The sequence below is a fragment of the Lygodium microphyllum genome, chromosome 7, assembly GCF_053477565.2.
Source record: "Lygodium microphyllum isolate KBCC chromosome 7, Lygodium_microphyllum_v1.1.10, whole genome shotgun sequence".
Classification (NCBI taxonomy): Eukaryota; Viridiplantae; Streptophyta; class Polypodiopsida; order Schizaeales; family Lygodiaceae; genus Lygodium; species Lygodium microphyllum.
The window spans coordinates 143,031,558-143,319,915 of record NC_141141.1 but is presented as its reverse complement, the minus strand read 5'-3'; the positions used below and the strand labels follow the sequence as shown (position 1 = coordinate 143,319,915).

Here is a 288,358-nt window from a genome sequence, read left to right as displayed (position 1 = left end):
TTTCCACCTTCCTAATTATCCATCGGAAATCCTCTCCATACTACCCTCAAGAAAACAGCCAGGTAGAATCCACAAATAAGATTCTTGTCAACGTCCTAACCAAGGTAGTCTCGGTCTCACGCAGCGAGACTGGGATAACAAGCTGATGGCAGCCTTGTGGGCTTACCGCACAGCTTACAAAATGGCCGTCGGACATACCCCCTTTAGGTTAACCTACGGAACCGAAGCAATTCTCCCCGTAGAATTCTTCGTGCCTAGCCTACGAATTGCACTTCAGGAGCAATGGGAAGGAAAGGAGGCATGGATGCAATGCCTAGTAGAGCTCGAATGCCTCTCGGAGACTCGTCTTCTAGCCACTCATGCACTCATATGTGAGAAGGTACGACGCAAGAGCTGGTTTGACAAGCATGTCAAGCAACGCGGCTTCGAACAAGGTGACCTAGTGCTCCTATACTCAGTTAAGGGGCACAAGAAAAAAATGAAGTTTCGGGATCTTGGACCTTTCAGACTCTGTGCGATCAGCCAAACGAGCAATGTCGAGCTCGAGAATCTAGCCAGTGAGGGAATAGGCTTCTTCAATGGCAGTCGTGTCAAGAAATACTATCCCCCCACACATCCTTTACGTGAACCACCAATGTTGGAACCACCTGTCAAGGTCTGAGTAGCCACCATCACCAAAATCGATGACGAGGATGAGGAAGTCGTGGAGCCTACATATCTGCACATCATGGTCACTACCAAGCGAACATACGTCTTCAATGCCTTAATTGACGAGGGAGCGGAATTCAATGTCTTGACTTACGATCATTGGACTCAACTTGGCAAACCACCATTACAACCCACTAATGCCAAATTAAACCCATATGGGGGCCGCTCCTATGCACTTCTCGGCAAGTGCAGGGCCGTCGTTTCTATCGAGTCTGAAACTATACCAATGACCTTCTACATGCTGCCAAACACCAAGGACGCAGACACGGAGATGCTGCTAGGTCAAACCTTCAAGAAGCAAACTCGTTGCAACGTTGATTATGAGTTGCAGCGCATTCACCTCGCCATAGGCAACATCCGCATTGATACACCTTTCAGCAATGGTTGCGCGATGGAACAGTCCACACGACCACCGATAGAACTATTAGTAGCCAAATCTAAGGAGAAGGGTAGTGCTCAGCCCCACCACCCACCACCTCTCAAGAACCATTGCTCGTGGTAGCAAAAGCTAAGGCTCAACAGCCTAGTTTCCAATGGAGGCCTAAACAGCCGCAACTGCTGTCTAGGAGTCATCACACACAACCGCATAAGACCCAAAGCTCTAAACCTAGGACACCAAGGCGCAGTTACAGAAATCGGCGCATGATCAGGCGAAGGTGGGTCCCTAAAGCCCTCTTGCACACGCAAGGCCACTATAAGGGGAATTCTTGGTTATGGATCCCTAAAGCCCACACGGCCAAGAACACCACTCGTACGCTATCCCCAAGCCTGATCACCCCCAGCCCCACCTCAAAACCATAAACAGCAATGCTCCCCAGCCCCACATCCATCAAGCTCATCCACACATATGCTCGAGAGATTCGAACAAGCCTACCGGCCCAAATGACAAACATCGTCACATGACCCATCACCCACTAGAGCCCATCCGACTACAATGATCCACTCTGAAGGCAGCTGTCCATCAGAAGTAGCTGTTGCTTCCCCAGCCCTAAGCCAGGAAGCCCAACTGCAACCTAAGGCACACCCGCAACCACAACTATCCATTGTCAAAGGCTCTAGTGCTATCAAACCCCAACCACCTGCTAGCACATCTTAAACCCTCCTACGAGCGGAAATCATTTTTGACACTGGTCTCATATCTAGCTGAAGATACAGGGGATGAGGTGGTTGGTTGCATTAGATGGCTTGATGCCACCTTCAGAGAGCTAGCTCTGACCTATGGCCACTTGGACTTAGGCTTGTTGGCCGAGCCTTTTGCAACCAAAGTTCGTACGATGCCTTGTTCTTGGGAGACGTTTGAACTTGCCTTCGCAAAGGCAGCAAACTCCGCTGCTGTATTGCTCAACAGCGAGGTCTCTAAAGAGCAAGCCCTCAAACAGCACCTCATCATGTCATACGATTAGCGAACCACTTCTGCCATCACCGATCAAGAAATTGCAGAATTATCCAAACTTGCTCTAATTGAATCCCCATTCTTACGGCACTGGTACACTCTTAGGTTGCAATAGGAAGTAGAGGAATGTCGAGTCATGACCAACGTTGAGTAGCGCCGTGCAACCAAAACAATGGAGTACGACCCCACTTATATCACACCAACCTCGTATAGAGTGTTAACCACTCTTCGCGACTGCCCTCTGGAAGAGCACATCAAGGGACAACCTTACCTTGATCGCCTATTGACTGAGAAGGAGCTACATATTGCTAGTCGCAGTGCCTCTGGTGACTTCCTAACAGATGTTCTCACTTACATTACACACGCTGGCACTCGCCCTTTTGATCTCGATCACGTAGCTTAGTTAGAGTACAACCCCGATTTCTACACTTGGTTCCTACGCCGATAACTCCTAAAACCTATTGCAGAATGTCCTCAACCTCCAAAACCTTCAATCCTAGGAAGGATTCTTCTCAAGTTGGGAAGGGAAGGGGAGAGTGAGGTGAATCAAGAGAGGTGAATCAATTAAAACCAATGAAAATCAAGAAAAATGCATAAGCACGCAAACAACGAGCGAGGTAGGAAAATGTCAAGAGAACTTTGAAATAAAGGGCAAAAAGTTAAAGCTGAAAGAGAAGACTTCACATTGGATAGGATTTTAATGCTTTCATTCAATAAACATATAGAGTCTTTCTTTTTAGACTATGACTTTTCTTGCAAATTGTTAATGTAAAAGCACTAATGGAAACTTGGGATTATGACAGGGACAAAAGATGTCATAGCAGGACCGTGCCCATCGACTTCCGTTCACGGAAGATGAAAGAGCGCAGTACAGCATCACTCTTGAAAGCCACATCTACAACCAGCTAAAGTTCTGAACCATTCACAACGTAGAGGGTTTGGTGGCCAAGGAGGAAGCGGCCAGGAGAGTCATTGAAAAATGCAACTTCACCAAGTGCCTTGAAAATTTTGTGCAAGAACCTAACCACACAAAGTGTGTGGAGTTTCTCAGGTCTTACGACCCCGACAATGAGTATGGCACCGTCACAATAGGAAGGGGAAAAAATGCCAAATAGGTGCAGGTTCGCTTAACCCCTGCCTTGGTCGAGAAGGCGTTGGGACTGGAGCCAAAGATAGAGAAGAAGCAGAAGAGAGATGTGTACGCCATGCTAAAAATGAGAAAGGAGGACATGTTAACAAACGACGGCATCAGCATCCAGGACATTCCTGATGCAGAAATTAGATTACAAACAAAACTAGTACATGTGCTCTTCTCCAGCCAGCGCTACAATGCCTTAATGCACCAAATCAGCGTGCATGTGCTAGAGAATATAACGGCTCACACCCTACATGAAGTCAACTGGAACGGTTATGTGCACAAAACTATCAAGTAGGCGGCTAAAGCACTAGGAAGCACACCTACGGGAGGAGAGTCCCCAGCTTCCAAGGCTACAGAAAGAAATAAGGCCTCGTCCAAGGCCTCGTTCATTGCCTATGGAAGCATTTTGATTATGCTCATCTAGGAGGCAATGAAAGAGATGCAGGATGTAGAAGAAGGGGAAGGAGAAACACCCGACACGTCACCCCCCCACCAGAACCAAGAGAGGTCCAACAACAGGATCGAGACTGATAAGGAAGGGCAGGGGCAAGAAGAACAATCAAGCAAAGAGCAGACCAAGGAACCCAAGAAGAAGACAGCGCAGAAGAAAAAGAAGCCAGATGAAGGCCACATGAAGGAGAAAGAGGATTTGGAAAAGGCAAAAAGACAATCCCTCAAGGAGGCCAAGGAGAGGGAGAAGAAGAAGAAACAGGAAGAAGAAAAAACAAAAGAAGAAGTCAAGAGGGCTAAAAAGGTGTCAAAACAGGAGGCTGAGAAGAGAAAAAGAGAAGAGCAAGAAGAAAAGGAGAAATTGGAGGAAGAGTACAAGAAAGCTGAAAAAGAAAGGCAAAGAAGAGCTGCAGAGGAAGAAGAGGAACTAAGAAGGAAGGAGGAGGAGGACTTGGTCGAAGCCACACGACGATCCATTGAGCACCAGTGCATGGCTGATGATCCAGGAGCCTGGAGCCGGTTGAGGGAAGAAGGGCCTAGCTCTAGCACGCAGGTACCAGAAGTCGCGATGCCCACTGTCCTTGAAGGCAAAGGCAAGGCCCTCCTCCATCCTATCCCCACCCTCATGGTACCCTCCACCAAACCAATCCCCCTCACCCCTAGCATCCCCACCAGCATGGAGGTTTCCAACTTTGTGGCCTGGATGTAATATTTTATCAATAAAGAAATGGCACAGGGAAAGAGCACAGAAACCACGGCCACGGGGCAAAAGAGACCAGTCGCAAATGCTACGTCGAGACAGGACCAGAAGCGTCCGAGAGTGGAAGCCTCGCCCACCCCAACCCACGCAACAATGATGCCACCAGTCAGTTACGACGAGTACATTGCCGAGTTGCTCTCCCAATTGGAGAGGGCGAAGGAGGAAAAGAGGATGGTTGTGGCTGAGTTGGTGGCGGAAAAGGAGTCAGTGACCGCCCAGCTTGAGAAAACCCGCACAATAGCCATGCAACAATGACAAATCTTTGATCTCAAGCAGGAATTAAAGGCCAAGGAATACATGGAAGAAAGCTACAAACAGTGGCTCGGGGATGAGAATCAAGAACTGGTGCAAATGTAGCGGGAATACAAGCTCCTCCTAATGCAACATGGGGAATTAGAGGCAAAAACCGCCAACATCGAGCAAATGATGGAGGAATTAAATGCCAAAGAGGAGGAGAGAAAGCAAGAGAGGGAGCAACAGCAAAAGAAGATCGAGTCTATGACCGATCAACTACACTTGGGAAGAAAAGAGCACGAGAATATGAGCAGAGAACTCAAAGCCCAGGAGCAGAAGCTCGTAACCCTGGCACAAAAGCAAGGGGAGAGAATGGAAGGAATGAACAAAAGAGCGGAGGAATGGGCCACGCAAAACGAGAAATGGGTGAAGACACTGGGATGGCGCCTCGCTTTGGTGGAGAAAGAAAAAATCCTTGCAGGAAGTAAAGCAGATGCCGCCCAGATAGCCTTCAGTGCCCAGCAACAGGCCTTCCTCAACACATTACTAGACACGACCCAGCCAGAGGGAAAGGAGTCGTTGGAGGTGGTGCAGAAAAAACTGAGCATCACACGCAGAGCCCTGCATGCGGGGCTACAGATGCCACCCCAACTTGCGGAGGTTAGGCTGAGCTTAGAAGAGTAACGAAAGTACCTACTATTGGCTGGCCTAACCCCCCAAGAATTGGATGCACTGGCTTTGAGGAAGGAGCGCAACTAAAAGACCAGCAGGGGGAGGAGGCTAACCTTGAATTTGTTATGGGGAGAACCAGAGAAGAGATAATCCCACAACCCCCCTCACCACATGTTCAAGAACATCAATAGATTTATCCACCCATGGAAAGACAAGCCGTACTAAGGGAGAGATAGAGAAAATTAGTTGAAGAAACAAGGAAGCAGTTAAGAGCCAAACCAGTCGTGTAGCCGTCCGCACCCCTCCCACCATGCCCCGATGACCTCCCTGCTGGGTTCCACGTGAAACTGGTGATTTGGGAAAGGCAAGAAAAAGAAAAAGACCCTTTCACCTTCAGCTTCTACATGCCTAACAGCTTGCGGAGGGTCCTACCAATCAAGGTGATGGAGGAGGTGATCGCGACTGGCATTCAACTGGGACAAAAATGGCTAGAAGAAAGGGAAAGGACCCCCACTCTGTGGGGAAGAGAAGAAGTAGAGTTTTGGCAAGAGAAGGTGTTCAAAATATTACATACTATACAGGGCTACAACTGCCAACCCCTATGGAGGAGGGGAGTGTGCGATATTAGCATGCTCGCCTGGATGGCTTTTTGTAACACCCTACCCTATGAGAGGAACGACCCCACATTCATGGTGTATCCTCGTAAGATAGGTGTGGATTTTGTTGCCACCCTCCATGGGCGTCATGATTTCCCCATCATCTACAACTCCAATGCCGCCTCCTTCGAGCATGCCCTCCTTTTTGACTCAGGAAGCCTAAATGATTCCATGACACGTTTTCTCGCGGACTTCTCTTCATGCCCCAATCCAGCCTTTATAACTACTTGTAATTATCTTAGGCTACTTAAGCTACTACTCAAGCAGGAACCAACCCCACAAGAGTGTGGCTTGCCTCCCCTCTTTTTTGACCCTAATGCCATTGACAACTGTGCCATGGTGCGTTTAATGATGAGAGCTAGAATTCTCCCCTCCTTTTGCCTAGCTCTCCTAGAGGATATGAATGACAGCCAGTTCACTAGGTGCAACCATCCCTTCCTCTCCACCACGTCCCTCCACATCCGCATGAACCTCAAAGGGTACATGCAAAACCATCAATTTTTAAGCAAATCCATCCGACCCCCTTCTCCGCCTAAATCAGACAAGGAAGATTAGGTACAGACTGTCATTCTACTAGTGTAATACTACTCATTTAAAAAAAATTTTAAAAAGGCATCCAAGGAAGAGCAAGCAGAACGTTACACAAGGAATAACCAAAACGACTCACTTACATAAGCACTTAGGACCACATGAAGCACGATCACTGCACATAGGGGTCCTCAAGTTAGGCATGTCCGGTGGCTTTGGTCGGCCGGCTCCACCCCTAATCCCCTAGCCTTAGGGCCCATCAAGGGAAGGACACACCTAGGGAGGTCCACTCGTCTATGGTTAGACCTGTCACCCTAAGCTACTCGCACTGCACCTCTTGCACGAATGGGGCCCCCAAGCATGGAATATCACCCAGGCTACCCTGTGGTTAGACCCAACTCCCCATTCCTCCAACCCGGGCACAATGCACTAAACAATAAGATAGCCACCCCCCCTTAGGTAGCACACCGCACCCTTTCCTTTCAAGCATCACAAAGGCAACTAACCACCGACTTCGGAGGCCCCCGTCAACCACTTGCTATCCGTTTGACTTCTCCAACAAACCTTATAACCACGCTTCCACGAGCACCCAAGTTTACATGTCACCCTGCTCTTACACGACTGCTTCTCTAACTGCCTCTTAAACACCAACAATCGACAAGAGTGCCATGGGACTAGCACCCGTCTCGGAGGGGGGTAATGTTAACCCCAAGCCAAGAAGACGGAAGAATGAATGAAAAAGCGGAAAGAAGATGGAAAAGGAGCAAAGATACGCAAGCGGCCTCTAGAGCTAAGCTGGGGCCAAAAGCACAGTTTTAAATAAAAGGCGCCTCAAAAACTCCAAAAACTCTTGTAAAAGAGCGCCAAGCTCCCTCTTGTACCACTTGTAAAAGAATAGTTGGGTATAGGCTTAAGGCATGAAGCAAAAAGAGGGAATTAGAAAAAGGGACCTTGCCATAATGGCCGGTCATGTAAAAAGGGATGGGCACCCATGGGGTTTTAGGATTTGTATATATAAAGTTCAAAAAGTGAATGGAAGCTTGTTCCTTGGTGTGTGGCTAACAAGAGCTCTTCTCTTCTTCTCCTCTACTTGCTTGTGTGTGCTCTTGAGAGAGGGAGTGTAAGAGTGTGAGGAAGTGAGTGAGTGGGAGTGAGGGATCAAGAGGGTGAAACTCTTCACCATCTCCTCTTCTCTTCTTCTCTTGTCTTCTCTTGCGTGTGCGGCTATGGTGAATGGAGCTTGGAGATGGAGGAGGCTTGAGGATGCTTGATCTAGCATCTAGGATCGTGGAGCTACCGGTGTGTGCGAGAGAGAAGGCAACTCATATCGACATCAAGGTAAGCTCACTACACTCGTAGGATCGATGGCGCATCGGCTATGTGAGAGATAGCCATTAGAGCTCACTTGGAATGCTTGAAGCAATAAGCGGTCCGTGGGTCTTGGCCGTTGAGCGAAAGCTCCCACAACTTAGCTCTGGCTCCTTTTCTTTACTTGAATAAACTCATAAAGGCCTTTTCCAATAATGAAGTTTGTCACACGGAACTTCCATGATGGGTAGTTGTTCTTGTCCAGCTTCTCAATTATGGGGTTTCCATTGTTCTCTACCATTATCACAAAAACGATACAAAAAAACAAACAAGTGTTCTGTAGCCTTTCACAACAAGTACACAGCAATACACCAAGCAGTCTTTTTCACTGACTACTCAACAATACAAGTAATTTGCAACCTACAATAAAACTTGTGTTTACTTCCTAACAAACACCTCAAAACTTATATATTTGAAATATGTAACCTGTTTACCCACTTTTGGTCAACATAGCCAAAATTGAAATATTTCCACCACTCTAAACCACTACCCTAAACTATCTACTTATTATAAGTCTTTATAAAGGCATCCCATCTTCATGAATAAACAAACCTTTGTTTTGTACTTTCATTCTAGTTCAATTGTACTTAAGTAATATTCTCTCCCTCTCGTTCTCTTTCAAATATTTCAACATAGTATCTTAAAGCAATGATGGTATTGATCCTTGTGCTCCTACTACCTATCTCTTCAATCTCACTACCATTGGAGCTAAAGAAATAGATGCTTCAAGGCTTTCTCTATCAAAGTTATGATTGGCCTTCATCTCCAATGAATTGATAATGGTCAAATCTATTGCACATTGATCACCCATGATGTATCCATGTGAGCTATCTAAAATTATGCCATCATTTACCACTACTATTACTGGATATTGTGGTCATATGACAAGAATGAGCTCATTGTTTTATGTTTCTCCCATTGGATAGATCTACACTATTGCTATTTTTCTTACTAACAAATCTACTTCAAGATAAAGCGGGGTACTCTAATGGTGTCATTTTCCTATTCCTCTCCCTTCCTAGTTTAGCACAATTCTAATGCTAAAAATCACTTGTTCTAATATGGTACCACATTTATTCTGGTCACATCAAGGGAGTTTTGAGGTCTTGAAAATGCATTTTAGGAGATAGAGAGAGAGTTCTCTAAAGCAATGAGAGCAAAGCCTCCATTAACATACGTTCTATTTTGAAAAAGTAAAAAATCATTTTATAAATAGACATGGATATAATATTGCTACAAATTTTTATTATAGATATATTTTTATCATCTTGTAATTGTGATTAGGATATCCTTCACATTAATGACATAGGGTCTCAGCCACTTTGCATTAATGACATAGCTGGGATTGTATGATAATAACAATTGCAACTAAATTCAAATTACCAAAAAGCTTAGTGCTCATCTTTTTTTCCTTCTTTATTTTAATGTTCTCGTCTCTTTTATTCCTTTATGGTTGCTTAATTCTATCTCTCCCCCCTCTCTTTGCCATCGATATAGAAATTCAACATTCAACAAGGTATCCAAGCGCTGTAATCGCATCCATATCTATGTTTAATTTATTCCACATAGATAGAAGATGGATTCCTACCATTATTAGCAAAGGTAGTTAGATTACCATACAACAAGCAAAATGAAGGAAAAGGCAGAGATGTGAGAGCTCCTTCATCTCCACATGGAAGGGTAGGGTCAAAGATTTCAGAGTTGGAGCAAACAAGAAAAGCATAAAAGAGGCTTTAGTATAACATGTATTTATACATAGAGAGTTGTATTTGTAACCTGGAGCTTCAAGTCTTCCATTGCATAGACCTAATTATAAGTATTTTATTCCCAATTATTTTCTTTTATTAAAATTGGTATTAGTTTTTATCTTTATAAATTTTGTTTTTATTTATGGATGTCTATCCTTCTAATCTTAAGGAATGGCAACCCGTCAAGTCTATTATTGATGTTCTTGATGCTATGCATGGTTTGATTGGAGAAAAAATGTACAAAGGCAAGTGAAAAACACAGCTCATAAAGAATAGAATATTTTTTAATGGCCATTCTTATATTATCCCTATACATAATGGCCAATAGGGAGCAATATCCCTACTTCCTTTGAGTGATTTTACAAGCCTTGAGTGCTCTTTAACTAAGTCTAGCCACTAACAAGAGCTATAGATGTAAAATCTTTTCTGAGATACAAAAAAGATTAAAATCTAATATCTCAAGTAGGCTAAGAAAGATTAATTTGTTTAGACCTATTAATGTATTTATTAATTTATTTTCCAATGTTGAGTTACAAAGATCAAAGGTCGTGCTCTCATTCAAGACACTGGCATATGATCATGTCTAACAATTTTTTGGTGAGGGGGTGGGATACAAGGATAGAAGGCAAGATAACTTGTAAGATAGATCAATACTCTGTTGCTTGCAAATACATGCTTGCTACTCAAAATTTCATCATTTGTAGTAGATAATATTATGTTGGTAGTAGTCTAGTTGATTTGAATCAACATCTTGATAATTTTAGCAAAGATCCTATAGTGGATCTTGACATTTGGCTCAATGAGGATATTATTACAATACTAAATGATAGATCATTGTATACACTATATCAAGTGAGGTTGGATTTACAAAATGAATATATCCAATTTCCATGTTCATTTGCATTTTAACTTAAAACAAACAAGTAAATTTATACATCATCATTGTGTGCGTGTGTGTGTGTGTGTGTGTGATCTCCCATTTCTTGAATGGTAAACATCTATGCTAATTTTTTTGTATATATCAAAGAGAAAAGAGAGAATGATATAGTGCAAGGACATTGAAGAAAATATCTCTTTACTTTCAATATATATATATATATATATATATATATATATATATATAGTAGAAAATTTATATTTTCTTTTTTCATGATCTATACACATGAGATTATATAAGACAATATACAAAGGCTATTTGTTTTTGTAAGGAACATCCTTTTTAGGAGTTCATTTGCCCTTCTTTGGATGCTTTGGTTGCCTTAGGTGTTCAAAGGGTGTTGAGAGCCCTTCGTTCTCTACTTCCACAGTCTCTACCCCCTCCTTATCTATGGCCTTCTTGTCTCCTTATTCTTATTATATGCAATTGGTAAATATATAATTGAAAATGTTTGCTCATATATATCAAAAATGCTCATTGTTGTAATAATCTTTGAAAAATTGTCACATATTTGAAAGAAATGAATTTTAGTTTAGTGCTATTTTATAATGCACTCACTTTTAATAGAAACAATATCTTCTATGTTACCTTGATAAATTTGTCATCATTAAGATAAATAAACTTCACCAATATTTTGACATTTACAATTACCCTTCAACCACAAGAGTGACTATCATCTTGATGAGGGCTCTAGAAATAACAACACAAAGTAAAATTATACAACTTATTTGTGGTAGTTTATGGAATCAAGTATCTTGATGTATTTGATAAAGGATGAAGTCATTTACTTCTCCCCTCTTATCCTTAAGGATCTGCACACATTTTGAATCCCAAAATAATATCATTTCTCTTGCCTATGTCACCCCATGGAAAAAGCAATATATACTAAAACCTACTAGGTTGACCCTCTCAACAAGTATGTCAAAAAGCTCATCCTATAGAGGTCCTAGTTGCTCTAGTTATTTTTCTTTTGCTTTCTTCCTCTTATACTCCTTTCATTTCTTTGCTTATTCCTTTGTAGTCTTTTTCTCTTTGTCATGTCATCTTGTGTCTCTCTCATGTGTGACGTCTTCCACTTTAGGACCTATGTCCTCCTTCTTCTTGTATGATGGCACATTAAGAATATTATGTCTTCTCATTTGTATAAAAAAAAAAACTAGCTCCAAAACCTTGGAGAATCTATATCTCAATCTTCGTATAATAATCATATCCTTATCCATAAGCGTCGCTCTATATACATGGATAGCATAAATATATACATCTTGGAAAAATTCACAATCAAGAAGTCTTATGTCGCCTCCTTAATGCAAATAAGGACACTTCTTGTCTATCTAAAACTATTGAGACTATGTTTGTCACATATCTCCTTGACCAATCTTTGGAATAACAACTTTGAAGCTGCATTATCAAGAGTTGTCATTGCCTTCCCGATTTCCCTAAGATATCTTACACCTTCTAAAATTATCATTTTATGCTTCTTTGGTGGCTTGGATGGCTTAGAGGGTTGATGGATCTTCTTAGCTATGTTCCTAGAATCAACCTTCTACTTTCTTGCAATAACCTTGGTTCTAGCCATAGCTCAACAAAACCAACTGCAACAACATGATAAGAAAACTAGTTATCAACCAAAAATTGAATAACAATGTAACATGAAAATCAATGAATCCAACAACATGAAATCATATACATCGTATTTCCATCGACACAAATAACAGAAACTAAACACAAAACGTATGAAACGTGAAAATAGACAAGTGAAATAATAAACCCCACGAATAAATTTGTATTTCACATGGTGAAGCTTCAAAGTATGCACCAATGACTTCAATTGCAATTTTTTTTCCATCAAAGACAATGACCCAAGAGAAAACGTATGAAATGTGAGTTTGTTATAGTGGAATTAGAAAGCAAGCAACAACTTTTGCATTTCATACACTATTGGAATATGAAGCAACCAGTGATAGAAAACATGATAATAAACGTATAAAATACGATTTTAGGTTAATGAAATGAGAAGAAAGATAATTGATTCGGCATTCCATATGATGTTAGAATGTCAAGCAACCAACTATAGGGACCAAGAAGAAAACTAATGGAACATGAATTTAGGTCAATTGAATCAGAAGAAGGGCAACTTTTTTTGGCATTTTATACAACATTAAATATCACATTTCAACATTACAATGAAGGTAGGTAGTCAAGAAGCATTTAATCCGATAGTTTCTTAGAAAAGAGTCCAAAAATATAGATTTATGTATGTAAATCTACCTCATTGCCAAGGGTTTTGCTTTGGAGTATGAATTCCTTCTAATAGAGGTAGTTGATCTTGCTAGAATGCTCTTACTATATTTCAATAGTGTGCCATATTCCAAATGAGGTTGTCTTGCAATGGGAAGATGAAAATGGTTCTTTACTAGAGAGTCTTTTCAATCTTGAGTTAGCATTTTAATTATTAATTAATGTGGTACTTAATAGAATGTGAACTCATTAATCACTTTTTCTAGGTCTAATAAGAGTTCTCACGTGCTAAGAGTAGCTTTAAAAATAGCTAAAAATTAAGCATCCCCTTTTTGGGTGAAAATGTCATTTTCAACACAAATTTTGAGAAAAGTGAATTTATTATTAAACATCTTTTTGGGAGTCTTTTAAAAGCGGCATCTTGCAATCATCAATCATTTTCACCCATAGGTGAAGCTAGGCTCTGCTCTATCCAAGGCAAAGGCAACCATTTACAACCAAATCTATAAGTGGATAAAACAACTCATTTTTACTCTCATAACAAATAGAATACAAATTTTTTTACCTCTGCCTACCATTTCATCAATCATTATTGTGTTTTATCCCATCTATCAAAGGGCTTGTGAAGATCATGTTTCATATGTCAGACTTCTGGATCCTAATAAAAAGTTTGATTTTATTCTATGTGATTACGTAACATCAAAATTTTCATTTGCCAATCTATTATCATATGAAACGCAAATCCAGTTGTATTACTGTCTAGTGCTTGCTACTTAACTTACATTTCATATGTCATGGATTAGGTTTTGGCATATAATTTAGTTATTCAATTTTATTTTGCTAGTTAGGGATATGCTTTTATATTTTGTATTTTTGTAGGATTTAGGGATGTCAAAAATAAATATTTCCCTTGATGGAATGGAGCAAGAGGAGCTTGAGGATAATTGTAAGTACATGCTTTTTTATTTCTTCTAGAAGATAGAGAACTCATCCAAATTTATGAACGTTAGGGAGATGCTCAATGTCTCTTTTGATTTGCAAGAGCTACTAAGAGATCTTGATGAGAAGCTTAGGGAGTACAAAGAGTTCTATTCTAAATATGTAGAGTCTCTCTCAATTGATAATTATGAATATTTTAATTATGTGATCCAAGCAACCAATGCTCCTAGGACAACTTTCATTACTAAGTATTATATTATTGACAAAGAGTTTACAAGACATGAAACAAATTTCCTTTTTCATAGGGATTAGCAACAATGTCTTTTGATTCACAAACATAGATTTTCTTATTTTTCTCCAATGTATGGAGGATTCTTCTTTAGAGAAAGAGAAAGAGAGCAAGGGAAAAGATGTTGCATACATGGATAAGTGGGTTGAAGAGAAGACAAATATGTTTCAAGAGGATGTTAAGAACCAGCCATCGCAAGGTTTTGATACTCTTATGTTCAAGAGTCAAAACTTTAGAAAGAAGAAGAGGAGTTGGAATTGAGCATAGAGATTGAAGAAGGCTCCTTGGATTGTATCTCTACATTTCCTACCTACCTTATTAACAAAAAATTATATGTATTTCTCAATGACATTCAACATCTTTTTTACCTCAAAGAAGATTATTGCTTAGCTATTCTAGTAGCATAGACCCAAATTGATAAGGATTTCGTAAGTTATGAATGATGCCCACTAGCACTTATGGATATTAAGGGAGAAAATTTTCAAGATAGCTCCATGGCCTTACACACATGAATGAATGAGATTGTGGAATATGAGAAGAAGAGACTACCCACACAGAAGAAGAGTTCTTAGAGGTGCAAAAGAGGCTTGGCATTGAGGGCATAGAGTATGAGCATACACTAAACCAGCATCAGAGGAGAAGCCAAATTCTTAAAGATGATGAAAATCCAAAGGTATTAAAGATATTTTTAAGATCTTTCTAGGCTTAATAATAGGTATTAAAGATAATTGACTTTAATATTTTCATCAATTAACAAGGAAAACTTTTTTGTTTCTTCTAAAAATTGAAATTGAAGATCTTGATAACTTTCTCGAAAGAGCCAAGGGCTCTTGGCCACTAAAGCTTGAAAAAAGTCAAGAACTTGATCACTATATTGGAAGCTTAAATAATCAAACTCTTGTAATTTATCATAATAGATTCTGAGATCCTAAAGAATCAAGGGTTTCTTTAAACCCATGTTTTACCTTCTATTTGTTTAGTTTGTAACCATTTTAAAAACCTCTTGTTTTTTATATAACTATTTGTATGGTTTTTGCCAAAGATGATGTATTACATAATGTGGTTGTATCTTTATATTTAAATTTATACCAACTTTGTCTGTAAAAACATTGAAAGACCTCTAATAAATTGTTTTCTTTGACTCTTCCTCCTCCATGTCTTGTGTGCCTAAAGTATTTTGTTCTTGCTGATAATGTGATTTTTCATACCTTGGGTTGACTAGATAGATAGACTTCCATACTATTTGATAAAATATAGAGCATAGATTTATAAAATTATAATGCACAATTAAGGACAAAGAGAGTTAGTTAAAAATCTTATATGAGTTAGATAACGAAGAAAGATATCTTCTTACCATACAAACATAAGAACTTATTATCATATGGTGAGTGAAGTGTTGATTATCCCAAGCTTCTATCATTGCCTTTTTGAAAAGGTTTAATTGGTCCTTGAAGACTTGAGATCATTATCTTTCCAATCAATTTTATCATAACAAAAGAATAGTTTATCTAGTGTTTCCTTAACTTTGGCTTTTCTATTCTAAGCTTGCCCATTATCAGCATGATCCTTAACTATATTATGTAGAGATTTCCATTGATTATTTAATTATTGAACTCTCATTTCTAGAGTTAATCTTGTCAAGCTTTCCATGAAAGCTTAGGAACCTTCTAGCCTTCACTCCACCAATAGATGGCCTTTTGGGAATACAATTTCCATCCTTGAACTTTTGAATATCTAGTTCAATATAATATTACCTCCATGCAAATCAATTGTAAATAAAACTTGCTTGATCTTTGTTATAGCATCTTGTCTAGTTGTTGACAAGGGTTTTAGCTTCCAAGCAAACCCTATGTAAAGATGATTGCACTTTTCAATTACTTTGCAAAGTGCATTAAGCATACATATATGACTATTAGCCAAATAAATTTCTAAAATTGGCTTGAATTGTGGGTCTTTGATATACCTAAAGGGGGCTTTATTTCAGTTGCTTGAGCTTAGCCGCTGTGTGCAGCGCTAGGGACACTTAGATTTTTATCATTTAGGCACATTATACATGCATTTGAGTATCTTTAAGTAACCAGCTATATATCATTCGACCTTGTAGTTCCCAAATCCCTCAACAAATAGCTCTTCTCCTACTTGTTGCCTCTTAATCACATCAGGTTTTGAAGTTTGATAGAAAACCCAATACCATATATCAAAATCCTCTATGTCTACTTCAAAAGCTCCTAGCCACTAGATATTGTATTCAGACTGAATACTAAATGGCATTGAAACATTGCAATGACTTGATGAAAGTACCCTATTCATCAAAGTAATAGAGACCCTTTCTAATTTTGTACACTTTAAAATCTCAATTTCATCAAGTTTAATGGCACAAATCTGACTACTCCTTGTGCCTCTTCTAAAGACAAATCATAGGATCTAATCATCTAACATTGTAGGGTAGATAAATGAAGAAAAATATTGTTAAATTCATTGTAAACAATCTCTTTCTTCTTACTCTTGAAGTTGTCCTTGATATAGAAAGGCTCACCTAAAACTTCCATCGCCTTGCCATTGACTCTTTGTCTAATAGTCTTCACCACAAATGGCCTTGGAAGTAAACAATTTTGTATCTAATATTGTTTCATATTTGATTACATTAGCTAAAAATTTTATGTGTATGCATCCCGACCAATACCAATACTATCTAAAGTCTTCTGCTTTAGCTCAAAATCCAAATGATGATGCCTAATAAAAGAATCCAAGCACTATCTCTTTACTTTTTTGAACTTCTTCTTCTCAAGAATATCCTTTGGTATTTCCAAGAGGCAAAAGATGATAATAAAATTGATATGCCTTTAAATCATCTCTCTTAGTTATATTTGGTTGAAGCGGAGACCTAACAAGATCAACATCATAACTCAAATACTATTAGAAGCAAGTTATATTCAACATTTCTTAAGTAAAAAAATATACATTGATGCTTGGATTCTTTTACTATAACTAGCTCCTCCCCTCATTTGAGATACTTAATATTCTTGAGAGATCTTTGTTGATTTCGAAGGCCTAAACTAGTTTATTTTCTTTGGTATACTTTGATGCATTTTTCTAATGAATGATTCTTCTATTAACAATCATCTAGTTTTTGCAACAACTCATCTCTATGTTTTTTAATAAGTGATTCTCCAATTTAAGAACATCCTTCTCTACAATAAGATTAAATGTATAGCCCAAAAATCTATTATAACCATCACCAATAAACTGCATTAGTAAAGACCCATTATAAAAAGGAGGTGTATTATTTTTTATAAGATCTTTGGAGTATAACTCTTGCATATCTTCTCATAGTGTGCTCATACCTCTGCTCAGCTTGAATAATAATGGCTTTTTGTCCTTCCTCTTCCAGCACATCAGGGCTATCCATACCCTTCGAATCCTTACACTACTAATTTTCAAGTTTTTCTTTCAATTTATTTTCAGGATGACTAGTTCTGAAGTCGTGATTTAATTTATACTTCTCATTTCTTGGGTTCTCTTGAAATTCTGGCTACTTCTCACCTTCAAGAAGTCCATCTAAATACCAACTTGACTGGTTTTGACTTGTAATTTGAATATTTTACTGTTCTAGGACAGCATTTTCTCCACTTATGGAGGAATCCTAATACTCATGAATGATTCCATCAACATATATCTCAAACACTAGAACCACAAAATGATTTGCTTGCAAGAACAATTCTTCCTCGTCATCTTTCACTTCCTCTACAATATTAATAGTCTAAGCTACCATAGGTCTGGTATAACTCTTCAAGATTACTTTATTAACTGTGGATAATCTAATCTCCTTGAGTCCCCTAAGGCTACATACATAATCATTCTCCCAGTCATGCTTCAACTTGGCTAATTTGAACCACGGTCTACCCAAAAGCATTTAATAAGGATCCCCAATTTCTGACATCCTTAGAACAACAAAAATTACCTTGAACTTCAAGCCATCCACTTTGATTAGTTGATTCTTAAGAATACTTGATGGATATAACCTCCTTTGGTCTACCATCCTAACCTCAAATGCGGCTGGTAGATAGCAATTCCTCCTACTTGGTTGCCAAATATGTATGTTCAAGAAGTATATTGACTCATGCTCTCCCATTCAACAAGATATCATCATACTTCTTTCCTAGAATGGTGGGCACATGATATTCTACAACTCCTTGTTAGATTGGTATGATTGCTTGACACTCAAAAACTACATGATCCTGAAGTGACTTATCTTCAAGAACTTCCTCTTGCTTTTACTTGATCTTCAAGAGAAACTTTTTGTTGAACCCTAGTATTAAATCCAAAATCTCCTCCAAGGTTAACTACAACAATGAGCACTTTTCTAGAGCCTGAGATAGCTCTTTTAAACCTCCTTTCCAAAAAATTCTTGATGCCTTATCTTCAAGATACTGACCCTGTTGATCAAGATTCAAGGTATCTTTACCCTCTTGATTATCAAACTCCTCAACTATTGGTGTCCTAGCCACTTTTTTGCAACTTTCTAACTTGTTTTGTTGCCTTTTTCCTAGATTTCTCTTGTTCTTCCCAATCAAGCTTCAAGCCTACTTGGCTTCTAGTGATAGCTAATACCATAGCTTCATCATGACAATCCTCTACTTTAATGCAATTAGAACAATCAAATTCAACATGCATACTTGCAGCATTCAAGTTATGTGACATTTTCTCTCCCCTTTCTTGAAATTTCTCTTTATGAATCTTTCCATAACATGCCGCACATGTACCTTCAGGAAGTTTCCTTTGCTCATCATGATCAAAAAGCTCTATGAGGAATACTGCAATTGGAGCAATTGGATGATGTGGATGAGATGGTCCTAACTTGCTATTGGCATACCTCTCGGTCCTATGCCTTTCCCAAAGTTCACAGTTTGGTCCAGCAAAATGTTCGTGACCTCCACAATAGTGGCATACTCCCATTTAAGTAATTTGTTGCTATGCCTAAAAATTTTCCCAAGGTTGTCTTGCCTACATTCTTCTAGGTTCCTTGAGGAACCTCGAAGATATTGTGTCAATAATAACCTGATTTACTATAGATGGCTTCATAGGTCTTGGCCTAGGCCGCATCACTTGCATTTATTGTGTCATCCTAACATTAGGATTGTGCCAACAATTATTGGTTTCATTGCCATTCATTTAGCATATCTCACAATATTTTTTCTTCCACTTGGTATCAAAAAGACCTAAATCCTTCAACTTTTTTTTAATCTCTTTATCCGATTTACTCTCCTCTGCCTTTTTCTTGGTTTCATTCTTTGATGACTTCTTCTTAGCGGAACCTGGTTTCTTCTTTTTCTTCCTATGTTTCTTCCTACTTGACTCTTCATCGTTAGAGTCACTCAAGTCATCCTTTGATTTTGAACTAAACTTACTATCCTTATCCTCACTATTAGTTTTTTATCTTGAATCTAAATCTGTGTCTGAATTTGAATCTGAAAAATCATCATCCTTACGGGTCTTTGATTGGGAGGTACCAAGCCTCCTCTCCACCCTCATAGCATCTGTTATCATGGTATCTAGTGTGTCATTCTGACCAAGCTCCACATTAGCAATGGAATTCCTAATTTGACCTGACACCCTTAATGAAATAAGTAATTTGTATCTCTACTGATGGTGTATCTCCAACATCCAGCCTATTAAGAAAATTGTTAAACTTATGAGCACAATCTTCAACGAGCATACTCTTCTACTTATCTTTATTAAGATGTCTCCTAGAGTTTTATCCTTCCAAAACTTGCCTAAAAATGTGGTCCTTAATACATCATATGTATTAAATGTTGCCATACTGTAACTGGCAAACCAGTCCATGGCTTTTCCATGTAAGGTCATTGCAAACCACTAAACACCATATTGGAGAATATGGGAATTTTCTATAAGTTTGGGACACGTGGTCAAATCTTTGGATTTGTCATAACTTGAACACTATAACTCCAAATCGAGTGCTCTATAGCTCAATATATTCCATTTTTCAAGCGCTTTTCCAATGATAGGTCATGTCATATGGTTTTGAGAAACTTATGGGCATGTTATCCGGGTGCCACCTTTTTAGTATTAAAAAAATGGGAATTGGGAGATTCCCAAACTCACTAATATTGTGTTACTGCTTCTTAACTTGATCTCTGTACATCTAGTTGAATCCACCTACTATCCATCTTATCTCAAATTGAGCCGCATGGCAGTCATGGTCTTTCTTCTTTTTTCTTGAAATTTTAGATGCTCTCACCTTCAAGTCACCAAGTTGATTTGGATTCATTGTTCTTTGCTTTTGAGACTTCCTCTCAATAGTGGTAATGTAAACAACGCTATCCTCCCAAGCACTATGTGTTGCAATCTCTCCAATGCTTATTTAGAAGGAGTATCTTGATATTTAGGTAACAATATTGTATCATCATCATCTAAAACACTTGGTGGGCCTGAAGGAATTGGAGGGGTCGGAGAAGACTTTGTAGATGTAGTAGGGGAATGGTATACTGTTGCGGTATGTGCAGAGGTACTTACATCGTAATAGTCATGTCTATCATTTGTAGATTGTTCGTCATCCAGCTTGCCATATCCTCCTACTTCTCCTCTATTATTCAGCAATGCCTCCTACTTCTATTGCCTTGCCAAGGCTTTCCTTAATTCTCAGGATGTGCTCCTTATTAAAATGGATTTTGATATATATGGATAATTGTCTGACATATATGCTACCCATGAAAGGCACCCTATACATCTTCAATGCCATTAGCATCTTGCACTTCTATAGTCTAATCTTGTGGAAATTGGTTATAGGCCTAATGCCTAAATCATGAGAATTTCGCCCATGAAACTTGCAAGATCGCCAAAGTGTTATGGCACCTCAAGACCACAACAAAAATATAGAACACATCAATTTGCCTAAAAATAGTCCTATTGTTGTAAATAATTTCTTGAATCTATTTATAGCCATATTAAGTTGTTAATATTCATAAACAATATGTAGACATGAAATACATATTATAATCATCCAATTGACAACACTCTCCTAAAAATTATCAAACAATTTGTTGTTATCATGACCATTCCTAATTGAATAACCTGAAGTACACATCATTAATATTCAAGCAACCAGCACAAATAGGTAGAATCAAACATCAACGACCATACTCTAGCATTGTCCTGAAAGATTTCTCATTCTTGATCATGTAGAATTTGAAAAGATACAACTTCCTGATTTTTAGGACATGTGGCTGAACTTCAGGTGAACATCATATAAAATATAAAGTTGATTTACACATGTTGATCCTAAAAGCCTATAACATGCATATAAGTACTAAGTTATAAAAGTACTAAATAGACAATGAATTTCAAGTCCGAATATACATTACATGTATTTGTGCATTGCACAATAATCACACTACCTAGGTTAATCGGTTTATCCTATGGCTATATCTATTAATAAAGGGAGTCTTCCTACACTCGCTATTATAAAGAAGTGAACCAGGAGAGAGAGAAAAAAGAGAGAGATATCTATAGAAGAGAGAGAAAAAGAGTGCAAGGAGAGAGAAATACTCAAAGTAGAGAGAGAAAGATAGGAAGTGACAGATGGAAGCCGTAGAAGCTGAGGAAAGCTTGAAAATGAAAGAGAATTTGTATTAATTGTGAATAGTGAAAAATAAAGTCTCTTACACCTGATATACCAGTCATCTAGTGTAGCTAGTATCTCCCCACATTATTAATCCTAGTTTCTTACATTCTATCCCTGCCCAAACGTTTTTGTCTCCAAAAACAAAATTGGAACTTATTATAGAGTATGGGATAGAGCAAAACAGAGTACTACTTTGTTTTAGCCATTACAAGGACTGAATCAATGAATATTCTAAGAATATAAAAATAATAAAGGAGGTATAATCAAGTATATTAAATGTACATCAATGGAGAAAGATAAAATCCATCACTTAATCATAAATTTGTGACCAAATGAAATCTGCAAACATGGAATAGCATGTTGTCTAGTAGTATCTTGCTATAGTAAGGACTAGGAATGTGTAATGTCAAGGATTAGGCTCTATAAATCCCATCTCTAATAGCTCTTTAATCTGCTTGGCCACTTCTTTCGATTTACACTTGAAAAGTCCATATTGTAGTTTGTTAATTGGCTTTGAATGAGACTCTAAATTAATTGGATGATCAACCTTTGTTAATTGGCTTTGAATGAGACTCTAAATTAATTGGATGATCAACCTATCTTTTAGAGAGTAATGATGTAGATTTCTAGAATAGATATGGATGATCAACCTATCTTTTAGAGAGAAATGATGTAGATTTCTAGAATAGAGCTTCATGCTATTCCAAAAGAGCTATTATGGATGAATTCTTGGCTGATACTTTGGGTTGAACCGGTACTTCTTTGTTGAGATGCAAGACAAAGATTTGGAATCTTTTCTTGAACTCCTTTTTGGCCTATTTTGCTATAATAATCTGAAAATCGATTTTGTTATGGATTCCATCCAAGTGTATAAGATGTGCATCACTAACAAACTCAAGGTATAGCTTAGAAAATTCCATAATAATTTTTCCTAATTGCATTAGCCGAATGTCAATAGGGTCCATATCCAAAGCAATTAAGTCCATTTTTTTCCCATAATTTTCAATCAACTAAATAAACACCTTAGAACACATTTGGTTGCTGATTTTTTCATCTCCATTTGCCACTTGGACTTTGATAGGCTATTGTAAATTGGTATAGAAACACCTCAATTAATCTATGGCTATTTTATTAATGAAGCTATGGGTACTACCACTGTCAACCAAAGTGAACACATTTTTTCCATTAATTCTCCCTTCTTGGATACAAAGTGTGCTTGGGCTTCTTGATCTTGTCCATGCATCCATTGAAATGGAACAAACAGTGGTAGCACATGTTGCATCATCAATATCTCTTGGATCAAAAGGAATACTTTCACTATGGCCGAATGAAAAAGTGTCAACAGGATCATAGAACTATTCTTGCCTAACGTCCTTATCAATATCCTCATTCTCAGTGGTAGCCATAAGTACATTTGCATCATCAATGTCCTCCTTTGAATTTTTAAGAACAAGCATACTATGAAATTTGGCTTTTACATTGTTGTAAGCACACTTTGTGGCATGGTTAGCTTTATACTTCTCACTAGATTTAAAATGCAGTCCCTTCCTTTTCTTTCATGATAGAGGTCCATAGGACTAGACTGTGGATTACCATTGACTAAAGTATTTCTAGGGTTGCTATTCCCTTATTTATGATCCATTCTTTGATTGTTTTTTGGCCTAAAAGGACCATGCTATCTTGAAGCATTGAAAGCTAGATAAGTAGGTACTTTAGGGATGCTAAATGGCACATTACTTCCTCTATAACCTATCTCTAGCTAACCTTATCTCAAGGTGTTTATTTGCTACCCAAAAGATGACTACAATAGAGCCTCTTCTATACTTCCTAGAATATCTCTTAGCCAACTAAATAGCCTTTTAAAAACTCATAGGAAATTGTGCCATTACATCAACTAAAAGACTGGGCTCTAAACCATACATATATTTGTGAAGCTTAGCATCATCATTGACAGACTCCACATACATAGTAAGCTTCAGAAACTAGTTAGTATATTCTCTCACAGTAACACCCCTTTGCTCTAAACCATACCAACATCTAGTAAGCCTCTCTTTTTCCACTAGGGAAACAAATACCTACACCATAGGAGCTTTAAAACCTTCCCAAGTGTCCACTTGATCGATTCCTCTCTGCATATATAGCCACCAAGTATAGGCAAAACCCTTTAGGTGTATAGTAGCAAGGTGGATCTTTTGGTCATTATTTCTAGGGAATGTATCAAAATAATCCTCCAATTTAGAAAGCCACTCCTCATGGTCTAATGAGGAAGAAGATTGACCATTATACTTAAAATAATATTATCTCTTAATTCTCACTCACCATGATTTGTCTATCCACCACCATGAGGCTGATCATTATTGGTACCACCATAACTATCATTGTTAGAGTAGTTTCTAGCAAAGGAGGGTTAAGGCCTCTAACATGTGGTATATGTACTTTTGTGGCAAAGAAGCTACCACCACTTGCATAACCACCCCCACTTGCATTACCCAAATGATCATTGCCTTTATATGAAGCCTCACCAATCTCAAAGGTAAAATAGGGAATCTTCCCTAGAATGCCCAAAGGATTAGGATTTGCATTGGTTCATGACCCTGGCACTTTATCAAAAATCATTTGTGGCTCCTTTTCCTTTCCTTATCCTTCATTTGTGATTCCATTCACTTCGTAATTTGGGTTGTAAGTTTGTCAATAGAGGACTGGTGTTGCTCTTTCTCTTTTTTCTTCTCTAACATTTGTAATTCCATCCATTTTGAGATTTGATCAGCAAGCTTATCAACAAATGACTAAGTTTGATTACAATACTTGTTCATGGCATCCAATAACCCACGATGTTTATCTAAATGTCTGGTTTCATGTTGACATAAGGTATTACTCAATATTCTATAAGCACCCATATCATAAGAATCCTCTTCACAATCATGCCCACCGATGTCTCCAACTCTAAGGTCCCTAGAGTCTTTAATTTGTTGTTGCAAATCCTCATTATCCTTGTTTTTACCCTTGTTTCTTGCCATCTCAGAGTGCAATCCTCCAGTACATACAATCACTAAATCTGCTATAACTTTTGCTAGAGAGCTCTAATTGACAACCTTTTTATTTGAATCAAAGCTTACTTTTCCCTTTTTGAAGAAAGCACTTAACAATAATGTTTTTATCAAAACAAAAAAAGTATAGTAGCTCAAAGATGATTTCTCTAAAACTGTCCAAAACCTATCCTTGTCTGAGTGATCCTATGGGAGATCTGTAGGTCCAAATTTAGCCTTGTTTAAACCTACAAGTTTACTGTATGGATTGAATTGACCTTGTAGGAAACTAAGGTACCTATGTATAACATGTGGAAAGCAATAAATGCCCTATGGCACCTATACTTCATCCTGAAAGTACTCTAAAATGACCCCTGATGCACTATTTGATTGAAGCAACATGTAATAAACTTGTATGAATCTTGGAGCAACCTATAGCACTTGTAAATTATTGAAATTTTATCCCAATAAATGCTTAAGTACCAATAACCTAGAAGCTCTGTAAACTGATCAAGAAATGCCCTATTTTATTGCCTTTGAGCTTAGATCTTCAAATCTTTACTAGTTTCACTTGCGGTACCTATGTGAGGGATAAAACAACATAACAAGCTCCCTACTACCAAGAGGTGGCAAAGTTTCCCCCGGGTCGATTGGTTGCACCCCTTCAAGATCTTTAATAGCAGGGGAGGGTCACCTCTCTACTATCCCACTATCTCCCCCAGCATCCATCTTTTTCCTCAATGGAAATCTCAACATGACAGAGGCATGCTATTCTAATCAATCAACGTTATGTGCATTTCTTGAAAGAATCATTCGCCTCATTCCATATAATGCAATTGAACAAAATTGAAATCCACAAAATGAATAGGGAAAGGGTCTTACCATGTAGTGACTCATTGGTTAACTTACCCTTTACAATGGATTTTATTTATTTTGTCATAAACAATAACATTGGCAAGGTATATGATTACAATAAGGAATCCAATTGATCAATTGACTCTCAAGAAAAATTGGGTTGAATGCAATGTTAGAAGATCGAGCAAAAGCTTCTAATTCATTGTTTGAATCAAGAGACCAATACAATCCATGACTAGGTCAATTTAACCAGCAAAGAGCTAAAATTTGATGGAAATTTTTTAATTCTTTAGTCTCTCAATCAAGTGGATGAAGCTCAATAGCCTCTCTCTCTCTCTCTCTCTCTCTCTCTCTCTCTCTCTCTCTCTCTCTCTCTCTCTCTCTCTCTCTCTCTCTCTCTCTCTCTCTCTCTCTCTCTCTCTCTCTCTCTCTCTCTCTCTCTCTCTCTCTCTCTCTCTCTCTCTCTCTCTCTCTCTCTCTCTCTCTCTCTCTCTCTCTCTCTCTCTCTCTCTCTCTCTCTCTCTCTCTCTTTCATTTTGGAAAAAAATCTTTGAAAATATTCACAATATCAACAAGTTTTTGTGTGTGTTTGTGTCTCTCTGTCTCTCTCTCATTTTGGAAAACGTTCTTTGAAAATATTCACATTATCAACAAGTTGTTGTGTTTGAGTATTACCTTCACTTAAGCAACTTTGCAAGGTCAAGTTGTATCTTTATTTACACCTTCACCTATCTTATCTCTTGTCCACTTGTATTTGGAGCCGCCTTTCTTTATGTGCATGCGACGCTGCTCCTCCACTTCTCTCTCACAAGTCACCACGGTCTCATTTATGCTTCTCATAGTCGTGCACATTTGTTCCATTCCTTCCCCCAAGTCCTTTGATATCGAGTCCAAGGCGCCTTTCTTATTCTCTTTCACCTTTTATCCCTTGATGCCCTCAGTCGATCGAAATGTGTTCTCTTTCTTAGCAGCTTCCTTTACTTTTTCTTTCTTTTTTTTAAATGTCAAACAATCATTTGTAGACTCCAATGGCTCAATGAGAACACTATTAGCATGGTCAAGGATTTTGACATAGTGAGGGAGGCGTGACCATAAATTGTCCAATAGTGAGGCACCGTCCACATCTAACTACTCAAATCCGAGTCTCCACTCCGATTTATCCACCAAAATCGGACCATCCTACTCTCATAATTGACTCGAACCCACCACCCACTACACAAGACCATTAGCTACTACCATGCCACCATGCTCCCACATGGAGAATAGTCACAAATGCCAAAGTGGGAACCTCAGCTCCCAAGACCAAAAATAAAGGAAGTGCTAAAATCAAAGAGTATCCTAACCCAAACAAATGGATGCAAATCATTAAAAATGTTAGAGGCTGGATAGACGAGGCCCAAGTGTACCTTAAAGAATCAAATTTGTTATTGGACCATAATACTTGGGAGCTCTCTATACTTGGGTGGGTCTCTAGTAGAGAGCCACCATCATCACCATAGCTCTTTGAAAAGCAAGTTTTCCACCCAACTGCCCAAGGGTAGTAGGACAAAACCCAACCATGTCTTACCAGGGACTAGGTCCTAGAGCCAAAGTTCGAAGAAGCATGAGTACAATGAAGTAGATACAAGTTTGTTGGCTGCCCTAGCATCAACTCAAGTGTTGTTGCACTTACATTTGTTGATGAAGTGAAATCCTAAGATGTGGCACACATTTATAATATGGATAGATGGACCTACACAACCAACTCTACTAATGCAAATGCACATGGACTTAACCCTAAGATGCACATACCAAGCCTAATAATTAGTTATCTATAGTGGTTTCTTCAATAGTGGCACTTGACAACTTGCGACGATGAGATCCTTAAATTCAATGACCTGTTTGGCCATGCATTCACTTGGTGAAAACATGAGAGTACATGCAGTTAATGTGCAATCAAACAAAATAGCAGTTATTTGAATTTAGTTGAGTTTATTTTGATCCTTGTTATCTTTGCTTAACAATCATTGCTTGGAGTACAATATCTAGTTAGGCAAACCATGGATACAATGTGCTCGAGCAATTGTGGACTCTAGTAACATACTGATGTTTTTTTAAAATTGACATGAGGCACTCCACATAGAGACAAAAACATGGACAAATTTGCTGGTTGACCTAAATGCTATCTCAACAATGCTCATGGGAGATTCACACAACAAATCCAATTACGGACCTATCACTAAGTGCATTCATTGCCTAAAAGACAAGTGTGATCGGATGTATATTCTTGCAACCATCAACTTGCCCTTTTCAAATGACGAAAATGACCATAAATGAGCACTTGAGAGAGTAATCACTCAACAAGAGGTTTTGATTGTGAATGATGCCACAAAACAAACCCTACTCTTAGTTTCAATTTGTATGATGGTAGGAAGTATAAATGAGAAAAACTCCTCATGTGACCTATCACATGCCCATGAATAGGCCGAAGTTAATCAGAGCCCTCCAATTCCTAAAGGGATAGTTGAACAACAATACTACTACAAACATCAAGCCTTGTGGAGAACTCAAAAAAATGGAAGTGACCAAGGTGCATGACCTAAACCTCATGTATAATTGGGCTCTCTTAGAAAAATATGGAGTCTTCAACTCTGAATCCAAGGTTAATTCAAAAAGTTTCCCAAAGATCCCTTGACTTTCTAAAACTTGACGTACCAAAGGGGACCTTCTCATCCACTTGAGCAGAAAGGTAGAGAAGAGAAAGAGAAAAAACAAAGATTTGAAAGTTAAGCGACAGAGGAAATGTCAAGATCTTCCCAAGATTTTTACGAAGTCTAACCAAGGAGATCATATAGCAATATTGATGCACGCTAAAGAAGGATAGGCCAACAAACCAATCAAAGGACCCACCAACATTAAGGAAGTCGACTTGGCTGAAGAAGGTCAAAATCCTCAACCCATGTTTAAAGCCGATGACTTGATTGAGGACAAAGAGACAAACCTTGTGAGTCACTTGAGAGATCTATCTAATGTGTTTGCATGGCTGATAAAGGAACTCAAAGAAATAGGCCTAGCATTGTCACCCATAACACCCCATTGGTCTGTAAGACTACACAGGTAAGGTAGAGAACATATGTAACAAATCCCTTAAATTAAAGAGGAGATCGACAACTCTTGAATACCGAATTCATCTATGAAATTGAATACGTAGAGGTACCAATCGTCATTCTCAAAAAGAATGGTAAATTCTATGTATCAATTACAAGAAAGTTAACAGCATGACTAAGACAAATAACTACCCTTTGTGTACAATGAGCATATGCTAAAAAGAGTGGTAAGCAAGGAGACATATAACTTCTTAGATGGTTTCTTTGGATACAATCAAATGCAAGTTCACTTGAGCGATAGGCAAAAAACTACATTGAATGGGGAGTGTTTGCTTATGTAGCTATACTTTTTAATGTGACTAATAACCTTGCCACCTATTAGTAACTCATGTTTGCAACCTTCGAGGATATAACGTGGAATTGATTGAAAGTGCTCATAGATGATCTTTGCAACCACACCAATTGGGCTAAATACTTCGGGAAACGCTAGCTAGTCTTTAAACAATGCCACTAATATACTCTCTTTTTGAACTCCTTGAAGTGTGAAAACTAGGGTAAACATGGCTACATTCTAGAGCACATTGTATCAAAAAATAGAATTCCACAAACTTCTCAAAAGTTAAGCTGATAGGTGAACTTGCATTGACAACCAACTACAGGGTTATTCAATGCTTTCTTGGCCATACCACGTACTACATGTAATTTGTGTTGAACCATGCATTGATTGTTAGACCCCTATACAAATTTCTCATCGTCTTTGAGTGGACGGAGTGATTTCATTGCACACACAAGACTTTGAAAGACACTCTCACCACGACACTGATCTTACAAGCCCCAAATTGATCAATATCCTTCCATGTGCATATCAATGCTTTAAATTTTGTCATTGAAGCAGTATTTTGCCAACCAAGGGAGTAGCACATGAACTTTTTCGTGAGCTTTGTAAGTAGACAACTCATTGACATGGAAATGAGCTACTCACTGACTAAGAGAAAAGGTCTAGAAATGGTGTTTGCCATTAAAAGAAATTTTTTCATTATATTTTTGCGACACCGTTCACCTTTTTGGTTAATGATCAAGCATTGTTATAAAGCAAGCGCAACTCACATATTTTCAGATGGTTATTTCTTCTTTTAGAATTTGATTTTTCTATTGTTGTCCGAAAGGTTAAACAATACTACATGGCAGACCACATGGCAAGGATAACAAACGATAGACCACATGTCAAGGGTAACAAATGGGGGGCCTGCAACAAAAGGAATCATAATCATTCAAACACTCATCTATTTCAAATCTCTAAAGAAAAAAGTTGTATAAAGCAAACCTTACTCCATATCCAACCAATGATATTGTTGAAAGTATTGAGAAATAAATCCTTGATCAATTGATCAAGAAGGCAAGGTTTTGGCATTTTCGCATTAAGATTCAACCCTATCAACTAATCACAAGCCAATAATATCAATCACGGTAGGATGGTCTCATAAGAAGATGTGTCTACAAACATGAGTTACACAGTGTGCACACTAAAGTGCACGAGGAAATAATTAGTGGGCATTTCAATTGCAACACTAGTGCAAGAAAAGTTCTTCAATATTACTTGTGGTGACCCACCCTATTACAAGATATTGCTATGCACGAACCAATATCTTAAATTGGTAGTGAGCTATGGTAGAGAGGCTACATAGCCTAGTTGTGACTACTCATGTACTTGTCATTAGCAAGATAGTTTCATTCATGGCAATAAAATTGTAATTGTAGTAGCATTGAGGAAGCTTTTTCCACTGCATGGCTTTTTCCACTGCATGGTGTGCCGTTAACAATGTGTAGGCCAGACGTTGCATTCATCAGTTGGTTATAAAATGTTTGCTTTTTTGTTGTTAAAGTACTACTTGGTATTGTTCTAAACTCTTTTGTCAACGACAACACCTCCACCTATTATCCAACTAGGCATTATATGCAATGGTGTATCCATACTTTGCCCATTTTTCACACACACCATATAACTCAACACACCTAACTTCATCCAAGAATTCCTTACCCCTCAATTGATTTTATGTGGATGGTTTATAACTAGGCCCCACTTCTTCAAATGCCTTCAACATGTCCACACAAAAAAAAAAAGTGATTTCACATTAACATACAAGATACCTTCGAGATAGATGAACCTACACACGGCCATAGTTGCACTTCCTTCTTGCATGATGATTATGCGCATGTTTTGGGCTTCCTTGGGTGCTAGACATAGAAACCTCCTATTTCTTTGATGATGAAATATGCGTACTCATTGAACATGACTAACCACCTATGACATCACCAATAGAAGCTTATTGTACCTCACCCAAATCAACCACCTCTCCTATACACAATGAACCATTGCCCCATGTATGCATATAATACTTGCATTTGATTGTGCACATGCCTTTCGAAAGCTTTTAGAGAATGGTGACAATTTTCCATTCTTAGCTCCTTTTTTTGCTTCCCATCTCCACAACCTATTATAGGGGAAAACAAGCAACATCTTCAAAATCCACATTTAAGGGCTAAGAGAAGAAAAAAGTTGTGTGTGAATCATGGATCAACAAAGCACACAAGTGAAATCAATCTTTCGCAACAAAAGAGAGCATATTTGCGTACATTATTGGCAAACATTGAATATACGAGAAAAAACGGGCTAAAGTATAACCATACACTTAGTTGCAACCACATAGATGAGATGAGAGTGGTTGTGTAAGCTTCGAGGCTACTAGCAAGACAGAGTATGTTATTTTTCTCCACACCGAACACCCGCAATGAACAACTAGGTTGACATCATTTTCATTTCACTACTATTTAACTATTAACTAACATAAGTCTATCTACTAATACTGCAACTATTAATTACATACTAACAATTACAAATACTATTGATATTACAAAAGTGTATCTAATTTACTAATTACACTAGAACTATTAAAATTACTAACAAAAACTAAATAAATAATCATATCAACTAATTATAATAAGCTAATCATGTTAACTAATTATAGTAAACTAATGTTGATAAAACTAACTATTCTAAGAATGGCAAACGAAAACTAACTATTGATGTTGACTAGTCATAATAAACTAAAAAGATAAATTTGACACAATTGTTTAAACTAATCCTAAAAAGAACGAATGATGAAGATTTGAATCTAACCTTAATCAATTAAAAAGACGAATGACAAAATTGTTTAAATCCACCCTAAAAAGAACGAATGACAAAGATTTGAATCTAACCTTTTGTCTTGCAAACGTGATGACCAAGGAACTAACATACACACCTTCACACACTTGTGTATGAACTTCCTCTCTTTTTAAATAAGAGACGAATTTCATAATGAAGAAAATGGCTCATACTACTTAACTCTCCCCCCTTTATATAGGCTTAAGGCTTTCCAACATTCAAAGCTTTCCTTGAAGCAGTTCAAAGCTTTTGTAGTTTACAAACTTGAAAAGCCTAAAAGCTTTTTAATATTCCCTTCCACCTAGCCCTTCACCACCCTACCACACACCTCCTCACCATTCTACCAACTTTCCCGTGGCTCATGCCGCCCATGCTCCATCCCTGCACGCCTGCCATGACCTCCATCTGTGGCTCCTCGTCAGCCACATCGCTGCAACCCCGCTGGTGAACACAACATAGCACTACGCTTGTTGCACTCATCCATAAACTCCGAAGTCTTCTTTTGCACTCCATCCCTGCACTATCTTGTAGGTGACCATAGGTCATTCGATGCCCGCCTAAGGCCACCATGCCCCTTCCCCTCTGGTGACTACCCCTTTGATTGTCTGACACAACCTAGCAGCTACCATGTTCCCACTTGCCTACCTTTGTCCGCCACATCATCTACACTTCCCCTCGACATCCCGTCACCATTGAGCCCACCATGTGCCTCGCCTCTCCCTCTCTCACTGTCTCTGGCCACCAATGAGCTCCTACCAACCCGCACCTCTTCACAAACTGGCCCGCCTTGACCTCCAGCCACCCAATCCGCTGCCCACCGATACACACTGGTTGCTACTTTGCAACTGCCATTCCCATCGGCTAGCCCTTTCACACCCTCCCTCAGGCCACCACCGTCACTCATGCCACCACTATCCCCCAACGCCTCCACTAATGCCATTTCCACCACCTTGCACACAAGATTTATGCCTCCACCACTGCCTAGTCTGCCACCGTCATAACTAAACCACCACCGTTGCACACGGTTTCCACCAATGCCACCACATTCCTATGCTACCACAATCGCTATCGCCGCCCACAACAACAACAACAAAATCCTACCCACAAACATCTTTAACTAAAAACTTAAGCCTAAAAGCTTTCAAACATTTAAGCTTTTCTTAAAAAGCTTTTCTTCAATTTTGGGTGTATGCTTATTTTTTAACCCAAAAAAATAACAAAAAAGATAATTACAAAACGTCACATAGTTGCACCTGTAAAAACTATGGGACATCACCCAAAGGTCGACCATATATGCATTAATGCGCCTTCCGAACACCCACTTCTCCTTTATCATACTCACCTAACTAGTTCATCAGCTTATATGATTTCAAATGTTCAACAAGCATTGTGAATGTCTCCTCTCATAGTTAAGGGAAGTACATCCACTTCCCATTTCATCAATGTGCCTTTTCCAAGCAAATAACTCGCGAGGAAATTATGATTTAGAACTGCTCAGCTGAGGCTGAAAGATTATCGTGAATAAACTGTGTAGTTATTCTGCAAGCCAATGACCTGACATGCGTAAGTCTTTCCCTTTTTTTCAGTCTTATTGCTCAAAAGGCAGTATTTTGGATTGTTTAACTTCACATACAACCCTGCAGCATCCTCAATAAAAAGTTAAAATATTCCTTTGCAGTCAGATCTCTAGGGGTGTTTGCATAGAAGAACAGTCACCCGCATAAGCTTTGCAGCCAATTGTGTGAGGCAGAAACACCAAGCAAGCATAAAATTCATGAAAGCTCAGCATTCAGGTAAGAACAAATGGTACATGTCTTTCAATGCAACCTTACAACATGTGACAGCAGCATTTCGCATATTGTGAAATCTTTTGTAATATTTATTCATATCAGGCATTGCAACTGTTCCAAAACATGCCGATAAATATTTTTAAACCTCAATGAACCGGCTAAATTCCTGTATTTCATGGCCGGAAATAAAGTTTGCACCTCTCAACAAAGAGCCTGTCTGTGTGGAATCCTCCAAGAAACATTCTAAGTTCTGATAAATCTACTTTAACACATCAGAACATGCCACCAAATTGTATGATAAATCGTACTGGACCGGCTCGGAATGAGGACTTTGCCCTTAGTGACAGGGCTATCTTGTTTCATGGCAAAAATATTTGTTTCTAGAAAGAAAGCAACAGCTTTTAGAATCTCAGTCCTAGGAGAACATAGAAATACTTGTGGCAAATCTCACTCTAGTTCTTCAAATGTAAAACTTCCACACAGCTGTTACAGAGACATGAGTAAGCTACTATAATTTGACATTTGAATTTCTTTGAACAAAACTTGCTGCCAATTTGGGCTGATAGTTGTCGAATGTATGAGGTTCCTGTTTGCGTTGATGGGAGAATAAACAATGTTTATGAACTAATTACAGCAGCCACCCTTTTTGTCATCTGTCTGTACATCACCAACTGTAATTGGTTTACCCTCCTTTAATCCCACTGAAATTGAATCTTCCTCCAAAGAGAGAGCCTTTTTACTTATTATATGGTATATCTCAGTTAGTGTTGTTTGAAAAGCTGTTTCCACATTTGAAGCATTTAAAGCTGACGTTTCAACAAAGGAAAGCCCCTCTTTTTCTGCAAAAGCTTGTGCCTCCTCTGTTGATACACATCTCAAATGAGCCAAGTCAGATTTGTTTCCAACCAGCATTATCACAATGTTTGAATCCGCATGGTCTCTGAGCTCCTTTAACCATTTACTGACATGTTCATAACTAGCCTGCTTTGTGATGTCATATATTAAAAGAGCACCAACTGCTCCTCTGTAGTATGCACTGGTGATGGCTCTATACCTCTCTTGGCCTGCTGTGTCCCAGATTTGAGCTTTTATGGTCTTTCCATCGACCTAGAAGTAATTAGAAACAGGTCAGAAGGATACTTCTGTAAAGTATAGAATAGTCAACAGTGAGTTCAAAGGAGAACCTATAACAGCCCAGTTCTGGCCAAGATCCATTCACCGTACTTCTTATTCATCCTTTGGAAAATAATATAGCAAAAATGGGTTAACTCGTAAATTCTGCTCAATTACAAAATCGAAAGGACAAAGGCTACACTCAACCAAAAACAGCTAAACTATTCCGACTGACAGCTCAGAAAGAAGGCTTAAAATGAGAAAGAAGGTTTACCAACACAAACTAGGGCATCGTGGATATGAGTACGGAAAGGAAAAATCTGCCAGAAAACATTATGCAAGAAGCACCTGCACAGCCCTAAGAGGCCTTGTCTCCATGTGATCTAGCTACTTTTTGCTCCAGCCATGCTCCATGTTATAACCCAAGTAATGTAATCAGACACTCCCATTTTTTCAAGAAATGCAACAAATGTCAACACAGTCAATGAACATATTGCACAACATGCTTCCCATGTATATATGAAGTCTCTAAAAAGAGATTATATGTGTACCTCGAGAAGATATTGGGCAACAAATCAATCTTCCTGAACAAGAAAGTAGAAAAAAAATTATAATTGGTGCTTTCTCTAAAGACATTGAATGTACCAAACATTGATGGACTGGTTGTGATGAATATGTTTAAAGAGCATTGCTTGACTAAGTTGATATGCATAATGCATCATGCATATAAGAACCAAGATGGTTTACAGTTAGTCCACATGATGTAGCTAGACTGCTTTAATGTGTCTTAGGTCAGTTCATAATAGTTTTGTTGCGCTCAGTTTAGATTTTGACTTTGACACCATCCATAACTTGGAGCAGGAATTAGTCCTAGGATACAGAATTTTCAGCATTGAGGATTTAGTACTTCACATCTTGGAGACACATTGATGAGTCCCTAGCTTGCCACATGATGTCCTGTCGTTTATTTAAAAGGCATAACGGGCACGATACCTTACAGCCGCTCATTCATTGCTTTTTCTTCAGTGAACTTTCTATATGAGATCTTCTATCTAGTTCAGGCACGCTAGTTTTGTTTTACTAATAATGCTTTGCACTGTCCTCCAAAGGCAAACTTAAAAAAGACTCTTAGGAGTCAGATTTTGTGTGCAACTTAACTATTCCTAAAACAAAAGGCGAACATGTACCACCAATGATTTCGTCTCCATTGGCTACCTAACCCTACTGCAAAATCTAAAGGCCAACATGGACCACAGATGTGTTTTTCTTCATTGAATATATGACCGGGTGACCCTAACAAAGCCTTTGCATGTCTCTTATGTAGTCATGAACAAGCTACCACCTACATATTTCAATTTTATGCAGCAAATTATCTTACAGCCCCAATTACCCACCTATGAATTTGATGATTTGATGTCAACTTTTGCAGTTCACAAGATTGTTCGATTGCATTCACAAGACATCCCATCTGCCATATGCAGAGGGGGCCTCGATTTCCACCACACAAAAGGGAAAGCAAGGGGGTGGAAAGAACACCAAGAACCAATTGTGTAGTGAGGAGCTAAGTATCTCTCACCCAAAATTGAAACTGGGTTGGCAAAATGTCCCCTAAGAAAAATAGATATTGTCGGTACTATCAAAAGCCTGGTCATTTTGATGATGAGTGTTGCTCAAAAGGCCAAGGGTAGTCTACCCAAGACTCGGCCCTCTTTCCCACCAAGGAAATCAAGCTTATCAAAAGAGGACACTTCTGCCCCTCCACAACTGAGAGAGGGTCACCCTCCTTTTCATATGCCTTATCCCCATCAACAAGGTGACCAAACTGATCAATACACACATGCTGGTCACGTGGCTTCAAGACTACCTACTCAGCCCCATAGTTGCCAAGGGTTTCGGAAACGAAGGTATGAAACGGGTTCCCAAAGTGTCATATGAGTTTCCTAAAATGTAAGAAATGGGTTTCTTTTGAGATGAAATTTGTTCAAATTTTATTTACATATAAATGTACACAATAAAACAAATATTGAACATAATTCAACATCATATACAAAATCTAAGTGAACAATAACAAACCAACAATTTACATAATACATACACAATACACTGTATGCCACACTTCATTATCACAAGCCTTCAAACAGGCAACAGTAGCAGCCACAAATCACAAGCTGAAAGAGTTTGGCCTAGTCAACAGATAGGAGTCGAGACCAAATGCAAATGCAGCTGCACATTCTTGCACCAATTGTGGATGTCATGACCAAAAAGCATCAAAGGGTAAGGTGTCTGCTTAAAATAGACCATAATGAACGATTAGAAAAGGCATTAATGGATCTGACTAAAAAACAGGCCAACTAAAAATGCTTGGGCATGAGATCAATTTGATTTCCTACATTTCTGAAAGACCTGCCTATTTCCTACATTTCCTATGCATAGGAAACACATTTATTGGCAACTATGCTCAGCCCACCCCCATCACACTCAAGGAAATATCTGATTGGTCCATCAACCCTACAATGCACTTCAGCCCTTGGGCGCTTCTCATCTCCCTTGAGAATTGACTAGATGTGACCTTCACTTCTCTTTCTAAGTTGCCATCTGCATCTAGTGCACAACCAGATATGATTGAACCCACTTTTCCAAGCCACACTCAAGTCCCTACTAATCATGGATCCTGAAAACAACCTTCCTTCTTGCAAAGGGTCATAGATAACCTGATTAAGCACTAATTACAGCAAGCATAAAATTTACATAAACTGAAATACAAATGTTACCAATCAATCTTGGATAACGGACACCCAATTGGCCCAGCAAACTGGCACTGCTTGCAGTATTCCTTTAACTTATATTGCAATTAAATGAAATACACTGAGATTGCTCCAATCTCCTTCATTTTCCAATGCTTCTTGCTACTATATATGACTAGCAAGCCTTCTTATCAACTTGCCCCTTGATTCACCCAAGGAGTGGTCTTCAATCGACTCTTGGCTGGTCAAATCTAATCCCAAATCCAACTCAAATGGCTGGCTTCTTGAAATCTCTGGCGATTCCTTGAATTCCAGCTGTTGATTTCAAGTATTAAGCCTTCAATTTTCTGGCACAAGACTCCAGATGGCTGGTAAACCCTAATTTCTAGTATAAATTAGGGTTTACAATAGCAAACACATAGCTGCTCTTCACCAAACCCTGGAAATGGCCAAGAACTGCTGAGGGATTTCTTGTAGAGGAGAGAAAGTTGAGGGGATAGAAAATTCCGATTTTTGTCGCAAGAAAGCGCTAGAATCAGCTGTACCCTGATTTTTAACAGCTAAAGTGTTCTCACTAGCTGCTCCACACCTCCAGGAACCTCCAATAACCCCAAATGCTGGAACAACAATCACTTGCAACCTGATGGCCTTCTAATCCAGTCACCAATTGCTAATGAACCTCCTTGTGACTAGAAAATGGTTCCTCTCAACTGGTGGCTGTTGTCTATTGATTTCAAGTATTAAGCCTTCAATTTTTTGGCACGAGACACGAGATGGCTGGTAAACCCTAATTTCTGCTGTGAATTAAGGTTTACAATAGCAAACACACAGCTGCTCTTCACCAACGCCTAGAAATGGCCAAGAAATGCTGAGGGATTTCTTGTAGAGGAGAGAAAGTTGAGGGGATAGAAATTTCTGATTTTTGTCACAAGAAAGTGCTAGAATCAGCTATAGCCTGATTGTTAACAGCTAAAGTGTTCTCACCAGCTGCTCCACACATCTAGGAACCTCCAATAGCCCCAAAGGATAGAACAATAGTTGCCTGCAACCTGATGACCAACTAATCCAGTCAGCAATTGCTGATGGACCTCCTTGTGGCTAGAAAATGGCTCCTCTCAACCGGTGGCCGCTGTCTATAGCCTCTATCCAATCCCTCTCAGCCTTCACAATGCTCAAAATGACTGGAATGACCCTCAGCCAGGCCCCAACAGCCTTTTCCCCAGCTTGCGTGGGAGAGTTTGCACTTGGCAACCTGTTTTACAACTTGTCCTCTAAAACAATACATTTGCATGGCATATATGGGATACATGGAATGGACATTTGCAAAACATGAACGACATTTGCAGGTGATGAAAGAGATACATTTGTATGAGTTGCATGCGATGTGTAGATGATGTACATTGACGTGGATTACTCCAGATATATATGATGCATGTGATACATCTTTGCTATGAGGCATTGTTTATGCCTAGTTTATGCATTACTTTGCTTGGGTTTGAACAATGTTGGTTCTTGAAAACTGGATACATTCCTTATGGTTCTAAAGGTGATAATGATTTATGTGGGTGAATTATAACTTGATTTTGCTGGCTGGAAATTTCAGCATGCTAAAAGCATCATTTGGGTAAGAAGTAGGTGCACATGTTTGTTTATGATGTTGCATGCTTTGCCACCATTGGTAACACATGCTTCTGAAAAATTGCGGTACAAACAAGGACGATTGCAAGGATTTAAGGAGGAAGTTTGTCAAGTGGACAAGAATTAATGCTCTTTGTACACTTAAGTTGTGCATATCTGTGGATTGCATGGGACATTAAGTTGAATGTGTGTCACAATCACAAATAATCATGGCTTGGGTGACTTGTTTCAAAGCTGATCGGCTGCTTTCTTCACCACATTTATCTGTGCTGGAGGTCATCCATCGAATGAGACAATTACATATTACTACCAAACAAGCCAACTCATTCACCAATCTATTGCCATCATCCCCGAAAATTGACATCGTCATCAGATCAGCAACATCTAGTTTTGTTGCTCCTAGACTACATACACTATTGTTGACATCTTCATCATCATTGACACTGTTGTTGCTATGTTTTCCGAATCCGTTAAAAGCACTTGGACTCCCACTCCTTCAACCACCTCTACTTTATCCTAGAGACACAAAGGTTCAAGGCCCATTGATTGTATCTTCATACCTAGTATTCATTCATTATCATATCCATTATTCATTCATTAGCATTTAACATTCTACAAATTATGTTCTCCATATTGTCGTACACTTTAGCATTTATGTGTTTGCCATACCATTTTCTTTACACTCAAAGCCACCACAACAAGCTATGAAGACTTCCCGCCCGCGTACTATCACATCCATTGGCTCCCAAGACCCAATCCACTCCACTGAGAGCCTAGTTGTCCACATTTGATAGATAGATTGACTAGCCCGATCCGTCGTGTCGAATACAACATGCCCAATCACATGTAATCCAAACTATCTGACTATTTTAAAGTCCTTATTTGTGACCATTTGGGGTTACTTTTGGGATAGTTGTAGGTGTTGTTTAGGCTTCCTCTCCCACAACACACGTGCACACACCCAATCTCTCTCTCTCTCTCTCTCTCTCTCTCTCTCTCTCTCTCTCTCTCTCCCAAGTTCTAGCAATATATTCTCCCCGTCCATTTCACCCACTAGTTTTTGCAGAAATTACACGGCATAGCGAACAAAATCTAAGCAAGGAGTAGAAAACACACAACAAAAAAGGGAAGAACAGAGACTGCTATAATTTCAAAACGAACTAATACAAAGATGGCTCTGTCCACCCATGCGCTTCCACTATAAAGCTTAGATAGTGATCCAAACAGATGATAGGCGAAGAGCTCAAGGATAGCTGGAAGAACTCTAGCTGGATAAAGGATAGATTAACGATAGCTTTAAAGGGATCTTTCTTTTATAGCCCGAGAAGGTAGTTTAGTCAGCATGTCCGACCATATTACAAAACTTCCCTAGTTGGCTAGGGAATATTCCCTTTACCATCAAGCCTCAAGTTGCTAGCAACATAACTACTTTATCTAACCCAAAGGCTAGATCCACAAAGGTCACCTTTTTGCCATCTGGTCACATAGACCTCATCTCACATACAGGTCAGAATCCACCCAACGTCCATGCTCACACATGGCTTCTCCTCATAATGGGGACCTTACAACTCAGAGCACCATGGGTCATTGGTGGCACCTTACGAGGGTGGGGCATTGAGCATATCTAACACCCCCCCTCAATGTCCACCCGCAAGTAAACTACATTCTCGGCCCAATGTCGAGACTCTGAAGATGAATTTGACGAAGATCCTTCGTAAGAGCTTTAGTAAAGATGTCTACTTCATTCTCCTCTATTGAACAATATACCAACTCTACGCACATAGTGATACTAGATCTCAATGTGTTTGGTACATGCATAAAAGATTGGATTTTTGGTAATAGCAATGCAACTTTGATTGTCATATCTTATCACTGTTGGATCTTCATCCTGTACTCCCATATGCCATAGAATCCTCCTTAACCATATTGCTTCACATGCAGCAAAGAAAGTTGCCTTGTACTCTGCTTTGGTAGAAAGCAATGCCACAGTTGGTTGCTTTTTACTGATCCAAGAGAAGATTCCTAAACCTGAAGAAAAACAATATCTAGAAACTGATTTCTTCGAATCACATTAACCTGCCCAATCTAAATCACAGTTCCCATAAGAGCACTTCCAAAACTATATGTGATACCATTGTCATGAGTTCCCTTGAAGTATCGAAGCATTCATATCCTAGCTTTCCAATGAATTTCTCGAGGTTTGTTTGAGAACCTACTCAAAACCCCAACAACAAAACTAATATCCGGCTTGGTGTTACACAAGTAGATGAGGCTACCAACCAAACTCCTGCACCTCCCAATGTTTGGTAGTACTAAAGTATCTTCAATGGATAACTTCACATTGACCTCCATGGGTGTAGCTATCTCCTTACACTCAATCATACCAAATGCTTATAAGATCTCGCATGCATACTTTTTTTGAGAGATGAAGATTTTGCCAAGTTCCTGCCAGATTTCAATCCCCAAACAATAGTGCAACAAGCCCAAGTCTGTCATTTTCAAGCTCAGAGCTCAAAGCCCGTCGAGCCTAATGGATCATATCTTCATAATCACCTGTAATAAGAAGATCATCCACATATAGGACAATCATTACAAACTTTTCACCATTCCTGTAAACATACAAGTTAGCATCTGAGGCACATCTATTGAAATTCAAGCTTAAAAAGAATTTATCTATTCGCTGGTACCATGCTCTAGGGGCTTGTATCCGCCAATACAATGCCTTCTTCAGCTTACAAACATTGTTCTCTGAATAGGGGACCTCAAATCCCGGTGGTTGAGCCACATGCACCTCCTCCTTGAGGTCACCATTCAAAAAAATTGATTTGACATCCATTTGGTAAACTGGCCACTTCTTATGAGCGGCCACTGCAAATATTATGCAAATAGTGATCATTCTAGCAGTTGGAGCAAACGATTCTTGAAAACCACATCCTTCAACCTATGAAAATCCCTGTGCAACTAATCTGGCTTTGTGCTTTTCTAAGTTGCCATCAACTTTGTTTTTTACTTTCTAGATCCACTTGATGCCAATAATCTTCCTCTTTTTTATCTCCCAAGTGTCATTCTTCATTATGTTGTCATACTCAGCTTGCATAGCTGCTCTCCATGCCGGATCGGCAAGTGTTTCTTCCAAGTCTGCAGGCTTTTTTACTTCTCTCATAATCTCAATCATCAAGGCCATATTGAGTATGTGAGCAGAAGCCTTTCTTTGCTCCTCTATTCTCAGTGATCTCCTTGGTCCATCTATCTTTTCCTCAGTTGTGGGAGGCATAGGATTACTGCAATCATAGAGTTGATTCACCCATCGCGGCAATGGCATGATTGCAAGTTGATGACCTTTTTTCTCATCATCCGAAGATGATCTAAGAAGATATATTTTGTGCTTTTGGGATTTAACTTATTTCTCTTACCCTTTGAAACATGTACATAACATTCACATCCAAAAGTTCCAAAATATGAAACAAATGGTTTCTTACCAAAATAGGTCTCATGACCCTTTGTGTAACTCCGATTAAGAATGTGGATTGCAATATTGATAGCTTCTGCCCAAAACCAATTAAGCAACCCCTTGCCCTAAAGCATGCACCTTGCCATTTCCACAATGGTGCGATTTTGGCGTTCAACAATGCCATTCTACTGAGGTATATGAGACGTCATCCATTGACGCTTAATCCCTTTGCTCTTGCAAAAGTCTTCAAACTCCTTTGAGTTGAACTTACCACCACTATTTGTTTTGAACTTCTTCACACTTTACCTTAATTCATTCTCAACAAGTTTTAGCCATTCTTTAAACTTACAAAAAGCTTAAGCCTTATCACGAAGAAAGTACACCCGCATCTTTCTATTGTACTCGTCGCGATAATCAGCATAAAGTAAGAAGATCCTCCCAAGGCTTTTATAAGTATTTTACCACACAAGTCAACATGCACCAACTCTAAAGGAGCCTTCACTCTGTTCTTGCTTTCTTGTGGAAATGCCTTCCTCTATCAGTTGCCCATCATACAAGCTTCACATGGTTCCTTCATTTCAGTTACTGCCGGTAAGTGAGCAACCATACCTTGCTTATGCGTCTTCTTTAACACTGCAAAACCAATGTAACCAAATCTTTTATACCAAAGTTTACTTGTGTCCACACCAGCGGTGGTTGTAAGAGCACTTAGCTCATACAGGTCGTTCCTTCTTTCTCCTTTGCCAATAACTTTGCTAGCATTGTCGATAATTTCTACACCTGTCTTAGTAAACCTCACCTCATGGCCAAGATCGGTTATAGAAGCAATTGATGGCAGATTTCTCTTAATCTCTAAAACATACAACACATTTGAAAGATTCTTAAGTTCACCATTTGTAGTAACAAAGGAAATAGTACTTATGCCCTCAGTAAGACATTTTGCGTCATTCCTAACCGACACAATGATGGATTCTTGCAAAGACTTCATAGAACTATATAGATCTTTCTAGTTGGTCATGTAGCACAAGGCACCACTATCCATTACCTATGAGTTAGTGTTAGACATTTCTTATGCCGAGAAACACACTTCCTCAATGGTCGCCATAAATAACTTCAACTCTGCTTCAGCCGTATTTGCCACCTTCTTCCCTTTAGTCTCCACGGTGCCATTCTTTTCATCAATCTTCTTGACGTGACAATTTGCAATTGCATGTCCTTTCTTCTTGTAGTAGAAGCACTCTCCTTGAAAGTTTTTCTTACCACCCTTCTTCTTTTTGTCACCGTTGATAGAGGAACCACCTTTGCCTTTCACATTGGCAGAGAATGCAGCATCTCCACTGTTACTACATTCTCGGGCTTTAAGCCTCAACTCCTCCATTAATAGTGCACAAATTTCCTTAAACGTCAAAGCTTGGAGTCTCACCTCAATGTTTAGGGCAATTACCAACCCATCAAACTTTCGTGAACAAATCCAAAGACGTCTTCGAGCTAGCTCCCCACTAGACTTTTGTAACCAAGCGCCAGCCATCTAATCGCGTTGATTCTTGATTCAACTAATGAATAATTCAATTGTCTCTCCTCCAGCAAACTTCTCTGTTACTAGTTGACTCTCTAGATTCTGAATCCTTGTTTGATTTTGTGTTTTGTACTAACTCCTCAATACATTCCAAGCCTATGATGCCTTGGTTATATGCTAAATTAAGGTCAAAACACTATCAAAATAACGTGTAACTAAGGCACACAATGCATGTGCGTTTCTTCATTTCCAAGCTTGTAGAAAATCTGCTTTTGGAGAAACAGATCAAAGGTGGATTGTAGTTCTGGATCAATCGTTGTTGGGTTTTCACTCACGCACGTCTACGCTCACATGGGAGTGTCGATAATCAGTAGGACACTAGGGCACTTTTTACTCTCCATATGAGAGGTTTTTCCCCCCATACTTATTGTCTTCTTTCGTATTGCTTATGTCACACACTTACGAGCACTTATCATGTTCACATATGAACACCCTCTACAACCCTAAGGTTTAAGGGTTGTACTTTGTACTTTCAAATTATACTCTTTCAGTCTATTGCATTGGGTGTCGTGCTTCACTCTGCACTCTGTCTACTGTACTCTGAGCTGAGCTTCGATCCTCTCTCCATCTCACATTTGGTATCAAAGCTGAGGCTCTATTCAGCTTTGCTCAACCTCCAGGAGTCCCGGTTCAATACAAATCTGCCGCCTATCCACTATCAACTCTAGAGCTGCTTTCCTTCCGCTCAGTTAGCCTAAGCCCGTCAAAAGCAGACGTCCTGCCCCAACCAGCGACCTGGGCTACGCCACCTGTCCGCCTTGCGCCCTCCCACTAAGGTTCTGACGCCCGCCAACAGCGCCGCTTGCGCCTACTGAGCATCACATGTCCACCTTGCGCCCTTCCACCAGGGTTTTGATGTCTGCCAACAGCACCGCCTGCTCCCACTTGCTATGCCCGCCAGCCATAGTGACAGGAAACGGCCGGAACGGCCCCCTGGCACGTGGAATCGCCGTCCCCGGCACGTATCCATCATGGACCGCGTTTTCAATTGATGAAACGTTCCCTATCCCGTTTTAGACAGGGAACGCGTTCCTTGCTGCGTTCCCTGTCTAAAACGGGACAGGGAACGCCACATGGCACCACTTACCTGCAGCCAGCTACCCATTGATCCCGCCTGGACGATCTGCAACCGCGTCCTGCTCCCACTCCAGATCGCCTACGCCCAATGCCGCTGCTCCGGCATGCGCCTTGTTCGCCTGCGTCCTACTCCTAACCGCCTTCTTTCTCTTCCTTCTTCTTCTTTCTTCTCTTCCTTCTTCTTCTTTCTCCTTCCACCTCCAATCTCTTCCTTCTTCTTCTTTCTCTTCTTTCTCTTCTTTCTCTTCCTTCTCTTCTTCCTTCTACCTTCTCTTCACTTCTCCCTTCTCTTCTTCCTTGAACCTTCTCCCTTCTCTTCCTTCTTCTCCTCTTCTCTTGAGTCTTCCTTCTAAGTTCTTCTCTAAGTTCCAAGTTCTCCTCTTTTCTTCTTTTTCTCCCTTCTCTCCTTTTCCCTTCTCTCTCGACTCTTGAGTGAGTCTTGACTCTTGAGCCTTCTCCCTTCTCTCGAGCCGTCAATTTTCAGCTTTCAATTTTTCCTTCTCTCGACTCTTGAGCCTATTTTCAGCCTGAAATCATAAATGGCTTCATCTTCCCGCCCCACTCGACGGGTTGGTGGTCGAGAAAGAAGGTCTAATGATTGGTCATGGTGGGAAGGAAGTAAATGCTGACCGCCCTTTGAGTGGTGGAGGATCTTGACCATGGACTTGCAAGCTTTGCCCATACAAGTGAACTAGTGGAGCAAACAAGGTAATCCATTGAGCCGAGCATTTGTATTTCAAATTTTTATTGATTTTAATTTTTCAAAGTTACTTAAATATTAGAATATGGAATACCAATTGCCACTTGTTCCATTTTAATATTTATGCATAATCAGGTCCGAGCTCATCTCCTACATAAGCCAAATTCAGAGGTACAGTTTTGTCCGAATGTGACCTTGGAGAAGCAAAGGGAGCTTCGTGACCGTGTAGCAGGTCAACAAGCTTATCTTGCATCTAGACCACGACGTGTTGCAGTTGACCTTGCAACTTTTGTGACACCATTCCCATCAGATGTATCTAGAGCAAGGTGTCAGTATCAAGAAGTGCTACCTCCACACCTACTGCAGACATTGCATCGGCCATGGCATCAACAGTGCCACATGTTGCACGTAGACAAAGCACACTTGATGCTAGTTGGGATCCCAAGAAGAAGAAAGAGGTGGATACATCAGTGGCACGCTTTTTTTATCATGACCACATTCAATTTCATGCAACCAAGTCAGAGTATTTTAAATTGATGTGCAAGAAGATTGGTGAGTATGGCCCTTCATATGTACCTCCATCATCAAAGACCTTACGCACCACTTTGCTCGACAAGGAAAAGCGCCTTGTTGAGCAAATAGCAGTGACTAGAAAGAGCATGTGGGCTAAAAATAGAGTTTCCTTGATTGCTGATGGTTGGAGTGATACACGCAAGCGATCCATTCATGGTATGGTTGCTTATTCTCGTGGGAAAATGTATTTCATATCTTCACATGATGCATCGGGGACACGAAAGTCAGCAGATGTACTTGCAACAGAGTGGATTACGGGTGTTAAGCTTATTAGCCCAGAGCATGTTGTGGGATTTGTTGCAGATGGAGAGCCCGCAAATAGGGTAGCAGGTGCTATTATTCAAGGATATTATCCACATATCACAATTTCATATTGTATAGCTCATTGCTTGAACAACCTACTAAAGGATATTGGTAACCTCTCATGGATTGCACCTGTCATAGAGCAAGGAGCTCAAATGGTTAGCTTTGTTTTGAATCACCAGTTTCTTCGCCATCACTTCTCTTTGCCGTCGAAGAAGACACTTTTAAAATACTCTGATACCAGATTTGCCTTGAACATCTTGATGCTAGGCAAGTTAAGAGAATGCAGTGGTGCCTTGAGGCAGTTATTTCTTAGTGATGAGTTTACCTCATCAACATTGGCAGATACTCCTACAGGTATCTTATGCTTGGAGAAAGCAAATAACTCCATTTTTTGAGATGATGTGAAGCGGATAGATGCTATGGTATCACCTATTGTATATATATTGAGGGTTATGGATGCTATGCAACCTTGCATTTGCAAGGTATATGAGGCTATGGATAGGCTGAATGAAAAGTTGCAAGAGTTGGCACCAAAAGATGAGGCGTATGAGGAGATACACCATTTAGTTGTGACGAGGTGAAACTCCTATAGCTCACCCATGCATGCAGCTACATTTGTTGTGGATCCTGAGTTCCAAGGCAAGGGTCAGGAGAATGACACTGAGGTTATGGATGCATAGAGACTTATATTGTCTCATCTAGTGCTTAATCATGGCACTAGACGAAATTAGCTTTCATGTTATAGGACCTTTCGGGGTTCTTTTGATTGTGGGGACACACTGGAGGATCGCCGTAAGATTGGGACACCTTTGTGGTGGGAGGACTATGGTTCGGATGGTCCTGAGTTGCAGCAACTAGACATCCATATTTTGAGTCAGTCAGTTAGCTCCTCTTGTTTGGAGCAATTGTGGAGTACATATGCTCACATTGCTTCAAAGAAAAAAAACCGTCTTGGTGTGGAGAGGGCAAACGATCTAGTATTCGTTAGTGCTAATTTGAGGATGTTATGTAACAGTATGACTAACAAAGCCCGATCCATTCACAGAGTGGGAGATGCAACAAGAAGAGGAGACACATGCTGATGTTGAGGGAGATGCAACAATTCATGGTACACATGATGATGAGGCTGGCACTTCAGGAGTGGCTAGAGTAGCCTCAGATCATGATCATGATCTTTGATTTAGTTTACTTATCATGACTCTCATGATACATGACACATTTACATTATATATGATATTATGATCATTGATGACAGTATGATACTTGGGCTGTTGACAGTTGTACCATGCCGATATTATATTTGTACTTGAGTCTTGCAATCTTGCAATTGCCCTTTGGGCTATTTTAGCATGCCACATTTTGCTTCAGTCTAGAGAATAGACTTTATATTTGTAGTCTTTTTTGGGGCAATGAGCATGTTCTTTCAAAGATTAGACTTCAATTTCATATTTGTAATCTTTTAAGTTTTTTTGCAATGGTACCATAGGCATGTTCTTTTAGCTTAGACTTTAAAGTTTAGTTCATTGTTCATTGTTTTATCATTTTTGGCATATGTATTATGGATTTTATTATTTATAATTGAATAGCTTACCTCTTGAGCCTTGTAAGTTGCAATTCAATTTCTAAAGAGTAGTTTTAGAATAATGCATGATATCTTAAAGTTAAAACTTAGAATGATTTGTCCTTGTGGATTATATACCTTGGTTTTAAGTTTTAACACTCTAGAGTCCACATGGATTATGAGTGAAATATTAATTTTTTTCATGAATTTTAATTTTTTAAATGCCGTTCCCATTCCCACGTCCCCATTCCCTAGGTTTGGAGTTCCCATCCCCATCCCCGTCCCCGTTCCCCGTTCCCCGTTCCCGTTCCCCGTTTCATGTTTCTATGCCGCCAGCTCTCCTGGAAGCGTTGCTTGCACCTGTACCTATACTTGTGGCCATCAACTTGACTAGTTGACTGATTTCTAAGCTAATTTTTTCTTAAAATTTTACCTTTTTATTATGGATTCATTTCTAGAAACAAGGCTTCTGCCCAAGCAAGCATAGAACTCTCAATACGTGTCTAGGACACGGTCCATGCAAATTTCTTGGCAAATTTATCAAAAATTTTGGAGCTTTTGAGTTTTTTGAAGGCATTGGCACATGTACTACAGTCTCAGTCAGAGATAGACTGTTTTGGACAATTTTGAGGCAAGAAATTTTGGGGTTTTTACTCATACAGTGTTACTGAACATTAAATGCACCTTGGACAACGTGTATTACAGACAGTTTTGACAAAGTGTACCTTAGTGTGCTAATTGCAACAAGCTATTTACTGTAATTTTTGAAAATTTTTAAGATTTCCAGGTTATTCCAGTTTGGACATTGCTCTTTTGCCTTATTTTGGTATTGATTTCCATGGCAAATCAAGGAGGAGATGTATTTACCTATGTATCCAAAGAGGACAGATTGGACGGTAACAATTACTCACTTTTGGTGCTTCATGATGAAGAAAGTGCTTGTTGCAAAAAATCTTTGGGATTATGTCAGTGGAGAAAAAGTTAGGCCTGGAGTTGTGGCTCCTCCTACTCCTCCTCCAGGAGGACATGGACAACGGGCACCTCAACCTATTCAACCTACTCCACTTCAGCCACTTCCCCAAAGATCAGCAACTCAAAAAACATGGGATACACGGGATGCACGGGCTTTGTCGTTGATTGCATTGGCAATTCAACGGTCCATCATCCTTCACATTCGTTCTACAGCTTCTTTACAAGAAGCTTGGCTCACTTTGGAGCAAATGTTTGCTAGTAAGAATGAGACTCGCATCTCTTTCTTAAAGAAAGAGCTAGAGACATTGAAGATGGACGAGGTTGATTCTATGCAGGATCACTTGAATAAAATTCAAGACTTGCGTGAGCAACTTATGAATGTCGATGAGTACTATTCAAATGCACAGCTGATATCTACTACATTGAACTCATTACCTCCTTCATACTTGGCTTTTCATACGACCTTAAGCCTCACCATGAGGATTGTTGCACAGCCGATTACTTTTCTTCAGTTAGTCAGTTTGCTTCTAGAAGAGGAGCAAACAAGAAGAAATAGTGGTGTGGATGTCATAGCCTCTGAGCAAGCTTTTATGGCTAGACAAAAGGGCAAATGCAGCCAAGTAAAGAATGCTCTACAGAGCTCTGGGACTTCAAGCACCTCAGAAGGGGTAAAAAACAAGGAGGCACGCAAGCCAAAAAGGGTAAATGCCATGACTACAAGAAGCCAAGCCACTATATCACTAAGTGTAGAAAGCGCATTGCCAAGGAGAAAAAGGAGTCAAGAATGTCTGTTTCTGATGCTCCTTCTACTGCTACTGAGTCAGTGCCCTTTGTTGCAAACACGGACTATTGCTTTTACACATGCAGTTATTACACTTCTTGGGCTGATCAAGCATTTAGCTCTACTAAGGATGCAGGCAATTGGTTTTTTGATAGTGGTGCTTCTAGGCACATCATACCTCGTAGAGATTTATTTGCTTCTGTAGGTGCAGCTCCAGTTGGCAAGTCTGTACAGTGTGCCAACAATGCATCATACCCTGTTAGAGATATTGGGGAGATTGTGCTCATTGATGGCTCTATTCTCCACCTTAAAGGGCTCTTGCCCATTACATTTGGCGATTCAGCTAGAGTTTCAGCAAGTGAACTCAATGTTCAGCCAGTTGCTCCATTGGAAAATGCAAAAAATCAGCCATTGGCTGATCTGAATATTTAACAAAGTACTGAAACTAAAATTCGGTAAGAGCTTATGCACACTTAGGAGACAAGACAAATGCCTAGATGGTATTTACAGACTATGAAAGATAGTCATCTGGATGCACCCATGGCTGGTCGTACTAGAAAGCAAGCTTGTATGCATGATACTGCACATACCATGGAGTTTGTTATGGCACAAGCACAATTGATGATGAGGAGTCTGAATGTTTTAAGGATGCACAACAAAGTGTGCATTGGATGGTAGCAATGAAAGCTGAATTGAATTCTATCACTAAGAATCAAACATGGGATTTAGTGTCTTTGCCCTTTGAAAAGAAAGCCATTGGAACAAAATGGATCTACAAGCTGAAACAGAATGCAAATGGATCCATTGACAAATATAAGGCAAGACTTGTAGCTAAAGGCTATGCACAGAAGAAAGGTATTGACTATGAGGAGACATTTGCTCCTACCTCCCAAATGACAACCATCAAGTTTATGGTTGCTTTGGCTGCCCATTATGGATGGACTGTGCATCGATTAGATATTAAAACTGCATTTTTACATGGGAAACTTCATGAGGAAGTATATGTACAGCAACCCATTGGTTTTGCAGTTGAGGGATCCGAACACTTAATTTGCAAGCTGAAAAAGGCTTTATATGGTTTGAAACAAGCTCCTAGAGCTTGGTATGCCAAGATAGATGCCTTTTTGCTAAGCCAAGGGTTTATAAATAGCTCATCTGAGTCTACCCTTTACGTATGTAAAGAGAGGGGAACCATGCTGATCATTTGTTTATATGTTGATGATCTTTTGCTTGCAGGAACACATGCTAATCAGATTTTAGCATTCAAACAAAATTTACAACAAACTTTTGAAATGTCAGACTTGGGGTCTTTGCATTATTACTTGGGCATTCAGTTCATACATGATACTAGAGGTATTGGTTTATCACAGTCACGATACATTGGTAAACTTCTTGAGAAGTTTGGCTTACAAGATTGCAAGCCAGTCTATACACCAATCGAACCTGGACTAAAGCTCTCATTGCATGATAACACTAATTTGTTTGATATACACACATATGCTCCAATAGTTGGATGTCTTATTTACCTATGCAACACTAGGCCGAACACACAATTTGCAATTTCAGTCCTGAGCAGATATATGCATCAGCCACGCATGTCACATTGGCAAGCTATTAAGCGTGTCTTTCGTTACTTACAAGGTACTAGATCTCTTGGATTGCTTTATGCCAAAGGGGGACCACTACAGTTGCATGCTTACAGTGATTCTGATTGGACTAGTAATTATGATTCACATCACTCCACTAGTGGCAACTGTTTCTTTCTTGGCTCATCTTGCATATCTTGGCTTAGCAAGAAACAATCCACTGTTGCCACATCCTCATGTGAAGCTGAATACAAGGCAGCTTTCACTACCACAGTTGAATGCATATGGATTAGACACTTGCTAGCTGATCTGGATGTATCTATTACGGAGCCTACTCCTTTGTTCACTGACAGTCAGAGTGCCATTGCAGTGGCACAGAACCCAGTGTTTCATGCACGCACGAAACACATTGAGACACATTATCACTTTGTTAAGAGAGAGGCTACATGCAAGTGATATCAGCCTTGTCTATCGTCCTACAACCAGTAATGTAGCAAACATCTTCACCAAAGCTCTTCCTCGTGACAAATTTGAAGCATTTCGCAATGCTTTAAATTTGATCTCCTTCGGTGGCGGATGATCCTTGTACTTTTGATCACTCTTTACTCCAGGGGGTTTGTTGGGTTCTCACTCACGCACGCCAACGCTCACAGAGGAGTGTCGATGATCATAGGACATTGGGGTACTTTTTACTCTTGATACGAGAGGTTTTTTCCCCCAGACTTTGTCTTCTTTCGTATGTGCTTATGTCACACACTTATGGGCACTTACTGTATTCGCGTGTGAATATCCTCTATAACCCTAAGGTTTAAGGGTTGTACTTTGTACTTTCAGATTACACTCTTTCAATCTATTGCATTGGGTCGTGCTTCACTCTCCACACTGTCTATTGCACTCTGAGCTAAGCTTCGATCCTCTCTCCATCTCACAATCCCCACCACCGTCTTTAGAAGCTCATAAGAATCAAGGATAGTTATGAGTTTAAACTTCCACAAAGTATAGTTTGTACCATCTAACTTGCCTTCACTAAAGGTTGGTGGATGAATCCTCAGTGTTTGAATTGCCGATACAACAATGCCACCACCTGATGCACCAGCACCACTACTTGATACAACAGAAAACATTTCTCCTCTTCGCTGTTGAAGCCCTACTTCTAGAGTACTCTTCACTCCTCAAAGCCCCTTGGGCTCTAATACCATGTAGAAATTACATGGCACAAAGGACAGAATCTGAGCAAGAAATAGAAGCACACAACAAATATGAGAAGGACAAAGATTGCTCTAATTTCAAACGAACTAATACGGCAATGGCTCTATCCACCCGTCCGCTTCCACTGTGAAGCTTAGAGGGTGATCCAGACAGATGATAGGCGAAGAGCTTAAGGGTATCTAGAAGAACTCTAACTGGGTAAAAGATAGATTAACGATGGCTTTAGAGGGATCTTCCTTTTATAGCCCAGGAAGATAGACTAGTCAACATGTTCAACCATATTATGAATCTTTCCTAGTCGGCTAGAAAACATTCCCTATATCATCGGGCCACGGGCACTGTCCCCAAACCACCCATCCGATCACATAGACATCATCTGACATACAAGTCAAGACCCACCCAATGTCCATATTCACATGGAAACTCCTCATAATGCGGGCCTTACAATCACCATGGGTCATTGGTGGCACCTTACAAGGGTGAGGCATTGAGCATATCTATCAGTTTCAAATACAAATTTCAAGGTCAACTTTCAAGCTCTCTACTCTCAAACTCAGCTGTCAAATAACCATAATTTCCACAATCAGCTCTTGAAAGGCAAAAAAGGTTGGGCTTCTTCAACTTTGTAGCTTGCTCCAGTAAAAGAAAATAGTTGTTTGCCACCATCTTCACCTCTACAACCCCACTCTATGGAAAAAACAAAGGTTGTTGGCCCCCCCTCTCCCTAGTAGTCTCACAAGAGTCACACATTCCCATTCCCTTGCATGACTCCGCAGACACTAACTCCAATGAGGGCATCAAGGGAATCATTTGTGATTACCCTCCTCTTACTAAGCGGATCTACTTGGTTCCAAGAGGACACTTCTACGAATTGTCAAGCCTTTATTCCACTACAACCTTAATTACCTTCTTCGGCACTACTAGTGCTCGATTCTCCATTCAACACACCAAAGGGCATGATTTATGAGTTTTTGGATTTCCCGTCTCCTCTAGATAAGGATTCAATGGAGGGCTTCAAAGGAGGATCTTCTTCCTCCAGTTTCGAAGGGGGTCACTGTCTATTCTCGTCATTCATTAGAGGACTATGGTGTGCTCCCTCCAAACTGTGGCCATCCGCACACCTTGGCCAAGGTCATGGGCTTTGTCCTTCTCTTGTGGCATCGACACCTAGGATCTATAAGATTCTACCTAGGCCAACGCCTTGGTCTTCAAACCATGAGTTGGTGATTGCACCTTTGTTTCTTGCCCAACATGGAGATGGGGATAGTGTCCTCTCGAGGCCCAAGATCAAGCATGCTTTTTCATTCTCACTAGCACGAACATGGAAGTAGTGGCTTCTCTCAAGGCCTAGTTTTGGGCACCCCAAGCGATCACCTTGTCTATTGTTCTTCCTCACAATTTTCCTCGTAGGTGGGGTTCTTGGATTACAAGTGCTTCTATTCAATCTTTTACAACTAGGGTGAACTATGTTTTACTCCCATCTAAGTTGTTGATTTATCTCACCATTGACTAACTTGCCACATCACTCCCTTATTCAAGATCCCATTATGTGTTATTTGTTGTACATTAAATTGGTCTTAACAGCCCCAAAAAGACCTTATTTGTATTATTGGCATCTATTCCACATGGTAGGACAAATGCTCCAAAATCCCCTAAAAATAGGGCATGTTTGGGCATTCTTACATCCACCCCATTCATTCTTCATTAGATCAATTCACTTATTCCTCTTCCTCAACTACTGCTGCCCTTTCCTTCATTGGTCAGGTTGTCTCTCAGCCTTGATCTAGCTGCCCTGTTGTTCCAATCATCAAGCCATCCAAGCAACCTATTCAAGGCACTCCACCTACTGAATTTTAGTACTGAACAGGCCACCCAACATCCAAAGATCATCCTCTAAGAGTCGAGTCAACTCCAGCTGCTGTGTTTGTTGTTAGGTCTGCACCGACCTCAACATCATCACCTACTACTATATTTTGACTGCTATACACATTCCAGCCAGTCACCCAACTTTTGGCAGTTGCATACAGCCTATCTACATCTGTTGCATCCTAGAAACTTCTGGACAGCTGGCGACATCATTCTCAGCATGCTCAACCAGTTTGCAGCCCTCCTACTACTACATTTGGTGGATAGTCAATCTTCAGTTTTAGACAAGTTTGTCCTTCCTCATACTGCATTTGGTGGATAGCTAATCTTCGGTTTTAGATACATGTGCTTTTCCTCCTCCAATTGGCTGCCCAGCAATCACCTTGATAGCAGCCATCATTACAAAGAGAGTTCAGAATCTTCATCATCACTAACAGCTCCAGAGGATTGTGTTCCACTTCCTCTACTTCTGTCCATCATCATCCAATTTCTCCTCCAACACCTCCTTGGACAAAGGATTGTGTTTCACTATCTCCATAGAGCATCATCATCCACAAGTGTTAGAGTGCGCCCTAAGTGTACCAGGGTTGTCTTTGTACGCAATACAGTACGATCTGTATAGTATGGTATGGTACATACTAGTATGATTTCGTACAAGAAATAGGGTATCACAATGTCTACACATAGAGTCAAGCTCAAATATCCCTTATCCTACTTTTTTTATATAACAATAGCATGTCAAGTGAAAGACACAATAGACCAATCATAAATAAATAAGTGGCTTTGTATGGCCCTCCTTACAAGTGCTTCACAGCCAGCTTGATTTTTTCCATTCAAGCAACACTTTGGCATCCAATACGTGAATCATTTATGGACAAGTCTTTTGACATTGCCTAAACTTTTAGTGTTAGCTCTCAATGCTCATCTTCTTCTTTCTTCCTCTCTTGCATCTGCTTCCTCCATACATGTATGCAAACATATATCATCATCATCATAACACTAGTAGCATCTCAAGCAATACATGTGACAATTTGACAATGTGTTTGCTCTTATCTCACTTTAGTAGGAGTCAAGCCTCTTAATTTGGCTCTTTTAGCTCTTTCAAAGTAATAATTTGTTGCTCATTTATGCCACAGACCTATTGACCTTGGATGACATGTTTTTCAATATACAATGGCAGGAAACCAAGATCATCACATGAGATTGTGTACAATACATAACAAAATAGCCATTGGGTAAGGATGTCACATTTTATGACAACCCTCCACAAATGATAATCCAATTTTGCCATACAAACTGTGCAATGGGCTGCTACATATGAAGACTGGCCACAGAACATGACTATGTTTCAAAATCTACTCACATAAATACCAATATGATTGAGAGTTGCCATGAACATGCCAATATAAAGCCATTGTGAATATGCAAGCTACATCATCATACTTGCCTGAGTAGCCTTTTCCACTATGAAGAAAGCATAATCAAATGTCAAGGTGGTTACCATTTGGCATTACCTTATAAATTATCTCCTCACCTACCTACACAATCCACCATCATCTATATCTAACATCAAATATGTCCGCACAAAAAAGCCACATGAACCCCGATAGCCGGAGTGGCACAGCAAAATGCAGTGCATTGATGAACAAACTTCTGTAGTATGATTCCACAAATCCTATCGCTTTCAAAATAATCAAAAACAATGTCGGTGAATACTGTTATCAGTTTGACCACCACCGAAACAGTTCCATACATAGTAGATCAGAGATCTTTACTGCTGTAACTTAAAATAAAAGCTCTAAAAGCTAATTCACGAGCTTCTTATTGCAGCAATTATCGTCCGATTGATTAAACCATTATAAACGTCAAAAAATGCAAATCATCTAAACCGTTATCACTGTAACAACCCCCTAGAAAATGAGAAACACAGCAGATCTAACAAAGATGTGCGAGGAACGTAGACTCAAGGCGTGAGCCAAAGAGAAGGAAACCCTACCTGGATAGTCCGAGTTGCGAACTCCACGCCAATGGTGGACTTGGACTCTAGATGAAACTCATTGCGGGTGAACCTGTACAGCAGGTTGGACTTGCCGACGCCAGAATCCCCGATCAGCACCACCTTGAATAGATAATCATACTCCTCGTCAGATCTGCGCGGCATATTCTCTTGTCCGAGAGAGAGAGAGGCCAACCACTGGCCTACTTCCTCCTCTCTCCCGCTCTCCCTTCTTCTTCTCCTCCTGCTTCTTCTTCCTTGCCTCTCTCTCTGTCTGTCTCTCTCTCTCTGTCTGTGGAATACGAGGTCAAGCCTTCGTGCAGACACAGCTGTGAGAGAGAGAGGGATATGATGGCCACTGGCCGTAGAAGAGAGAGAGCCGTCTTGGCAAAGCACTCACTCCTATCATTTCATTATTCGTGCACTTTTTGCTTTTCTTATTTAAGGAAACGATGCAAAGGTCTGTAAGATTCATTTAGAATGGGGACCTTTCGCTAATCGGGCCCACAACATCGTAGGTTAAGCAAACCCGAGGCGAATAATTTCACACCGAAGGTCACGAGTGCTAATTCTCGATAACTTCACAAAAGGGAGGGGAAAGACATGGTAAGGGGATATCTTTGGCATTGCAGAGAAGCTCGGAGACGTTGGCAAGGATCAAAGAATGGATCTCCCAAGCAAGCTTTAACATAACTTCCAACATGCGTATGGTCTTGCTTTGGAATATAAGGATGTCCTAGATGAAGAGACCGTGAAATTGTGGAACGTAAAAAGGGCGGTTGTACTTAAGAGTCCAAGTCTAATAAAAACAAGGTTTTGATTAGAAAGGACATAGAACTATCTTAAATGTTGTAGTCCAACAATGCAAAGCAAATGTTATAGCTATTCTCAAGATCCTTGAGAAGAGAGAGTGAGTACTTAGAGTTGTCTTCAAACACTTAGCTAAGTGTTGATAGTGAAAGTTGAACAATCCCATCGGTTTATATAGAAATATATTAGATATTATAAAGGGGAATTTGGGTCTCTTTTCTTTATTAGCATTGCCCTTTAGGGCATATGCTATTACAATTTATAGTGACAAGGTGGTTCCTCTCCCAATTTGAAAAAATAATAAAATCGTACATGCTTTTCTAAGTCCACCTTTGCATTAAAGCGCCACCTCTAAGTGAATTGCTTGTGTCTCCCTCTCAGACTCTCTCTCCTTCGAATGCCTTCACATTTGGCATCCATTTCATTGATTCTTCCCTCTTTATATATGCATGAAATGCTTTTTCTTATTCTGTATGAAATTTACCTGTGCGCACACACCTCATGCTTTTTCTTCTTCTACATGAATTTACTTGCTCATGCATAGCTCTTTCGTTCTCACATGTTGCCTCTCTCTCTCTCTCTCTCTCTCTCTCTCTCTCTCTCTCTCTCTCTCTCTCTCTCTCTCTCTCTCTCTCTCTCTCTCTCTCTCTCTCTCTCTCTCTCTCTCTACACAATAGGCTAGGATTTTTGGTATAACAAATACAATCATGAGAGAAATAGGTATTGGATTGCAAAGTGGACAATAGGGTGGGTACATAGGCAACCACAAGAGCCTTGCCCAAGCAACTTGCATGTCTGTAATTTGCAAAATCATTCTCTCTCGTGATCCTCTACTTGCAAGTTTGGCTCCATGTCTCCCTCAAAATCACTCCCTTTCCATGTCTCCCCTAAATCACTCCCTTCCTTGTGGGCCCCTTCAAAACATGTGTGGCATGGTGCTTGGCACATGTACGATGAGCATTACCATAGCAACCCAAAATCTTTGGTCTTCTTTCCCTCAAGATGGTTACCCCTCTCATCACTAAATTTGCTCAAACGCCTTGGAGACATATTCGCCCTCATTGTCAAATCATAGGCATTTTAGCCTATGCCTTCTCAACCATAGAAAGGAAGTGTTGAAAAGTAGCTAATACCTTTGACTTCTCCTTAGTAGGATAGGCCCAAACTTTATGTGAGCAATCGTCAATAAATATAAGAGTCCTAATTGGTTTGTGCATAAATTCTACTAGGATGCATTAGTTGCACTTTTGTAGACAATGGGGTACTTGTATCTTTGTGAATTTTTTGGATAGGTTTCCTTTGTGTTTTAACTTATCCCATTTAAGTCACGATGTCTTCAATGGTTATGTGATAAAATTACTAGATTGGTTTTCTCGTGAGTTTCCATGTCAAAGAATAAAATCCTTTGATGGGTTGGTTGGCAATGTGCAAAGGGTTGCTAGGTGATATGGAATTCATTATTTCTCCCTTTATTATTATAAACAAGATTTTTGTGCTACAAAGTAAATGTTGGCATCGGTTCAATATCTTCTAATAGATCTTGAGATTATGCTTTGTTGGTGTTGTTATCTTTGCATTTGGCTGATCTCGCCAAATACTTTCAATTGCACTCTTATCAATAGGCCAAACTTGTGCCTTTGATGGAGGGATTGCAAGATAACTCTTGTTTGTTGCACAAATCCTTTTGGTGATTGCATGTCATCTTCGCAAAGAATGTTGTGTGTCTATTGAAGCTGATAGTTAGATGATTATGGCTCAAAATATTGTATATATATGTGTTGGCAAAAATTTTGTGTATCTTCTTGGCTCACAATAGCCACATTCAAATCATATTACTCATGATCATTCTATGTTTCATGAGCTGATTTGAGATCAACTTTCTCCTAATATAACAATTGCCTTGGAGATTGAGAATCTCAAGAATGAGGTGATCGATGTTATGTTGCATTTACCAAAGGATAAATGTCTTGGATAGGATGGTCTCATGAATGTGTTCTTTGAGACTTGTGCTAGTCTCTTGGAAGCACCTTTGATAGCTATTTATCAAGAGGTTTGGGTATCTAGAATTATTTCTATTTCATGGAAAGATGGTATTATTAAGATGATCCCAAAGGTTTCCTTACCCTCAATGCTCACACATTGGTGGAGACTAGATAGTGCATTGTGCCTATGTGGCTTCCATGCATTGTAAGGCCATCCTTTGAATCTAGTCCTATCATTCCCAATGCAATAGATAGCATTGTAGGGACTCGTCATCTCCTAGCTGCTCTATGATGGCCCCTCATAAAGAGGGCAATTCCAACTCAATAAGAAAAATAGCTTGTGTGTTGTATACCAATTGAAAGGGTGTCAAGTTATGTACACCTAGAGGGCCTTTGTAAGTCGATCATCCTAATCATGGTGAGATGAGCAACAATTGTCCTTGTCAAGATCGAACAAAGGATACGATTGGTGACTTCGACTTGGCCATTGGCTTTGGGATAGTAAGATGTTGACTTGCAATGGTGGATCTTGTAGATCTTTGTCAACTCTTCTATGATCTTATTCGGAAAGTGAGTGCCTCTATCACTTACCAACTCCAGGGGACATCCAAAGTGAGTGATAATGTTCTTGTACATGAATAGAGCCATGTTGTTGCTATTATCTTGATTGAGAGCTTTGGCTTCATACCACTTCGTCACATAATCACTATAGACCAAAATGTCTTTGTTCTGCTTTCTTTTGGTTGGAGGATCGATTGGTCCCATGAAGTTGATGCCCCATTTCTCAAATGGATTTAGGGGAAGGATAGGTTGTAGCAGTATGACACTGGTTTTGGTAGGTTTTCCCATTCATTGAAAGGCATCACAACACTTGCAGTAATCATAGGTATCTAGGATCCCATAAGTAGAGATTTCCTTGCTATTGCTTCTCTTGCAAAATGTCCCATGGCTTGTCATGGTATGCCTTTAGGATAATTACAATCTCATCTCCTACTACACATCTTTGTAGCGCTTCATATTTTCCTTTCTTGTATAGTGCATTGCCTAGCAAGGTGTAGGGGCCTGAGTCCAACAAAAGCTTTTTCTTCCCTCTGCTAGAGATGCCACAAGGGCATTGTTGTGTCGCCAAAAGATTGGCAATGCTTTCATACCATGGGGTTATAGTTTCCACTAGAAACAGGGCAACATCAAGAAGATCAAGATCAACTTGATCTTCTTCACTTTGAGCGATTTGCAATAGATGATCAACTAGGACATGGAAGCAATCAAGCTTTGTCACCACTTCAAAATCAAACTCCTAAAACAAGAGTAGCCATCTCATCAAAATCAATTAGGCTTTGTTACCACTTCAAAATCAAACTCCTACAACAAGAGTAGCCATCTCATCATTTTGCCTTTCACATCTACCTTATTCATTAAGGAGGACAAGAACTATACCTAGCCCTTCAACAGACACATCAATGTGCACATGAAACTCCTTCGTCTAGTTAGGAGGTTGTCGAATGGGCACTTTGATCAGGACATGCTTTAGGATGTTGAAAACTTCTTCACAATTAGCTGTCCAAATGAACTTTATATCTCTCATGAGAGAAGCTTGTGAATGGGGGCATCCTTTGTTGCAAAATGCTCAATGAACCTCCTGTAGTAGCTTGCATGGCCAAGGAAACATCTTAATTGTCTAAGATTAATTAATGTAATCAAGGCAACAATCTTCTCAATCTTCACTAGATCTATTGCTATCCCCTATTCCAAAACGATGTGGCCAAATAGAACACTTGAAGACACCCCAAAGATGCATTTATTAGGGTTGAGGGAGATTCCATTCTCATGACAGTGATCAAAGCTCTGTCACAAGAATCTCCAATGCTTGCAAAATAGGCTAAAGACACAAAAGTCATCTAGATAGACCTCAATAAGATCATGCAGATGATTGTGGAAAGCAGCCATCATCACTCATTGGAAGGTGGTTGGGCATTGCAAAGCCCAAACAACATTACTATGTAGGCATAGGTGCCCCATTTGATTGTGAAGATTGTCTTTGACTAGTCTTCTTTTGCAATCTCAACTTAATTTTGTTCACTAAGTCCATCCAGAAGAGAATAGAGCTCATTTCCTACCATTGTACCCAACAACTGATTTGTAAAGGGAATACGGAAATGACCTTTCTTTGTTTTGAAATTCACCTTACATAAATCCACACATGTTCATAGCTTTCTATTCTTCTTTGGTACAACCACAATGGCTAAAACTCATTCATTATTGACCATTGGGTAGATAAACTCAACTTCTAAGCGCTTCAACAACTCTGTCTTCACTAAGGTTGAGTAATTCTGACTCATTCTACATTGGCATTGCCTTACTAACTTGGCACCTGGCTTTAGATCAATGTGGTGTTGATAGATAATGGGATCAATCCCCTTCAAATCTTTATAAGACCATGCAAACACATCCAAGTTTTCCTTCAATAGATCACAAAGGATTGATAGCTCCTCATTAGGCAAACAAAAACCCACCTTTAAATGATGTTTAGTTCCTTCAATATCAGTTAAAGACAATTGCTTCTCACCTTCTACTTCTCTAGTAAAGGTCCCACAAATAGCTTCTAGGTATAGGTTAGACTCCTTCAAGGGAATAGCATCCTCTTTTGATGATCAACTAGAACCATCTGCTTCTTTCTTTGGCTACAACTCTTTAGATCCTTGTGGATGCTAGAATGGTATGAGGGCTATCTCTGATTTGTTTTGTAGAATAATCACTTCTTGACCTTAGGACTTATCTTCTAAGGATGCATATAAGAAGGTCACATAACAAGGACTCATCTGGTTATTCTTCTATTACAACATTGGCACTTGTTGGCAAGGTGCATCATCATCATCTTTTCATGGAAAGGGTGGATTAGGGCAACAATAGCCACTAGTAAAGAAAATCTTCTATTGCGTGATCCCTTTTTTATACATCTTCTATATACGATGGGATTCATTGATTAGTCTGAAGGGTAGTTGTCATTCCATCCAATAGTATAGGGTCTTTAGCTTTTGAGGCATCTAGAACTTCATCTTCATTTGCATTGTCTTTTTATTAGACATGTTCCTCCTCTTCACTATCAGAATCTTGATCTTCTCTTTCATCATCTTCCTCTTTAAGATATGTTTCAACTTCTGGAGGGACTCTATAAGTGAAGAATATGCTCTCTATTACATCTACTTCTGTCTCAAGATCTATTGTGGCTATATAATAGGGAAAGAAATACTTCAATGCCTCAACCTCATTGTTGGAATTGATTTTAGAAGTCATTCCTAGTTTAGGCAATAGATATTTATCCATTGATAGCGACTTTGCTTCTTTTGGAAGATGGCTTGCAATGCCCACTATTAGGGACTTTGTCTCAAGTTTCTTTGGGAAGATTTGCTTGACGGGGTCTTCTTCTATTAGTATGCCATCTGCAGCTTCGTTGTTGGAAGAGTTAGATGAGACTTCTAAGGAGGTGGATCCATGTCCCTTCTATGAACCATAGAGCTTTAGCACCACTTTATTAGGTTTGCTGACTAGGGCTAGGGCTCCTTTGATCCAATCCTCCTTGCTCATGCTTCAAATAGCCATGGTCTTCCCAACAAGAGGGGGTAAGAGGCACCATAAGAGTTTGGCTTCACCACTTAGTACATTAGCCAGTAATCTCATCCTACAAATGTGGTCCTGACATTTGAGAGGATGCCCAAGGGCTTGATTCTACTCTAATTTGCTAGTTTGATAAGCCACTGAGTTGGCTACATGCCTTGCAAGCCAAATTATTTCATCATTACATCATTCATTATATTCATTGAAGAGCCTTTGTCTATCAATGCACTTTCAATGAAGCAACCTACTATCTAGATGCTAGTGTTTAGAGTGCCATGATGGAAGAAGGCATTGGAAAGATCCACTTCTTTCACAAGCTTTAAGGCTTTCTTGGTCTCAGTAGTAGTAGTAGTTGTAGGGTTGGCAATCCTTAGGCCACATCTTCACGTGAGAATACTTTTGAGCCTCTTTCTACAACTAGGAGATAGCATCAATAGTTATCAAAATGCCAAATTATGATGAAAGGTATACAGGTCTTTCACCAAATCCTACTCTCTTGCGGGATCCACTGGCTTCTCCAATGTACTAGTAAAGGGGGAAATACCCACTTTGATTTTTTCTCTTTCTTTAGTCAATGGCTACATCACCATGTTTTCTATTACTAGATGTACATCGACCTCCTCCATCTCTTGGACATTTGGTCCTATGTCTTGAATAGTCTCTGTATTCTTCTGTGGCATTGGAGTTCTTTGCATTGTATTATCCTATACCGTACTGCTTTGTGCCTCTATGTGAAGCTTAAACTTTACAACTTTTGTAGATGGAATGTTTTCTTTGGGGATGGTTGGTTCTCTTTTCTTGGCATGGATAATTGTAGCTACTTCCAATCCTAGAAGGGATCTTAAGCCTTCTACTGGTTATTAGTGGCATTAGCCTTCATAGGGGCTAGACTGGGATAGTCTAGCCCCTAGTAATGTGGCCTTCTCCTTTACATTGATTGCTGATGGACTTGTAATCCATGGATCTTCTAGGGTTTGGATAGTTTGGGGAGATATGACCCTTCTCTCCATATTAGTAGCATTTCACTTCTAATCTCTGTCCACCACTTGAATATTTTCCTCTATAACTTTAGGTCGGGAACCTCTTTGGATTGAAATTAAGACCAAACTCTCTAGGCTTTAGACCAATAACTTGGGTTGTTATCTTAGATTTCACATAGGTTGAACATTGCTTCCTGATCTTTCTTTCTTCTATAATGCCTCTCCTTTAGAGAGAAAATGTCCTTTGCATGGTTCTTTCTCAAGCAATATGAACAAAAGGCTCTAGGGATGGTTGGCTTTTGGGTATATTTAGCAATTAAATGTGCTGCTTGATGGTACTTTTCACACACCAAGTGTTTGATTGCATGACATCTCTTCTTGCTCCTGCAGTGTTGTTTGATAGGTTGCAAGTATTCACTTTTAGTGTTTGCAACTGTTTTGTGATCACATGCATAAGCTCTTTCTTGATGTTTGCAATTGAATTGGACATGTAGTCCTTCAAAATTTCTCCTCCTGGAGCACTTGTAGTGGGATTTTGGGGGGGTCTCTGTAATCATTACATGGATTGGTTGGATCGATATAGAGGCTTCTATCTTGATTTTGACTCAAAGCTCTTGTTTAGACTATTGGCTATTGATTCCAATTGATAGGGTTCCACTATTGTTGCTGATAGTTTGAGGCCACTGTTGTGGTCAAACTATCATTGGAGGCACTGTTTCTGGCTACTGTGCAGTTTTGATACACTGTATTGAGGCACTCTAGGCATCTAAGAATAGGGGTAAGGGACAATCCCTAGGACTGCATTACATGGATATGCCATTCCAGGCATTAAGGGAGGTAGGACTCCTCTACCTGAGGTCATGGACAATCTAGCTTCAACTTCATCATACAGCATTGCACCTTCCACTGCAGCTTGCAGATTAGCTAGTATTCTCAATTCCATGAACTTGCAAACATCTAGTTGTGGGTCTCTAAGGAAGACTCCCTTTCGGATAACTTCATCCAAGTTATGGTTGGTGGTCCATCTCTTCAATATGGATTCCATTCTAGAGATATATGCTTTCACTCGTTCTCTAGAGGACTAGCTCAAATTCATGAACTCCTTTTTTGCATTTGCTATTTGAAACCTTTATGCTTGAATTTGGTGAGAAAGGCCACTATCCCATGTGCCAAACATTCTTGCTGCTTGTCTCTCATACCATTGAAATACCATACCTTTGAATGTGGTTGTGAATATCACCAATCAATGCTCTGGGGTCCTAGCATTGTTGGCCACACAAGCTACCATGAACTCAACTACATAAAGATCAAGGTCTTCATTGCATTCTCCCTTGAAAATTGATAATGGAACTACATTCATTGGCTTGTCATCAACATTTTCAGGATGGATATGGCTAGGAAGGGGACCTTGATTTGCCATTGGGACTTGTTCCGGAATCCCAATGGCACGCACATCTCGATTCATTTACTTGTTCTTAGCTTTGACTTTTTCTTTTTTTCTTTTTATATACATCTAGATTCATTCTAATGCTTGCCTCTCAGGGAGTTGGCTCCACCCAGTTTCTTGGTGCTCCATAGTCTCTGTAAGACTCTCTTGCTAACATTTCTTCCAATTCTTTCTTTTCATAATATCTGAATTCTGCTTTCATGCCATTGAAGAGGGGAAGGTATTCTATTCTAAAGGTGCCATAATGCCATTATTTTGATAGTATCAACTTATGAGGGTTTCAATGGTATAGGTTGTGAAGACACTCTATCTATTAGCTTCTAGTGGGTTGCCAAATTGATGAAGAGAATGTTGTTAGTGCACTAGGTGTCCCATGTGTCCTACTATTGTGCATCTGCAAATAGGTTCCATCTCCTTTTCTCCTTATTCTTGTGAACCTCCACCAACCACGACTCCTCCAACTTCTTCACGATCTCTCACTTCATAATGTTTGGAAACTCTTTAATGAAAGCCAATTCTTCCATTGATGATCGTTACCTCTGTTTTTTCTTTGCTCTTTATTTTTCTCCCAAATAAGTTGACACCAAAATGCAAGTCTCCATTGCTTCTATAGATAGGGGAAACAGTCACATCATACAAGGTCTGTGCTTCAAGATAACATTGTGCTTCCACCATTGGGGAATGAATCTCTTGAAGAAAGTGGCTTTGCATATGAATTATTTCAATTCTTTTGTAGTGCTTGGAATTTTACAATCTTCCTTGCTTCTCTTTCTCTTTAACAATGCAATTTCTTTCATTTTCAGCCTCTATTGGATGCTTGTTGATGGTAGTTTCCTAAGCTACACAGAAAACATGGAGCTAATTGAAGAACAACAAGGAAACATGGCAAATACTGAAAGAAAGTCTATCATGTAGCATCAACAAGTAACTTTTTCATGAACAACTCTATTTAGCATCATAAAACAACATACGCAATCACTAGACATATCTCTTCCAAATAACAAATAACAAAAACAACATGAACAACTCTATTTAGCATCATAAACATTTTCTCCCACCGATTTATCTTTATCAACCTTCAGCATGTCTTCATTAGTATATATCAATCACAAATAGAACACAATGAAATTCTCAATCTTTAATGGAATTGATCACATAGATCTCATTAATCATGATTCATTGTCTTTCATTTCTCAATCTCATACAAAATACATAGTTTCATCCTCTGAAATGGCTATCTTTCCCTGTCAATAAGTCATGCATTGGAGCCACTTGCAATAACATAGAATGAATCACTAAACTTCTCTCTTGGTTCATGGAGTTTCCCTCCAAAAGGCATGTCGGATCCAAAGAAGCATCGTAGCCACTACAATGACTCTTGAGAGCTCAACACTCTCAATCACTAAACTCCTCTCTTGGTCATGGAGTTTCCCTCCAAAAGGCATGTCTGATCCAAATAAGTACCATAGCCACTATTGTGACTCTTGAGAGCTCAACACTGTCACTGTCACTTCAGTCTTCACTCTCCAATCTTCAGTTGCTACTCCTTTCACTTCAACCAAGTTGTTTTGAGCTTACATTCTTCATTTCCAAAGAAATAAAAACATCCCCAATTCAAAACACATCCAATAGGTCACATATAGGAACATATAGAGGCTTATAGAGACATACAGAAGCTAATAGGACATACTACAAAAGGTTAACATAATACACTAAAACCATTCAACTTCAACCATAATCATTCCCACTCATCCAAAACCTTTCAACACACCTTCAATCATACTCAAACCTAATCGTTCACATATTCAATCATTCAACAAGACCGAAAATAGAACCAAGCAGACACAATACAAATACAACAAAATCAATCAAAACACTAATACATAATCTCAACTCATCAAAAACCAAACAAATCCATCATCCACCAACTAAAATCATTCAACCAATATCCAAACTCTTCAAAACTCATCCAAACTTATCAAAAACCAATCAATCATGCATCTAAACAACCAAAAACCACCCAAAATCCAATGAAAAATAACTAAATACATAACCTCTTTCACTCTCAACACTAGCACTTATGTTTACCATATAAAAATAACTTCCTTTTTAATTCTCCCGTAACACATGTTCCTTCTCACAAAAAATCCTTAAGAAATGATATATGAGACATAATTATCAATCAAAATTCTATTTACATTGTTTCAAACTTGGAACTAGATCATTACATCTTATTCATTGCTCCTTATTCCTCTGTGACCTAGGATTGGGCTTCCAATCATGTAGCCTAATTAAGATATGCATGATACTCACTATCCTAGAACTTAGAAGGGATTCCTAGCTCAAAACCCCTTTTAAGCCCTTTCTAGCCTCCAACAAATATTCTTTCTTAAATGTGGGGCTTATTTTTTCCATGTGACTCTCACTCAAGATATTAAGTAGCTTTATCCACTATCAATAATCTACATATCTTTTTTGAGACATCAACACTCCTTCACCAAGTTCCTTCTTAGTCACACTAGCGTGGGGGTTGCTAATGGCCAATTCTCTAGGCATACTACTCTTAACTAGTTGAACATGGGGGGAGCAAGGCTATGCATTGAATAAATTCCAATTGATAATAATCATTTAAGAGTCACAAGCATAACCACAAATCATCAAACCGTACTACAACAACCTAATGTTTTCAAATGAAAGAATCCTTTCCTTTTCATTATCTTAATTTTGCAAAATAACTTTTACTCACAGTAATATGTGTAGAAAGTAACTCAACATAACTAATTTGCTAACTAGAATAATGATTAGACCAATTGGTTGGATTTGGGGAGGTCAACAATTGCATCGTTTTAGATTTAGTGTTTGGCTACTTGATAGGCTTATCAACCATCTCCTTGAATTCCATAGGTGCCTTACCTAGTTCACAACATCTTCGATGCCATAGTAATTATGGAAAGACAGACAATCCATTCTATTGTCAAAAAGCAAGTAGCTCCTTTGAAACACCATTTATAGATCAAGTTGACCTTAGTAGGTAATATGGATAAGTTGTGGACTAAATATGGTGGTTAGAATGATTGGATAGAGTTGAGATATATATGTTGAAAGATAAGGTACAAAGAAAACACTACTCTAAAAGAAGAGAAGAGGAGATGGGATTGGAGATTATGACAAGATGATGACTAAATAAAGATGGAAATTTTGAGTAAATTTTTAGAGGAGGTAATGATGATAATGCTAAATTTGTTAAGAGTATATGTGGGTTACAAAGTAGGCCACTTGGAAGCTATCAAGTTCATGGAAAACATCCAAAATGTTGATTAAATAAGCAAACATTATGTTTGATTTAAAGCTGTGAACTCTACACAAAAAGAGGGGGCCCACATGTGAATACCCATTAAAGCTTGAAGAAATGACTAATGATTAAGTTTTAGTTTATAACATTTAAAATCTTAAGTTCTTAATGGCTAAGAATCAATTATGTTGGCGATGAGGTGAAGATGGGGATGATCAAGATGAGCACGATGAAAAATTCTCTCTCTCTCTCCAAAATGGGTAATTGTACTAATTACCAAAACATAATCTTAAAAGTATAGCATGAATAAGAACACAAAGATATAGATGGCCAAAAGTACAAAAAGGAACTAGGCTTGTTGGGGAACCAAAGAAACTATAGTGTACCAAGAAAGCAAATCGTGTCGAGGGTGAATATCCACCAACTCAATCATGTCAAGGAAGAATATATGCCAACTCAATCTTATCAAGGGAGACTAACCACCAACCCTATCATATCAACCCGTTAATGAAGAAGGCCTCTCACGTGGACTATATAGATCTACACTCTTGAAGAAGAATGAAAACTAAAGAATTCCTCATAGTCCATATGTACCAACAACCCCAAGCTTCATCAAGCATAAAAAATTTAAGGAAGGTGACCTAGTCCTTGCATATGATTTGCCCTTTGGAAAGTTTTTAGGAAATCTCTAACAACACTAGATGGGCCACTATAAGGTACTTGCAATCAACCCTAATGGCTCTATTCAAGTGCAAGCCATGGACGCATTTGATGATTCCTTTCTGATTGATGGCTATCGCCTAAAGAAGTACTTCTCTCTCTAGGGATCTTGACAACCACAGCCGATAGTCCCCCTCTCTTAGGATGTCACTCATTGTTGCTTCTCATGATGCTATTGATAGCTATCATTCTCATTTTGATGAGGGGGTATTATTCTTTTGCCCTCATGTCCTTAGCTTCCACCCTAGTTCTGTTACCTTCCCTTTTAATCCAGTAAAGGTGTTGTGGATGGTCCTAATAAATGGTGTTCTTGCCAATCCCAAAAAAAAGTTTTAAAAAAGAAAAAATATGTTATGGGGGAAAAAGAATTTGGTCCCTACCATGCCCTACTCTTCGAGAAAAGATGGAATTACCCTCGAGAGTAAGGAGGAAAAAAAGAGAAAAAAATAAAGAAAAAATGAAAAAAACAAAACAAAAGTAAGAAATTCCCTATCATGACAGGCCATTGGGATAAAAAAAAGAGTGATGGGAGGTGATGTTCTTTTGGTGTCAAATCCTGCATTAGTAGTACCCTAAGCAATCTAAGGCAGTTACACATTGTGATGAAAGTGGGATCGGGGCAAGAAGAGAATTCATCAATGAAGCAGACTATTGAGTCGTATAGGTCCTCTGACGTGAAGACTAGGGCTTCTTCGGGTTTAGTAGCATTCACATTATAGATCCATGGAAAGTCATATCTGTCGTGGATGCTTGGATTAAAATCCACTCCTACCCTTCTTGGATATGGCATGAAAGTTGGGTTATTCCTTTCGAAGGGTAGGGTGTTACAAAATGCTATCCAGGCATCCATGTTGACATAAAAAATGTGCATTCTCCATGTTGGTTGGCATTCATAGCCCTTCACTCCTCTAGGTATTTCAAAAAATTTGTTTTGCAAAAAATCTGTATCCTCTGTCCCCCATAAGATAAGGTTCTATGCCCTCTCTGATATCCATTTGTCTCCCAACATGCTTTCGACATTAATTACCTCTTTCACCACCTTGACTGGTAGTACTCTGCACAAGTTGGTGGGAAATTAAAGTCAAAGGGCTTAGGAGCAGTCTCTTGTTACTCCCAGATCATGAGTTCAACATTAAAGCTTGCTGGGAAGTCATCTTGGCTTGGTGAGATAGGTGTTGTTGGCACTACTATTGGTTGGGCATTGAGTCTTCTACGTGCTTTGCTCTACCAGTTGTTGTCTCTTCTTCTTATTAAGCTCCACTTTTCTTTCCAAAAAGGTGTCCACCTTTTGTTGTACTTCAGGTTGAGGGGACGGGGGTTGCGGGATGAGTTCTTCCTCTCAAGATCCCAGCTCAAAACTTGTTCATGCCTCTTCCTTTGTCTATCCTCCTATTGTGCCCCCCCTTAACGAACCCTAGGGCATCCACTTCTTGTGGGGTCAAGCCTGCCCTTAGTAGATAACTCCTCTATTCTTCGAGGCTAAGGATGACACCCATTGGTTGCGTTGGCATATGCAATCTTGCTCTTAGGGCCTTGCAAGCAATCCCTAGCTTTCTCTTCACAATGGTTCAACGGCCTCCCCTTCTTCTGTTTGAGTGATGTCCAAGATTGTGTTAAGGAAGGCACGTTGTTGGGTCTCTAGGCTCACTTGAGCGGCCTCTGCCTTGCTCTATGCCATGGGGGATTCATTAGTATTAATAAGGAGACGTCACCTACGTGCAAGAAATATATGAAAATACCCCTTATCTACCCTCCCTATTTATGGGACCTTACCTTATAAAATGTACCTTCCTTCCCTTAAATAACCCCCCTCCCTTATACTCACGTGGTACGATACGGTAAACCCTAGTGAACCCCCCGGGCTCTATGCTAACACTTTATCTCCTTCCACACGGGCCAAACAGCATGCCAAGTCCTTGACTCTTCTTTCATTATGATTAGCTCAATCTTCTGCTCTCTTTTTCATTTCTTCAAGGCTCTCCCCTTGCCTTTGAGCCAGGATCATCAGTCTTTGCTCTTGATCTTCAATCTCTCTCTCCAACCTCTTTTGCTCCTCCTACCCTAAGGTTGCCTCCTTTTTCAAGTTTTCTATCTCCTCTTGATACCTGCGTGCCCTTTCCTCTCTTGCTACTTCTAGCATTTATGTGGCTTCTTAGACATTCTTCATTTCTTCTTGCAACTCTTCATACAACTTTGCTAGCTCATTGGCACGTTGTTGCATCCTCACTAGGTTCTGTTTCTCCTTAGCCAGCCTTGATTCCCACTTTCCTTCTTCTCCTTCCTTGGCTTCGAGCTTTACCTTCAGCTCATGCATTTCTTTCTGGAACATAGCTACTTAGTGGGTCTTCTCTAATTGGAACATAGCCATGGACTCCTTTTTGTCTTCTAACTTAGCCACACTGCTACCTTCTTATCCTCCTTTGCTTTCTCTAACTGCGAGAGAAGCTCCTGGATGTACTCATCATAGTTTGCAAATGGCGTCATCATTGTGGGAATGGAGGTTGTGGAGGTTTCCACCCTCTGCCTCTTAGGGTCTTGTCTTGACTCAGCATATGCTTTGCTGCAGGTCTCTTAGTTCCTACCTTGGGAGTTCCTTTACCTGCCCCTTGGGCCATTTTCTTATTCACCAAGAATTGCACCCAAGCCAAGATGTTTCTGGCATCGACTTTAGGCGTGGAGCCTTGGGTGGTTGTGATTGTAGGGGTGGTGGTGAGCACTAGGGGAGTAGGGATGGGATCAATTAGGCCCTTGCCCTTGCCTTCTTTCATTGGAGGCGGTGTGATCTTTGGAACTTGGGCACTTGAGCTTGACCCTTCCTCTCATGGTGGGCTCATAGCACCTAGCTTGTCCTGTTTGCACTGCTGTTCTATTGACATGCGCATTGCTAGTGCGATGTCCTCTTCTTCCTTCCTCTTTTTTAGTTGCTTTCCTCCCTCTTTCTTCTTCGGCTCTTCTTGACTCTTCTTTCAATTTGTCAGACTCTTCTTTTTCTTTTTTCTTTCTTTCTTCCTCATCTTTCTTAGACTCTTTTCGAGCCTTTTGTAGATCTACTTTCTCCTTTATTCTCCTTTCTTCTTCTTGCTTCTCCTGTGTGGTCTTCTTCTTTGCTTTCTCAACCTCTTCACAACTAGATTGGGTTTCTTGTTCCTCCTCTTTGTCACTTACAATTATTTCACTGGATTGCTCCCATTCATGGTGGGGAGGCGACATGTACGGCTCCTTCTCCTTCTTCATTATGTGCCTCTTTCACTACCTCTTGGATATAAGAGCAATCAACACACCACCATGTCCAATGAACGAGGCTTTTGATGATGGTTTCTTTCTTTGAGCTCTTGCCATTGATGCTCGAGATTCCCCGCCAATCAGTTTGCTCCCTAGGGCTAGTGCCTTGGTGGTTGGTCGATCATCTTTCTCACATACCCATTCCAATCAACCTCATCCAATGAAAGGGGTGCTAGGCTCTCCAGCATAGGCTCGTTGATTTTGTGCATAAGAGAATTATACCTTTGGCTAGAGAACAAGGAGTGGATGACTTTTTCCTGAAGCCTGCCTGAAGCCTTACTTTTGGATTCGGGATGTCTTGGATGTTGATGCCATCATTGGTCAAAACCTGGTCCTTCTTCATGTTCAACATGGCATAGATATCCCTTTTGGGCCTCCTTTCCACTTTGTGCTCTAGCCCTAGTGCCTTCTCCACCAATGATTTACTCAACTAGACCTACACCTACTTGGCTCCTTCTCCTCTTCCGACTCTCATAGTGCCACATCCTCTATTGGGATTGTAGGTTCTCAAGAACTCTACGCACTTAGTGTGGTCGAATCTTACTGCAAGTGCAAGGTTATTATGTGGGTAATGCCTAGATATGGGTACTTAAGCCAAGATGGCCAAGGGCACTACTCAAATGCTCCCCGCAACCTTGACCACACCAAGCCACGTGAGAGAAAACACCTCAATGCTAGTGTCCCTAAAGCCTCACCAACATCTAGTAGTGCGACATCCGCATCAAAGCCAAGCCGCATGCACTAATGACTCAACCGCGCCATCAAGAACAACCAAAGCCACAACCATCAGCCTGTTGAATTATCTAGTTATGTTAAACCCCAACCACTTGAAGGCCTTAGACCTTCTTATACAAGTGGAGATCAATTCTAACCTTAGCTGTGAACTTCACTGAAAATATGGGGGATGACTTGGTTTATTGCCTAAGATGCTTAGATGCCACCTTTATAACACTTGCTAAAAGCTACGATGGGCTAGACTTGGGTCTTTTGGATGAGCCTTTAGCAACAGAGGTATGTATGGCGCCTTACTCATGGGAGGAATCTGAATTCTTATTTGTTATGGCTCCCCAAACATCCAAGGAATTAATTTCCATCGAGATATCCCAAGAACACGCACAAAACAATGCCTCATTACATCTTATGACAAGAGCATAGTCCTTGCTACCGACCAAGAAATGGAGTTGAAATAGCTTGATTACAATGACTCCTCTTTCTTGAGTAAATGGTATGCTCTTGAACTTTAATGGGACCTAGAGGGCTACCAAATCATGACTAACGTTGAGTAACACCTTGCCATCAAAACCTTGGAGTATGATCCCACTTGGGGACCCATCACTGCTGGACCGTTCGTCGATGCCTATAGTTTCTTCTCTGTCTCCTAGGTTTCGAATATGATCTTCTAGCCTTGCAAGGTCGTGATTGTGTGCTTTTAGGTGGTGGCCCTTGATGTTTAGGCATCCATTTGAATTGTGGTGCATGGGCCTTAGCTTTGATTTCAGCGGTTTACTGGCTTTGAGGTTTGGCGGGTTGTGACGAGTTACAACCCCCCTCCTTAGGCTTGGTGGTAGGTTGCTCTACCAATGGCTTTGCAGGCTTTGATGGAGCCGCGCTGCCCTTGTTGAAAGCCGTGACTATACGTACGTTGCTGATGGCTAGGTGAATGCGCTGTGAGTGGTAGTCGACATCACAAAGTGTCTGCTTTTTAAATGTACATCCTAATAGTGATTCTGTACCTGCATCCTTCGCATTTGGTAACACATAAAAGATCATTGGTATGCTTTTAGAATTGATAGAGACTTCAACCTTGCACTTTCCCAGAAGTGCATATGATTGACCTTCAAATGGGTTGAGTTTGGCATTAGTGGGCTACAATTGTGGTTTGCCAATTTGAATCCAATGATTGTGAGTTAGGATATTAAAGTTAGCTCCCTCATCGATCAATGCATCAAATGTATGTGTTTGCTGGGCATTGATAGTCATGCACAGGTAAGTTGGAGCTATGGCTTCCTCATCTTCATCTTCAATTTCAGTGATAGTGGCCACTCGTACATTGACAGGGGACTCTAGCATTGGAGGCTCATGTAGTGGGTACGTGGGCGGATAGTACTTCTTTATGCAACTGCCATTGAAAAAGCCTATGCCCTCACCCTCTAGGGTTTCGAGTTCTACATTACCGGCTCGGATTGATAGTGCAAACTCTAAAAGGTCCTAGCCGTCTAAACTTTATCTTCTATTTATGACATTTGAATGAGTACAACAATACTAAGTCTCCTTGTTCGAAATCTCGCTGCTTGACATGCTTGTCAAACCAGCTCTTTGGTCGTGCCTTTTCGTAAATTAGTATATGGGTGGCTAGAAGTTGAGTCTTCAATAAGCGTTCTAGCTTGATTAGGTGTTCTGTCCATGCCTCCCTTCCGTTCCATCTCTCTTGAAGAGCTATTCTCAAGCTTGGAACAAGGAATTCTATAGGTAGAATTGCTCAGTTTCGTAGGTCAACCTAAAGGGAGTCCATCCTACAACTGTTTTATAGGCTGTTTGATAGGCCCATAAGGTTACCATTAGTTTGTTATCCTAGTCATTCTCACTGCGTGAGGTAGAGACTACTTTGGTCAAGACATTCACTAAGATTTTATTAGTAGACTTAGCCTAGCCATTCACCTGAGGGTAGTAAGGTGAGGATTTTTGATGGATGATCAGGAAGGTGGATAATGGGTGGGCAATCACTTCATTGATGAAGTGCATGCCTTGATCACTAACCAGTTCAATGGGGCAGCCAAATCATGAGATCACTTTCTCCCATAGGAACTTAGTTATTGCCCTAGTATGGTTTTTTCTTGTGGCTCATGCTTCCGCTCATTTCATGAGATAATTGGTGGCAACAATGATGTATTTGGCCTATGGGTACTGTGCTGTGGGACTAATCAGCTCAATGAAGTCAATCCTCCACTTCTCGAATGGTTATCTTGCAATGATTGGACTTAAATCCATTTTGTCCTTGCAAATAGGTACCTTGGTCCGTTGGCACTCGCCACAGTGCTTGATAAATCATGTTGCGTCTCGAAAAAGAGTAGGCCACCATATTTGAGACTGTAGCACGTTGCAGGCTGTCGTGTCTTTGCTAAAATGTCCTCTTGCAATCCTGTTGTGTGCCTTTGCAAGTATATTATGCATTTCATACTCACACACACATCTTTGTAGCAACTCGTCTTGCCCTAGTCTATAGAATTGGCTTGCTATCAGGTGATAGGGTTGTATTTTAAGGATGAGCCGCCTAAGTTGGGCTTTTTCAATGAGTCTTTTAGGCAATTTGTGCTAAAGCACTTGGACTATATTGTCTACCCAGCATGGCATCAAGTCAGCTCTAAACAGATCTCTCTCACTAGACAAGTTAAACATATCTACATCTGGTAATTCGTCTATGACGCCCTATCCAGCGGCTTCTCCAATGGGTATGCAAGACATATGATTAGCCATGTAATATTGCTTTCCTTTTCGTATAGCCATAAAGAAGTCGAATTCTAAAAGCAGAAGTAGCCATTGAGCAATGCGTTCTGTAGCTCAAGGTTTATTAACGAGATAAAGCAAGGCTTAACGGTCAACAAATAATGTAAATGGCGTAGCCAAAAGATAATGCTGAAATTTCTTTATAATAAACACCATGGCTAAACCCTCTTTCTCTGTCGTTGAGTAGTTCATTTCTGTATTTGCGAGTTGTCTGCTAGCAAAGCTCACTTGATAGTTTAGATTGTGTTCACCAGACTGGCACAACATAGCTCCCACAGAAACTTTGAAGCCTCAATGTGAACGTGAAACTTATGGTCCAGTTAGGGCCTTGTAGGATTGGTGCTATGGTTAGAGCCTTCTTCAATTCCTTGTATGCATGCTGTCATTCCTCGGTCCATTCGAATATTATCAGCAACTTGTATAGAGGTCTAGCAATCAATGCATAGTTCAATATAAATCTCTGATAATACCTCGTATGGCCTAGAAAGCACTAAACTCCCTTGTAATCAGATGGTGGCGGTAGATAAAAATTAACCTTGAGTTTCGAAAAGTCTGTGGCAATGCTGTTCTTTGACACCACGTGCCCTAGGATGCATCCATGTTTTACCCAGAATTGGCACTTCAAGGGGTTCAACAAGAGATGATACAATCAACATCGTTCAAAGACCGCTCGGAGTTTGTTTAGGTGTTCCTTCCAATTAGAGTGAACACAAATATCATCAATGAATACTTCTAACTCTTTCCTAAGAATATATTTGAATATGGAACACATAAGCCTTTGGAATGTGGCTGGCATGTTTGTTAACCCGAAGGGCATGACTATGTAGGCAAAGACCCCCCACTCAGTGGTGAATGTAGTCTTGTGCTTATCGTCAGGATACACTTGCATTTGATTGTACCCTGAGAAGCCATCCAAAAAACTATAGGCCTCTTTACTAGCTACTCTCAGTGTACGACAATGGGTAATTGTCTCTCTTGGTAGTAGTGTTGACTTTCTTGTAGTTGATGCACACTCTGATCTTTCTATTTTTCTTCAGTATGACCACTATGGGTGAGACCCAGTCTGTGTGCTCAATCTCGTAAATGAACCCTTCCCTCAACAATTTATCAATTTCTTCTTTGACAATGTGAGTGTGCTTGGGATTCATAGGATATGGTCGTCGCTTGACTGGTGTTGCATTGGGCGTCATGGATATATTGTGAGTCACTACACTTGGATCTACCCCTTTTAGCTCATAGAGGGACCAAGCAAAGACATCTATATACTCCCGTAAGAGAGAATGAAACTGAATTTCTCCTCCTCAATCAAGCCATCGACTATAAAGATAGGTCGAGGTGTCTCTCCTTCCTTAGCTAGATTAACCTCCTTAACTTTGGCTAGACCTTCTATTGGTTCACTCACTTGTCCTTGTCATTTGGCTCCTAGCAAGATCACTACCCTATAGCCTTTCTTAATCTTCGTAAATCGTTTTGGCAAGTCATGTGGCTTTCTTTGCTCCTCAGCTTTTGCAGTTCCTTAGGCTATTTCTTTCATTCTTCCTTCAACCTTTGGTGCCTAGGTGGATTGGTAAGTCTCCTTTGGTGTGTCTGGTCTTAGCCAGTTGAGGTATTTAAAGGATCACTGTCTGAGCTTACATCCAGACTCAAAATCAAGCTCTCCACCTTCGCTAGAAGAGGGGGTCTCTCCTGGCAATCGTAGCTTAGAGGGTGAATATGTCTTGAATAATGGTGCGGCACTAGGTGGACCAAGCCTGTTTGCTCATAGTCAATTGCTCCTATATGCTCCAACTATGTGCAATTGCAATCCATGCGCATGACTCCTCTCTTGATTCTAAAAGTGTTCTTCTTTTGAGGTTTGGAGTCTGCCCATATTTGCTCAATTACATGTCCCTCATTGTCGTATTCTATCATATCGATCTCTCCTTTGGCTCTTGTCATCACTGAAGGAGTAGTAGCCCTCGTATTCATCGTTAGAACTATCCTCATCTGACTACTCGTCATCTTCTAAGTCTTGATACTACATTTCCTTTTCATTGGTGACTAAGGCCCAATTGTACATTAAGTTCAGGTTGTGTATCTTAGTCCACTGCCACTTGGGTTTATCCAAGAGATCCTTGAGTGGCTTGAGATTGGCTGTTGGGTTGCCAGCTAGCTTGTTCGTCAGATGCTCTAAGATCTCAAGGAGTTCTTGCTTGTTGTTTGGTATGTGGAATATGACAGGGTTGGGTTGTTTATGCGAGCTCCTAGCCGTCATGTAGACTGGTACTGAGGGCATGTCACTAGGCTTACTAATTGCCTTAGCGGCTTGCTCGTACTCATTATTCGAGAATGGCAGATCAATCGTGGCTAGACACGCATCCAATCTTGCTCATCCTCAGGACAAGAGATATACTTGGTGATGAGCAGCCCGTACGATTTTCTAACTTGTGCATCACCATTTAGCATGGCTAAGATGGCATCTAAGTCGACTGGCATAGTCTTCCAAGTATCCATCTCTACCCATACCATTTATGTTTGATTGCCTAGGAAGATTAGACCGTTGCCCTAGTCTTCTATGACTCGTGCATTGTGCATCCAGGATCCACCTAACAGGATGTTGTAGACCACTCCTTTCATGGCTATGAAGTCTACGGAGAATCAGACTCCCACAATCTTCAATGGCCAATTCTTTAGTACTCTGAATGGCTTTACTTTCATTCGGTTAGCTAGTGTGACATTAAATCTAGGATTCTCGACAAGCGAGTTACCCCAAGCCTGGAGCACTACATGGCAAAGCACATTGACTCCTGCCCCCATGTCTACGATTCCCTTTCTCATGGTATCACCTAGAGCTAGGATTGGTAAAACTGCATGCATTTTAGTGCCTTTCCAGAAAGCATTAAGGTGCAAGGACTTGGGCACTGAGTGCAATGTCAAAATCGGTATTTGTGTCACAGCATCATGCTCATGCAAGTCAATAATAAGCAGCTTGCTCTATCGATCCTTCCACCCACTACTTCACTTCTTGCCATAGCATCGATGCTACCTAAGCAAGTCTCATAAGTTTAGAGTCATTGGAGTGGTTACTAGCATTGTGAGGAGATTGTTAACTACTTTCTTCTCTCCTGATTCTATGTTTCTTGGCCAATGGCCTTGGCTGATTTGCTGGCCCATAGCATTTAAACTTCGTCTAAGTGGCATTGGTCTGCTTGTGGTGCAGTTGCATCTCTCAATTTTGGTTGTGGAGGCAAAAGTGGTGTGCTTATGCTTGGCAGATCATCAATCTCGTCCTCTAAGATAGGCTTAGCATCCTTTAGGTGTTCTTGGGCTTCTTTCACCCACTCGTTTACTTTTTCTATGGCTTCTAGTTGGTGCTTTGGGTTGGGGTACTCCCCTATCTTAGCACTTCCCTTCTCAACATTCTTTGGAGCAGATATCTCTACCTCTGCATATGTGACCTTCTTTCCAATAGGCAATGTTGTGGCACTCTCAGTTTTAAGTGTGACCTTTGCATTGGTTTTCTTTTTTCTTTGCATACGGCTCTTCTTTTCGATTGAGACTGCATCTAAGTTGCTAGGCCCTGGCAGTGATATGTTGGGCTGCTTTGCTTGCGCTCAGGTCATGACATGCAACAGGATGGGTGTGGCCTCACTGACGAGTGTTTTGACACTGAACAATCCCAATGGGACTAATGGCACAATTGCCGAGCTAGTGGATGGCTTCCGTCTAGGGCAATTGGCAAAGATATGTGTGATTACACACTTAGTGCATCTAAGATCAGTTTTGTCTCGATTGGCTTGTTCCCTTTCAGGGTAGCATGAGGAGATGTGTCCTGGGTGATTGCAAGTGCAACATGAGATCGGCTCTTGGGTCTACCCTCCTAAGCCTCTGCCTCTACCTCTACCTAGTTCCATCACCGGTACTGGTTGATAATCCATGAGGATTGGATTGCCCTCTTCGTCATACGAGACATAAGGGTTCATATAGGGCTTGTCATCATTCGGCTCCTCCACATAGTGGATTGGAGTGTCACCCGGTGGATGGGTTATGAAAGGTCCAAGTGGTTGGGGTATGCCTATGGGATTTATCTCCATCCTAGGAATGGTTGGTTTAGCATCATTAGGTGCCAAGAGAGCTAATGGGGCTCCTCTCATGAAGAAATTTGGCGGCCTACCCCCTAGATAAGGCTGGTTGGAAGGTTGTGAGTATGGGAGTCTCCTCTCTCGGCAGTTTGCAATGCATGGCATCGTGACCAAACCTATCACAATTGGTGCATGGTCGGGATCTAGGGTCTTGACACTCAACTGGCAAGTGGTTTCTGCCACAATACACTCATTGGACGTGTGGATGCATAGGTCTCCTCATCATCACTTGTAGTCTTGCTAGCTCCATCTTCATTTCTACTAGCTCTTGGCTTTGGTTAGCACTCTTTCTCTTATCTTGGCTACTTGTTGGGATTGATCATTCACTAGATGTGGTTGCCCTTTCTGAGGTTCTAGAGATAGCCTCATCTCGGTTTGAGCTCCTGGAGCTCCTCTCCTCAAGTTGGTCATCCACTCGAATGGCCTCTTCAAAGACCTTAGTTAGTGCATCTAACTGCAAGCTTGAGTTGCCTACCAAGGCCTTGTAGATCTCTTCATTGCATATTCCATTGATAAAGGCAGTGGACACCGCTCTCTTAGTCGTTGTCAGGATTCTCTTAAAGAGACTTTGCATGCGGGTAACGTAGTCCCATATGTCCCCCTTGTCTTTCCGCTTTACATTCATTAGCTACACTATTAGATTGTTCGAGTACCTAGCCTCTGAGAATCTCTTAACAAAGAGATTCTTAAGGATATTGAAATTATTATGCTCTGTAGCATCTAAGCTTGTGTACTAGGTCCTACCCTTATCGCCTAGGCACAGACCAAAAGCTTGTGAGCACTGAGTGAGATCAGTGAGGCTGTTGGCCTTGCAGACCTGCTTGAATTGCTCCATGAAACTATACAGGTCGTTGTTTGGTTGGTACTTATCTAGATGTTTAGCAATAATAGGGATTTTCAATTGGCTCTTAGAGCCTTGGGTGACTCCTAATCTTGTGAGCAATGAAGTTGCTAGTGCTGCTATATTTTGCTTTGCCGACGTGTTATCCAATAGTTGCTTCATGAGAAGCTCGCTCAGCGTAAGGTCCCCCTCTAGCGCTCTCTCTTTCTTTGTGTTAGGTCTTGCTCGATTTTTGTTTGCTAAGGCTAACACTCGCTAGATCTCTCGCATTTCTACATTCTATTGTAAGTTACTAGCTTGCTATTCCCGATTGTATGCCACTATGCCTTGCAAAGCTTTCTACACTAGTTTCCTCTCCTCTTCAAGGTTTGCTAAGATCCTTGGATGGCCTACCATGGTGGTCCATTCGGGTTTGTAAATCGTACTTGGTTACCATTTGTTGGATTTTATCCAAGAAATCCCCTAAATCGAGCTCTTCGTTGTGTCTGCGGTTCGACTTGGTCTCTGCCATGTTTGCGATCTCTTGTTCCACAAGGTTGTCGATGAAGTCGATCAAGTTGCGTAGATTCACTTCCCCAATGATGCCAGTCCTTGATTGATGAGTCTGACTCTTGTGTCGTGTCTTCCTCTTAGTCCTACAACTTGGGGTTCTTGATTACCCTTCTAAGTCTTAGGGTCTTCTCCTACTAGTAGGTTCCTTCAGTTTCTTAAGTATGAGTGAGTTCCTTGTTATTTATAGACAATCCTCGATTTACCGTCACTCAATGTGTGTATGTGCACTCTTTTTCGTGCACTGTGCAAAATCAGGCTTTTAGCTTTTCTTCAGGTGCACTTCAAGTGTCAAAAAACAATGTGGGTTACAATGCAAAATGGTAAATGTAGCTTCAACACTCCCGTCTACGTTCTCGGCCTAATAGGGCTTTAAATTGGCCACTCTCACTGGTCTCTAGGGTCTGTGTTGTGTCCTTCCTCTTACAAGGTCTAATTGAGGGTTTACAGGTTAGTTTGGCGCTCTTAGCAGGGTGGACAGCTAGCATGTTGGCTACCATCATTGCTGGATTTGCAATTCATTGGTTCTCTTATTTCTTGTGCTAGAAAGGTGTTATGTTCATCTCAATATCACTCTTGGGGGCTCATCCGGCTATAGTTTAGGTTAGTCAAGGTCAGAAAGTGTCAATTTAGGCAAAATCTAAATTCAGCTAGGTTGGTTCGAATTGCAGGGCATCTGAATTGTAGGCTCCGAGTGTCAGATTCGCAGCCCATTCGAGGCCGAGTGGACCGAGTGACAAGTGGGCCGAATGGCCGAATGATGTGTTCGAATGCTTGGACCAAATATGGTGGTCGAACGTCCAATTTGGACGGGCCAAATATGGTGGTCCAAGTGGGTTGAGGGCCAAGTGTTTGAACGTTCGATTTGGACGGGCCAAATATGGTGGTCCAAGTGGGCTGAGGGCCGATTCTGGGGTTTGGCTTGAAGTGGCCATTTGAGTTTGTGATGTGGACATGCCGAGTGTGATGGTGCATGACAACATTGAAGACAATTTTTGATTCGTTCGCATGATCTATAGCATACTAGGTGGCAAGCACTTCCAGAATAGATCAATGGACAAAGGTTAAGGTATGTATATACCTGGACGTGCTCGAAAAACACTCGTAGAGGCCGATCGATTGATCACAAGAAATGGGTCTCTCCAAGCTCTCTCTCTCTCTCTCTCTCTCTCTCCCTCTCAATGCTACTGTTGCAAATGAGCTTCTCCCTTGATCTCTTAGGTTTTAAACCCTTGCATTGACCTCTCCAATCACTCCCCTTGCGACATTAACATGCCTTGACCTCTCCAATCACTCCCCTTGCAACATTAACACATCTAAGTGCTCTTTTTTCCCATTTTTCTTCGTTTTGTGCCATGTTTGGGTATGTTTTACATCAACAACCCTAAAGCTTTTCGTTTTGATTTCTCAATCCTATCTTACTCCAAATGCAACAAAAATCAAAACCCAAATATTGGAATGATTCCTCCTACTTGCCTAATCATCAAAAAATCGAAATACTTGTTGTGAAGATTAAAACCCCAGAATCTCCTACCTATCTCAAGCTCCAGTTCGGGGATGAAACCCTTACTTTGTTGCTCCATTTGAGGTATGTAAGTGCTCAAGCTTGAATTCATTGGTCCCAGCAACATAACCTAAATGTAGAGGGAGCTCATGCTCAATTGCCAAGACCTATTGAGTGCTTATTGCTTCAAGTATTTTAAGCAAGCACAAATGGCTATCTCTCACCTAGTCGACGTGCCTTTGATCCTACAGGGGTGTAGTCAGCTTACCTTGATGCCCAAATGAATAGCCTTCTCCTTCAAGTAAGCTAGTAGCTCCACGATTCATGGTGTGAGCTCAATCATCCTTAAGCCTCGACCTCCAAGCTCCATCCTCCATAGACGCACGTGAGACAAGAGAAGAGAAGAAGAAGAGAGGAGATAATGGAAAGCTTCTTCTCCAAGATCCCTCACTCCCTCACACTCTCACACTCCCTCTCTCAAGCACACACAAGCAAGCAAGAAGGAGAGAAGAAGGGAAGAAGAAGAGTCCACTTTAGCCACACACCAAAGAATAAGCTTTTCATTCAATTTTGAGTTTATATACAAAGCTCTTATCCCTTTGGGCACCCATCCCTTTTACATGACCAGCCATTGTGGCAAGGTCCCCTTTTTCCCATTTCCTTCTAGCTGCCCTTGCTCTTTACCTATGCCCCTCTACCCTTTACAATTTGCACAGGAGGGAGCTTGGCACTCTTTTGAAAAAGTTTTAGGGGCGCCTTGCATTTAAAAATGTACTTTTGCCTTTCACTTAGCTTTGGAGGCTGCCCTTGCGCTTTTGGCCATTTGCCTTCCTGCTTCTTCCTTTGTGTCTGCATTTGGAGTTTTCTTGGACTTCTTTGGATTTTTTTTTCTTCATCTTGAACTGTGGTTAATAGTCAAAGATTGTCAAAACATCCAAGGTGTTAGGTACTTAGATGCAAATCATGCATGTATCCACCATTGACAACCCAGTGACAATAAGAAGTACAAGGTATTCAAATCAAAGATAAATCAGCCCACAATCATAAACCTCTATAGTGATAGTATATATATAGACTAATAAAATATAAAAGATTCTCCCCCACTGACTCAAACGAACCAATCTCTAAAACAAATAAAATACCAAGTACTCCCACTGGAGCAAGTCTAGAGTATCCAAAGCAGTAAATGAATCTCAATGCATAAAGCTCATAGCATTCGAGTGCTCAAATTACTTTGCATATACATTTGGGAGCATATATCTTTAATAATTCTTTAAGCATGCAAGTGAAAATCACTTAAGCAAATAGCCACTATCCAAAAGCAACCAACTAAGCTCAAATCCAAGATGTATGCTACTAGAGCAAGTCTAGAGTATCCAAAGTAGCAAAGGAATCACAATGCATTGAGCTCATAGCATCCAAGTGCCCAAAATATATCATATATACACTTGGGAGCATATACCTTTTATAAATATTCAAGTCCACAAGTGGAAATCATTGAAGCAAATAATCATTGTCCAAACATGACCAATTGAGCTCTAGGCATAAACATCAATGCCAAGCATCAACATAGCCACGTAGTACTCTTGAGAATAGCATGTAGGTGTTGTGAATGCTTGATGTCTAAACATTGCTAGAGTAAAGAACCCTTCAAATGTTGAGCTATTCTAGCTCTAATCCATCCAAATAGCTTACCCAAGCATCAAATTAGCATTCAGGTGTTAGAAACTTGCCCTATAAGCATAAGATAAGCCATAAACATTCAAATATATGCTCCTCAAGTAGTATACTGTAGATTTGCCTTGTATTCATAGTCAATGGCTAAGCATATGTACTTGAAATGGTACTCAAAACCAAGTTCTCAATGCTAAAGAGCAATTTCCAAGAGTGTATTGAAGTATTAGAGACGAAGGCAAGAGCTATAGATAATTTGCGTGAAGTAGGACAGGGCTAGAATCATCAAGTGCAAATAGCATAAGTTGTTCCTACGTGGTTGGGGGTTGCTTTTGACTTTGTTAACAACAATCTGGCGCTACAATGCTCAAACACTCCCTCAAAAGACCCCAAGTAACCTTGGAGCAAGCTAAAGCAAGTGGAAGCTAATTGCCGAATGCAATGCTAAAGAAGCTCCTTGAATGCCTACTCTAATATCAATTGAAAGGTGGAGCAGGAGTGGAAGTAAGAGCTACGGAGGTTGAAGCAAGAAAGAGTAAGACTGTGTGTGGAAACTCCAACAGTCATAATGTGTGACCTCCCTTCCCTTATTCTATTGTCATGTAAAGAATAAAGAATAAAGTGCCAATGATGGGAGGTTGCTACCTATAGTGTACATGTGTGCAAGCAGTAAGACAAGAGACAGCCTTGAACCCCCAATCATCTCACCCTTGTCCAATATCTCTCTACATTTAGCTTGATATTGATGATATCTTATGTTGATGCCAAGTAATCATTTTCACATCAACTAACATCATCTCATCCATTTCTATATCTATTTCTAGTTTATTGATGATTTGTTCCATTTGTCTTATGCATAGTGATGATCGTTTAATATCGAGATATAAAATATATATTATTTTTAACATGGTGTGAAATTTGTGGTGGTTTCACGCTTTCGAGTATTTGTTTATATGAGATACATTGTTTTTTTTATAAAGACCTCTCTCACAAAATTGATTGTGATTTGGCAACAAGTCCCAAAACTAGACAAGTAGTCAAAGCTCAAGATTCTAGTCAATTGTTGTGACCATTTCGAGAAAATGCTAACTAAGTTGACTTATGAACCTTGATTCTTCCTTGCAAGGAAAACAAGGGTAGATAGTAGGGCAATCTAATCCAACACTCAATTGAGCCACTTGGCCATTGTAGGAGACTGTAGAGCGAATGGAATACCTTGTTTGGCTCGTAGATATTGATTTTTTTTCTTGTTGTTGGGCAAGGCACACCCACCACTACAATCCCCTAAAATAGAAATGATTGCATTCTAACCTATCATAGGGTCATCAAATCCTATAACTATTTTATCTCCCTAAAATTTGAAAAGCTACCCATCTTATCGAGTTCACCCATGCATACATTGAGGCTATTAGGGGCATAGTCACCCACTTTCCACCCAATGCACGCAATCAAATTTAGTTGCTACCTGGAAATACTACAAGAAAGTATATCTTTGTAGCATCAACAATCAACCTTTTGACCACTTCATATTTTCAAATAGTAGAAACAACATCAACAACAAGAATAACTCTATACAACATCGTAAACATATCCTCCTATGGATTTATCTTTATCAAATCTTCAACGTGTCATCACTATTATTCATGAAAGGCCAAGTGAATACAAAGAAATGCTCAATATTGAATCAAATTGATAACATAGATATCATTAATCACGATTCATTGTCTTTCATCTCTCAATCTCTTACAATTTCTCTCACAAAATACATAGTTTTATCCATTGAAATGGCTATCTTTCCCTCTCAATCACTCGTATATCATAGTCACTTGTTGCAATATCATAGAGTGGATCACAAAAACTTCCTCTCTTGGTCATGGATTTTCCCTCCAAAAGCCACGTCTAATCCAAAGAGGCACTAGAGCCACTACATTGACTCTTGAGAGCTCAACACTATCATTTAGCTAATATTTGGCTACTACTTCTTTCACTTCAACCAAGCTAAGCTTCTATTCTTCTTTCCAAAGAAAAGAACACATCCCAAAGCTAAAAATACATCCAACACATCACATATAGAGGCTTACAGAGAAATACAAAAGCTAAAAAGACACTATAGAAGATCAACAAAACACACTAAAACCATTTAACTTCAACCACAATCATTCCCACTAATAAAAAATCTTTCAAACACCTTCAATCATACTCAATCCTAATCATTCACATCTTCAACCATTCAATAGGACCAAAAATAGAACCAAGAAGACACAATATAAACACAATAGAACCAATCAAAATAACACAATATAAACACAATAGAACCAATCAAAATAACACTAATACATCATCTCAACTCATCAAAAACCAAAGAAAAACCATCATCCAACTAAAATCATTCAATCAGTATCCAAACTCTCCAAAGATCATCCAAACTCATAAAAAATCAATCAATCATGCAACCAAAAAACAAAAAACAATCAAAATCCAACAAAAAATAGCTAAAAACATAGTCTCTTTCACTCTCAACATATCCCCACAATTAAAGTAGGGAGAGTCCTCACAACCTCAAAAAAAGAAGAATACAATAGCCAAAAATCTAATCATCTTTTTTCAAATGATCTTCAATCAGCTTTTCGAATATAATCACAACAACACAACCCATGACCCCATCTAATAACATTCATGTATCAGATAATTCTGATGAAAGGAAAGGAAAACATCTTAACTATTAATTAAGTCTAAAAAATATAAATCTCTGTAAGATAAATTCTTAAAGGATATAATAGATTTCTTCTTTCCACTAGAATCTTTCAAAACTTCAAAAGCATCAATAACCTAGGATTGAGCAATCTCAATCATCTTCAACTTCAAATCATGACCCCTTCATATACTTCATAAAAAATACAATACTCACACATAACACCAACACAAACACAAACATAGAGAATATAACAAACATCTAAATGGCACCTCCAAAAAGAGAATATATCAGTACAGCTCATAAAAAATACAACCACCTTGTAACAATTCAGATTATATCGCTTAAAAGCTTAATGATTTTTGAATCTCTCCAAACAAAGGGATTCATCAACAAGTGTCTTGAGAGGATTCTGGAAGAAGTGCAAACAATATATCTATTAGGGAAACAATGAGCATAAAAGTACAAAATATCCAACTATTGGTAATCAATATCCACATTGGCATTAAGGCACAACTATGGTACTAACTTTGGATCACTATGTGAATGGCAATGTATAAACACCAACATCCTTTGGAGGAGAAAAATCTATCATGGATAACTTAATATAAAATGCCAACTTCTATTGTTGATAATGGACAATGAAATAATTATTTGGCAAGACACATTCAGCATAAAAGAATGATTTGGCAAGACATATTCAACATATTGCTTAAAGGATATCCACAAAAGCTCTGTCTTGGACTGTAATCTCTCTAGCTTGGCTTGAAACAAAGGGCACAATGTTGCAATACACGGAAGAGAAACCAAGTATGTAGCTCTCAAAAGAAGACACTAGAGGAACCATAGGACTCAATGGAATAAAACAAGATTATACCAATTGTTCTTGCAAATCATTAGGATTGGTAGTCTAATTAACCATTATGGAGTGGATAGATTATAACTCTTGAGTTTGGGCATTGATAACATCTTGAAGTTCCTCGACTTTCTGAGATAGACTATCCCTCTCCCTAGTGACAGTAGTGAACTAAGCCTTCCCCTCATTAAGTTGCGCCTGTAAGGATGAGATCTCAACTTTTTGTGCTTCCCACAACTTAGTGGATTGCTCCATCTACTTAAATAGATAAGAAAAAATTTCTTTGGTTGAGGTAAGATTTGTGGAAAACTTGATGTAATCCATCCTTTGACTTCTACATGTCCTCATAAAATGAAGTATAACTACTAGACACACACAGTAACTGCTAACTCTACATAACTCTGAATGTCCTTGTAGAGGAAGGGATGGCATCTCTTGACACAAGGCAGTGGAGGGAAGGAACTAAAATCTCTATGTTACCATCTTTATGTACCAAGAATAAGTTAGGGTAGGTGAGGCACGAAAGCAGAGAGCTTCCTGATGTAGCAAGGATTGATATTGTAGGGATGGGAGTTGGTATAATGTCAGTAGTGCGCTTTAGGCACTTGCATTGAAGCACTAATAGGGGAGGAGAATCATTGTCTTCTTCAATGGGAACAAGATCCTTGACAAGGGTAGAAGGAACCATAGTAGTAAGTGGTGATAGTTTCTTTGAAGGGGGAGAGTATGTAAGGAAGGTGTACAAGTAGGACCCATGTGTCACATTGGTCACATGACCCCTAGTGACTTTGAGGAAATATTGGTCCATTTTAGCACATAAGTACAAACTCCAATCAATAGTGATGCCCTTAAGGACCATTCTAGAAGTAGCAAATAACTCAGAAAGGCAAAAGATATGAGTCTTTGCTAGCATGAAATGATCCTACAAGAACTAGCATAGTAGCTTCCAGAAAGGGTATGAGATCATTACCATAGAAATGAAAGTACTCACTTGTTTGCAGTATTTTCCACCTCTTACAAAACCACATAAAAAGTTTGGTTCTATGCATGTGGGTGAGCCGTTGGCTCTTGTGCATTTAGATGCATATGGTTTCATGCCCTATCATTCATTAGGTGATACTACGTACTTTGTGATGTTTATTGATGATTACTTGCATAAATTTTGAGCCTATCTTATTAATTAGAAGTTAGATGTATTAGCTATATTTAGTGCTTTTTGGCTATGGTTGAGAACAAGTTTGGGCAAAGAATGAAATGCCTACAATCTAGCAATGGGGATGAATATGTCTCTAAGGCATTTGAACAATTTTGTGAGGAAAGGGGTATCAAGCATCCGTTTTTGACTACCCCATACACCCCACCCTAGAATGGTGTTGCAAAGCGCATAAGTATGACTAGTCACAAAACATTCCATAATATGCTTAGTCAAGTAGGTTTACCATAGTACTTTTGGGGGGAGGCAGTTACATTTGCTATTCATTTGATTAATAGATCCCCATGCATTGCTCTTGGTGTGGCAAAGTTGTAGAGGAGGTATGGTATGGTAAATCTCCCTCATATGCACACTTGCATGAATTTGGATGTAAGATTTTTTGCCATATTCTTAAAGACAAATAAAGTGACTAGATCCAAAGTCCATCAAATGCATCTTTCTTGGATATGGTGATGCAGGTGTTATGGGCTATTGCCCTTGGGATCTGAAGGCTTAGAAGGTTATCTACAATCATGATGTCATATTCCATGAGGAAAAGATGCATATGAGACTAGAGTAGGTAGTTGAGATACAAAGGGTGATCTTTCAGGAGGAGATTTTTGTTATAGTATAGCCAAACCTAGTTAGATAGCTTGCTACAGTTCACTGATGGTGTAGTGGCCCAGGATCCACATGTTGTGCAGGATCATGATGTAGGATAGAGAGGACACGACATACACACCGCATAGCTAGTTTCGAGATGCTCTGCTAGAGCGTCATGCCATCTTAATTGTTTTGAGCCCTCTATGCATTATATCATGGTGATAGATTTTGAAATATCTTCATAATCAAAACCTTGAAACTTGGTTTTATGCACCCCCCCATCAAAAGTCATGCCGAGTTAAGCTCTAGATGTTAAAAAAACATTAGCGTTAAGTCTAGTAGATAAATTTTCATCTAAACAAGATCCATAGTGCCTTCTCACCTAAAGATGCAAAGAACATTTCAAATGACATACCAAGCATTGAATAAGTAGATAACAAGGTTAAGTTTTACCACAACACTCCAAACCATGGTTGATGTACTCCAATGTTAATTATGGCTTCCTAAATATCTCAAAAATCAACTAGGAGTTCTTGCAAATTTCGGAGATAGATGAAAATGAAGCATCAACTCTTATTTATTCACATGATGTTTTGCATCATATAGAAACACACTATTGAATGCAATGCTAACAAAAAACAACCTTATAATGTATTTGTATTGGTTGGAATTCTAAAATACATGTTGAAATTTTGTTAATCCCTTAACAATGTTGATAGACTTTTGAGTATTTCAGTTGCAAAATCGACATTTTCTATATATTTTGAACATCAAAACTAGTAAATTTTGAAACTTGCTTTTATTTTTATTTTTACCAAGTGACCAAAAAGTTTTCATGAGCTCTGATCAAATGTACATACATATTTAATATCTCTCAAGTCCAAACAAGTAAAAGAACTTGATAAAATTGAGCTATTTGTGGTAACTAGAAGAGATCTTTAATTTATGACAACTCAGAATATGATCTAAATAGCTTTGTGTGTGTAGAGGGCTTAAATGTGATGCACTTCCTAGGAACCTCCCTCTATTCGCTAAGAAAAGCCCATGACTAAACATGGATGTTTCTTTAATTGTTCAAATGGCAAATCAAGACTACAAGAGAGACTTAAATATGCATGTTTCACTAAACAATTCTATACAAGAACGCCAAGAATGAATATTGCTAGAGATTGCAACAAGAAATGGAAATTGTTTGCTTTGGATGTTGGACCACCTATGGTACAATTTGCCTTGTTGAACCGCTTGTCATACAATCAAATCTTTATGTGGAACTTTGGCATAAGAGGCTTAGACAAGTTACTCTTGTAGAACTCAAAGCACATTTTTTATGGCTTGTCATAGTCTTTCTTTGTGAAATTTTAACAACTAACTCTTGTAGAACCTAAAACAAGCGTAATCAAAGCAAAATTTTTGTGGCTTTTCATAGTATTTCTTTGTAAATTTTAGCCATGTATGTGAGACTTTTGAGTTTGGAAAGCAATGAGGCTTCCATTTCCAAGAGGGGGACAAAAAGAAGCGATCGTTTGGAAATAGTGTATCCAAATATTTGGGAACTATGTCGAAAAATTCATTTGAGTGGTACTAAACATTTCTACATTAGTTTCATTTATGGTTATACCGAGTGACATAACGTTCAATGTGGAAAGGCAAGTGCACCAATCTTGTATGGATACACAAATGCAAACCTTGCTCACAATATCCTGGATAGATGTTCTGCCAATGGTTATGTTATTTACATTAGGTATAGCCATAATCAAATAGAGTAGCAAGAAGCATGCTATTGTAGCATTATCAAGAATATAGGCCAAGTACCATGAATAAACTATAATAGCCTGGGAGAAAACAAGAATGAGTTGCCGTTGTATGATATTTTTCCAAAGAGTTTCTTCATTTAAGTGTGAGATTGATAGAAGCATGATGATATATTGTGGCAACATAAGTATACTCATATTGGCCAAGAGCCTAGTTTATCAACTTATCATGGTGCATCAAGAATCTATCCAAGGCAATGAGCTTGAGTAGGATTTATGATATATCTATGAGTAAACTTAATGAAGATAGGAGAAAAACAGGAAAAATGTACTTATCCTTATGTGAAAGAAATAATATATGCTACAGGAATGAAGAATTAAGGTGAAGAAGGAGAATAGCCATTGAAGGCTCCATACATTGCCCATTTTCACCTTTATGTCTACTTTTAGTCATTCCCTTTGTTGGGGATAAAAGCACATGTGCCTACACCAACATGCATTTACTTCACACATCGTGACCGCACATTTGTATACTATAGGTGGTGGGCATCCATCACTCTCACTTTATTATGTATTCTTTCAATGACTATTGAATAAGGGAAGGTCAATCACATATTGTGACTATTAAAGTTCCCATATACAGTATATATATATATATATATATCTCTCTCGCTTTCTTGCTCCATTTTCCATAGCTTTTGCTTCCACTTGTGTCCTTTCACTCAAGCTCTATTTTTCAACTAGTATAAAAGACAACCATTCAAGGAGCTTCTTTATCCTTTGCTTCACTCAGGATTCAAAGCTTTAGCTCAAGGTCTCATGGCGGCCATTATTTCTTCCTCTCGAGGAATGAATTAAGTCTTTCTTTCTCTCGGCTTGTTCCAACTTGCTTCTTGCTTGTTGAGGATCTTGCCAGGGCTTAGTTAAGCCTTGTTGAGTGTTGATTGAGATGAGGAGTAGCCATTTTATCCATTTTGGATATAGAGCATGCTATAGAAGTCGTGGATAGCTATGGCAGCTTGATAACATTATTGGGCTTTGACAAGTTGCTTTGAGCTTTTATGCTTACTCACTTACAAATATTGAACCTTCATTTGACACTTATGTTGCCAGATATATTTGTGATGCACTTGGGCTTCCCAGATGCTTTGATGTATATGTCTTGAGATTTGCTTTCTCATTTTGCATTCCTAATTGTCTTCTAGTGGGAGACACTTATATTTACTTAGTAGAGCTTGGTTCTTTGAGATAATGGGACTCTTGGTTCATGTGTATGCTCTCTTGTATACTATTAGATGTAGTTACCTCAGCTTGAGGGTTGATTTGATTCTGTATGCTTTGGACATGGATACTTACCTTTGTCAACAATTTGTCAGTGATGTACATACTTATGGGATATCTCGGTTGCTACTCAGATATCCATGGTAGTGGGAGCTTGCTTTCTTGGCTATTTTCCCATAATTGAATTGACATATACTCTTGTCTTTATTTCAACATTGTTATAATTACAAATTTTTGCATTGTCTTAGAGAGCAAACATTGTACTTTGGCAGACTATTGCTTGTAGTTAGTGGACAACTCTATACTTTGGTCTTCCCTCTTATTTTGCCTTTGTTTTGGCTAAGTTTTGGGGGACTGATTTGCAGCCATTTACAACAGCCCATTCTCTTGGATTTTACATTGATATACTGTTATTATGGTCGGTTCTTTGAATGATAGTGCTACTTTTAATATTGAAAAGCTTGATGGCACAAACTTCACCTATTAGAAGACATAGATATGGTAGGCATTGGTACAAAAGAAGCAAGTTAGGCCTCTAAAAACCAAGAGTGTAAAGCCTGAAGGCATTGATTAGGATACTCGGGATGAGTTGGATGAGCTATGTAAACCCACTATTATACTGTCACTGTCAAAACATATTTATTTCAATGTTGTGGCACATGAGGATAATGGTTGCAGTTATGGAAGAAGATATGCAATCTTTATGACAAGCAAAGTTCTGCTTCTGGCTAAAACAAATCATGGATCTTCGCACGAAGAAAGGGACTAGTGTATCCATGCATTTGAACGAGTTTCATTCAATTTTCAACGAGTCAACTTCGCAGGACATTGAGTTTAAGGATAATGTTCTTCCCTTCTTCCTACTTGTAACACTTCTTGAGTCATGGGACACTTTGCGTACAACCATGTGTGCTAATAGGCCTAAGGATGGTTTGAAACTCCAGGATGTTGAGGGTGCCTTACTCACAGAGGAGATAAACAAAAAGAATGTGGATGTAGCTCGTACTTCTCATGCATTGATTGTTAGGGGTAGACATGATGGTAAAAGCATTAATGATCATTGTGGTAGAGACTCATAGATGTCTTAGATGCAGGCAATCTCATAATAAGACCATGGTCGAAAGGCCTCTCTTACATGTCATTATTGGGGGAAGTAGGTTCATGTTAGGCCATAGTGCTATAAGATGCGTGATGATAAGCATAAGGTGAAAGGCAAGGGCAAAAGTGTAAGATAAGTCTAATGATTGTAGCATTGTTCCTAGTAAGTACAATGTGAAAATTGAGGAGATAAATGCCATGGAGTTTGAGTTTGATGATGATTACATCTTGATAGCTTCTTTCCATTCCTATTGTAGCATGAAAGATTCTGTGAGACTAGGAAATGACTTGGCATTGGATATTATTGGCATTAGTGATGTTAGACTGCAATTCGCTTTAGACATCACTTTTGTTCCGCATGATGTATGTCGTGTTTTGGCTTTGACCAAAAGTCTACTCTTTACTGGACAGTTGGATGATACAGGGTATCATGTATCTTTTGGTGATACAAGAGAGAGTCCATAGTATGCTTAACTAGCTAGGGTTACCATAGTATTTTTGGGCTGAGGCAGTTACTACGGATGCACACTTGATAAATAGATCCCTCTGCATTGCTATTTGTTGTCAGGTTGCAGAGGAGGTATAGTTTAGGAAACCTTTGTCATATGCTCATTTGTGTGTCTTTGGATGTGAGACTTTTTTCTATGTTCCAGGCCAAACACAATAAACTAGATCCTAAATCAGTGAAATGCATCCTTCTTGGTTATGGGGATGTAGGTGAGATGGGCTATTGCCGCCTATGGGATCTGCAGGCTAGGAAGGTCATCTATAGCCATGATATTTTCCATGAGGAGAATATGTATAAGTAGCATGAGTAGGTGGTTGAGGTACATAGGGTGATATTTTAGGAGGAGCCTTCTGTTACCATATAACCAGCTAGACAACTTGCAACAACTGATGTTCCAGTAGCCCATGATCATGATGTTGAACACAATGTAGAAACCCCATAGCCTCGATCTACTAGAGTTTGACATCAGCCTGATTGGCTTGAGCCCTCCATGGACTATATTATGGTGATAGATTCTAGTGAGCCCCTCCAATTGAAAGGTAGAGCCTGAGTGGAAGTACACAAGTGAAAGCAAGAGCTATGGCAAGTGGAGCAAGAGAGAGAGAGACACTGTATGTGGGAACTCCAACAAGCACAATGTGTGACTGGGCCTCACTTATTCAATAGTCACTAAAAGAATAAAGAATAAAGTGACAGTGATGAGTGCCCACCACCTACAGTGTACATGTGTGCGGTCACAATGTGTGAAGTAAATACAGGGTGGCGTAGGCATAGGCACCTTAACCCCCGAACACGCTTCCCTTATCCTTCAACCAATTGTGTTTTTGTTTCCTTCCAAAATCTAGGGGAGGTGGTGCTACTCAAGATATTGACATTTTCCCAAAGCTTTTAATTTATTCCAACACCCATCCTACCGCAATGTCCAATTTGTAAAATAATAGCAATATTCGATAGTTAAGGCCTACCACCTCAACTTGTGCAAGACCTTCATGGACTATCAATTATCATTTGAAGTACCATACCTTAAGTGCTTTGCATAGCTACGTTATGAGAATGAGCTAATTTACTATGATTTTTGTATGCACAATTGTAGATCACTCATTCTCGATTATGCATGATATAAATTTTTCACGAGACTTTAGCTTCAAGTATTCACAATGTAAGCACGTTCACAATCTTATTGTAAGCATGTGCAAAAATATGCACATATATGCATTAGGTCACCATCATGCACATGGTCATTAGTTGATCTTACATTATGCACATATAGTTTTAGTCATGCAAATGATAACACATATTTATAATTCAATTTTAAATAACATGTGCTTTATATCCAAACCTCAGAAACAACACTTAAAACTCTTATATGATTAACATAAAAATACACATTCAAGTCGCAAATAAATGTGCTAAATATGCATTGAAGAAATCCCTTATTATGGGAGTACTATTAGAGCTATCATCCCATGTAAGCAAGATATGAAATAGTGAGTGGTCAATGCTTGGGTAGAATAGAGCTTAAATTGAATTTCTTGTTGAGTTCCTTATCTATTACTCTAGCCAAGCTCTTTTTTTCTCAAGTAGCACATTGCATTTTTGCTTTCCACATTCAAGCTTAGAATGGTGCTACAATGAAGGTACAACCATGTGGTAGAAAGAGCTAGTTGGAAATGGATTGTTACAAACTAGTTTTCTTTAGGATAAAATGGGTAAAGTAAGGAATCTCAAACACAATTAAAATTTAGTTTTGCTTAGGGGTGAGGATATGTTTCAATGAGTAAACTATTTACAAAATGCAAGGAATGCCTTATTGGAGTTTTATTCTCCATGCTATACATCTAGTAGGTGTAATACATGCTAACACTTTAGCCTCTCCCTTAAGCACTTCTATCTTTTCTCTTAAGCCTCTTACATTCACTTTTTGGTATTAGACAAGTGAGAGCAATAGCTATTGACTACATTGGAGCATTAAAAGCTTCCTTACATTGAAGAGGAAGTCAAGCAAGGGTCTTAGGGCCTACAATAATTAGCTGGACCAATTATCAAGTTTGAATGTATTAGGATACCACAAACTCAAAAGTTATGCACAAGAGGTGGTAGATGCACTCGAAAGAGCATTTACCACACGAGAAGCCAAGACAAATAAAATTATCAATTCAATTTATCCTAATGCTAGTTCAAATTTTAAAGGAACCTTGCCAAAAAATATTAAGGAAAAGCCTCTTTAAAAATATATAATTTAGATATACTTAAAAGAACATGAAGAAAAGTATGTTCAAAATTTTTTCAAAGCAACATAAGAAGAAAAACTTGTTCAAATTCTTCTGAGAAGGATTTAGGTATAGCTCAACAAAAATATTTCTAGTTCACTATGAGAAACCCCAAATTACAAGAGCATGAATTGAAGCAAGACATAGATTAATAATTATTGCATTGATTTTCAGTTCTTTAATTAATTATTGAGCTTTCATTGACACTTAAGATGTGAAAAAATTTGCTTTTATATGTCAAGTAGTTTTTTACACCTCACTTATTTTTCTCTTATATGTTAAGCAATCTTTGGCACACCACATTTCTAAGAAAAATTTAACATTCTCGATCACGAAAAAGTAAAAGTTTCAATATAAATAAATAAAAGAGACATGAGTATCCTAGCAAAGTTAAAATGTCAAATTGTTAAACTAATGGTAATCACACATCTAGAATATTAAGAAAAGTTCCATATCCTAAATGACTCTATTTGAAAAGTAATATCGGTTGGTAATCTACAATACATGTGAATCCGTCAGAATCTCTCATGTGTAAAATCATGCTTTAAGTTAAACGATTTAGCTCAATTCTGATTATTAAGACAAATTTCCTAAAAGTCCTTAAAGTTGATTGCTCTCTCTCTCTCTCTCTCTCTCTCTCTCTCTCTCTCTCTCTCTCTCAAAAGACCCATGATCGATTAGTAGAATAGGACAACTATTAGCAACTTTAGACTTGATATTTCCATTCTACTCATCTTCTTTCTTTTTACAAAGATTTAGTTGGTCAATGCACTTTAACCTATAAGGAATTGACATATTGATTGGGCTATGATGGTCGAAAATGACTAAAAGGAGATGGGAATTACCTCAAAATTTCCAATAAGACAATAAAAGCTTTAGAATATCAACTCAAGGGTGCTATTTCAAAGATGTCATATATGAGAGCTAATTGAAGAGAAGTCATGTGTTGGTTGATATCTAAAAGGATAGCCCCACCAATATGCTTTGTAGTAATGACATGTCCCAATATGCTCAAGTTTGGCCAAAATAACTTTCTTGTTCTTCCACAAGATGAATCAAATAGGCAATCCAAAGAACTTTTAAGTCCAAGGTAACAATTACAACAAGAAGTTATATACTATTGATAACATTGTGTTACTTTGGGATGAACATGCAATGACCAACTTTGAGATTTCTAGTAATAATCTCTCGTAAGGACAATCTTGCATTGCCATTGCAAGTTAGTAGATATCTTTCCATGCAACTAATATGAAAGATTTCTCGATGTAAAGATGCAGTCATAATGCCAACCCAAATATCCCAAGTAGTCATAGATATTTTCACATTATTATTTAAACCTTCAAAATAATGGAAGTCATAAGCCAATGATGACTAGTCTTTGCACCACTAAGAAGTGTGAGACACAATATCACCACTAAGAAGTGTGAGACACAATATCACCTTCAAAATAATGAAAGTCATAAGCCAATGATGACTAGACTTTGCACCACTAAGAAGTGTGAGACGCAATATCACCATCTAAGAAGTGTGAGACACAATATCACCATCATAAGCCAATGATGACTAGTCTTTGCACCACTAAGAAGTGTGAGACACAATATCACCATCTAAAAGGATAGCCCCACCAATATGCTTTGTAGTAATGACATGTCCCAATATGCTCAAGTTTGGCCAAAATAACTTTCTTGTTCTTCCACAAGATGAATCAAATAAGCAATCCAAAGAACTTTTAAGTCCAAGGTAACAATTACAACAAGAAGTTATATACTATTGATAACATTGTGTTGCTTTGGGATGAACATGCAATGACCAACTTTGAGATTTCTAGTAATAATCTCTCGTAAGGACAATCTTGCATTGCCATTGCAAGTTAGTAGATATCTTTCCATGCAACTAATATGAAAGATTTCTCGATGTAAAGATGCAGTCATAATGCCAACCCAAATATCCCAAGTAGTCATAGATATTTTCACATTATTATTTAAACCTTCAAAATAATGAAAGTCATAAGCCAATGATGACTAGTCTTTGCACCACTAAGAAGTGTGAGACACAATATCACCATCTAAGGCAACCTTCTCACACCTTTATTGTTTGCTTTATTTAATCAACCCATGCTGAGTCTACTAAAAGAACAAGAAAAGCAATATATTAAAAGATGACTTTATTAAGCATGATTCATGCAACCCCACCCTGATTAGAAGTATTTATGACATTAATAATCCAAGGGCCTTTTGGAGAGGACACATTAGTTCACCCATAGTAATATTGCTTCTAGTAAGATTAATTTGGCATACATAAATATTACCCAAATGAGCCGGATCCCAACATGCTATTGGAAATGGTAGGTATACTCAGATTCTAGGACTTGCAACTAACACATGTAACTAAACATAAAGCTATGAAACAATCTTTGTAGATCCTAAAACAAATGGCCCTCATACCCAAAGAATCCACTTAATTTTTTCTCATGCATATTAATGACATAATGACAAAGAATTCTTGTGAGAAGTAGGTGTCATTCTCTCAAAGCATTCATGGAAGCCAACTTATGTTTATTTTATGCAATTCTTGCATAAAGTCCACTTGACATGCCAATTATTGCAAAAAAAAAAAACAAATCCAAATAAAAGGGATGACTTAACAAACAAAGTCTTGTGATGATGTCAAAAGTTGCAAAATGATTCCTATTCCATGAAGCAAGTTACACCCATACACATGAGGCATCTTTTGAGCATTTTCACAAAAATTTAGCCAAGCATTCAAGACTTGTGGATACACAATTATTACATTTAAAGAACTATCTACACCTCAATTGAAGATTCAATGAATTTAAGTACAATAAAGTCTACTAGAGTATAGATTCACTTATCACTTGTTTAAAATGGGAAAAATAGCATCTCAAATTCAAACACAATATTAAATGTCCTAAGAAAGCCTTAAAAGTCTCAAAAGGGTGTCCAACACTTGTGGCACTACTATCAATGATCACAAAAAGGATATCTCACACCCCACATAATAATTGCTTCAAAGGTGAAAAGTGCAACATTTAACATCTCCATACAAAATATGCTTTCATAAATAAATAGACTTGGACGAAGAAATGAGCATAATCCACACCAATAATTATTTCTCACATTTTATATCTACGTAAACTTTGAAAAGAGTGAGTCCCACAAAGAGATGAATGAAAAGTAAGAGTGGTTCAAAATGCAATCATATTGCTCAAACTAAATGCATGGTTTTGCATCTTTGCATGAGCTAGTTAGTCTTATCCCATTTCAATGAAACATACCATGCACTTACAAAATAGTATACAACAATGATGAATTTTCAAGGAAAAAATATGCCAAGAGAACACCTAACCCTAACAAGAGGCCCTTAGTGAGACGACATACCTCTTCAACAAGGAAATGCCTCCCCATGCTAGAATTCAACCTAGAGTCTTCTAGCATTTGTTTTTCGGTTTTTAAAGATTCAAATGTGGATTTTTGGAGCCTTCATGCATGATAACATTTTTATCTCAATTCAACAAAGATCGGTTTAGAATTTTTAATCAAGCAAAGGATTGCAAGAGCCTACTCATAATCTGAGTTGCTCAAAGACGGAATTGTGACACATGAAAGTTCTTATTGAGAATGTGCTGTCCACAACTACGTGGTGAACTGAACAATCAATCAAATATAAAACTGCCTTCACTAGAGTTTGGAGGCTGTTAGGATAGAACAAGAACAATAACAAGTCTTTGTAGTAGATCCATGCTTAGCACAAGACAATCTTGATGTACAATGGACTACATGGAAACCAGCTCATGCAATATGTATCCAGGTATTAAACTCACATTAAGGATACACTACTTGGACTACAGTTAAGCATTGAAAAAAGACTTGGAAGTTAAGGTAAAGAAACCTTAAGCACATGTCATTATATCATTGGACTTCCTAGATATCCATCAGCTCTAGTGCTAGGCATATAACAAAATGCTTCTATCTAGTGGGCATTGGTTTCTCATTAACTTGTCCATTAGAAATTAAATTTTATGGGCTGAACATGGCATTCATCTTTTGTAAACATGAGACATGGTATACTTTTAGACGTTAGAACACAAGAAGAAAAACTTTATATTAAAAACTTGGACATGAAGGAGCCATCCCCCTAGAACATAATTCATTACCAACTGTGAGCATAACTTAACTGATAACACGTCTTATTTTGCAATGAAAACAATCATCATCATATTATATTCGCATAGAATGATTGAATCAGAACACATTTGGCATTATTTCATGTATTATCCCAATAACCCAATGTTACACTGCAGCCCTACGTTTGATGCAAATCACTACTGAAGTCATCTGAAGGATCACATGAAGTCTCCTTTCACAATCAGTGTACTCCCTCCACTAGTGCCTTCTAAAATTACTCTTGCTTAATCATGAAGCGAGGACAAATTGAAGCCTCCTTACACAATCAGTGGACTACCTCCACTAGTATCTACTAAAATACTCTCTTTCACAATCAGTGAGGAAGAGTCAAATTGCTTTGCAAAAGCCATTTGCTCTATCATCTATACAATCTATGAGTTGAGTCCCTCCATGGCTAAGGCGTTGACAATTATACATAGTTAAGCCCATTAAGAAAACATATTGATTGGTTTTTAACTGAGGATAACACTATGGAAGCAGGCATGGCATGTTAACTCTTCTTTGACAGGTGGTGAAATGGCTGCCGTAAAGAAAAATCGCCTTTCACCTTTACCTTTGACATATGGATATTACATGGTGCGGCTGAAGTATAATCAGTCATGAAATTGCCTTCACCGATTATGAGCTTGAAAAAATGATCACCCTAAGTGAACCTTTTGCAATGATACAACTGGCTTCCTTGAGAATGCCAATGAATGGGCCAAGATTAAATGGATTGCCATTGAGGTAAACTCTGCAATGACTCTACAGGTCAACAAGTATGCTCACAGTAATTTACTTGTCAGCCTCTTTGATGACCCACTTAGGAATGCTCACAGTAATTTACTTGTCCGCCTCTTTGATGACCCACTCGGGAAAAGCCTCATTATCCACCCCAGTACTCTCTCCACTACCTGGAGACAGATCATGGATAAGGCTAATATAAATGGTGGCAGCAATCCAAACATTGCATATCATTAATGCACACTACAATGTTGAAACCAATGGCAACACTTTTAGCTAAAGATAAAAAACTGGTCACTTTTGGAAACAAAAGATTGAAAGCACAGATTTTGACTTCACTTTCCTGAAGAGACTAAATACTTATACATGCAACCATGGTTAAATTGGAGCAATTAAAGAGGTACCTCATCTCCCTCATCCACAAATTCACTCTCTTGTTGCTCTTCAGGAGCACTCATTACAGTTGTGCTTCCACTATGAACCATGTTTTGAGCAATAACAAGCTCCAGCCTTTGTGTTTGGAGTTCAAGCTTTTTGGAAAGTTCTGCATTCAGCAGCTGGAAAAACAGCGCTTTCAGAAGATTTCCCTTTCAAACTAATGTAATATAACCAAAAGCTTGATGATTTCAATCTATAAACCAAACAAAGTGCCTAAAACTTCTCAATTCAAGTTTTTGAAACAACACAAACCTTTCTTTTCAGGATCAAAATTTGAAAATCCATACTACCACTTGAAATATGAAATGTTGCAAAAATGATATGACAAATATGTGCCCGTACTGATAAAATGAGAATGCAAAACATCAATGTGATGCCATCAAAATATAACTGATAAACTACACTCCCATGAACAAGCAGAGGCTCCAAGGTTGCAGAGCGTGAGCTAAAAGAGCTACAAATGGAAAATCAGCCATAAATAACAAGTAAAACAATCAGTAATTTAAAGCTGCCAAGTCTATATTTTAGTTTGTGGGTTACCTCCAGTTCCGAAGCTCTGGAAGACTCCTTCTTAAGAGCTTTCAGCATAGTGTCCTTCTCAATTGCTAGCTGGAAGGCCACACACAGACTCATTATAAACATGAAACAGATATGAATGGTTACTCCATTAGTAAGCACCCCAAAGAACTCAAGAGTCTAATTTGTCAGCCTCCATCAGTAAGTCAACAACATAGTATGTAAAGCACCTTTGGCTTTCCGAATGCTTTCAAACAGACAGAATATAATAACAAATTAGTCATACATTGTTATGAGTCATGACAGAACACAAACTCAGCCTTACCTCTGTAATCAAAGAATCAATATTGTTAATTGCTCTGAAGTGATCAACGGGCAATGTAGCCACCGCAGATGGAACGATCAAGTTTTCTTGACCATGCAACCAGGGAATAGAAGATGATTCAGAACTGTTATTGGTAACTGTAAGTTCTTGTGCTGGGTGGATTCTCCCTTGCACACCAGGTAGAGGCGTGGCCTGTAAATCTGGGAAAGGAATATTGTATTCTTTCAATCTTTGATATCCAGTTTGTCATTATTTCCACACAATTTCCCATAATCTCATTGTGCATGCTAAGAGATTCCTGTAATACATTATAAGGGTTTTAGAGTTGTTGAAAACCAAAACGTTACCGAGGTCTTCTGTGGAAGTGCATGCATCCCTTGACTCCTTTGGTGGACTAGACACCAAGGTTGGAGTTGGATGAAGGTTCTTTTGCAACTGTGTGAGCAGCAACTTTTTCTCTACAAAAGCAAAGACTTGAATCTCTCTCTCTCTCTCTCTCTCTCTCTCTCTCTCTCTCCCCCAAAAAAAAAGAAATTTGAATTAATGAATTGAAATATGGCCAAACAAGGACACTCAAAGACAAGTAGAAAACACCACATGGAGCCAAAAGGCTACACAAAACACAAGGCTACGAGAATAGAAGAAGGGGATCATGAAGCGAGCACAACCAGGGATCACACTAGCTGAAACCATGGAAGTAATTTGTCATAATAACAATCCTCAAACACAGCTGACATGACTACAGATACCTAAGGCTTGGGGGGGGAGCGGGGGGAGTATTGCATGTCCGCTAGATGCACCAAAGACCAGTTCAATGTGAAAAATGAAAAAGACAAGGACGCTACTGCTGTAAAGTGGCCGTGGATGGCATCTTGTCTAGAACCCAAGAACATATGATTGTCCACTGATGTGTCATTGAAGCCCATACTCCAGAGATGAAATCCTAGATCTGTCTAGCAACTAGGCAAGAGAGAAGAAGATGAACAAGAGACTCATCACATGTAGTACAGAAGACATATCTACAACAAGAGAACTTGTAACAATGGAGCATGTCCCCTATTGGGAGACCATTGATAAGAAGCCTCCATATAAAATCTCGCTCCTAATAAGAAAGCTTAGACCTACACAATTGAAGCAATTGATCATGCCACTTTGCTTTACTATCTTGAGTAGATCAACTTTATATGCATTCTCAATCACCCATCTCTTATCCTCAACTATTTTATGGTAAACTTGTTTGTTTGGTTGTTTCAATAAATCATTTGGTTTTACAAAAGCCTAGTCCAACCATGGGGATGAAGGCTGAAATGCAGGTGAAGGGGAATGACACTCAAGCCATTCCTCCAAGTTCGATCAAATCAACCTATAACCTTGGCCAAAAGTATTGACAGATACACCAAAAAGAATAAACCCAAGATTGACAAGGAATGATAACATGTGTATAGTCCTCAAACCCAATCATGCCATGCTATGAAACTTACCATGCTCTATGTACTTTTTGGGCCAATCAAGCAACCAGGATGTAGCCATAACCTAAGCTTGCAAGGAATTAGCCTCCTTTCTAGAGTTTGTGAGAGCAGAGGATCGAGGTACAGCTGGGATTCAGTAGACAGTGTGAGAGTGAGAGACAGAGTTGAAGCACGACACCCAAGAGAATAGTCTGAATGAGTGTAACCTGAAAGTACAAAGTACAACCCTTAAACCTTAGGGTTGTAGGGGGTGTTCACACCCGACACACACTAAGTGCCCAAATGTGTGTAACATAAGCACATAAGTACATACGACAATAAGACCATAAGTCTGGGGGAAAAAACCTCTCCTACCGAGAGTAAAAAGTGCCCCAGTGTCCTGATCACCGACACTCCCATATGAGCGTAGGTGTAAGTAAGGCGTGAGTCAAATACCCAACAAACCCCCCTGGAGTGAAGAGTGATCAAGAGTACAAGGATCATCCGCCACCAAAGGATATCAAATTTAAAGCATCTCGAAATGCTTCAAATTTGTCACGAGGAAGAGCTTTGGTGAAGATGTCTGCCACATTACTTGTGGTAGGACAATAGACAAGGCTCATATCACCTGCATGTAGCCTCTCTCTGACAAAGTGATAGTGAATCTCAATGTGTTTCGTGCGAGCATGAAACACTGGGTTCCGTGCCACTGCAATGGCACTCTGACTGTCAGTGAACAATGGAGTAGGCTCAGTATTAGATGCATCCAAATCAGCTAGCAAGCGTCTAAGCCATACGCATTCAATTGTGGTAGTGAAAGCTGCCTTGTATTCAGCTTCACATGACGATGTGGCAACAGTGGATTGTTTCTTGCTAAGCCAAGAAATGCAAGAAGAGCCAAGAAAGAAACAATTGCCACTAGTGGAGTGACGTGTATCATAATCACCAGCCCAATCAGAATCATTGTAAGCATGTAACTGCAGTGGTCCCCCCTTGGCATAAAGCAACCCAAGAGAACGAGTACCCTGCAAGTAGCGAAAAACACGCTTGACAGCTTGCCAATGTGACATACGTGGCTGATGCATATACCTGCTCAAAGCTGAAACTGCAAACTGTATGTCCGGCCTAGTATTGCATAGATAGATAAGACATCCAACTGCAGAAGCATATGTATGTATATCAAACAAATCACTGTCATCATGTAATGACAGTTTCAGTCCAGGTTCCATGGGAGTACAAACTGGCTTGCAATCCTGTAAGCCAAACTTCTCAAGAAGCTGCCCAATATACCTTGACTGTGATAACCCAATACCTCGAGCATTATGTATGAACTGGATGCCCAAGTAGTAATGCAAAACTTCCAAGTCAGACATGTCAAAAGTTTGCTGCAAATTTTGTTTGAATGCTGAAATCTGATCAGCATGTGTTCCAGTGAGCAACAGGTCATCAACATAAAGACATAAAATCAACATAGATCCCCCTTCTTTACATACGTAAAGGGTAGACTCAGATGAGCTGTTTAGAAACCCCTGACCAAGCAAGAAAGCATCTATCTTTTCATACCAAGCTCTAGGAGCTTGTTTCAAACCATATAGTGCCTTTTTGAGCTTGCATACCAAATTTTCTGAGCCTTCAACTGCAAAACCAATGGGCTGCTATACATAAGCTTCCTCCTGAAGTTCCCCATGTAAAAATGCAGTTTTGATATCTAGTTGATGTACTATCCAACCATAATGTGCAGCCAAAGCAATCATAGACCTGATGGTCGTCATACGGGAAGTAGGAGCAAATGTCTCCTCATAATCAATGCCCTTTTTCTGTGCGTAGCCTTTAGCTACCAGCCGTGCCTTGTATTTATTAATGGATCCATCTGCTTTTCTTTTCAATTTGTAGACCCATTTCGTTCCAATGGCTTTCTTCCCAAATGGCAAGGACACCAAATCCCAAGTTTGATTTTTAGTAATAGAATCTAATTCAGCTTGCATGGCTGCCATCCAATGCACACTGTGTTATGCATCCTCATAACATTTAGGCTCTTCATTATCAAAAATACTTGCTGCCATAATAAACTCCATGGTATGTGCTGAATCATGCAAATGAGTTTGCCTTCTAGTACGACCAGCCATGGGTGCATCCAAAGGACTATCTTGCATAGTCTGCAAATACCATCTAGGTAGCTGTCTAGCATCCTGGTTGTGTGCAAGCTCTTGCTGAATTTCTGTTTCAGCATGATGCTAAATATTCCGATCAGCCAATGGCTGAATTTCTGCACTTTCCATAGGAGCAGCTGGCTGAACATTAGGTTCATTTTGTGAACCTCCAGCTGAATCACCAAAAGTAATGGGCAGTAGCCCTTCAAAAACATCACGGGCAGCCTGATATGTGTCCAAACCAGCCAAGGATAATTCTGATTTTTCATAAAAAACAACATCCCTGCTGACAAAAACCTTCTTCGTAACGGGATCATAGAGTCTGTAGCCTTTGCTCTCATTGCTATATCCCATAAAAATGCACTTAATAGCCTTGTTGTCCAATTTTCTTCTAAGTACCTGTGGAATATGGGCATAGGCAAGACACCCAAAGGTACGAAAGTGACCAACAGAAGGTTTACGGCTGTTCCAAGCCTCAAATGGTGTGATGGTCTTCAAGGCTTTGGTAGGGCATCTGTTCAAAATATGGCAAGCACACATGACTGCTTCCATCCAAAAACTATGAGGCAAGCTCTTTGCCTTCAGCATACATCTGGCCATCTCCATGAGTGACCGATTTTTCCTCTCTGCTACCCCATTCTTCTGTGGAGTATAAGCTGTAGTATATTGATGTACTATGCCCTTCTGCTGCAAAAAAGAATTCAGCATAGAGGACATGTATTCCCCCCCTCGGTCCGAACAGAGAGTCTTAATTTTGCATCTAGATTGGTTTTCAACAAGTGCACTAAAAGCCAAAAATGCATCATACACTTCTGACTTATTTTTCAAACAGTAGACCCAACAAAAACGTGTGAAGTCATCAATGAATGTCACAAAATAATAACAACCACCCAATGACATGGTCTGCATAGGCCTACAAACATCTGAATGCACCAACTGCAATCTGGTTGTCACTCTGAAAGCAACATCACGAGGAAATGAGAACCGATGCATTTTCCCCAAAATGCATCTCTCGCGTAAGTGCTCGGGAGGTCTCTCCAAGAGAGGTAAGCCATCCAGCATCTGAGTATGCTGTAAAAGCATCAAGTTGCCAAAGTTTACATGCCCTAAACGAGCATGCCATAACTCCGCCTGTATCATAGCAAGAGTAAGAGTGGATGTCAAGTATGCTGACTGATCTACTGAAAGAGCATCCAACTCATATAAACCATGACACAAAGATCCTGTCAATACCAATGTCATGCATTCTTTTTCTCGAACCATGCAACGGTCATCATCAAAAGTGACCTGCATACCACAACGTGCCAAAGAAGAAATAGAAAGCAAATTCTTCTTTATTCCAGGCACAAACAAAGCATCCTGCAAACGGAGAATAGAGCCATCAATGGCTGTGAGCTGAATCTCCCCAATACCACGAACAGGGTATGATGCATTATTGGCACACTGTACCGATTTCCCGACGAGAGGTGCACTAACTGAAGCAAACAAATCTCAGCGAGATGTGATATGTCTAGAAGCACCACTGTCAAAGAACCAAGTGTCAGCATCCTCTGTAGCGCTAAGTGCTCTATCGGCCCAAGAGATGTCATAACTGCAAGTGTAAAAACAATAGTCCCTGTCCACAACAAAGGACGCGGACTCACTAGCAGTGGAAGGAGTAGTAGAAACAGACATTTCTGACTCCTTCTTCTTCTCTTTGGCAATGCGCTTTCTGCACTCAGTGATATAGTGGCCGGGCTTCTTACAATAATGACATTTTCCTTTCTTTGCTTGCGTCCCCCCTTGTGACTGATTCTGCGATGTGCCCGAAGTGCCAGAACTCTGTGGAGCATTTTTCACCTTCCTGTTCTTGCCTTTTTGTCTTGCCACAAAAGCTTGCTCAGAGGCTATAGCATCCACACCACTAATTTTCTGTGTTTGCTCCTCCTCTAGAAGCAAGCTAACCAGCTGAATAAAAGTGAGTGGGTGCTCAGCAATCCTCATGGTGAGGTTCAATGCAGTATGAAAAGACAAGTACGAAGGAGGTAAGGAATTCAAGGTGGTGGATATCAACTGTGCATCCGAAAAATACTCATCTACATTCATGAGCTGCTCCCTCAAGTCCTGAATCTTGTTTAAGTGATCTTGCATAGAATCACCTTCATGCGTCTTCAGAGTTTCCAACTCTTTCTTCAAGAAAGAGATCCGAGTCTCATTCTTTCCTGCAAACATATGCTCCAAAGTCAACCATGCATCTCGTGAAGAAGATGCCGAACGGATATGAGGTATGATGGACCTCTGAACTGCCAGAGCAATCAGCGACAAGGCCTGTGCATCACAGGTATCCCAAGCTTTTTGAGTTGCAGTTCTTGGAGGAAGTGGCTGAGGTGGAGCGGGCTGAGGTCCCTGTTGTCCACGTGCGCCATGGGGAGGAGGAGTAACGGGAGCTACAACTCCCGGTCGAGTTTCCTCTCCACTGACAGAATCCCCTAAATTCTTGGCCACTAATACATTCTTCATCATGAATGACCAAAGGGAATAGTTGTTTCCGTCCAGTCTGTCTTCCTTGGATACATACGTAAAAACATCACCTCCCTAATTTGCCATGATGACAAATTTCCAAAGACAAAATGAGCAATGTCAAAGCAGTATTAACTGGAAATCTGCAAATTTCCAGAAATTGCAGCAAACACGTTTCTGCAATTAATGTGCAAGGGCGTACTCTGTCAGAAAACTGTCTTTTAATGCACGCTTCCCAAGGTGCAAACAGTGCACTGCATCACTGTTATCTTAAAATCCCCATAATTTTTGCCAAAATTTCTATCAAAATAGTCTTTCTGTGACTGTATCAGCAGTTCAAATGCAACTGTCCTCAAAATACACGAAAGCCCCAAAATTTCTAACGATCCAGTCCAGAAATTTGCATGAAATTTAAATCACACCTGTGCTGTGCTTGCCGCATGTGAACCTCCTCTTCCAAAACTGTGTTTTGGGCTGAAATTTAAAAAAAAAAATGTTTAAAATTTTACCTGACGTGGAGCAGACTGGCGTGTGCTGGTCAGACAGGCGGCCGAGGTTGCGAGCAGAGCTGACGTGGAGATTTCAAAACGGCGGGCAGTTTGGCGGCGCAGGACAGTCGTGTGGCAGGTCCGTTGATGGGCGGACTGTATGACGTGGAAGGTCCGTTGACGGGCAGACAGTGGAGCTGCGGACAGTCACAAGCTGTGGAAGGTCCGTTGACGGGCGGACTGACAGGTGGCACACTCGAACGAAGGCTGCGCACAGAGGAACAGCGCCTGGGCAGGGCGCACGCAGGTACAGGTGGCGCGCTGGGCAGGGCGGTGCTGCGCGCTGACTGTTGGAGCTGCGCGCAGGGCAAAGGAGTCGTCTGGTGCTGCGCGCTGACGGGCTGACAGGCGCAGGCAGGACTGGGCAGGTACAGGCGGCTGCAGACTGGCGACTAGAGCTGGCGACACGGGGGCAAAACTGGCGGGGGCTGCTGGCTGCTGACTGAAGACCGCTCTGATACCAAATGTGAGAGCAGAAGCACGACACCCAAGAGAATAGTCTGAATGAGTGTAACCTGAAAGTACAAAGTACAACCCTTAAACCTTAGGGTTGTAGGGGGTGTTCACACCCGACACACACTAAGTGCCCAAATGTGTGTAACATAAGCACATAAGTACATACGACAATAAGACCATAAGTCTAGGGGAAAAAACCTCTCCTACCGAGAGTAAAAAGTGCCCCAGTGTCCTACTGATCACTGACACTCCCATATGAGCGTAGGTGTAAGTAAGGCGTGAGTCAAATACCCAACAGAGTTAGGGGGACACCAAGCAATGAGTTGCAGGATCTCCTACCAGGAAGCAATTAAGTGTGAAAGAAGAAAAGAGTGTGGCGTTTTGACTACTTGAGTTGAATTCAAACATGCCACAAGATGCCTACATTCTAGTGTAACCATGTGAGATGCTGATTTCCTCAACAAAAGCCATAGCAATGTTTGCCCAACAATGATGTTGCACGTAAGGACTATAACAGGGCCATCCATAAAGCCGCCAAACAAGGCAGCACCACCCAAACACTTTGGTGTAGTAACGTGTTGCTAAGAGACCGATACCCGATCCAAATTAGGAGATCATACTTGCCATGACCATTTGTGCAACTTTGAATCACACATGTAGAGGGCACCCTTGAGATTTCCAATACATAAACTTGTCATGAATGCGTAAAGATATCCAATCAAGCAATGTACAAGGGGCCACATCCATAGATAGCCTAATTGTCCTGTGATCTCACCCTACTAGAAAAGCATGCAAATCTCTCTCTGTATAATTGATCAAAGTGGATTTATGTATATTGATGTTAAGGCCTAAGGCTTGACCAAATAATCTCCAAATGGCCATTGCTCCATCCAGATCTCTCTCTTTCTTTTTTGTGTGAAGATAATTGAATTAAGTAAATATTTTACATTCGACCATCAGGTCGGCTTAGTACTCTCTCTTCGAAAAATATATACATCAGACCATCTGGTCAGCATTCTCACTAAATCTCTTACATTTTGTTACATCAGACCATCAGGTCATCTAGGAAAGTGACGAAAGACTATCAGGACTTTAATACAAAGAGAAAATCATATTGTTGGTGTAGAGCAAAAAAGAAGAAATCTGCCATGGCACTAGACCTCGAATACAGGCCACATGACCATGGATGCCCGAGATAGAATCAAAAATAAAGGTATTCCGAGTATGCTAGATATGCCACAAGGCAGTCCATCTCAGAAACTGCAACATGCAAGAATGATCAAAATGCAAAGAAGGCATGGAGGGCGGGGCAGCTTTCCCATAATCCATGAATGGGCTGTTATGCGTAGCTGAGTTGCCGAGAGTCACACGCAAGAAATAAAACATAAGATCTCTCATGCAACTGGACAAGAGGCAAAAAGAAGAAGCAATGTTTCATCACATGTAGTGCAAAATACACAACGACCAGTAGAGATCTTTCGAGCACGCAACACCTCTCTAGTTGGAAGACCACCAATCAGATCTCTCTCTCTCTCTCTCTCTCATAATAGGTAATTGTATTAATTATGAAAAAAGTACAAGATTGCATGATTATAAGCTGTAGGATGGCTCTAGGCCATCGTGCATAACCTCGCTTTACAAAAGATTAAATAACTAAAAGAGCAGTAAGCCTCCCACATGCTTTTCACTATCCACTATGACAACAAGTGGGTCCTCATCTTCATTGAGTGACAAAATGAAAGTGGCATGAGAGGTAGTTAGTGCCATGTTGATCAAAGCTGTATTTTCTAGCTTACCAAGGAGTAAGGTACTTAAAGTAGCAGAGGGTGAGATTTGCACAAAAACAACCTAATTGTTTTTGAAATGTCTCTACGTTGTTGATGTACTTCAAGAGATTGCATGGTACCCATTCCTTGTTAGAATCCTAGAACTTGACGGCATATTCTCCTAAATGTATGCTCATGCACTCGAGAGGGTATTCCAGGCTTGAACCATGCTATAATAGCATATCATGATAATTGATATTGGGACAAAAGATCTTGTAAGCTATTACTGAAGGAGGTAAGAGCAAAGGGTACTTGGGAGAAGAGACGTGGTTGGAGAGTTGAAAAATGAAAATAAGGCCAAGTGATTGGTTTTTATAGGCCATAGATCTAGAGATTTAGTTTTTAAAAAATCCATCAAATTCTATTAATGTAGTTTTGAAAAGTTTAAAAAAAAATCTAAAAATCTAAAATCTAGAATGTTAGAGAATCTAGAATTTATATAAACCATTAAAAATAAAACCCATGATCCATTCATTACTTATTTTTTATACATCATTTTGTGCATAGATTTTGATTTATTACAAAGCACTTGATAGCATATAATTCTCCTCATTCTTTTGCTTATATGAAAGAAAAAAAACCAAATAAGATTGAAACTACTATGTCTCAACCAAAACAAAAAATTCCAATACTAAATAATCTCACCTTTTTACCACTAAAGAAGTCACAAAACAAGTGGAGTAAATAGAACATTGGATACATGTGAAGAAGGGCAAACAATAGCTCACAAATTCTACTCCCACCACCACCATCATTAGTGACAATCTGAAGAAGAACGGCGATGGAAAGTAAGTGCCCTACATGTGCTAGTAGTTGGTTTAAAAGTCCCTGAAACATGGAGGATGACACCAAGGATATATATGGGAAGATGGGTATCAAAGAAGCCTTGCATACATCAGCTTGGTGAGTAGATAAAAAATCAAGCAAGCAGAATGAAATGGGCAAAGTCAAAGGAACATGCTCTCATCACGCATTTTCCCACAATGGAGGCTAAGAGAGACTTCTCAGTACAACATAAGACATTTAACTGAAAAGGGGTGTTTTTGGAAGATGACCTTCCCCCTACAAGATTCATAAGGGGGTGTATGCCCAAAGCTAAGGTACCTAGGAAGGAAGATAAGCTCACCTTTTACAAGGGAGGAACAATAGTAATCTTATAGAAGCGCATCAAATGATGGTGTGTGTAAACACCCCGAACAACATAGTATAGTATGCTTGACAATTATAGCTTGTTTTTGAGCCTTAATATTTCACGAAAATGAAGAAAAACGAATACCTAAAGCTTCAAGAGCGATGATGTCCATTTCTGAGAATCTCTCAAATGCATGCTATACTCAAATTCAATGAGGTTAGTTGTGAGGAATACCTTGGAGGACCTCCCACCATTTGTAATCAAACTCAAATCCTAGAGACCTTACAACACATCTTAGGAGAATTTGATGGTTCGAAGAGCTAAAGCTAGTTCACCTATAGATATTCTAAGGCTATCACACAAGTGATACAGTGGAAATTAATAGAGAAACAATGGCTTTACATTGTTGGATCTACAACCAAGTGCTGCAAGCCTTACCTCCCCCACTCCAACAAAAAAAAAGATCACATCATAGTCTATGGAAAAAGTTCACAAAATGCTTATGTTTTACAAAAATACCTTATATTACTAGTTGAATATAAAGCTTTGAAAATCTTAGGAAGCCCACCTACGCACGTGTGCACACATACTCCTCTCTAGATTAAGTCCATGAATAAAAATGTTAGTTCTTCCTTCAATTTTGTTAGGTGGTGTAGCCATTGGAGCATGTGCTGAATGTATGCAACTCCATGGAGAGAGAGAGAGAGAGAGAGAGAGAGAGAGAGAGAGAGAGACTCAATCGTTGTCTCTGTGTCAGTCAAGGGATAGCACTAATAACTTACTCACATGCATTGAATGGTTGAAATGTAGAGTTCAATCTCTTCAAGAGGAAGAATATGCTAAATACAAATTGTTGGCCAGAGCGGAAGCTTTGCATGGTAATAATTGTCAATCTCATCAGTTTTTTACTTGTTTACATAAAAAATACACTCTGAAAAATATTGTGCATTTGTTGGATGAGCAGGGTGTTATGGTGAGGACTAATCTTGCTTCCATCATCCAAATGTGTGTAAATTATTATAAATCTTTGTTGGGTCCATAGGAGGTTCTTTCTGATGCTGTTGACTCTGCTCGTCGATACATTTGCAATTTGGTTAGTAATCAGGTTAAGCCTGAATGGGTTGATTTTATGGAGGCTGATATCTTAGAGGCTGAAGTGGAGGATGTGCTATCCCATTTACCACCAAGGAAAAGCCCCCGCTGGGATGGGCTTCCTAATGAGCTGTTTTCAGCCCATGTTGAGCAGCTTAAGGACTCATTAACTCGCCTATGTCAACAAGTTTGGACTCTAGGTAGGATGCCTTCAGACTGGAAGATTATTGTGATTCGGTTACTACTTAAGGTTCCTTCTCCAACCTCTTTGAAACAATAGAGATCAATTTTTGTTATGGGTTCTTTGTATAAAATCTTCTCTAAAATCATTGCCAATAGATTATAGAAAGTATTTCCGCACTTAGTTCGTCCACGTCAATATGGTTTCATTAAGGAATATAATGCATAACATTTTGAATGTTCAATTGGGTCAATTGGTCCTTCTTGTGGCAACTGATGTCCACCATGGGATTTGGTCCTTGCATGACTTCCTTGTTGATACCACTAGTCAGGGTGCTGTGGCTCGTACTGCACTTAATGGAGGGATCACACATGAAATTACCTTGTCCAGTCTCTTCGACAAGGCAGTCCTCTCAGTCCTTTACTATTTTCCTTGGTCACTCACCCGATGCTCTCATTGTTGAATAAGTTGACTGATCAAGGAGAGATCGTTGGTTCGTCTCTTCCTAGCGGTGCCCAACTTTTGGGTCAATCTTTGGCTAATGATTCCTTTATGTTTCTTAAGGCTGATCGCACTGATGTTAATCGAGCAATGGCTACATGGAATCTCTTTACTTTAAAGTTCAGACTTCATATTAATGCTCAGAAGTCTCCACTGCTTTCTTGTATGGAGAGTGATTTGCAAGTTTTGGGTTGGCAAGGAGTTGTGATTTCTAAAGGAGATATTACCCGATACTTGGGTTATTCTATTGTTTCCGGCCTCTCCAATGGCACTTTGACTATTAGTAAACAAAGGAGTAAGCTCCATGATAGATATATCAAGATCAGCCAACAAACATCTTAGCCATACACATTCAACTGTAGTAGTGAAAGCTGCCTTGTATTCAGCTTTACAAGACAATGTGGCGCGTATGTGTGTAATGTGTGGTAAGTGACTAAAATGTGTAACATAAATACAAAGATGAAAAATAATGTGAATGGGGGAAAAAACCTCTCTTATGGAGAGTAAAAAGTGCCCAGTGTCTTGCATGCGGATCACTAACACTCCTGTGTGAGCGTAGACATGATAAATGATCCGCATACAAGGATCATCCACCAAAGGAGATCAAATTTAAAGCATTGCGAAATGCTTCAAATTTGTCGCGAGGAAGAGCTTTGGCGAAGATGTCTGCCACATTGTTGTTGATAGGATAGTAGACAAGGCTAATATTCCCTACATGTAGCCTCTCTCTGACAAAGTGATAATGTATCTCAATATGTTTCGTGCATGCATGAAATACTGGTTTCCGGCCTCTCCAATGGCACTTTGACTATTAGTAAACAAAGGAGTAAGCTCCATGATAGATATATCAAGATCAACCAACAAACATCTTAGCCATACACATTCAATTGTAGTAGTGAAAGCTGCCTTGTATTCAACTTTACAAGACAATGTGGCGCATATGTGTACAATGTGTGGTAAGTGACTAAAATGTGTAACATAAATACAAAGATAAAAAATAATGTGAATGGGGGAAAAAACCTCTCTTATGGAGAGTAAAAAGTGCCCAGTGTCTTGCATGTGGATCACTAACACTCCTGTGTGAGCTTAGACGTGATAAATGATCCGCATACAAGGATCATCCACCAAAGGAGATCAAATTTAAAGCATTGCGAAATGCTTCAAATTTGTCGCGAGGAAGAGCTTTGGTGAAGATGTCTGCCACATTGTTGTTGATAGGATAGTAGACAAGGCTAATATTCCCTACATGTAGCCTCCCTTTGACAAAGTGATAATGTATCTCAATATGTTTCGTGCATGCATGAAATACTAGTTTCCGGCCTCTCCAATGGCACTCTGACTATTAGTAAACAAAGGAGTAAGCTCAATGATAGATATATCAAGATCAGCCAACAAACATCTTAGCCATACACATTCAACTGTAGTAGTGAAAGCTGCCTCGTATTCAGCTTTACAAGACAATGTGGCGATAGTGGTTTGTTTCTTGTTAGGCCAAGAAATGCAAGAAAAGCCAAGAAAGAAACAATTTTCACTTGTAGAGTAATGAGAATCAAAATCTCCAACCCAATCGGAATCACTGTAAACATGTAACTGTAGCACGCCCCCTTGGCATAAAGCAATCCAAGAGTCCTAGTGCCTTGCCACTGTGACATGCACAAGCTGTTCATATATCTGCTCAAGGCTGAAACTGCAAACTGAATATCTAGCCTTTCGCAGCATACATAAATAAGGCATCCAACTATTGGAGCATATGTATGAATGTCAAACATATCACTCTCATCATGCAAAGACAGCTTAATTCCATTCTCCATTAGTGTGCTTATTGGCTTGCAATCCTAGAAGCCAAATCTCTCAAAGAGTTTACCAATATATTTGGATTGTGACAATCCAATGCCTCTAGTATCATGAATAAACCGAAAGCCCAAATAGTAATGAAAATGCTCCAAATCTGACATATAAAAAATTAGTTGCAAATTTTTCTTAAATATTGAAATTTGACTAGCATGTGGCCCTGTGAGCAAAAGATCATCCACATAAAGTCAAATGACCAACAAGGATCTCCCCCCCTCTTTGCATATGTAAAGAGAACACTTTGATGGGCTGTTAATGAACTCTTGGCTGAGTAACAAGGCATCAATTTTAGCATACCAAGCTTGTGGAGCTTGTTTCAAACCATACCGAGTCTTTTTCAGCTTGCATACCAAGTGTTCGGATCCTTTAATTGCAAAACCCATGGGCTGCTGAACATACACTTCTTTCTGAAGTTCCCCATGTAAAAGTGCAATAGGAGCAAATGTCCCCTCATAATCAATACCTTTCTTTTGTGCATAGCCTTTTGCCACAAGCTTGGCCTTATACTTATCAATGGATCCATCCACTTTTCGTTTCAGCTTATAGACCCATTTAGTACCAATGGATTTCTTTCCAACAGACAATGTAACTAAATCCCATGTTTGATTCTTCATGATAGAATCATATTCAGCTTACATTGCTACCATCCAATGCCCACTCCATGAGTGAACGATTCTTCCTTTCTGCAATCCCATTCTGCTATGGAGTATATGCAGTAGTAAATTGATGTGCAATGCCTTTTTGCTTCAAAAAAATATCCAACAAAGAAGACATATATTCTCCCCTTGGTCCGAACAAAGAGTCTTAATTTGACAACTAGATTGATTTTCCACTAGTACAGTAAAAGCCAAAAATGCATCATACACTTCTAACTTTTTATCAATGAAACAAAAACGTGTAAAGGCATCGATGAGGGTGATGAAGTAATAGCATCCACCCAATGACTTTGTCTGCATGGGTCCACATACATCTGAATGCACAATTTGCAACCTAGCCGTAGCTCTAAAAGAAAGATCATGAGGGAAAGAAAACCGATGCATTTTTCCAAAAATACATCCCTCACAAATGTGCTCAAGAGGTCTCTCCAAGAGAGGTAAGCCTTCCAACATCTGAGTACGTTACATAAGCATCAAGCTGCCATAATTCACATGCCCCATATGAGCATGCCATAACTCTGCCCCTAACATAGTAGAAGTAAGAGTAGATGCCAAATAAATTGATTGATTAACCGAGTGAGCATCTAACTCATAAAGTCCATGACATAATGTGCCAGTGAGTACCAAAGTCAAGAATTTCTTTTCCTTGACCAAGCATTTATCATCATCAAAAGCGACTTGCATTTCACATTTTAATAAGCAAGAAATGGACAACAATTTCTTCTTTATCCTTGGCACATATAAAGCATCTTGCAAATGGAGAGTAGAGCCATCAATGGCTTTCAAAACAATCTCTCCAACATCTCTAGTAGGATAAGATGCATTATTGGCACATTGCACTGATTTGCCAACAGGAGTTGCAACAATAGAAGTAAACAAATCCTTGCGGGATGTAATGTGCTTAGAAGCACCATTGTTAAAAAACCAAGTGCTAGCATCCTCTGTAGAGTTGAATGCTCAATTTGTCCAAGAAGAATCATGACAGCAAGTATAAAAGCAATAGTCATGGTCAATGACGAACGACACGAACTCTCTAGCAGTAGCAGTAGTAGTAGCACTAGAGGGTGGCTTGTGTGCCCCCTGCTTATTGTTGCTCTGTGAAGTTCCAGAACTTCCAAAACTTTGCAGAGCATTCTTGGGCTGATTTCTATTTTGCCATAAAAGCTTATTAAAAAGCTACAACATCCACTCCACTATTCTTCCTTGTTTGTTCTTCTTGTAGCAATAAGCTAACCAACTGAAGAAAAATAAGTGGCTGCATAGAAACCCACATTGTAAGATTCAATGCCATATGAAAGGCCAAATAAGAAGGTGGCAAAGAGTTCAAAGTTGTAGAAATCATATGAGCATCAGAATAATACTCCTCTACATTCATCAACTGCTTATGCAAGTCCTGAATTTTATGAAGTGATCTTACATAGCATCACCTTCTTCCATCTTCACATTTTCAAGCTCCTTTAAAAAAGAAATGCGAGTATCATTTTTTCCAGCAAAAATATGCTCAAGTGTAACACATGCTACTCGTGAAGTAGGAGCATAATGGATATGTGGAATTATCGACACTGAATTGCCAATGCAATAAGTGGCAATGCTTGGGCATTCCTAGTGTCCCAAGCCTTCTATGTAGCTGTTCTTTGGGGTGGTGGCTGAGTGGCAATTGTCCACGTCCTACTCCTTGTTGAGAGGTTGCAGATGCATCCTCTTGCCTTTGGCCACGACTTCCTTGTGGAGGAGTTGTAGGAGTCAAATCACTAGGATGTACTTCTTTCACATTGACATAATCCCAAAGTTTTTTTGCAACAAGTACATTTTTCATCATGAAGGACCACAGAGAATAATTGTTGCCATCCAATCTATCCATTTTTGATACATAAGTGAAGGCATCACTCTGTCCTTGAGCTGCCATGATAGATGTCACTCAATCAAATGCACAAGAGCAATATAACAAAAGATGGCTGACCTGGAAATCGTCAAATTTCCAGAAATTACAGCAAATGCCAAGCTGTAATCAGCTAAATCGTGTCACACTTGACCACTATTGCCTCAATGTGCTGATTTTTTTCAGATTTCAGCAAGCAACATGCTGCCCAATGCAATAAGAGTGCTTAGCAGCACTGAAAACACAAAAGTCCCAAAATTTGACTGTCCAATGTGCGTAATTTCAACCAATTTCAAACTGAAAGCACAATACATGTGCCAATGTCTGCCAAAGATACAAAAGCCCCAAATTTGCTGACCCAAATGCCTGCAAATTTCTGCAACTTGTGCATTGAAGCACTTGCTGAAGCAAAAATTGACCTGTCCTTGAAAAAATCTTTGCTTTGGCTCTGAAATTTTGAATAAAATAATGAAATATACATGTGGCAGCTGCTGATGTGGCAGTTTGGGACTGTTCTGCAGATTAGAGTTTCTGACAGTGACTGCAGAGCTGAAAATGTGCTGACATGGCAGTCGGCTTCAAGCTGAGGAAGCTGTGCAGGAACAAGGGCAACAGGAGCAGGGCTGAGCTGGCAGCATCAAAAACAGGGCGGCGTTGCTGATGTGGCACAAGGTAAGTGACAAGACTGCTAATGGGACTTGCAGGCTAAAGCTGGTGGCAAATTCATAGGTCACAAGACAAGTGACGGGACTGCTTTGATACCATTTGTTGAAGTCAAAGAACAACAATACAGCTTCAGAATGAGCACAACAGTAGGGAGTGAGAGAGTGGTCATAGATCGAAACTTGGTAGATTGAAAAGTAAGATACCAAGTACAAAGTACAACCCTTAGTCTTTAGGGTTGTGTAAGTGACTTAAAGTGCGTTCACACACAGACGTGTGTAATGTGTGGTAAGTGACCAAAATGTGTAACATAAATACACACATGAAAAATAATGTGACTGGGGGAAAAAAACTCTCTTATGGAGAGTAAAAAGTGCCCCAGTGTCCTACGTGCCGATCACTAACACTCCTGTGTGAGCGTAGGGGTGAGTAAAACCCAACAACAATCTTCAACCAATCATTGTTTCTAGGGCTTTGTCGAAGGTAGAAGCACACTCATCTTGGCCACAGTTACTATCCGTGTAGGGATGAGTGGCTAAATAGTTGCCATGTTATTTCTACTAATGCTTCCATTTCTTCTTGAAGTATTGGTCAACTATATGACCAATAAGGTCGCAATAAATATTACTATAGAAGGCAACAAGGAGCAATTTGGTATCTCTGCTTTGTGAATCGCTACTCTTTGTCCAAGTGAATGGCGACCGTCTCTTCGTAGCTCATCTCCCATCAACCTTGAAGGCTATAACAATCTCTTTAAGTTTATCTTCTTTTGTGGGACTATTAAGGACAACTTTCTTTCCATCGTCATCTACACAACTTTGGTGTGTTGTCAATTGTAGCAAGAAAAGCTGAGATGATCCAAATGTTGCTTGAAAGAGTCCGAAGGTTTATGCAAAAGGCTATAAGTTGCCTTTTCAAAAATGATTTTGGATTATTTATATCACTACTGAAAATTGTAGAAAGATTCTCCCATGCCTCTTTCACTATCTTGTTGAGGTTAAGGTGATGGTGCAAGTTGTCCATGAGGCCAAGCCTAATGATGGCCAATACCCTTTTGTTCTTCTCTAGCCAATATTCATGAAATCTAGGATTTCCTTGAACATCTTCGAGTTATAATGTGAATAAACATTTCATGCACCTTCTCTGATACGAATGAGATGGATTTTGGTCTTTTGAATGGAGAATCCAACACCTGAGAACTTCTGGATGGTGATGCCATTCTTTGATATGCCAATGGCAGACTTTTTGCTTAGAGGGCTCCCAATTGAATGATGTGTGCTCAGCAGAGTGGTGGTGTTGCAGAAGGTGATGGTGTAGAGGATGGCATTATCAAGCAAGCATGTGAGACAAAGTGGCAATTTTGAATTGTTGGCAGCAGTGGCAGGGTTGGCAGTAGCAGCTGAGCTACTAAGCACCAATAGCACAGAAGTGCCAGTGGGCAGCAGCTTAGGTGAGTAGGGCAGCAACAACGTTGGTGGAAGGTAGAAGCGGCACTCGTGGAAGGCAGCAGGGGTGTGCTGGCAGGAAGCAGCAGTGTGCAGCTCAGGGAGGTGACTGCAGCAGCGACTCTCATTAGGGAGGAAGCAGTGGTCCTGCACACTGCTCAAGGGTGGTAGTGATACTGCCGATAGGCATCAAGACATGCAAGAGGACAGCTCTTCTGATGACATGCAAGGCAAGAAAGTTGACAATTTCACTGCTGGAGGCGGTGGATGGCAGCAAGAAAGGCTCAATGGTGAAGATGGCTAAATAGGAAGAGTCAGACATTGGTGGCGAGATAGGCAGTCCAGGCAGTGAGCTATGGAACTGATGATGATAGCGTCAGTGTCATGACTCTAATACCACTGTTGGGGTGGTGTTGCCATTAGAGCACATGTTGAACGAATAGTTACGGTGAATGCAACTCCTCTTTTTTTTTGCTGGAGAGAGAGAGAGAGAGCACTTGCAAGTACACAACAAACTAAGTAGATTAGATTGATGCGATAGATGATGATGTGAAAGTACAATAGAACTTTTATTTCATAGGCCTAGGGATTTGCCCAACCATAAGCTTACACACACAAAGGTGTGTTCATGCACTAACACACACACTAAGGTCTGTTCACACTTGTAGGTGGTAGATAACTAGCATATTCAATTTCCTTTGATTCACTGAAATTGTCTAATATATTTGAAAGAGGAATACTCAAGCATGAAATTCCAAAAATCATGGTTTATTTTCCAAATCAAGGACAACAATTTATGGGAAGGGATAATACCACACATGAAGCTGCAGGGGAAATTTTTTATCGTGAAACAAATTCAACCACCAAACTTCAGGGGCTGAGGTAGAGCTAGATATTGATGTCTGGATTGAGACGATGGACAATTCCTTTGTTGTTGCAGGTACAATGGTCGCAAATCAATCCATGACCACTTGCCTTCCCAACATTGGTGAAGTCAAACTCTCGCGAAAGCAATGATGCAAGGATGATGTGGTAACGGAAGCTTCCAGAGCTTTTGAATAGATTAAAGAGACAGTAAAGGGATGCTACTTCCATCCGGCATTGAGTCTATTATGATAGTATTTGTCAACTTACCTAACTCTTGAAGGCTATTACTCAGAAGTTTGTCAATGGCTGAATCCTTCTCTTGATGCACGTCTTGATGCGTGAGGCTTGAAGCACTAGAAGATGCCCTCATTCAAGCCAAACCCCTTGTGCAGGAGATTTCCAGGAATAGATAGAGAAACCGTGGTATCTCCAACAATTACAGGAGAAATCATGTTCTCCATGCAAACTAATGCCAGTGATCAGTCGTCCAAATTTTAGCAGCTAGCCTATAAAGCATTCTGAATCCTAAATGATTGTGAAAGCACTTAATTCTTTTATGTCTCCAAAAAGAAGAAGATAATAACTAAAAACTGAGGTGACAAAGAAGATGACCAGAGAATTGGGTAGTGGAAAAGTACTAGTATCTATTGAAAGAATAGGTCAAATCAAATTTGAGCTGGGTGGTGAAACAATGATAGTTGTTAGTCGGACCCTGAAATGATGTCCAAGTTTTCAAATGGTCATCCATTTACCTCATCTGAGTGAATGTATCCCTAAATACCTAGCTTCTAAGTATTTGTTGGAGATATACATTTAGAACCTATCTTTCCAGGAAAAAGATAAATGGAGTAAAATAGCACACAACATCCCAAAACCCCCTCCCCCCCAAAAAAAGACAAAGACAAGAGTAAAATGAGAAAAAGACACAACAAGACTTGGGCTGTTTCATTAGGGGAAAGGAAAGCATAGGAAGAAAAATGCAAAGTCGCCGTGAAGTTACATTTTCACCATTGAAGCTAGAATGTTCAGCAGTTGCACATTGCTTCCTGTGTTTCAGAAGATAAACCTAATGTTGGACTGCCTGAATAACCCAAGGTGTTATCAAATATAATGACTCTAATTATTGTCAAATCAGCAGAGAGCTTTTTCTGAATTTCAACATTGATCGTTTGGTAGCAAAAAGCACCAATTTACTGAATAGAAACTTTAGCTGTGAAAATTGTCCATATTCATTACCTATAAATGAAACAATTGATGACTAATGCATGTTCCAAATTGAAACATAAAAATCCTGTGTTTCTTATATGAACACCCATGAAAACCTATGATGCCTCAAAGCAAATGTATTAGCTCAGTTCAAAACTTTTAAAATAAGCTGGTCTCACATCATCTATAGGACTAACAGCTCATACCTTCTTGCAAAGCATCAAGCATGGATTTCAGGTTCTGCCTATCTTTCTCCAACATTGCCACACGGCCCCTAATAAAACAAAGACTCCTTATTGGATTGTAAAACAGTATAAGAGAATCAAGATAAACTGGTAGCACATAACCTTAGATTGCTTTAAAGGCATATAATACACTGATATGACATAAGAATGTACTTCTATAGTTACACAATGTGATTTTTAAATCCCGAACAACCTTTACTTCAGTCCAATGCACATATATAATAGGAAGCGTTAGCACAATGTGACAAGAAGAAAACTCTAGAGAGCAGCTCCCAAAGAAATCAAGTAAGCCCTCCATATGGAAACCTGTACACAGTACCCTGTCTGAATCCCATCACATAGCAAGAGGAATAATTACCATATGATGGAGATAGAGAAGTCTGATCAGGTGTATAGAACACAAGACAAGCCTAAGCAAAGTTTCCTGTACTTAAAAGCAATGGCTAATCTTCTCTGCAACATAAGAGAAAGCTCCAAACCTGAAAAGGATGGGAAGAGTTCCAAGTCAAAGAGGAAATGTATTGAACAAGATCTGTGTTTAGAACCCTGACCACACAATATCCTACTATTAACATGTAGGAATCAAACCACCATACAATGAAATAGTGGGGATCCCTCTCAAAGCTAGCATAGAAGCAATAATCTGAGGCTGATCTCATGGAAGACAATACTGTGGAAGTATCCAGCAAAAAGTAGCTATATGAATATGTAGAATGCTTTCCTGAAATCTAAAACACAAGATCCTAGGAAGGTGATGTCAGGGAAACAGAACCCAAGTATGACTGAGATCGAGGTGGCCAAGCACCTCCTGCAAGGGAAACAAGCTTTGACTAGCCCTATGGTAGAGTCATTCCAACTGGGCTCATACTCCTTCAGTAAACAAGCACATTTCTCTCATAGAGAACCTTGCCGTTATCTCATCATTGTCGAATCCTCCAAGCAAAACAAGCTCTATCATAGATAAACTTCAAAAGGCACGACACATGAATTCCTCATAAGAGTCTAGAGGTTCCTAGGAACTCATATCATCACATCAAAATGCAGTGGACCATCTTGCAAAACTATCCACAAAAGTCTCCTAATTGGCCTCCTCCAAATGTTACAGTACCTGAATTGGTTGAAAAACCCCTCTTTTGAAAAAGCATCTCTCTGAGAACATACCCACTCCAACTGATGGTGAAGATTGTGGCACATGCATTATTGAACAATGTCAATGAAGAGGTAAAGGGAAGGAATGTAGGTAAATGGTTATATTGAAACCAACCTTCCGTGCATGGGTGGCAATTCCCTAATTACAACTTAGTTACAGCAGCAACATTTATTACAAACTTAGAAATGCAAATTAACCCACAATCTTGGATAATGGACACCCTCTTGGCCCCAAAATTGGCGCCCTTTTCGGTATTTCTTTAACTTAATTGAAGAAGAAGTTGATGTACAATGGAATTTTCCCAATCCCTTTCAGTATTGCAACTCCCCTTGCTATCCAAAACAACTAGCAAGTCTTCAATTTGATTTGCCCCTTGATTTGTGCAGTCAATTGGCCTTTATCCGCTTTGATGGAGATGGAAAATTCCCCAAATTCATCAATTTGCTGGTCATTTGACTAAAAACAACTTCAGCCCTGTTGAGTCCAAGTCTTGGAGGTTCCAATTTCTGGCATGCTTCCCAAGGCTGCCGCTAAACCCTAATTTTTGCTGCAAATTAGAGTTTACAGCAAAGAAATCTGAAATTTCTCAACCTTTGGTGATCTCAATGCTGTAATCTTCGGAGCAAGGTTGTAGAAAGGCTAGGAGATGAGAGAGAATGCTGAGGAGAGAGAAAATTCAGACTTTCTTCACGAAGAACTGAAGAAAATCAGTCATTTACTGCTACTGTCCTATCTCAACAGCCTATAGATGCTGTGGCTTGCTGTTGGGAACCCTCTCCTTGCTGTCACCTCCAATAAATGCTGCCGCCAACAGCCCAAATGCTGTCACCTGCAGTTTGGGGGTCCTTAGGACCTATCGCCTCTAGCCAACCTACTCTTTCCTACTGGAAAATGAAGGAAAAACAGTCCCAATCAGCTCCAACAGCTCCATACGATTCACAACAACCGAATGGTCACGTTTTTCCTCTTCTTCAGCCTCCCACTAGCCTTCATGAGCAAGTTTGACAAATGGCAGCCTTTCGAAATGGTTTTTCCAGTATTATCCATAATTAAATATTATTTTTCAGTCTTTAAATATATAAAATTAATCTAATAATTATTTTGGTGCCCCAAAAATATGACTCGCCCATAATTAAATTGGCTAGGCAACTTCCAATCTCGAGTGTCTTTGTGCCATCTTTGCCCATCAGATTGGCATTAGGTACCATTAAACACCACTTCTCTAGTGTCACCAAACTGACACTTATGGCCAAATGAATGACCTAGACCAACAACTGACATGAGATACCACCAAGTACCTGTGTAGCATAGCTAATAGCAACTTTTGACTTTGACATCCTGTAATTTCCTCAAGTCCTGAGCTCGTAAATTTATTCTAACCCTAGTTACATCTCAAATGTGCAGCATTTACTCAACCATATGATTAAAAATTGATTCACATGTAAAGTGAGGTTTCAAAATTGCATATCCTCATGACATATACAAAGATGGGACCTGTATGCAAGAGGTGGAGCTCCATCTACATACATCTACAATTGGGTTTAGAAGTCTCTACAAATAAGTGCGGTTTGAATAGGCTCACTAAAGAAGATATCATGACTAGCCATCTTTTGTTACCTCTCAAGGAGAAATAGCCAATGTCTGTCCATCACATTAAAAGTAGCAATGAAATTGGGTTGCAAAAGTGAAGAGTCAAATTCTCCATGCTAGGCCCCTACATTTCCAAGTCCAAAATGGGTAGTATAAGAGAACTAAGTAAGCTTCACCAATAGTTTCAAAGGAGCAAACCTTTGGGCCATAACATATGATCACCACCTATTCCACAATAGTAGACTTCCACTCAACTAGACCTGCTCATGGGATATGGGATCAACATAGACCACCTCCTTCCTTCCAATATGACCCTAACTCCCCTCCTTACATCTCTCCTCCACTTGGAGGAACTTGGTCATGCGACATAATCTCTATTAGCTGCACATACACCATACATAGATCTTACCTTGGAAGCCCCTTACCCCAAATATGTACTATACAGACCACTTTATGAGGACTACAATAGATACTTTCATTGAGAGACCTAGAAATCTGGACATATACATGACACATGAAATGCAAGTAGCCGTTGGCCAGCTCAAGGTCTCTTCTCATTAGTCAAGATCAAGATAGAGAGAGCAACATGCGCCCCTAGAGTGAAGAGGATTCGTATACTATGTGAGAGAAATGTACTAGCGATAGAGGGGAGAGAAACGAGAGATTGTGACAGTAGATGAGCTAAAGCAAAAAGATAAGAGTGTACTAGCTAAACTGAAAGATTGAGTGAAGGTACAACACTAGTTTAGGTCATAAGTTGACCTAACTAGCCTTTCACCAACTAACTAGAGCTAGGCTAACTTCCTCTAGTCCCTAGTGTCACTACTTTAATGTCTAAAGATACCACGAGAAATGCACCAACTATATGGAGGGGAGAGAAATGAGAGACAATGACAATGAGTAAGCTGAAGCAAAAAGACAAGAGTGTACTTGCTAACCTGAAAGATAGAGTGAAGGTACAACACTAGTTTAGATCACAGGCCTTCTACCAACTAACTAGAGTTAGGCTAGCTTACTCAAGTCCCTAGTGTCACTACTTTAATGTCTTAAGACACTAGGTACACACACACTACATTGACACTTTTATAAGTGTCCACATTACACAAATTGCATGAGCACTGCCCAGAATTGGTAAATTCTAACACTCCCCTGCAATGCCAATGTGATGAAGCACAAGGATGATCAATCACCAAAGGGTAATAAGTTCAAAGACTTTCGAAAAGCCTCAAACTTCTCATGTGGTAATGCTTTGGTGAAAATGTGTACAACATTTTCTATGTGGATACATACATCAAGTTGATCTCTCTTGCATAGTATCTCTCTGGCATAGTGGTAATGCATCTCAATGTGTCTCATGCAAGCATGGAACACAAGATTTCATACCACTACAATAGTACTCTGACTATAAAAAAGAATGGCTGTAGAATCCTCCAATGGTATATAAAGATCAGCCAACAATCTGCCTAACTATACACATTCCACTCTTGCCATGAAGACTGCCCTCTACTCAACCTCACAAGATGAGGTAGCCACTATAGGTTGTTTCTTACTTAACCATGAAACAATGTCCACTAGTAGATTGCCTAGTGCCTCAATCACCAACCCAATTTGAATCATTGTAAGCATGTAGATGCAAGTCTCCCCCTAGTGAAAGAAACAGTGTCCACTAATACACTGCCTAGTGTCTTAATTACTAGCCCAATCTAAATCATTGTAAGCATGCAGATGCAATTCTCCCCCTTGTGAAATAATAATGCATGTGACCAAGTACCTTGCAAATATCTAAAGATCCGCTTAGCAACTTGTCAATGTATGGTCGGTAGGCTATGCATGTACCTGTTCACCCGAGATACTGCATATTGAGTGTTAGGGCATGTTGCAAAGACAAATTAGACAACCAACAGCCTGGTTGTAAATTGCAACATCAGGCATCTCTTCACCATCATGCATAAACACCTTTAAGCTTGCCTCCATGGGAGTGCACATAGGTTTGCAATCTTACATGTTAAACCTATGTAAAAGCTTGTCAACATATTATGACATTGACATGATGATATCATGCTGATTTTGGGCGAACTGAATCCCCAAATAATAGATTAGATCACCCATATCTAACATAGTAAATGAATGTTTCAATTCAGCTTTGAAATATGCAATTTCATCCTCGTAAGTTCTAATGAGTAGCATGTTATCCGCATAAAGAACGACGATCAATAATCCCCCATCCCCATCCCCGCTCCATCCCTACCCAAACCTTCATTCTTAATGTATAGAGTGGGAGCAATTGGACTATTTTTCTTGCCATGCCAAGCTTCAAATGCTGTGATCGTCTTCAATGCTTTGGTGGGTGCACGATTGAATACATGATTCACACATTGAAGGCCTTCAGGCCAAAATATGTGGTAGCCCCTTGCTTTTCAGCATGCAATAAGTCATTTCCATAAGTGTTCGATTTTTCCTTTCAACAATAACATTTTGTTGAGGTGTCATTCTAATAGTTGCTTGATGTGTAATGCCATTTTTAAGCAAAAATGTCTCAAAAGCATGAGACAGGTATTTCCCCCTCTATCTGTGCCAAGTATCTGCACTTTAAAGTCAGTTTTAATCCCAAGCTTTGCAACAAGATGTTTAAAATGAATAAACTCATCATATTTTGCTTTCAGCCCATGTGTATCGAGAGTTGTCATCAATAAAGATGACCCCCAAGTGCATATGTCCTCATGGGACCACAAACGGTTGTGTGTATAAGCTACATTTTGCAAGCAACATGTACTACACCATCCTTCTCGAAAGCAAACCTGTGCATTTTGCCAAAAATACATCCCTCACATGCATGGGTAGGTGGGGTCTCCACTGGAGGCAATGCATCTACCGTATGATGCCACTAAAGGGTCATTAGATTGCCAAAACTCATATGGCCATAGCGAGCATGCCACAGCTCCAGATTCTGCATTGCGCGCGAAAGAGTATTAATTGCCAGAGCATCATGAGACCATCTATCATATGTATCCAACTTAAAAGAGACCCTTATACATGGTGCCAAATATCCCGAGTGCATAATCCATCTCTTTGTCTTTGACACTGCATTGGTCATCTTCAAAGATGACCCGAAAGCCATGCTTATTAAAAGTAGATATAGACAACAGATTCTTTGTCTGACACCTAACAGATTCTTTGTCAGACACCTCAAAAGTTTGCTGCAAATTTTGTTTAAACGCTGAAATCTGATCAGCATGTGTCCATGTAAGAAAAAGGTCATCAACATATAGACAAATTATCAGCATGGATCCCCCCTCTTTACATACGTAAAGGGTAGACTCTAATGAGCTGTTTATAAACCCTTGGCTCAGTAAAAAGGCATCATTCTTTGCATACCAAGCTTTGGGAGTTTGTTTCAAGCCATATAAAGCCTTTTTCAGCTTACAAACAAGTGTTTGAATCCCTCAATCCCAAAACCAATGGGCTGCTGTATATATACTTCTTCATGAAAATCCCCATGTAAATGCTAGGCACAAATAAAGCATCCAAAAGCATGAGATCAGAACCATTTACAGCAGTAACCATGACTAACCCAATTCCACATACATCATAATTGTTGTTGTTCGCACATGTAGCATGCTTCCCTAAAGAGGCTGAATGCAAAGATGTGAAGAGATACTTCCTAGAAGTGATATGCCTAGATGCCCCACTATCAAAATACCATGTATGTTGCGTTTCAATAGCATTGAATGCAGAATCAGCCATCGAAGAATCAAAACTGCATGTAAGAAATGCCTAGTCCTCCACAAAGTTGGCCAAAGCATCATCGTCAAAAGATTTATTGACCAATGTCTCCTGGACAGCCAAACCAAAGTCCTCTTTGGCCAATCGCTTCCTACATTCATCAATATAATGACTGGGCTTTTTGCAATAATGATGTTTTTTCTTTTTTATAGATTTTTCTATGTCTTGGGCAGCCTTATTTGATAGCTGTCCAGCGTCAGTTGTTAGCAATTTTTCACATTCTATCCGACTTTCCCTTTGCCTTTATACCTTGAGAGCATAGCCAAACCAAATGCAATCCAACATTCTTTCGAGGTTGTTCCTCTTGCAGCAAGAGGCTTTCCAATTCCAAAAATGAAAGGGGCTGCTACCCCCCACCCCCCCCCCCAAAAGACGACATCAACATTAAGCAGTTGTTCCACAAACCATGTATGTGTGTGAGGTGATCTGTCATATTGTCACCCTCATCCATGTTTACATTAGCCAGCTCTTTGAGAAGATAAAGATATCCTAGCTTCATTACATGCTGCAAACATGTGCTCTAGTGCATCCCAAGTAGCTTTTGAGGTCCTACAAAACCGAATGTATAGAATAATAGCCCTTTTCACTAACAAGGCAATCGATGATCGGGCTTGTGCATCCTTCAAGTCCCACCTCTGTTGATCCTCACTTGGGGGGGCAAGGGGGGCCGCAACAACACCAACAACAACCTATCCTCTAGCATTACACTAAGGTATCTGAGATGCAAGACCTCTTGGTCGCTACAAATCACCACTGACATAGTTCCACAAATCCTTCGCCACAAGAAGGGTACCCACCATGAAACTCCACCCAGGGTAGTTGGTGCCATCGAGCATGTCTTCCTGAGTGAGAACACCAAGGGTAGTTGGTGCCATCGAGCATGTCTTCCTGAGTGAGAACACCAAGGTTGTTGCTCTGATCATTATGGCCCTAGCATGCCATGCCGCCAATGATGCACAAAAATCAGCAGCCAAATACTTCAATCTGAAGTATAGAGTGTACTCTGCTGAGTACCAAAAGTCCCCCCCATGGGATTAGAATGCAAGTACCAAACAGTCACAAATCTTGCCAAATGTTCCCAATGCTGCACAAATCAGCACTCAGCCTGCAAATTACAGTGATGCACTGCTGTACTGCACATGCCTCCAAATGCGTGTCCAAATACACAATTTACAGCGATTTAATGCTGAGTCTCACCAAATTTTACTGAAAATCCCCAAAATTCACTGCCAAATCTGCCTGACACAGCAAGTTAATGTTGTTGTACCACCTATTGTCTACCTTGGTATGCGTCTTGAGCAAAAGCCCCAATTTTCTTCACAAAATTTTAGAGAAATTGAAGAAATATATACCTTACAGTCTGAATTTCTGCCAAAATGTTGCCTCGGGATGCATGCCAACAGTAACCAGCAACTAGAGCCCGCCTCATAATACGTGCTAGAGCCTCTAGACCAACCAAATTTTTTGTACAAATTTGGAAGAAATCATACAATATTGGCTTGCCCAATGTTGATTCATGCATTGGAAGCCAATTCAAGTAAAAGCCCCAAATTTTGGGAGTCTCAAGAAGCCTGTACGGATTTTGAACCTTCAGACTATTGTGGTGTTGACAATGATGGCTGGTACTTGGAGTATGGTAGATGCAAGAGGCACTGACATGGCGGAGGTAAGCTAGAGGAGGCGCACTCTGCACTAGTGGCTATGGTGTAGAGTGCAAGAACAGTGCGAGAGGCAACAGCACTAAGTGGCACTGCTAGTGCAGACAGCACTGGCAGGGCACAGCGTGCAGGCAATGGAGAGCAGAAGGCATGTGCGTTGGCGGCTGTCAAAGAGCAGCGTAGGTGCAGCTCGAGACAAGTGCATTTCCAATGCTGTTGACGCACAGGAGGGCGCACAGTCAGCACTACCAACTGGCAGGCAGTGGAAAGGGGGAGGACAAGGTGGCAGCCAAGAACAAGCGGCACTGAGGCGCTTCAAGCTGGCACGGCGCAGCCACTGGCTGGCAAAGTGCAGGCAGTGGTGCCTATGCAAGCGGCGACAAACAGGGCAGTAGTGGCCACAGGAGGGCCGCAGCACTTCCAAAATTGACAGGTGGGGCTGTGGTTTTGACTGAGCGGGCTAGAGGCGGCAGCTACAGCAAAATCTCAGCTGAGCTCAATCGAGCTCACAGCTCCCTCTCTCCCTTGCGCATACAAAAGCTAGTGGCAACAAGACCTCGAGCGAAGTGGCACCATCGGATGATGGCTGAGTGAAACCTGCGTGGGAGCTGCTCGAATACCAAATGGGAGAAATGCACCAGCTATGCAGGGGAGAGAACAAGAGACAGTGACTACGAGTAAGTTGAAGCCAAAAGATAGTGTACTTTGCTAAACTGAAAGGTAGAGTGAAGATATAACACTAGTTTAGTAGGTCATAGCTTGACCTTACCAACCTTCCACACCAACTAACTAGAGTTGGGCTAACTTACTCTAGTCCCTACTGTCACTATTTTAATGTCTAAAGACACTAGGTACAGACACACTACATTGACACATTAATAAGTGTCCATACCATAGGAATTACATAGGCACTGCCCAAAATTGGCAAATTCTAACACTATGCTAGGAGGAGACGGAGAGTGAGAAGTAGTACATTTGTAGATACAGGCAAGATACCCCACACTATTTAGAGGAGACAACTTCCTAAGACTAGTCATGGAGTCCCTAGATCAGCAATGCTTGTTGGGCCAATTTCTACCTGAGATCCAGAGGCTCTATGCATCATTACTCCATTTCGGTATCATGTAGAGAGGGGATAGACAACCACAACGCACTGATATTTTCCAATGACCACACATAAAGAGTACCTACATAGAGAGGGGTGACAATCCACAAACCTGAGGAGATTAAAGCTGCACACCAACTAAGGGTGCAAGGATACCAAACACCAAAACTACACAAAAGAGAAATGATGGAGATTCATTAGCAACATGAGCAGTACCTAAGGGAGCTAAGGGGGCAGTCCAGATACTATCTATACACTCTCATCAAGGATGTATGACATATTATACCCACGAGTCTTCACCAGATGGAGCTAGACAAGATGGCAGCACATGGTGGTATCATTGTATCATTACTCAATCACATAGCTAGCCATGTAGTGCTCCATCCACCCACCCCCTTTTTGTGGCATCTCTATATTGGCATTGCATTGTACATCAATTTAGACCCTCTTTGAAGTATATATCACCGATTACCACTTGGCACGCCACAAATTGACATCCAGTCACTACTACCATTGTACACAATTCTGTCTCATAAGCCATTTTTGGCCTCAATAGATATCTGCCCGCCCCCCAACCACCACCACCAAAGCCTTCAAGTGTGAGGTGAAAATGCTAATCAGCTGACACCCTTGTATAAAGAGCCCCCCAAGTTTGTATCATTTGTCATTCCTTTTCTCCCCTCCCTCCTCTCCAACTTTTTTCCATTTGTTCCCTCTCCCTCCACCCTCATACACCCACACACCCCACCCCAGCCACTCCTCCTTTTATTTTCACTCATTCTTTCTCCATTCTAATCTCCCACCATTACATCTTTATTGCAATGTGTTCAATAAGAACTGGACGGGTTAGAAGGACCAAATGTGACCCATTGTTTCTGTGAAGAAGGTAATGAAAATCAGATTAATACTAATATCACGTACGTTTTTTGCACTTTGTTAGAGATAGGGTCATCTACCCAAGTGAGTGAAGTGAGAGTAAATAGCTGGTAAGATTATATGAGCTTGGAATCGCACCTTGAGTGTGTGAAAGCAAGCATGTCACAGATATATTAAGCTGCTCTCTTGTGACGTGTTTTCCCAAGATTCAGTTCTGTAGTTTTCAATAAGGATGCTTACCACTTGGCACAGACCCCGTAACATTACAACTTTAGAAGCATTAGCATCTATATTTCTTTAATCATCCTTGGAACTCCGTAACCAACATATTGTAAGGCCACATAGATGCATTGAACTGACAAATACAAATTGAATGCCAATCCTAATTGAAAGTCAGCAGACATGCCTGTAAGACTCATTCTCTGACATGATAGTTTCTAGATCTCTTTGCAGCTTTAATTCACTTGATCGTAGCTTCAATACCTGTCAAGAGCCAAAAAAAACAAAACAAAAAGAACAAAAAATAATCCATATCTGGCTCTACTATGCAGAAGATGAAGTACAGGTAGAAGTAAGCATAACACAAATTCAGTTTACTATGTTGACATGAAAAGAAGTTGATCTCTTCTCAAAAGGTGTGCCCTTTGTAAGTCATACATGATTTCCCCTGAAGCATCAGTTTTCTCCTTTCTTTCAAATGTAATTGTTGATTGGAATGTTTCCCCAAAACTATTGCATGTGAAAGATATCAATCCAAAAGCAACCATTGCGTTGAGCATAAAACGGACCAGATATCACTCACACAAGACGTTGAACTCTTTTCAGTCCTTTATGAAAAATTAAAGTGGCAGAAATGTGCCATTCTAGTGTGTGGCTAACTTGCCAAGGTTGGCTAACCTTCAGACCATTGGTCAGGTAGATGGTGGTGATCCAGTGGTCAAAGAGATGGCTGCTAAAACAGTCCCGAGATGGTTGCTAGGCACATGTGTGACAACTCCACTCATGATGGGCAAATAAGAGCAGCCCCTGGACACATGGACAAAGTTTTTAACATTTAAAATGGACCTAAATTATTATTTGGCCTTTAAAGATTTGGCATTTAGTGATTTGGCTGACTTTGTAACTAGTGATTTGGCCAACTTTGTAATCATTGGAAATGGCTATAAGCCCTTAAGCTGAATCATACACGACCCTAATTTTTGAAAATATTTTAACAACTTCATGGGAAACATAAACAATGAAAATTCAGCAGTAAACTAATAAGCATATCCAAAACAACTATTACATTCCATGCACCAAATAGACAAACATCCATAGAGAACACAAGCACACAATGCACAACATTGAAGTTGGAGGCACATGGGAGCTGGATGACATGCCAACAAGCATGCGTACTATTGGCAGAAAGCAGCTTCACAAATATTAGACCCAAAAAAGAATGGTAGCATTGATCGCTACAAGGCTTGGTTAGTTTCAAAGAAGTATGGCCAACAGAATGAAATTGACTACAATGAAACCTTCACAGCCACTTCACCTATGACTACTGCAAGTATTGTCATTGCATTGACATTGCACCATAATTGGGAAGTGCATCACTTGGATGTTAAAATTGCCTTTCTAAATGAGGATTTACACAAAGAAGTGTATGTTACACAACCTCAAATTTTGCTCAAAAACGATTAGAGGGGTGAGCTTAAAATGCATTACAAAATGATTAGCTCTTTAAAAAAGCCACAAGACATGTAAATTACCAAAAGTTTCATTAAACAATGTGCGGTCCTAGAGAGTTCCAGTGTCCCATAAGCAAAACCATAATTTGGGAGAATCCTTCAGCATCAATACATAGACAGACTTGTGAAGATATGCTAGGGTTTGCGCTTAGGAAACACAGCATGTACAAACACGACTAAAACACAAAGACTCGAACAATGGCAAGCAAAACTCAAACCCTAAATGCAAAATGCAAACGCAAAACTCAAAACACAAACACAAAGAGAAAAAACTCTGAAGTGAATGAATGTAAGAGTGTACAGAATGCCCAAGGGCAAAGCAATGGAGTGTCAAAGAGTGACGTCCACCGGAGACGGATCCCAAGTGCTCTGAGCACAAATGGAAGTGACAGAAGGCGAGAAAACACCAAACGCTAATTACCAAAGTGAGAAGAGACTATGATGACTGCAAAGGATGATGCTTGATGATGTGGGCGAGGTTGCAAAATGTAGCCACAGAACGCCGCAATAGAATGCTGTAGTAGGACACTGCAATAGAACGCTGCAGTAAAACACAATAGTAAAACGCAATAATAGAACACCAAGTGAGGATGGTGGATGGTAACCACGAACTGCAATGTCCTCCGATAAGGGTATGAGTAGTAGTGGTGAAGAGGAGTGAGAACTTGCACGCAAGGGATGAGACTGAATGGTAGGCAGCCTATCTATTTATAGATGTTAAAGGGTGCCCCAAAAATTAGGGTTTTGGGGGACCACTAAAACTCTCTCGAGCCACACACCAATTTTATGTTTTTCATTATTTAAGCGTGTTTTGGAGCTATTTTGAAGATGCTAATCAATTGTAAGATGTGTTTTAGCTCAACACCCCCTCTCAAGCCCAAAACTGAGCCGAAAAGGTAAGGCTAGCAATGTTTACCCTAAGGCATCCCAACCCAAAGCAACCAAGGTATCGAACTAAGGGTGCATGTCAACTACTCAATGGCCAACCAATACTACAAAGGCAATGGTTATCTTACCAAATGAGTCCAAGTAGTCATCACAAAGAGGACATGACATTGGACAAAGGGTGCTCATCGGCTATCCAGTGGCCTACCAAGCCCTACAAAGACAGATGGAACCACATTGAAATTTTGTTTTTGGTTTTTTTTTTTTTTTTTGAAAGTTTGTTTTATGGGTGGCAATCGATTAAGTAACAATAATCTAGAAAACATGAGTAGGGATAGGACACCCAACACATCACAAAACAATACAAGCTTACCCATCCACTCGAGGATGTCGATGGTGAGGAAAAGGTGGAGTATCATGTGAAGGATGGTGGTGTAATCCACCGGTGGAAATAGCTTAGGATCCATCCAACGGTGCTTTGCACAATGGGATGCATAGTATACTACATGTTGAAGAATGCTCATGCAGTAGGTGCCACTTGGACAGTGTCCCTCATGGGCAAATTATTCACTTGCCCAAGTACCCTAGTACAAAGATAATGAAATCATGTGATGTATAGGAGAAGATACAATAGGAGGGAAAGGTCGATGTTGAAGACCTTAAACTGGCAAATTCTACCGTTTCCACTGCTTAAGAAGTGCCGAAACCTGTAGAATACCAAGAAGGGTAGGAACCCCCTCTCAATTCGGATGTTGATACCGAAGAAAAAAAAGGAGTCTAATGATGTCAATCTTCGTGAGGTGTTGGGAACCATGTGGATGAAGATAATGAAGTATCCCTACAAGAAGAGCAAGAATAGAATACACAGCCATGATAGCATCAAAACAAATGCTGCATGAACTATCACAGGAGGGGAAGCCTTCAAATTGGTAGAAGAGCAAAACTCCAAGTAGATGGAGCCATGTAAGAAACGGTGCACAATTCCTATCTCCAAATCAGGAGGGACTGGTGCAAACCTACATGTCAACCCTACACTGAAATACAAAACCTTGCAAAAGAGATCATAATCTGCAAGCATAGAGGTAAGTAGTGAGATGCTCCAAAAAAACAAAACTGAAAGGAAAGAAAAGGAAAGCTAAGTGCAATGCAAGGAGTATATAAGTATGCAACAGAAGTCTAAAAAGGGAAAGGCTAAGTGTGTAGCCACCATCACGTACAACGAGGTGGGAAAGTTATCCTAGAAGGTGTAGTGGATGCATGGCCTGATCTCTCGCAGTGTGTACAAAACCTGTTTTTTCCTAGGAATTTACTACCAAAGGAGTCATGTTTCGTTGGTTCTGTCGGAGAAAGATGTGTCACCCTTGTTTTGTCTTGCCTTCGCATCTTGCGAATTCTTGCCACTGTTGGTTTTCCCTCTCAAAAAAGAGGCAACCAACCCTCACTCCTCTAAATAAATATGTATGGAGGACTTCTTGTGAACCTTGATCGTGCAGTCTTGCGTAGTGCAAGAACTGGTACTCAAAGTCATAGAAGGTTGGGAATCTAGGTAGTGAGATAATGTACTAAATAGAATGAAAGTATTTATCACGCAACCTATTCAAGAAAAACATGACCTGATAGTCGCTGACATCGGAGAGCCAGTGGTAGCAAGCTCGGCAAGCCGCCGATATTCGACCAACTTGACTTTTAGATCATCCCTTTTCTTAATGCAAACCTCTTGAAGCTCAAAATCAAGATTGATTCGTTGAGTACGATCTCGTGCTACATAGCGGTCAATGAGATGACTCCGATGCTCAAATGCGAGGAGAAAATGTTGTAACTGAGAATGGAACTCAGGAAGAAACCCCTACGTTAACTCAATGTTGGCTATGGCATTGCAGGCTCTCCATTGACGGATGTGACTAGAGTGAGCTAATCGAGGGTCCACTTAGTACAATGACGAGGTCCCAAAGTCCCTAAGGTTCAAGCACTTCTTGCATGAAGTTTGACCAAGTGGTGAAATTCAACCCATTAAAACACATCTTATCCGTGAAGGCATTTTTTGCCATTGCAATGAGTGATAGTGCTAGAAGAGAGAGAAGGTGTGTAAGGGGGGTAGGGTGGATAGGGGGGATAGAGTGGGGGAGTAGGGGAGTGGAGTACACTTAGGAAGGAATCCCAAAGTGCCCACCATGCATATGAGAAGCGTACATAACAAATCCAAATGTAGGCATGAGCAGATTGGGTATGGGCCCGATAACTGCTTGAGAAGCCCAAGGTGGAGGGATAGGGACATGTGGAGTAGAGGATGAAAATCCTTGAATAGGAGAGACCCAAGGGATGTGTGATGACAATCCATAAGTAGAGAATGGATGTCCTTGCATCTAAAAGATCCTATGGGGGGTTATAAGCATCTATGGGTAGTGAGGGGGATGCCCATCACAGCCGTCCCAAAGTGCAAGGATGTGGTAAAGTAGGGATATGTGGAAAGTACAATGTTAAAGGGTGGCAATCTCCCTAACGATGCATCAAGAGGTATAGTAAATCGAGCGTAGGTAGATGATCAGATAGGGAAGGAGAAAGTACTAGGAGCAGAGATGGAAGATCCAACCCCTAGTGTGCTTCGACCAAAGATGAAGTGTAATCCAAGGTGTTAGAATCAAGATATGAGAAAATCAGAATATGGAGAAGATAGTGTAGGGATGGGAGGGAGTTGAGAAGTGTGGTTTACTTGCTCAAATGAAACAGATGGTAGAGATGTACCTAATAAAGGGTATCTGCTTCGAGAGCCTCCTCTATTAAAGTTAACATGTTGAAAACACTCTGGAACCTACACACCAAAAGAAGAAACACAAAAGAGGGTTTTGGCTCATACAACTTAAAAGGGTTATAAGAACCTAATATAGGGTCTGGTTGTGATGAAGGAGATGGATTGCCAAACTTGCCAAATATCGTGGTCCCTCCAAATACGTGATGCCAAGTACTCTTTAAAATCTTCCTCTGTAAGATGATTGAAACGTGGAGAAGAAGATGGTAAAGGTGAAGGTGTGCCTCCGTCCTCCTCAAGACCATAATGCCTTCTCAAAGCCTCCAATGATGGAAATCCTGATAGGGTGTCGTAGGATCCCCAGAAGAATGTGCTTGAGACATTGAGTCAAAATCGAGTTGCATGTGAGTCTCGCACAAAAACTAGCCTCCACAATCCTCGCACTGTACTCTTTAGAAAAACACCTGCTCTGATACCATGTGAAGATATGCTAGGGTTTGCGCTAAGGAAACACAACATGTACGACCATGACTAAAGCACAAAGACTCAAACAATAACAAGTAAAACTCAAACCCTAAATGCAAAACCGTGCAAAGCCAAGTGCATCCTCAACCCCTTTGACCTATTAGATTTCATCACAATCCATCATTGCCTACTTACCGTCAATCCCATGTTGCAATAACCATAGACTCAATAGCTTTATGGGATCGGCTCAATGCCAAAACCCACTCTTTCCTCTTTCTAATCTATACAAATTTTGTATCATCATTGGGGTTAAGGACAATCCAAGTAGAAGGGATACAGAAAACAAAGAAATCCGAATCATCTTCCAACATAGATACAAATATAGACAGGAAGCACAAAGAATATCCCCGATGTTCAGACTGTCGAAACAATCAAGACCTTACACCCCAAGGAGAAGCACTGGAAGAAATATCCTCAGCTTCCTGCAAGAGCAAAGGAAGGAGGGATGACCAAGCCTCCATCTAGTTTTATGTCTATATCCACTATCACCACTAGGTTAGTATTCCTTACATCCATTAGTTGGAGGAGCCTTCTTCAACTATCTCATCTTCAAAGAGGCCCTAAGTCATCAACAACAATGCTTCAAGTCATATGACCTCCTCATAAGATTGGCCTTGAGATCTCCATATTCAAGCATGTACAATCACCATAGGTGACATCTCATCAATGTCTATTTGTCGTTTTGCCACATTGCCTCTTGATTCCTAATCGCCCATCTTTGAGCTCCATATTTAAAGTCCTATATTTTCCATACTTGGGCTTCCATCTCTTCATTGATCATGCCCTTTTGAGATGTGGTACCCGAATTGCCTTCACAAGCAAGCCGTCTTTGTTGAGAACTCTTCATCAAGAGCCATTCTTGTGATAGGTTGGCAAGAGAGGGAGCTATATTGGCTCCATTTCCCTTCTAGTATGAAGGACTCTCCGAGGCATCTTCCCTCTGAAGCACCCATTTCCACTTATGCACCTCTCACCCCACAAGATTTACCCCATCCCCCATATCTTCTCTAGTGGTTTCCTCATACCCCCTATCCCTCTCAGAGGGAAACAAACTTGAAGATATGGTTGTGGATTCCATGGCCATTTGTGTTTCATATCGAGACTCCCACCAAATTGCAAAGAGCTTCTTCACGGATTGCAATCAACTACCAGCCTTCCTTTCTTGCAACGGCCTCTTTCATTCGTCATCAAGTTCCCCATCCCTTGCCACTTGCAAGGCCTTCCCATGGCCCTTGGTCCCTATTGCTCTTTTCTAGCAGGTTACAACACATTTGCTAGCTCGTTGTTGTAGTCTCTCAGTTGAATCAAATGGTTGGCTCACCCATTCCCAACAAGACATATCTCAAGTGATTGGTTTAAGACCTATCCACTCCCATTGGCCTATGGTGGCTACTACTGATTGGATCAAGCTTTCATCTAGAGAGGAGGCCTTACTCTTTGGCTAGCATTCTTCATCAATAGACTTAAATCAATATTGGCACTCCTCCTACCACCCTTTGATCTGTCCCATTTCCTTAGGCCTTTTGCCACATCCAAAATCTGACAAGGGGTGTTAAGAGTCATGTGTGTCATCTATGATCATTTCCTACCTATGAGCTTGATTTGAGTCAAACGAGGACATTTGGAGCTCTAATTGCTTCTTTGTTTGTCATTTCATTCATCCCAAATATTTCAAGTGGAGGTCCACACTTGTGTTTCACTTCTACAGTGTATTTCTCATGTTCTAGGCAGGCAGCACTACTACTGCTATAATATGAGACTTTAAGACCTAGTGTCTTACAACTAAATGGCAGCCATGCAGTCCAAATTGAATTCCACTGACAAGAATGGCACATGGAAGTTGTGTTACCTACCAGCAAGCAAGCGTACTATCAGCACAAAGCCAGTTCACAAGATTAGACCCAAAAACAAACGGTAGCATTGATTGCTACAAGGCTTCCTTAGTTTTAAAGAAGTATGGCCAATAGAATAGAATTGACTACAGTAAAACCTTTACACTCACTTCACATATGACCACAACAAGTTTTGTAATTCCATTGGCCATGCACCAGGATTTGGAACGTGCATTATTTGACTATTAAATTTGCTTTCCTAGATGAGGGTTTACACAAAGAGGTATAAATTACACAACCTTAAGTTTTATTCAAAAAGGATTAGAGGGCAAGATATGCCATTTATGTAAGGCACAACAAATCCATGTGTTAAAAGTGTCTTAATGTCAATTATCCATGTGTCCATTTAGGGACGGAGGAGCACCATCATTTAGTCCCCAATAATTGGGGGGTATCCTCTATTAAGGGACATTAATGATTTTTAGGGCGGGAATTCTCTCTCTCTCTCTCTCTCTCTCTCTCTCTCTCTCTCTCTCTCTCTCTCTCTCTCTCTCTCTCTCTTTCGTAAAAGGTAATTGTATTAATTACGGAAAAAAGGTACAAGATTACATGATTACATGATTACAAGAGACATGAGGGCCCTAGGCCAACGTGTGGGAAATCCCCGTACTAATGCACTAAAAAGGTTACACCAATCATGGCAACGACCCAGAGGCAATTGCCATATGCCAAGGATGCAAATCCTCCCGAGGGAGCAAGTCGGAGTGCCGGATGAGATCTAGCTGCCAATGCAAGAGCCCTTTAAGCCTAACAATATGTCTCGGTACATTAGAGGCCGAATCAAAGAGAAAAGCATTGCGGGTGATCCAAATGTGCCAGCATCCCCAGTATTTGAAAAAGTGAAATAAGATCTTCATATGTAACTGTGGCGGTGCGGGGTACGTTGGGCGCACAAAAACCCAATCGAAAGGAGTTAGTGAGGACCCCACCACTGTGTGCCAGATTTGCGACAAGAGTGACCAGATATTCTTGGCGAGCGGGCAAGAAAGAAAACGATGTCGGGCCGATTCCGCAGTAGTGGTCCAGAAGAAACAATTGCCATTGGAGATTCGACGCTTGGAAAGGGCCGTTGGAAAGGGCCGTTGGAAAGGGCCGAGGCAAGAGGAAGACCACCAATCGTTACCCGCCAAAGAAAGACCTTGCATTTGAAAGGTGCATTATTCAGCCAGCCCTCCATCAGCGTTGCCTGCCACCATGACAGCGATTTCCGCAGTCCCCAAACAATATTAGCTTTCACACCCAACCATTGGTGATCTTGAATGAGAAAGTGATACACCTGATTAGTAGAGGCCTTTTCCAGACTCAACCAGCCTGCAAGGTCCCAGTCCTGCCAAGGACGGGCAGGAAAGGGTTGCCTACCCTGAAGCTCCGACAAAAGCTTTCCCCATAAACCACGGTATCCGCGCGGGATCCTGAAAAGTCTCCTAGCAGTCCGAAACGATGCGAGGACATTGCGAGTGGCAAGGGCAGCATCCGCAATCGAAGTCACACCTAAACGGGCCATGCGGTTAAATCTCGGTCTGAGCTAATGTTTGTCTTCCCATGAAAGTAATCTCGATACTGCCAACAATTCCAGCTGAAAGGAGTTAGTCTGCAAGTGGTCCCCCACTGGATGCCAACGGGCCTTTTGGAGCACCACTTTCCAAGAGCCAACCGAGTGCAGTAACAAAGAGGAAGAGGGACTGGAAAATCGAGAGTCAGCATTAAGGACATGCCACCAGGAGGCCCGAAGCCGTGTGTTACCATGGCGTAGCCCGCTATCCTCAAGTAAATAACGGGCTATGATGGTCCACGGGTGATGATCCACACACATGGCACGAAAAAGAGACCAACGAAGAGCCAGCATATGAGTTTCTGCATCCAAAATAGCTCCACCACCCATGCGTTTAGGGGTACATGTATGTGACCATGAAATCCACGAAATGCCTGCCTGCAGTGAATCCTTCTTCCATAGCATGAAGCGAATGGGATGAGTGAGAGCCTTCAAAGTAGTAGGCGTCCACGGCAGCAATGGCAGGAAATACGTTAGCATTGGTAGCATAATTGTCTGAGCCACTTTGAGGCGGACATGGAATGGCCACGCTTGCGACTTCCAGTACATAAACTTTGCCGCCAGTTTTTGTGAAATCCACTCCAGTAGGTCCTTTGGCCGTACATCCACCCCCAATGGGTATCCAAGATGCCTGACAATGGAGCCACGGGAAACCACCTGGCCATGCCAGCCTAACAACTGTAAATCAGGCCTCGTGCAACTGAGAATGGCTGACTAAAAGGCATTGATGCGAAGACCAGAGGCCTGACCAAAGAGCGTCCAAACATCTAATGCCTTTCGAATGTTGTCCCTGTCCGCCCGCAAAATCATAAAGGTGTCATCAGCCAAAGATTGGCTAATGAAGTGCTGCCCCAAAGGAAGAGACAATCCTGCCAGCTGAGCAGAAGCCGCCATGGAGGATAACATTGAAAGGACCGGGTGAGTTGCCAGGGCAAAGAAGAGAGGACTCAAAGGGCAACCCTATCTAACCGAGCGTGCAAGGACAAATGGCTCTCTAACCCCACCATTGAGCATAACTCTTGAAGAAGCCGCAGCACTAATGGTGTAGATCAATCGGGACATCCGAATACCAAAGCCCATAGCAGACATGAGATCTGCAATGAAAGACTAGTCCACATAGTCAAACGCCTTTTCCAAGTCCAATTGAATCAATACCACTTCCTGACTGGAGTGCCGCACATAGTCAATAGCCATTTGCACATTTAAGATATTATGCAGAATGTTGCGGCCCTTAATGAAACCATATTGGAGAGGATGCACAATAGCTGGAAGGTGCTTGTGAAGCCGATTCGCCAGCACTTTGGAGAAGATTTTATACATCGAGCCCATCACAGAAATTGGTCTCCAATGTTGCAGCATTGACGGCGAAGGGACCTTTGGAATCAGTTTGATAAGGCCTTCTTTCCATGAGGAAGGCATGACCCCTGTTTCCCAAACCTGCTGAAACATGACCGCCAATGGCTTCACCAACTACGTGGCCGAGTTCTCGAAGAATTCATTAGTGAGACCATCCCAACCAGGACTTTTATCCTTAGGCAGGTGCAACAAAACCTCCATAACCTCCTCCTCGCAAATATCCGCCTCCAAAGTGGCTTGCATATCAGGTGGAACCTGCTGGCGGACCAGATGATAGAAGACCGAGCGGCATGCGTAACCTGGCTAGAAGGCGAGGGAGAAGAACCAAGAAGTTCCATAAAATAATTTCTGCACATATTGACAATGGTCTGCGGATCAGTGACCATGCACCCTTCCAAATCCTGGAGTCTAGTCATATTTTCGCGAGCCGGAGAAGCATACAAGGCACGAAAAAACTTATGAGACTGGCAGGCACTATCTTGCAATGTGTCGGTCAAGTTATGCAGCTTGGCCTGCTGATAAGATTTCAACTGAAACACTTGAATAAGATGGGCCAAACGCCTCTCCAGTGACAACAGAAAATCATCATCTGGGGAATCCACGAGCAAGAAACGGACCAAAGCCAGTAAGTCCTCTGCTGCATGTCGACATTGCTGACAAAGAGAGGCGTGATGAATCCCATACTGCCGAGCAACCCGCTGCACATTAGAGAGCAGTCGTGCAAATGAAGCCAAGCCCTCAGAGGCGAAGTCCAGTAAGAACCTCTCAATCAATTCCTGCATATAGCCCTGAAAAATTGGATGCTTCAAATAAGAGGACTTAAAACGTAAAGGGAGCCTATCCAGCAACTTCATAAAAGGTGCAATAGGTTGTGCCCGCATCTCAAGCTGGAGGGGGAAATGGTCGAACAATGCATATTGCTGCAAGACCTTCATTTCCAGCATCTCGAGAAGAAAATCATCCCCCTGCATGATATACATTCGGTCCAACCGCGACCAAGTAGTTGCATATTGTGCGGAATGAAAAGTAAACCCTGAAAAAGAAGGGTGAAGCCAGGACCAAAGATCTTGCTTAAGTATGCGCAAAGCAAAGGAATTCCACACCCAGCTTTCCGGCGTATCCATTACCGAATGCCCTGAAGTGGACTAAGAAGACTCAACACACATATTGAAATCTCCCATCAAAAACCCCCTTCGGCCAAGTGACATGGAGCCCTGCAAAGTCGACCAAAGATCCCGTCGGGATGCGGGATCATTCGGAGCATAGAGGCCCAGCAACCATAAAATCTCTCCTTCAAATAAGACTTCGATTACTAGAAAGCGGCCCTGCACATCATTTTTAACAAGAACAGGCTGGTATTTCTCATGGACAATCATCAGCACGCCCGAATAGTGCATAGCATGTGTCCCTGTATAAAACAGACGGAATCCATGACAATCCACAACTTTTCCTACTTCACCGTGACTTTTGTGCTCAACTGCACACAATACATCCCACTGGTTCTCATGCAAGACAGTCCACATGGCATGTTGCTTATGGCGAGAGCAAATGCCTCGCACATTCCACGTGGCTATCTTCATATATCTTCAAAAAAAGGAAGTCAGGAATGAGGCGCCTGTTGCCTCGATTTCACCTTTTCCGCGAGAGCATCCAGGACACCCTCATCCAGAAAATCAGCCAATACTGCAAACGAATTCTGGCGACCTCCTTTAGAGGTAGAAGGAAAATCCACTGCCTTGGGAGTAGGGCAGGGATAACGCCGATCCCAGGGTGTAATCACATTACCTTTTGTATCAAACGCCAGCTTAGCAGGTGGGCCCTTGGGACTGTCTGTATAGACTTTCCTTGTAGACTGATTACGGGGGGCAGACGGGGCCATAGTACACACAGCCTGCTGTGAAGTGAACATTTCTTTCCTGTGCATATACGTGCGCACGGAATCCTGTGAAGCATTAGGCCCATGATCCGCCAGGCCTGCATCCAACTTTTTACCTTTTTTTTTACGTGCCTCAATCCAATCGGTGCTACGGGAATCTAAACCCAGGACCTGTTGTTTGCCTTTATCCACGACATTAGGTGGCTGAAGGGCCTCTTGTGCCGGGGCATCAAGCACCATGTCATCCTTAGGCAGCACAACCTGCGCATCCTCAGAAGACGGTTGCCTTCAGGGCATTCGGCTATAAAATGCCCCAATTTACCACATGAAAAGCAGTGTCCTGCAAAGTTGCCCCATTTCAAGCGAAAATGCAAAGGATGCATACCAGAACAATTGAGGCGAAGCCACGCAGGCCTTTTCCTGGCCGTGTCCCATAACATGCATAAACGGTTTCGATTCATACCCTGAGGCTTGGGGGAACCAGCACTGTTCCCACAATTGCCATCGCATTCTTCAACAATGGCCAATAGACCGCGGACAATTTTCCACTTCCACCCACACCGGGCATTCTCGTTGAAGCAAACGCTTGAAGTCGGCCATAGGGCGCCATGGTACAACATGGACCAAGCGATGATCAAAGAATAATGGCAACTTGGATAGGAGCTCAGCTCGATGTGTTTCCGATTTCAACAGCACCTCATAAAAGCCGCGAGGTCCAAGGAATATCTCCTCAACACACTCCCCTTGCAATAAATGGTGCATCCACTGGCAAATATGTGAAAGCACTGGGATCCTGCCAATGAAGAAAAGTATAACGGCACGGTCATAAAACACCGAGAAGGACCGCAAGACTGATTTTGGGTCCACCGTGGCTTCCAACACATCATCAGTTCCCGCATCAAAAAAAGTTTCATTATTATGCTGGACATAATCGCCAAGCAGAGTATTGGCAAAGTCCAGCAAATGCTCCCAGTCAATTTCCTGCGAATCCACAAGATCAGAGGCAACCTGCGCATAGGAACGTTCCTGAGGACCCATTGGCTCGTCAGAAGTATGCTTGGAGCGTTTGCCCGCAGGCGGCAGTTCAGAACCCGAAGGCATCTCCTCCGTGCACGGCACCATATCCTCCGGCTCCTCTGTATCGGAATCAGGGCCAAGGGCCGCCACCGTCCGGTCTAGAAAATCCATATCCAGGCCAGCCATACTGCTGTCTTCTCTCTGAAGAAGTTGTCAGGCGGCAGTCGTCAGTTGGGTCTCCAGGCGGCGCGCAGGTCTAGGCGATCCTCTCTCTCTCGCTCTCGGCTGCCTTAGCTCTGCAAGCGGACATAAAAGCTGGGGACCACGGATGAACAGCAGGCGTGCACCCATTCAGGCGTCTCTCTCTTTCTCTGTCTCTCTCTCTCGCTCGCTCTGCAAGTCCCGCAGGCCTGCAAAATCAGGAGACCGCCCGACTGCAGCAATAGGACTGCAACGGGGCTCCTGTGCTGAACCGGCCAGACGCGAGCAAGTGAACCCCTGACCAACAGGGCGTGTGAACACAGGCGAGTAGCTGAGGCCACAGATCCAGGCGACTGTGCAGCGTCCGAGGGGAGACGTCAGGCAAGACTCCGCGCAGTAGGGCAGAGTCGCACCACAGAGGGAGACCAGGTCGCGACCTGATGGCCACGGCAGACGACGCGACGGCAGCAAAGAAAAGAGGGACGACGCAGACCTGGCAGGCACGGACGTCGACGGTGAACTCTGAGCCTCCACAGGTAGGCGCCCGCGTGCAGGATGATGGTCGCAGGCAGAAAACGACGGCGCAGGCGATTTAGGGCATCCTCTGACGGCGGGCAGATAGGACACCATCGTCGATCTTCACGCTCGCCATCGCAACCTCCATCGCGTCTCTCTCTCTCTCTCTCTCTCTCTCTCTCTCGGTGAAGATAATTGAATTAAGTAGTAAATATTTACATCAGACCATCAAGTCAGCATTCTCTCTCTCACTCTCTCTTTCTGCCTGTTACATCAGACCATCAGGTCATCAGAGAAACTGACGAAAGACTATTAGGACTTTAACACAAAGAAATCACACAGAAAGGACAGCTGAAGCAGAGAGAACAATAACCAGCCAGGGAGCAGCAACGTCTGGAAGAACCAGGTCAGCTGAAATCATAGAGGAAATTTGCCATAGCACTAAGCCTCGAACACGGGCCACGTGACTATGGATGCCCGAAACTGAATCAAAAATAAAGGCGTTTCGAGTGCGCCAAATATGCCATAGGGCAGTCCATCTAAGGAAATGGAAAAGTCAGGAATAATCAGAATGCAAAGAAGACACAGAGGGCAGCTTTCCCATAATCCACGAACGGGGTCTCATCCGATGTTGAGTCACCGAGAACCACACACGGGAAACAAAAATCCAGATCTATCGAGCAACCGGGCAAGAGACAAAAAGATGAAGTAATGTTTCATCACTTGTAGATCAGAATACACGACGACCAGCAAAGATCTTTCGAGCACGCAGCACCTCTCCAATTGGAAGACCACCAATCAGCTTTCTCCACATGAAGACTTCACCCTGATACGGAACCTTAGACTTCCAAAGCTGAATGAATAGTTCTTGCCACTTCTTTTTGCCATCTCAAATGTGCCATAATTTATTAACCTTTGTAGTAACCCATCTCTTGGCCTCCACCATCTTGGTTAGCAGGCCTCTTCTCGAAATCATCCAGAAGCACAAACATCCAATCATGCCATGGATACAATGGCTGTAGCACAGGCAAAGGAGAAAACCTCCAAAGTTTGACCTATATGGATGACCAGATGTCACAATATCCACGGGGCACCTGAAAGTGATGATGATACGCCGAAAAGAATAAAGCCAGGACTGCCCAAGAATAACACCATCAAGAACTGTTTGCAACCCCAAACGAGCCATCCGATTAAACTTGACTCTCTACAAATCTTTATCCGGCCAATCCAACAACCTGGAGGATGCCAGTACTTCTCCTTGTAGCGAATTCTCCTCCTTACAAATATCAAGGGAGCGTCAAACTAAAAACATAAGATCTCCTGCCAGGATGCAATCAAATGAGAAAGGAGAAAAGACTAGGAGACCTTAATAGGCCTCCAGGAGTTAAGCACATGCCACCAGGAAGAATGAATAACCGTGCTACCATGAGAGATGCCAATCTTTTCAATGAAAAATTTAGCAATATCTGACCAAGGATGGCTTTGTACATATAGAGCTTGCAAAAGGGCCAACGGCTATCATATGCAAATTAACATCCACAAAGCTGCACCCCCCATATGTTTGGGTGTAGTCACATGCTGCCGTGAAATCCACACCCCTCCCAAACGATTGCCTTTCTTTTTCAACAACATGAATCTAATAGGAGCACCAATTCCAAAAGGGACTTCTTAGTCCAGGGAAGCAATGGCAGAAAGAATGATATCATACTGATTATAGTACATTGAGCAACTTTAAGTCCTGACATGTAAAGGTCAACCTTGCGATTTCCAGTACATGAACCTGTCATGAATTCGGGAGGCCATCCAATCCAGTAAATCACGGGGAGCTACCTCCACACCAATAGGATATCCCAAGTGTCTGGTTATATTTCCCTTTGAGATCACAATTCCATTCTAGCCCAATGCCTGCAGATCATTCTCCGTACAAGAGAGTAGTGTAGATTTTTGAGTATTAATATGAAGACCCGATGCCAAAGCAAAACGATTCCATGCCACCATTGCCCGATTAACATTAGTGTGATTAGCCTTAAGGAACATAAAAGAATCATCTGCCAAAGATTGACCCATAAGTTGAGCACCACTAGGAAGAGTCAAGCCAACTATCTCGCCTTGATCAACCAACTTATCCAACAATGAGAGCATCGGGTGAGTGACCAAAGCGAATAGCAAAGGGCTGAGAGGGCAGCCTTGCCTAAGAGACGGCGGAGATAAGGCAATTTCCCCCGTGATCCCTCCATTATGAGCAATACGAGCCACAGCACCTTGACTAATGGTATCAACAAGAGAAACCATTCGAGGACCGAATCCCATTGTAGACAATAATTGCCGCAAAAAAGACCAGCTAACATGATCAAATGCCTTCTCAATATCAAGCTGAAGCATAACTACTTGCTGGCCTGAAGCATAGTACGGGGAAGTTTCGGAAACAGGGGAAACTGAATTAGGAAAAACCAGAGTTTCGGAGTTTCGGCCAAATTTTGAATGCGGGGAAACGGCGTTTCGGATTGTACACTAAAATAAATTCAATATTATGTGGGTATGGAAATATATCAATGCCTACAACAACATGTACCCAAATTTCATACAAAACTTTGAGTCTTCATGTCATATGATTGCAATCATAATTCATTACACATGTCACGACTCACAAGTGAAGATTGAAAAGTCAAGACTCAATGGTTGAAACTTAAGACAGCTTAACACAATTAAGACTCAATTTTCAAAACTTGAGGCAACAAAATGAATTATAATTTATAACTCCAGAATCATCCTTTTTTTTTTTTGCAAATAAAGTGTGGCTAATTATATTACTTCAGAAAAAAGCTTGAATACAAAGAAATGCTCATGCTCAACAGACTAACTGGAGCTGACGATGAGTCACAGATATATCAAGTGTACAAGCCTCTCAAGGCGGTCTAGAGGGGATCAGGGCAAGAAGCCATGGAGGGCAAGTATATCACCATCTGGGGCTGCATGTCTACATCATGAAGAACATGTCTTGGCCACCCCAAGTGCACATGAAGTGAGAACGGAGCTCCTAATGAGCTTGAGACTCGTTCTACACCCGGTCCCATCGGCCGCGGAGGGAATGGATGGGGGAAACCCAACCTCACCATGGTTCCCTCTAAGAAGTACCACTTAACCTTGTCATAGGCTTTCTCGAAATCCGGGAGTAGTACCGCCAATCCCTAACCACTGTGTTGGGCCCACTCTGTCGCCTCCTCAAAGAAGGTGAAGACATTGTCTAGGATGCTCCTATCCTCGACAAAGCCTGTCTGTGTCTCATGAATGATGTCTGGAAGCACAGGGCGGAGTCGCCTACCAATCATCTTGGCCAGTGCCTTATAGGCCACTGACAATAGGATGATCAGTCTCCACTGGGATAGCTCTAACCGATCTCCCCCTTTGGGGAGGAGACTAATAAGACCTGCCAATAGACTCCCTGGCATCCGTCCTGAACCGAAGATCTCCTGGAAGGCCAGCAGTAGGATCCTTCACCACCTCCTGATAGGTAGTGAAGAAGGCCTTGGAAAGGCCATCCTCTCCAACGCATTTCTGCCCATCCTGTGCATGGAAAGCCTCCTCTAGTTTCTTCTCTAGAAGGGAGCACCCCATCTCCTCTATGACAAGGGACGAGATGTGATCCCAGACCTACTGTCTGCATCGCTATCCTCTGGCTAAGGCTGTCTCCTACTGGAAAAGGCGTCTGTAGTAGTCAGTGGCAATCTCCATCACCTCATCTAGGCTAGAGCGAATCCTCCCATACTGATCCCAGAGGTTGTGTATCTACTCTCCTGAGGTGCGGGGCTGATGCACTTGAAAGAACTCCCTGCACATTGTGTCCCCCTTCCACGCCCAAAAGGCTACTAAGGTGTGGAATGAAAACTTCGAGCGCCTATCCTCTAGGCCAACGAGGGCCGTTCATGCGCGCACCTGTTGTGCGTGGAGGATGGGATCCGCAGGTGCCTCCTGTAGGAGTCTCTGTGTGGCTGCCAGGTCCCGCCGGAGTGCTCTCTCCTCCTCCCAAATCTGCTGCCTGGCTTGTAGAGCTGCCTCCTAGCAGATACTGCTCGACTCGGCTAGGGCCTCTGCAACCTCCTCTGCCATCCGGTCCCTCCTGTCCCACTCCCTAGTCCAAATCTGCCCAATCTGTCTCTTCACCTCCTCCCTCCTGTAGGTCGAGTCAAGGATCCGACAAGATCGTGTGTCTAGGGCAAAGGCTAGGGCATCAAGTGTCAGGAGAAACCAGGCAATGATCAAACAAAGTAGTGCCTGCCAACTGCCCTCCTTAGCCTCCGCAAGAGCACCCCTACTCTCTCACATAAAACCTCTCCAACCGCTCCAGCAAAACTTCGCCTAGCCTCCTGTATCCCCAAGAGAAGTCCACCAACAATCTCTCCCTCCTATGGAAAGCAGCGTCTCTCCAAGCATCGCGTGCTCCTACTGCCAATAGGAAGACCTCCCATGCTTCCTGCTTCTCCCTAGCCATGCCCTGGTAGTTTCTGCCTCTGCCATGTTGGTCCTCTAAGGCCTTCAGGTTGTTGAAATCTCCTCCAACAATCGAGGAGTCCAACTCTAGGAGTCCTGCTGCGATCTCCACCTAGAACCTGCTGCATGCCCTAACCTCAGTAGGGGCATAGGCATTGAGGACTCCAAGGCACGAGTCCCCAATGTCCAATCTGACCCATAGAACCCTCCTTGTCAAAATCGCCCTCCCAGTAAGTGTGTGAACTACCTGGAAGTACCTTCCCTACCCGTTGGCTTGGGCAAGAGTGAGCTTGTGCTCCTACAGAAGTAGGATGTTGATCCATCCGGCGAGGGCAGACTACAGTTCTTTCCCGAACAATCAACTTCCTAGAACCACGTGTCCCATTGTAGTGGAGGCTGTTCACATTCCAAGATGAAAGATGTAAACTCATAGGGAAACCTACGGCTGACCGAATAGGCATCTATTCAATGTGGAAGCTGCTGACGAAGAAGAAGAGCTATGGGGCATGCAGATACACTTTGCTGCAGGCCTGGACGGTGAACTCTATTTTCCCATGGTAGCCCTCAGCCGAACCATGGGGGTGATAGATGCACCTGGTGGAACCACCAAAGCATCTATCAACCAAGAGGACGAGAATTACTCTGTACATTGGTAGAAACGGGCCGCCTGTGCCAAGAGCCACTCGATCACATCCATCAGAGTTCTCCACTGTGGAGAGGCTCGAAAGGTAATGCTCAGATGTGGGACCTCAACCCCGGCCCACCAATTTATGTCCATCATACAACCTAGCCACTGCTAGGAGAAGAGTGCTAATCCTCCTCCTCCCATCCATTGCGTGGTGCTCTGCCAAGGGGGAAGGGGAAATGCTTGCCCTCTTGCTCCCTGCTGCCGTGGCTGTGTCAAAGGGGCTAACTACGGCCCCCCCGACCATCTCCCTCACTGTCGTCTCTAGACCCGTGTGAAGCCATCCACGTCCACCCATGGGCCTGTCGACGAAGCTGCCTTGGCTCCGAAGCGCATGCAATCTACTGCCTAAAGCCCAAAGTCATTGCAATGCAAGCACTACCTTGGCTGCCCGGTCACAATAACCTACTGCCTGAAGAAGTGTCCACTTACCTCAATCTCCAAAAACTGTGGTATATTCTTGGTCTCTTTCACTGCCACCCGTACCTTTGGGACTCTTGCAGCTGTCACTGCATCCGCGAAGGAGGTCGAAAGGACAGCGACTCTTCCGGGAAGGACAGTGCCGAAGAGTCGTCCAAAGTCCTCCACTAACTGGCAATACTCTACCCCCAGTCCAAGGAAGAGTAGAGTGATCGGATGTCTAAGAAACCTATTGTTGAGCGTGAATGCCTCCACTGTGAAACCACTATACCAAGGAACCATGTAGATGACCCCCTTCGTGGAAGCATAGGGTAAACTGGCCATAAGCTCACAGGCTGCGTCTGCTGAGGTGACTCATACCATAAAGATCCCTTGCCCCATGAGAACCGCCTCCATGATCTGCGATGTGCCAATGCACAGTGTGAAGTGAAGTCAATCCCGAAGCTGGGCCCTAGATGGGAAATGTCCTACAACCTGACCAAAGATCATTGTTTCTTTTAGCTCCAGCTCTGTGGCACAGACGGCTAAGAGTTGTTCCTCAGAGAGAACGACGCGCAAGGTGTTTGACTGGGAGGCACTCGCAAAATACACCAGCATATGACCAAAGGTATCCATTGCGCATGCCTATTGAGAACCTACCAATCACACTACTGTACTGTCGGAGGGGGGAGTATTGCTACAAATGGAGGGAGCAACTTGTGGGGGGAGGGGGCCGGGGAAGAGGGATCCCATTTTCTAACCGTGATAGAGGCGTTGGGCACCACGAATAATGGTGTGGGGGGCCTGCAGGCAGGTGGCCGCAGGGTAAAGGAGACGGGGGACAGCGTGGGGGAGATACCAAGGCCCGAGGAGGGGGGGGGAGAGACCAGGCGTGGGGCAGGTACTAGGGCATGCGGGAGGTACCAGAGCGGGGGGATGACCAAAGCGAGGGGAGGTACCAAAGCGGGGGGGAGGTACCAAGGCAGGAGAGTGACCAGGTGTGGGGGAGCAGCAGGGCAGAGGGAGTGAACAGGCGTGGGGGCAAGCGCGGGAGGAGGCAACGCAATGGAGCGGAGAGCTGGCGAGAAGGAGAGGCGCAGCGCGCTACGTGCAGGCGGGAGAAACCGGGGGTTAGTGGGGGGCGCGATGGCAAGTTGGCGGTGCGACGGGCGGGAGCTATCATCTTTGTTCGGTCTTTCTAACCATAGAGCTGAGACACTCGTGAATCATCTATGATCTGAAGAGCAGTGAAGACTAACATCAAGAACAATGAAGACTAACATCAAGAAAAATGAAACAAGAATCAAGATGCATAATAAGTAAAATCAAGATGCAATGATACATATAACTACGTCATGTGAATAATCTGTCAAAACTCCAGAGTGCAGTGAGCGCTGAGCACTGTGTGCTAGTCTCTAGACTCTAGTAACTACTGAGTAATAAGTACCAACATCAATGAACAACTGGCAACTGTAGTTTGGACAACAAGGCCAGATGTCTTTATTGGGAACGCAAGCCAAGTGGTCTTTCACGCGTGTTACACTCCCCGATTTCTCAATTTTAGTCGGGTGAAGGTTTCCTTGTATCCCAAAGCATACATGCCCTCTTCCTATTGCGGGAAGCCAACCAAGGCTCCACCAACACCTCTCCAAGGGTTCTCAAAACCAGAGGGAGTAGTCTCCAAAGATGGGAAAATCAACCACCTCCACCCAAATTGGGCATGGGCATGCCTGCCTCAACATCTCCTGAAACTCGGCCATGGGCCTCCAAGGGACCATATGAACAAGCTGCCCATCCAAGAACAAAGGAATGCGCTGCATAATGAAAGCCCGCACTTCCGAGGAACAAAAAAGAACCTCAAAAAACCCCCTCGGGCCATCATAAATCTCTTCAACGAGAGAGGCCTGCACATGCCCTGAAGCATCATCTTGGCACTGTTCAACACTTACAAGCATGGACTGCAGTCAGACACGAATCTTAGTGATCAAGAGAGTCCTTGTAAAGTAAAAGATGCTGCCCTCTCATGGAAAGCAACAATCTGTTGTAGAACCAGTTCCATTCCCATGACTGCAACTACATGATCCCCATCAATTAAAGAGTTAGCTTTGCCCTCATTAACATGGACATAATCAGACATAAGATGACTGGCAGTGGCCAGCATGAACTAAAGAGACCCATCAAGCTGTGAATGAGAAGCATGAAGCTCTGGCTGAGGCAAATTTGGGGGACATAATACCGGTTCTTCAACCGACATCTTCTAACGTTTACCTATCTCATCCCCATCGGTCAACGGCCCGGAAACTTCAGCCAACGAATCACCATCCGAGTCCGCCAAAACTTGGTCATTCCCATTCCCTATATGCTGGTCGAGAAAGGCCATATCAATTCCATTTGACACCTGCAAATTATCCATCATAGAACTAGATGCTGAGCCCAAACTTCTTTCTAACCCCTGTTGCAGGCTGGTGGACCACAAGTGTACTCTCTCTCGCCTTCTCACTCTCTCTATTTGATGGTCGGGCCCCCACAGGAGGAAGAGAAGGGCACACAACAGACCAATCTATGTGTGCAGCGTGGCCAAACAATCTGTGACAAGGGGTCAACGTTGAAAGTTCAGCTCAATCTGATGGCGTGTGCAAGACCATCCAGCGGCAAGGAAGTGAAGACGCAGGCCAGACAGCACTAGGGCCCAAACACACACGCGACAAGGGGTCATCACTGTCAGTCCCTGCTCGATTTGACAGTCAGTGTAGATCCTATCGATTGGAAAAAGAATTCAGAAATGCCTTGCGACTGAGTACATCAGCCACTACATTCTCCTTTCTAGGCCGGTATTTGATTTCAAAATCATATTCTTCCAGCACTTCAATCCATCGACGTTGCCTCATATTGAGCTCATTCTGGGTGAAAATCAGTTTAAGACTCTTGTGGTCCGTCACTAAGGTAAATTTGTTACCCAACAAGTAGTGTCTCCAAAGTTTGAGAGCATGGATGACAGCCAGCAGCTCCAGATCGTGGGTAGCATAGTTTCTTTCATGACTCTTCAGTTTCCTTGAAGAGTATGCTACGGGATGACCCCTCAATCTGAGTTAGATAAGGACATTTAGAGCTCTAACAGTATGTTTGTGTGTCATTTCATTTGTCCCAAACATTTAAGGTGGAGATCCATACTTGCATTTGACTTCTTTTCTTGTGTTCTGAGCACGCAGAATTACCATGTGGCAGGGCGGGGGCTATCTATAGTAGTCAGGCAGCATGAAGCAGCAGATTTTTTCACCAGGTGCCTGTTTACCAATCCAACCTGCCTTGAATGTAGGTCCGAGCTGCATGTTGAGGCTGACTATTATGGGCTTGCATCATTCAACCTACTGTGAGTTCTATTCCTTCATTCTAGTGCATCTGTCTTGTCTCTTCCTCTATTCACTCCGTGTTCACTATCCTTTCCCCTATGCACTCTCACATGGTATCATTTGCCTTGTCGGGAGCCAAACATGATTGAAGAGGAGCATATGGTTGTGGCAAAGCTGGGCCATATATTCAAGTGCTTCACATCTGCGTTCTAAGGCAGGGCAGCGCTGGGCCATATATTCAAGTGCTTCACATCTGCGTTCTAAGGCAGGGCAGCCAGTTTTCAGTCTCCTCCAGCCCTATTACCCTCCAAATAGTCATCTACCAGCTGCATTTTTACTGGGCGGCACCTTCTGTGTGCTGGGTGGCTTCATCAGCTTACTAACACACTTTTCTTCAACTATTCATCAATTGAGAAAGCTGCATCTTTGGTAGAGAGGCTTTTTTTTACCCATTTGGCGGCGATTCAGGCTGAAAATAGCCCTGTGTTTCTGTCCCAGACCTGTGCCACCCTGTATTTTGCAAGTTTTACCTCCCAAAAGCTGCATTTTCTGGTTTTTCAGCCCTGGACTTATCTGCTGAACATCAGCATACTGCCCTACCTACAAGTCTTTTTCCTCATCAACAGCAATGTTTTCTAGTTTCTTGCAGGTCTTCTTGAAGGATACAGATGGCAGACCAGTACAATTGACAAAATCATGTGGAATGGGACTGCCAGGACAGTAGAAGTGGCGAATGAGACCATGGTTGTGAAGACCATCAAGGTCAAGGCACACATCGTGATGCAGCTCGACACACGGACCAAGACCAAATTCCACCTAGACCATATCATTCTCTCCTTGTTCCCCCTTCCATGGCCTCAAGTCCAGGATTGGCAATTATGGCACCACCTATGTGCCCCCGTCCAACCCTCCCTCTCCGCTTCCAAGAAGCTGGATGCAACCAACTATTTTCTTTGGTCAAGCAAAACCAACTGCATCCTGGACTCACTTTAACCTACAGAATTTCATGACAATCCCTCATCACCTACCTACCATGGAACCAATGTTGCAGCAACCAGAGACTCGATAGCTTTATGGCATCAGCTCAATGCCAGACCCGCTCTTTCCTCTTTCTGAGTTATATAGATTCTATTCTCGTGCAAGCAAGACATATCCACATTGCATGCAGAGGTCTGAACCAAATTGGCATCTCTTTACCATGTTCAAACATTCAAGCAACATACAACTTTGAGTCGAATATATGAGCAATATCCTCCAACTACGGGACTTTTCTTTGTCGAGACAATCAGTTGACCTTATCACAAGCGTTCTTTCATATGGAACACTAATGCACATGGACATTCAGAGTTCAATCCAAACAAGAAGATATTGTAACTAGCCTTTCTCAATAATTTGGACTAATCCACAATTAAAGTTAGATACTGATGTGTGTCAAATTAGAGTGATCCACATCCCCTTGAGAAATTCACAAGGATTATGCTAAGGGTAGCAATATTAGACATTTCCAACATATCATGCAGAAAATTGAATATAGACTATACCCTAGCAATCATTGATGTTTCCAACACATCGTGCAAAAAGCTGAGATGAACTGCTTACCAACTCCTTTGAGTCCTTAGGTGATAAATGGTCTCGCCTCATGACTATACATTGGCAAGAATGGGCTATATCCATTAGCAGCATTACAGCCAGCTCAATCTGGTCCGAAGAATGAAGTGCTCCCTCTCAAATTGGCAATGATTAAACACATGCTAAAGTTTAAACACATATGCCCCAAGATGTAAGTGAGAGAAACCGAGGATGACAATATGTAAGACAAATGGACTCATGGATGTCCATTTACCAGAAATGACCAGTAAACTCAGGAAGATGGTCATGAAAATTTTCACGAGGCAAATAAAGTAACAAGCAGTTCTCCTAGTGTGGGTAGACAGGTTGCCAGAAACAACAATATACTAACGATCAATATTGATTGCAGCAAGCAAGAACCCAGTCTTCCACTACACAAAACTATTTGCCAGGAATTGTTAGAAACATAGGATTACAATGATTACCGATTTCTCTAGCAAAACCATAAAATTGTTCCACAAGGAGCTAAGGACCCTTGGCTCTCGATAGACTTATCACAAACTACAATGAATTATGTTGGTCCCTAATAGTGAACACACACATGCACATGTTGGTCCATATTTGTGAGCTCACATGTACACGTGACTTTCAATGAAAACCTTATGATGTGGCCAAAACAAGATTTGGCTTTCAAAGTCAAAGCCTCATGTATACTAGTTGTCTTACACAGGTGCATCATACTCAAAATTAAGACAGACCTCCTCATTAACGGGCATACACACTTTGCATTGTCAAAAGTAAACCATTTACAACCAAATATTTTTCTACTATCTTTTTCTCCGTAGCCAACATGAGGCATCCAAACCATCATTGCTTCCAAGCTATTTTTTTTGTCTTGGACTGATTGCCCGATTCCTCCAAAGTAAGGATGTATATGACAGTGCCCTTTGAGAGAGAGACAAGTTACTCGAGATCATTATGAACAACAGAGCATCAACCTCAAAGATGCTACTAAAGGTGGCCGCAACTTGACTAGTTGCAACAGGGTGGAGTGGTGATTGAAAAGAAGCCACCCATGAAATACTGGTGGGTTAAATAATGCTGCCACAAGATAATGTTGTAATTGCCATAGCTATCTAATCCGTTTCCTAGGGCCAAGCACCTAATGCCATCAAACACAAGACTCATCATGAGGCCAAGTCACATCCAAAAATGGTCAACACCCATCACATAAATACAATGCAGGCACCCAATCTACAGTGGTAACAGACGGTATAATGCCCTCTACCACATACTCAATACCCCTAAATACAATAGGTATAACAGTGTCCTTGCAACGTGGTGCATAGGACAACAGCATGTCTAGGGAATTCTAAATCATGGGGTCCTAATGGAGTTTTGTGGTCCAACTACAGCACCCCATGAACCCATTGGTCCAATCACCACAGAACAGATCACAATTGTGAGTAGCAGAAGTACAAACTGCGCTTGAGATTTGATTATTACACAAGAAGCCTAAAGATGTGTTGTCAATTGAAACTCGATGGCTTGAGCCAGGGTCTTATGGCCCAATCGAAGTTTCGTCTTATCGGGACAACCAACCTTTCAAGTTCTGTGCTTGAAAGATATTTGAGTACCACACGAGTTGCCAACATGGCATCAAAAAGTCCAGTTCCAAGAATCCTTAACAAACTGACCGATAGTTGCTTCAGGGTTAATCCTTGCCAGATCAAGGGAGGAAAATGGTAAAATGGAAGTCCAGCCATCAGATCACCTCTCAAAGCCGTCAAAGTGCTGTTGCTGTCCTTTTATAAATAAATGAGATCTTGCAGTACCACTTGGCAGCAATCCCAGCATATGTGCACATATAACATATAGTGCATGAACACATTGTGATCAAGTTTTCCAGGGCACGTAACCACCTGCAAGTATGCATTTAAGTCTGCTGTTCCCCATTTCAATTGAACAGTCTTGTACTGTTCTGTGTGAAATGCACACATCAATAAAACTCAATTCAAGTGGGAGATGCCGGGTGCAATGCTACCACTATTCAATAACCAGTTACTGATCACTTTGTCCAGTCAAGATAGCGCCCAAGTTCACTCCATCCATCCTAACAGGACCGAGGAGGTAAAAAAAACATCCTCTTAGTTATAACCACCAGTAAAAGTGAAGTGTAGTTCATGACTCTGTAATCATGTATGTCAATTTGCTTACTACTTTATGAATGTGCTTGTAGGTATTTTGGTTTGACTATTTCATTCAAGGTTCATAATTTTATGACATTACAAGGTTTAGACCATCAAATTGACTTAAAAAAAAGTTACTGATTCCTCTAGCAATGCCTTCACAACTGGATACTTGAAACCTCTCATTATGCTTTATTGATGCTACAAAAGCCTAACCAAAGAAGGACTAGTGTAAAGACATTTCTTGTTTGAGCTTGACTTTTGGTCTCTCCAATTATGCCCCTTGTATTATGTCACACAGCTCTTAAAAACAAATCACCAAACAAAACTAATGCACATCTACAGGACATACAGTTCACGAGTGATATAGAAGCAAGGATAGATCTGAGGAGCAACACAAAGAGAGTCTGCAGCAATAAACGTGTCTAGTCCAATTATTTGTAAAGCTACAACTACCTTCTTTAAACACTGCCAGAGACAAGCCTGTGCTTCAGAATACTTGAACAATTCTTGTAAAACATAGGAAAGAAACAAGCATAGTGACTTCACCTTTTCTTCCAATCCTATCACCTCCCCAGCTAAAATATGTGAGCGCTCCAGAGCTGAATTACTTTCTTGCTGAGCTCTTTCTCTTTCTACCATAAAGCTGCTGACTACCAACTGTTTTAAAACAACACTACAGATAAGTCCAGCTTCAGCTTTACAACCCAGAACAGTTAATCAAACATGTAAACAATCATAGGGACCACGTGCAAATCTCAATCTCTGAATCCCAATCCCTCTCTCTCTCTCTCTCTCTCTCTCTCTCTCTCTCTCTCTCTCTCTCTCTCTCTCTCTCACAACAATCTCAGAACATTCAAACCTAGGGTAAAAAATGACTATGCAATCCTGAAATGAAAGGAATATAGAGCCACACAGAATACATATAGCATATGTGCACGCCCCATCAGATCACTAGTCCAGAAGCCTACTGTACAGACCTAAATAAGGTGGCACCGACAAAACAGAACTGATATCGTAATATCTCAACACCCCATCAGCATAAGGATGCTTCTGGACACAAAACGGACAATGTCCACCTACTAGTAACTAGAATCAATGTTTGAAAGGGATACATCATTTGTACAAGTGTTGTTTATGTGACCAAATCGACATCACAATTATGGCCAGCATCAGACCTAATGACATGGCAGCTGATGCTGAATTAGTGAGCAGACAGTGGCATCCAAACAGCTGAACACAAGCATTGCATAAACTAAGCATAAACCAGTCACCAAGGATGGGGGACGGGGGACGGGGGACCACAGGACAGGTATGGGGACCTAAAAGTGATATGTTTTCTAGACATAATTGAAATACCCTATAAAGAAACTAAACAAATACAATAGCTTAACTCAAAAACCTTTTAAAAATATCCCATGAAAGTTCAAAACAATACATGAGCCATGAAAGTTGCAACAAAAAGGAACAATAATACTCAAATTGAAGAGTAGAAGTAATAATTGTGAATATCAAATGGTGACTGAGAAACATTGTATGACTTTAAGACTAAAATCCAACAGTAAACACTAAATAATGAGTACTCAGATTGAAGACTACAAGAAACAGTACAAACCGAGAAATGAGGTAAGAGTTAAAATTGAGGAATCATAAATGCCATTTGACATAAAGAGTCTTTAAGTACAACAGTAACCACTAAATAATGAGTCCTCAGACTGAAGACTACAGGAAATAGTACAAGCTGAGAAACAATAAAACTAGTGGACTGAAGACCACAAGAAACAGTACAAATAGTGCAAACCCTATGACACGTGGCATCGTGTGTGTTGCATCCCACATGCCCCCCCATCCCCTGATCCCGAAACAAGTCCCGTGTTTCAAGACTTTTGCATTTCCGGCCCACGTCCCTTGTGACTATGGCATAAACAATGCCTCATATCAATGATGTACCACATGATAATCATGTAAAGGATACATCGGTTGCAAACTACATATAACTAATGCAAATGCACTTCTCTTGCATCATTTGCAAATGTAGATTGCATCCCATACATGCCTTGCAAATATACATCATATCAAAATGTACACTCCATGTATTTCACACATGTCAACAACCTTGCAAATGTATAGTTTCAAAGTCTAGGTGCAAACCATACACATTTGCATACCAACTCAAAGCGACTAGCACCCTGAATAGTGATCTCAATGGCAAGACTACTTTTAGCATATAGTACCCTAGATGCAAACCAAGTACATCCCAAATCCACTATGTAACCAAGCTATCCACCACTAGGGAGTGGAGGTGCAACCTCCCCCTTGAGCATCAAGCAATACTTTGGACCCTCTGTACTTTGGTGAACTCTCCACTAGCATCATTTGCTTACTTTGCCCACATTATAACATCATACCACTGCATTGCTCTTCCTATTGAGCTAAAAATGCATTAGCTTGACTTCAACAGCCCTAAAACATACTTAATTAATAAAGAAAACCTTTTATTTTAAAAAGAAATGCGTTCCTAGAGAGTTATTGTGTCCCACATGCAAAACCCTGATTTGGGTGCCCCAAGTTTTCTATAAATAGGCATGCAGCCCACCACTCTCCCTAATCTCGTTTTTGCAGATTTCAGGTCTTTCAGCTTGCTGCCCACACCCCGAACGCAAAGGACATTGCGGTTCAAGCAGGCCATTGCTGTTTACAACAGTGTGGCACCTATTTCCAGCCTACCACACACTGTTCGGAGCTGATTTCAGCCTGCTGGCTGCTGCTGCTGAATTTCCCTACTATCACCAGCCTGCCATGTCATCAACCAGCCTGCATTTGCTGTCTGGAGCTGCTGTCTGCACAATTTTCTCTCTCCTCAGCTGTCGCCTTCTCCTTTAGGCTGTTGCAAGCTGTTGCCCAGCCTTTGTTGGCAGCATTTGGCAGTTTTCTCTCTCCTGCAGTTGTCACCCAGCCTAAACAAGCTGCATTTTTGCTATGTTCTCTCTCCTCCCTGCGTTTTTAGTTTTTCTCTCTCCTCACCTACGTTTTTATTCTTTCTCTCTCCTGCACTGTTATTTGCATCAGCTACAGCCTGCCTTGGCTGCATTTGTTGGTATTCAACATCCGGAGGCTACCTTGCTGCGTTTTGGGATCCATTTGGAGTACGACACACTTGTTGTCAGCTCATTACCCCTACCCTAATCCTTGAGATACCCGAGTTTGTGGTACACTATTCACTCTCTACATGGTGTGTTTGCTGCATGAGCATTGTATATTCCACACTCATTCACTTCATTATTATCTATGTTCATTTCCTCTAAGTTACCCTAACCCTAATTGTCTCTGTGTTATCAGTTTGTGCTTTGTCGTACGATTAGTATTGTGTTTTTGCGTTTTGAGCATCTCATCATGTGGTATCAAAGCCAAGTTCTCTTTGTGAAACCTAGGACTTGATCAAGGAGCTCATCTGCAAAAGCAAGAACAATAAAAGATTCAAATGACTTCGAACACCGACACGCCTTCCAAACTCCACAATGAAGCATGTCAAGAAAGGAGCAAGAGTGGGCCTCTCAGCTTGCCCCTGCTAGATCTCGCATGGGTGGAGAAACTTTGGACTACCATGGACTCCAACCGTATGATATTTCAGCCACTGAGTACGATCTCATTCTTATGCATAGGGCTCAACAGCAAATTGAAGGTAAGCCTAAGTTTCCTCTTTTAGGTTCCGTGCATGGAACTATTGACCATGCACGTACGACAAAATCTCCACTTTGGACTAGCCATTCTCAAGTGGAAACTAGCACGGATTACATACCACTTCCATCTTATTTCTTTTCTCCAATGCCAAGTATGTACAATCTTGTTTCTGATTCTATGGTATCTAATTCTTCTATTCCTCATGGTTTAGGAGATCCTCTTGAAGAAGGGTTAATACAAAACATCTTTTGGTTTGAAAGAAATGAGAAAGATAGATATTTCTTTGAAAACTCTAGACAAGGTAAGAAAAAGAAGCAAGAACTTGTAAGTATCCCTTCTCTTTCTTTTCCTTCAAATAATTTTGTTTCTCATGGTTGTACTGGAGTAGGTACATCTCATTTTGTTGCATTTAATGGACAAAAGGAACCAATGATGTTTCCCACATCTTCACCCATCACAAATCCATTTGGGCTCCCACCCATCCCTCCCTCATCTTCCGCTACACATTCCTTTCAGCCTCCACTGAGTGCTCTATGTATTCAGCACACACCACACCAGGGGGTCCTCCATTAGGCATAGCCTTTAGGACTCCTTTCTCCTATTCAGGTGGTGTACCCGTGACAGGAGCTCATCCTCCCACACACACACTTTCAAGTTTCCCCACTCCAAGGCATTCTTCGAGTGTGGATCATTTGGTACCACAATTTGCATCAATGGCTTTACCTAGTTGACCACTTGGTCATTCTGTTGTGCCCCAACCAACTCTTAGACAAGGCTAACATATACCTGTGCCTCCACCTCCACATTTGGCACCTCATGGAAACACTTTTGTTCCAGTGCCTCAATAGCAATCAGCACTCATTGGACATCAGTAGCCTATTTTTGCCTACCCTATTTCTTATCCCCCTCCTTATCCTCCACCATCTTATCCACCACATCACACTTATCCACCTCCATCGACACCTCATGGTTCTAGCTCCTCATCTTCCAAGAACTCATTCAATGACAAGACTCATTTCAACGGGTCTGATCAATTTTATAGGCCACTTCTCAAAAGGAACAGCAAGGGAAGGGTAAGAAACCTCAAAATTCCACTCAGATCTCATCTAGTGAGACCCAAGGGAACAACCAATCCTCTCTTAAACTATGGTGACAAAATGTACCTAAGAAGAATAGGCATTGTCGACATTGTCAGAAGGCCTGCCATTTTCACGAGGAGTGTCAATCAAAGGCAAGAGGCACACAACCAAAATCCAAGTCTCGGACCCTCGCACCCCAACAGGATAACCCCCAACAAGGGAAGTAGGGAGGTGGCAACCAATCTCAGGGGCCGTGGAAAGCTCAGTCTCACGTTGCCACCGGTCAGCCATCACAGTCGACAATATTCTCAACACCAAAGGGCTTGTCTAATTGGTCTGTAGAGGCCCATATCGTCTCTTTAGAGGCATCAGATGTGAGTCTCGTCTATATCTATGAGCTGTCTTCCAAGAAGATGGCAGGGACCCATTTGTCACAATCGAGTGCTTCTGCTCCTACTTGGATTGTGGACAATGGAGCTACACATCGCATGACCCCTATAGATGACATTTTTCTCACCAGATATCTTGCAACTGGGAGAGTTAGAGTAGGGAACATTTCCTCGGTCAAGATCCAAGCTTGTGATCGCATCAATTTTGCCACTGATAAGGGCTAAGATCGCACTACGTTGGAGGACATCTATCATGTCCCACAGCTTGGGGTGAGCTTATTGTCTGTTCAGCAACTTTGTCAATTGGGGCGAGCAGTCTTCTTTACATCAACCGCTGTTGAAGTCATTGATAACAAGACTAGTTTAGTCGTTGCTCACCGCAAGGCACAACCTAATGGCCTCTATCACCTAACGCACTTTCTTACCGTGTCGACAGGCATCTCATTGGGGTGAGTAGTCTTCTCTACATCGACCGCCGTTGAAGTCATTGACGGCAAGACTGGTTTAGTCATTGCTCGCAGCAAGGCACAACCTAATGGCGTCTATCACTTGATGCTTTTTTACCATGCCAACAGCTGAGAACTCAGAGTTCCATCACTTTCAAGCTTTAGCCACTGCACGAGAGCCCTCAAGCACTGAGCGTCACTGGCATTACCACTTAGGACACCTTGGATACGACTCTATTTATGAGTTGTTGCATCGCCAAATGATTTGATGGCATTCCTCGCCTGAAGCTATCTTGAGAGTTCTATAAAGCATGTCAGCTAGGTAAGCAGCACTATACACCATTCCCATAGCAATCCACTCATAGAGCTAAGGCTCCATTGAGATTGGTTCACGTTGATCTTTGTGGCCCGATACCCACTGCTGCCTTAAATGGCGTGCTTTACTTCTTTTTGATAGTGGATGATTTCTCTCGATACATGGGGTGTATTTTCTCAACCTTAAGTCTAATGCTTTCACCTATTTTAGTGCTTAGGTGCTACTAGTTCATAGCCAGATTTGACGTCGTGTAACTATCATGAGGAGTGATAGAGGTGGCGAGTTTATCTCCCACGAGTTTTCTAAGTTTCTATAGGAGCATGGCATTTCTCGCTAGCTCACCTCTACCAACTCCCCTTTCCAAAATGGAGTCGTAGAGCGTAGAAATTGGACAATTTTGAACATGGCACGCTCTATGTTGTTCGCAACAGAGCATCCCGATCGTCTACGGACTGAGGCTATTAGCACTGTACTGTATATCCTCAACCGATGCCCGACCGCGACAGTCCCTTGACGGACTCCCTACAAGGCATTCTTTAGCAAGAGGCCTGTTGTTTCCCACTTCAGTGTCTTCGGGAGTCGTGCATACACGCATACACCTGATGTGACAAGATAGGCAAGCCCACTCCCTGAGATGATCTATTGATCTTTGTGGGTGATACTTCCAAAGTGAAAGCCTATTGTTTGTTTGATCCTCAGCAAACAAGATAATCATTAGGAGGAATATCGCCTTTGATGAGAGGAACATAGTGCAATCTTATGAAAAAGACAAACCCACAAAGATAGAAATTAAAAATTAACAACAAATAACAAAAAACTACAAACCACACCTTTTAACAACGACAAAAAAACAAAACGAACAAGCAAAGACAAGAAAAAAACAAAACAAAACAAAAACTACCTTACCTGTTCGTTGCATCGTGGGCTCCTTCTCCTTCTCCATGGCCCGCCACCCCTCCTCCTTCTCCTTCTCCATGGCCCGCCACCCCTCCTCCTCCTTTTCCACGCCTCTCCCCTCCTTCCTCCTCGCGGACCTCTTCTCCACACCCCGCCACCCCTCCTCATCTTGGTTATACTAAGACTCTTAATACAATCAAAAGAAGCTTCTATTGGGAAAGACTCAATGGTGATATACTCAAGTATGTCACCGAATACCTAAACTCCGAATGTGTCAAGTTACTAGGAAAGCTCCAGCCACTTGACATCCCTCAAATGAAATGGGAGTATATCAGCATGGACTTCATAGTTGGATTACCCTCGGTACATGGAGGATATAACTCCATAATGGTAGTCATTGACATGCTAACAAAAGTTATACACCTTATTCTTGTAAAAACCAATTAAAAGGCTTCAGATATCGCCAGGCTTTTCATTAAAGAAAATTTTAGGTTACATGGATTACCCCAAAGAATCATCAGTGAGACGCCGATTCTCTCTTCACCTTAAACTTTTGGAAGAGTCTATTCAAAGCTCTAGGAACCTAGCTCTACTTCAGTACTGCTTACCATCCCCAAACCGATAGTCAAACAAAGCGGGTTACTCTCTCTCCAACTAATTCTCTCTCATTCTCTCATATTTCCTCAAATATTCTTAGCATATTCCAACCCCTGGTGAAGAGTAGCAGCAATTTTTGCTACTAAAACCCTGACATACACGAGCAATCAAGGTTTCTCAACCGCCTCGAGATCCATGCCCAATAATTGAAGACCCCATACCCAAAGTAGCAACTGTCAATTGAGAATTTACGATTGATGTGAGGGGTAAGCTCGTTCCCATTTGATTTGGCCCACACGCAAGAGCCCGAGGATCAATTTGTGTCCAATCTCTTGTCAAATCAAGGGGAAATTTGATTACTATTGTTGTTGGTCATTTGTGAGAGCCACTTGTATTGAAGATTGAAGGACATTAATCCATATCTCTATATACTTTAACTTAGAGAAATACAAGATAAAGAAATACCACAAGGGCCACCTACTGTAGGGGTCAATCGAGTATCCCTATCTATTATTGATTGTTAAAATTTAAATTTCAGATTTGTGTATTCAATTGCTTGTTGTGATAAGTATATAATCACATCATCTACCACCTTTTCGGAGAAGAAAGGCCGGTTTTAACAAATGCACCCTTCTATGCAATGGAAAACTCCACAACATCCAAATTCCTTGACATATCCAAACCCACTCCCCCGAGCTTCTCCTCCATATCCATCCTCGATCTAACTCTCTTGAGTCACCTTCTCCCCCTCCTCTTTCATATCCCTCAACCTTAAACCAACTCACCAAAAATGCTCCCCTTGCCCATTGGCTTTAGTTCTTATATCCCCTCCACTCACTTTCTCTCTCAAAGAAATAAGAAGAGAATAACGCAAATTCCACCTTGATAATGGAATTGCCCTAGCATATTGTCTTATAGCCAACTAGCACCTTTGTTTCATCTTCAACTGCCAAGGGCTTCCCTCAACATGCCTAATTACTACCACAAGAGCTATATGATGATAAGCATAATACATGTGTCACTCATTATTCAAAGTTTCCCCTTTTCTTGAAGATTGCGATCTTTGCCTATTATATTTTAGAGAGAGAGAGATACGCAATAGAAAATGGTCAATGGATTGATAGTACTAGAGACAAGTACAATGGGCCATCTTATAGGTCTTGTTGGTCTCATACTCCCACATATCACATATGATATCACTAGAGTGCATCTAAATGACCTCGTAGAAGATGCCATACAATAACCTAATTTTAAAAAGTCAAGTGTCATGGAGACATGAAATTTGACATGCTTTAATCTTGTTGATAACATTTAATTAAATTATTTATCAAATGTGCAAGGTTGTTTAGCACATGTGATACACTCGGTAATTATTTCATGGTAACACACGAAGGACCCCAAGGATGTCGTGGGGTGTTAAAGGCAAAAGTTGTCATAAGTTATGGTTCACAGGTGCTAGTTGGTACTCGGTGTTAGATTTGAACCTAGGACAACTTATTGGCCACTACAGTTCAAGGATACTTGGAAGACAAATTGGCTTGGCCAATTTGATTATTGGCTCGTGAAATTAATTTTTTGAGTACTAGAATAATTATTAAATTAATTTTCAAAAGTAATATTCTGAAAAGTAACTTAATAAGTTGGATAATACTGAAAAATGGGATTAGAAGGCTGCCACTTGGCAAAACTTGCTCGTGCAAGTGGAAAAAATGTTTTTGGGGATTGGTAGAAGTCTATTCCAATCATTGTGAGACAAAAAGAGGTTATTAGAGAGCAAGGAGAGGTTGTGATGTGATTTGCAACCACCAAGGATCAGTCCTACAATACGTGACAACAGTTTGAGCCCTCTAAGATCAAGTGACAGCAGCCCAAGGTCCTTCTGGTGTAGACGACAACATACAAAAGGGGGTGGCAATCCAATCTGGTGGTCCTAAGCTATAGGTGATAGCTTCCATGGCTATTTGAGCAGGGCAGCAACAGCTTTTCAATGTTTCTCAAGATGAAACTCTGAAATTTCTCTCTACAACAATCTCTCTCAACCCCCAGCCATCTCTCTAAGTTATCTCAGCTTTTTCCAACAATTTGAGCCATCAAAGGAAGAGATTTCAATCAATCTCTGTTGTAAAACCTAATTTACAATAGAAATTAAAGTTTAACAACCACCTCAAGATGCAAGCTCGGAATTGAGGGCCTGGGACTTGAATTCCAACAGCTCAAATCAAGGAATTTCAAGGAGATTCAAGAGACCAGCCAGCCAATATCAGATTGGGGGCTGAATTCGACTTTCGAGAAGCAGGGTGAAGGTCAATCCCCAAGCAAACCAAGGGGAAAATTAATTTGGAGGCTTGCTGGTCAGTTTTGACAGCAAGAGGTACTAGGTTTAGCAAAGGAGGTCAAAGGATCTTAATTGTACTCCATCCATTTGCAATAAAAGTTAAAGAAATACCACAAGGGGCGCCAATTTTTGGGCCAACAAGCTGTCGGATGTCCAAGATTGTATGGTAAAAAGTGCATTTCAGTTTTGTGAATTGGCTAATTGCTGTAATTAAGTGCTCGATCAAGTTTCACCACCCTCTCCAAGAAGAAAGACTCGTTTCATGGTTCCATCATTGGGATACCCTTGACTTAGTGGACCCGAGGCACCTGATTGAAGGTCAAAAGCTTTGCTCTAGTGCTGGAATTGTATTCAACTGAGCATTACAACAAGAATGTCTTCATATAATGAGATGGGATCAAGCAACGATGATGCCTCTCAATCTGAACATTCACAAAGTGTTGAGAAAAATGCAATGCCTAATCTTGGACAAGGCACATAGCATGGACAGCAAGCTGATAATGTTGGTTTAGACCAAAATGTGGGTCCTTCTAGGCCTTAAGAAGTTGATGACTAGCAAGAGAAAGAGGAATTTGATGACCAATTTAAAGATTAACTAAGGACAGTAGCTGAAATGTTTATGCAATTGGCAAATAATCCTCAGTTCATGCACTTTTTGAACCCCTTAAAGAAGGGAAACAAAGGCGAAGAGAGAAAATCATCTTCAAGAGTTTCGGAGCAACAAGATGCACTGAAGGGAAAGCCAATACAACAACATGATGTTCCAAATGTGGGTAGTGAGCATAAGGAAATGATGTCAATGCAGCAATTGATGCATATGCAAGGCCAACTTGGGAGTGTCAATCCAATGTTTTTTGACAGCATAGCATGCATGCAATTATGGAACAACCAAGTTACTTTGGTGGTAGCACTAGTTTCCATGCTATGGTGGGTTTGGGATTGCATACAGGGATGTATGGCACAACTCCTTATGGTATGCACTAACTAATGCATGGTGTACAAGGCCCAATGTATTCGAGTATGGTTGGTAATATGCATAACCCCATGCATAACAATGTTGGTATGATGCTGGAGCACAAGTAGCAAGTTTAGCAATGCATATATGCAGCCCACTGTGTTTGGGACTCATGGTATTAATGTTGGTCATGCAAATGCTTTGTATAATGTTAGTCATGAGAAAAAATACAGCTAATAATGTATGCGATATAAGGAAAAATGTATCTCGGTATGGCTGGTAGTATGCGAATTCCCATGCACAGTCACATTGCAATCATCCAAAGTATACAAACAAAAATGTTTCTCAATGCATCTAGTACTACTAGCATGTCAAGTACACATGAGGCACTAGTCAACTGGATGCAATATTGCATATTCGTTAAGTTGGAATCGCAACAATGTAAAAGTATAAAGCACTGCAATGCTTAAGCGGAAGAAAGGCCTACAACCTAGTGGAGGTTTGAGGCAAGTAAAGTTAGAGGTAAAGTTTCCATATGGTTCTTAGTAAAGCTCCAGCATTGTTTCACCAATAGATGCAAAGTGGATGGAAGAGGATGACTTAGCAAACAATCCTCAATTGTTGCAACTTTATCAAGATGCCTTTCAGTCAGAGCCGACTTTGATTCGGGCTCAGTCAGATTAGCAAGTAGTATGCTCATCAAATATCGTGGCATAGGGAAATTGTATCATAAGCCAAGAAAGAAATAAGAATCCACCATCCCCAACAATATACTTAGGGACTATAAGACCAAGATACTCAAAAGGGTTACTAGTTAATGTTTGTTGGCCCTCACAAAGATTATAAAACTCCGAGTTATTTAAAACCCTTTGTTATTTGTGGATCCAAGACATCCAACATTGACATCAAGAAATTTCATTGTGATGTCCACAATACCTTAAATTATCATATTGCAGTTGGAGTAGTGATTCAGCAAAGCAGAGGTTCAGAGCGTTGCCTGATGCTGAAGGGGGAGGTAGCACTTCCACTCCACCAGTTTTGGACAGCTCTCATATGTATTGGATCTCGGATGTATTCAGCATGCATCCAAATTACCGTGCTAACAGTATGTCTGCCATGAGGTCACTACTCAGTATACTAGTCAATCACTGGGAGATGTATACAGATGAGTATGAGTTTCACCTAGGCTCTGAAACTATACTTTTGCATCAGTTTATGATCAATCTGGCATGAGTTTTGCCTCAATTTGAGAAAAATTTCTAATCAATTTCAGCTCAGTTTTTTATTAGTTTGAGAACTGTTTATGATCACTTTTGGGATCAATTTTGCATCAGTTTTTACAATCACCTTGTGATCAGTTTGGGATCACATTTGCAGCAGTTTGTGATCAATTCTCAAATCAACAAGTGATGAGTTCATGATTACTTTATACTTAGTTCTCAATGGTCTACAGTTGATTCCATGGACAACAGCATATTAGTAAATGCCATTGACAATTTCAGCCATTATGTTGAACTAATGCTTTTCTATGCTTGATAGTCAAAATAGCTGAGAAACATGAGTTATGGATGCATCCAATGGGTTTTTAGCAAGAGTTCTGGACTATTTTTCACATATATGTCATGTTTATGTTGGCTAGAAATTTTCTAGAGTGGATACTTCTAAGTAAAGCTAGAACACAGGATGTTCTATGAACAAGCTCAAAGACCCGTAGATGGGCATGATTCAAAGGTGGGCATGGCTCAAAGGCATTGTGCACATGATCAAGGGTCTAAACGCACGCATAGGCCTCGGGCTTCAACTAATAACCCTCTAAAAGGCATAGCTCCTTAAATGAGAATCTAAGAAGGAAACACACTAAAAAAAAAATACAAATCATTTCAAATTTAGAATCCGAACAAGGGATCCATTTATTTGAAAACTCAACTTGTAAGGAAAGTTGAAAACAAACTAAAAGGTCCAAGAGGTTTCTTCTTCATAATCAAGAGAAAGTGGTTGCACTATGATGGTCTTTGCTTTATCAAATTCAGTTCCTCATCACTATCAATGTTGGATTAAGTGGCCATCAATTTGGCACATTGGTTGTTTTGCTTTTTATCCATCTTTCTAGAGCATTGGCCAATTCTATGACAATTCTGTGACCAACTCTTTTGCAATAGCCACATTTTGTTGACCTATCTACAATTTTGCTCATGCTTGCCTTCAAAGTTCAATGTCAATTCCTTATACCTTTCTTCTTTAGCCAAGTTGTTAAGAAGCATGATATTCTTGTCATATTTTTCCAAGTAGTGTTGAAAGGTGGTGACACATTAGTTGTTGAAGAGGAGGCCAAGGGCATCCAAACGTTGTTTGAGAGTTCAACGTATCCAAATGTTGTTTGAGAGTTTCAGCTGGATTCTTGGCATACTATATATTTGTATCTTTTACAAAAAACTTTAACTTAATTTACCTTACCCTCAAAAGTAGTTTCAAGGTAAGTCCATACCTCCTTAGCTATCTTGGTTAGATCTAAATGATGTAGAAGGTTATCCACAAGACTCAACCTGATGATTACCAATCTGCTTTCATTTTTTTCCACCCAATCTTCATGGAGTCTTGGATTCCCTCGAACTTATTGGTTCTTCATTAGAAACCACCTCCCATGTGCTTTCTCGAATGAGAAGCTAATGTAGGGATAGATTAGGCACGACGATCGAGACAGAGAGAGTGCAAGAGAAAGCAAAGTAGAGAGTGAGCATGTTTTCAAGTACATATGACGAGTGTGTACCTTTAGGTTTTTAGATAGATATATATGTGTAAGTACAAGTGCTAAGGGTGTGTTCATACCCGAGCACATTTAAAAGGCATGAGACCTTTATTCCCAACAACCTCCCACCTAAAGGCAATGTGCCTTAAGAGGAGAAAAGAATTAGCTAAGTCTAGCTATGTACAAAGCTGAAATACATATATCTATCCAACTCCCATCATCTATCAGCAATGAGCAAACCACTCTGCTAGAAGATCCTTCGTGAGAAAGTCTGCAAGGTTATCATTTGTATGCACTTTGACAAGCTCAATGCTCTTGCTGTCAAGTACATCTCTAATGAAGTGGTATTTCACCTGTATGTGCTTTGTTTTTGTATGAAAGACAGGATTCCGTGCTAGCATGATAGCACTCTGACTATCACAATGGAGAACAGGTAACTCTGTGATACCAAGCTCTCCCACCAGACGTAAAAGCCATAAAGCCTCCTTGCATGCCTCAATGGCAACCACATACTCTGCCTTTGTAGTAGACAATGCAACACACTTTTGTAGCCTGGAGATCCAAGAGACTGCTCCTCCTGTGAAAGTAAACACATACCCAGAAGTGGACTTCCTACAATCCGCATGACCAGCATAGTCTGCATCTGTAAAGCCAACAGCAAATACCTTCTACTTTCAAAAGTAGATGCACAACTCCTTTGTGCCTTTAAGGTATCTCATGATACATTTCACTGCATCCCAATGCTTCTTGCCAGGGGTTGCCATATATCTGCTAACCACTCCCACTGCAAAGGCAATGTCAGGACGTGTAGCAACCATAGCATACATCAAACTGCCAATAGCTGAAGCATATTGTATCTTGGCCATTTCAGCCTTCTCATCATCATATATAGGGCTGTCCTCTGCACTAAGTTTTACATATCCAAGGCATGAGTATCACTACCAGCAATCAGCATGTCATCAACATATAAAAGCAAGATAATCAAGCTGCCATCTATTGCCTTCTTGGTATACAAGCAGTGATCCACTGGACTTCTATGAAAGCCTTGGGACTGCATGAATGTATCAAACTTGTGATACCATTCTCTTGGTGCTTGTTTCAGCCCATACAAACTCCTTTTGAGTTTACATACCATTTTTTCCTTCCCTTGTTCAACAAACCCTTCAGGCTGCTACATATATATGTCTTCATGCAAATCACCATGTAAAACCGCAGTCTTTACATCCATCTGTATGAGCTCAATATCCTCAACTGCAACCAAGCCCAAAATGGTTCTCAATGTAGTCATCTTGACTACATGAGAGAAAATCTCATCAAAGTCGATTCCATGCTCTTGCTTGTACCCCTTTGCAACCAATCTTGCTTTGTACTTTGGTAAGAAACCAGAAGTGACCTTTATCTTGTAAACCCATTTGCATAGAAGGGTTTTCTACCCTTTAGGCAACTGCACCAAGTCCCAAGTGCCATTTTTTTCAAGAGATTCCATCTCTGACAACATGGCTTTATACCATTTCTTGCTATCCTGTCTGACCATTGCTTCCTTGAAGCAAGACGGTTCACCACAATCTCTCAGCATGACATATTCAGCCACATTAATTGCACCAAGAACAAACCTGTCAGGTTGTCTAGTAGCCCTAGATGATCTCCTAACCCAATGGTCATTGTTTACTGGCTGTTCCTGTAAATTTCCATTTTCAGCATCCTGTCCTGGCATTTCAGACTGCAAATCAGCATTAACAGCTTGTTGTCCTGGCTGTTCCTGCACATATAATGGCTCATTTTCATGGGCATTAGCTGGCTGATCATTTTCAATGTCATTTCTTGCATTTACAGGTTCATTTACAGCAGGTATTTGCTGATGTATAGCGGGCACATTTTGCTGTCCAAAAGGTATTTCTTCCCGGAATACAACCCTACGGACCTCCTCAGTCTTTTTGGATTGTTTGTGCATGCAATCTTCCTAGAAGATAACGTCATTGCTGCGTACTACTTTCCTTTTCTCAGGATCCCACAATTTATACCCCATTTCACCCTCATCACCATATCCTAGAAAAATGCATTTACAAGACTTTGGCTCAAGTTTGCTGCATTTTTCTTTACGAATGTGCACAAAAGCCTCGTAACCAAACACTTTCAGATGAACATATGAAGGTGGCTTGCTCGACCACTCTTCTTGGGAAACTCCCCCTCCCCCAAAGACCTATTTGGTGACCGATTAATTAAGTGAACGGCTGTCATAACAGCCTCTGCCCAAAAACCATGGGGTAATGCTGTCAGAAGTGGAGCAGCGGTGAAAGCATAAACATGTGCTGAAATAAACTGCTGAAACACAAGACAAAAAGAGAAAAGAAAGAACGCGATACAGATGAGAACTCAGATGTATGCACGGGAATTGGAATCCATATATCTGAACACGAGACAGTCGCATACAACAGTGAGTCACTGGCTGCGTGGGCACTGGCACTGGCTCCTCTCTCCACAGAGTCTGCAGATGGTGAAGATGAAGCGACTGACTGAGGAGGAGCCACTGAGTATAAATAGGCTGAAAAAGTGGGGAGCAATAATGCTGGTCGGACAGCATTTAATGCTGGCCGACTGGTGCATAAAATGCTCCACTGGCATAAAATGCCACACTAGAAAAATACCTAAAATACCTAATAAAAATGCCCAGCCCAGATCAAGCTCAGGCTCACACATGAGCTGACAAATACTCTGCTAACACCCTCTCTCAGATCATGAGTGATCTGATACAATACAATAGTACAATGAAAAGGGATCAAAAACTATACAACATAGAACCACCAAGTAGAACCATGGATACCCAAGCAGTGGGTGATCAAGCCACCACCAAGGTGCCTCGGAGAGAACCTGATGTCGATATCAATCGTACCAAACACCTGAAAATAGAGAAGAGCATAGCATGTCTCTGTGTCCATCATCAATGTCTCGCAGTAGCATACAAGACCATCCTGTCAAAAATGCCTCTGAACATAGGTGACCATGGAGTCCCTGCCTTTGGCCAGACCGCCAAAGTGTCCCCTCATGTGAGCTCCAGACAAAAGCCTCCCGCTCTCTGTCAGATAACCAGCTCATCATGAACCTGGATGTCAATCCCATCTCCAGGATTTGATTCCACCAGACTGAAGTCGATGCGTCAGGGACGTCCCTCTCTGGAACCTGTGCACCTGTATAAAAATATAGATGAGGCGTGGCTGCCCCATCTGAACACCCGCTCACACTCCCTCTCTGGCACAAGAGAGTCGTGAGGGATGACCTCATCACCACCACTAGAAAGCAGCTGAGGAAGGGGCCACCAAGCCCTTCCCGCGATCCGAAGAAGAGGATCCCTTCCGCGCCTTGGACTTCACCTTGGTCGGAGGATCGGAGTCGGAGTCTGATGAAGAAGAGGACTCATCAGTAGAGTCAACATCCCGCTTCGTCTTCTGCTCTTTCTTCCTGGAAGCCGCTAACTTCTTGCAGTCCTTCCGCAAATGTCCATTCTTGCCACCGTGGTAACACTGGGCCTTCGACTTCGTCTTCCCGTTATCCCTCTCTGAAGCTACATAAGCCTTACCTCCATAATGTGCCGGAAGCCGCCCCTGTAATCGCAAGGATGCCTCATGCTCAAGAAGCATCGAGGTCATATGTGTAAAACTGACAAGAGTCGATGATGTCTGCGCCCGCAAAGCATTGGCCACTCCATCAAACTCCGGGGGGAGCTTGTAGAGGACCGTCCCGACAAGATGCACCTCGGGAAGAGCAGATTGCACGTGCCAAAGCTGGTCCTGTACCTGCGTAACGCGAAGAAGAAAAGACTGAATAGTATCTTTCGGCTCAAACTTCATCTGCTGGAGCTGGCCATAAAGTGTGACGGCCCGCATGGTGGAAGGTGCCTCGTACATCTGCTGCAACTTCTGCCATACTTCAGGAGATGTCCTACAGGAGGTAACCGCCGGTAAGACCGCTTTAGAAATACACCGAAGCAACGCCGAGTAAGCACGGGCATCGTCCGAGTCCCATGTGAGCACCGCTTCCTCATGGTTATCCTCATCAAAGTCTTCAGGAAAAGGAAAAGGACGGAGAGGTCGAGCAATAGCTCCACAGACGATGTACCATAGCCGCTTCTGCACAAACCAAGCTTTCATGACAGCACTCCATGTGAGATAATCAGGTCCATGTAACTTATCATTAGTGGAAGTGCACGGAGGAGCCATATGGAGAGGATAAGAAGAGAAGTAGAGAAGAGATGGAACTTAGAGAGGAAACACAGCCAAAACACAAGCACAGACTACAGAAAATGAGAGTTCACATGCAATAGAACCCAAAATCTGATCAATAGAAGACAAAATCTGCTGCAGAAAGTCAAAAAATCAGTCAAAAACTGCCAAAAACAGAGAAAACAGCCTGAAGTAACAATCACCCAGCCACGAGAGATGCTGAATCAGCAAAACGCAGGCTGTAAACTGGAGAAAAACAGGTAGAAAACTGTCGCCAGCAGCTGCAGATGAAAAACGCAGGCAGCAGAGGGTGCGGAGGCAGCAGGCGATGGCAAAACTGCAAAAAACGCAGGCTGAAAACAGCCCCAAAACAGGTCGCCTGGCTGCGACAGCAGTCGTCTGATCAGCAAGGGTATAAAACAGTCCTGAAATCAGCAAGAAAACACAGCAGAAACACAAATCCTGAAAACTGATACCATGTCAGAAGTGGAGCAGCGGTGAAAGCATAAACATGTGCTGAAATAAACTGCTGAAACACAAGACAAAAAGAGAAAAGAAAGAACACGATACAGATGAGAACTCAGATGTATGCACGGGAATTGGAATCCATATATCTGAACACGAGACAGTCACATACAACAGTGAATCACTGGCTGCGTGGGCACTGGCACTGGCTCCTCTCTCCACAGTGTCTGCAAATGGTGAAGATGAAGCGACTGACTGAGGAGGAGCCACTGAGTATAAATAGGCTAAAAAAGTGGGGAGCAATAATGCTGGTCGGACAGCATTTAATGCTGGCCGACTGGTGCATAAAATGCTCCACTGGCATAAAATGCCACACTAGAAAAATACCTAAAATACCTAATAAAAATGCCCAGCCCAGATCAAGCTCAGACTCACACATGAGCTGACAAATACTCTGCTAACAAATGCAGCATGAGATAGCATCGTACGGACCTTATCCTATATGGCCCGATTCATACGCTCTGCAACTCCATTTTGGGGCACATTATGAGGGGCAGTAAGCTCCCTCTTTATCCCTTTGCTGTCACAAAATGCCTGAAAGGCCTTAGACACATATTCCCCACCATTGTCAGAGCAAAGACACTTAAGCATCTTATCTGTCTGATTTTCAGCCACTGCCAAGAATTTTTTAAACTTGTCAAACACTTCATCCTTGCTACAAATAGGATAAACCCATACCTTCCATGTAGCATCATCAACAAAGGTGACAAAATATTTCTTTCCCCCTAAATATAATCCTAGCATTTGATATACATCTGAATGTACTAACTCTAGAGGAGAAGATTTCAAAGAAAGAGACTTTTTGTGAAACGTCTATGCATGTTTGTCATAAATGCAATGATCACAATGCTCAAAATCAACATAATGAAGACAAGGCAAGTAATCCAAACGAGAAAGCATTTTCATTCCAGTTTGACTCGTGTGTCCCAACCGGCTATGCCACAAAGAAACGCTCGGCTGCTCGGTCACAACAACAACATGGTCACGCACGCTAGATACATGAAGTGGATACAAAGTATCACTCTTGCAACCTCTAGCAATAACCCTAGATCCCTTACAGATCTTCCATTTTCCATCACCAAAGGTGGTACGAAAACCATCATCATCTAGCTGCCCTGTGCTAATCAAGCTCTTCTTGAGCTGAGGTACATGCCGTACATGTTGAAGTGTAAAGAGAGAGCCATGCTGAACCTGTAATTGCACACTGTCAATACGTGCAATCTCACGTGCATAGTTGTCCCCAAGATGGACAACACCATGTCGGCCCCCTATATAGGCAGAAAACCACTCACGATGAGAGGTGACATGAAAGGAAGCACCTAAATCAAGAATCCAGATATGCATGTCATCATCTGTATCTGCAAGTAAAGCATATGCCCCAAAGTGTAAGAGACAAAGAGTATGTCACTCCCACTGTCACTGTCATGAGTGACTACATTCACCTCTTCAATTTTTACACTGCTCTTCTTAGGCTGACTATCCTTCTTCTCTTCCTTGCTATCATCTGTCGTCTTGCCTTTTCCTTTTTCTTTCTTCCATTTGTAGCAGTCACATTTAAAGTAACCCTTCTTGCCACAATGATGGCATTCAACATCTTTGCCACGTGATTTATTGCGTCCCTTGCCATCATATTTGCCCTTCTGTTGTGATTTGCCCCTAGTATGCAAAGCACTGAAAGACTTGCTAGATGCATTGTTCTGCCAATTCATCTCTTCCATAAATAGAGCACTCTCTACATCAGCATACAAAAGGATTACATTAGAATTGCTCATAGCAATCCTAAATGTATCCCAACTCTCTGGTGGAGTGCTAAGCAAGAAAGTAGCCTTAAATTCCTCATCAATCATGAACTTTAAGGCAACCAGTTGGCTGAAAATGGAGTTAAACTCACTCAAGTGAGTAGACATTGCTGTACCTTCTTTCATACACAAATCCATAAGCTTTTTCAACCAATACACTTTGCTTGCAGCACTCTTTTGTGCATACAGTTCTTCCAGTCCAGTCCATATAGCATATGCAGAATCCAAACCTTCAATGTTAAAGAGCAAGGCATAAAAAATCGATAGCTCTATGGTTGAGCATGCAAGCTCATTCAACTCATCCCAATCCTCCTGATCCATGTCCACGGGCTTTGCCCCTTTGGTTTTGATTGGCTTTGCCTGCTTCTTTTGTAACAGGATGTTGTAGCACTATTTTTGCCAAACTGTATATTATGTGCATCTTCAAGCTTCTTTATGTGCATCAGATTACTGCTGTCATTGCTGCCAGCCATGATTTTCAGCCCAAATGTGACCAAAATTTTAAAAAATTTAAAAAAAATAAACCAGCAAATGCAGGCCCAAACTGTCACCCAAGTAACCAAGGTACAAACAAGTACCAATCAGCAATAAATGACCACACAAAAGCACAGATTTCAAATTTGTAATAAAATTTTCAGGAGCACCAAACCATGTGCTACAGCATTATCCAACTGATTACAGCTGTTCCAAGGGCATATGCATCACATTACATGAGAAATCCCAAAATTTCAACTGCAATTTCTGTTGTACATGTACCCACGGGCATAAAATTTGACACGAACAGTCAAAAAACCCCAAAATTTTGTGCTCAAAGCATCAAGCACACATCTGCATTTTCTCTATCATGCATAGGACAGGTTAGTTTTGCCAAAATATAGCAATTTCAGCAAAACCCCCAAATTTTACCAAGTGTTGATGTCCAAATTGCACGGAATTCAACCTGCATGTACATAAAATGACCAAATGCTGCACAAATTTCGCCCAAACTGCAAAAGCCCCAAGTTGCACAGGGTCCAATGTGCATCAATGTCGAGAAATTGGGTAAATTTCAGCCCAATTTTCACATGTACATTAAAAGCCCCAAATGTCGGGGACAAAATGTCACAAATTCCTGCAATTTTGAGATAGATATCACTGTTGCATCTTGCTTGCCCCAAATCTAGACAAATTCCCAAATTTTCCAAGTCCTGCGTGCACTAATTTCAGTGAAATTGAAAGAATTTCACTAAAATGTGAAAAGCCCCAAAATTCCCGGGCAAATGTGCACCAACTTGCAATTTATGAGTCCGATTGTCCAAATCTATGTTAAGATCCCCAAATTCGGGAAAAGCCCCAAATTTATGGGCCACAGTTGCACGAAATTCGGAAGCTGTGCCTCCACACATGGACACTCGTCACTGGGCACAAGGAATCTCAAAAAAAAAAGGGATTTTGTCAGAGATTATGACGGGTCCGTTGACCCACTAGGCTTCGCCGTGAGCTCCACTGACGGTTCCGTCTGTCGCGCGCCTGCCAACGGGCGTCATTAGCACCCGCTGATCAACACCCCGCCGACTATTGACCACTACGACCAGTCCCGCTAACTGCTGTCCCGCTGCGCTTATGCACCAGTCGACTGCCGCTGTCCATCACGCTTCTGCACTGCAACTCGGATGCACACTAGAACTATCGCCCGGAGCAACTATCGCCTATCCACAACCTGTCGCACGCCGTCTAGCCGTCCATCATTGCTACACGCCCCCGTTAGTCCCGTTGCCCACGCCTGCGCTTTGATACCAATTTGTAGGGACCGATTAGGCACGACGATCGAGACAAAGAGAGTGCGAGAGAGAGCAGAGTAGAGAGTGAGCACGTTTTCAGGTACAAATGACGAGTGTGTACCTTAAGGTTTTTAGATAGATATATATGTGTAAGTACAAGTGCGAAGGGTGTGTTCATACCCGAGCACATTTAAAAGGCACGAGGCCTTTATTCCCAACAGCTAAACTTTAGTGTTCCACAAGGCAAATCCCGTACCTAAGAATTTCTCAAGATTGACTAGGTATTTTGAAATGTTGATGGAAGGGGACATTTTGGAGTTTGGGTAACGAAAAGAAAAAGATAGATTTGTGTAGAATTGATTACTGATGTGGGACCATATGAAGTGCCGCTTCTTTTGGGGGAAAAAAAAAGAATTAAGATTGTTACACCTTAATGAGAGTGTGTAAAGTGCCTTTAGAGGTAAAGGATTAAGCCTAATAATTCAAAAGACTAAACCTTTAGGTGCAACTAGACTTAAGGAGAGGTGACAAGGCAGATGCTGGATGGATTGATGGATGTGAACGGGGCATCAGGAAAGTCAACATCACAAGCTTGCATGAGACGGTGATGACATGGTCTCATGGCAGGTTGCCTGTCCACTGTTGCTGTGCTGAGAGCTGAAGATGACTATTGCACAGACTGAACAGATAATGTGTGTAGCTGACCAGCAATTGTGAAGCATGCATGGAGATCACTAGTAGACATGTTGAGGTAAGCAGGCTTACACAAATCAGATGAATCTCAGGAGATTAAAGAGTATGGAGAAACCTGAGCACACCTCCTCCTCCTTCCTCGTCCTCCTACTTCTGCTTCATCCAGGATAGCAGCACAGTTGATTCTTGTTCTTCGTGACTGGGGCCTTTGGTGGTGCAGCTCTTCCTTTCTCGAACAGCAGCAATAGCAGACTTCATGGGTATGAATCTAATAGCTGCTCTGATGCCATGTGTCAGTTGTTAGAGAGAGAGAGAGAGAGAGAGAGAGAGAGAGATGGGACAACAGAAAATGATTGATTGACTAATAGTACTAGAAGCTAGTACAATGGCCCTTTTATGGGCTAGCTGGCCTCATACTCACAGACACCACATATGATATCGCAGAGGGACTCTCCATAACCTCATTCATGATGTCACAGAAGAATCCAATATAGAAAGGTCAAGTGACCCTTTACACAAAGTGCCACAACACAATAATGTGACTTCACATGTGGAGGAGCTGAATATCTAATATCGTCACCCCCAAAGGGAGGGACGATGTAGGTCTATAGCTCCCCCCAACAGGCTCTAGAGTCATCCTTCGTGCCACCTAAAGCAGCACCTCCCCATGGATATGGCTAAGTTGCTGGAACCACAGGCAGCCATTACAAGCACACGCTTGTCAACAGCTCGGCTGTTGGAGCCCCTCCTCCACCTGTCAGGCCAAGGTATCCATCAAACTCTAGAAAGGGCAACCTTGAATTGTACCACCACCATGGTACCTCGCTAAATGTGTCAAACCTCTTGAAACCAAGGTTCTGAAAACTTAACAAAAAAAACAAAATTTACATTGTCACATTCTGCTTGTACAAAGAAAAATCTGACCACAGGCGTTGCTGTTACACAAAATGCTCGTATTACTTTTAAGGACAAAAGAGAAAGCAGCTTAAACATAGTGCCTTAATACTAGAGCAAAAAAAACTTACTGATTGAGCTTTGATCTCCCCCTTCTGTCTTTCAATATCTGCCTGCAGCTGACTAATAACTGCCCCCTGGAATGTAGGAACCAAAAGTCTCAATTAGAATTGCTGCTGGCATTGGTTGATGCATCTTTAAGGTTGTTAAGTCCCAAAATACTCAAGAGAAAGAGACTCTCATCACCAGCTCATTTAAGAATATAATGCATTATTGTGATATTTCAAAGTAGTAGCACTGTCTTTAAAGAAAAGGCTTAAAAAGTGAGACATATAATTACACCAAATATTTTTCCAACATGAATATCCTTCCAACGTTTCATTCTAGCCCCACATTCATTACAACATGGACATCCTTCTATCAGCATGGTGTGGAAAGAATTGAATAGAAGAACAAGAACACATGAACTCAAAGATAATGAACTAGGCAAACAGAATCCATATACCCCAAGCCACAAGAGTGTACAAAGGCATGATTTGTGGGTAACCAGCACAGTACTCCTGGTCGGAACTCTCTCCAACAGGATATAGTGTGCTCATATGAATGAATGTGACCTGGAGGAGAGTCTACGTTAAATAGGCAAGAATCGTATAAAATAAAATGCAGGTTGGTCAGCATCATTAAATGCTACTAAATCCAGTAAACCAGTATTAAATGTGCACTACCTTAGAAATGAAACACGCTTTGAATGTGAGCCCATGCACCCAAGATATGTACATCACTAACACACCGTCTCAAATCATGGGTGATAAGTACAAAAAAATGTACAATGGTGAAAGATGCACCATAGTACATACAACAATGACAATCGGTTAGGACCATGGATCCTCAAGCAATGGGTGATACCAATGTCGATGTTGATCATAATAATCACTGATCACAGAGTAGAAATAGTTAATAGTCACAAGTGATGCGAAATGGAATGGGGATGGGAGGCACGGAGGAATTGCCTTCACTTGTGACTATATAGTCACATGGAATGGGACATGGAACGGAAAGGAGCTACCGCCCCCACAATACTCAAGTCCACAAAATGATCATCACTTACGACAGTGAAATAGTTGAAAAACAATGCTCATCATGAACCAGCTCCACAAAAAGCACTATCATGATCATGGATTCCTCAAGGTGCCTTCCACTTTCCAGCCTTCCACTTTCCACCATAGTACAGACAACAATGACAATCGGTTAGGATAATGGACACTCAAGCTATGGGTGATCAAGCCACCACCAAGGCGCCTTGGAAAGATACCAATGTCGATGTCGATCATAACAACCACTAATCCAAAGAGTAGAAATAGTTAATAGTCACAAGTGATGCGAAACAGAATTGAGATGGGGGGCAGGGAGGAATTGCCTTCGCTTGTGACTATATAATCACATGGAATGGGACATGGGACAGAAAGGAGCTACCGCCCCCACAATACTCAATCTCAAAAATGATTGTCACTTGTGACAATAAAATAGTTGAAAAACAATGCTCATCATGAACCAACTCCACAAAAAAGCACTATCATAATCATGGATTCCTCACCTTCAACAAACTGCCAAAGTATCCCCTCATGTGGGAGTAGACCAGGAGCAAAGACCACTCTCCATCAACCATTCCATCGTGAACCTAAAAGGCAAACCAGCTCCAAGATTTGAATTTTCTAGACTACACCAATGCATGTAGAAAACCACACTCAAGGTCCACTACATCTATATATGGATAAGGCTTGGATTCCCCACCATCAGCATCCACTCACTCTCCCTCTTTTGCATTGGAGTGTCCTACAAGATGATGGCACCACTAGGGTTAGAAAAACGCTTCCCAGGCCATTGCGGCCTTTGCCACATGGCTGGAATCTGAGTCAAAAGCCAAGGAAGATGAAGAGTCATAGAAGTCCTTGCCCTTCTTCTTCTTCTTCTCCTTTCCTTTTTGCAACACTCCTAGCTTCCTGCAATCCTTGTGTAGGTGCCCCTTCTTGCCACATTGGTAGCACAAACCCTTGTTCTATTGCTTGTTACCCATCTCTGACAATGTCAAGCATTTTCGCGAAAACTGAAAACCCCTAAGAAAAATGTAGATAGGTTTGATTTTTGTTAGCTTAGTTGTTTACGTGGCTGTTTGTTTTGTTGATTCGTAGTTGAATTTTCTATGACTGTCTAGCTTAGGATTTGTTTTTGTTATTTTGTTTGATTTTATAAGTGTGAAAACTTGATAGCCTTGGTCAAGTTTGGTATTTTTTGGGACAGGATGAAGCTAGAGTTTGTTGTTGGCTACTGAACATCGTGGAACACATACGTTTTCTTGTCGAGACTTTTGCACATCACAGGGATTATGGGTTCACGAGCACTTCACGTTGCACTTGTTCTATGCACTACACTCGGGGGTCGTCTCCTAATCTTATCAAATACTTCCATGCAATGGGTTGGGTTGATGCACGTTTTGCACCATCGTTAAGAAGTAGCATGGCATGAGGCCCGTTGCAACTATATACAGTAAATCTTAGTTGCGCGTGCACTTGAGAGAGCACCTTTCATTGAGCATGCATTGTTTTCTATACGCACGAGAGTTTGGAATTTTCATCACCGAGTTAGGAACCTTTGGTTGAATGGAAAAGGAGGTTGGGTGAGTTTGAGGGTCGTGAAGGACGTTGCCAATTGTGAGATGGGTTATTTTTACCTGGTCAACATCTCAAGGGCCATTATTTTCTTGAGTGGCAGTGAGATTTTGGGTGGGTGGAGCAAAGTATGACATTTGCTTTGCTGAGTGTTGAGAGTTGAGGTTAAGGATCGTAATTAAATCAAGGAACTATGTTTGCATTTTGCATGATGTACAAGCACATGTAGATAGACTAGGCACAAATTCTTCAGTGCATTCATTATTTTTGTGTGGAGCATCACTTCTTTGTTTGCATCGCATAGACCCAATTTGCATCTCTTCTCAAATCATGAATGATTGGGCACGGCATACATTTTTTGAAGCATGTTCTCTATGACACAATGCGTAAACAAAGGCAATGAACTGAGGTAGAGTGATGAAGCCATAGGACCATTAGAAGCATATTTGTTTGATGATGAGGCTCCCGATACTGACCACATGCCCAATCCTCATGCTTTGGTGCTGAAAGGGAAATAACTTATCACAAATACATGGAGTCATTAATGCACGACGAATCCAACGTAATGCATACATCAAAGCTTTACTTCATACATAGTTTTGATCATTCGATGAATCCTGTTCGAAAGTTTGTTGGTAATGATATGGAGGTTGCTTTGTTAGAATGCTCGGATTCCACATTGGAGATATTTTCAAAAGCACAAAATTATTTGAGTAAGATGGAAGTTGGACATTTGAAACTAAGTGAACTTGATCAGTATTGCAATGAGAGCAGCTTAACTTCTACAAATGCAGCTGATTTGTCCTCAACAGATCAATGGGAGGTCTTAAGTAGTTAAGTTAAAAGTGACTTAAAGAGTATTTTGTCACAAGAAGAATTTGCAGATGAGAAATTGGAAATGAAGCAGGTCTCTTAAGATATTGGAAGGCTTGATATCATTGGTATTAGCATTGGACATCATCACGACCATAACAAAATAGCAATGAGCAAAACAACGAAAGTGCAGCGCAAAGCTTGAGGATTAAATAAATAATGAAAAGAGGATTTAATCAATTATCTGTAAAGTATGAGTGTGGCTTCCAATTTAACTGTTAGAAAGTAAAAGCTTGCAATCTGTCATGAAGGGTAGCATTACTAGGAAGACTGTCTATAAGAGATTATGAAGGACACTACGGTGATCTAGATTGAGGACCGAAGCAAGGAACATTATGGTTAAGATCACTAATCACAACTATGGATCAAATTGCTATAAAAGCTATGGTGGTGGTGGTGAGCCTGTCGGAAATGAATCCGATTTTGCAGAGACCAATCTGAGCCTTATGAAAGGCCAGACCGATAACTTGGAGAGAATAAGGGTGACACTGTTGATCAGAGGCGAATGTGTAAGGTGGGGCAATCAAAGGACATTGCATAAGGGTGACAAACTGCAACAAGGTTTCCACAATGGCGACGTTATCTATTAACGGTGTCATTCTCCATTAGTAAATTAATGAATTAACACAAGGAACTCAGCGGAAAAAGCTCAATGTAATCGTTGAAGAAAATACTCAATTATTGGAGAAAGATGATGAAATGAGAATATGACGGCCAGTTGGCATTATTTGAAAGGCAGAGATTTGGCGGCTTGTCAAAAAGCGTTGCAAAACGCAGAAGGTGAGGGTCAGAAGGACTGAAAAGCTTAAAAGCTTTTAAGGTTAAAACCTTAAAGCTTTTGAGTTTAAAAAACGTATTAAGCTTTTGAGTCTTAATGTAAAAGTAAAAACGATTCGAAAAGCCTAACCCAATGTATGAGAATCCAAGAGTTCTATATAAGGAGGACAGAAAGAAGACTAAGGGTCCCTCTACCTTGACATTCAACTTGAAACTAGTGTAAGGAGAGTGGAGGGTAGCATGTAAGAGTGTGGAGTCTTGTTGTGCTAATCGAAGTGATCGAGAAGTTGGATGCTGAAGTGTCAAGTGTTGTAACAAGGCTTTATGAGGTATAAGAATATAGTACAATTGATTTTTTTTCGAAGTTTGTATTTTCGAACATTGCGCAAGAGGTGTGTGATGCTCTACCTAGAATGTGTTTTTTTTATGTTTTTGAGCCACGAGAGGCATTGTTGATTGTTGGGTTTAACGTGTGGCTTGTGTGGTGTTCGTAAAAACTTTTAAATTTTTTCGTGTTTGTGTTGTTCATCAACAAAGTCAATATCATATCCAACACTCCTTAACATCTCATTATTGGGTAGTGAGTGAGGCTTGATCTCGATCACCGCTCGTATAACAACACGTTACGCAACCAATGTTGAACTAAAATTACATTATAAACTTATTAGCTCTTTAAAACACCCTCAAAGCATGTAAATTACCTAAAGTTTCATTAAATGGTGCATGATCCTAGAGAGAGTCTATGTCACATAAGCCAAACCTTAATTTGGGAGGATCCACTCAACTATAAATAGAAAGGCTGCCTACCATTCAGCCTATCCCTTGTCTTGCAAGTCATCATCCTTGTCTACAAATTTCAGCCATCAGCTCCGCTTCCACCAGCTATGCAATCCTTACCGATTGCTGTCACATCAAGCGACATGTTCCCAACTACTCCTAGCCAATTGGCGCCTCCAGATCAAGAGGCATTTGCTGCAGATTTGCTAATATCGTCAGCTATCGCCAATTCTTCACCGTTGCTACCTATGTTTTCAGCCACCACAGGCTACCATGTATACACACTCAATTGTTGTTGCCCAACTTTCTTCAACCTCTGGTGATCACTTGCCTCCGTCTTCAGGTAGTACACTACTACGTTTACCAGCTCCCACCCTAGAGACTATTGTGTTTTGGTTTCCATCCTTCCACTTTCAACATCACCTCAACTCCAACTATTGGTTATAGACCTCAAGATCGGTCTTCAATGGATATCACACTCCAACTACTCCCATTGCTCTGCCCTTGAGCATCTCTACATTCTCACATTCATTTACAAAATTGATTCATTCACTTCAAAGATCTCTTTTTTAAGAGGCATAAGTAGGTCTCCCTTTAGTCACCGAAGGGATTGTAAAAATAGCATATAGCATTGCTAGAAGAAGTCCAATTTAATGGACATGGAATGTACTTGTAAGAACAAGCCATTGAAGGCTCTATAACTTTGTCTTCAATATAAAGCCCATTTGAGAGTAGGATACATAAAGATAGTGGGCCGCAACATAAACTACTTTACTTTGCCTCAAGTTGTGAACGCCCATTTAAGACAATGAAACTCAAACCGTCTCATAATTTTGCCAATAACTATCACAATGGTTATCTTAGTATTGTGAAGATACACTAGGGCTTGCTAGGTTTGACCAACTCATGAAGTTCGACCCATTAAAACAAGTCACTATGGGGTTTTTTCCCAAAGTGCCCATCGTGGATGGGCTATGTGCACCATGGATCCATATGTGGTGGGCTAACTAGGCATAGACATGGTAACCACATGAGCAACCCAAGGAGGTTGGATAGGCACACAATAAGCAAAGGAATGAGAATCCTTGCATTTGAGTGGGCCATGGAATGTGTGAAGGCACACCATAAACAAGGGATTGATATCCTTACATCTCATTGATGGTGGGTAGATGTCCAAGAGTGAGGGGAAGATCCAACACAACCATCCCAAGATAGACAGGTATGCTCACTTGTAGATATGTGTAAGATACAGTGTATACAGGTGGCATTCTCGATAATGGAGTACCATGCTGCAAAGTGGCATGTATTTGTGGGTAGCTAACATGTCGAATTAAAAATTAAAATAAACTAGGAACACATACAAAAGATCCTAATACTATGGTACTTGCTATTGAAGGAAGTGAACCTAATGTGGATAATGCAAGTGTAAAACCTAATCCTAAACTATTAAAAGCAAAAGAAAGAGATCCGAAATTTTCATGTGAAAATGGAAGGACAGGAGAAAATTGTGAATGATTAGCACCACCAATATGCTCATAGAATCAGAAGGTAATGTCAAATATATACCGAAGAACCCACATCTGCCTCTAAAGTCTTCTCTATGGACATTGACATACCGATACAGGTCATGGTCTCCCTAATGACTTACAATCAGATCCTGCATAATAGAAGGAGCAGCAAAGAAGTGTTTTGGTTCATACAAAGCACAAGAATTACTGAACCTCGCACCAACCTGACACACAGAACTATGATGAAGAAAAGGGTTCACTAGTCGACTCAAATGTGGTATGTCCTCCCTGAGTGGAGAGGTGGCTAACCTCGCAAACTAGATACTTTGACTAATGTGCAACTCCCAATGAAGTATAAAGTGTTGGAAGAGGAATGTAGTCAGGCCATCTTCTCTACAAGTACTCTACGAATTCTACTTCTGACATTACCTCAATATATATTGAAGATGAGAGAGAGAGGATGCATCGTCCTCCTCGTTGAGACCATATGCCACCTCAAGGTCTCCAATGAAGGAGAAGCCCGAGAAGACACCATAGCTTCCCAAGTGTAAGGCGTCTCAACCATTGTGAGTTGGTTACGTGTCACTCGTGTATCTTGTACAAACCAAACCTTCACAATAGCCACAAGACACTCTTTAGTAGAACATGGGCTCTGATACCATGGGAAGGTATGCTAGGATTTGCATTGAGAAAAAACAAAATGTACAAACACAACTAAAACATAATAACTCAGACAAAAGCGCAAAATGCAAAAGTCAAGAGAGAGAGGATTAGAATCTAATGCATGAATGAAAGTTGAATCTAAATAGTCAAGGGAGTGGACTGAGGGATGTGTCACAATGTATCATCCAACAGATACATATCCTAAGTGCAATAATCACGAGTAGAGGATGATGTAAGGCTGAAAACTCAAAAATAACCTGCTGTATATGCAAATGCAGATCAAGTCAATGCTGAAAAGTGCTGTGAAACTCAAGAATGACCTGCTGCAGATGCATCATGCAAATGCAGATGAGGCTGATGCTGGAAAAGTGCTCGCAGCAGGGCAGTATAGGGGATGAAAACGCAGCAGTCCACCAGGTTGTAATAGGGCAGCAGTTGGGAGTACTCACCGAGGGGCTGCAGCAGTCAAAAAGAGGGCTAGAACCAAACACAGGTGTGGAAAGCCTCCAAAAGGTCATGGCAGCAACTAAAGATGAGGGCCAAACTAGAGAAACTAGGGATGCAAAAGGATTCAGGATTTGCAAAGTGGCTGGACAAATCCCTATTTATAGTCACATGAGCCCACCAACTGTCTAGGCTGGCACCCAAACACTTTTGATGCATTAAATGTAGGTGCTTGGACACTTTAGGTACATATAATACTTGAGTTTTGGGCATATTTAATGAGGAAAAAAAAGGGGTTAAAGTTAATTAACCCTTTGTTGCTAAACAAGTACAAGTTCGTAGCCCATAATGAGACAGCTATGTCCAACACCACTATACTAGCAATCTTGCCCACACATTCTAGTATTGGTTTGGTGTCTTTATGATTGCTTATGATAGCACACACAAATAGATAGGATCTATCCATCTTGCTTTCTACTCGTTTCCTTGCATTGAGTTGTGGTCCTTTGTGTAATCCTGTCAAAGAGATAATATACTTATCCCTGCCCACTGAGATCTAAAACCATGCCTTTTAAGTAAAATTTCAAGAATGCCACCACAGTGGTTATCTTAGTACAAATGGTGGCCCACAGCGAAACATCTAGCATGCCCAACAACACTATAAGTTATGTCTTAATAGTAATGTTACCCGCACATTTTGGGCTCGGTTCATATCTGAATACATGCTCACAATAGCACAAATAGGCAGCATCTTTCAGTTGTACATTCAGTTTCTGATATAATCAAAATGAAGGGAATGAGCCCTAAAGTGGAAGCAAGAGCTATGGTGGAAGGAGAGAGAGAGAGAGAGAGAGAGAGAGAGAGAGAGAATGAGAGAATGTGGGAAATCTAACAGTCACAATCTATGACCGGTCTTCCCTTTATTCAAATGTCACTAAAAGAATAAAGAATGAAGCGACAGTGATGGGCACCCGCCACTTGCAATGTATAGGTGTGTAGGTAACTAATACACCATGTGGGTTCTGTCAGTGTAACTAATACACAGTGTAGAGTAGAAGCGGAAGCAAAGAGAGGGCAGGCACAATAGTCAAGGTGCTCAATAGTATTGAACTAAATAGTGCTGAACAGTGAGATAGTGTGAGAGTGAGTCAACGAATAGGTGTGTACCAGTGCAGTGTACACAAAGCATAAAAGAATGTATTTATACTTAGGGTACGGTACACTTACACGAGCTAACATGTGTGAAGTAATATATACATGGGAGATGCGTAAAGGGCCTTTACACCCAACAACCTGCCACTTTAAGGTCCTAAGCGAACTTTTAACCAACTCCCACAAGTCTAATGCAATGTTCATGTTAAGCCTTTGCAAGACTTTTAGTGAGAACATTTGCAGGGTTATCCTGTGATTTGATCTTAGTCACGGAGACTACACCATCATCTAGAACCTGTCTAATAAAATGATACCGAACATCAATATGTTTGGTACATGCATGAAACATGGCATTCTTAGTCAGGCATACAGCACTCTGGCTATCACATCCAAGTACAGGTATTTTGGTGGGCAGCCCAAAATCCTTGACTAAACGACCAAGCCAAACTGTTTCTTTTGAAGCTTTAGTGGCTGAAATATATTCAGCCTCAGTGGTAGAGAGTGCTACTATTTTTTGCAATCTAGAGCACCAAGAACCCGCCCCACTAGTCAAGGTAAAGATGTACCCGTTGGTAGACTTGCGAGTATCCAAGTCACCTGCCATGTTTGCATCACAATACCCCTACAGATCTAACGTACCCTTGCCATAGCAAATACATTTTCTTTGTGTGCTGTTAAGGTACCGTAAGATACATTTCATTGCTTCTCAATGTGCTTTGCCAGGATTTGACATGAACCTGCTTACAGCTCCCACTGCATAAGCAATGTCAAGTCTAGTGGCAACCATAGCATACATGAGTGAACCACAAGTTGAAACATAAGGAACGCCCTTCATAGTATTGGCCGCCTTATCATCTTTTGGGCGGGCCATCTGCTTTGCTAAGCTTAAGATAAGGTGGAAAAGTTACACCAAGAGACTTAGCATCAGCCATGGAAAAACGATCAAGTACTTTGCTAATATACTTTTCTCGTGAGAGAAATAAAAGCTGTTGCTCTCTATCTCGTGTTACAAGCATGTCCAAAATATGTTCAGCTGTACCCAAATCCTTCATGGAAAAGGCTGAATTCAGCTGTCTTTTCAATGCATTAATCTGGCTTTTATAATTACTAGCAATAAGCATATCATCCACATAAAGCACAAGTATAATAAGGCTTCCATCATCAGTCTTCTTAATATATAAGCAATGATCTGCACTACTCCTTTTAAATCCATGTGAGAGCATAAAGGCATCAAACTTTTTATACCATTGTCTAGGAGCCTGTTTCAAACCATACAAGCTTCTCTTAAGCTTACATACCAAATGCTCCTCTCCTTGTATAACGAAGCCTTCGGATTGTTTCATATACAGCTCTTCTTCCAGATCACCATGCAGAAATGCAGTTCTAACATCCATCTGATCAAGTTCAAGATCCATAGATGCTACAATGGCAAATAACACTCCAAGAGTGGTCATTTTGACAATAGGAGAAAACACTTCCTGAAAATCAATGCCCTCCTTTTGTGTATAGCCCTTAGCCACAAGTCTGGCTTTGTATTTGGGTTTGCTATCCACACATTTGATTTTATAGACCCATTTGTAAGGAATGGCTTTTCTATCCTTGGGCAATGTAACCAAATCCCAAGTATCATTCTGATACAATGACTTCATTTCTTCTTCCATAGCTAGCTCCCACTTTTTCTTTAATTCACATGATAAGGCCTCTTTATACGTAAAAGGCTCACCTTTATCTATGAGCAAAATGCAGTCCAAAGAAGGATCAAATCTTTGTATAGGTTTTCTAACATGTGTAGACCTTCTTACCCAATGACCTGTGTTATTAGGTAATGGATCCACATCCAAGGGAATGTCAATGACCTCATTGTTTGGCTACTAACTGCATGTTCAGGTTGCTGTAATACAATTTCAGGCTGCTGTAATTCATTTTCAGCATGCTGATTTTGGTGCTCAAGCTGATGTTTCAGCATCCCCTTGCTGCCCATTTTCATCTGGCTCAATAATGATACGCTAATTGTCATAATCAGCATCAAAAGGAACTAAATTTTCAGTGGCTGATGGCTGCTCAAGTAACTGATCATGCTGAAATTTAACTTTCTTTTTGTCTGAGTCACTAGATGTGACATTTTTCAGCAGCTTTGACTCATTAAATACCACATCCCGGTTGCGTAGCATCTTTTTCATGCTTGAAACCCAAACTCTATAGCCCATTTCACCTTCATCTCGATGCCTCTATGAGATTTCATGTCAAGTTTGGTTCTGCTACTATCAATAGGTACATGTACATAGCATTTGTAGCCAAAGACCCTTTTAAGTGGTCATATGAAGCAGGTTTGTCAAACCAAACCTCTTCAAGGATACCAGTTTCAAGTGCACAATGTGAAGATCGGTTGCAAATATGCACCGTGGTTTTAAGTACCTCTCCCCAAAACGATTGCAAGAGATTAGCTGTGGACAGCATGCACCGAATCTTCTCACATAACATGCGATTCATTCACTCAGCCACACCATTAGATGTAGATTGTAAGGAGTTGTAAGCTCCCGTTTAATCCCATTGACATCACAAAACTTATTGAATTATTTAGATACATACTCTCCCCCATTATCTGTTCTTATGCATTTTAATTTTAAGCCCTTTTGAGGACTAACCAATGCATAAACTTTTTAAAAGTATCTAATGCTTCATTTTTCTGCTTAAGAAAGTAAACCCATAGCTTTATAGAATGGTCATCAATAAAAGACACAAAATAACGGAAACCACTATGGGTTTTTATTGGCATGGTGCATACATCAAAATGAACTAAATCCAAGATACATGCCTTCCTAGAGGCTCCATGAGAGTATGGACTCTCTACATGTTTACCACGAACACAATCATCACAAAATTCAAGCTTTGAGTTTTTCACATCAACTCTTCCAAGTGAAGAAAGTGCCTGCAAAACCTTTTGGCTCATGTGTCCAAGAAGCTTGTGCCATGACTCCATGTGTGACTGTACTTCAGCAACTGCAACAAACTTTCCATGAAGTGCCTTGCAATAGAGATAATACAGAGCCCCCTTTTTACCACCTCTAGTGACTAGCATAGACCCTTTCTGTATTTTCCACATTCCACCACCAAAAATGGTGAAGTAACCTTTGTTGTCTAGCTGCCCAAAGGACTTCTTGATGCCATGTACATACCTAACATCATGAGGAATCAATTCCTAACCATTTTCTAGAGCCAGGTGTATGGTGCCTATTTCTTCAATATTAGATGTATGAATGTTGCCAAGGTAGACTTTTCCAAAATTACCTTCTACATAAGTAGAAAAACACTCCAGAGATGGAGTTACATGAAATGAAGCACCGCTGTCAACAATTCACGATTGTGACAAACCATCATGAGCTGACAACAAAGCATCTATCACATCTGTTTTAGTGATATACATGTCCTCCACTGTCATAGCAAACGGATGTGAAAATGCAACCAGCAAATCAGCATCTTTATCCTCTTCTATTTCCTCAATAACAACACTAGATACCACATTTGCTTTTTCTGTCTCTTTAGGGGTAGAGTTGTCATCCTTGTCATTCTTTTTGCATTTTGCATTAGCCTACTTCTTGCGTTCTTGTTTCTTTTTAAAGTACCTACTCGGGCTTTTTATGCCCTTTGCGACCACATTGATAACAAGTTATATCTTGATGTTTTTCCATGCTTTTGCTACCATTTTTGTTTTTATTTGCAGAATTAGATCTTTTTTCAGTTCTTTCTCTTACATTGTAGGCTAATCCACTGTTTTCCCCACTTGCCTTGCGTCTAATCTCTTCATTTGGAATAGAACCACGCACACCATCAAATGTCAAGTTGGGGTTATTGCTCAATGACACAACCAATGCTTCCCATGAATCGGGCAAGGTCATGAGCAAGAAGATAGCCTTCAATTTAGGATCCAAAGCTGGCAAACTTGCATCCTGTAAAACTGACTCAAATTACCAGTAAAAGCATTCAAATGCTCTGAGGCAAGCTTAGACTCATCAAGCTTTAAGTTGACCAACTTCCGCATGAGATGTACCTGTTTGATAGGAATTGTATTCTCATAAGTAGCCTTGAGTTTCTCCCAAACTACATAGGTAGTATCAAGCCCCTTTATATCAACCACGATATCATCTGTGACGGCCATTTTAATGTAAGTAATGGCCCTTTTATTCATTTTAGCCCAATCCTCATCTGAAAAAGCAACAACCTTATGTTCTACTAAAGTATTATTACAATCCTTTAGAAAAAGTATACCCTACATGCAATCTTTCCAAAGATCAAAACCATTGCCATTCGAATTTACGAATCTCAAAGAGATTCTTTGTGTCAAATGTAAATGCACTGCTAGTCATCTTCAGCAATACACAACTGCAATAAGGGGCTGAATGCTTTCAACCAATACAAGGTTGCTGAATTGTAAAAGCAAGTACACACTCTTGTGCTTCCAAGGTGTCCAAGAAGCAGATGTTTAGCTGCAATTTCAGTCTCAAGTATTGATTACAGCATATTCATGAATCAAATCTGATACATTTGCATTAAAGACATCTCCCACATCAATAATACATCACCATAATACCCAAATGCAATGACCCAAATACTGTATTTACAACTGTTTCATTGCATACTGAGTATTCAGCAATACATATACCAAGAGAAGCTGCCCTTTTTCAACATTTGAAGCATTCAAAGCTCAAAAAACTCCCACTCAGCAGTGAATCTGCTGCAAATTTCACTATCCAGTCTCAAATCAACTCAAAATACATCACCAATGTGAAAAGCCCCAAAATTTTTGCAATGAATCTGCTCTAATTGCATCAATGTATCTTCCCAAGCATCAAGTATGGGTAAATGTTGCAGAAATTTCACGAATTCTGCAAAAGCCCCAATTTTCAAGGTCCAAGAGTGCATAAATTTCCAAGAAATTTGCTCAACCAAGCGAAAATTTCACTTGAATCGGAAAATCCCCAAAGTTTCTGAGACTCATGCACTCATTGTCTGCAATTTATGGTTCAAAAATCACTGAATCATGTGTCTGCCACCAAATCTAGGAAAAGCCCCAAATTTTGAGAAACAGATTTGCACAAATTTGTACTCTGTACTTGTATATGTGAACACCCGATAGAGAGGAGAAAATAAAATGAAGTGAAATTTTCTTAATAAAGAAAATGGGCTGTCGACCTGCCCGTTTGACGGCAGCCCGTGCAGCCATGTCGCATGCAAATCGTGGAACTTTCAGTCCATCACGTCGTCTTGCTAGACCCCATCTACTATTTGTTTCGATTGTCGTTGTCGCCCGACACGCCGTAAACCATCGCCACATGCAGATTTGTCCACCTGCCACATCGTGAGCTGATCACATGTTGTCCGCCTGTTTGGCCGCACGCTCGTTCACAGCGACTGTCGCCCACTTATCGACTGAGTTTGTCCCCTTTGTACCTGCCGCGAAGCTGGTCAGCCCATCAATCTATCCACACGCACCTTTAACAGCACTGTCACCTCTGCAGCCTAGCCTTACGACTATTTCTGATCACAACTAGTGCCTGTACACCGATTGCGACTGTTTGTGACTCAATGGCTCTGATACCAATTTGTAGAGTAGAAGCGGAAGCACATAGAGAGGGCAGGCACAATAGTCGAGGTGCTCAATAGACTGAACTGAACAGTGCTAAACAGTGAGATAGTGAGAGTGAGTCGACAAATAGGTGTGTATCAGTGTGGTGCACACAAAGAATAAAAGAATGTATTTATACTTAGGGTACGGTACACTTACACGAGTTTACGTATGTGAAGTAATATATACACTAGAGATGCGTAAAGGGCCTTTACACCCAACACACGAGCGGCTAAGCACAGGCACCTTTACCCCCAACAAACTCTCACTCAAAGGCGAAAATACTCCTAGTAAAGAAAGAACAAGAAAAGAAGTGATAAAGTACAAATGTACATAAGTACAACAGGATGAGGAAAAATGTCATCTCATCCAACGCACATCAACTTCCTAAGGAAGGCAAAATGCTTTGCTAAGAGACTTTTAATGAGCAGAACTGCAAGATTTTGGTCATTTGAGATCTTGACAAGCTCAATGGACTTGTCCTCGACAACCTCTCTAATAAAGTGGTAATGCACCCCAATGTACTTCGTCTTTGCATGGATTCTTGGCCAACTGAATAGCACTCATAGAATCCGAATACAATGTAGTAACCACATCAGTAATACCAAGGTTTACCACCAAATGACCTAACCAAAGAGCATTCTTGCAAGCCTTGGTGGCTGCAACATACTCTACCTCTGTAGTAGATAGAGTCGTGCATTTCTGCACCCTAGACATCCAAGAAACAGCACCTCCAACAAAGGTAAAGACATAGCTAGAGGTGGACTTCCTACTATAGCATGTCCTGCATAATCAAAGTCAATGTATCCCATGACTCCTATATCCTATCCACCATTACACATGCACATAGCTGTTGTGCCCTTCAAGTACCTTATGATACCCTTGATGATATCCCAATGCCGTCGGTTAAGTGTGACCATATAGCATGCCACTACTCCCACTGCAAATGCTATGTCACGATGAGTGGCTATCATGGCATACATCAAACTACCCACTGTGGATGCATAAGGGATCTTGGCCATCTCAACCTTCTGCTCATTAGACTACGGACAATCGGCTTGACTAACCTTCACATAAAAAGGTAAAGGATAGCCAATGGGCTTAACATCCTGCAAATGAAACCACTCAAGTGTCTTTTGGATATACTCCTATGATAAGTAAAGGAGCCCCTCAGAGCGATCGTGTGTAGTGCACATCCCAAGAATATGTGAGGCATGTCCCATGTCCTTTACCTCAAAGCTCTTCTTGAGCTGACCTTTCAAGGCATCCAGCTCATTATGAGCACTCCCAGCAATCAACAAATCATCCACGTAAAGTATCAAAATCATAAGGCTGCTATCACTAGCTTTCTTTGTGTATAAACACAGATCCATATCACTATGGGAATATCCTTGTGAATGCATAAAAGCATCAAACTTGTGGTACCATTCCTTAGGTGCCTACTTAAGGCCATAAAGACTCTTTCTCAATCTGCACACTAGGTAGTCCCTGCCAAGTTCAACAAAGCTCTTAGGCTGCTCCATATAAATCTCACCATGCAAGTCCACACGAAGAAAAGTCATCTTAACATCCATCTAATAAAAATCCAAGTCAAGCTGAGCAACCAAGGCCAGTACCAAGCATAGAGTAATCATCTTCACAACAAGAGAGAAGACTTCATCAAAGTCCACACCATGCTCCTACTTGAAACCCTTAGCAAACAATCTAGCCTTGTATGCCAGCTTAGGGCATCCAAGGGTACTTTTCAACTTGTACATCCACTTACATAACAAAGCACGCTTTCTGCTAGGCAAAGGAACCAAATCCCACATATGATTTCCCTACACTGAGTCATACTCTGACTACATGGCCCTCTCCCAAGAGTGACTATTACCTCTGCACATGGCCTCATCATAAATAAGAGGCTCACTAACATCTGTCACCACAACAAAATCCTTACGAGACTCAAACCGCGCAGGTTGTCATCTATCTCTAGTAGACCACCTCAAAACATGCTTGGAGCCTATACATCCTGTGGAGCATTAGGAACCTGGGCCACTGAAGCATCAACCGCTCTGTTACACGCTGTCTAGCTAGTTGTACAATAGCAGAAGGCTCCTCCTGAAATATCACCCTGCGTATCTCAATGGCATGCTCAAGCTGCTTATGCATTTTCTCTTCATGGAAGACAACATCATGGCTGTAAATAAACTTCCGAGCCTGCGGATCCCATAGGCAATAGCCTATCTCTCTTACATCTCCATAACTAAGAAATATACATTTCCTATACTTAGGATCCAACTTATTGCGCTTATCCTTGAGAACATGGAAAAAAGCCTCATAACCAAAGACACGCAAATGAGCATATGAGGAAGGTTTTCCAAACCATATCTCCTCTACAACCTAATAGTCAAGAGAAGTACATGGAGACCGATTTATCAAGTGTACAGTAGCGGTAACTGCCTCAACCCAAAATTATTGTGGTAAACCTACCTGGCTAAGCATATTGCAAACTCACTCTTGAATTGTCCTATTCATACGCTCAGCCAAACCATTTTGGGATAGGGTGTATGGGGCAGTCAATTGACGCTTAATACTCCTTTCGTCACAAAACTGCTCAAAGGCTTTAGAGACCTACTCACCCCCATTATCTGACCTGAGGCATTTCAACCTATATCCAAACTAGTTCTCAACCAAAGTAAGCCAACACTGAAATGTAGTTAAAACTTCACATTTCTACTTGATAGGGTATGCCCAAACCTTATGTGTATAGTCATCAATGAAGGTAATGAAATACTTTGCGCCACCTAAGAACTTACAAGGCATGAGACTACATACATCCGAATGAACAAGAGCCAAAGGCTCACCCTTACATGTTATACCAAACTTTTTATGCATATTACGTGTATGCCTGTTATATAAACAATGATCATAAGACTCAAAGCACTTATAATCAAGGGATGAAAGATATTGCAAACACGTAAGCATTTTCATTCCTTTCAAGAACATGTGCCGACGGCGACGATGCCAAAGAGATACATGTGGAACTGCATCCACTGCCAAAATATAATCAACTGACCCAAATACAAGCAAGGGACAGAGAGTATTGGACTTAGCACCATGTGCAATGACAAAATTCCCATGGGTAATCTTCCATTAGAAATCACCAAAAGAAACAACATAACTTGTATCATCCAAAGTGCCACAGCAGAGATAAGGCTCTTCGTGAGAGCTGATACATGACATACATCATGGAGAGTGAATGGGCTACCTGAATCAAGTTGCAGATGGACATCACCAATATCAACAATCTCTAATGCTAGGTTATTACAACAATCTCTAATGCTAGGTTATTACCCAAACGCATAGATCCAATCATATTGCAATAGAAGTGAAACCACTCTCTATGAGGGGTCACATGAAAGAAAGCCCCTAAATCTATCAACCAACACCGAGTATATCCTGACAAAGCATTAGTCAATTGTGAGGTATCAAGAGAAGAAGCTGCAAGTATGAAATCATCATCAAAATCAATCTACACAACATTAATCTCTTGAATCTTAACGTTGGACTTGCTAGGAACAATGTTACGATCATCATTTTTTCATGTACTTTACCCTTGCACTTGTCCTCGTGCATTTTATGACACTTTGGCCAAATATGTCCTACTTTCCCACAATAATCGCAAGACAATGAGGACTCACGGCCACGGGACTTACTGCAAGACTGTCCACGTGACTAAGAACGAGACTGCTGAGAGTCTCTTCCACAATGGTCATTACCACTCCTACCATTATTACCTCTAACTGTGAAAGTATGAGAGGTGTGGAAAGCATCAATATTATTTCTATTAACCTCTTCATTCAAGAGTGCACTCTCTATATCCTGTAACTTGATCCCATATGTAGATATGTTCACACACATAGCAGTACGAAATGTATCCCATGATTCAAATAGTATAACCAAGAGAAACAAAGGGAAAAAATTACCCTTGAATTCAATCCCCTACAAAGACAAATGGCTAAGAATGAAATGAAACTCATTTAAGTGGATTGACATGGAAGTACCCTTCTTCATGCAAAGATCCATGAGTTACTACAGTCAATACATTTGAAAAGCGAGACTTTGTTTGTCATAGACATTGTAGATCTTATCCCATAAGTCCCATGTAGACTGCCCATCAAAGACAACATTATAGAAAACCTGCTTAGGAGGGGACAATGTGATTGTGGACTTACATAGCTCATCCAATTCAGCCCAATCCTCTATGTCAATACGTTCAAGCTTGACGCCCTTATGTCTCAAAGGCTTAACCTGCATTTTCTACACTAAAACTTACCAGATTTGGGTCTTCTAATAGCTATAGTTGGTTCCATCCAACTTATCAATGTTAAAGATAGTACTATCATTGGAACCACCAGCCATACTAAGACTAAGTAAATGCACAAAAGAGCAAAACAGTCTATTGTAATAACCAGTAAATCAGTCCCAAAACCTCTACCAGCAGATCAAGCTAAAAATAAGGGAAACTGCCAAAATAATGAGTTGTCCACAGACTCAATGCAAAAGACTATCAAATGGAGGTGACTGCTTGCATAAATAGTGCAATAAACTGCAATTACAACATATTGAAAATGAAGTACAACAGTAAGAAATCAATGTCAAAGAGGGACAATCACTGATACAAGACAAACTGCAACCACCAAGAAAGCTATAACTCGCAGTGAGTGAATATGTGACTGATACCGAGAATTATCAAAGGATCAATGTGTCTAACTGAGATACATCCCATAGGCATAACCATCATACATAGAGCAAGTCTCATGGATAACAAAAGAGACCAACCAAAGGCACAACTAACTGAGCAATGTGATGGAAGCTCATCAATCAAGATGCATACATCACTGACATCAGTGTGACAAAGATAGGTGCTGGCCCAAAGGTAATGTCAGATTAGCCCACTAAGCATCAACTGCATACATAAAGCATGACAAGAGTATGTACATGTCACCAAGTCCCACAGTCTCACTATAAGATCCTCAAGCTTAACTGCATAACCAAATGCTCAATGTAACATCCAAGTGTCAAGCAATGGCTTCCACTGGAATAAACATCGAACATCGGACGGGCAAACAAAGCTCCCAAAAAAAAAAACACATGTGAAAGGCATCCATACATCCAAAATCCAAGTAGCATATATCTGGGAGGGGAGCATCCAACCCAAGTAACTTACAAAGCTCTTGCTATAGCATCAAATGACCATACATAACAATGAATGACAACCAATGTCAAGAGTCAAAGCTCCAATTTCAGCTCAAGAGCAAAAAGCATAGCCAAGCATGTAAGATCAATGGTATATCTCAATGTAGCATCCAAAGTGCTCGGGAAGTATCCAATGGCAATAGGCATATAAGATACCTGATAAAATAGTATTCAGCCCTACTTATTACAGCAGTAAAAAAACCTCTATAAAACTAAGCAAATGAGTGCTCAAATCAGTCCCATAGCATTCCAATACATAAGCATAGCATCCCCAGATGATCCAACATCAAATAGACATCCTGGGAAGCATAAGTGACCTCCAGACAATGAGGTAAGTGCTGTCTTGAACTATATGACAACAAATTGTCACAAACTATGAATCAATGGCTGATCACGGGAGCTTTAAATAATGCCTAGAATCACAAGATCAATGTCGGGGAAGAGTCCACAAGGTTGCCAAGTGTCGGGAGCAATGCCAGGAGCTGAAGGCTTGGGAAAGCACCTCAAGGGACTTAAACAAGTCTACCCATGGCCTAGAAAAAGCCAACAATACAAGTTGGAGGAAGCAAGAGATCAAAGCTCACCTAGAATGGAAGAAGCAATGGCTACCATTAAAACTGTGCGTTAAAGGTATTCTCCACAAGCTGAAGCGATGCCGGGTCGGGGCTTGAGCTCTCAAGGAAGATGGTTCTAAAACCAGTTGAAAGGAGTGACACCTAAAGTGGAAGCACAGAGTAGAAGTAAGAGCTATAGTGGAAGGAGAGAGAGAGAGAGAGATGTGGGAACTCCAACAGTCACAATGTGTAACTAGCCTTCCCTTTATTCAAATGTCACTGAAAGAATAAAGAATGAAGTGACAGTGATGGGTGCTCGCCACCTGCAGTGTACAGGTGTGCGGGTAACTAATACACGGTGGGGGTACCGTCAATGTAACTAATAAATAGGCGGCTGCCTTTACCCACAACACAAAACCCTATTCTAGCTGATTTACAATGCACTTGCTCTCCACTAGTTTTTCCTTGCATTAAGTTGCATTCCTCTACGTAACCCTGCAAAGCACACTGCCCCTTTCCCTAGCAATTGATATATGAAACCACACCTCTTAGATAAAGTTTAAGCCTCTACCTACTACTGTAGAACCTCTCCGTTGTGGTTTTGACTCTCATAGGACGTGAATCACAATATGGCCTTCTGTCTCAAAACATTCAGTCTGCCTAGCAAGTACACAACACTGTCATGATCATATAAAAGAGTACCTGAGAATTAAAACTTTCAGTAAGGGCAGAATTTTCTTGGGCCAAGGATTCTGCTAGAGATCTTGCTGCATCTAGAGCTCGCTGCAAAGAAAACTTCTCCTGTGTCAAATCATCAATAAGCTGTGACAAACAAAAACAGCCAGCAGTCAATAAATAGAGCAAAGTAGTTGAATAGTTCTCTGGTACAGTATTGCTAAGACCAGCCAGCATTCTAGTTTGAGATACTTAGACTCACATTAATGAACAGGTTGGTCTAGAACCTATGATACCTGCTCCAACGAAGCAAAGTCATTCCTTTCCATCTTTCGTTGAGCCTCGTCAAACAGATTTTGAGGCCCCACATCAAGCCGCCTTGGTATGGCATCCGCTGAAGGTACAGGTAAGTTGTTCTGTTGAGTTGGCTTCCCCAGTTCTGGCTTAAAAGTAGCTGGAGGCAGATCAGTAGCTAAGGATTGATGTTTAGGAGTTGGAAAAACTGACAAAGTAGAGGGTGTAAAAGTCAGTCTGTCAGTTGTTCTTGATAGAAAACTTGGTTCTGTCCTCCTCAAATTATGTTTAGATATCATGTTTGAAAATGATGGTTCTGTGGACATACCCAGATTCATGGCATTTGAATCCGTAGAAAGATTTGGCTGCTCTCTTTTAATTTTTTCCCAAGGAGCTGCTTCATTATTTTGAAGCATTATTGAGCTGCCACCCAGAATGTTTGAAGAGCTTGCTGCACCTGAAAATTATGCCAACATTATCATATGACTTTACTGTACATCTTTGACCCCCCATCAGCATTATAGGGAAGACAATAGGAATGCAAAGCTTGAAACAACTTCCAAATGAGCAGGAGTTCTGTACATTACCATCTTGTTGCTCTGTTGGATAAAGTGCAGAAATTGAATTTGAACCAAATAAAGATCCCACTGGTCTCACATTGTCATGCCCACTGTGGAATGCATCATCAGGTCTAGCTTCTGAAGAGCCTTGTCGTTTAATAGACTCTTCTTTGTACGAAAGGTCTGTGCCATGAATAGAATCCAAATTGCTTCCTGACACATGCCAAGAGTCATAATTTTTCTTTCCTAATGAAGACAACGGTCCATTTTGAAGTTGTAGAGCTTCATCTAAGTTGTTATTTCCATCTGTGAAAACCTTGCTTGCCAACTCACTGTTATTCTGAAAATACCCATCTTGAAGAAAAGTGTCGCTGGCAGACTCATTGGTACCACCCTGTACACTGTTCATGTAACTACCCACCATTAACTTGCTGTCAGTGCCATTCATGCTATCAGCCAGACTGTAAAACCTTTGGTCTGAGGCAGCACCAGAGGAGTTCCTAACCTTCCATACAATTTCAGAGGACTTTTCTCTGCTGGCAGAGTTTGCACTTTCATTGGAACTTCTGACAAATCCTTGAGTTTCTTCATTCACAGAATGTTCATTGTCAGGCTTCTTTGTACCTTCCACAACCAATCCATTGACAGCATGATTAAGCATATCTGCAGATGAAAAGTTTTCCTGTTGAAGTCCTTTTACAGCAACCGGATTATGTCTAGGCTCAGCAAGAGAAGCCTCCTCAGGTAATTCATTTGACAAGGATCTCCCATCTGTCCTGCCTTTTCCCCCAGTTTTCTTGTCTTTTGCCTTCCTGTTTCGATACTCCTCCAACTAAAACAGCAGTAGACATCAAACTTTAATATGCAACACAGACATAGCCGCGTAATTTGACACCACTAATCTATACTGAACTCGTTGCATAAAATAAGGGAAAACAAGTTTCAAAGGCGATGGCCTAGCAGTAGACATCAAACTTTAATATGCAACACAGACATAGCCGCGTAATTTGACACCACTAATCTATACTGAACTCGTTGCATAAAATAAGGGAAAACAAGCCTCAAAGGCGATGGCCTAGCAGTCAACGCTTTGGCTCATAATCATGAGATTTAGTTTCAAGTCTTGTTGGGCATGTCGCTTGGTCAAAAACCCACGTTCACATGTAGTCATGTTCCTGGGCTCTTGCCATTTAACCAGTCATTTACCCTGGCGCCTTGGTAGGGTCACTAAGGCGGAGGGACCAAGCGTGATCAAGCTCCATTGTTCATTTGGCTTAGGAGTGGCACTATCTATGCATAGGAAAACTGTCAGCATGGCTCTTGCTCGCTTACTTGGCTACACCCCCAACCACACCTTGTGGACATTCAGGAGGGTATGTATTATCTCAAAATGAAAAGTAAGAAAAGCAAAGCGAATCCTAATAGAATGCGACTAAACTGAGAAACTTTAACACTCCAAATTCACAACTTCACTAGTGTACCAAACTCTTAACATTATTCTATGATAACAAAGAAAAACTGAAATTATTTGTAGGATACTGAAATCAGCTAGCATGCAGAGTCAAACAAGTAATCCAAGGACAAGATGTGTAAACACCACCTTAGGATACCAAGGAACTTCCCACATCAAACAAAGAACTTTGTGAGCCTTGCGTACACATTAGGGTTTACCATGTATGGACTAGGGTTTAAGGTACATGTACATTAATCAAAAACCCTAAACTATATAGTGACACAAAATATGATACAATGTGCACCCTATCAAGTTCAAATAATGGTCATATCTTGCTTGCGGGCCCCATCACTTAGACATTTAGGAGCTCTTCCTTCACTTGATTGTTCCTTTATGTTATCCATTCTTTGGGCCTTTCAGGCACATGTGCCCTTTGGGACTCTGCAGCATCATTTTGAATTATTTTTGTCTTCCAAGCTCATATATTGTATTTTATGCTTAGCTTGTGTTCAGCTCATCGTGCCTTTTCTTTTGGTTAAGCTTGTTGCATGTATGCAGTAGCAGTTGGACCATGCAACATGAGTGGAGCTAGTCACATGCACCCAAAAATACTTGGACCATGTGATATGACTGGACAGATGAGTGACGGTCTCACAAGTCTAGGTAGACTAGGCACATTAGGCATGACTGCATTGGATCGCAATAAAGTTCACAGCCCTATGATAATGAAGTTCACAACATTGGGCACTTCATCCTTCAACCTTATGATTGTCAGTTTGGAGCCTGCCACTTGCCACCAGTTAGCACTCAACCCTGCAATTTTCTTCCCACATTTCACAGCCTGCATTCAATCCATCAGCTCAGCCAGCCATCACGCCATTTTGCTGGCCTTTTCTGTCAGTAAACTGCTGCAATTTGGCAGTTCCCAGCAGCGTTCAGCCTGCTGCCTGCATTTCCTCATGCATGAGTGAATGCATAATCAGCTCATCAGTCTAACAGAGTCCCAAGATCCAGTTGAATGTTATTGAGCTCAAGACCAAGAATTTGGATTGTTGCCTTTCATCACATCACAAACAATTTCATTGTATCAGACATTTGCTTTATTATTTTTGTGTCTTTACACACCACGTGCCAAAAGAGCTCAAGAAATTACAAAAAGTAGGATTTATTTATGAGATTGAGCATATGGATTGGATATCATCCACCACCATCATGGTACTCAAGAAAAATGGCAAAATTCGAGTACGCACTAACTACAAGAAACTAAATGTGGCAACCAAAAGAGACCATTATCCACTACCTTATATAGAACACATGATCGAATGCATGGTCAAAAAAGAAGCTTACAACTTCTTGGATGGCTTTTCGACCTGCATCCAAGTATAAGTGCACTCGATGATCGACCCAAGATTGCCTTTGCTATCAAATGGCGGATATTTGCCTACATTATCATGCCTTTTAAGAGAGAGAGACTCCTTCAAACATTCCTCTAAAAAAGGATGCCAAAAAGGCCAAACCTTGAACTCTCCACTAGAGCAACTCTTGATTGAGATGGGGCAGCAATGTCAGGCTGACACAAAAGGCTCAAGTAGAATAGCTTGCTTTGCTTCGTGAGAATATTCCTCAAAGAAAAGGACACCAAAAAGGCCAAGCCCCCAAAGTCTTCCTGTTACATCCCTGGGAATCTGGATGGGTGCTAGTAGCATTGGTCATGTTGGCTATGAAGTGACTTAGTACACATGAACTAAGAACACTTGGGGTTAGGGCAGTTGAGCCCTATGTATAGGACTCAAGGCCCTATTGTGCACATTCATTGTGTAATTTTCACTCTTGGCCTCTTGGCCAACGCATCCGTACACCACGGATCGCGTGGGTCAGTGGTATGGGACGCCAACCCTTGGGATGTGATCATGACCTGGAGTGTTACTAGCTTCCAGGCTCGGGGGTGAGCATTTTGGCTCTATGGCTCGGAGGTGAGTCTGATGTCCACTCCCTTTTATTTGTGGATATGGCTTGTGTCATGTATTATGTACAAGTTGGATCCTCGGAGGACATTTCACTAGTATCAGAGCACCAACCTGCAATTAGATGTGAGATCCAATGACATACACAAAACCATGATGGTTCATGGCTACAGGTATGCCCTTATCTTGTTAAGGGTGGTATCACTACTAGCAAGAGAGGCATGCATAGGGGGCAAATATTGCTTTTGTTAATGCAAGTAGTTGCAATGGTAGTTTCATTAATAAAATTGTATTTGGCCTACATGACCTTTAAAGATCATTGGGTATATAAATAGCCAAGAAGTTACAATTTTGTTCGGTAATGGCTCTACTCATAATTTCCTTTTTTCTTAATTGCTACAAAAATTGCAGCTTTGCTACAAAAATTGCAGCTTTGCACGGTACATGTTAAACGAGTTTATCATGCCCAATATGCGAAGGGCCCTACTGTGAATCATTGGGATCAAGTGGTACTGGATTTGGATCTTTCGATCCAATAGTACCATTAGTTTATGGACTTCTAACATATGAGCCTTCAACATGTCAATGTCATTCTTAGCATGCCATAGTTCTTTGATAAATATTCCTCTTTATACACTGACTATAAAAATCATGTACTTTCTTTTGAACTTGATGGTCATTTCCATATAATCGAGGATTATCTACCCTCTAGAATCATAGAAAATAATGTACATATGATTTCAACATTGAAATATAGTGAATGTTTTTTGGATCCAAGTGTTACTATTTATATTTGTTTTATTAAAAAAGTTCAATCATCTAATTCGCAATGTAATTAAATTCCTTTTAATAACAATCTTGATACAAATTCAAATGTGAGTATTTGGATCCGATGTTACATGAATATATTGACGTCTTTCTGTTGGAAACTACCTGACGGACTTTCACCATCTCAATAAACCTTAGACCATAGGATCAAGACGATGTCCAATTTATCCTGTCTCTTGGCAACCTTATTGATTTAGCCAAAAAATAGGAGAACGAGATAGCTAGGTAACTTTAAGACTACCTAGCCAAGTGTTTTACTAAGCCGAGTAAATCCCCATGGCATCATACGCTTATATATTGATTACAAAGGTCCCAATAAGATTACCATCAAGAATAAGTATCTGTTGTCTAGGATGGATGACCTTATAGATTAGCTTTGTAGTGCACAATATTTCGTCAAAATCAATCTTCAGTCCAATCAACATCATATACAGATAGCTTCTTTGGATTAACTAATACTCTTACAACTTTCCAACAAATGATGAATGACTTATTTCATCTCCATATCCTGAAAAGCGAATAGTTGTTTTCCTCGACGATATCCTATTTATAGTAATTCGTTGGAGGAGCATGCGAAACATGTACATATCATCTAACGTCTTTGAAGACAAGACCAATTGTTTCCGAATCTAAGTGCAAATTTTTTCGCACAGAGTTGTTATATGTTGGTCATGCCATCTCGATTGATGGCATTTAGACTGATCTCTAAAAGATTCGAGTAATACTTGATTAACCTATTCCAAAGACCATAAGATAAGTAAAATCTTTTAGGTTTTATTGGGATTTTTCATATGTTCATAAAGAACTATGCTCATATTGTTAAACCCTTGACACGTTTGCTTAAGGATATCCGAAGTAAAAAGAAGCACACTAGTCTGCCGATTGTTTGGACTAGTAAGCTCAATCAATGTTTTCAAACATTGAAATGGTTGGTTACTAGTGCACCGATGTTGCAAATTATCAATAGAAATAAACCTTTTAAGATTCATACAGATGCAAGAGATCGTGCTTTAGGCATTGTTCTTTATTAGAATTGCCGACCTATCGCATTTGAGAGCCGTAAGCTCACCAGTGCCCAAACACGATACACCACTCAAGAGAGAATTATTGGCAATCATCCATGTGCTTAAAGTATGGCACCATTATTTGTATGACACCCGGTTTATTATTTGGACGGTCAACCATTCATTAAAGTACCTTTGTGATTGGCCCGATCCCTATCGTCGCAAGGCGAGATGGATAGAGCTTATGCAAGAGTTTTACTTCGAGATTTGCTATAGAAAGGGCACAACTTATATCGTTGCCAATGCTCTTAGTCGAATTTCAAAAGTTAATGTCTTATCCTTCTTCAAAATCTTGACTGATTTCTATCTTTCTCTCAAAGGGCATTGGCAAAATAACCTCTACTTTGGTAAAATCCGGCAACTAGTTCAAGCAAAATCTAGTAGCCCGGGAAGCTTTAGTAATCTAGATGCCCAAATTTTGGCTACTAAGAGAAAGATGGTGGAAAAGTATTACATTCATAATAGATTACTTTTTAAATAAGGCAAAGTGTGTATATTCAATGATCAAGATATCTGCAAGAAAAAATGAGTGTCACGAGGCCGAGCACTGCACACCTTGGTATGCATCGAACTTTCGCCTTGGTTACTCAATACTTTTATTGGCCACATATTAAGACTATAGTAGTCTTATGTGCTTGAGTATCCACAGTATTAGCTTAATAAAGTTGAACAGCACAGACAGGCACAGGTCTTACATCCTTTACGAATTTCGAATAGAAAGTGGATTAGCACTTCTATACATTTTGAAGAAGAATTACCCCATACAAATTGAGGTCATAATGCAATCTAGGTTGCAGTCAATTGATTGACGAAAATGGCTCGATTTATTAATACAAAGATAATTGTGAAAAGCCATGAGTTGACTAGTCTCTTTGTCGAACATCTTTATAAACTTTATGGTTTGCCCAATGAAATGGTCAATGACTGAGATCCTAAGTTTATCGGCCATTTCTAGTAAACACTTTTTTCAAAAATCAAAAACTTGATTGTCCATATCATCCTCAAAACAACGTGAAACTAATGGATAGACCAAAAGGACAAATCAAACCATGGAGGATATACTACAGACATATGTCTCCCATAGGCAATCTAACTAGAAGCGTTATCTTCCTCTAATTGAGTTTGCTTACAATATGCTTGCGAACAGTAAGTACTTAATGATGTTTTGCCTTTAGCAACAGAACATGCAGGTAAAACAAGAAAGGACTTCTGTAAATGCAGCAAAAACGGTCCCAAGATGGCTGTTGCAAACTCTCTAGGAGAGTAAAATAGTTTACAAATGCACTCTGAGCCCAATAGTTAGCAAGAGGCTGTAACCACAACCTTCCTCCTTGGATACGGTGGTAAATAACCTGAATAAGCACTATTTACAGCAATTAACAAATTCACAAAACTGAAAAGTATACTTTACCATATAATCTTGTACATTGGACACCCTGTTGACCCCAAAACTGGTGCCCCTTTTGGTATTTATTTAACTTAATTAAAGAAAAAGTTGATGTGCAATGGGATTCTCCCAATCCATTTCGGTATTTCAACTCCCCTTGTTGTTCAAAATGACCAGCAAGTCTTCAATCTGATTTGCCCTTTGATTTGAGTAATCAATTGGCCTTCACCCGCTTTGATGGAGATGGAAAATACCCCAAATTCAATTATTTGCTGGTCCCTCCACTTGAATAGGCTAAAAACAACTCCAACCCTGTTGAATCCAAGTCTTGGAGCTTCCAATTTCTGGCACGCTTCCCGAGGCTATTGCTAAACCCTAATTTCTGCTCTACAGATTAGGGTTTACAGCAGAGAAACCTGAAATTTCTCAACCTTTGGTGATCTCAACGTTGTAATCTTTGGAGCAAGGCTGTAAAAAGGCTGGGAGATGAGAGAGAATGCTGAGGGGAGAGAGAATTCAGATTTTCTTTGCGGAGAACTGAAGAAAATCTGTCAATTACTGCTGCTGCCCTTGTAGATGCAAAGAACTAAAGAAAATCAGTCATTCATTAATCAATTGGCCTTCACCCGCTTTGATGGAGATGGAAAATACCCCAAATTCAATTATTTGCTGGTCCCTCCACTTGAATAGGCTAAAAACAACTCCAACCCTGTTGAATCCAAGTCTTGGAGCTTCCAATTTCTGGCACGCTTCCCGAGGCTATTGCTAAACCCTAATTTCTGCTCTACAGATTAGGGTTTACAGCAGAGAAACCTGAAATTTCTCAACCTTTGGTGATCTCAACGTTGTAATCTTTGGAGCAAGGCTGTAAAAAGGCTGGGAGATGAGAGAGAATGCTGAGGGGAGAGAGAATTCAGATTTTCTTTGCGGAGAACTGAAGAAAATCTGTCAATTACTGCTGCTGCCCTTGTAGATGCAAAGAACTAAAGAAAATCAGTCATTCATTGTTGTTGCCCTATCTCAACAGCCTGTAGATGCTGTCATCTGCTGTTGATTGGTCTTCTCCTACCCCTAGCTGCCTCAGAAGGTCCTCCAATGGCTGCAAACCAGACCAACAACATCTCCCTCTCTCTTGCAGACTGAATACACTAAAATACCTCTCTCCAGCCTCTAAAGACGTTTTTCAATCTTACATGGGCACTTCTGACAAGTGGCAGCCTTTCCAAATGGTTTTTCCAGCATTATCCATAATTAAATATTAATTTTCAGTCCTCAAATACTGAAAATTAATCTAATAATTATTTCGATGCCCTGAAAAATAATCTGACTGGCCAATAATTAAATTGGCTAGGCAACTTCCCTTCCCGAGTGTCTCTCCGCCATCTTTGACCATCACATTGGTGTTAGGTACCATTAACCACCACTTCCCTAGTGTCACCAACTAACACTTATAACCAAATAAATGACCTAGGCCAACAACTAGCACTAGATACCACCAAGTACATGTGCGGCATAACTTATGACAACTTTTGCCTTTAATATCCCGTAATTTCCTCAAGTCCCGAGCTCGTAAATTTACTCTAACCCCAATTTCACCTCACATGTGCAACATTTCCTTAACTATGTGATTAAAAATTAATCCACATGTTACGTGAGGTTTCAAAAATACATGTCCTCATGACAAAGGCTCTAAAGCATCCCCAATAGTAAGAGAGGTCATCTATCTAAGGAGCTCACTGGTAGAGCTACAATTTCCCTACACCATATTGATTTTGATCTTCTGCGATAACCATAGCACAATAGCACTAGTTGGTAATCCCATTATCCAAAGACAAAGCATGTTAGCATGCATTATATGGCTGAGAGCAAGTGGAGCTAGACACCATTCGCCTGGAGTTCGTTTCTTCATCTGACAATTTTGTGCAATCCATGGTCATGATAGCCTTTCTACAAAGCTAGTTCAGAAAGCATCTAAGTGAAGCTATTTTCAACTCTATGTGGTCAAGGATCAATGTGATTGACGTCGATATCAGTGTCTTTCCAAGGTACCTTGGTAATGCCTCACCCATTGCTTGGGTATCCTCTTTCTTTATCATTGATGTATATACTATGGTGGTGGTTTCCCCATTCTAATATGACATGTGATTTTAGTGTCACCTACAACCAGCCGACCTATTGCTATCATTGGCTCTTCTTTTGCCTACATATTGAGTGCTCCTCTCCTCCTAATTATCTTATTTAGCACACCTGAATCCTTTGGATAAAGAAAGGCAAGGAGGATTCAAGTGGTCCTTTATTGCCCATGTGGTTTGTACTTGTTCTTCTCATCCTTTAAGATGTAGATTCCATGGCTTGTTTCCTCATTCTTTGAGTTCATATGTTCTTGCTCTCTCTTTCATTCCTTACAAAGTTCACTATTTGCTTTCTATTGCTTGTTGGCTCAAGTGTGGCATTTTCATTGTGATTGCCTTGAGCATTGTACTCTCTCTTATTCATTAATATATTGCTTCTCATTTGTGATTGAGTATCACTGTGCATCGATTAATTTATTTATCACCTTTCATTCTCTATTGATTAATCACACAATCACTCCACATCTGGGCCAACAATAATTGTATGTATTAATGAATAAGAGAGAGTACAATGCTCAAGATCACAATAAACACACTTAGGCCAACATTGCTTCCATTGCATGTCTCATTGTCCACAAACATCATGCAAATCCCTCAAATGAAGCTAGCTACAAATTGCTTCCACTATAGCAAGAAGCATGAATACACCATCCCAGGGTTGTCATGTCCGACGGCGTCCGATTAGTACCGTCCAATACTAATACGGTACAAATCGAACTAATAAATCTTGGATCTAGGTCCGATGAAAAAATTTGTACATATAAATAAAATACCTAAACTGAATGTTGGAACTCAAAGTAATACACTTTAAACCTTTAGAGACTTTATACTATCAGTTTACATATTAAGAGCTTGAGGATAGAGAGGATGGCCAATGGAGAGCTTGAAAGTGAAGGCAGAGTGGAGATATGGTGAAGGAGAGCTTGAGGAGAGAGAGTTTGAGAATAGAGAGCTTAAAAGTTGAGCTTGAAATTTGAATTTGAAATTAGAGAGGGAAAGAAAGGCAGAGAATATAAGCCTAAACAACACCTATAATTTACCCCAAATGGTCACAAATAGGCACTTAAAACAGTCGGACAATTTCCATTGGATGCCATCGGACGTGATTGGACGTGTCGTACTAGGCAGGACAGATCGGACGAGTTAACCTGTCCGTCGGACATGGACAACTAGGCACCATCCACTATAGACAATGTACCCACAAAAATCACCCTTTTCTTTTTTTGGGAAAGGGGGGGGGGGGGGGGGGGGGGGCACGCACCATTAGTAACCATCATGCAATCTAAGTTTTGCAAACACTAATGCAAAATATTACTACACTCCCTCATTCTTTGAGCATACAATCATGTCATTGAAAAAGTTTCCAAAAAAGCCCTAATATTTCAAAAGTTTCTATCCAAGCCCTAAGCTTTACAAAGATTTCATCAATCATCTGATCGAAGGTTGCACAGGGGGTTGGGGACTAGGCTAAATCAGACCCCCTTTTTAGTAACTCATTCACCTAGCTCAAAGTCCCTTCCCATTGGGCTGCACCAACTTTATACAATGCTCTGTTTGATGCAGTAATACATGGCACTATATCCATGGCATAATCTGTTAGAGATCATCACCTGACCAGGTGCAGTCGGACAGTTTCTGTCCAGGTGCAGTCGGACTGCACAGTCGGACTGCCACGTGGCAGTCCGACCTGTCCTCACAGTCGGCTGCATTTAAACAGGTCTTTTCTGGCGCCCTGTTTTCTGGCTATAAATAGCCGAGATTTTCAGCAGTCTCCTACACTTCTCTGCTCGCAGATTACAGACTGGTGGCACGCACAGATTCCGTCTCTGTTCGCAGATTTCAGACAGGAGACAGTGCAGACTGCAGCGGACTTCAAGGTGAACAGCAGGTTGCATCGTCGAGGTGGAGACACGCAGTCCAGCGCACTGCGCCCGTGTACATATCTGCATATCTTTGTATACAGCACACTTTATACAGCAGATCTTCATCTCCCACTCTCTTTCTCTCTCTTCTCTCTCTGCGTTCTCTCTCTCTCAATCCTACACTTCCGCACCACTGCACTCTGACATGGTATCAGAGCAGTGTTGAAGGGCTGACTGAGCGCAAAACCAACCTGAAGAGGAGTTTCTATCGTGACACAAGGTTGCGTTTTCAACGTTTGAGGGCAGGCAGGAGGGTTGCGCCTCGGAACAAGGCTGAAGCAAGCGTGGGCACGCAGGAAAGGAGTCCAGGTGGTGGATTTGCTGCTGTTTACTCCTGGTTGACGAGGAGGAAGTTTGAGTTTTCAGCTTTCAATTGCAGGTTTTGCTTTTTCATCGCCTCTGGCGGGTGAAGAAGTTTCACGACGCGGAAGAGCCCTAGCAGGCTGAGTTTTCATAGTCAGAGCGGGCTGCTTTTGCGTTTGTGAAGGCATTACAGGTGAAGATGTCTACAGAGATTGACTTGGAGTTCCATACGATTATGGATCAGAAGGTGCCTGTCTTACCGACTCTTCCCGCAGATCAGAAGCTCGATGGCGACAACTACCGCATCTGGCACGTCATGATGTTGGCCATCCTTGAGTCCTATGATTTGGCGGAGCTTGTACAGGAGGAGATCGACCGGCCCTCGGTCAGAGATGAGTTCAAACTCTCTTCCGATGCTCGTGCGGAGTTGGCTAAGGCTCAGTCTCACTGGGACAAACTGAATGCCATGATTCGTTCCTTTCTTTTTCTGTCTTGTACTACAGCCGTGATAGCTCACATCGAGCACTTGACGGTGGCTCGGGAGATATGGCTGGAGCTTGATCAGATGTACAACCGGATGACCCTTATGAAGCGGGTTTCTTTGGAGGTTCAGATGCGGACTTTGTCCGTAAACAAGTCTTCTTCGTTGCGGGAGCATATCAACAAGCTTAGACAACTTCAGATGCAGGTTCAAAATGCGGGGAAGCCGATTTCCTCCAAAGACATGGCGATCACACTATTGTCCCAGTTGCCGCCACGATTCGGTACTTTCTACTCCGCCCTTATTGCTTCGAGGCGAGAGTCTACTCTTCGTTGGGAAGAGTTGGTTCCTATGGTCTTGGACCAAGAGGAACAACTAAAGGGACAGAATGCTTCCAAGTCGGAGGCACTGACAGGTCAAGCCTCTCAGAAGAAGGGGAAGGATCAAAAGAAGAAGTAGGGGGATAACAAGTCAAAGAAGGACAAGGACAAGGACAAAGAATCCACATGCCATATTTGTGGAAAGACTGGCCATTGGAAGAAGAATTGCCCTGACAAAGACAAGAAGGACACGAAGGATTCTGGAGCGGTGGCTGCACCCTCATCAGCTGCATTTCTTCATCTAGCTGTCATTGAGGACTCTTCATCGAATGCTTCTAATGCTGCGATAACGGCTCCCCCGGCTCGAGAGTGGATTGTTGACACTGGTGCCTCCCGGCACATGACTCCTTCATTAGATGGTGTTGCCCAGTTGCGACCTTCGCGGGGGCAAGTTCTCATTGGAGATAGCTCTTCAACGTCTATTGCAGGACGGGATAAGATGCAGCTTATTCCAGATGGCCGTGGTGGTACCCATACCTCCGAGGTCTTGCATGTACCAGGTTTAGGGTATCATCTTCTGTCAGTTCATAAGATTTGCTCCCTTGGACTTTTGGTGGAGTTTGACAGTGATTCGGTGCGAGTCCTTGATCGTGGGTCAAGGAAGGTTCTATCATCCGGATATGAGGAGAACGGTATCTATAAATTGAAGTCTTCCACCGCCCTCTCTACTCTTTTTACCTCTCACACACAGTCAGAGTTATGGCATGCTCGGTTTGGTCACCTTAATTATGATTATCTTCGGCGGGCGTCACGTGGACAGCTTGTTCGAGGGTTGCCGGATATAGTGGTGAGCCAGCAACCATGTATCTCGTGCATTCGTGGGAAGCAGCATAGGGATGCCATTCCCCACACAGCTTCGCGGCGGTCTACTTCACCGATGGAGCTTGTATCTACGGATCTATGTGGCCCTATGAGGAACGAGTCCTTGCGTGGAAGCTCCTACTTCATGCTGATCGTCGATGACTACAGCAAGATGACATGGGCCTATTTCTTGGCATTGAAGTCAGAAGCTTTCTCCCACTTCAAGGATTGGCTTCTCTTTGAGAAAAACCGATCAGGCCGGAGATTGAAGACCTTGCAATCCGACAAGGGTGGTGAATTTGTTTCTAATGAGTTTGCTCGTTTTTGTGCAGATAAAGGTATTCACCAGGAGTTTGCTAATACCAACACTCCTCAAGAAAATGGCATTCTTGAACGGAAAAACCGCAGTGTTATCGAGATGGCGCGCACCATGATGGAGCACCGACAGACACCTCAGTTTCTGTGGGCCGAGGCTGTGGCTACTGCAGTCCACATCCTTAATCGATCCCCCACTTCGGCCATTGATGGGATGACACCTTTTGAGGCTTACTTTGGGACTAAGCCCGATGTTTCTTACTTTAGGGTCTTTGGGTATGATGCCTATGTTCACATTTCCAAGGCTCACCGTGATAAATTTGAAGCAGCTTCCCGAAGACAGGTATTTGTTGGCTACAGCTCCCAGTCCCAAGGCTATCGATTATATGATCCCGTCAAGCGGGATGTGTACACTAGTCGAGATGTGCGGTTTGTGGAGGTTCCGGCCATATCAACAGGTGAGGAGCATCCCGTTCTTGGAGATCCAGGGGAGAGTTGGGCTCCTGCTACAGTTTCTTTGGAGCCCGTGCCTTTTGATTCTGATTCTGTTTCTGACACAGAGTCTATTGTTCCACCGGTCACCCCCGAGGAGTTACCACCGGTGGATATCCCAGAGTCTTCAGTTGATGGAGAGTGACGAGGGGAGGTCCGGCCTCCTCCTCGTTGAGCCCGTGACACACTCCGTGATTCAGGGATCGAGGGGGTCCCTGAGGAGTGGGGACCGCAGGATGGTCCACGGCGGTCACGGCGACACCAGGCACATACTACGGAGCTTGTTTGCTCTAACTATTGTTTAATGACCCGTGTTATGCCGGATCGAGAGCCCACCTCCGTGAAGGAGGCTTTACAGTCTGCACCATGGAAGAAAGCTATGGAAGCTGAGTTGGAGGCTATTGAGAGGAATGGCACTTGGTCACTCGTGCCACGCCCCCCGAATAAGAAGGTAATTGGCGTCAAATGGGTCTTCAAGACCAAATACCTTAGCGATGGTTCTTTGGATAAGCACAAGGCTCGCCTTGTTGCTAAAGGTTTTGTGCAGCACCCAAGGATTGATTGTCATGATACTTTTGCCCCCACTGCTCGTATGGCGACCATTAGAGTTGTTCTTGCCTTGGCTGGACATAGGAGATGGCCTGTTTACCAGTTGGATGTGAAGTCGGCCTTCCTCAATGGTGATTTGAAGGAGGAAATCTATGTTGAGCAACCTCCTGGCTTTGGATCTTCAGATGGGAAAGTCTACAGGTTGAAGAAGGCCTTGTATGGCCTTGAGCAGGCTCCGCGTGCATGGAACGAGAAGATTGATTCGTTCCTTCAATCACAGTTGGGATATCGGCGTTCTAAGGCCGATCTGCAGCTTTATGTTCACACTTCCGAGGATGGTTGTGTGCTTTTTGTGTTGTATGTTGATGATTTGATTGTCACAGGTGATCATGCGCAGAAGGTCCAAGAGACGAAGGCAGCTTTACATCGGACATTCGAGATGATAGACTTGGGTCTACTCCATTTCTTTTTGGGCCATGAGATTTATCAGTCTCCGAGGGGGATCTTCATCTCTCAGCAGAGATATATACAGGAGCTCTTGGTGTCTTTTGCAATGGAGGAATGTCGAACCCTTTCTACTCCTATGGATCTGAACTGGAAGGCCACTTCCCATTCAGCTTCTCCCATGGCGGATGCTTCCCGCTATCGTCAGTTGATTGGATCCTTGATTTGGCTTCTCAACACTCGTATTGATCTTTGTTTTGCTGTTGGGCTCTTGGCAGGGTTCATGAGTGAACCTCCGACGGTGCATTGGCAGGCTGCTCAGAGGATACTTCGGTATTTGAGGGGGACGTCTGATTTAGGGATTCATTATCCCGCAGGGACAGATGGTACAAATCTTGTACTTACAGGTTGGAGCGACTCGGATTGGGCCGGTGATGTGGACCAGAGGCGGTCTACTACAGGTTACTGTTTTACCTTGGGTGCAGGTGTTATCTCATGGAGTAGCAAGAAGCAGCCCACGGTAGCCCTTTCGTCTACTAAGGCGGAGTATCGGGCCGCATCTTCCACCACATGTGAGACTGTGTAGCTTCGGAGATTGTTGGAGGAGCTTGGCTGCCCCCAAACTCGTCCTACTTTGCTACAATGTGACAATGAGAGTTGCATTGCCTTGGCACGGAATCCTGTTTTTCATGCCCGGACGAAGCACATAGAGATCCAGTACCACTTCATCAGAGAGAAGCTTCTGGATGAGACCATCACTGTGGAGTACTGCAAGACGGAGGACAATCTTGCAGATTTGTTTACGAAGGCACTTCCCCGGGCTCTACTTCGGAGACATTCCAGATCCCTCAGGCTTCTGCCCTGCCCAGGCTCAGAGAGGGGGTGTTAGAGATCATCACCTGACCAGGTGCAGTCGGACAGTTTCTGTCCAGGTGCAGTCGGACTGCACAGTCTCACTGCCACATGGTAGTCCGACCTGTCCTGTCAGTCGGCTGCATTTAATCTGGCGCCTTGTTTTCTGGCTATAAATAGCCAAGGTTTTCAGCAGTCTCCTACACTTCTCTGCTCGCAGATTACAGACTGGTGGCACGTGCAGATTCCGTCTCTGTTCGCAGATTTCAAACAGGAGACAGTGCAGACTACAGCGGACTTCGAGGTGAACAGCAGGTTGCATCGTCGAGGTGGAGACACACAGTCCAGCGCACTACGCCCATGTACATATCTGCATATCTTTGTATACAGCACACTTTATACAGCAGATCTTCATCTTCCACTGTCTCTTTCTCCCTCTTCTCTCTCTGCGTTCTCTCTCTCTCAGTCCTACGCTTCCGCACCGCTGCACTCTGACATAATCCTCATGCCTTTTTTGTCGAAACAATCCTTAAACTCACTGATGAAATCTATCCAACCTTTATCCAGCTTAGATGCACCAGCCTTAGAACCATCATTACTATGATCATTTTGCAAAAACGAAGTACGTCCAAAGATGATTTGAGTATCATGGATGAAATAGTAGAAGCTGATGTAACAAGGATTGACTCTCCCTTTTTTACTCTCCATCTTAAAAATAGTCTTCCCCCTATGCAAGAGATGTGAGGGTGCGCCTTATCACTAAAGGCATGGCACCAATATTTATTTAGGCGTGCTTCTTTATTAAAGCGCTTGATAAACATTTATTATTTTATATACGAATAGGCGCTCGGTTAAATATTCCATTATTTGGTATTTGTATCTAGGCACAGCCCGACTTTTGTATCTGGGCACAGCCCAACTTTTGGATGCCCAAACACCTTACTTTATACCACTCCTTTGCGGAGAGTATCTTCTGTTTATCTCCGCCCGCCGTCTAGCTCGTTTATCCCTTTCTTTCTTTTGGAGCTCTGCTTGACGGTCTTGTGAGTCTAGCTCACTAGTTTCTAGCATACACTAGAGAATAGGTCCCAATCGACCAAGGCACCGAAACCGCCACCTGTAGGCAGCTCCCGACGAATGCACCACTTGTCGGGACCTAAAACGGGCAATGGTCAAATGCGGAGGACAACTTTCGATCTTGCATTACTAGAGGGCATTATTCATCCACTCCAACTTCAGCTCAATTTAAAATTTTGGACAAGACAAGCATTTGCACTTGGGGTGCCATGTGAGAGAACTATGGAACAAACATTTCAGAGGAGGAGAGAAGGGAAACATGAAGTGATAGTGGATGGAAGGGAGTCCTATTCACGGTCCACACCTCAACAACATCAAAATCGCATCAATTTGTGTGATTACAATCGTCTTTACAATGATCCTTTTGATCTCAACAGTCTTTGCAGCAATCCTCATGGTTGCAGCAATCTTCATACCGGTCTTCGCAGTCTTAGTAATCATCATGACAGTCCTCATCACCTCTGTCGTTCTCCCAACCAAAGCAATCCTGCCAACATAACAGCTCAATGTGATGCACCTAGGCACCACCCACATACACATGCTCATTCATTGTGCAAGCAATGGGACAAGCAAGGGCAAATGATGTGGCAAGATAGGCGTGTGGAAGGTGAGAAAGGTCATGGCCTGACTTGAAAATGGTGTGCAACAAATCATGGGCAACAGATTGTGTCTTGATGATCGTGGGCAACAAGTCATCTTTTGTGCAAAGGCTGGAATCAATGTTTTCCCAAAAGCGCAGCCTATAAAATGTTGTGATGTGGCACTTCATCAATCTTTCAGCTACCAGATGCAAAATAAAGGTGTCAGCCTGATTTGCAATTGATCCAATTGGCTACGCATATGGTCAAGGCAGGATAAAACGAATTGTTGGTAACTGCTAGAGGCATTGTGATGATCATCCTCGTGTGCATCAATGACCGTGTCTTCTTCTCCTACTGTTCATACCAAGTCACAAGGATCAACAGAGAGGGAGTCTTGCCCACGTGCTGGAGGGAATGTGATATTGAGGCGAGCCAAATTCTTTATGGCTTGATTGAGGTGCAAACTCTTCAAGGCCAATCAAGATGGAGTGAAGATAAATGCCCCTGATAGGACAATGAAGCAACTTCATGGATTCATGGTGCCAATTCATGCTTGGTCTCTCAGAGCCCATACTTGTACAGATCTCTAATAAACTGCTGTAGCAATTAGTTAGTCCCTTGTTACCCACTTGGATTTTGGGATGACACAGAGTCACTCTACGAGACCCTAAAGGGCTACTCTTCTAAAAGGTTTGGAGTCTCCGGGCTTGATTTAGGCTTCTCAGGTAAATCAGGCTTCCTGGTATCATTTGTCGAGGTAGGGATAGATTTCATTGCTCAAATATGGAAACCAGATCGTTTCACAGCTTAGGAAGAGTCACTATATCATATTGACGGTGTCCGTGCGCTACTTACCCTTCAAATATTCCTTCTGAAAATGCGCCACACGACGCACTTCTGGTATGATTGTATGAGATTAACACGAATCAATAACTGGCATCATCAAGACAGATGCCAAGCTCTGTCTGCAGATACAATGAGGAGCTTGAGTGGAGCAAGACAAAAGGGAAAACGGAATGTACCTTGCGGCGACCAGCCTCACGATGGTCTTGCTTCTTGGAAGCAGAGGCGGAGGTGATCTTGGAAGCATCCATAGAGGCATCAACAGGGCCTGGCATGATCTTATCAGTCTAGATGTTGCGGCGGATGGCCGCCGCCTGGATCGAGGCGGGGGACGAAGGGAGGATCGCTGGGAAGGGAGACGCCGCCTGTGCTGCGCCGGATTGCGTGAATCATAGTACAGAGACAGAGAAATGTGAGAAGATCGGGCAGGAGCGAGCTTTGGATCAGATCGAGCGCACCTGATGATTAAGGGAATCTGTGCTCCTGCGATGAGGGAATTTTGCGCAGAAGGGGCAAAACAGTGCGGGCTGGCATCAAAGGCGCACAACGGCGCCGCCGCCAGCAATGGCGATGGTCGTCCGGTGCTGTGTGAGATAGGCGGGCGGGGTTGATGCAACACACACTACCTCTCTCTCTCTCTCTCTCTCTCTCTCTCTCTCTCGTCACAAGAGCCCAATTTTGCAATCGCTCGCATATGTGGCAAATCACTCCCAGTCGGCCTCCCACACGTCATACACCTTATGTCGAACGCTCTCATTGTTATGCGCGCACACACAACAAGATCGACATACTAAGATGTGTCCACCAAACACATTCCAATCCTAAAACCTTCCACTTTGATTATTTAATGACCAAATTTGTTCCTAGTTCAATAGCTTAGTTACGCAGTATATATTGCTATGTTTCTATTATGCTATGCACAAACACAAAACAAGTTGATCTAGATGTACTGATCAATTCACACAAAGAGGTGTTAGCCAAACCCATTTCAATCGTCAAACCTTCAATTCTTTGACAATTTGGAGACTAAGTTTGGTCCTAGTTGAATGACTTTTTTTTTTAGATAAGAGACACATGCACACAAACACCCACCAAGGGGACGCCTACCCTCCAAATATCAACCAAGAGAGCAAACAAGAACCACACTTGCATTGCTCCCAAGTGTCGATCGGATAGCTTGCAAGCAAAATGAACAAAGAAGGTTGACTACATTAGGACCTTTCTTTTGGGCAACCCAACAAAGGAGGAGGAGGAGGACCAACTAACTCTTCAAGTGGGCAATAGTTTGGACTTTCACAAACTCACCATGTGAGTGTAGGTGTTTGACTAATTGATACACCTAGCAAGACTTGAACCCACATTCTTATGATCATAAGCTAAAATTTCAACCACTATGCCATCACCTTTGGGACTTTAAAATCAAGTTGCTTTAAGATTTAAAAATAAAAACGAAGTACTTTAAGTTTTTTCTAAATTAGCAATCCACTAACCTTCAATCTTTTCTAAACACTATGTCGATTGTTTACTTGATGGTTTATGTTTTCTCCAAATTAACAATCCGCTAAACTTGAATATTTTATAAACACTGTGTTAATTGCTCACTAGATGTCTTAATCTTGTACTATCTCTGGAGTAGAGGTCACTTGAGTTGATAATTACTTTCCCCATGAATCATTAGTTACATAAAGGCCTTTAGAATTGGCTAGAGAAGGAGAATGTTGCCAACATAATATCATGGCTACTTGTTTATCATGTAAGTATAAGCACTTTTTGCTTTGCCGCACCAAAGTTTTACTTTTCAATACCTTTATAGTTTTCCACATGGGTTAGGCTTGCTCATTGGCACAATTCTTGAAATTTGATAACCTTAGGACCCACAATAATGAGATTTATTCTATAATATGTTGTGGAACAAAAGTGGCTTATACTAAAAACAAGAACAACATGGTGAGTAGAAAAACTTAAGTAGAATAGTGGTTCAAATTGTTATATTGATGGAAGGTTCTCCTTAAATATGCTATAGCATATGACTTTCTTTGGAAGACCATGATTAATTGGGACTCTTATATCTTGTAAATCACACATATAAAGACAAGTGTTTAAGTCAAGTTTTGAATGCCTACATCTCAATTCCTTCCAACTCTTTAAAATGTACTTAGAACACTCTCTCTCAAGCTCTAATTATAACCTCTAGTAGCTAATGCCTTTGTTGCAAATCTTGTCATGATAAATAGACCTTGAGAGATTAATAGCCATAGGATGCAAGTGTTTTCATAACTTATTTTGTATAGAAATATAGAGAGCTAATCACAATATCCTAGAAGTATTAAAGTTCTTGTGCAAAGAGTTGCAAGAAACTTAAAGGTTACGTGAGGTCGTTTTACTACAAGCTACAATTAGGAAGCAACGTCGGACTTAGTAAGGATTAAAATGAGCAAATGTGAACCTAGAGTTAACTTTTTACTTATAACATTTTCCATAGCTTGATTATGTAAATCTTATTGATATAATATAAATATACTAAAATTTATGCCCTTCCAAATGTATTCTTAAAACTAAAATTACATGGTACTTTATAGAACATCACATTTGAGTACTAATACTAGACATACATGAAGGATTGTAAACAGAAGTTAGATTAACATCCAATTTTGACTTTTAGATCCACTTGACCTCCTTGATCAACAATTTAAGTGGCTATTGTTGGCCTAATTTCTATATTAAGGTGTTAGTACACTACCTAGTATTAATAAACCAAAAAGAGGCCTGTGGAAGACTCCTAGATAATAGAGAAAAATGAAAACCTAACAATGATCAATTAGTACTAAGCATGATTCCAAGTCTCTTCTTGGGGGGGTGGGGGAGTTAGTGTTTAGGGTTTAAGGAGGGATAAAAACAATTGTATTGATATATGTTAATTGAAAGAGAAAAGGGGCCTACATTTTTTGAAAAAGTTTTAAACTTACATTAATATTTTGTTGAGAGTCGGGCTCCTACATGTGCAATTTGTAACAACTTCTCCCATCTCATGTGGATTCGTCGTGTGAATAGGCTAGGTGAGAGCTAGTCGTGGGTTACATGCGTTAAACTCTTGAAATAATAAGAGCATGTCCAATGGTCCCGACATCAAGCTCATAGAGTGTGACATTTTGGCTCCATTGCTAGGACCATTGACACATGAATCACAAAGTTGCTTATGTGCATCAAAACCATAGAATAGGATATGTACTTGCATGCATAATCCAAAACTTGGGTAGTAGATAGGATCATAGTCTAGGGTTTTGTGATTTAAAAATGTATTATCCATGCTATTGGACAAATAATGAATGAATTAAATAAGTGGTAAACATCATTATGGTAATCTTAATAAGCTTGAGAAGAGAATTGTCAGAAATAATTGGAAGAAAAGACATTTAATTTCATAAAGAGTTACATGGTGCTTGGCACTTCTGCCATGGGAGCCAAGCATTAGATCTTATGAGATAGGAGAGAGAGAGAGGGAGAGAGAGAATGCTTTGTGTTATTTGGCCTTCTCTAAAGAGAGATAAAATTGCAAAGATTAAACGAAAGAAAGCAAGAAGGAAGGAAAAGCACACGCGTGCTTTTTAGGGTTGCTGTGTTTATCATCATCTCCAAAAGTAGTCACCCGATGTCCACGTTTGACTCCCTACAACCCACGTTGTCATAAACAAGCCCTACTCACAATTTACTACCTAGAGTTTGTCACCATCATTCTTCTTTTCTTTTCTTTTTGGAGGGGGGGGGGGGGGGGGGGGGTTTGCCATTTAAGGAGGGAAAAAAATAATCGCATTGATATATGTTAACCAAAAGAGAAAAGGGGCCTACAAATTTTTTTTTAAGTTTCAAACTTATATGATTATTTTGTTGAGAGTCGGGCTCCTGCATGTGCAATTCGTAATAGCTTCTCCCATCTCATGTGGATTCATCATGTGAATAGGCTAGGTGAGAGCTAGTCATGGGTTGCATACATTAAACTCTTGAAGTAATAAGAGCGTGTCCAATGGTCCCGACATCAAGCTCATAAAGTGTGACATTTTGGTTCCATTGCTGGCACCACGGACACATCAATCACAAAGTTGCTTATGTGCATTAAAACCATAGAATAGGATATGTACTTGCATGCCTAATCTAAAACTTGGGTAGTAGATAGGGTCATAGTCTAGGGTTTTGTGATTTAAAAATTTATTATCCATGCTATTATACAAGTGATGAATGAATAAAATAAGTGGTGAACATTGTTATGGTAATCTTAATAAGCTTGAGAAAATCATTTTCAAAAATAACTGGAAGAAAAGACATTTAATACTTTTACCATGGGAGCCAAGCATTAGATCTTATGAGAGAGAGAGAGAGAGAGAGAGAGAGAGAGAGAGCACTTTAGGTTGTTTGGCCTTCTCTAAAGAGAGAGAAATTTGCAAAGATTAAATGAAAGAAAGCAAGAAGTAAGGAAAAGCACACGCATGCTTTTTAGGGTTGCTTTTATTATCATCATCTCCAAAAGTAGTCACCTGACTCCCTGCTACCCACATTGTCACATAAACAAGCCCTACTCACAATTTACTACATGGAGTTTGTTACCATCATTCTTCTCTACATCAAGAGCAATAGTGAACAAACCTTCTTTACCCACAAAAGCACTGATAGGTTCATCATTGTCATTTGTAGAAGGAGGTGCATGCTACCAAGCTGTCCATATTGATTCCTACATGCTCCATGCTGCCTTGATATAGGTCACCCTACTCATGATTTTTGATCGAAAGTATCATCGGCATCTCCTACACTAAAGGTAGTAGCAAAATAATCCCCTGCATCAACAAAAGCATCATCATGATCCTCCCCAACACAAGATTGAAGGCACATGTTGTCCACCTTGCTATCCAAACTACCTGCACTAGCACAAACAGGTTTGCTCATGATTATTGTCCAATCATCTCCATCTCTCTTTGCATTAAGAGTAGCATTCCACAAAACCTGTTCATCAACAAAAGCTCCATCTCATAATCGTAATCAATAATTAGAGTGAATGCATTTGCTCTCCATGTGTTATTCGAACGTGTTCATGTTGCCTAAACATGTGCCCATTGCCCACAATATGAGCTTGGGGAGTTTGCAACTCAACAAGACCTTCTTCACGATCAACAAATTTGTCTTCTTGATCTTTATCATCTCTATCAAGTGTTAGAGCTTGCTATGGATTGCCTATACATATTGGCCTAAATTACCACACTTCTAGATCGTGCCTACACATTGCACCACTAGGTTGCCTGCAAACCCGACACCACAAGCGTCATCTTTGTCATATAATCATCACAAGCAACAACAGTAGAAGATTTACTACAAGATTCATCACAAACATCATCATCACCATTAAGAACTCAGGTCCTCTATAGGGCTTGAGAGTTTGCAACAACACCCAACCCCCATAACCCCATCCTCAATTCCTTAATCTCTTGCTGAAGCTTCAATTTCTTCATCTCTTACTAAAGCCACCTATGCTCCTTCATTGGCCCTCATTGTCTTTGACATCTTCTTGCCATGCCCGCCATACCCATCTCATTGTTCGACACAAGAGGAATAACTAAGAGAGGGTAAGATCTATTGCAAAGGGGGAAACCCGCCAAGAGAAGCAGCGGAACCACCATAAGCAAAGTTAGAGGAGAAGATTTAACTAGTTGTTTAATAGCAACTAAAAATTTATTAAATGATGGGTTATATTTGCCTAGTTGGGGGGAAGCTACTTGAGGACCTGGCTTGTCTAACACCAACCCTGTTTGCAAGGGGATGGAGGAAGAGGATTAATGGAATGTAGGTAGCCAATTCATATTTGAGAGTGATTGTTGCATTTGTTTTAAATCCATGGTTGAATTGATAATGTTTTTGTACTAGTGTGGTGCACTTAACTTTTAGACAGTCTATAATGCATAGTGCATATTGCACATGCACACATACACAATGCACACTACCCACTGTACACATAGCCACACACAAGTTTGTCTTTCCTCTTTTCTTTGACCACATGATGTCACCTTGTTCAAAGGGAGAAATAAGGAGAAGAAAGAGAAGGGAAAGCTCTATCTAGAAGTATTTGACCTGTTGGGTGGGGACAAAGGCACCTATGCCTAGCCACTTGTGTATTACTATATTGTTAGTACTTGCACGTATGTACCTTGTAGGTGGTGGGCACCCATCACTATCACTTCATTCTTTATTCTTTCAATGAAATTTGAATAAGGGAAAGTCGATCACACACTGTGATTGTTGGAGTTTCCATGTCTTGCATCTCTCTCTCTCTCTCTCTCTCTCTCTCTCTCTCTCTCTCTCTCTCTCTCTCTCTCTCTCTCCACCATAGCTCTTGCTTCTACTCACGTGTTTCCACTTCGGGCTCACTTTCTTCAACTGGTATCAGATCCATTGCATCAGTATTGAGGAGCTCAACCTAACATTGCCTCAACTTGCATTTGAATACTTATAGTAGGCTTTCCCCATTGGCAACCATGGCCCTTCCATTTGAGGTGAGCATTGACCTTCATTGCTTCGAGGCTTGTTTATGCCTTCTCTAGGACCTTCCTTGGGTTGCTTGGGCCTTGTTTAGGGCTTCATTAAGGCCAATAGAAATAGCCGCATCAATAGGGACAACCAACTTGATTTGCACTTGGTTGTTTTACTCTCCCTACTAATTTATCCCACCTCTTTCCAACTCCCATTGATCATTGGCACTTAGGCTATCATCTTTGGTACCCTTGGCAATGGCATTAAGCATTGCACTTTCGATTTGAGCTCCTACTCTTTAGCTCACTATTATATATAGCTGTAGGCCTACTGCTTACAGGTCTACGAAGGCTTTATCTCATTGTTTGGAGCTCGTATATGCTTCTCGGGATGCCCATATGCACATATATTGATGTTGGATACTTGGGGGATGATATGGTATTGACATGAGATGCTATTGAGCTTATTTGAGTACACATTTGGCTTAATTTTCTCAAAGATTTCATTGCTATAATAATAGGATTGAGTGCCATTTATCTAGGAAAAGTGTATAGCTGTTGTCATTTGATGCTTGCGAGGCTTGGTATTGATGCCCAAATGTTAGCTTGACACTTGAGGATGCTTGAACATGACTTGGAATGCTTTTGGGCTTCAATTGAGCTTGCATTCTCTCAACTTTGACTGGCATTTCCATGCTATAATGCAACATATAACAAGCACTTATTTGTGACAGTTTATGCCTATTGTAGGTTCATCCCATCTTGTATTGATATCTCAGATATATGCTATATGGAACTTGGATATATGGATGCCCTCACCATGATGTTTTGAGCTTTATTTGCTTATCTTGCATCGACTTTTGCTTCAATGGGAGTATTTGGCCTTATGTATTGAGTTGTTTACTTGACATCGGATGTTATATTGTGCATTGGATTGTTGTTGAGCTTGAGCTCCTTATCATGAGACAGTGGGATCTTCATTTTGTCTATGCTCTCTTCATGTTGTATGTATGCAGTGGATGCCTAGTGGACTAATCTAACATTTTTCTTTGGTCCAATACCTACATCTATCAAATCATTGTCAATGATGCATACACCTGACATGGCTATGTATTGAGATTATGTTACTATTGCTCAGTAAATTGTGCCTTTGGCATGTCTCTTCCATTTCTTGCGAGACCTACTACATGCCTGATTGTTATGCCATCAGATGTATTCCCCTTTGAGACTCTAAGGTTGATAGCTTTGGGTACTGGTCGCATATTTTTTGACTACTATTTGTTCGTACATACCTAGCATTGTGCAAGATATCCTTGGTAGTTATTGTTTGTAGTTTATCAGTAATAGCTCATACTTGGCTTTGATTTCTTATTGTTGTACTCTACGCTTAGCGTGCTGTAATTGCAGTTCTATGCACTATTTATGAGAGTAGTTACTTTATCTTAATAGTCCTTTGCTTGCAGCTTGTGGATAGGCCGTTTGTTTGGCAGTATCTCTTGTATCCTGCTTGATTTAGCAATGGTTTTGGGGCTGATTTGCAAGATATTACAACAACCTATTTTGCCCTTTTGTGCACTTTCTTGCTTTCATTATGGCTAGTGGTTCCCATGACAATGCTATCTTCAATATTGAGAAATTGGATAAGACCAACTACAACTATTGAAAGACCCAAATATGGAAAGTTTTAGTGCAAAATTTGCAGGTTAACATTGTGATCAAGGATTGGAATGAATTGGATGAGCTATACAAGTCCACAGTCATTTTATCACTCTCTAAGCAGGTTCACTACAATGTTGTGACTAAAAATCAAACTACATATGAGCTTTGGACATAGATTAAGAATATTTGTGACACAAGCAGAGTCTTGCATCTCAAATGTACTAGTTGAAATAGTTGATGGACCTTCGCATGAAGGAAGGGACTTCTATGTCTACACATTTGAATGAGTTTCACACTATCATTAGCCATCTAGGTTCACAGGAGATTGAGTTCAAGGACACTTTACATCCTTTATTTCTACTTAGTACCCCGAGGAGTTGTGGGATACTTTCTTTATGGCTCTATGTGCTAAGCATGGGCTAAAATTGCAAAATGTTGAGAGCACACTCTTGAAAAAAGAGGTGAATAGAAAGAATGTAGATGCTTCTTGTACATCATGATGGAAATGGCCATGGTAGAGACTCTGAAAGGTCTCAATCTAGGACACCTAGATAGTCTCATAGTAAGTCCTACGGTCGTAAGTACCATCTTACTTATTATTATCGTGGGAAAGTAGGTTATATTTGACCATAGTGCCATAAAATGCACAAATACAAGTGCAAGGAAAAGGGAAACAGTAAAGTGCAAGAAAAGAATGATGATCATAGCATTGTGCCTAGCAAGTCTAGCGTCAAGATTAAGGAGATTAATATTGTGTAACCTGATGTATCTAATGATATTATATTAGCAGCCTCTTTCTTGATCATAGATGACTAATCCTTTATTAGGATATACTCAGTGTTGGTTAATAGATTCAGGGGCTTCCTTTCATGTGATCCCATATAAAGAGTGGTTTCACTTTGATTGTAGTATGATTGGATTTGTTTTTTTGGATAGTGTCCTAGCATTGGAGATAGTTGGTATTGGTGATGTCCAGTTATAGTTTTAGGTAGCATGTTCACTCTTCATGCTGTACATCATGTATCGACTCTCATGAAGAGCCTTATCTCTAATGGCACTTAGATGATGCAAGTTATGTTGTGTTTTTTGGTGATTCCTCGTGGAAGATTATCCGTGGAAATCTTGTTATTGCATATGGTGCTAAGTCTAGTACCCTCTATCCCTTGCTCATATCTGGGTTCATTGACCATGTTTTGGTTGTGGCTAGAGTTCCAAATGTATCTCTTTGGCATTGTTGCCTTGGGCACATGTCTTTAAAAGGAATGAAAATGCTTACAAGTTTGTTGCATCTTCCACCCCTAAACTATAAGTGTTTTGAGTCTTGTGATCATTGTTTATATGGCAAGTAGACACATTGTATGCATAAGAAATCTAGTATGAAGTGCATGGGTGGGCCTTTAGCATCACCTTCATTGATGATTATTCACATAAGGTATAGGCTTACCCTAGTAAGCAGAAATTAAATGTCTTGTCAACCTTTTATTGTTGGTTTACTCTTGTTAAGAATGAGTGTGGGTATAGGCTAAAATGCCTAAGGTCAGATAACGGGGGTGAGTATGTCTCGAAAGACTTTGAACAGTTTTGCGATGAGTGGGGTATTAATCATCAATTGACCGCCCCCTACACCCCTCCCTAGAATGGTATTGCCAAATGCATGAACATGACAATTCAAGAGAGAGTTTATAGTATGCTTAGCTAGGCATATTTACCACATTACTTTTGGGTTGAGGTAGTTATTATTGTCGTATACTTTATTAATAGGTCCCCTTGCACTGCTATTGATTGCAAGGTTGTAGAGGAGGTATGGACTAGGAAACCTCCACCCTATGCTTATTTGTGTATCTTTGGTTGTGAGGCATTTTTCCATGTTCCCAAGGACAAGTGCAATAAGTTGGATTCCAAGTCCGTGAAATGCATATTTATTGGTTATGGGGATGTAGGTGAGATGGGCTATCACCTATGGGATCCGCAAGCTTGCAAGGTTATATGTAGCCATGATGTCATTTTCCATGAGTAAAATATGCATAAGCAGCTCAGGAGCTAATTGAGCTTAGTTGAGCCTCTTGCTCCTGTATAGCCAGCTAGATAGCCTACAATGGTTGATGCTCTAGTGGCTTAGGATCCGCCTCCATTGTGCAGGATCAACCTATTTTGAGATGCTCTACTAGAGCTATTGAGTGCTTTATACCTTCCATGGTTAATATTATGGTGACAGATACAAGTGACCCTCTCTCTTGTGATGAGGCCATGCACAAAGATGATAGTCACTCATGGGATAGGGCTATGTAGTTGGAGTTTTCCTTCTTACAGACAAACCATACATGGGATTTGGTTTCTTTGCCTAGTATGGAAGTGGGTATACAAGTTGAATAGTATCCTTGGACACCCAAGCCTGCTTATAAGGCCATATTGCTAGCTAAGGGTTTCAAGTAGGAATATGGTGTTGACTTTGATGAAGTTTTTTCTCTTGTGGTTGAAATTACGGTACTAGCATTGGTTGCTCAGCTAGATCTGGACCTTTATCACATGGATGTAAAGACAAATTTTCTACATAGCGACTGAATGGTACCACAACTGTGATGATGTTATGCATTCACAAGGATATAGCCATGGTGTTATGGATTTGTGTTTATATAGAAGAAGGCTCGTGATGGTAGCCTTATGATTTTGGTACTCTATGTGGATGATATGCTTATTATTGGTGGGAGCACTCATGATGAGCTAGATGCCGTGAAAACTCAACTCAAGAAGAGCTTTGAGATCAAGGACATGGGATATGACTCACATATTCTTGGAATGTGCATCACACAGATTGCTCTAAGAGGCTCCTTTATCTGTCTCACAAAAGGAGTATATCCAAAAAGTCCTTGAGCGGTTTCACATGCAGGATGGTAAGCCGATTGGTTGTCCTCTTGCTTCTCAGGTGAAGGTTAGTCATGCCAGTTGTCCATAGTTTGATGAGTAGCAGGTGAAGATAGCCAAGATCCCTTATGAATCCACAATGGATAGTTTGATGTATGCCATGATAGACACTCGTATTGACATAGCATTTGTAGTGGGGGTTGTGGCATACTATATGGCTACACCTAGTAGATGGCATTAGGATTCCGTCAAGGGTATCATGAGGTACCTCAGAGCATAGTAGCTATGTGTATATGTTACAGTGGCCAAGATATATGAGTTAGGGGGTACACTGACTTTGATTATGTAGAACATGTAGATAGTAGAAAGTCCAATGGCTATGTCTTCACCTTTGCTAAAGGTGTTGTTTTTGGGATGTTTACGGTGCAAAATGCATATCCCTCTCTACTATTGAGGCCAAGTATATTGTAGATAGTGAGGCTTGCAAGGAGACTCTCTAGTTAGGCCGTTTGGTAGTAGATCTTGGTATGATTGATATGGTCCTTACAATGCATTTGGATTCTATGAATGCTATCAAATTAGCTAAGAATCTGGTCTTCCATACAAAGACGAAGCACATCGAGGTGCATTGCCACTTTTCCAAGAGGTCATTGAGGACAAGTTCATTGAGCTTGTCAAGATCTCAACTAACCAAAATCTTGTAGATCTACTTACCAAACGTCTCTTAGTGGAGCATTTTTCCTTCCTTAGGGAGTTGATGGGCAATGGATGAGATGAAATCCTTCCTCATCTCGTTGTACTTACGTACATTTGTACTTGATCACTTTTTTCTCATTCTCACCTCACTATGGGCACATTCGCCTTTAAGTGGGAGGTTGTTGGGGGTAAAGGTGCTTGTGCCTAGCTGCCAGTGTATTATTACACTGATAGTACCCACACATCTCTACCCTGCACAAGTGGTGGGCATTCATCAATGTCACTTCATTCTTTATTCTTTTAATGACATTTAAATAAGGCCGATCACACATTGTGACAGTTGAAGTTTCATATATTGTGTGTGTGTGTGTGTGTCTCTCTCTCTCTCTCTCTCTCTCTCTCTCCCCTTCCACCACAGCTCTTGCTTCTCCTTGTGTGCTTCCACTCCATGATCACTTCCTTCACAAACTTGTGTAGTGCATCTATACATAGTGCACAATGCACACATACACTGCACCTTGTAAACATTGTGTATGTGACACATTTTCCCTTAGTGGATTTATTGGGTAGCTTCCACTCTTTTCTCTCTTTTATCTAACACCACCATGTTCGCAAGGGGGGAACAAGGGAAATAGAGGAGGAAGGAGGGAGGTGTCTCATAGTGCACACACATTAGTGCATGGTGCACAATGCACACATTTGTGGGCATTGTGCATATGTATATGATATCTGGCACTAAGACACAATACCAAATTCATTTAGTATACTAAGTCTTGTCTTGTGTTATAGATGATGCACTTAGATGCACATACACGTACATGCATAACCCCACACACATACACGTGTGCCTATTGTGTCTTCTCTTCAATTTATCTTTTGCACAATGCCCACCCTATTTGTAAGGAGGGTTTGGACAAGTAGGAGAACAAGAGAAGACGACACCCCACTATGCCTTGTGTACTAACTTAGAACCCTACTATTAGTCACTTACACAAGAATTTCATTCCCTCACACACAGACTTGTATACCGAACCTCCCATGGTGCACACCACCTAGTGCATTGCATCCTTGCACACCCACCATTCACCACCCCATCACCACTAGTGCCCTATACAATGCACTAGTGTACCCATCAATGCACAGTGCACAATGTACAATGCATTTACACTGGTGCAGACATACTAGTGCACATGCGCACTAGTGCACCCATGTATAAGCTACCTTTAAGTGCACATGCCTACATGCACCTAGATTTCCCATGCCATAGCACACCCATTTCTTAGATCATAGGACATTAGCATGCTTGCATAGCACCCCCGTGTACAAGCCCTTGCACAATGAATAGTATATGGTGCACATACACATGCACTAGTACAACACCACTCTAGTGCACAAAAGATGGATGCACACTCATGCACTTGCTAGTTGCCTTCTCTCTTTCTCTCTCACTCGGCAGCCAACACTCACGTTGTCTCAAGGGAGATCCAAGGGCAACAAGCAAGGAAGAACATGCACCTTGTAGTGCACACTTGTATGCCCTTACAACACGAAGGAAACCCATTACAATAGTTTTTTGCATATACTTTAGAGCATCATCACCTATTAACCCACATTCCATTCTTCTGCATTCTAACCTCCCATCAGTGCACTACATGGTACGGTAGTGTATGGGTCAGTGCGCATGGTGCATAGTGCATGACAAATGATGCAACAATGTATGTGCCTATCAGGTACTCACACTTACACCAATCACCCTCACCCAGTTACACACATTGTATACCTCACCTTCCATGGCAAGCTTCCACAACCTCACACACCATCCAATGCACATTACATAATGCACAATGCAGTGCATAGTGTACATATACCCATCCATAGATTAACAATATTGATTCAATTGCATGGCATACACCAACCTTAGGATGTATTGCACTTGCATCTCCACAATGGACTAGTGTACGGGTTAGTACATAGTGCATGGTGCATATGTGCACATGGCCACACATACACTTCAAACCTAAACCACCTAGTGGACAACAACATTCTGTCACTCATTCACATATCCTAGTACACTAACCCAGCCTCATAGTGCACAATGCCATGGCACATGCATGCACACGAATTGGTGCACAACACACAGTGCATGGTGTACACACACAACACATTACAACTACATTCATGCACCTATTACATCCTACCCTAGACTAGCCTAGGAAAGCCTTAGGACATAAAATCCCATTTGTGGCTAAATACCTAGATAAATATCGAGCTAGGCATGACCCTTACAGCTTCTTTGAACAGTTCGAGCAAGTTTGTGAGGCAAATAACCTCATGGGTGACACGAAAAAGGTGCGAGTCTTCGAATTGTGCCTCAAAGAAGGATGCCACCAAGAAATCCTCATTTGTATTGCTAAAAAACCTCTTTATTGAGCACTTTAGAAGCTAGTGATGATGATAACCTCATCATCTGCCTAATGAACATTCAGCACAAGCAAGAGGACAAGAGCATGCGGGACTACATCTTTCCAAAGTAAGAAACCTCTTTAAATGCATAACAGTTGCTAAAAGACCCACTACCAAGGATGTAACTAAAGCATTCATTAATGGAACCTATGATGAAAATATTTATGAGACTATGGTAGGTAACTTAGGTCTCAATCGCTCCAACATCAGCAATGTGCTTAATGAAGCAATCTACGTTATTGACTTGCACCAAGAGAAAAGTAGAGACAAGAAAGTTGCAGGTAATCATTAGGAGTCTCAGGTAAGACAGACTAAAGTAAATGACACATGCGACCCTATGGTGAAGGGAGTGAATCCTAAAGTAGAAGCACAGAGCGGAAGCAAGAGCTATGGTGGAAGGAGAGAGAGAGAGAGAGAGAGAGAGAGAGAGAGAGAGAGAGTATGTGGGAACTCTAGTTGTCACAATGTGTGACTTGCCTTCGCTTTATTCAAATATCACTGAAATAATAAATAATAAAGTGACAGTGATGGGTGCCCACCACTTGTAGTGTATAGCTGTGCGAATATGTGGGTACTGTTAGTGTAACTAATACATGAGCAGTGAGGCATAGGTGTCTTTACCCCCAACAACCTCCCAGTTAAAGGCAAATGTGTCCCTAGTGAGGAGAGAACAAGAAAAAAGTGATAATGTATAAATATACATAATACAATAGGATGAAGAAAGATGTAATCTCATCCAACTCCCATTAACTTCCTAAGGAAGGCAAAGTGATCCATTGACAGACTTTTAGTGAGTAGATTTGTAAGATTTTAGTCGGCTGAGATCTTGACAAGCTCGAAGGACTTGTCCTCAATGACCTCTTGAATAAAGTGGTAACACACCTTAACGTGCTTCATCTTCACATGGAAGACCTGATTCTTGGCCAATTGAATATCACTCATAGAATCCAAATGCAATGTAGGAAATGCAATAGTAATGCCAAGGTTTATGCCTAGCTAGAAAGCCTCCTAGTAAGCCTTAGTAGCTATAACATACCCTGCATCTATATTACAGAGAGCCATGCATTTCTACACCTTGGACATCTAAGAAATGGCACCTCCAGCTCAGAGGTAGACTTCCTAATGTTTGCATGCCCTACATAAATGGAGTTAGTGTATCCCATGACTCCTATATCCTAGCCACCATAATATATGCACATAGTTGTTGTGCCCTTCAGGTACCTCATGATACCCTTGACGACGCTCCAATGCTATCGGCGAGGTATAGCCATATAGCGTGTCACAATTTCCATTGCAAATGCTATGTTAGAATGAGTGGCTATCATGGCATACATCAAACTACCCATTGTGGATGCATAAGGGATATTGGCTATCTTGGCCTTCTACTCATCAGATTGTGGACAATTAGCATGACTGACCTTCATATGAGAATGTAAAGGATAACCCATAGACTTAATGTCATATAGATGAAACGGTTTAAGGACCTTTTGAATGTACTCCTTTTGTTACAAGTAGAGGATCCCCTTAGAGCGATCACACGTAATGTGCATCCCAAGAATATATGAGGTTTGTCCCATATCTTTTATCTCAAATCTCCTCTTAAGCTAACCTCTCAAGGCATCTAGCTCATCATGAGCACTCCTAACAATCAATATATCATCCATATAGAGGATCAAATCATAAGGCTATTATCACGACCCTTCTTTGTGTATAAACACGAATCCATATACTTGTGAATGCATAAAGGCATCAAACTTGTGATGCCATTCCCTAGGTGCATGTATGCTTAAGGTCATAAAGACTCTTTTGCAATCTCCACACTAGGTGTTCCCTACCAGGGTCTGCAAAGTCCTTAGATTGCTCCATGTAAATCTCATCATGCAAGTCCCCATTAAGAAAAGCCATCTTGATATCCATCCGAGAAATATCTAAGTCAAGTTAAGCAACCAAAGCTAGTACCGAGTGTAAGGTAGTCATCTTCACAATAGGAGAAAAGGCTTCATCAAAGTTAATGCCATGCTCCTACTTGAAACCCTTAGCAACTAATCTGGCCTTGTATGCCAACTTAGGGTGTCCAAGGATACTTTTAAACGTGTACATCCACTTGCATGGCAAAGCACGCTTTTCACTAGGCAAATGAACCAAATCCCACGTATGATTTTTCTAAAGTGAATCACACTTTGACTCCATGGCCCTCTCCCAAGAGTGACTATTACCTCTGCACATGGCCTCATCATAAGTAAGAGGCTCACCAACATCTCTCACCATAACATAATCCTTAGAGGGCTCAAACCGCATGGGCTACCATCTATCTCTAGTAGTTTGCCTCAAAATAGGCTGTAGAGCTTGTGCATCCTTTGGAGCATCAAGGACTTCTTCCACTAGAGAATCAACCACACTGTTGCAGCCTGTCTAGCTAGCTATACAATAGCATGAGGCTCCTCCTGAAATATCACCCTACGTACCTCAATGACATGCTTAGGTTGCTTATGCATTTTCTCTTCATGGAAGACAACATCATGGTTGTGGATAACCTTCCGAGCTTGCGGATCCCATATGCGATAGGCTATCTCTCCTACATCTCCCTAACCAAGAAAGATGCTTTTTTTAGACTTAGAATCTAGCTTATTGCGCTTGTCCTTGGGTAGATGGTAGAAAGCCTCACAAGCAAAGATACACAAATGAGCATATGAGGGAGGTTTGCTAGACCACACCTCCTCTACAACCTGATAGTCAAGAGCAGTACATGGGGATTGATTTATCAAGTGTACAGTAGTACTAACTACCTTAGTCCAAAAATGCTGTGGTAAGCTTACTTGGCTAAGCATATTACGAACTAGCTCTCCTAAATTGTCCTATTCATATGCTCAGCTATACCATTTTCGGGTGGGATATACAAGGTGGTCAACTAATGCTTTTTAACACCCCTCTCATCACAAAATTCCTCAAAGGCTTTAGAGTCATACTGCCCCCCATGATTTAAGTGTAGGCATTTCAGTCTATACCTGGACCGATTCTCAACCAAAGCAAGCCAATACTGAAATGTAGCCAAGAGTTTGAATTTCTGCTTAATAGGGTATGCCCAAACCTTATGCATATAGTCATAAATGAAAGTAACAAAATACTTCATGCCACCTAGTGACTTGCAAGGTATGGGACTACATACATCTGAATGAATGAGAGCTAATGGCTCACTTATATATGTCATACTAGACTTTTTATGCATATTACATGTTTGCCTACCATATAAACAATGATCACAAGACTCAAAGCACTCATACTCAAGAGGCGGAAGATACTGCAAACGAGTAAGCATTTTCAATCCTTTCAAGGACATGTACCCAAGGCGATGATGCCAAAGAGATACACATGGAACTGCAACCACTACCAAAATATGATCAACTCACCCAGATACAAGCAAGGGGTAGATAGTATTGGATTTAGCACCACGTGCAATGATAAGTTTCCCACGGTAATCTTCTATGAGGAATCACCAAAAGAGACCATATAACTTGCATAATCCAAAGTGCTAGTAGAGATAAGATTTTTTGTGAGAGCCGATACATGGTGTACATCATGAAGAGTAAATATACAACCTGAACCAAATTGCAATAGGACATTATCAATACAAACTATCTCGAGTGCCATGTCATTATCCAAACAGACAGATCTTGTCAAAGTGTGATAGAAGTGAAACCATTCTGTTTGAGGGGTCACATGAAAGTAAGCCGTTGAATCTATTAGCCAACACTAATGTCGGCACCTAAAACATGCTTGATACTGGCTCTTTGGCATTAGTCGCGGGCCTTTACTACACACCCAAACCACCCCACACGACCTCGCGGCTAGGTGCGTCTAAGGGGTATACTATCCTAACCTCTAATACATAACTTCGTGTTTGTATGGATTGTAATCCAATGGATAATCCTTCCCACACTCCTTAAAGGGAATCCCTACACATATCGGTATAATGCACCACATAAGCATAGACAAAGGGAGCGTCCTCTGGCGCGGCCCCACCACAGCTCTCCTACACCTCAGGGATTGGCTCTAAGATAGGCCATGATGAATACGTAAAGCACGTATGACACATAATCCACTCTTTTAATTGATCCAGGAGATAATAAATAGTCCTTACTGAATACTCCCCAAGGAACAAACCATTAACCCTACAGCTTAGGGTACCTCATATTCTGAATATAGGTCATTCTTCATGAAAACAATTGTTGTGTATCCACCCAAGACGATACCATGCGTTGTGTGCAATGCAATTATGTATGGTTTATAGTACTCAAACAAATTTCTTATTGACAACTAGCATTGTGAAGGTGCAAAAACATCTATTTTCATGTATTTACTCTAAACGAGATTGCTGCATTGTGTAGGACCCATCACCAAGTATACTCGTGCTCTATATGCCATGCATAAGAAAAATATTAGAATTTAGTGTATTATCAGCCCTCAATACCCTTTCTTCCTATTACTTAAGATTTGCATTTAGTGGTAGGTCTAGAGAGTATTTTTAATGTATTTTTCCTTCATGAAAGCAATAAAAATCCACTTTAACATAAGAATAGGGTTGAATTGAGGCTAAACCTCATGCCTCAGCCTTATCATACATTCAAAGATACATATATTTTTTCTATTTTTCGGATGCAAAAATCTATTTTTTATTTTGTTTATTTTTTACTATTTATTTATGGATAAATATCAATATTTTTTGATTTACTGATTTGAATTGATTGATCTTACTGAGAAACACTTTGTTATCTCATTCCATCCCATACGAACAATATATACACAACAAAACCCCAAAACCGCATGATTTCCCTTAAAATCGCAATGTTGTGGGTTTTGCGTATTTATAAAGAAATTATTAGATGATTGATTTTTCCTAATTTCTTTAACATTTCTAATAGATCAGAGCATTAGCAACCAAATGCAATCATTTCCAACCAAAATTTATCATAAAATAATAAAATCTAACACTTACTCATAAAGCCATGCCTTATGACGTATATATCTCGTGATTGGAGGCTCGCTGATGCTTTCCAACAACTGCTGATGATCCTTCCAACATTGATTTACGCTCCTTTGCGCTCCAACATTGTCCCACGATTAAAATCTTTCATCTCAGCCCACTCGCTTCTCTCATGGAATCAACCATGGACATACAATAAGAGGAGAGAGGAGAGAGAGACTGAAAATCAACAATTTGATTCCTTTCACCATATTTTGTGTGTCCATAGTCAAATTAAAGCCCTTGAGGAGTAGATCAGAGATGTGAAATCAATCCTTAATGATCGCAAACATCCAAGAGGTATAAATTCATGATTTTTTCGGCCCCCCCTCCCTGCCCACGATTCAGATTTTTCATGTTTCCTTTAGTTTCCTTTCATTTGTAAAATATCTAGGTCACACCCTAGGTGTTTACACTAGAAAATAAGTGGTTTTCTGCCGAACGGAGGCCTAAATGAACTTCGATTTACGAATATGGACTGGACGGCTTGCTTCATAGCGTCAAAATATATCAACTTGGCCTCCGTCACACACTTTCTGGTGCTCGGATCGCATAGTTGCTTTATAACACAAAACCTTACGAGAATTAAATGGAGGGTCAATCCCATCGACAAACTAAGACTTGTGTTGTGTTCCTGACATCAAACTCTATCTAAAATAACTCTAGCTCATCGATCTGCAACCGTTTTATTTTGCATGAAAAATTGGTATTTTACGCCTATCAGGCACTTTTTCACTTCAAAAACAAGCTCTAAAAATCCACTCTCATTGAGTACCCTTACAAAGTATCAGTTAGTTGTGAAGTATTAAGAGAAGAAGTCGCAAGTATGAAATCATTATCAAAATCAATTTGCACAACATTAATCTCTTTAATCTTAACATTGGATTCGCTAGGGACAATACTACGATCATAATTTTTGTTTCATACTTTATCCTTGTTCTTTTTCTTTGTGCTTGTCCTCGTGCATCTTAAGGCATTGTGGCTAAATATGCCCTGCTTTCCCACAATAATGACAAGTCAATGAGAACTTATGCCATGGGACTTACTATGAGACTACCCACATGACTGAGAGCGAGACTTTGAGAATCTCTCCCATGAAGGTCATTACCATTCCTATAATTATTGCCTCTAACTGTCAAAGCATGAGAGATGTGGGAAGCATGGACATTCTTTTTGTTAACCTCTTTAGTCAAGAGTGCACCCTCTATATCCTACAACTGTAACCCATCAATAGGTATGTTAGTACACGTAGCAGTACGAAATGTATCCCATGATTTAGGCAGTGTAACTAAGAGGAACAAGGGAAGAAGAGTGCCCTTGAATTCAATCCCCTATGAAGAAAAGTGACTAATAATGGAATGAAACTCATTTAAGTGAGTTGACATAGAAGTGTCCTCCTTTATGTGAAAGTCCATGAGTTGCTTCAGCCAAATACATCTGAGAAGTGGGGCTCTACTTGTCATAGACATTGCGAATCCTTTTCCATGATTCCCATGTGGAATGCTCATCAGAGATAACATTATAGAGTGCCTACTTAGGGAGGGATAATATGATGGTGGACTTGCATAGCTTATCTAATTCAGCTCAATCCTCTAGGTCAATAAGTTTGGGCTTGACAACCTAATATTTCAAGGGCCTAACTTGCATTCTCTATACTAAAACTTGCTAGATTTGGGCCTTCCAGTAGATGCAGTTGGTGCCATCCAACTTGTCAATATTAAAGATAGCATTATCACTCGAGCCACTAGCCCATAATGAAGGAAAACAAGTGCACAAACTGTCAAAACAAGTTGATGTAATTATTGCCAACAACTCTAAAACCATTGCTACATCAAGCTCAAAACAAGGGCTATTGATGAAGTAATGAATTATCCACAAACTTAATACAAAGAACTATTAAATCAAGGTGACTGCTTGCATAAATAGTGCAGTAAATTGCAATTATAGCATGTTGAAAATGAAGTACATCAGTAATATGAAATCAATGCAAAAGAGGGGCAATCACTGATATAAGACAAACTACAACTGTCAGGGAATATCTTTAACTAGCAGTGAGTGAATATATGATTGACACTAAGAACTATCAAAGAATTAGTGTGTCAGACTGAGATACATCCCATAGGCATAACCATCATGTATAGAGTGGGTAGGTCTCATGGGTAATAGAAGAGACCAACTGAAGGCACAATTGATTGAGCAATGTAATAGAAGCTCCCAACCAAGATGCATACTTCATTGACAACATCATGATAGAGATAGTTACCAGCCCGAGAGTAATGTCAGATCAGCCCACTAAGCATTAGCTGTTTACATAAAGCATGACAAGAGCAAGTACATGTCACCAAGTCCCATGATCTCATTGAAAGACCCTCAAGCTCAGCTGTGTAACCAAATGCTCAATGTAATATCCAAGTGTCACGAGTAGTGGCTCCCACTGGAACGAAGGTCGAATGCTAGAAGAGTGAATAAAGCTCAAAACATCATGTGGAAGGCATCCATACATCCAAGATCCAAGTAGCATATATTCAAGAGCATGCGATCTAAGTACCTTGCAAAGCTCTCACTAGAGCATCAAATAACCATACATAATAGTGAATGACAACCAATGTCAAGATTGAAAGCTCCAATCTTAGCTCAAAAGCAATCCTAAGCATAACCAAGCATGTAACATGAACCATAAGCATCAGTACATCAATCCAAGTAGTCTCTAAGAACCCAGGAGAAATAGGCAGGTATTCCATTGACCAAATAAGCTTTAGCTCTAGCTATTATAGCAGTAAAAGACCTTTGTAAAATTGAGCAAAAGGGTGCTCAAATCAATTCCATAGCATTCCAATATATTGGCCTAGAATCCCCAAACAATCCAAAATCTAAACTTAGATGTAGAGCACCATCATTGTGCACATACCATTTGGCACCACACATTAGTATATTCACACTCTTTAGGAACCCATGGGGTAGAGAGTGCGGTGGAAAGGAGAGTTGAGGGTTGTATAGGTTTCCATCACTTGACAGAGGAGTTGTTAACATCATTTACATCATGAGTGCATGTGAGACTAGGGGACATAGTGCATTCTCCTTTTCAATGAGGGTGAGGTTTAGATCATAAAGGACTCAATACATTCAATGAACCTATTTGTGTGCATAAATGCATGATCACAAAGCACTAGCCAAGCTAGGCATAAGATTTTCTTTGCATCCATGTTTTCTTTGTGAGCATGGTGTGTACGATATGCATAACAAGATTCAAAAAGTTGCATTGTCTTCCAAAGGATGAGGGCATAAGCATGAGGTTCATTGACAAACACATGTTGTTTAAAGGTACACATAGGATCGTGAAGGTAACCCATCCACTAGGCACAAGTAAAGGGTCCAAATGGAGATGCAAAGGGTGTTGGGAGGAGTATAGATGCTTTTACCATGAGAGGCAAGGTTGAGAGGCGTGCTTCTTTAATGATATTGTAAGAATGTCAATGTATTTATGGCACTTAGGGAGAGTTTGGGTATATATTATTGTAGTATTTTCCATTCGAGGGTGTCAAAACATGGCCTACTATATGAGTTTGGCTTGTATATTTAGAATAATGTGATATATTACTGTGTAAATATACTAAAGAGAAGCTTATGATGGTGAATATTGAGAAATGGTTAGTATATATTGTGGGTCTTATAGTTGTATATTATCTTTGAGTGAGAGTATGTTTGGGTATGTGTGATTGTACAAAACAAGAGCTTATGAAAGCCTTATCCAACATCCCAAGATAGAAAGAAGAAGATGAGCACATGGTGACAAGAAACAAGAAGGTGATGGATAAAGTTTGTGGGGGGACTGATCTTGAAGAAAAAGAAGGGTAGATAGCAAGGGAGGCAAGAAGTTAGTAAAAGTAACTACAACACTTGGAGTTCTTATGAAGTTGGGATTGAGTTGAGGGAGGATGATTCATAAAGCAAAGAGAAGACTAAAGAAGCACAACAAGGGTGTTATATTTAGAACATGATTGATGATTGGGATTGAATAACATCAATTTGGTGATTCATCCCTCCCTTAGATTGAAGAGCAAGGAATTCCTTCAAAGCGTGTGATAGCTTTAGGAAGATCATTGACAACAAGGGAAATCAGATGTGAGATAGGTGTAGGAGCATCATGTTAATAGTTCAAGGTAATTGGCCTCTCATCGCCCTTAAAACTTGCTATCTTACTCACATTGATCTTGATCTTGGTCCATAGTTGTTTACATCTCCATCAACACATGGGAGCATGCCCATACCTAGAAGAAGAGGAGGAGCAAAATTGTTTTTAGACTACCACCACATGCATAATACTCTCCTAAGGGGGAGGATCTAGGAGTTGTAGGATGACAAGACCCTATTAGGAGTAAAAAAGGGGAGCTACCATTGCATAAATGAGCAGACATGGACAATACTTAATTTTTAGGTCTAAGTTATAATTACAACATCAGCCCTGCTAGGGAGTTGCTTGCCATTTGTTTGCATTCCAGGCTCACATTATAATTTGTGGAGCTCCTTTGAGCATTGATTTTGAAGAAGACACAACAAAGGAGTTTACCAAATCCATGGTATCAATTGCTTCAAATTGTGAGAAATCTCTAGTAGGCTAGCCGAGATGCATGAAAGCTAAAGGAATTGACTTATCTAATGAAAGCTTCATTGAAAAGGAAAAGAAGGTCGACTTCAAATTTGAGTGATTTATGTGCTTCAATTTGAAATTGTCTTATTACTTTGTTAGGATCCAACATTAATGTATAAGGTGCGTATGTGTATAGGCACTTGCTAAAGTATCCATCTTGTGTTTCTAAAAGAAATATAGAACGATATTGGATCCTAGACTTTTCAATGATATTTTTGCTTTGGGTTTCAATACGATGGATAGCTTCTCTAGTACATTTTCTAGAGAGGCAGTACCCTGCTCCTCTTCATTGCATATGCCTTAGTTTGTGTAGGTGAGATAATTCAAGAAAGTGGGTGAGTTATGGCCCTTGAATCTATGAAAAAAAATCTCTAATTTTCAATGTGAAAGATCTTAGGCAACTAGTCATTTGAATTGAGCTAGGCAAGATAACATAGTTAAAGCTACATGCAAATGAGAATGCTAAAAGGATTCCAAGACCTACAATTGGATGGATAGTGAATTATCTAAAGCCTTGATGAAATGAGAGAGAGAGAGAGAGAGAGAGAGAGAGAGAGAGAGAGAGAGAGAGAGAGAGAGAGAGAGAGAGAGAGAGAGAGAGAGAGAGAGAGAGAGAGAGAGAGAGAGAGAGAGAGAGAGAGTGTGTGTGTGTGTGTGTGTGTGCATGTTGTCGCAACGCGTAGGGTTGAAGGTCACCACAGGGGTTTGGCAAGAGAAGAATGTATGGGGGTTCAAGAGCTTAGACTCTGGAGATGGTAGTGATAAGAGAAGGATTAAAGGTTTCAAGCCAAGTTCTTGAAGATAAGAGACATCAGGGTGAAGACAGATTTAGGGAGAGGAGTAGAAGGAAGAGAAGGGGTTCAAAGAAATTCAAGACGTAGAAGAATACTCCCAATAAGAAATAGAAAATGAAGAAGAATACTAACAGAGATGAAGCATGTCAGTTTCTTTCAGCATTATGAGAAGATATAACTCTAATAGACAAAAACGTGTATAAAATAATACCTTCCTCTATGCTGCTCAGATCACCAATTTGATGCTTTCATTGGCTTCGAAAGGGGGGTAAAATACCAGCACACTTGGTTAGAATTCTGCCAGATTACTCCTTCTTCATCTCCCCCTTCGGAGTGCTATTCACTGCCTAAAAACAATGATTGCGCGATTTCGTCAATCTCTCTTTTTACATAAAATCCTCTCAAATTGGCTGAAAGCTACATGCTTTCTTTTACATGTCATCCTAATCTAGAAGTTGTCTATAGTTTTATGGATTTTTACAAGAGATAATATCTAGAATATCAAAAATTGGCTAAAAACTTGTAAAAAAAAAGCAAATATTTTGACGCATGGACACTAATACTAATGCCTAAAGTGGCATTGGCTCTCTAAATCTAAAAAGAGGCCACACTCTAGATTTTTTTACATGGTGTGTGCGTAGCGGCACGACAACGTGAGTGTATGTGTCAACCTATAGTGAGTTAAGGAGGAGGAAATACCATAAAAAATCAAATATTTGCCTAGAGAGAGAGGATTAACCTAAGATTTAGTCCAAATAGACTTTCCTAGAAGTATATACCTAATTAAAATGGATAATATATCAACAAATGTTTAGAATTAAAAATAATAAAGAATGGTGAACAAGAGAGATATGATGGAAGGTATTCGTACATACTATGTGGGTACATGAGAGGTATTGGTGCATAATTGAGAGGATTCGGGTATTCTTCTTTAGTATATTTGCTGATGTTGGATTTACCATGCACTTATGATTGGAAACTAGAGTGGGTTCTAGCTAGAGTCAAGACAATGTGAGATATAAAGGGTTCTAGTTTCAATGTTGGAGGGTTAAAGAGGACTCTTTGGAGATGACTTGAGCATCGAATTTGTTGTTAGGTTGGGGTTTGTAGACCTTAGGGTTTGATCCAGTGAGTTATCCCTTGTGGCCTACTAGTCATCATTAAGCCTTGTGATCCTTAGCTTATCTTTTCCTTTTGGTGGCTTATTGGGTGTTTGTGCCCCTCATAAAAATTCCACCTCAATTTTTGGTGCCTCGATTAAGGATCCTTTTTGGTTTAAGGGTCAATAGATCACTCTTAATCAAACTCAAGATGGATTTATCTCATGACAGGTTCTTTTGTGGGATAGCAGGAGAGCATATTAGTGAGTAGATTCTATTGGTTGAAATAGAGATGGTGTAGTGGTGGACATACTAGATGGTGAAGCCAAGGTTGTTTGTGCATGCCAAAGATTAAGAAGTGATGACTAGCCACCTGTGTATTAGTTACACTGATAGTCCCAACACACTTGTACATCGGAGGTGATGGGTGCCCATCACTATCCCTTCATTCTTTATTCTTTCAATAGTGACATTTGAATAAGGGAAATCTGGTCACACACTCTGACTATTGGAGTTCCCACATTTTCTATCTTTTACTCTTGCTTTCTTGCTCCTTTCACCATAGCTCTTACTTTCAGTCATGGGCTTCTACTCAGGGCTTACTCCCTTAAATAAGTATTAGAGTAGAGACTGAGGAGCTCTTCCCTTCATTTTACTTTAGCTTGGACTTGAGAGCTTCAAATATTCTTCAATGGCAGCTAATGTGGCTTCTTTTGAGGTGAGATTTGATATTCCATTATAGTGACAGATATAGGTGAGCCTCTATCTTATGATAAGGCCATGTATAGAGATGATAGTCACTCATGGGGCATGGCTATGCAGTTGGAGTTTGACTCCTTACAAACAAACCATACATGATATTTGGTTCCTTTCCCTAGTGGCAAGAAGGTATTGCCATGTAAATGGGTATACAAGATGAAAAGCATCCATGGATAACCCAAGCTTGCTTATAAGGCCAAATTGGTAGCTAAGGGTTTCAAGCAGGAACATGGTATTGACTTTGATGAAGTCTTTTCTCCTATGGTCAAAATGATGACTTGGTACTAGCATTGGTTACTTGGACCTTTATTAGATGGATGTAAAGACAACTTTTCTACATGGTGACTTGCATGATGAGATTTATATGCAGCAGCCTAAGGGCTTTGAGAAAGAAGACAATAGTGTGCAAGTTGAGAAAGGGCCTTTATGGCCTTAAGCATGCACCTAGGGAATGGTACCACAAGTTTGATGCTTTTATGCACTCACAAGGATATAGTCATAGTGCTATGAATCCGTGTTTATACATGAAGAAGGCTAGTGATGGTAGCCTTATGATTTTGGTACTGTATGTGGATGATACATTTATTATTGAAAGAGCTCATGATAACCTAGATGCCTTGAAATCTTAGCTCAAGAAGAGATTTGAGATGAAGGATATGGGATATGCCTTGCATATTCTCGGGATACACATCATGCGCAATTGCTCTGAGGGGATCCTTTATCTGTCATAGAAGGAGTATATTTAAAAAGTCCTTGAGTGATTTCATATGTAGGATGATAAGCCTATTACCTATTCACTACCTTCTCATATGAAGGTTAGTGAGGCCAATTGTCTACAATTAGATGAGTGGAGAGCCAAGATGGCCAAGATCCCTTATGCATCCATAGTGGACATTTTGATGTATGCCATGATAGCCATCCGTCTTGACATAGCATTTGCAATAGGAGTCATATCATGCTATATAGCTACACCCGGTAGGCGACATTGGGATGTCATGCAAGGTATCATGAGGTACCTGAAGGGCATAACAAATATGTGTATATGTTATGGTGGCTAGGATATAGGAATCGTGTGGTGCACGAACTCTAATTATACAAAACATACAAATAGTATGAAGCCCACCTTTGCCTTTGTCTTCACCTTTGCCAGAGGTGCTATTTCTTGGATGCCTAGGGTGTAGAAATGCACAACCCTCTCTACTATTGAGGCCAAGTATATTATTGCTATTGAAACTTGCAAGGAGACTCTTTGGTTAAGCCATTAGGTGGTAGACCTTGGTATTACTGATGTGGTCCCTACATTGCATTCGGATTCTATGAGTACTATTTAGTTGGCTGCTAATCTGCTCTTCCATATGAAGACCAAGCACATTGAAGTGCATATCACTTCATCAAGGAGGTGGTAGAGGAAAATCTATTGAGTTTATCAAGATCTCAACTGACCAAAATCCTATAGATTTGCTCACCAAAACTCTCTCAGTAGAGTGTTTTTCCTTCCTTAGGAAGTTAATGAACATTGGATAAGATGAAGTCTTTTGTTATCCTATTGTACTTTGTATACACTTGTACTTTGTCACATTTTTCTTGTTCTCTCCTAAGTAGGGGTACATTTGCCTTTAAGTGGGAGGTTTTTGTAGATAAAGATATACGTGCCTAGTCACCCATGTGTTAGTTACATTGACAATACCACACACCTGCACATTGCAGGTGGCATGCACCCATCACTATCACTTCATTCTTTATTTTTTCAATGACATTTGAATAAGGGAAGGCTGATCACACATTGTGACTATTGGAGTTTCCACATCTTATGTCTCTTTCTCTTGCTCTCTTGCTCTCTTGCTCCTTCCACCATAGCTCTTGCTTTCGCTTGCGGGCTTCTACTTAGGGCTCACTCCCTTCATTGCATGAGGATATTGGGGTTTGCTAAAGGCAATTCTAGAGATTGGTTATTTTGGGTTAGCAATACATGAAGAGGAAATATCTTTAGATGTTCAACAAGCCTATTACAAAGAGACAAGTTTATTGAGAACCTAATGGCCTATGGAAATAGATCACAAAATGTTTTAGATAAAGAATAAAGGCAAAAGGAATGCCCGAAGCAATTAGATTCCAAGGACGAGGGGTAGATTGTAATTCTAGAGTTGTGCAAAGGAGGTGGAAATGTATGTGGAGTATCTAGGCCTTTAGAGTTCATGGAAGAAGAAGGATTGTGGGAAGTTTGCTTTGTAGGAGGTGTGGTTCCTTGGAGAAACTTGTAGCATTGTTGGGGATGGGAAGATTCTAGATCAGTTCAACACTGAGAGTCAAACCTACATTGATCATAGGCTTAATAGTTGTGTTGATGATGTTGTGTTAGAACACGGCAATGTTTTTCTAGCTTCAGTTAATGTGTATGGTTTTGGAGACACTTCGGATGTTCTTGAGAGCCCTAACGAGAATGGGAAATATCTACATAAAGTCTTAAAGTTAGATGGATTTGATGTAGATGCCTAAAAAGAACATTACAAAGAAGATGACTTATATGAGCTTGTTTTGGTTAAAACTTATGAACAAACTAAAAGATATGCTTTTAGATTGGAAGCTTTGGGATTAAACCTTGTGCCTAAAGTTATTGAATCTTATGATGACCAGGTTTACATAGAAATTTAGGTGAGTGGGGGTTTAAATTGCATCATGTAGATGGTCCATTGCTATATGATGATAATATAGTAATTGATGAGTCTCTAGATTGTGGTGCCCTGAGGAAACTAGAGACGAGACTAGAAACAATGTTGATATGTTAGACATATTGGGATTACATGATGATACATGTAATGAAAGCCCAAGCCAAAAATCTAATGAATATGAAGTAAACCTTGACAATATAGGTGATCACTGAGGTATTACTCATGATGCATCTTATGGCCTAGAAGAATGTGAACATGTAGATGATGATTGGGATAACCCTAATCTTAGAATGAATAAGGAAGTAGAGGAAAGTGTAAGAAGAGCAAATGAGAGAATTTTTCATATAACATTAAATGTTCAAGGAGAAGTATTGAAAGCACATATGGGAAATGTGCTAGAAAATGTATGGAAAGAAGAAGAGATAGAGGTTATGCAAGAAAGGGAAGACCTAGAGGCAGACTTAGCAAGAGATAACTACATTGGAGGGTGGTTAGATCTACCTACTATAGAAAGACTTAGGTCTCTAGTGCCATTTGAGTGGTTAGGCATGCATATGAGTATAGTAGAATGAAGAGAATGAGACTATACCCGATGTAGATGTATTAGTAAATCATCCCTATGGAAAAACCTTTGGAGATGAGTACAATATAGAAACTTGTGAGAGGCAAGATATTTTAGGAGAGCTATTGGGTGTTGATACAAGGAAAATTGTTTGGAGGGACGAAAAGAGAAATGATGGGGGTAAGAGAAGACCTTAGACTAATTTTTTAAAAGTTATAAATTTGTAAATAGTGTATGTATGTTGCCTACTTGTTAGCCTTGATTGTGGTAGCTAGGGTCTAGAAGTTTGTTATGAATTTATTATCATGGGCCTAAGAAGGAAAAAGACTAATGCTAAGTAGACATCATATGTGCATTAGGAATTGTAGGATGTTTTAGGTTGTGCTATAAACTTAGAAGGAGAAAAGGCCAAATGGAAGAGTATTGGTACATAAATGTTTCCTAGAAGTAATGTGGGGGGAAAAAGATTAAATATTTTTTTGCTTATGGTACTCATTTTTGACCTAGAAACCATGGATAGAATGGGATCAATCTCACAATTTTCATCTAAAGATTAGATAGGAAACTCCTAAGGAACACAATGACAAGGAGGGAAGGTTGTGTTTATATAACGGGTTTGGGTTTTTGCTAGTTTTGTAGGGACTTAGAGAATATCAATTGGAGGAGAAACCAAGTAGAAGGTTGCTAGAAAATATTTGTTTTCTTTGACCTAAGACTTAGCACCCAGTGGGGTTCTCACTGTGCATATCACAATACTCATTTTGATACAGTGCACTGGGGATTTGTGTATCCCTTTCTTTCAGAATACTTCCATGGTGAGAGGTCAATTTAGAGGTGCACTCTATGGGATTTTAGAGCATTTTTGGCTGATTTGCAATGCATTTTCAGTGAAAATTGAAGATTTAAAGCTTCAAAGTTGCCACTTGGGCAAAGTATTCAAGGCGTAAGACATAAAACATTTTAAAGCTAGAGGCATAGCAAAGTATTAAGTCAAGTCTATAAGGAGTGTAGAAGAGTCTAGCAATTAGTTGCTCATCATTTGTGCACATTTGAAGTACCATTTCATGCTTCAAGTCCTTATTTTATATGGGAACATGGAAAAGGGACATGTTTTTGGCCAAAAAAGGCCCCACAATCATGAGGGTATGCCCAATTTGAAGGGGCACTTGTAGTACGACTCAAAGGGGGTGCTTTTTTTAAATGTGTCTTCTTGTTATGAAGAGAGGATGAAATGCAAAGAAACATGCAGGATATGAAAAATGTTTTCATGGGCTCCTTGTGATGATTTCCTCCCAAATCTTCATCATCTAACACTTTTGATCATATAGTCGAAGCCTACTCTCATTTCTCTTCACAATGATACCTCTTATGTGGACTATTTTGAAGAAATGAGAAATTTTAAAAAAATTAGTCTTCCTCTCTCTTTGTAGAAATTTAGAATTTCTCTCTCCTCCCTTTCCACACACATAATGTCAATTCTTATGAGAGAAGGAGGAAGAGGAGTGTGAGGGTGAGAGATGGAAGTGATGCGATGAAGGATGATTCTGAAGCAATGCTGGAGCATTGTGGAGTCATATCAAGTACATTAGCGGCCATTGGAGGCACCATCGACATTGGTATGCACACAAGGTGACAAGTGTGTCATGACATATAAGTGGGTTTTGGGTAAGTTCATTAATTTTATTAGAAAATGGAATGGGATTGAAAAACTATTTTCAAGGGAAAAATTCAAAAATAGTAAAAACAAGCATTTTTGTATCTAAATAAGCATTTCGGAAGCATAGGAGTAGTCCTTGTGCTATTTGTGGTATGCCAAAGGAATCTATGTGTTAAAAACTAGAGAATAATATATGAAAGCATTGCTGCATATCATGAATAGGTCGATCTTATGTTACCTATGTTGCCAAAGGTAGCATGAGTCAGGAGGACTCAATGCCTTCGGGATGTAACTAGCAATGCTACAATGAGTAGAAATTCATGAAAGATATAAAGGGATGTTTGCTACACATACACATCTTGTTTGATCATTAAAACTGGTTGTGTGTGTTCATCCACACTCTTCATTCATGCATGTACTACCACACACCGATGCATAGCACTTGATTTTTCTATGTCTGAGTGTGTGAGGCAATCCTAGTTATTTAGTTATGTGGGCTTAAGAGGGTTTTAAGTAAGGGAGAAGACATTACTATTGGTGTTTTACTCAAATCTTTGATTGGAAGTATGACCATGTGGTCACTACTCTTATCAACATGCCTTCTCCTAAGTTGGCTAAAGTTGAAGCCTCTCTTCTAGAAAAAGAGAAGAGATTGAAATTTAAACAAGAGATCAACAACACTATTCCAGAACACGAAGCACTCTACACCAAATCAAAATACAAAGGAAAGAATAAGGTCATTCATAATGAACCCCTTGTATGTGACCTTTGTCACAAGCCTAGTCATAAAGAAAAATATTGCTTTCCCTTGAGCTTCTACCATAGAAAGAGGAGGAGAGCCCATAAGAGAGTGTGCAAAGATACCAAGAAAAGTAGGAGACAAGCCCTTCAATAGTATTTGATTTCAAGGTTAATGAGAAGAGAGTAGTTTAGAAGGCCACTTCCCTTATGCATAGTATGGCCACTCATACGAATAGCTAAGAATATTCCAATGAAGCGGCTAGATCCCTTAGATGTCTTAGCCTATTAGAAATCTTGTAGAGATCAAGGAAGTAGTGACGAAATATAAAAATGAAGTTCAAAGAAGTATGGCAAGGTCTGCCAGAATGTCACTATCCCAATTTGGTAATAGTAAGAGGGGCTTGTGAAGCCTTTATTTATTCTTGAAAAGAAAAATGAGCATATCTACTCCACGGCCCCTACCCATAGAGACATGGTAGGAGTATTAAGAAAACAAGCATGGTAGGTATAACTTTCCAAATATTCTCAACATCAGAGTGATCCGTACTAACAAAACCTACCTATTTTAGCCTGTTGACCTAGTCCCTTCTTTTGGTGATTTTGTAAAAGAATTTATCAACTGTCTTGATCCTTCCTTCATTACCACCTATGATTACCTTAGATTTCTCATTCATTAGGCTTCTACAATAAGTAGTAATACATTATGAAGATAGGCTACCACTACTATTTTTTGATATGGTGGAGAGCATGGCAAATTGCCATGTGTCAGCCTTCACCTCCAAGCCCTACTACTACCAATAGTTTACACTCAATTACTAGAGGAAATGGTGGAGAGTATGTTCACCATGTGCACAGATCCCTTCTACTTATTAGAGTCATCACTATAGTTGCGAGAATTCATCAAAGAATATATGTCCAATAATGAATATTTTCAGTGCACACTTAGGCCACTCCTCGAGTGGTTTGTTGCTTCTCATTTAGTCACTTGTGTAACAAATGATCAAGCAAGGATAGACCTTGGTTTGTATGCAAGCTAGTACAACGTCTAGTTCCATGAAGTTTCTAGAAGATTCTAGAAGGTGTCATCATTGCTTATGTCATTGTTGATGTCATTGTGCCATATGTTAGCATGCATGTCATGCCATATGTCGACGTGCATGTCATGGCATGTAGAATCCTCTTATATAACAAAATGTGTTCCCCTTAACCTCTCTAGGCTATAGTATAAATAAGGGTCATAGGCTACAAGTCCTTTAATCTTAGTCTTGAAGTAATACCTTAGATGCATAATCAACTATCATCATGACAATTGGGTGGATCTATTATCCCTTGATGAGTTTGCATACAATAATTCCTCCCATGTCTCCACTCAATTCACATCATTCTTTGCGAATTATGGTCAACACCCAAGGATAGACAATAATGTAAGATCACAAGAGAGAGAGAGAGAGAGAGAGGGGAAGGGAGAGGTTAGCATGAGACATCATACATGATGAAAATAATGAGAAGGAAAAATAACATACAAAGGCGGCAATAATGTGCAAACTAACAGAGATCAAAGGCTCCATTGCTGATCATAATGGCTTCGAATCTGAAGGTGAGAAAGAGTGATATGGGTGGAGAGATTGAAGGGGAAGGTCATGAAGAAATTTGGCTTGCCTACACAAGTCAACCTGCACTCCACTTTTGGAGAAAAAGAAAATATGAACGAGATAAGAACATGTGCTAGTGCTGACATTTAATGTCCAAAGAAGTTTCTTTGCTACAAATCGTAGAGAAGTAGAAGACTAAAGAAGAAGAAGATGAAGGGGCCACTAGATGCTCTCATACAACAAGGAACCATGATAGAACACTCTTGACCCTTCCTTAGTCACAAAGCTGCCCCTTCTCCATTTCTTCTTTCATTCCTCATCTCCAAGGCGGCATATTCTTACTCATCAACAACCCTCCATCTTCGTCCTTCATTAAAAATGGCTCTCTTCTTCTCCATCCCACCCTCATCTTCCTCAAAAGACGTTGCTTGCCCTATTTTCCCCATCCATTCGTCATCTCTTCCAAAACAACCTAAACGTGAATAAAGGGATAATTTATTCAAGAAAGACATTAAAAAAACAAATAAAAAGAATTTAGGTACAATTTTCATGTACATGCCCTTTTGGATTGGATGGCATCTAATCAATCCACCTTTCCACTCTACCCTATGCCTCTACTTAAGCACTACCACAGCCCTCCTATTCCTTCTAGTACAATGGCATTTCATTCCCTTCACCTTCTAAATTCTTACATCTCTCTCCTCCCTCCATTATCCCTTACTAGGGGGGAGTCCTTTTGTGACCATTTTCCTATGTAGGTCCAATCCTTCTTTTCCCTTTGAGAGAACATAGAAACAACCACATTAAGAAAAAACCAATTTAAATATGAAATTTAGAATCATTAAAAAATTATCCTTTAAAAAAACCTTAAACAAAAACAAACCAAACAAAATAACTAATATAATATCAAACTTAAACACATACCTTAAAGCCTTTCTAAGCTTGATGTTCATAATTAACATTCAAAATGAATGCCCCTTTTTAAAGATAAATCTCTATTGAAGTTTAATCCTCAAAACTAACAATGCTAACCAAACCTCAAGTGTGTTTGGAGCTACATGATGGGATTGTCTATGTTTCCCCATTAGACACAAAAGTTGTTCTCATGATCCCTTATTGAAGATAGAACCCTATCTTTCATAGGCTATAGAAGTTTTTAAGTGTGGGAGTATGATTGAGGCAGGAGTTCCCTTACTCTAGTGGTCATGGCTTTGGAGTCCCATACCCTACCATGGCTAGGCCTTGTGATTGAAGTTGTTTTACTAACAATTTTGGAAGTGTTTTGTATTGGACAATGGTTCTTTTTTGACAAGATTTGCGAGCATGCTTCACATTTCAGTGTGGGAGGAATATGATGACACCCAAATAAGCACAAAACAAGGCACAAAAGAATCCAAGCATGCATCATATTTTCATTTTTTGTCAAGAGAATAATACTAAGTTGTTGCGAAATCACCAAAAAGAGATAGAGATATGAGGGGGCCACATCCACATTCATCATTAATAAATGATATACACAAAAGTGTATGTGCATGCATTTGTAAAAGGTTAGAAAGAATTGAAATGTAAAGGACCAAGCTTTATGAATACAAATGTATCAAAAAAATCAAAGAAATAATAAAAATATGAAGGATTGTGTGTCTTTTGGGGAAAAGGTGGGGTGGAGTGCACAACTGATTATGTGCCTCTTTCTCTCATTTCTTCCAAGATTCACACATTCTCCTTCTTTCTCTCCTTTCTTCCAAGATTCACACATTCTCCTTTTGTATGGTTCCAAAATTTTTCTCTCCTCTCTCCTCTGTCTTTTGTACAAAAATTCATCTTTTTCCTTTTGCTCTTTCTTTTGTGCATAATGGTTGAAGCTATGGATGGAGATGACAAATTTGTTCATTATTAAGAGAGAGATTTATGGTTCCTTTTCAGTTTTGAGATCAATGGCAGAGCCATACACATAGATTTTGTGTGTTGTTTCCTTAGTTTTGTGGTTGTTTCTATTAGTGGGAGGGTTGCTTTCATGGGAAGATTTTGAAAGAGTTTGTCTAACTCTATGAGCACTTTCCTCAAGGCCTAGCACCACCTACCATCCCCAAATAGATGGACAAAGAGAGAGTGTGAATAAATGGCTTGAACTTTATTTGAGATACTATTTCCAGGATATAGAAAGCCTGATTGGAACCATTGGCTTCACCATGTTGAGCTTTGCTATAATAATACTCATTAGCTAAGTACTGGGATGTCACCCTTTTGAGGCTCTTTATGGATACAAGGTCCAAGTACCTTCAACACTCTTTCATGATGATGCCAATCCTTAAGCCAAACATGAACTTGTGCACATGGAGTCTCTTATGAAGAAATGCCAAGAGAGTATTCAAAGGGCCCAAGTCATAATGAAATCTTATACAGATGATAAGAGAAGTCATGTGGAGTTCCAAGTGGGAGATTGGGTATTTTTAAAAGTACATAAGTCTTGCTCTGCATGACTCAAAGGAGGTCACAATAAGTTAGCTCACCGTTTCTATGGTCCATACCAAGTGCTTCAAAGAGTTGGAGACTCTACTTATTAAGGCTTCAACTACCCTCTACTACTCTTATATATGATGTCTTTCATGTTCTTAGTTGAAACCCTATGTTACACCTAAAATTCAAGTGCTTGAGGAGTTGCCACTCATTGATGAGGATAGGTTGATCATTTATGAGCTTGAAAAGATTATTGGAAATTGTGAGAAGGTTCTTTGCAACAACCATTCTCTTATTGAATATCTCATCAAATGGAAGAGTTTACCATAAGAAGAGCTCTACTTAGCAGCCATCCACTTATTTGGATAACTTTCCATGGCTTCTTTAGGAAGACTCTTGACTACAAGACATGAAAAAGAGCTTGCTGCATTAATTTTTGCATTGAAAATAATTGGTCTAACCTTAACAAACTTGGATTTTTATGGTCTAGATGAGTACTATGTAGTGCCTTCTATCTTTAAACACCTCATTTGTCTTATTTGGAGATGTAGATCCAAAGTTATGGCCATTTTTCTCTTGCAACCCTGTTCTGGACAACACTTGGAATTTTTATAGATTGCCATACTTGTGACTCTCCATTTCATGGGAAACACTTCACCATCTATGATTCCATTCAATACACATCCTTCTATTTTGGGTTTTATTAGATTCCTTTTATTCTATTGTTTCTATCATCCAAGCTTTGAGGACAAAGCTACTTCAAGATGGTATGGTCTATAAATGAAGGAAAAATGCTTACCAAAGACGATTTCATGGGCCATTATTAAATTGGAAGGAAGACAATTGGTCATAGAGAAAGAAAGATATAGGGCATCACTTCAGGAGTATAAAATGGGCCTTGGTGACATTGTAAATACTTTTTGCCTATTTGACAAATTCTCAAGAATTGAATTAGCATTAGCTGTAGTGTTAGCATTAGGTGTCTTCTTCTTTGTACCTTGCAGCAACCATAGATTCATGGAGCTCTAGTAATGGAAGTTTATCATTTTTTGTTTCATTTCTTATTTTCTAGATGTTCAATGTTAGTTTTTTCCACTTTATGCTAGCCTTCTTTTCAAAAGTGATAGATATACTAGTATGTGCTTGCATGTGTGTGAATTTTGAAAGATAGAGATTCTACTTCTTTTGGCCCCTAGGAAAAAATGGAAGGGGAGGTGATGAGGGGGGATCCATATACTTGGAGAGGAGAGGTTTGGATGGCTCAATATTGTAAGAAAAATGGGAGAAGAGCAAAGTATTGTACATTTGATTGAGGACTTGGAGACTTACATGGAGGAGCCATCTACCTACATGTTATGAGGGAATCAATGTAAGGTGCACGAGGAACATCATCACTAGAGTGCAAATATCAAAGTGCAAAAAAACAAGCCCTAATAGAGATGGGAAGAATACTAGCTATAGATTTTGAGGAGGTTGGAACTAATTGATATCATCAAATCCCTAATAAAAGAAAAAACCCTAGGGATCTATTGGTTTCGCAATGAGTTCTTCTAGGAATTATAAGAATATCTATTAAAACCCCTAATGAGTATTTGAAGGGAATCCATAATCATAACAAAACATCCCATGCTATTAATAAGGGAGTGATTAAGCTTATTAATAAGAAAGGTGACAAGGATGTGTTTGTAAATTGGCATCCATGAAATATCAATTCTTTGCAAAAATGCTAGCTAGCTAACTTGCTTCCCATTTAGATAGTCGGGTATGTAAGGAGCAAAAGGGATACATAGAAAGGTAAATATATCATTGATGCAATCACCACATTGTGGGAAGGAGTAGAATATCTAGAGAGATCAAATAAAGATTATGATTTTAATAAAATAGATTTCACTAAATCATGCAATCATGTTGAATGGGAAATTTATTCCTCAATGCTTACATGGTATGGTCCTAGGACTTAAATTCATCCGATTTGTCTCCACAATATTCAATAACACAACTACACATGTGGCTATTTAGAAAGATCTCATAAGGCCTTAGTATTGTGCATTGATCAATTAGACAACGTGTCCTTTAGACTCCCACTTATACGTCTTAGTCATGTTGCTAGAGGATTTTTAAAGGCTAGGATAGATTCATGGAATAAGACTACCCAATGTTGTAAAATGTATGCTACTTAACCCCTTCAAAAATGACACACATGCTACCATTAAGAATTGAAGAATAGTCTCTTAAAGCCTTCTAGAGGTGTCTCTTCTTATTTCTAGCTTAAAGATCTAGAAGTAACTACAACAAAATGGTATCCAAACCTCTTTACCCCTCTCCCCAACTACCCCTTAGAGTATGGGTGCCAAGTTATCCTTGAACATAATATTTTTTGTCTTGCTCAACATATGTATTTTGTTCCACATCCTTGTCGAGAAAAATTGATAGTGTGTAACATTGTAGTGGGAGCTCATGCTCAATCGCCAAGACCCACAGACCGCTTATTGCTTCAAGCGAGCACAAATGGCTATCTCTCACCTAGTTGACATGCCTTCGATCTTATGGGGCATAGCGAGCTTACCTTGATGCCTGAATGAGTAGCCTCCCCCCTCAAGCAAGCTGGTAGCTCCATGATTCAAGATGCAAGCTCAAGCCTCCTCCTTTGAGCTCCATCCTCCATAGCTGTGCACAAGACAAAAGAAGAAGAAAAGAGGAGATGATGGAGAGCTTCTTCTCCATAATCTCTCACCCTCACACATGCACTCCCTCTCTCAAGCACACACAAGAAAGCAAGAAGGAGAGAAGAAGAGAAGAAGAAGAGATAACTTTTGCCACACACCAAAGAATGAGATTTTCATTCACTTCTTGAGTTTATATACAAAACCCTAAAACCTTGGGCACCCATCCCCTTTTTTACATGACCGAACAACTTGCCAAGGTCCTCTTTCTCCACTCCCTTCTAGTTGCCTTATCCCTTCACCCATATCCGTTTAGAATTTACAACTTGCACAGGAGGGAGCTGGCACTCTTATAAAATGAATTACATTGTGCCCTGCACTTTCCTTGCGAGAGCCCTCGGAGGTTCTCCCTCATCCTTGAGAGAGCATCCTTGATCCTTGAGAGGACCTCCTTCATCCTTAATAGGATGTCCTTCATCTTTGAGAGAGCCATGCTAGAACCTTTGGTGCTCTCCCATGTTTTTTTGAGCTTGCCTTCTCCTCCATTTTTCCTACCAAAGCAGAATGAGCTTCTTCATTCACTTTTTGACTTGGGCTTCCTTGATCTTTCTTTGCTTCCTTTTGGCTGCACGATCCTTGTCCGTGACATGTCTTGTAACATTTTCCCCCTCCTAGACGAGTGCCTGTCCCATGGCACTTGTGGGTTTAAATTGAGGAAGATTCGGAGAGTTGATAGGCCATCATATGCATCGATGATGATGGGGCTATCAAAGTTGATGGCTTACATTGTTTGGAGGTACCTATAAAGAAAAGAAGATGAACTATTTGGGGGTGTGTCTATCTTATCATGTGGTGCCTGTGCTCATGCTAGTGGAGCTGGAAGTTGGGTCGGGTATTGTCCCACACTTGAGGACCCAGTTCGTGCATAAGGGTGGTGCAGTGAATGATTGTGGCTTAGGGAGACAAGTCTAACCATAGGCGAGGGTGACCTCCCTAGGTATGTTGTGCCCTTGATGTGCCCTAAGCATAATGTTGGGAATCAAAATGGGCTAGGGGGTTAGGGACGGAGTTGATTGACCGAAGCTATCGAATGTTCCTAACTTGAGGACCCCTAGGGGCAGTGATGACTATGACCTACGTGCGGTTCGTTTTCCTTGTGATTTCATTGAGTGAGCTCTTACTCTTTTCTTTTCTCTCTCTTTACTTGGCCTTTTTTATTATTTTCTTTTCTCCCCCTTTTTTCCTATTTCCTTTAAATAAATAAATAAATAAATAATTAGGGGAAGATCTAGTCCTCATCATCAGAGATAGGAGAGGGAGAGGTTGGGGGACTTAAGAGATTTGTTAAGGAATCTCGAGCTTTGCATGTACCTTTGAGGTTCATTCACCTAGAGAGGAGTGATGGAAAGAAATGGATGATTGCAACAAGTGAAGCAGCTATCATTCATATCTTCCAAGAGGGCTAAGTAGAAAGAGGGGAGAAGTGTAGCTTGCATCATTAATCTAGTCATCTTGCAGCCATTTATGCCATTGGGATAAAAAAAGAGTGGTGGTAGGCTGTACTCCTGCGATGTAGGCTCCTATTTTAGTATTACTGTAAGTAATCTAAGGTAATTACATGTAGTTAGGAAGGCTGGGTCTGGGCATGAAGTGAATTCATTAAGGAAGTGGGTTATGGAGTCATGTAGATCTTGTAGTGTAAAGGTGAGGGCTTCTTCAGGATTTGTGGTGTTGACATTGTATATTCTAGGAAAGTTGTATCAGGCATGGTTGTTGGGGTCATAATCCACTCCTACCCTTCTTGGATATGGCATGAAGGTGGGGTTATTTCTTTTGAAGGGTAGGGTATACAAAATGACATCCAGGCGTCCGTTACCCTCCTAGATGCGTCTCCTCCACTTTGGTTGGCATTCGTAGCCCTTTATTGTTCTTGGCACTTCATAAACTTTGTTTTCCCAGTAGTTTGGAGCCTTTGTTTCCTATTGGGTAGGATTTTTCTCTCTCTCAGAGATCCACCTATCTCCCTAATTTCGATCACTTCTTCCACTACCTTGAGTGATAATACCTTGCTTAATGTAGTGGGGAATCGAAAATCGAAGTCGAAGGGCTTGTGATTATTCTCCCTCTGCTCCCAGAATATGAGTTCAATATTATAGTTTTACTGGGAAGCAGTCTTGTCTTGGTGGAATGGGCATTGTTGGCATAACTAGTGGTTGCGTGTTTAGCCTTCTTGAGGTGAGCTCGAGCATTTGCTTTCTCTTCTTTTTGAGTGCAACCTTCTTGGCAGTATGGATGTCTATTTGTGGTTGCTCCTCTGTTCGGGGGGAAGGAGGTTGTAGGATTAGCTCCTTCTCTTGCTATTCCATTTCCAAGCCTGGTCCTGCCTCTTCCACTGGCCTTTGCATTTCCTATCTTTTGTGCCCTTGTGGCCCTGCTTCCTCAGTGCTTGCTGCTTGTGCTTGGTTGTACAGTCCTAGTCTCAAGGCCCTGCCAATGGTTTCTAGTTTTTTCCTTAATGATTCAATGGCCTCGTCCTCTTTAGATTAGTTTAGGAGAGTGTTGAGGAAGGCATGTTGTTGGGCTTCCAAAGTGATGTGTGTGGCCTTTGCCCTGCTTTCTTCTAACACTCTATTTCCCTCTACAAGGGCCAGGTGACTTGCTAGGTCTATCACTATTTTTTCACTCTTTGTTACCCATTCATCAGCCCTTTGTTGCATCTCCTCTAGGCTCTTATTCTGCCTTCGTGCTAGGGCCACTAGGGTCGGTTCTTGTGCTTTCCACTTTTCAATTATTGTCTCTTTCTCCTTCTTCAAGCATTCAATCTCTCTCACTAATCTCCCTTGCTCTTCCATTTCCATCATCAGCCTACCCACCATCAGTTCATCCATTTGTTTTTGATGCTCCTCCCCTTCTAGGGCTTTTACTACTTCTATTGCTTGCTGCGAGTTGATCCATGGCTTGTTGGATCTTGTCCATTCGCCCTGTTAGTTCTTCATTCTGCACTATGAAGAGTTTGTATTGCCTTTGTAGGCCTATCAACTCGTGATGTTCTTCCTCAAGCTCCTTCTGCCACTTATCCTCTTCTCTTTCTTTAGACTTGAGTTCTGCTTTTAGCTCACTTATTTCTTTCTGGTAGCTTGCAATTTGGCATGTTTTCTCTAGCTGGGAGGTTGCCATAGCCTCTTTTTCGGCCTCCATCTCTGGAACGACAATTCTCTTTTCTTCTTTCACCCTCTCCAGTTGTGTGACAGGAGCTCCTGAACATATTCATCATAGTGTGCAGACAACAATGACAGAGAGATGGGGGTAGTGGTTGGTGCTTCTATTTTTACGGCCTTTTGGGGTCCTTTGTCTAGATTGCACATCCGCAATTGCTAGTCTTTTTGCTCCAATTATAGGGGTTTCTCCATTTCCACCTTGAAATATTTCTTTGTTAACCAGAAATTGCACCCAGGTCACAAGGTTGTTGGCATCCACCGTGGTAGAAGAGTCTTGGGTGGGCGTAGAGACTAGGGTGGCGGGTACTAGGGTAGGTGGGATGGGGTCAATTAGACCCTTTCCTTTGCCCTCGGCTACTGGGGGTGGCATATTCTTGGGTGCTTGGGAGCTTGTGCGGGGGCGTTCCTCCGTGTGGAACACTATTTTAGAGAATTCGAGAATCTCCCAAGTTCCATTGTCAAATTAGAAATAAAGATTTGACCATGTGGCTAAATCTTAATCCCTTTTTTGAAGATGAAACATAGTACTATAATCTATACAGTATCTGAAAAAAGTTTTACCTTCAAGGAAGGGGGTAACAATTTGACCATGTGACCAAATATTGATCATCCTATAAATTCCCAAAGTATATGAAAATTCCTAAATTTCCTAATATAGAGTAATGGGGACTCATGGCTGCCAGCTCTTCTTCCCTTGAAGGTTGCTCCACTAAGAGCTAGATGGCAAGGGCTATGTCCTCTTCTTTCTTTCTCCTTAGCTCCTTGGACTCTCGTTTGCTCTCCTCCTCATTTCCTCTTCAGTCTTCCTAGATTCCTCTTCTATTCTTTTCATCTCCTCATTTTCCCTTTTGTTTCTCCTTTCTTCAACACTTTTGGACTCACTTTGTGCTCTTAGCAGATCCGCTTTCTCTTTCTTCCTACTCTCTTCCTTGGCTTTCTTTTGTGGGGTCCTTTTCTTTGACCTCTCGCTTGCTACTCAGCTAGATGGTGCTTGCTACTCTCCTTCCTCGTCACTCACTGTTCTTTTGCTAGATCACTCCTTTTCTTGGTGCAGGGGTGACCTCTTTGGCATCTGGACGACTTCCTCATCTTCTTATGCTTCCCCCAAGGCTTCTTTGATGATAGTTGTCAAGACCCCTCTGAACCTAATGGTTGAGGCCTTTGACGATGACAACTTTCTAGCTTTGGAGACCGGGGATTCTCCACCCGCAGGTCATCCACTGGTGGCCAATGCTTTTGCTGATGTTTCTATTGTATTTCTCACGAAGCCGTTTAGGTTCACCTCATTAAAAGACTTGGCAGTGATGCTTTGCATCATCATTAGCACATTGATTCTACTCATCAATGTGTTGTACCTTTGGCTGGAGAATAAGGCATGCACCATTTTTGCATGTAGTTGGACTTCAGGATTTGGGATGTCAACTAGGCCAATGCCATTGTTGGTGTGGACCATCACTTTGCCCATTCCCAACATGTTGTACACGTCTCATTTTGGTCATCTTTCAACTTTGTTGGGTAGGCCTAGTGCCTTCTCCACCAACTTGGGTCTCAGCTTAATTCCCACTTGGCGGGCTTCATTCTCTTGGTGCACCATGATAGTGCCAGAGTTCCTGTTGAACATCCGGAGGAATTCTGTGCACTTCTCGTAGTCCACGGCTTGGTCCACCTTTTCCATGTACTTCTGTAACTTACACTACACTAGTTGCTTGATGGTTGGCTCTTCCATTTCTATGTCTTCCAAATTTAGGACGTGCCTGAATTTGAATTGGCTGTAGGCCCTTATTTCCACTGAAAGGTTGTACTTTGCTTGCTCCTCCTTTGAGAATGGTAGCTTGCTGGTGGTTTTCTCCTATCCTACCATTGTAGGTGCTTGTCATGAAGCCATAGCCCACCATTAGTATTATTCAAATAATTTTTGTGAAAAGGTGCATAATAGAATTTTTTCTTCAAACAATCCATGAATTTCACAATGATTTTTAACACTTTATTCAATCATGAGTTGATTTTTATGTATTTTGGACATAGATTGAGGTTTTATGTTTACACCTTTTATCATTCATCCCTCACATCACTCACATCCTCCCCCCTTAGAGATGAGAAAAATCCTTCCTAGGATTAGAGGTTGAAGGGTGGAGACCATTCAATGCATGCCTATGTGTTTCAGTTTTGCATGAGCCAAGTGTAGAAGGTCGGGTTGTACTCCATTCGAGCATAATGGTCCATATTGACAAGTTGAAAACTTACATGGGTGAGGTAAGTGAGGACATCTATTAGGAAATCCTCGGAGTCCATTCGGTTAGTAATGTGTAGCTCTTCCTCAGTCACCATGCGATCGAAGTAGGGGTGAGTCATGATGTGCTCTTCAAGGGGCTGTTTGCGGATATAAGCTGGGTCATATTCAAAGGTCATGATGTGCTCTTCAAGGGGCTGTTTGCGGATATAAGCTGGGTCATATTCAAAGGTTTGATTGCATGTCTCTGCTCGACATTGGTCATGATTTGGTAACATTATTCCTTCCATTTGAGTCTGAGAGCATACCATTGGTGTAAGAAAGAGGAGTCATTAACAAACAGTTGTTTCAGCCCTGCCATTTCCTGGTCAGGCAAAGACCATGCCCTTGGCGTAAGATGTAATGAGGCATTGCTTACATGCTTGTTCACGGGAAATCTCGATATCTATGAGGTTCTCAACTGCCTGGGGCACCTTGATGAGAACAAAGCTTCAAATTCTTCCCATGAGCAATGTAGCGTGCGTACCTCTATTGATAAAGGTTTGTCTAAGAGGCCTAGGTCTAATCCGTCATAGCTTTTAGCAAGTGGTAAACGTAGCATCCAAATGCCAAAGGCAACTGGCCAAGTCATCCCATGTATTTTCAACTAAATCTGCGGGCCAAGGTAAGAATCAAATTTCACTTGTAAGAAGGTTTAAGGCCTACTGGAGGTTGGGATTTGACTAGACTCGACAGATAGAAGGTTGATGTTTGCATTATCAGCTACTTCAGAGTGTGTATTTTGGCCTCTAATGCACTAGGATTGGTTGGGGATTTCGACTTTGTGTTGCCAGATGTCTATGAGGCTTGGTTAGCACTAACAATATTAGGTGGGGTTGTACTAGATTTATCAAGATGCGATTTCGATTGATGGACTTGTTGAGGGTTGGGGTGGACAGGGTTGAACTTTATAGGTTTCATAGCTTGAGCTTTTTGCGGACTTAGTGCCTGATCTCTCACACGGCTCTACATCGGTGGATTTGAGCATGGCATTCGAGTAGTGCTACTTGCCAACTTAACTTTAAGCACCCATATCCAGGAACTTCCCTTATGATAGCCTTGCACTTGTAATAAGGTATTGGGGACCCATTGCAGCTTGACTATTCATCGGTGCCTACAATTTCTTTTTTGCATTCTAGGTCTTGAGTATGAGTTCCTAGACGTGCGAGGTTGTGGTTGCCTGCTCCTCGATAGTATTCCTTGATGTTTAGGTATCCACTTGAACTCTTGTTTAGGGGCCTTAGATTTGATCTTAGCAGTGTGCTAAGAGTGTGGCATGGCGGGTTATGACAAGTCTCGACCCCCCTCCTTAGACTTGTTGGTGGGTTTCTCTACTAGTGGCCTCATGAGCCTTGATAAAGCCGCGCTGCCCTTGCTAAAAGCCATGACTATTCATATATTGCCGATGGCCAAGTGAATGAGCTATGAGTCATAGTCAACATTACAATGTGCTTTCTTTTTAAATGAGCGTCCTAACAGTGATTCCTGACTAGCATCTTTTGTATTTGGCAACACATAAAAGATCATGGTTATGCTTTTAGACTTGATAGAGGCTGCTACTTTACACTTCCCTAGAAGGGTATATGATTGACCCCCAAATGGGCTGAGTTTGGTTTTGGTAGGTTGTAGTTGTGGGCAGCCAATTTGAGTCCAATGATCGTGAGTCAAGATATTGAAATCATCTCCCTCATTGATCAATGCGTTAAAGGTATGTGTTTGTTGGGCAGTTATCGTTATGCATAGGTATGTGGGTGCCACTGCCTCCTCATCTTCTTTCTCAACTTTCATTAATGTGTGATGACTTAGACTTTCACAAGGGGCTCTAGCATGGGAGGCTTGTGCAATGGGTGCATGGGAGGATAGTACTTCTTTATGCGGCTCGCATTGAAGAAGCCTATGCCCTCTCCCTCAAGGGTCTCGTTATCTTTTGTTTATGGCCTTTTATTGAGTACAAAAACACTAAGTCGCCTTGTTTAAATTCTCATTGCCTTGACTGCTTGTCAAACCAACTCTTGCGACGTGCCTTTTCGAAAATCAATGCATGGGTGGCTAGAAGTTGAGTCTCTAACAAGTGTTCTAGCTCAATCAAGCAGTTGGTGCATGCCTCCTTTCCGTCCCATGTCTCTTGGTTGGCTATTCTTAAGCTCGGGACAAGGAACTCTACAAGTAAAATGGCTTCAATCCCATAGGTTAACTTGAAGGGAGTCCTTCCTATCACTATTTTATAGGCTATTTGATAGGCCCATAAGGCTGCCATCAGCTTGTTGTTCCAGTCACTGTGTGAGGCAGAGACCACTTTGGTCAAGATATTCACTAAGATCTTATTAGTAGACTCAACATGACAATTTGCTTGAGGGTAGTGGGGTGAGGATTTTTGATGGATGATTAAAAAGGTTGACAAGAGGTGAGCGATCACTTCATTAGTGAAGTGCGTGCCTTGATCACTAATGAGTTCAATTGGGCAGCCAAATCGTGAGATCACTTGCTCCCAAAGGAACTTAACAGTGGTTCTAGCATCATTTTACTTTCTGGCTTGTGCTTCTGTCCATTTTATAAGGTGGTCAGTAGTAGAGATGATGATGTACTTGGCCTGTGAGTACTATGCTGTAGGACTAATTGGTCCAATGAAGTCAAGTCCCCATTTCTCGAAAGATTGTCTTGCAATGATTGGGCTAAGCTACATTTTGTCCTTGCGAATGGGTACCTTGACCCATTGACCCTCATCACAGTTCTTTACAAATCAGGCTGCATCTCGTAAAAGTGTAGGCCACCATAGTTGAGACTGCAGCACCTTGCAGGCTGTCGTGTCTTTGCTGAAGTGTCCTCCTGCGATTCTGTAGTGTGCTTCTGCAAGTACGCCATGTAGCACATGTTCACATACACATCTATGTAGCAAGCCTCCATGCCCTAACCTATAGAGTTGTCCTACAATCAATTGATAGGGTTGTATTTTGAGGATGAGTCGCCTAAGTCGAGACTTCTTGATATGTCTTTCAAGTAGTCCGTGCTCCAGCACTTGGACTATGTCGTTTGCCTAGTATGGCATCAAGTCAGCTCTAAACAAGTCCATTTCGCTAGACAGGTTAGACAGATGTACATCAAGCAAGTCATCCGTGATATCCTGTTCAACAGCTTCTCTTGTGGGTATGGGCTGAGACATATGGTTGGCCATGTAGTGCTGCTTCCCTTTGTGTACAACCATAAAGAAGTCAAACTTGAGAAGCAGAAGTAACCATCGAGCAATGCGTCTCATAGCACAGGGTTTGTTAATGAGATAAAGCAAGGCTTGATGGTCAACAAAGAAGAAAAAGGGTGTAGCTAAAAGGTAATGCCAAAATTTCTTCATAGACACCATGGCTAACCCTTCACTCTCCATGGTGGATTAGTTCATCTCAGTATCCGTGAGTTTTCTGCTACCAAAGCTCACTGGATAGTCTAAATCATGTTCATCTGGCTGGTATAACATAGCCCCTATGACAAACTTAGAGGCGTCAATATAAACGTGGAATATTATGGTTCAGTCTGGGACTCGTAGGATTGGTGATGTGGTTAGAGTCTTCTTCAGCTGTTCGTATGTGTGCTAGCATTCCTTGGTCCATTCAAACATCACCAACAATTTGTATAGAGGCCTAGTGATTAATGCATAGTTTAACACAAATCGTCGATAATACCCTATATGGCCGAGGAAGCATTGCACTCCCTTGTAGTTGGTTGGTGGTGGAAGATTGATGATAGCCTTGGATTTAGAGAAGTTGGAGGCAATGCCATTCTTTGATACCACGTGCCCTAGGATGCATCAGTGCTTCACCTAGAACTAACATTTCAAGGGGTTCAATAAGAGACAATATAGTCTATATCTATCAAAGACTTCTCAGAGCTTATTTAGGTGTGCCTTCCAAGTGGAGTGGACACATAGATCATCAAAAAATACCTCTAATTGAGCTCTAACAGTTGCCAGAGGATGTCTTTGAAAATGGCACACATGAGCCTTTGAAATGTGGATGGTGTGTTTGTCAACCCAAGGGGCATGACTACGTAGGCGAAGATGCCCCACTCTATAGCAAAGGCAGTCTTGTACTTATCATCCGGATGTACTTGCACTTGGTTGTATCCGGAGAAGTCGTCCAGGAAACTGCAGGCCTATTTACTAGCCATGCTCTCAAGCAAATGCTTAGTGTATGGTAGTGGATAAATGTCTCCCTTTGTGGCAGCGTTGACTTTCTTGTAGTTGACGCACACTCTAATTTTTCCATTCTTCTTCATCACAATCACTATGAGTGACACCCAACCGACGCGTTCAATCTCATAAATCAATCTTGCTCTTAGTAGCTTATTGATTTCCTCCTTTATAGTAGCATGAGTGTGTTTGAGATTCATTGGATATGGTTAGCATTGCATCAGATGTCATTGGGATGTTATGAGTCACTACACTTGGATCTACCCCTCTTAGCTCGTTGAGGGACCATGCAAATACATCTATGTATTCTTGAAAGAGAGCAACGAGAGTTGCCTCATCTTTCTTGGTCAAGTCATCGACCATCAAAATAGGTCAGGGTGTCTCTCCTTCCTCAGCTAGGTTGACCTCCTTGACTTTGGCGGTTCCTTCTATAGGCTCGCTCGCTTGCCCTCGTCTTTTGGCCCCTAGTAAGACCACTACCCTCTCGCCCTTCTTAAATCCCGTGAATCATTTTTTGGTAGGTCTTGCGGCTTCCTCTACTCCTTAGCTTGTGGATCCCTAGGTTGTTTCCTCTTTTCCTCCTTCAACCTTCGGCGCCTTAGGTGAACTGGTAGGTCTCCTTTGGTACGCTTGGTCTTAGGTGGTTGGGGTATCTTAGGGTCACTATCTGAGCTTACCTCTGACTCAGAGTTGAACTCTTCATCTTTGCTAGAAGAGGAAGTCTCTCCAGGGAGTCGTAGCTTAGATGGTGATTCCATTCCCAATATTGGTGCAGCACTTGGTCAGCGGGCAAGATCCGCTCATTCATAATCAATAGCTCCTATATGTGCTCCAACTAGGTGGAATCTCAATCCATTTTTATGACTGCTTTTGCGATTGTAAAGAGGCTCTTTTTTTGTGGTTTGGAGTCTTCTCGTATTGTTTCAATCTCATGCCCCTCCATGTCGTACTTTATTGTGTTGATCTCTTCTCCACTCTTGTCATTGGAGGAACAACAATCTTCATACTAATCATCGGACTTATCCTCATCTGACTGCTTGTCATTTCCCACGTGTGGTTCCTTGTCGTCAGTGGTTAAGGCCCAATTGTACATTAAGTTTAAGTCATGCACCTTGGTCCATTGCCACTTGCGTTCACCCAAGAGATCCTTGAGCGGTTTAAGATTTGTGGCTGGGTTACCAGCTAATTTGTTTGTCAGGCACTCTAAGATCTCGTGGAGGTCTCGTTTGTTATTTGGGATGTGAAACATGACAAAGGCAGGTCACCCATGCGAGCTCCTAGCCATCATGTAGATTGGCATTGTTTACCCTGTTTACCGCAGCACAGAGGAGCGGGAAAATGGAGCAGAGGAGTGGCCATTAAATGTGGAAGCGCTCCCGAATCCTTGTAAAAGAGTGCCATGCTCGCTCCTGTGCAAATTGTACGCATTGGTTGGGAATCGGATAAATTAGAATGGTGGGAAATGGGAAAAAGGGCCTAGGCTAGCGGCCATGTAAAAAGGGACTAGGCTACAACCGACCGTGTAAGAAAGGGAAAAAGGGGATGACCGCCCAAAAGGGATTTAGGGTTTTGTATATAAAGTTGAAAAGTGAATGAGAAGCTCATTCTTTGGTGTGGGGCAAAAGGAGTCTTCTTCTTCCTCTCTTCTTCTCTCCTTCTTGCTTGTGTGTGCTCTTGAGAGAGGGAGTGTGAGAGTGTGAGGGAGTGAGGGATCAAAAGGGTGAAGCTCTTCACCATCTCCTCTTCTCTTCTTCTCTTCTCTTCTTTTCTCTTCTCTTGCGCGCACGGCTATGGAGGATGGAGCTTGGAGATGGAGGAGGCTTGAGGATGCTTGAGCTAGCATCAAGAATCGTGGAGCTATCGAGGTGTGTGAGGGAGGAGGCTATTCAAATCGGCATCAAGGTAAGCTCACTACATTCGTAGGATCGACGGTGCGTCAGCTAGGTGAGAGATAGCCATTAGAGCTCTCTTGAAATGCTTGAAGCAATAAGCAGTCCGTGGGTCTTGGCGGTTGAGCGAAAGCTCCCACATTTTGGTTCCGTTGTCGGGACCAACGGATTCAAGCTTGAGCACTTGTGCGCCTCATATCGAGCATCGAAGCAGGGGATTCATCCCTGAAACGGAGCTTGAGATAGGTAGGAAGTTTGGGTATTTTGATCTTCAAAACAAGTAAGTATTTTGGGATATTTTGGTTGTTTGATGATTGGAAAACATGGAGAAATTAGTTCAGTTTTTTGATTTCGATTCTTGTTGCGTTTAGAGTAGGCTAACATTAGGAAATTGCACCAGAAAGGCATAGGGTTTGCTGCTGTAAAATAGGGAGAAAATCGGGGAAAACAAGTGGAAAATGGAGAAAAGGCTCATTTGAATGTGTAGGAATTGCAAGGAGAGTGATTGGTAACATCCAAGTAATGTCCAGGAGGGGTATAAGTTCTGGGAGGGCAAGGAAATCCTCATTTGCAACTAGTTGAGAGAGAGAGAGAGAGAGAGAGCTTGGGTGACCCATTTCGATTGATCAGTGCGAGGAGTTACGTTGCTATCGGCAATCCCCAAGTATATAGATCTCTTCCCCATCACTCCAGCATCATTCCTATTGAATCTTGTAGCTTGTAATAATAAATACCTTAAGGTTTTTGACGATTTCATGCTCGAAAGTGCATTTGGGTTGGCGGAATCGGACACCGGATCCAGTGTTCGATTCTCAGAATCGGACGCTTGGACAACCGTCTGATCGGACCACTCGGACCAACCTGTCCGATCGGACCATCTTGTCCGATTGAGGAAATTGGACCTACCCTTGTTTGATTCATAGAATTGGACGCACGGATTAGGACACGTCAGCAATCGATTGGACCACTTGTCCGATTTTCAAAAATCAGACACTTGACCCCTGTTCGATTCTGAGAATCGGATAGCTCAAAATCAGACCCATCTGGTCCGATTTTGAGAATTGGACCACTGGTAAAATGGACGTCCGATTCTCAAAATTAGACACACCCTTAGGTAGAAAAAAGAAAACATAAAAAATTGACCCCCACGACCGACTGGAAGCGCAACCCACTCCAGGACAACATAGCGAACGCCTTGTAGGCAGTTCCTGACGCAGGAGTCATGACCAAGGGACAGGGGGACAATGCTGGAGCACTCCCTAGCGACTTGACGTATTGAGAACAAAAATCCAATCGTAGGACCTGTGATCGACCCCCGAGTGAACAGCAAGAAGCAACGCAGACCCTAGAATCCGCTAGAACGGCCAGGACTTGAGCAACGAATCTTATCAGACCCGAGACGAGACAAGAGGGCGTAAGCATATAGAGATTGATTGCCGCACTCACATTGAATTCTGCACTTGAAGTATGCATAAGAAAGCTGAAAGCCTGATTGACCACAAGTGCACGAGAAATGACACACATTGAGTGATCATAAATTGAGGACTGTATTCAATAAGTCAAGGAACTCACTCAGATAAAACCACTCAAGGAACCCACAAGTAGGAGAGAACCAAGACATAGACAAACCATCACAGCATAGAGTAGGACCAAGCAAGGAGCGCCAACGACGTGGATCTCTCTAGTCTATTCAACCTGATCGATAGCTTAGTGGAGCGCGATAACTCGACCATGATGGAAGAGAGCTCAGACCATCAGTCCAATGAGGAGCTTGATTTGAACGTATTCCTAGATGCTATTCAGTAGCTGGTGAGCATTTACGACGCGCACGCCCGATACGAGCACCAAGGTAGGATAGCAGACACAATCATCACAGATCTAGAAGAGGAGAGAAGGCTAGCCCGCAAAGCATTGCAGGGCACAAAAGAGTACAATAGGGATCAGCAGGCTAGGAGCCAAAGGCAAAGCATGGAGCTGCATGAGGTGCAACGAGTACTGAACTTAGCTGGCCGAAACTGAATGGACCATGATAGAGCACTAGAGGGAGACTTGACGTTGAGCGAGCTTCTCATGAAACGACTGCTCGATAATACAGCAATAGAGCAGAGTGTCACCGCACTAGCGACATCGCTGCTCGCAGGATTAGGGGCGAACCAAGGCTCAAAGAGCCAGGCCAAAATACCGATTGTTGCCAAGCAACTCGATAAGTACCAACCTCATGACAACCCATATAGCTTTGTTGAGTAGTTTGAGAAAGTCTGGGAAGCCAACAGCCTCAACGACCAAACTCAGCACTCGCAAGCATTCGGGCTTTGCCTAGGTGACAAGGGTAGGACGTGGTATATGAGCCTAGATGCTGTAGAGCGGGCCAACTTCAATGGCCTCAAGGATCTCTTCATCAAGAGATTCGCCGAGCCCGGATGCTCCAATAACCTACTAGTACGCTTGATGAACGTCAAGCAGAAAGAGAAGGAGACATCCGCGACTACGTAACCCACGTGAGGAGTCTCTTTAAGAGAATCCCTCTAGGTGAGCGACCGACTGAAAGAGCAGTTTCGACTGTATTCATCAGCGGCATTCGGGACGAGGAGTTATATAAGGCTTTGGCAGGCAATTCGAGCTTGCAACGAGACGCAATAGCTAGAGTGTTTGAGGAAGCCATCAGAGTCGATGATCAGTTGAAGGAGTGGAACTCCAGGAGCTTGAATCTAGAGGAGACCGACTCGGGAAGCTCAGAGAGAGCGTCAGCCTCTAGTGAGCGATCAATCCCATCATCCCAAGGTAAGGGAAAGGCCACCGAGACTGGCTGATGTCAAGATGAAATTAGCCAAGTTGCAAGACATGTTGAGACGACCAACGGGCCCGCACATCCAATGCGTGTACTGTGGCAGAAACCACTTACCGGCCGAGTGTCAAGACCCTAGGTCAAGACCTTGTGCTAACTGTGGTAGGTTTGGCCATGACATTACGCAATGCAGATTACCAAGAAGACTTCCGTACTCGCAACCCTACAACTAGCCTTACCTAGCGAACAGGCCATAGCCATTCTTCGGAAGGGGAGCCCCATTGGCTCTTCCCACACCTAATGATATGAAACCAGCCGTCTCTAGAATGGACATAAACCCTATAGGCATTCCTAGACCGCTTGGTCCTTACGTGACCCATCCACTGAGTGACACTCTACTAGTCCACTACGTGGAGGAGCCGAATGAGGAAGAGACCTACATATACCCTTACGTCTCACATGACGATGAGGGCAACACAGTCCTCATGGATTATCGATCCGTGCTGGTGATGGCATTAGGAAGGGGATGAGGTAGAGACCTAGGAGGGCAGACGCAAGATCCAGTCACCTGTTGGACTTGCGGTCACCTTGGCCATGTCTCATCACGCTGCCCTGAAAGAGAGCGGCAAAACAGAGACAAGGCTGACCAAAGGTGCGCAGAGTGCAGAATCATCCATCTCTTCGTAGACTGCCCAAAGCGAAAGCCATCTTCTAGCTCAGCCAACGTGCCATCTGTCCCATTGGGGCTGTTTGGTGTCAAAAACCTCGATGGGGAGGCCATGCCTATCCCGTTGCGAGTCATGACCCAAGCCCAAACGAAACAGGCCGGCATCACCATGACCTAGCCGTCTTGATGCAACCTCGATAGGGAAGAAAAGTCGCACTAAAAACCAAGAGTGCTACAACTATGCCTGTTGGAAAGAAGGTTTCAAACGCGGAGGCGGAGACTTCAACCCCCAAGACGGCCGAAAAGGGAAGCACTAAGATAGGGGAATACCTGCACCCAAAGCGAAAATTAGAGGCCATAGAAAAAGTGAAGGAATGGGTGAAGGAAGCTCAAGAGTATCTCAAGGACGCTGAGCCCATCATGGAGGATGAGATCGATGATTTTTCCAGTGTAAGCATGCCAACATTACCGCCTCAACCTAAGTCGATAGAAGCAACTGTGCCACAAGCAGTGCCGCTAAAACCAAGCCTTGACGCTACAGGGCCGCAGATTAGTCTCACCGCCATTGGCCAGGACAATCGAGGTTAAGGGAGAGACAAGTATCCAATGATCTCCTGACCACGCTAACACTTAGCCTGGGAGATCTGCTTAGGCAGCATCCTAACCTATGGCAAGATCCTAAGCAGTGGGTCAAAGGGTCACAAGAGCAGGTCACGGCAGACCCTCAAGACCATGATGCAGAAATGCAATTACCAAGTTTGACACTACACTCCGTGCCTAAATCCTTGCACATCAATGCCTTTTGGGAAGGCTTTGAGATGCACGCAGTCTTACCGGTCCTAGCCCTAGGCGACACAACAAGAAAGGGAATCGTAGGCACGGGAGCTGGGGTTAGTGTGCTTAGCCATGCAGTGCTTCAGACTTGGGGAAACCTGCCTGTCGAAACTGCTAGGTTCAATGTCACATTAGCAAACAGTACGAGAGTGAAGCCATTCGGGGTACTTAAGAATTGGCCAGTGAAGATCGCAGGTGTCCAGTTCTCTGTTGACTTTATATTCATGAAGGGAGTGGACTACGATATCCTATTAGGCTGACCCTGGATGCACAACGCTAGAGTCATCAAAGATTGGGGTAATGGCTTGATCTTCCTTGGGAATAGAACAGATGCTGTAGGGATAGAGATGGACACTTGGAAGACCTCACCAGTCGACCTAGACGCCATCTCTGGTATGTCAAGGGTAACACTCAGGTCAAGAAGTCTTATGGGCCCTTGACCAAGTATGTCCCATGCCCAGAGGATGAGCGGGATTGGATGCATGTTCTCGCTACAATCGACCTACCATTATCAGATCATGAGGCATATGAGCAAGCCATCAAAATGATCGGCAAGTCTAATGAAGCACTCTCTATACCAATCTGCATGATGGCAAGAAGCCCCCATGGAAAGCCTAAGCCTGTCACCTTCCAAGTACCATCCAACAAAAGGGAACTCCAGGGGATACTGGAATACCTAACGAACAAGCTAGATGGCAATCCAGCTGCAAACTTCAAACCACTCTAGGATCTCTTAGAGGAATCCAGGTGGCAATGGACTAGGGTGCATGATTTAAACCTCATGTATAACTGGGCCCTAGTTCCTGACCAATGACATGAGACATACCAAACCCTAGGAGACGACGAGCAGTTGGATGACAAAGATTCTAGCAACGAATATGAAGACTGCCAATCCCTTAGTGATGAGAGCGAGGGTGAAGTAGATACCGTAGAATACGACACTAAAGGACAAGAAATTGAGCAGATATGAGCAGACTCCAAGCCGCAGAAAAGGTAGACCTTTAGGGTAGAGCGAGGAGTCATGAACATGGAATGTGATCGTGCTTGGTTGGAACACGTAGGAGCCATAGACCTTGAGCAAACAGGCCTAGCCCAGCTAGGAATGACACGAGTACTTAGGACTGAATCACCATCTGAACTGCGACCACCAGGGGAGACCACCTCTTCTAGCAAAGACGGAGGGTTTGACTCTGAATTGGAAGTTAGTTCGAATAGTGATCCAGAGATCCCTAGGCTGCCCATGACCAGACGTACCAAGGGGGACCTACCTGTCCACCTGAGGCGCAGACGGTTAAGGCGGGAAAAGGCAAAGCAACCCAAGGATACACGAACAGAAGAACATCGGAAGCTGTAGAATCTCCCTAAATGCTTCAGGAAATTCAAAAAAGGGGATAGGGTAGTAGTTCTGTTAGGTGCCAAACGTCAAGGGTAGATGAGTGAACCAATCGAGGGACCAACCAAAGTCAAGGAGGTAGACTTAGCCCAGGAAGGGGAAACACCCTGACCAGTATTCATTGCCGATGACTTGACTGGTGAAGAAGAAACGAGTCTTGTCGCTCTCTTGCGAGAGTATATAGACGTGTTTGCCTAGTCCTTAGAGGAGCTTAAGGGGGGAGATCCAAGTGTCGTGACTCACAACATACCCATGACGCCAGACGCAATGCCGGTCAAGCAGTGACCGTACCCTATGAATCCAAAACACGCTCATGCTATCAAAGAGGAAATTGACCGTACACCGAGCACATGCTTGAGAGAGTGGCAGGCAAGGAAGCCTACAGTTTTCTAAACGGCTTCTCAGGATACAACCAGGTGCAAGTGCATCCTGCGGACAAGGCACAAGACCGCCTTTGCCACTGAGTGGGGAGTCTTTGCATACATAGTCATGCCCTTCGGGTTGACCAATGCCCCTGTCACTTTCCAATGTCTCATGTGCACCATCTTTAAGGACATGCTTCGCAAGGAGTTAGAAGTCTTTGTTGATGATATTTGTGTCCACTCGACCTGGATCGAACACTTAGACAAACTCCACGCAGTCTTTGAGCGGTGTCGCTTGTATCGTCTCTCCTTGAACCCCTTAAAGTGCCAGTTTTGGGTTAAGCACGGATGCATCCTAGGGAACGTGGTGTCGAAGAACGGCATTGCCATTGACTTCTCGAAGGTCAGGATTATTGTTGACCTTCCACCCCCAATTAACTACAAGGGAGTTCAATGCTTCTTAGGCCATACGGGGTACTATCGGCGGTTTGTACTGAACTATGCATTGATCACTAGACCATTATACAAGCTACTGATTGTCTTCGAATGGACTGAGGCATGTTAACAAGCATACGAAGAATTGAAAAAGGCTCTAACAACAGCACCAATTCTAGGAGCCCCAGATTGGTTGGACCATTACCTTCCACGTGCACATCGACGCTTCTAAGTTTGCCGTGGGGGCAGTGTTGTGCCAACCTGGCGAACACAACTTAGATTATCCAGTGAGCTTTGCTAGCAGACAACTCACTGAGACGGAAATGAACTACTCGACAATAGAAAGAGAGGGGTTAGCCATGGTGTTTGCTATGAAGAAATTCCGGCATTATCTTTTGGCCACACCCTTTACCTTCTTCGTGGACCATTAAGCCTTGTTCTATCTCGTAAACAAACCTTGCACTATAGGATGCATAGCTCGATGGCTCCTTCTGCTTCTAGAGTTCGATTTCTCCGTGGTAGTACGAAAGGGAAAACAGCATTATATGGCTGATCACGTGTCACGCATCCCCACGGGAGAAGCCGCTGGACAAGGCATCGTTGATGAATTACCCGATGCCCATCTATTTGACCTGTCTAGTGAGAGAGAGTTATTTAAGGCTGATCTAACGCCATATTGGGTGGATGACATAGCCCAAGTGCTTGAGCACGGACTACTTAAGCGACCAATAGAAAAAGCTCGACTTAGGCACTTAATCCTTAAGGTCCAACCCTATCAGCTGATTGCAGGCCAACTCTATAGGTTGGGACAAGACGGATTGATGCGTAGATGTGTATGTGAGCATGAGATGCATGATGTGCTCTCGAAGGCACACATCGGCATTGTGGGAGGACACTTTAGCGGAGACACAACAGCACGGAAGGTGCTGCAGTCTCAACTATGGTGGCCCACGCTTTTCCACGATGCCATGCGATTCGTCAAGCATTGTGATGAGTGTCAATGGACAAAAGTCCCGATTCGCACGGATCAAATGGAGTTGACTCCAATTATTTCTCGACAACCCTTCAAAAAATGGAGAATCGACTTCATAGGACCCATCAGTTCTACAGCGCAGTACTCACAAGCCAAGTACATCATTGTGGCCATGGATTACCTCATGAAATGGGCAGAGGCAAGAGACACACGAAAAAATGATGCTAGGATGACTGCCAAGTTCTTATGGGAGCAAGTGATCTCATGATTTCGCTGCCCCATCGAACTGGTCAGTGACCAAGGCACGCAGTTCATCAATGAAGTGATAGCGTACCTCCTATCCACCTTCCTCATTATCCATTGCAAATTTTCACCATACTACCCTTAGGCAAATGGCCAGGAAGAATCAACTAATAAGATTCTTATCAATGTCCTGACTAAAGTAGTCTCAGCCTTACGCAGCGACTGGGACAACAAGCCGATGGCAGCTTTGTGGGCTTACCGCACAGCTTATAAAACGACTGTCGAGGCCAAATCCCCTTTAGGCTGACCTATGCAACCGAGGCAATTCTACCATTAGAATTCTTCATTCCTAGCCTGAGAATAGCACTTCAAGAACGATGGGAAGGGAAGGAGGCATGGACGCAACGCTTGGTCAAGCTTGAACACCTATCAGAGACCCGTCTTCTAGCCACCCATGCACTTATATGTGAGAAGGCCCATCGCAAGAATTGGTTTGACAAGCATGTCAAGCAGAGTGACTTTGAATAGGGCGACTTAGTGCTCCTCTACTCCGTTAAGGGACATAAACAGAAAATGAAATTTCGAGGCCTTGGACCCTTCAAGATTCGTGCAATTAGCCACACATGCAATGTCGAACTCGAAACCTTAGATGGTGAGGGAATAGGCTTCTTCAATGGCAGTCGTGTCAAGAAGTACTACCCTTCCACCCATCCTTTGCACGAGCCCCCGATGTTAGAATCGCTGTTAAAGTTTGAGTGGCCACAATCATGGAGATTGATGATGAGGATGAGGAAGCCGTAGAGCCCGCATACCTCCATATAACGGTCACTGCAAAACAAACCTGCGCTTTCAACGCTCTGATCGATGAGGGAGCAGACTACAATGTCCTATCTCACGATCATTGGACCAAACTTGGCAGCCCACCACTTCAGCCCACGAATGCTAAATTAAGCCCATATGGGGCCCATTCCTATGCACTCTTCGGCAAGTGCAAAGTAGTTGTTTCTATTGAGTCTAAGATTGTTGCAATGGTTTTTTATGTGTTGCCAAATGCTAAAGACGCAGGCACGGAGTCGCTGTTAGGATGCACCTTCAAAAAGCACACTCACTTTAATGTTGACTATGAGTCATAGCGCATCCACCTTGCAATAGGCAACGTTCGCATTGTCACAGCTTTCAGCAAGGGCTGTGCGACTTCATCACCGTCTGTAAAGCCACTGATAGAATTCTCCATGACCAAATCTACGGAGGGGGGTAGTGCGCGGCCGCCACCTTCCAGAATTCAGGAATCACAACCCATAGTAGTAAATCATCAGGCTCAATAGCCTAGATTTCAATGGAAGCCCAAACAGTCGCAACCGCCGCCTAGGAGACTCCTATCCTCATAGGACCAAAAACTCTAGCCCTAGGAGGCCAAGACGCGCTAACAGAAAGTGCCGCATGATCAAGCAAAGATGGGTCCCTAAATCCCTCTTATGTGCGCAAGGCTACTACGAGGGAAATACCTAGCTGTGGATCTCTAAGGCCCACATGCCCAAAGGCACCACTCATACACCGCCCTCAACCTTGATCAAACCGCATTCCATCAACCCTCAAAATCACAAGCCGCAGTGCTCTTCTGAACCACAACTATCCGCCTCATCCACACCTAGACCCAAGGGAGTCCCACAAGTCTACCGGCCCAAACCGCAGGCTCCGTCACAAGAGTCATCACCCACCAAAGTCAATCTGCCTCCCCAAATCCAACCTGAATGTGGCAGCTTGTCCGTCATGGCTGCTCCCAATCCACTCAACATCCAAATGGCCCAACCACAAACTCACGAACCCTCCCAACCGCCCATCTTCATTGTCAAAAGTTCTTGTTCTGTCAAACCTCAACCACCTGTCGGCCTTATGCCCTCCTATGAACGAAAATCCTTTTTAGCACTAGCCCTTGCTGAGGACACCGAGGATGACATGGTGAAATGCATTAAATGACTTGATGCCACCTTCGTGTCGCTAGCTCTCAGCTACGACTACTTGGACTTAGGTCTATTAGAAGAACCCTTTGCAACGGAAGTGCGCAATATGCCTTGCTCTTGGGAGACCTTTGAATTCACATTTGCAAAAGCTTCTCGCTCTACTACTGAGTTGCTCAACAGCGAGATCTCCAAAGAGCAAGCCATTAAACAGCATCTCATCACATCCTATGATCAGCGAACCACTTCTGCTATCACTGATCAGGAAATCACAGAGCTATCCAAGCTCGCTGATACTGACTCCACGTTTTTGAAGCATTGGTACACTCTTAGGCTGCAATGGGAGGTTGAGGGGTGTCGCATAATGACCACGCTGAGCAGCGTCGTGTAATTAAAACAATAGAATATGATCCCACTTACGTCGTGCCATCCTCGTATCGAGTGTTAACTACTCTTCGTGGCCTACCCATGGAAGAGCACATCAAGGGGCATCCCCACCTTGACCGCCTCTTAACAGAGGAAGAACTCCACATTGCTAGTCTTGTCGATTCTGGCGATCTCCTAACCGATGTTTTGACATACATCACGCACGTGGATATCTGTCCGTTCGAATTAGACCGTGAAGCTCAGCTAGAGTACAACCCTGACTTCTATGCTTGGCTCTTGTGCAAATAGACCGACGCTCTTTATGCTAAATGCTCTTGTCCTCTCAATTGCGGATTCTTCTTGTTCCAAAGGGGGAGGGGGTAAGGTGGAATTTAAAAAGTGAACCAAGTATGAAATGTGAATAAAAATTGAAATGCAATGGTAAAAGTCTGAAAAGAAAAGTTAAGGCTATACTCAAAATATTTCAGATCAATAAAATCTGCTACGCTTTTCTTCTTTCAGCAAGTTACTTGTCAAAAATCACTAATAGTGGAAATGGCTAAACTTGCAGGCATCTATCATGGCAAGCCAAGACAAGGCTGGCAAGCTCCCCTTCTCGGAGGAGGAGCAAGCGAAGTACGGGCTCACGGTGGAGACTAGAGCCTTTAGCTAGTTGAAGTTCCGGCCATCACATCTTCAACCTTGAAGATGTGGCCATCGAAGAGCCGGCAGTGCGCCAGATTATAGACCAGTGCCATCTGTAGAAATGCCTAGACGCAGTGGACCAAAGGGTGGACTACACCCAGTGCGTTGACTTTTTGCGCACCTTTAACAGAAATAGAGGCACCATCACGGTACGCGAGACTGAAGCCACCTGGCAAGTACAGATTGAGTTGACCCCGGAATTGGTGGAGAGGGCACTGGGGCTGCCAAATAAAGTGGAAAGAAAGCCGAAGAGGGACATCTATGCCATGTTGGGAATGGACAAGGTGAAGGTCCATACCAACGATGGGATTAGCTTGGCAGACATCCCAAACCTAGATATCTAGCTGCAAGCAAAAATGGTGCACACTTTGTTCTTGAGCCAGAGGTACAACATCATAATGAGCTGGATCAACGTGCCTCTGCTCGACAGCATTGCGGCACAATCACTGGACGAGGTAAACCTGAACGGGTTTGTGAGGAGAACCATAGAGGCTTCAGCTAAGGCTCTAGCAACGGAGGAAGAGCCGCTGGGGGAGAATCCCCATCATCCAGATGAACACGCAAGGCATCGTCCTCCAAGGCCTCAACCATAGGGTTTGGAGGCGTCCTTACTGCCATAATCCGAGAAGCACTAGGGCAAGGATGGAAAGAAGAAGATAAGAAGGGAGACGAAGAAGGAAGTGACGAGTCACCATCACAATCCCCACCTCACATAGAAGAATAGCATAGGTCTTCAGATGAAACAGAGACTGACAAAGACGAAGAGGGAGAGTCCCAGGGCAACCCACAGAGGCACGCAGAACAAAGAACGAAAGCCTTGTATGGAAAGAGGGAAGAAGAGCGCAAGAAAAAAGAAAAAGAAGATCTGGAGAGGGCTCAGAGGGAGTCGCTCAAGGATGAGGAGGAGAGAAAAAAGAAGGAGCAAGAGGAGGCAAGATTAGCTGAGATGGAATCAAAGAAGGCACAGGAGGAGAGGAAGAAGGCTGAAGAGGAGTTGAGAAGAAAGGAAGAGGAAGAAATAGCACTAGCCACCCGTCGCTCCATTGAGGAGCAGCACAAAAGAGACGAGGAGGGCACAAAGAGCCCACACAGAACAGAAGCACCTGGTTCCAGTACCAGTGTGCCGGAAATCGCACCCCCGCCTCCAACAGAAGGAAAAGGCAAAGAACCAATGACGCCAACTCCCCCTCTCTTCGTACCTACCACACTAGCCACTCTCATCATGACAACGCCCACTACCATCACCACCCAAGGCTCCACTCCAAAGGTCGATGAGAGCAATATGGTCACATGGCTGCAGTTCCTAGTGGAAAGGGAGTTGGCAAGAGAAGCGGGCATGGCCACCCCAGTGTCAGGAGTGAAGAGGGCAGCCACGGCTAATGTGGAGCCAAGGCCAGAGCTTAAAAGACAGAAAATAGAAGCCACTATCACCGCTGTCACCATGTCCCATCCCCCACCTCCAGTAGGCCAATACGATGAATATGTTAAAGAGCTGCTCTCGCAGCTAGAAAAGGCCAAGGAAGAAAAGAGAACTGCCATGGAAGAGTTGGCAACAGAGCGAGAATCGAGAGCCACTCTCCAACTGGAGGAAACTAAACAGATAGCAGAATACCAAAGGGAGATTGCTATGCTAAAGGAGGAAGCCAACAATAGAGATACAGAAGAAGCAAAAGCCCTAAAGGAATGTGATGCTGCTTGGGAGGAAAGAAGAAAAATCCTAATGGATCGCCTCAACGGAGAGAGGGAGACCACTGCTCACATGTGGCGCAAGAACGACTAGCTCAGTGTAGTCAACCTAGAGGCACAAAACCAGCTTGAGAAGATCAAACAGGAGACTGCAAAGCTAGACCAGCTAAGAGGAGAGCAGGTGCGAAGAATGCAGGTGAAGCTGGATCAGCTCAATGCGCAGATCGCCAATGAACACCAGGAGCAGTCTCGCCTACACCGCGAGCTTGAAGACCAAGAGCAACGACTCATGGCTATGACCCTCCATCAGGGGGAGAGGTTGGAAGATATGGAGAAGAGAGAGAAGGAATCGGTGGACCACAATGAAAGAAGGGTACGAGACCTGGCATGCCGATTGGCCAAAGCAGAAGGGGATAGAGTGTTGGCTGAGAATCAGGCGGAGGCTGCCCAGCTCTCTATGATAGCCCAACAACACACCTTCCTCAACACGCTGCTTCACTCGACCAAAACGGAAGAAAATGAAGCCAATGATCAGCTACAGAAGAAGCTAGCCATTGCACGCAGAGCCCTAATAGCAGGCCTGCATGTACCACTACAACTAGGAGGCCCGCCGCAGAGCCTGGAGGAGCAAAGAAAATACATTGCACAGGTAGACCTGATGGTGCAAGAAATCAACGAACTTGGCTTCACAGAAGAGAAGGCGTAAGAAGACGTGCAAGCAGAAGGGGGTGAACCAGAGTTTGATCTGGGACCTCAAGAGGAGGACTACGTCCCACCACCCCCCCTCCACGACAAGATAAAGTGCAACCTACTGACACATCCGCTGAGAGGAAAGCAGCCCTGGCTAAGCGTAGAAGAGAAATGGTAGAGAAGGAAAGGAAGAAGCTGAACGTTAGACCTGTCCCAAGAAAACCTGCCCCTCTCCCACTGCGCCCTGAGGATCTCCCTGCTGGATCCCATGTAGAGTTGATCATTTGGGAACAGCAAGAATGTGCCCGCAACCCCTTCGACTTGAGCTTTGAGCTTCTCACTGCACTAAACAGAGTAATGTCCATTGAACTTGTAAATGATGTAATCGCTATGGGTGCAAGGCTCAAGGACAGGTGGCTA

The 288,358-nt window shown here is 41.3% G+C and overlaps 2 protein-coding genes across 5 annotated transcripts; both read right to left on the bottom strand.

Annotated features, from left to right (window-relative positions):
- Positions 1 to 34,163: 34,163 nt before the first annotated feature.
- LOC148034041 (ras-related protein RABA2a-like) lies at positions 34,164 to 57,231 on the bottom strand. The gene is made up of 2 exons (XM_087682043.1): positions 56,812 to 57,231; positions 34,164 to 34,769 (listed from the first exon to the last, which is right to left on the bottom strand). Exons 1-2 carry the CDS (start codon positions 56,974 to 56,976, stop codon positions 34,287 to 34,289), a joined length of 648 nt encoding a protein of 215 aa, XP_087538169.1. The 5' UTR covers positions 56,977 to 57,231; the 3' UTR covers positions 34,164 to 34,286.
- Positions 57,232 to 101,640: 44,409 nt separating this feature from the next.
- On the bottom strand, positions 101,641 to 225,169 carry BLI (protein BLISTER). Of its 4 annotated transcripts, none has more exons than XM_087682039.1 (14): positions 224,896 to 225,169; positions 224,617 to 224,802; positions 206,597 to 207,401; positions 206,012 to 206,466; positions 205,743 to 205,862; positions 184,834 to 184,899; positions 161,923 to 162,033; positions 134,804 to 134,880; positions 124,197 to 124,264; positions 103,938 to 104,048; positions 103,591 to 103,790; positions 103,290 to 103,358; positions 102,716 to 102,868; positions 101,641 to 102,481 (listed from the first exon to the last, which is right to left on the bottom strand). In XM_087682039.1, exons 2-14 carry the CDS (start codon positions 224,710 to 224,712, stop codon positions 102,401 to 102,403), a joined length of 2,412 nt encoding a protein of 803 aa, XP_087538165.1. In that variant the 5' UTR covers positions 224,713 to 224,802; positions 224,896 to 225,169; the 3' UTR covers positions 101,641 to 102,400. The 4 variants fall into 4 exon arrangements, with proteins under 4 accessions (XP_087538165.1, XP_087538167.1, XP_087538168.1 ...); XM_087682041.1 differs by having other exon boundaries at positions 206,012 to 206,217; positions 206,338 to 206,466; positions 224,617 to 225,168; XM_087682042.1 differs by having other exon boundaries at positions 206,012 to 206,169; positions 206,338 to 206,466; positions 224,617 to 225,168.
- Positions 225,170 to 288,358: the final 63,189 nt, after the last annotated feature.

Coding starts and splice junctions, on each gene's coding strand:
- BLI (XM_087682038.1), bottom strand. CDS start 224,712: ATGCCAGGCCCTGTTGATGCCTCTATGGATGCTTCCAAGATCACCTCC. Junction 207,402..224,616: donor GTGAGGCTGGTCGCCGCAAG/GTACATTCCGTT, acceptor CTGCTGTTTTAG/TTGGAGGAGTATCGAAACAG. Junction 104,049..124,196: donor GCTTGATGCTTTGCAAGAAG/GTATGAGCTGTT, acceptor TTGCTTTTGTAG/AGAAAAAGTTGCTGCTCACA.
- LOC148034041 (XM_087682043.1), bottom strand. CDS start 56,976: ATGCCGCGCAGATCTGACGAGGAGTATGATTATCTATTCAAGGTGGTG. Junction 34,770..56,811: donor TCGCAACTCGGACTATCCAG/GTAGGGTTTCCT, acceptor AATTACTTCTAG/GTCGATGGAAAGACCATAAA.